This window comes from Astatotilapia calliptera, chromosome 23, assembly GCF_964374335.1.
Source record: "Astatotilapia calliptera chromosome 23, fAstCal68.1, whole genome shotgun sequence".
NCBI lineage: Eukaryota > Metazoa > Chordata > Actinopteri > Cichliformes > Cichlidae > Astatotilapia > Astatotilapia calliptera.
This window is the reverse complement of record NC_137443.1, coordinates 5,050,371-5,310,663: the sequence shown is the minus strand read 5'-3', so window position 1 is coordinate 5,310,663 and position 260,293 is coordinate 5,050,371. Positions and strand designations below refer to the sequence as shown.

General features: G+C 39.1%; 12 protein-coding genes and 1 long non-coding RNA gene across 14 annotated transcripts; 10 read left to right on the top strand and 3 right to left on the bottom strand.

Moving 5' to 3' along the window:
- Positions 1-19,671: 19,671 nt before the first annotated feature.
- On the top strand, positions 19,672-23,209 carry fstl3 (follistatin-like 3 (secreted glycoprotein)). The gene is made up of 5 exons (XM_026159221.2): positions 19,672-19,902; positions 20,285-20,470; positions 22,092-22,307; positions 22,405-22,632; positions 22,743-23,209. Exons 1-5 carry the CDS (start codon positions 19,833-19,835, stop codon positions 22,793-22,795), a joined length of 753 nt encoding a protein of 250 aa, XP_026015006.1. The 5' UTR covers positions 19,672-19,832; the 3' UTR covers positions 22,796-23,209.
- An 8,715-nt stretch (positions 23,210-31,924) lies between these two features.
- LOC113016405 (E3 ubiquitin-protein ligase RNF126) lies at positions 31,925-40,873 on the top strand. The gene is made up of 9 exons (XM_026159220.2): positions 31,925-32,773; positions 36,108-36,166; positions 36,861-36,921; positions 37,437-37,672; positions 37,802-37,870; positions 37,960-38,029; positions 38,150-38,243; positions 38,582-38,697; positions 38,811-40,873. Exons 1-9 carry the CDS (start codon positions 32,696-32,698, stop codon positions 38,988-38,990), a joined length of 963 nt encoding a protein of 320 aa, XP_026015005.1. The 5' UTR covers positions 31,925-32,695; the 3' UTR covers positions 38,991-40,873.
- A 618-nt stretch (positions 40,874-41,491) lies between these two features.
- Positions 41,492-56,629, top strand: bsg (basigin). 2 transcript variants are annotated; one of them, XM_026158542.2, is made up of 9 exons: positions 41,493-41,707; positions 49,143-49,493; positions 51,115-51,283; positions 52,034-52,122; positions 52,811-52,950; positions 53,228-53,501; positions 55,133-55,157; positions 55,285-55,361; positions 55,497-56,629. In XM_026158542.2, the coding sequence occupies exons 1-8, from the start codon at positions 41,644-41,646 to the stop codon at positions 55,343-55,345; spliced, it is 1,173 nt and encodes a 390-aa protein (XP_026014327.1). In that variant the 5' UTR covers positions 41,493-41,643; the 3' UTR covers positions 55,346-55,361; positions 55,497-56,629. The 2 variants fall into 2 exon arrangements, with proteins under 2 accessions (XP_026014329.1, XP_026014327.1); XM_026158544.2 differs by lacking the exon at positions 49,143-49,493 and having other exon boundaries at positions 41,492-41,707.
- LOC145424074 (uncharacterized) lies at positions 56,263-64,608 on the bottom strand. The gene is made up of 2 exons (XR_013905029.1): positions 64,144-64,608; positions 56,263-58,729 (listed from the first exon to the last, which is right to left on the bottom strand). It is a non-coding gene; the product is annotated as an uncharacterized LOC145424074 (long non-coding RNA).
- A 351-nt stretch (positions 64,609-64,959) lies between these two features.
- On the top strand, positions 64,960-105,962 carry hcn2b (hyperpolarization activated cyclic nucleotide-gated potassium channel 2b). Its single transcript, XM_026159549.2, has 8 exons — positions 64,960-65,961; positions 67,345-67,768; positions 72,048-72,209; positions 81,103-81,321; positions 91,671-91,817; positions 92,123-92,363; positions 95,529-95,693; positions 101,079-105,962. The coding sequence occupies exons 1-8, from the start codon at positions 65,114-65,116 to the stop codon at positions 102,041-102,043; spliced, it is 3,171 nt and encodes a 1,056-aa protein (XP_026015334.1). The 5' UTR covers positions 64,960-65,113; the 3' UTR covers positions 102,044-105,962.
- A 6,751-nt stretch (positions 105,963-112,713) lies between these two features.
- Positions 112,714-167,227, bottom strand: polrmt (polymerase (RNA) mitochondrial (DNA directed)). The gene is made up of 21 exons (XM_026159254.2): positions 167,031-167,227; positions 163,310-163,408; positions 162,317-163,173; positions 160,891-161,024; positions 154,894-155,080; positions 152,329-152,478; positions 150,559-150,726; positions 149,878-150,048; positions 147,726-147,965; positions 144,311-145,096; positions 143,762-143,884; positions 141,667-141,789; positions 140,398-140,577; positions 139,282-139,368; positions 137,135-137,248; positions 127,860-127,912; positions 120,574-120,672; positions 120,152-120,224; positions 117,459-117,550; positions 116,375-116,448; positions 112,714-113,564 (listed from the first exon to the last, which is right to left on the bottom strand). Exons 1-21 carry the CDS (start codon positions 167,170-167,172, stop codon positions 113,515-113,517), a joined length of 4,002 nt encoding a protein of 1,333 aa, XP_026015039.1. The 5' UTR covers positions 167,173-167,227; the 3' UTR covers positions 112,714-113,514.
- Positions 167,228-173,859: 6,632 nt separating this feature from the next.
- fgf22 (fibroblast growth factor 22) lies at positions 173,860-203,194 on the top strand. The gene is made up of 3 exons (XM_026159262.2): positions 173,860-175,007; positions 199,815-199,918; positions 201,372-203,194. Exons 1-3 carry the CDS (start codon positions 174,632-174,634, stop codon positions 201,564-201,566), a joined length of 675 nt encoding a protein of 224 aa, XP_026015047.1. The 5' UTR covers positions 173,860-174,631; the 3' UTR covers positions 201,567-203,194.
- Positions 203,195-213,943: 10,749 nt separating this feature from the next.
- On the top strand, positions 213,944-215,797 carry LOC113016428 (granzyme-like protein 1). Its single transcript, XM_026159256.2, has 5 exons — positions 213,944-214,096; positions 214,172-214,319; positions 214,398-214,539; positions 215,147-215,416; positions 215,507-215,797. The coding sequence occupies exons 1-5, from the start codon at positions 214,039-214,041 to the stop codon at positions 215,672-215,674; spliced, it is 786 nt and encodes a 261-aa protein (XP_026015041.1). The 5' UTR covers positions 213,944-214,038; the 3' UTR covers positions 215,675-215,797.
- A 6,693-nt stretch (positions 215,798-222,490) lies between these two features.
- On the top strand, positions 222,491-225,217 carry LOC113016429 (granzyme B-like). Its single transcript, XM_026159257.2, has 5 exons — positions 222,491-222,602; positions 222,678-222,825; positions 222,907-223,048; positions 223,523-223,792; positions 223,884-225,217. The coding sequence occupies exons 1-5, from the start codon at positions 222,545-222,547 to the stop codon at positions 224,049-224,051; spliced, it is 786 nt and encodes a 261-aa protein (XP_026015042.2). The 5' UTR covers positions 222,491-222,544; the 3' UTR covers positions 224,052-225,217.
- Positions 225,218-228,453: 3,236 nt separating this feature from the next.
- Positions 228,454-230,468, top strand: LOC113016431 (duodenase-1-like). The gene is made up of 5 exons (XM_026159259.2): positions 228,454-229,194; positions 229,372-229,519; positions 229,617-229,749; positions 229,879-230,133; positions 230,244-230,468. Exons 1-5 carry the CDS (start codon positions 229,137-229,139, stop codon positions 230,406-230,408), a joined length of 759 nt encoding a protein of 252 aa, XP_026015044.1. The 5' UTR covers positions 228,454-229,136; the 3' UTR covers positions 230,409-230,468.
- A 9,257-nt stretch (positions 230,469-239,725) lies between these two features.
- On the top strand, positions 239,726-241,044 carry LOC113016434 (serine protease 1-like). Its single transcript, XM_026159261.2, has 5 exons — positions 239,726-239,821; positions 239,907-240,054; positions 240,144-240,270; positions 240,406-240,660; positions 240,771-241,044. Exons 1-5 carry the CDS (start codon positions 239,761-239,763, stop codon positions 240,933-240,935), a joined length of 756 nt encoding a protein of 251 aa, XP_026015046.2. The 5' UTR covers positions 239,726-239,760; the 3' UTR covers positions 240,936-241,044.
- Positions 241,045-243,976: 2,932 nt separating this feature from the next.
- On the top strand, positions 243,977-246,388 carry LOC113016433 (mast cell protease 2-like). Its single transcript, XM_026159260.2, has 5 exons — positions 243,977-244,120; positions 244,210-244,357; positions 244,569-244,701; positions 244,793-245,047; positions 245,150-246,388. Exons 1-5 carry the CDS (start codon positions 244,063-244,065, stop codon positions 245,309-245,311), a joined length of 756 nt encoding a protein of 251 aa, XP_026015045.1. The 5' UTR covers positions 243,977-244,062; the 3' UTR covers positions 245,312-246,388.
- Positions 246,389-250,381: 3,993 nt separating this feature from the next.
- Positions 250,382-253,151, bottom strand: LOC113016430 (granzyme K-like). The gene is made up of 5 exons (XM_026159258.2): positions 252,994-253,151; positions 252,652-252,793; positions 251,631-251,769; positions 251,208-251,477; positions 250,382-251,131 (listed from the first exon to the last, which is right to left on the bottom strand). The coding sequence occupies exons 1-5, from the start codon at positions 253,046-253,048 to the stop codon at positions 250,967-250,969; spliced, it is 771 nt and encodes a 256-aa protein (XP_026015043.2). The 5' UTR covers positions 253,049-253,151; the 3' UTR covers positions 250,382-250,966.
- Between the last annotated feature and the right edge of the window lie 7,142 nt (positions 253,152-260,293).

Sequence of the window (260,293 nt, the reverse complement as noted above, 5' to 3'; positions counted from 1 at the left end):
AGACCAGCACACAGAAAGCAGAAGAAGAACACACTGGGTGCCACTACATATAGGAAACTGAGACTACAATTTGCGTGACCTCATCAAAGTTGGACAATAGGAGATTGGGAAAACATTAGCTGGGCCCCTTAGTACCAACTGAGTGTTGTTTAAACACCACAGCATACCTGAGTTGACTGTGCCCTTTTATGACCACAGTGGGCTCATCGTGTGATGTATGCTACCAGCAGCATGACACATCAGAAGCCTATAATCATACCAAACTGGTTTCCTGAACACAACAGTGAGTTCACAGTACTCAAATAGTCTTCACATATCACCAGATCTCAATCCAGTAGAGCACCACTGGGATGTGATGGAACAGGAAATTTGCATCATGTGCTGCCAACAAATCTGCAGCAACTGTGTGATACTATCATGTCAACATGGACCAAAATCTCTGAGAAATCTTTCCAGCACTTTCTTGAATCTGTGCGACCAAGAATTAAGGCAGCCAGTCCAGTACCTGCAGGGGGTAACTAATAAAATGGCCAGTGGGTGTACACTGAACTTAAATACCTTCAGATAGACGCAGGCGCTGCTGTGGGGATATAACTCATGACCTTGTGTGCAGAGGACTGTGCCTCTTGCTTCTGTGACTTATTTTTCATTCTTGCTGTGTAAACACGAAGCTGGGTTTGATATTATCATGGAAACCTGTTGATTCTTTGTCACTGGGATGTCTAGCAGACTGACAGACTACAACATGTGAAAAAAGATGCTATGAGATGTTTCAGCTGTCACAGTTTGTTTCAAACTGGTGCAGTAACTTTTCGTCCACAAACACACAACTAAACACAACCATACCATCTAGAACCACAAATAGTGACAGCAAATAGCGTTCCTTACTTTGTGCCCTTGCTTCACACATCCACCCACTCGCTGCACAATTACCTTACACACATGAATGAACACATATTGGCCACCACAATTCCCTCAACCTCCCTGCCTGCTCTCTCACCAACATAAGAAGCCTGTCAGGGAGATGCTCAGTATTCAGGGATGGTGCTAAGAGGAAAACCCCGTCTCTTCCTCCCTCCCTCCTACCTCATCGCTCCCCTTCATCACCACCGCCACCATCACCTGCTCCTCTGTTCCCCCTCCACCCACGCTTTCACCCCGCCTTTCTCCCTCTCACCAGATTGCCTTTTAACAGAGCGGCTCCAGGCATCATTCGAATGTGCGAGCGATGCCGATGACTCATCGGGTTACTCTTTGCTCACGATTAGACGAGTCTTCTCCTTCTCACTTATTATATGTGGCTAAACAAATGTGATGCCAAAAGCTGATAAGTGTGAAATAATATTGCCTGAGCAGACCCTGGCGGTGTGTTAGACAGCCATGAAGCTGAAAAAACAGGTTTCATTACTACAGTGTTGTTTTGTGAATTACCCAGTGAAAAAAAACAAAAAAGGAACAGTGACATTATCAGTTTTATTGTAATAATTTCCTTTTTCTTGCAATTATACAAGAAAAAGGTGTTTCGATATGAATATAACCGCTCTCTGAAGAATATGAAGCACCTGCTTGAAAATACAAGCTTGGATGATTTATCTCTGAAGCTTAAGAAGAAGCACATACGCTTGTGCAACAAAATGAGACATTTGAGCGAAAATATTTTTTTAAAAAAGATAAAAGAAAACAAGAAACCAATAATAGCAAGAGAGCCAGGCAGACAGGGAGAAGGATGATGGGAACGAATAAGTCGGTCAAACCAAAAAAAGTGAAGAAAGTAAAGAGGAGAGCAGGAGAAAACCCTAGAAAGCTTATTATGCACCATCTCCGTCCCACGCATTCTGCCTACGCTCCCTCTCTCCACCGCCTCCTCTTCCTCCTCTCCTTGTTCAGGATTCTGCTCCATGCATCCCTCCCTTTCCTTTCTCAGCTGCGTCATCCAGCTCTTCATTGTGTGCACACCCCCACCCTCCTCCTACCTCTCTGGGGACGGAGCAGAACTCTCCACAGCTTAGCTTTGTTATTACATGCTGGCTGAAGCGTTTGGGCTTTTTGTTACAGCCGCTATGCTTCATGATGGGTTGAAAGACAAAAACACACCCACACACATGCAGACATTATTGCACACACTGGAGAGGCATTTATTTATCAACCGGCATGTAAAATCCGTTTAATTTAACAGTAGTCATGTGTTTCGATGCTTGGTGAAAGATCCCACGCGAGCATTTGGATGCATTTTTTTTATGTTTGTGTAAAATTCAATTTATTCCTGGAGGGCGGCTGAAAAAAAAAAAACCCTGAATGTTGATATTTTCATTAAATAGTTTGAATGAGAGGGTCTCATCATCTGTCCTCTTCATGTGATGATACAAACTCTTTTTTATACTGACCTTGAACCTGCATCTGCAGATTGAGCTGTTTTTCTCTCATGATTATGAGTTTGGGCTTGGTATATCAGCCTGTAGACTTCTGAGTAATCCTCACTATTTAAATATCACTGCTTGTATGCTGTCTTTGCCTCCTTTGTCTACACGACTGGTGCTTCCAAAACAGCTCTCACTTGTCACTTGTTGGGGCATGAATGAAGGGTCTCTCAGGGTGTCTGGCACAGGCTGTTGAAAACAAATTCTCTGGGTACCGTGGGTTGCAGAGTGGGACCCCACTGGGATGTGGGGAGGCTGGAGGCTTGGCTTTATTATGTTTCCTATTTTTAGCATAGCATGCATTTGGGTGAGTTATATATGTAAAAGCAACACCGACAATATGAATGCCAGGACCTAAAGATGTCCCATGAGAAAACTACATTATAATAGCACAATCAGTGCTATTTATTTAACCTATCACACAAGCCCCAAGGCACCGAGTATGATATGAAACCTGCCAATAAGAAATTTATTTTTCACTGCCCTCAAACAGACAAGCATACAAATGGTATTCTTACTATTTTTACATTTGGCCAGTGTAAAGATATTTAACATAATGATGGGTATACCTTTACAAACTGATCTGATGAAGGTTCGCTTGGTACCCAGTGTGAGCTGCTACCCAGTTTATTCCATGAATGTGCAGGTGTGAGTCTCACATGCAGAGCAAAATCTAGAGTTTCCGGTTCAAATAAGGTTGCTGTGGACATTCATTAGATGGCTTGAAAATGTTAGAATTCATCTACAGCAAAGTGAAATCCAAGGAAACCTGATGGAGTAAATGAGACTCACCACTGGTCTTTTACGCACCAGGTGAAAAGAAAAAGGAACTGACATCATTAATGACAGGCCACAACTAGATTTTCTGTTATATTTAAAGCACCAAGCAGTGATGTCATTTGGTGTTAGACCTGTAATGGGCAGGTGCCATGCTTAGGCTGGAACAGGCTTCAGCTGGATAAGTGGTTGGGAAAATGAATGGAAGGACACCTGTTATTGCTCTTAGATAGCAATAAAAATGCTAACAGTGTTCTGCTTCAAACAGGCCAAAGTTTAACCCAGCAACCACACTCCTATCTAATTTACATGAAGCTGATTTATGCCTAAGTACAAAATGTGCTATTATAATTTGTTGTATTCGCAAATCCGTTAAAAACACTTTTGCCACACAAACGTAAGCAAACAAGTCAAAAAGAATGGACCAAAACCAAAAGTAATTTTCTAACACCAGGTGCAAAGTATGAAACCAGACAGCATTTGTGAATCACCTCAGCTCTCACTATAAAAAGCTCTTTTCCAAAACAGCATGTCTTCACCCAAGCTCTGCGACAATGAAGTGACAATGAGGCGTTTGATGATTAATTTCTAAAGCAGGGGTGTAGTGTTAATATTCAGAGACGCAGCTGTAAACTTGCAAAGTCCTTTTATGGGAAAACAGGAAATAATTTCCGGTAATGGATATCAAACAAAGAAAATAAAAATCTCCTTTCCAAAAATCATCTTTATTCAATCAGAGATAACAAGTGTTCTTGGACTAAAATGAGTGTTAGGTGCCCCCTTCCTCTTTCTGACACCACCCGCCTCCTTCACAGTGTGCTTCTCAGCTGTGGGTTTACTGATTAGTCAGATCCATAAATAAATAATCAAAGAGTAAGCGGCGACATTCCGCTCGCCCTCATCATCAGCCTGTGCTATCAATCATGCACATCACAACACAAATGACACAGTGGCCTTTTTAGATCATAATTTTAAGTATATTAGAATACTGGTGACAACTGAGACATTTAGAGACATTTTTTTCCTTATCTGGTGAATTTTTAGAGTTGGAAGAACTCGAAAAGTGTGTCTCAGTGTACGTCCGTTGATGGCGGGAAGGCAGAGGGACAGTGGGATGAGGGGAAAAAAAGAAGACAGAGGAACATACAGTCGGTGTGAGTGTGACTAAACTGACTGCAGCAGAATGACTCACCCTGTTGCTATGGCAACCTAAAGACACGCTCTCCTCTAATGTGCGATTTCAACAACTGGTGGATCGACGGCTAACAGGGGCAGGGGGAATGTACATTTATGGAAATCACTGAGGGAAAAAGGGTTGCAAAGGGCAATGCATGGGTGCAAGGAGCAGACATAAAGCCTCTACTGCAAAAAAAAGCAAGCGATATTAACAAAACCAAAGGCAAAATGCCCGGCACCTCTCTCTCTCCCTCTCTCTGTGAGTCTCTCAGCACTGCAGTATGAAACCCAGCGGCTCCTTCTCCTCCACTGTAGTGGACTGCTGTGTGTGGGTGTTAAGCTTGAATGCCCTTGGTAAGTAAAAGTCATGTAGGATAAAGTCTGGCCTCCCACCACAAAACTAAAACCCCTTTAGATTTCATTTCCAGCCAGAATTTTCTGGTGATTTGTAACCACTGTAGCACTTCCTCTAATTCACATTCCGTCACCTCTGGTGATGCACAGACGTATTTAGCTCAGTAAAATAGCAAATATAAATATCCATAAACGTATTACTTAAAGAGAATGTAAAGAAAAACAATGGTTAAACATAATAAGTACTGAGCAGAGGATGTACTCCTGTCATTTCAGACACCAGACTTGCTCAGTTGACAGAGTGATAACAAATGACAAAGGTAGGAATGTAAATCCATTCTTATATCACGATGTTTTAAATTGCTCATCACTGACTTCCTGAATATTTTACATTCCCCCCACCATAAAAGCACAAAATAAAGCACACAATTAACAACAAAACAGGAATAAGATGATGGAATCTGATTTAAACAATTTCTAAACAGCTACCGGTGCACAAATATACCAAAATGTTTAACATAAATTATAATATGGCACAGCCTCTTGAAGCAAAGACTTTCTTCTTCTCTCGACTGCTCTGTTTAGGAGTCACCACATCATCTGTCTCCCCCCAATTTATCCAGGCTTTGGATCGACAGTAGCAATACGCTGGGTTATGGGCAGCCTCAAAAGATACTTTTATTTCTCAAAGATATAACCTTCTGGGCTATAATTGATGAAGTTTTCATGTTGCAGAGAAAGTTGAATGGAGAAATAAATAAAAGAATTTATTCCAGTGTGATGCGTGAAGCAAATCACAAAGTCCAGTTTTTGTCCTCAGATTCTTTGTTCTCTTCCTCTGCCCTCCCCTCAGCAGGAAAGAAGAAAACCATGATTACTCTTCCACCTTAACAACACACCCCTCCCCCCAAATCATTTCTGTACAATCCCTAAATTGTGTTGAAATAATGTGTGCCCTCAGTTCAGACTGAAGAAGAAGTAATCTAATTTCCTACCACCACATAAACAAGACTCCAGTCTGACATACTTAACCTGCAATTAATTGGCAATAGAAAATGAATCAGACCATGTCCCTCTTCACGTCCTACCATTCTGGAGATGGGGGCGAAAAGAATGATGGTCCTCATGTTTAATTTAATTGGTTCCTGTGTGCACACAGTCACATTTCCAGGCAGCTCATTAAGCTCTCCTATGGAAAAATAAATGTTCCAATTCAAAAACTAACACAATAAAACTAGACAAGATCATAAATAAATAGATATAATTTCCCATGTGACCCTCAAGACAGGTCTAACTTCAGCTGTATACTGTAATGCAGTGAGGCAAACATGTAATAACAGCAAATAAAAGGATTATTCTCTATGACTTCTGCCCGCCTACCACAAGAATACGCTGCCTGGATCTGTGATTGAGGACGCTTGATTATAAACGAATCTGAAGAGACTGTTGTAATGTAGCCTTTCATCACCACGTTTGACTCACCGCAATAAAGAGTCACTGCAATAAGAATGCTGAATCAGAACGCTCCTATAAAAGCATATTTGCATAAAATCAAATAAAGAACAGTGTTGAAGCTTTTTGATGGAGTATTCAGTCAGAGATGATTGATGGCTGTGTGTCTACACGTGCTTGAACGTGCGCTTGTGAGTTCGTGTTGGCTTGCTTGGAGGGCTGACACCGGCACCATGCTGTAATTAGCCAAACAAGAGACAATGACATATTGAGCACTGCTAGCACCTTCTGTTAGTCAGCCTACATATGTCTCTTCAGGCCATAGCTGCTGACACAACTACATTTAGAAAATAATTCAAATGTAACCCAGTGCATGCATCAAAGATGCTACGCATGACTGTGATCTTTTTCATTAATCTCCAAGTAGGTTTCCTAAAGAGAAGACTTTAGCAAAGACTTGGTTCCTTTCTTATTAGTTAAATCAAAATAGCTGCAATCATAAACTGAGCAGCATGCAAATGTCTGACTTCTTTTCTATAGGCAAGAATAAAAAAGTGTAATGACTTCAATGATTGAAGGGAAAAAACAATAAACAACATCTGCTTAATGTTAATCGATACATGATGGATTTTTGTAAGTAAACAGTGTTCACCTCTTTTGTTTAGAAGTGGTAAACTCCTGCAATCGTCCCAGCATGAGCTTATTTACTGCAAGCCCAAGCAGCTCCTTATTTCGAATTATCCACTCCTATTTAAGCCATTCCTAACAGCGCGTATAGCTATTATTAACCATTGTGGGTTGACGGTTATTTGCATACTGCTAATAATCAAACTACAGGCCTTAATCATTTCTTTTAAATGATCTTGAAGCCAGAATAGCCTGTAGACATACAGGTAATCAGAGACAAACACATCATGTCTCTTGTTTCTAGACACTGAAACAGATAATCATTACCAACTTGTCATTAGACGTGCTCCTGTGAACCTATCTCCTTCATGATGAAGTGTCTCATCACGAAGCGGTGGGGGTGTGGGGGTAGAGCCATTTTCCTACAAGAGCTCCTTCGTGTGATGAGAACAAAAGGTAGCTGCAAAAGCTAGGAAAGCATGGCGGAGAAAAGGTTAAAGGATTTAAGTACAGAGCAACAAAAGTGAGCCAAGGAGTCGGGAAACACTGAAAAGGGACTGAGAGGCTGCGTGTGCGACAACTGAGTGAAAGATGAATGAGACAGCTGAATACGTGTGGGGAGACACATTTGGAACAAGACTCAATTCACTGCATTTATCTGTGCAAAAAGGTCTGGCACAAACAGCAGGTCTAGACAGCTCTCTGCAAAAATCAGGTCATATTATGTAACGGTGACTGTTGATGTTGAGTTCATATATTTTCCTCAAAAAATGCTTTCAAATATTTTTTGAGCTTTTGTGGTTTTCCTGTTTGAGTTAAGTAATGCGCAAAAGAAAAACAAAAAGCTGAAAAAGGGGAAATTTTCTTCTATAGCATAAATAAAAACCAGCTACAACTCTTGTAGCCTAGACATGAAGTGGTTTGTATCAGTGTAAGTAATAATGAATAATAACCATAATAACGACCTATTATGCACAGTTTTGATTACAAGCTATGAGAGACAAGTTATGTAACAGTTCCTCTTGAAAATTTATTACAAATTAACATTACAGTGGTTCAGTGTTCAGCGCTGCCACCTCTCAAGAGGGTCCTAAGTTCGAATCCTATAGGGGCTTTTCTTTGTGGAAGTAGCGTGTGCTCTTCCTTTGTGTGGTCCGACTTGACCCCATCCAATCCACAGACATGCGTATTAGGTTAACTGGCAATTCTCTGATTCTATTTCTAATTCCATTTGCTGTGGGTGTGAATGTTAGCGTTTCTACATGTTAGACCTGTCCCATGATAGCTGGGATAAGCTACAGTGGCAGCAGTACTGTGGAACTATCCTCTTAAGATTCTCACCAAAGAACAGCTTCTTTTCTTCCACAAAATGATCAAAAGTATGAACAAAGACTTAGAACAAATAGATATTTTATTCAGTTTTAAGAACTCTGTGATTTTCACTTTTCTTTCAGAATTTTTTTTCACAAAGCAGTTTTATAAATAACACATCTGCAGCACCGACAGCACATCAACTCTTTGGCAGCTTGTTAGAAGATAAAAGTCAAACTTACAGGTCCATAAGGGCCATACAGACAAATACGTGCTCGTGTGTGTGTCATGCAGTCACCCCGTGACAAATAAAAGAAAGGTAGAAATGACTTTTTTTTTTTCAAACAAGGGTCGTGACTGGTGTCATCTCATCATGAAGTGTGCTCTTGCTCTTTTTTACACATTTCAGACTGTCCGCTCACGACGCACCGACATGAATGAAGCAATGAAGCTTCTGTGGTCTTAATGAGGGGCTTGGTAGAAACAATTGGGACCCATTCAGATTCCTCCCCCTCACTCATATGAATATTAACTTTGTCATTCATGATCATCAAAAATACATTTGAAATTCAGAACACAGCTGGAAGTGTACCAATAGATTCCCCACTTTATAAAAGAAAAGCAGACGCCTTACCACGACTTTGTGTAGACACTTAAATTATGAAACACTACATAACAGCTTGTGAATAGTTTTCTGCTGATGATGATTACATGGTGTGAAAATGTGGCATTAATTTGAGTTACATGTAACAAGGCACATAATCACTTCTACATAATGATAAATTACATAAAGGCAATTTTGAAGGACCTTCAAGTGTAAAAAGGCAGGGAATAGGGAGTGTGAATGATAGATGGTTTCACAATAGTTATATACGCTGTCACTATACGACACGTGTGCTCTGTAGGTGGCTTTCTCCTCTTATGTATCATTCAGTCAAAAAATGGCCTGCCTGTCCTTCCTCTTACCAGAAATATCGAATAAAGAAGACTACAACATGTAACACACAGCATCCTCTCAGTGCGAGCAGTGAGTAATGTTTGGCGATGGAGGGATGTAGACCTTTAGTTTTGTAACAGCTCAGAGAGCATGAGTGATGCCAGCTGAGCCACAGGGGCATAAGGTAGGTAGCTGCGAGTGACTGTGTGTGTGTGTGTGTGTGTGTGTGTGTGTGTGTGTGTGTGTGTGTGTGTGTGTGTGTGTGTGTGTGTGTGTGTGTGTGTGTGTGTGTGTGTGTGTAGAGAGAGCTTTTTTATAACAGTGTAAAGTAGTATGTGTGTATGCGTGGGCAAAAGCGTGGAAGGTGTAAGTGTAGTGAAGAGTGTTTGATGCGTGGGAGGAGCGTGTGTATGCTTTCATGTAATGTAGATAGTGATGTACACACCAAGCAACGTTGGCTTCTTTGTGCTGCTGTCACATGTACAGTCCATGTCTCCTTGCTTTGTTAGAGTCGCCGCTTTATTTCTTCCCTCAATTGTCAATACCTATTATTTCCAGAAATTCCTTTTTCTTCCTTTTTCCTGAGACTAAGAACTCTTCTTCCCACTCCCATTTCCAGAGTTAAACAACTTACTCCACCACCTCCACCACTGCAGTTATATAAAAACATTTAAAGGGGCAATTATGTGTGACTTTCAGCAAGTTCAACAATGAATTGAAAATATTTTCAGCAAAATGATCGTTGGGCTTATGTCATACTGTACCTGGCGCTTCAAGGTTTAGTTGGCTTTTTTCTCTTTCTCTCTTGTTAAAAAAGGATTTGAGAGACAAAGGCAAATTTTCACCCTTTCCATGTCCATTTCAGGATCTATATTCTGTGATGCCACCAATTGAGAGCTTTCAGATAGCCACGTGAGTCCTAGCACGCTATTTTTAGATTATGTTTTCACAAGCATGGATGCAATTTTTTGGAGGAAAATGAGATTTAGTCATACTGTACTGTTTTTAAAAGAAACACACAAAGAAAAAGATTGCTACCGTCATCAACAGCTATGGAAGTGGGGATGAGCAAATCTTTGCCAGGTGAAGCTCTGATTTGTCACAATCCTTCCACAATTTCACAGACATATGGTGGTTTGTGGTGGGGGTCAATCTTGAACAAAATTAAAATGCTTTTCACTAGAAAAAGCATGCTCTTTTATCCTAGAAATGTACATTTAAATGAAGCAATTCTTTAATGCTTTTGCTAAGTAAAGCAAGTCTTCTTATAGCTTCTGGTTAATAAGTTGCTGAGATAGATGGTGAACAAACTGACTGTAAGCAACCACTGCTGTTTTGAGCCACACCTCCACCATGACTAAAAATACCAATCCTCCATGGTCAACAAAATATGTTTGGCAACCACAACAACATCTTCAGTGTCTCACTGAACACTGTCTCGCTATGTAGTGGATGACCCACACATTGGTCCATGCAGTAAGCTATTATCAGTTTTAGAGGCTTTGTGCTACCCTGTCTCTACATGAAGTGACTCTACAATGGGTTGTGATCATTAGAAGGATTGTTATTTCCTGCTGAATCTTCCTTTACTAGAAAATACCAATTAAAATGACATTCCCTCTGATAGCAGTGTAACACTGAAGGCTTATGTCTGTAGCCAGCAAACATTTTCCACTTTAAGAGTTGAAGGGCTTTTGCTGCCAGTCATTAATACTGCATAGACTCCAGCATGGAGCCTCTACTGATGAAGTCACCCCTAACATTCATATTTACACTGAATGGGGTAATTAATTCTAAAGACCCATCTGCCCTTTTGCTTGTTTAAATATTTATACAGCAGTCAGTAGTTTTTTTTTCACCTACAATTTATTCCCGTCCACTGTTGCTTGCTCTGCCTACGTCTGCAAAGAAACAGCTCCCATATATGGCAGACAAATTGATTTAATTCTCCGGAATAATTCATTGTTGTTAATGACCAGAGAAGTAGCCAAAGGAAGTTCATCGATCAGCTTGTCAAACATTATTCTGTAACCAAAAACAAGCTGCAAATATCAAGAGCTGTAAAATTAAATCATGCTGGCAGTGACGGTAACCACTGGTAATATCATTGTACACATACTTGACTAATGGATGTGTTTGTTTTCGTGACTTATTCGTGTTCAGACTGAATGCAGTGAATCAAAGTTTCCGAGCTGTCACATGGCTCTCAGTTCTGAAAGTAAGAATCAAAATCTTCCCTCCTCTGTTTCATTTTATTTATCTGTTTCTGACAGCTCTCAGCATAAGAGCAGCAATAGATACACTTCAGTCATTTGTTGCCATGGTAACTGCTGCCAGCATGAGCATCAGCTTTTGTGCAGTCAAGAGTCTTTAAAGGGATAGCTCGCAGACACGGGCTTGGAAGTTGGAAAATTACAATGTGAAAATGAATGTTTAGATGCAGTTGGACAAAATAATATCACCCTTCATGCCAGTGTTTGTTTGTTTGGAAAACTGATAAGTCCCTACAGCACCTGAAATAGTCTTACAAAAGCATTTATATGAAAAAAATAGCTAAACTATAATGTGTAATATTCCTTACTACAGCTTAGTTAGCAGTTTATAATCATGCAAAGCTTTTGGGAGAGATTTCAACATGTACTTAAATAACACAATAGGCTGATATTTCATATCTCCAACATCTCCAACACTGATTAACATTGACCAACAACTACAACGTTAAAATCACTAATGGGCGAGACGAATAGCATTGATTATCTCATTACAATGCAATAATCTGCTGGGAAACCTTAAGTCCTGCCTTTTATGGAGATGTTGCAGAGCAAGTACACCTCCAACAATAGTGAACTGCTCCAACAGGACAGTGCATCGCAGAATAGCCAAGAGTGGCTCAAAGAACTTAATAAAGAGCTTAAAGTTTTAACCTGGTTTTAACCAGGATGCACAATTGGACTAGGAGGTGGTAGGTTTGAGGGAAGGCCTCTGTGTATCAGGATTCACCCGCAAAACAACAAGGATCCACTTCCAACATCCCACTGCCAGACATTGTTTTAGCATGAGGGACCTTCCCAATATTAGGCATGTGGTTTTAATGAGATCCCTGATCGGGTTAATGAGTGTATACAGACTACAGATGCAACTTATGAGTGTTTTCACATTTGCACTGCTAGCGCCTTTGGAGCAGTGTGAAAACTGGCAAACGTGCATTCAGAGGCAGAGGGACGAGATTAGCACAAATCAAAAACAAGACAGCCACAAGACCTACGTTTACTGTTTGGTTAATTTAGGCACCTGAGGAAATTGGAAAGCTTTAGGAAAATAAGTTAAAATAGACCTCCATTTTTTTGTTATTATTACCACAGTGCAACCAATCCTTCCATGAAAAGGCGATGCATATTATATGTAAATACATGGATTTACATGACAATTACCTTCAAAAATCAGCCACTATTTTTTTCTCTGGTGAGATCAGGCTGAAAATTTATGTATTTTTTGGGGGGAAGCCAATAGTGTCATGCTTTCATGTTTGAGCCATGGGATCTTGCAGAGTCTGGCATAATTTGCAGCGTGTGATCTAACAAGTGGTTCCTGCTGTGATACCAATACACTCGATTTCAGCAGAAAACAAGCAACACAAAAAGACACCAAAAACTCCAATAAGCCCCTGTTTACAAAAGCACACACACACACAGAAATGTACCGAAGTCTGTGTCATTTTTGGAGCTTTTGACTCAGGCCTGCATGAGGCTGAGTGACATTGCTGCTTCAGAGGCAAACAGGAGAATGATTACTTACTTATGCTCTGTCTTTTCTTGAATCACGAACCTATCTGCAGGGTCATACTGGAGCATCCTAGAGCAAAGGAAAGAGGACACTATTTTATTTCTGTACAAAACCACACTTTGAGTTCTCTTTTAAGAAGTTTCCACATAAAGATGTTTTATTCTGGGTATATTATTATGGCTACTACATACTTTGTGAGAAATGTATTTCATAATGTGCAGGTATATTGCTCACTTATGTAGGAAAAACATGCAATGTGTGAGACTGAAGCCTTCACATTAAAGACCGCCAACAGTTCTGACTCATATCTAGCACCTAGTGATGACACTGATGGAAATGAATATATTCGCAGCTAAAATTAAAAACATTGATGAGTACTGAAATACCACCTAAATATCCACAAGTTATTTATGCTATAAAATGTCTGAGCACCTCCAGATGACTGGATCCTACACTCACAGAGGTATTGACTTCTGGTCCATGTTTGATCACCTGTGACTGATTAAAAAGGAGGACATTAGGGAGGTCAGAGAGCAATTTAGCTTAAATGACAGCGCTCCAGTCCTCAGGGATTTTATACTCTGCTTTAATTTGAACTAATGAATGTTACTATTTCAAAAGTATCCGATGCCATGGAAGAAACTCATATTGCACATCATTTCAACAGTGCTTTACTTTTAAAATCTGGTGAAGCTGAGAATATTATTATGACTGTTGATGCGCTGTTTTCATCAGGAACCTGAAGTATCTTTTTTATCAGTACTGGAAAACAGTTAATCCCCCTTTTTTTAATGTGTGCTTCCTGTTGTTCTTTCCTAATTCACTTCCTGTGTTTGGTATACATTGCAATGAGTTTTGAGACTTTACCCCTCTTCGCATTACATAATTCTTCACCAACAGTGCAGGAAGTGACTACAGTAAGTGGCAGTTAGCTGCCTACAGTAACTGAGTCATATTGAGTTGAATAGCAATTAGCTGGACTGAATGTGGCACCTTTAAATGAGCCCTGACAAACACTGTTTGTTTAAGTGAGCTCTCAGTGCAACATAAGGCAACTTGAAGTGTAAAGAAGGCAGATGGCTGCTAGCACATCAGTTGCAGTCACAATCAAGCAGGGTATGTAGATCAGCACGTTTGTGCTATAGCTGTGATCAGTACCGGGCTGGAATTTGACATGTGTAGTGCAAAAATTTACTTTGAAAGATTTTTTTCAAATAAAAACATTAAACTCTGTTCTATTATTCTTGTTGTTGTTATTTGGTTTATTATTTGATTCGTGCATACATTTTATTTATGCAAGGGTTTTTGATACACCAGGGGTTGAGTGATATAGTGTAAAAATGGATGCTTTAAACTCTGTTTCACTCCCTGTTCACACAATTACAAATCAAATTTAGGTCAAATAGAGGCCAAACAAAAGATAAAGGACCGGTTTGATTCTTTAAACATTTATGTGAAGGATATTCTTCACATACTAGAATCTTTTTCTTGCATGGACTAAAATAGTTTGCAGACACTTGCTTTTATTGATATCTAAATAAGAAGATATAAAAAAACAAATCAATCTTAATAAAGAGCAATATCTGATCAGCTGCAGCGTCATCTACCATTGTGCAAAGAGTGGAGGCCAGAATAATGTCTGGCTGTTACAGCATATGTTCTCCAATATATGCCGAAAACATATGCTGTTCTTTGCACTTTGTTATTCCAGATGGATTTGGCAATATACACTCCTGGAATAAAAATGATTCTGACACTTTATATAAACACACACACACATATGTATATATAGATATAGATATAGATATATACACATATATACACATATATACACATATCATCCCCATGTAACACAGTTGAGGGGAGTTTTGCCTTAGCAGAAATACTCAATGACACTATCTAAGTTCCAGTAATCCAGTAAAACAGTACTCATTTTCATCACACCATGACAATAATTTGACACAAATTATATTGGTTGTCTAATATTTTGGATATATTGCTGATAATATACTGGCTAAATTAAGTATTCAGTATCAACGGTGGAAAAGGCACTCAGCTAAAATATTCTTCCAAAAATGTCTTTACATGACAGATCAATCTGAAATGTGATGTCAGGGGCATATAAGTCTGTTTTACAAGCTTTTATAAGTCCTTTTGAATACAGAAGCATATGACATCTATGGAGAGTATAAAGATTTCAGGTTATTAAAGCCCTCGGGGTAAAAGCAGAGCCATCCGGAGCTGCACAGAGTTAGAGCTAAACAACAGCTACTCTGACACCGAGGGAGATCCTTAGTCACGACTGCATCAGTCTCCGGTTCTTGCAGAGTGAGAGGGCAAAGAGAGGACTCAAGTGAGTGGAAAAGGTGACACGGGGGCAGGAGGGAGGCCAGGGGGGAGGGAAGGAGAAAGGTGAAGAGGGAGCGAGTGCAGTTTATATGAGCGGCGCGTGCACCACCATTAACTCGCCCCATTAATGAAACGCTGGAGGGACTTCTCATGGGCAGCACTGAACACAGGAAGGAAGCAGAGAAGGAGAGGGCTAGAGCGGGGTGGACGAGGAGGAGGAGGAAAGTTGTGCATGCAGACGGACACAAGGTTTGATTCTATCCAGCCTTGTCACTGTTCCTGGCCTCATTGCCGGTTCAATCAGTAACAAACATTAGGAGTAAATTGAGTGGATAGATGATGCAGCTGCTTTCAGCCAGTCTGGGGCGAACAGAGCAATTACCACTGCTGGGCTGTGTTTAGCTGTGTGACGTCCACACCAACACTGTATGACTGAAGACAGGGCAGCGGGTGGAAGGAAGAGTATTGGGTGCATTTCTTTCTACACATCTGATTCGATATGTGTAATGGCAAGAAACAACATGAGTGCCTTCATTTATCCACACAGGAAAGTGTTCTTCTCAGTGACTCAGGAGTGCATGCCCTTTCATATGTAACACGGTACAGTTGATAAGTTGGGATGCAGCTCACGCACTGACTGTAATAATGTCACTGAAGATCAAATCGTGGAATTTCTGGGGGGAGGGGGGCACAATTCAGAGACAAAGGCTTCTGAACCTTAGCCATAGTCCCCATGTAGAGAGTTATTTTACATGTCCCAACCATTAATTAATGACATGGATGTCAGCTGTCTTCCTCCAGGACAGAAACTGAAACTGTATGGTTGGGAAAGTCAGCATGTGGGACTTGACAAGAAAACCAATGAATTTAATGTAAGACTGCTTTAATTTCCCAAAACTGCTGCCTAACGGCCATTTTAATAGCCCAAGATGAGTGGTGAACCTTACAGGCAGAGACAGAGGCTGAAAATTTAAGACACATGTGAGAAGCGCCATCTTGTGGTACTTTTTATCAATTACCCCTGTAAATTACTGGCTAAAGGAAGAAAAATAGAAAAGACAGCAACAGCTTCATTTAATCATATACATATAATATAATAATACATATATTATAATAAATTTGGTCCTAGAGTTGATCACAACTTGCATTTCAGCAGATAAGAGGAAAAGCTGTCTGCTTTCTTTACAATTTTCCTCATTTATCCCCACCTCAACTCCTTTACCTGAAGTCCTGTCCTGATTTTCTCATTGCTGATTGGTTCCTGAGTTTCTTTGTTCCTTAACTGAATTCACCACAGGCATTATATAAATAAGGAGTGCATCCCTTCCTGTTCCTTTTCACTCCTAGGTGGGGCAGCAACTGAGGTGTGTTTATATCCTTGGTTTCTTTAGTTAATTAAACCTGTTTTTGAAGAAAACAGGTCTCACTTTGTTTTCTCTTTCAGTCTAGCAGTCCATGTGTGACTTTCTCTTAACTTTGAAATAACTTCCTGATTAACACTACTAGTTAGTCATATTTCTCAAAAAGACTCATGTTTCAAATGCAATTTGTAATATATATTTTTGGGCATGTTGTCCGACACTGTCCTATCAAACATCGGCTAAGGCTGGAAAGCTGGGAGAAAAGCATAAAGAAGACTTGTAGAAAATGGCCTCAGGGTGGATTTGGAAGCAAGCTTCCATATTGGCCTTATGGAATAAGGGTTGTTCTCTTTGCAACCCAGTGAGCTAAAGTGGTATCAGTGGAATGCGTTTTTAATTACTTTGTTATTAGTTGGACATGGGGATACTTAGGCTTCCTCCTTTTTTAAATAGAAAGTTGTTACTTTGTTGCATATTGTTTGTTTTACAGCACAACACAATGTCATTGTTGCGTCAAGTGTAAAACAATATTGAGCAGAACTGAGTATATGCATCAGAAAAGCCAAAATGGGATGTTTCTCATCTGGGGATGGAGGGACAGAGGAGGCTTACTCTGTGGTCATATATATATATATATATATATATATATATATATATATATATATATATATATATATATATATATATATATATATATGTGTGTGTGTGTGTGTGTGTGTGTGTGTGTGTGTGTGTGTGTGTGTGTGTGTGTGTGTGTGTGTGTATACACACACATATACATATAGAACATCTATGTACACAAAGCACTTGAAACAGATGGGCTACAGCGGTAGAAGACTAGACTGGGTGCCACTAAGAACAAGGAAACTGAAGCTAACCCTTACCAAATTAGATACAATACAGTAGAAGATTGGGGTAGCCTTATCTGAGTCTGGATATCTGTTGACATTCAGATAGTAGCATCAGAATTTGGTATAAGCACAATCAATCCCAGTGTGGTGGTGTGGGTAGAATTGGCACATCTTGAGGCCCATTCTACCAACTGAGCATTCTTTAAACTCCACAGCCTGAGTATTGTTGGTGACAATGTACATATTTATGACATTAGTGCATCCATCTTCCTATTTACTGATTCTGCTTCCAGCAGGATAACGCACCATATCACAAAGCTCAAGTCATTGAACATTGTACTCAAACTGCCTCCAGTCACCAGATCTAAATCCTATAGAGCAGCTTTCAGATGTGGTGCATTGAGAGATTTCCCGAGAAATGCCTAGAAATCTGCATCTGTGCGATACTGTCTTGTCAATATGGATCAAAAACTCTGATGAATGTTTCCATTACCTTGTTGAATCTATGCCACAAAGAATTAAGGCAACTCTGAAAGCAAAAGGGGCTCCAGTGAATGCATATCCCTAGTTACAAGCTAAATGTGTGTGAGCAAAGATAAAACCCTGCTATATTATATACACCAAACCACTCCACTAGATGGCAGTGGTGTGTTTTTTAAAAAAAAAAAATTTTTTGGTGATCTACAGAATGACACCGAACCCCACACCTGCCTTGTCGGGGATGTGCTGACAAGGCAGGTGTTGACTGTTCCACGATGGAAACAGTCTACGCTGGATTTTTTTCATGGTACTCCAAAGAGCCCTGCCACTTGAAAAAGACTAGAATCCCACAAAAATGGGACACATTAAATTCTCTAATAAAAATCATACAGCGGATGCTTCAAAATTCCCACCATCCTGTATTCATTGTATCACTCAGCAGTGATGATCCAAACCATATGAGGGGCTCAGTGGATCTGCAGAAACCCAGCAAGGAGGCAGGCCACCCACAGCCATTACTTGCTGCGCTCTTTTCGTCTTTCCTCCCCTCCTAGGTCACGCAGCATTCCTTCGTTGCCCTGGGGATCTCCGTTGAAGAAGCCAACATCATTCACCAAGACTCAGATACTGCAGCATATGCTACCTCCATTTCCCCCTCAACCATCAAAAGGGAACATTAAAAATAAAGCTGTGACAGACAGATGGGCAGACTCGCATAACTTTGTCATTACCTCTCAGTGTCAGGGGGTGAATGAGTGCAGGAAAGGAGGAAAAGCAGAGCAGATGTCCTGATCTGACACAGTATTAATATAGATTAGGCTCTACTCGCTCCTAGTGTGCCATTTCTAAAGACTGGGTGGTGTTACATGAACATTGTTGTCCCTGCGCTTGACAGATATTGTATATATGTCCACATTTAAAAATTTATTGAATGTTTTCAGTCTCGCTGCTTGTGGCTGTCTGTGTTTGATCGTAGATTAGCAATGAAAGGACAGACATGTATGTCATAGTTTTGTTTATTGAACTTGATATATTGCCCAAGGGCAGACCACCTTCACTCCCACTCTTTCCTTCGTCTCTCAGTATTATTCTAACCGCAGCTGTACAGCGAAACATAAGCATTCATTGATAAACCCAGACAGTCAACAAAATAAGGAATGACAGTGCTGGCGAGGCAAATTGCTTCATGTATTCGGATTTGCTAGATACATATAATTATAGGCACTGGATAATAATTTGTAGCTTTGTTGTGGGGAACTTTTGCCTTCTGCTGGATTTACACTACAGAAAGAACAGTTTAGGGTCACTTCAAAAGAACAATGAGATAAGAAATAAGTGTGTCATTTCAATGGGCCATGTCCCAAAACCACACAGAGCAGCCGATAGAAAGAAAAAGGAGAACAAGTATCTCCAAGCTGTGCCCCATTAAAGGCTAAATGAAATTATACAAAGTAAAACATATTGGACCCCAACGGGCAACAAAAAGGTTACATCCAAAGGTTCATCTTTTAATTAATAGTATATAAGGAAACACTGCTGTCTTTAGAAAAACTTAATGTTTTATAAAGAAAAGGCTATTAAAAAACAAGCGCTTTTCATGATTTTTATTATTTAGTGTGGTGTAAAAAGGTTTTGTGAGGTCATATAAGTGCCCTCCGTCTAGTGCTGCAGGGCATGGATCATTTCCCGACTCTGGAAATTGAGTCAGAGTCAAACTGTGTCCTGCCCTGGCTTATTACTGGCTGAGAGGATCGCCCATCCCAGCAGCATAAATATTTATACAGAGGGGGAACGACATCACTTATTCACAACACATTCATTCACTTAAGGCAGAGCTACTTGCAAAGTTAACTCAGAGTGATCAGCTCTATTTGCCAAAGGACCATCACCTTTTCTTCTAGGTGTTTGCTGAGACAACCTTTTGAGAAGAAGTTTTTAAACTAACTCAGAATACACAATGAACGTTTTGATTTCAGTTTTGGGGGTGATTCTCGCTTTCTGTCAGATTGGGAGGAATCCTGTTAGTGGTGAGTAGATGTTTTCCATTTTTTCCATATGTTGAACAAAATGTCCTATGCTTTAAAAATCATAGCAGAAATGTTGGTAAAATGATCACTGTGAAAGAAGGATTTTGACAAAACCCCAATCCATTTTTCTCCTGTTTTGCATGTACATTTTTGTAAATTTGAAATAAGCTATTTACTACTGATATGTGTTAAAAAACCCTGACATATGTAATATATAGTGTTCTAGATGGTATAATATTTTTAAAAAGACAAAGATTTGTGACAAGACTTATGAAGTGTGATTGACAATCGTTCATAATAACACGATACACTTCCTAAGTGTTTCTGTAACAAAGATAAATATTCCTATAATAATTAACATCTGTTATGGCACCATCTCCAGCTGGGATGTGCTGGCTGCAGCAGAGTCAAGATCAAAGGTGCGACATGGTGCTGATGAGAGGGGTGACCAGGGAGGAGTGCTGTGCCGGGGGACGCCTGGACACAGCGTGGTCCAACACCAGCCTGCCCATGAATGAAGTCAGCCTGCTGGGCTTCCTGGGTATTGTCTCCTGTAAACCATGCAAAGGTAAACAAACCATTAAGAAAGTAATGAGTTGCATCTGCCAAGTATAAGAAGCAAGTTGCATGTACTGCTCTTAGTCACTGCCATTAACTGTAAAAAGATGCTGCCTAATTCTTAACAGTCATATTCTTTCGAATATTTACTGCGCTTGGTCTGCTACTGTAGTTAGTTTAAGGTGAGTACATGGAATAACAGCTGATACCCTAGATATAATTTGCGCACTTAAAAACAAAGCTTAAATATCATTGGGTTTCGATTAATACACTGGGGATTCCATTGCATAATGTAACAATTGTGTCTCTTGGAGAGAGAAGGTCCATTTGAGTCATTTGTGAGATATTTACACAATGAGTTCCCAGTGCAGCTTTCTAACAAATTGCAGACGAGGATCAAGGAGAGGCATTATACAAAACTCCAGCTGTCCTGAGAAGCTTCCTGCCATGGAATTTCTGCAAGGTTCATTCAGGTTCGCTTGCAGATAAATTCTGTTTTCATAAGCAGAACTTGCATGTGAACAATGTTTTTTTCTTTTCTTTCCATGTTTAATAAGTTCCACTAAAAAGACAAGACTAGCTACTGGCATTTTTGGATACACTCAGCCCCATGTTTGCCTTGGTGTGTCACATGGGTCATCATGGAGAAGTTGAGATGTGAATTCTGTTTAGATAAATTTTAAATAAGCAGAAAGAACACAGTTAAAGCTTTGTTAAAATGCCTCTTGCATAAAAATAAACCGCTGTAACTCATGGGAAATTAATGAGGCTGGTGGAAACCAAAGCTAGTTAAAAAGGAGTCCTGTTTTCTTTCACAAACAGGAAAATGTTTTCCTGCATTCTGAAATTTGCCCAGACACCTGGGAATCATAATGTCCTGCGCTATTTTGATAGTTTGGATTTCTGTAGGAGGAAAACATCAATATTTTCAACCATGTTGTGTCATGCCAAATAAATAACAAGCAATAGCTAGCAACTCTGGACATTAGTGGCATATGCAGAGGACATGAAGAGAAGGTGTACAGACAGCAAGACAGAAAGGGAGAGATTGAAATCAACCATAGAAACAGACCAGGGGAGTCGAGCAATGAAAACACAGCTTTGAAATAAAACAGGATATTAAAGTACTGTTGGAGACAGGAAATAAGTTCCCGACTGTTTACAGAATCCTCGGGACTCGGAGCTCATCAGGAATCATCTCCACAGACTCAGAAACCCGGGAAGAGACCTGTATGCACTGTCTCATGTTGATTTTGCGCTAGGATTACAGATCGTCCTGTGCTTTGACATTATGAGGTGTCGGAATAGCCTGTAGCTTCCTCGTTTTTCAGCCCGTAAACTTTCCTGACAGCTTTTTGAACTCCTTCCTCACAGCCTCCGCACAGTCTGTGTGCAGCCATACACAGATCTGTTATGAAAACACGCCAGCCTCACATTCCATCGGGCGAGACACCTCTGTGTGTAACGGTCAATAAAGAGATGTGATTATTATAAATATTGTGCAAGGTGGGAATTGTGTTGTGATCTGGGAAAAAACCCAGGTTTCCAGCTTGTTTTGTATGAAAACGCAGGTGAATCACCTGATGTCTGCAGTCTTGTTAATACGGTAACATTACACTGTGCTTTTGTAGAGACATGTGAGGGAGTCAGATGTGGTCCCGGGAAAGTTTGCAAGATGAAGACAGGAAGGCCTCAGTGTGTTTGCTCTCCAGACTGCTCTCACATTACCCGGAGGCATCCTGTGTGTGGCAGCGATGGGAAGACATATAAGGATGAGTGTTCTCTGCTTATGGCGCGCTGTATGGGACACCCAGACCTTGAGGTCATGTACCACGGAGAGTGCAGAAGTAAGTTCATCCTTCCCTGGAAGCTAAGCTGTTTTGTTCTTAAGCATTCCAACAATTCTGTTGCCCTAATGCCTTTTATTTTTCTTTATTTCCCCAGAGTCGTGCTCCAGTGTTGTGTGTCCAGGAACTCACACCTGTGTGACCGACCAGACCAACAGTGCTCACTGCGTCATGTGCCGCACTGCACCTTGCCCAATACCCATGCCGTCTGAGCACCGTATCTGTGGTAATGACAACGTCACTTACCCAAGCGCCTGCCACCTCCGCCGGGCTACCTGCTTCCTCGGCCGCTCCATAGGAGTCCGCCACTATGGGCACTGCAACAGTAAGATTGCTCAAACACCTGCCAGCTTCTACTTTTTACCTGTCTTTACATTGCTGTGACATTGTTTGCTACAATAAAGTCATTTATGGCTCTTTTTTTGTTTGTTGCAGGTCCATCTCGGAAATTTCACATCTTGGATGGCAGTGAGGAAAACGCAGTCTAGATGGTCGATTCCTGACGCAGCCCCTTTTTGTAGGATATGACCCGATCAAAAAACATTTTTGCTCCACTAGCTTCCCATAAGGAACTTTTTTTTTGACAATCACTCCCCCCTCCCCCCTTTCTACATATTAATGGTAGATGTGATATGAGACACCTCTGTTGGAACACACACATGCCTCTAAAAAGCTATTTTTTGTTAACTATGTTTCAGTTTGGAAAGTGGAGGCAGATGAATGCGTTTGTCATGAGACAGATATATCTCATGAGCTCTTTGGGAGATGTGTGCATATTGTAAATAGAATACCAGTACTATTTATTGGAGAAGGTATTAAAACTCTATTTATGTTTTTTAGCCTGGTTAAAAAAAAAAAAAATGAAAGTAAAAGAAAAAACAAAAATAGTATACTCTATGAAAGCTCTTTGTGGCGGGGCGTGGCCTGCGATGCTGTGCAGGGAAGGTGGACACACCTGCATGGCATGGCAGGCCACGCCCTGCCACACTCGTGCAAAAAAAAAAAGTATTTATTGTTTGTTTTTTAATGTACATATATATATATATATATGAAGTCACTGGGTTTGGCATTTTACAAATATTTTACAGTTTTAAAGACTCCATTCCCCACAAACAAACATTTTCCCTCAAGTTAATGGAAAGCAAAGCTAATTTTTCGAAAGCTGATGCTATTTTGTCGTCTGTTGATGTGGGTTCAATTCACCACAAACAACAACGTGGCAACTACAAGTTCAGCTGCATATATTTCATTTAGGGTGGTGAGGACGGGGTTCAGTCTAAACAAATCTGTATAGTCTCTATTCCCCCCTACACATGTTTACTCTGAATCCCAGGCCAAACTCTTGGCCACCCGCTGATCACCGAAATTAACAGTTTTGTTGTGTTTCTGGGAGTCTCACAAGGCTGTTGGTACAACCCAGAGCCCTCTACAATACCTCCTCTGTTGAATGCTTTTTTTTGTTTTGTAAAATATTTTTTGTACGTCATGCAAGTTAGTTCTGATGCTGTTTTGCTGCTTTGATTTGTTTTGAATTTTTTTGTTTTTTGTTTAAATAACTTACAGGACAGACACATGTAATTAGCAGCACCTGACTTAAAGGAAAATTAAATTTGTCTGGGAATGAAGTACAATTTGGACCAATTGAAAATACCTGATTATATTGCCATCAGAGTCAATCTGCAGAGTCAAGTAGTCAAGTGATCCAATTCAACATATTAAACTCAAAGCAGATGCCTGGATACTCTAAACAGCCTTAATAGTGTACTTTGAAACATGTTAACTTTCCTTCTGTAAATAACAATCTCAAGTGTACCACCTACCCGTGTACCTACTGTGAACTTTGAATGACAAATGCATTAACATATTTTTGTACTGCCGTTGTAAAACAACTTAAAGTTTCATGTGTCACAGTGCGTCTTCTTTCTTTAAAAATCAAAATGTTCTTTTCCCAGCTGCCTTGTTATACCTTGTTATTGCCTCAATTGTAATTTAATAACAATACTTTACGCATGTGAAACAGCATCTGACATGTATTTGATGATATATAAATTTTTCTTAACTGTGTCACCGTCTTAATCACTTCAGCCAAATGAGATCATACTTGCACCCTTAAACAGAACTCATCAGCTGGGGTTTAGGGTGGTGGATCAGGCTCCAGCAGCCAGACAGAGGCTGTCAGTTTATGTGTGCTGTGGTTAGACCTCGTCTTCTGTGCGTGCAGTGGGTGAGTTGCCTTTCTGACATCCCTCGCAAGGCCACATGCGAGAGGAAAGAGAATGAAATCCAGCCTGTCCAGCTTTCCTCCCGTCTCCTCAGGGATATCCCCCGTCCTAGAAAAGGCGGGACGGGTCAGGGGGATGAAGGGTAAAGGAGCTAAGGATTGAATGTTTCGAAGCGCTGAGGCCTTGATACTGACTCACTTTCCTGTATAAAGTACCTCCCTTGTTTTTCTGTTTCTAGCCTTCCTCTTCTGAATCCTGCACTCCGCCATGCAGCAGCATCTGGTTCAACTTTAGGCAGATGTTTATATTCCTGTCCAAGTACCCTTTTATTACACTGGGAATGGAATTAGATGTTTTGTTAGTCCAAACAGGGCAAATAATAATGCCACAGCAAAGCTGTTGCTGTGCCCACTCGTAAAATGTGTTGCTTTTTCAGAAATGTACATTTTAACATTGTTAGTATACTGTGTATAAAAAAGACCCAAACTAATTCAAATAATTTGACTCTGGCATTCTTGCATACACATATTGGTCAGCTTTTGTCATCGAGCAAACAGCCATGATCTCACTATGGTTTACTCGAGTTTTATAGACAAAAGAGGTAGCTAGTGTAGCTACTAAGCCAGTTTAGTTTTCCATTATTAATGTGGAATTCACGTTGCTGTAGCCAAAGTAAAGTAAAGTCTATCCCCAGCTCTGTATGGTGTCAAAAAATTAGAAAATATTCTTAATACTGTCATCCCAGGTGAAAAATTCTGCCTTCTACTTGCGAAGAAAGTTGGAGTGGAGCTGAAACAGCTTGCATTTTCTATATGTTAATATATTATAACTTTTAACCAACTAGTAACATATTTGTGTAATAAATATTTTTTAAAGATTCCCACACCTTTGCCATCTATATTATTTACCCCACCAAACTAGTCTCTTTTTTTAAAGTTTAAAATATGGCACCCCCACAAGAATTTGTAATGAATGTCTACCGCAATAAAGAATTTGCCACACTTTTGAGGTACATATGTTGACATACCTGTGGTCTCCCCGTAAAATACACAAGTGGAAAACACAGCGAGAGAGGAGTTTTGGTTCACGTGTGCTGACTAACTACGCTCATTTAGGTACATTTTGTTTAAAACAAATTTTAAAAAAATGTTGTTGTCATTATGACTGTGTAACATCTTCACCAGGAACAGCCTGGACATCATTACCACGTAGGCCTCCAGCTGATGTTGGATATGATGGGCCTGTGTCATAGCAGTGGTGGTAATAACATAACCACAGAGTAAACCTATGAGCCATTTCAGAGCAATTCTAATTACATCTACCGCTGACCTCAGGAATGCTGTGCCCACTTTGCTCCATATTTCATTCCTTTTACTACATGTTATGGTTTGTGGTATATCCAAAGAGGTGTTAGCCTTGCTTCCCCTGGAACACGGTTTTGTGTGTGTGTGGGTGGGTGTATGTTAGTGTGTGTGGGTGTGAGTATGGATTCATCTCTGCTGTTGAAGCTCACCTGTTATGACCAAGGGAAAAGTCATACACGTTACATCAGAGCCCCTTGGTGAGTTGTTTATATCCCTCCAAACACATGCGGCTATAATGTGACGCCCACACTGAAATTTGAAGGATGCGTCATTATCCTGTTCTGATATGTCGAGCTTCTTTCTCAACGACGTCCACATGGTATCATTTCCTCCAACTTGCATTACTACTTCCAGTAACAGCCAACATTTAGATCTGAAACAATGTTGTGATGAAACCCAGTGCTGTGGAGTGTTTTGGAGACCACCCACTCTCTGGATCGCACCACTGGATTGTAAACATCTCCATCCCACAGCTGAAACTAATAGATATCAGATCCATCACTCCATCAGAAAATATCTGCCTCACACATTATTTCCCAGAGTTGTTCTGTTACATGACGAGTCTTTCAAATTTCCACATGTGCGCAATATTTTACGTCTGACAATAGTTTATTATGCTGACACAATAGCCAGTGCATCAGCCTTTTAGTTTATACTTTTAAATTACAGATGATGTTTTATATATTTCTTGGGAAAGCTTTTTGCTTTTTATTGCTTATCTGGAGTAACATGTTCTTTAGAAGCAAAATAATCTATCTGTCAGGGAACATATCACTGCTGATTATAACTCACTAAAGAGCCTTTATAATAAACAGCAATTAATAATAATTAGGCAATGTTTAGAAGTTTTGTTTCATGCCGTAGAAGTGTTATTTCAAAGCTGATTTTCAGAGATTATTTGTGGATGTCAGGTAAAGACAATGATGTCCAGAAAAATTCCCCAAAAGTTCTGAGAAACGTCTGCGATCACCAAAGCCACTTTCTTTGAGTCATTTGAGGCAACAGTAATGTAAAACTGCAGGCAAGTGTAGTGCAAAACAACAGCGTTATCCAAGTACTGATCATCAACAACAAATCAGCAGAGTTAGGAAGTTGTGTAAATGCTAATTGTCCCAAATTATTCCTGGTGAATTGTTTCACTTCCTCATCATGACCTCTGGCTTCTCTGTGGGCTCTGCGTGTGGTCCGGCCCATATGTACTAGGAATCACAGGGAGAAACCGGACAAGCAAAATATACAGTAAGATTCTCTGCAAAATATAATTCCAGACATAATTATGAAATATTGATCCCTGATGAGTTCACTATTATATTCAAAAAACTATTGAGGGAATGTCTAGTCGTGGTTTTTAAAGTCTCTGGGAGCATTTATGCTGGGAAAATAGGCGCTTGTTGTTTCTCTGCCTTGACATTTGACAAGGTACGTAAATTAGCTCTGGTTTGGGTTTGTGCTGAAATATCACACTGCACAAGTGAAAAGTCAGTCAAGTGTGATAATGGGGCTCTATTACATTCCTAACCTTGACTCAAATGAAGTCCAATTGTGCTGTTTGAGGCTTGGAGAGCTACCAGACCACGGCCAGTTTCACATCAGCTTTTCAGGTGGCTCACTTACAGAAACAAGAGTGAAATACCTTTTTTTATTAGCTTTGGCCAGCTACCTGCTTGTTTATCATGGAAAGTTGGATAGTTATGATGGAAAATTGCTTGAGCATTAATGTGCTGTCGTGTGTTACAGCATACCATGTAAATTCAGTAAAGATGAGAATGGAAAAGTTACCTTTTCATTTCATTTCTCCTGCTCATTAGGAACTTCTGCAATAGCCACCAGGACACACCTAATTAAATCACCTGTTCAGAGAACCTTTGTTAGCTGAAGAAAAATGTACCAATGACAAGCTCAGGAGATTCATATGGCATCTATTCCCCAGAATGCTAAGCTTAACATCTTATAAACAAACAGATGGTTTAAATGAACTGACACCGTGTTTAGTGGACACTCTAGTGGTGTATAGCATACGCTTTTGCTGGTACGAGACACACAAACATTGTTGATGCTCTATGAGTATTATGGCACTCTGTAGTTTCATTCATGCAGACAGACATACAATACCTTTACACATCTATACAAAACATGTAAAAGCCATGGACTTTTCTACATAACAGAACAATATAGTGACCTTGATGTCACCCACTGGTTTGTGGACTCTGCATTTAAAGTTTGGGTTGTAGCATTATGGCTGACACCAGCGGCTACATTTGAGCGAGAAGTGAGGGTGCTATGTTTTCTATGCAATGGACTGGTTAGCAACATTTACTATGTATGGGTGAAAATGCACCTACTCAGATATTTTCCGATTAATACTAAGTAACACACAAATGAAATGCTTACATTTCCATCCTTCCTTTTTCTTCCAATTATTTAATTCAGGTCACGGTTGGGTTACAGCCTATCCCAGCTGTCATAGGGTGAGATGTAGGTTACGCCCTGCACGGCTCGCCAATCTGCTGCAGGGTTACTTGAATTTCACTCACCAGATTTCTTGGATGAAGAATCTGTGCAATCAGGCAGCACACTGGTATTTGCCAGCTAACTGCATTAAATAAGCTCTAGAAGCCATTAGCACCAATAATACTGTCAAGATATCCAGGTTAGCGGCTTCCAATAGCTGGGGTGACTATCAGACATAGGTTTTTTTGTTTGGTTTCTTTGTACCAAGTATTTTAAAAAAAGTTTTAAAAAGGTATAGTGATATTCTTTATTGTGGTGTGGGGGGACTAACTTGCTTTATGTCTCAATGTCTCAACTCTGGATTTCCCACTTTACCCAACTCAAAACATTTAGTCATTAAACTAGAACATCTAGATGATGTATTTGTACTGTCTCTTTGACAAACTTGTTAAACTCCAGCAGCTTGAGTGATTCACACATGGCTTATGTTGTCTTTGTAGCACATTCAGTGGTTCTGAGACTGTATTCAGCAACCTATTACTTACATGGTTTCTTTATTGTAAACTGTAATTGTAGCTTATTTCCTCACGGTATCAATACCCACTTAGATTTGAATATACTCTTCATTCCTCATGGAGAATGAGTGACTCAGTGACTCTTCCTTTCCAATCATACGAGCAAACCCAAAATTTCTATGTTGAAGTTTATGCAGAAAATGATTACAGTTTTTTTTTCCTGTGGTAACACTGATGTTTGACCAGGCAAATGTATGACAGTTCAGCCAGTGGTTCTTAAACAGAAAAATAGAAATAAAAATGTAATGGTGGTTCTTGAGGAAAAAATCAGGAGGATCCAAAGTTAGATGGCACTGAAGCAAATACAAAAAGATACTGATTGGGTCAAGGGCATAAAAAACACACTCTTAGTGATCAGGACTGATTACCACGACTTAATGCAACAACTGCTTGATGAAACCAGACAAAATCAAAGTTTGCCAAAACATCTGCAGTTACCACAAACACTCCACTACAACAAGTCATTTGAAACTAAGTAGCTAATTGTACACATGTGTTCCTCTAGCAACATCTATATTTTGTTAGCTGCTCAGTGATGTAATCCTAAACACTTATGTACTAACGCTGTACCATGGAGGTTTATCCTGAAACATGCAGAGTGGAAAAACATCGCTGGGATGCCTGCTGTGATTCACATATGATTATAAGCTGTGCATATCTTCATGTTCTTAGACGTACAAGTTTTATTTTGTTAAAGAGAGCTTTGACCATCACTAATGTTTTGGCTGTATGTGTGTGTGTGTGTGTGTGTGTGTGTGTGTGTGTGTGTGTGTGTGTGTGTGTGTGTGTGTGTGTGTGTGTGTAATGCACAAGTTTTGTGACACATGGCATCAGACAGAGTATGTCTGGAGGAAGAGAGAGTCTTCGATGGGTGGGACTGAAAACAAGTGACGCATGACTAAGAGGCCCAGGAAGTTCCAGCAGGCGGCTGTTATTGCTGAGTGTCTGCATGTGTGTGTATTTATGTGTGTATGTTAGTGTGATTCTGGGGCCCCGGGGAACAGTGTGGGGCAATCCTGGCGGGAATGTCTGGAAAAACTTGATGGAGTGACAAAAGCAGCAGTGTCCCTTGCACCATATCTGTCTGCTCCCTTGGCTGCGACACTTTGCCGTCTTTTTGAGTTCAATATAAATTAAGCTATTAAAAGTAGGTCATGAAAATACCAAATATTGTATTTAGGAGTTACTTCATGTGAATGTAAGCGTGCAGATTAATCAGACTTAAAAAAAAAAAGTCTTATTAATTAATTCATTAAAAGTCTGACTTAAAAAGGTAAAAGCTGCTTTATCGCAGCTCCATGAAAAAACAGACTAAATTATTTTCAACTATTGCAAAGTTTTAGGGTAAATATCCAGTGTTTAAAAGCAACTTTAAACTTCTATACCTAAAACTATGATGTAGAAGGTCTCTTGGTAGTTGTTTTCTGCTGCCCACATGACCTCATTCTGACCCACGGTCACTCAGTCCCCAGATTGCATTGCTACAATGAGCATTCAACTGCAATGGCAGTGACGCACTGGGTTCAGGGAGACAATAGCTTACCTCAGTCTGGCAGACATAGCAAACCTCGGTGCTATCAGACTCTCTCTAATCTCAGCCCATGGGACAGTCGTGTCTTTCCTGCTCCCACATGGCCAGATCAGACACAACATCAACCTAGAGAGCACATTAGGAACTAACTTGGTTACATTGTTAGCTTTGCTGTGTGGCAACATCCAGCATTTTTTTTCCAGTGATTCACTGTGCCATACCATACTTTAAGCTATTGATTGGTTTACTGACTTTTTTTTGCATAACACATTTACAGATATACATGGTTATTTGTTGTTTGTGCAAAATAGCAAACACTAAACACAAAAAAATACCCGAGGCTGGGTGCATATAGGCCTGTTGTTACCAAGAGCATGAAAGCAAATGTTTTCATGTAAAAATCAGGCCAGAAGGGTTTAGAAACCTGATTGGCCAATGGCTGGTCAGATGGGAACTCCTACTTGCTGTCAACATGTGATGTGACTCCAGACTTATGTGATATGTTTATAGCCATGAGTCTGCTGTTAAGGTAATCTCATTAAGGACACCTGTGTATAATAAAAATATTGCTTAGATTTTAGCTGACAACCTCAAAAATAAAAACAGACCTGAAAACAAAGTGTAATCAATCATTTTGCTCTCCAGCCCTTATGCAACTATGTGATGTCTGAGACCTTTCACTGCTATCTCAGGGCCACCAGATTGATGAAGAATTTAAAACAACACAACCTTTTTTCCTGTGTGAGTGACTACTTATTTTACTGTCTTCTGTCTCAGGTTTGACACTTGATGATATTCCAATAACTGCTGTCAAACACTGACACATGAAAAATACAAAATCCACATTTGATGAAATAGTTTTGTTCAAAAACAGATGCTACAAAACCTTTAAATACTTGGAGCATGCCTGTTGGCTCATAAGGTGGTTGACAGTAATCCAATGGAAAAGTAGCATGTGTCAAAATAAATCTAGTGTGCTGCCAAATTGCAAAAACACATCTCTGGTTGTCATGTGAAGACGGTGAGCAGGGGGGCAATGAACCTGCAGGGATAACACGAGTTCAGTGGAGACACTGTGTGGTGATACAGATTCACTGGGGGTAATTATATTGACCAGTCTCCAGTTCCTTAAGGCTTTTAAGCTAACATATTAGTATGAATCCTCATTTACAACAGGCAAAAACTAAACTGCATATTTATTATTTATCATGGGACAGAAATGAGAAACTTGTCAAGAGTGAGTAGTATCTTTAGTCACTGGCTACACTGTGAAATACCCTCAAGTCACCACTTGATACACAAAAGCACCACCATGTGGTGGCATTTTGTAAACCACATGTGTGAGTTTTTAAAGCACACATTCTAATTGTAATGCATATATATATATTTAATAACCAATAAGTGTCAGATCTATTCAACCCAACTGCCATAATGATATTTCAGGAGCTCATTCCTAGCATTCTTCATGAAACTATACAATAACTCTTTTTTTGTGTGACAGGCACAAGATTTCACACTCATATTTCTGTATCATACCTTCTTGTAGCTGTTTGTCATATTTATTGTGTACATACTATTTATTAATTCAAATTCTTTTTACTCTCTAACTTGTGTTTTTGTTTATTTTTTGTAATCATTTTTGTATATACAATTTTTTTAATACTTTATCCCACTGCTGTAATGCAATAATTTGCCTTGTGGTTGTGGAATCTATCTATCTATCTATCTATCTATCTATCTATCTATCTATCTATCTATCTATCTATCTATCTATCTATCTATCCTTCCATCCTGTCAGTAAGGGAAACTGAATGTTGAGGTTTACCAAGGGCAACATTTATGGCACCATCCACAGTCACTATTAACTTAATTCTATCTATGTTATTTTTGTTTTTATTTTTGTATTTTTTATGGCAAAGTTTTTATATGACAGTGTCAGCAGTTCACTGTGATCTACAATGTTTACGTCTAATATCTTTTGGAATATTGAAGTCCAGTAACATGAATTGTCCCTGTTAAATAAATAAAACTTAACAAATCCATGTAATCTATTACAAAATATTAAACTGACTATAACATTTCATTGCATTCTATGTCGACAATAGCTTTATTAAAGCCTCACATTGTAATATTAAGTGTTTATGTTCACTCACAAGGTCAGCGTCATTTCTAGCAAGTTCGCGTGGTGTCCTGATTGTCCTTTTCGGGGCTCCGTAGTTTTTCCTCTTTACCTGTTTAGTAGCTAATGATGGCTGAAGCTCCTCCATGGCCCAGCCGGTTTTTCTGTCATAGATGCTCAGCAGAGATCAATCCTCGGCTTCCCGTAAGTGTAGTGGATAAAAATTGTAGAGAATAAAATTTGGACAAACTGAAAACGCGATGGGATCGGCGGTACTTTCTTATGTATTGTTTTAGTAAGAGGACAACAATTAGCATGCTAACGGTATTAGCAGATTCCTACGATGTAGCGTTTATCTCGCCAACCCTGCCCAGTTAGTTAGCTACTCCTCTAAATAGAGGATCGGCTGTTATACAACGTCAAACTGCGTAAGCCTCACTGACAGATGGATTTCTAATTTGTAATATCTTTTGAAAAAAATGCTGGTCCTTATTTGATGGGATTTCGATGGGTATTAGCCTGACCGCTAGCTACACTTACTAGCAGTAACTAACGGTAGAATTGGAATCTTTATAATTATAGACTTCGGGACTTTCATAATTATATCGGAAAATTCTTTTCAAACTGAACAGTTTTTTTTAATCGCTTGTGTGCATGTTTCTGTCAGTCCGGCTGAAAGGATCTGTCACAGGATGCTAAACATGCCGTTTAGAGTGTCAAATATCAGCTAACGGTTTGTGTAGGGTGGTGAAAATGACTTGGAATGTGCTGTTGTGTATGTCTCTAACATGTGAACAACTAGCGACTTTTTATTCTTGGCTTTTTTGAAGAACATAATTCAAGTGTAATTGGTTGCAGTTGTTATTCATTCCACTAGTGTTGGTTGATAATATCGAAATTGTACATATTTGTTTTGATATTACTGATATTATATAAATGTACATATTACGATGGATTATATGTAAGCTATATGTGATAAAATTTCATTTTGACCAGTCAGACTTCCACTTCTGTTTTTGATGTCTTCTCAGTTAACTGAGATAAAAACGGGGCACAAGGGACAGAAAATATCTTGAACAGTATTGGGTAATGCAAATTAAACTATACTGAAAATGTGTAGGGAATGACTTTATTCATAATTTTTCCTATTAGAAATAGATTTGTAAATGCGATTTTTTTGTAACAGATGTTATGAACTTCGTTTATCGTTTTTGTAAACCGTGACAAATGCATGTCAAAAACTTAAAGGGAACTCCGGCTATTAAGACATGTTTGCGCTAAAATATGTACTGTGCTTTCAATAAAACATGTGTGATATTAAAATACACCAAATGTTTTCCTTTTAAGCACATTTTATATAAAACCGATTTACCAGTAGGTCGCCATTGTTATTTACTTCTCAATGCACTCTGGGTAGTGATGTCATACGGTTGCACCGCATCCAGTTAGCAGCACACTGGAAATGGCTTCTGTTCAACCTTTCCAGTTTGAACCAGAGCAAACCGAGAGAGAGAATGAAAATAGTCAACCAGCACCTAGTTTAGATGAAGATGAAAACAATCCGCCACACGAGGACGAGAGAGTGAGGGAAAACTACTGGTGCCTATGCGGCTATTGCTTGCCAATGGCAACAGCGACTGAGAGCGTTTGTTGTAAAGCACCAAAACTTTTTGAAGCCGTATGTCTTAATCCACATGTTCTTTGGGCGGCCCTTGTTAGCCTCCATGACCGGTATCCGGTCTTTAAGTGATGACATTATGACAACACAACATTATGAATCGTGTTTCTGGGCCCAAAGTAGTCTGCATTTAATAAGACTGTTGTGTTTTTAACACGTTTCAATGCTTTGTATCTTATTCGATTTAATCTCAACAATCCCCTAAAAACAGTCAGTGATCACTGTCGGCTTCTCACGGTTTGTATTACCGCTAATCACTTTAAAGCTCGGTTTTTAAACCCTTACGATGTAACTAGCCCAGCCGATGCAGCAGCATTATATTAATGACTAACCTTATATTGTTGATGGATTATCTCGGTGGTTCTACCAAATCGTAACCAGGTCACTAATAGGCAAGTTAGTTAATACGGTTGCTACACTTTAAAAAACAAAACAGGTTAACTGAACGAAAGCACCTATACTACCGACAACCAATACACGTCATCGTCCCAGAATGCATTGTGTGCGAAAAAACATGGCTGCTCCCACGGCTCCAAAATAGTTTTAAATAACAAAGATTTAATGAATAACAAAAAAAAATGTAGTTATTCTCAAGTATGTTTTTATGTAGTGGAGATAATTTGTAACATATTTAGAGTAACTTGTAATAATAGTCGGGGTTCCCTTTAAAAAAATAACCCCCCATCCCAATAATTTTTAAACCATGGAACTAAACTGAAATGACCAAACCTACTCCAATTAAGTGAGAAAAAATCTATCTATCTATCTATCTATCTATCTATCTATCTATCTATCTATCTATCTATCTATCTATCTATCTATCTATCTATCTATCTATCTATCTATCTATCTATCTATCTATCTATCTATCTATCTATCTATCTATCTATCTATCTATCTATCTATCTATCTATCTATCTATCTATCTATCTATCAATCAATCAAAGAGACATCTTCTATTTTTTTTTTTAAGCTGACCTGAAACAGCTCACCTAGGAGGGATCCTACTGCGATGCTCATCTACCGTAGCTAGCTTGTTTTTGATATGGAGGAGTAGTGGCTCTGACCCCTACTTTAATGACTGAGCTCCTCATCCTGTCTCAAAGGCTGACCCAAGCCACCCTTCGAAAGAAGCTAATTTCCGCCTCTTGTACGCATGATCTTATTCTTTCAGGCTCTATACCCACGTGTAACCATACACAAGTTAATATATTTATTTATTTATTTTTCCTTTTAGAAACAACAGCAGCACATAGACTGCACTAACACGTCCCACCACATTAGAATAAAATACATTTAAACAACTGTTTTATTTACAGTCCATCACACTTTAAACAAAAGTAATCGGTGAAAATACTTGCAATTGATTTTCTTTTTTTTTAACCAAAACCCTGAAAGTAAGCTTTTCCAGTCTAGGGTATATGTTAAGCATAAGTTGCTTAACATATACCCTGATGTAGCCTGTGGAGTCACTTGCAAATATGTAAGATTTAAATGACAAGCAGTTATGTGATCATTTTTTGATTAAAGGTTAAAGTTGCCTTTTGTCTGTTTTCAGTCTTTTTTTTCTGGATAGCTTGAATGAAAAATAAATTGTATTAATCAATGCTGGCTGCAGATGCATTAACTCTTACAGTTAAAATAGTATGTAGCATTTGCAGATAAATCAATTTATCTCTTTGTAAATTGTGAGTGAGGAAGCAAAGAAAGTATTTTGTAGGGAATAATGTTACATGAATGGCAATAATTATTACACTTCGCAAAGAATGTACATCTTGTTATTAGAATTGAAAGGGTTTTTTTCCTCACAATCAGAGAACAACATTATGTGTTTGCTCATACTACTGTCTTGTTTTACAGGAGTATACATGTCCAAGATGTGAGTCAGGGTTTATTGAAGAACTGCTGGAAGAAAGAAGGTGTGTAAAAAGTGTATATTGAAAACAGTTTAACCCTGTGTAAAACAAATTTTGTAGTTTTTGTTGATATATGTCTGTATATTTCCTATTTCTCGAAAGGAACAAAGAAATAAATCACATCATTTCCTAAAGGGATTTTTAAAGTATTCTGATTCTGATTTTATATATATATATATATATATATATATATATATATATATATATATATATATATATATATATATATATATATATATATATATATATATATATATATATTAGAAAATCAGTAGGATGAGCATTCCATAATTAGTTGTAGATGATGAAATTTAGGAAACCTCCAGTAGCAGAAATAGAAAGCAAACTAATTCACTTGCTTAAATATAAATGTTTCCGTATATGCTTTGCATATACTGTGAGATGGAAGATTGTGTTATTTTCTTCCATTAAAGGGTGGCCTAAAAAATCTAATAACTAATCTGATGTAATCAACATATGGCCATGAGTTTTTGTCCTTTTTTAGGTGTCTTTAATGATGTTATCCTCTAAGTTGTACATGGTAACAGTTTGCAAAAAGTAAATAATCTAGAAAACAAAGTGAAATGGCAGCAAAACATTACAAATATATAAAAGGATAAAAACGTTGACACATGGTCATTTCCTTTGATGTCACTGGGTCTAAACATAACACTCTCAATGATGTTCCCCTGTTTAGTGCTGACAATGGCTCCATGTCTACCATCTCCAGCGGGCCCCAGAATCAACAACCATTTGAGGTTTCTAACCCATTCTTTATTCAGACTCTGTCTTTATCATCTAACCTCCCCCTGTTTTGTACCGCTCTGCCTCTGTTATGCACACTATTGTGTAACAGAGTCAGCATTTCTTAAAACTGCTTCCAGTGACGTTTGTGCTAATATGTTATCATGCATGATGAACTTTGTCTTGGAGTTTGCACTTTAGCTTTTGAAGCTGCAGTTTTGAGCTTTACAGTGTATTTTATTGAATAATTTGTCTAGCTTTACTTTTCCCTGTTAAAAATAGGCATCAGTAATCTAAAGATTTTTTTAAAAGTGATAGTTACTCAGGCTTTAATGATCAGTAAACAGGGAAATGCTGCAAGTCAGCATTCTGTGACTGTACCATTGGTGAACCTTGACCTAATTATCAACCAAACCATTAACTTTCAAAGTGTTTTTGTATTGAATGTAAAAGTTTGGTGTTTGTACTCCAAAAGCTTCACTTGTTTGTACCAAGTCAGTGTGTTTGCTTTCATTTATTTGTGTCCCAGAATGCGGACCAGCACCTGTTTACATTCCCTTCAGGCTATGGCCAGTTTGCCCTGGGTGTCTTTGATGATAGCTTTGACTTTGGGGCTGGACTCACAACAGAGGATAACAGGGATGCTGAAAACCGTCGGGAAAGGGAAGCTGCATCTCGGCAACGATATGGTGCCAGGCAACCAAGAAGTCGCCATGGTTCAAGACGACAAGCAGGGAGACACGAGGGAGTTCCCACTTTAGAGGGGTAAAGAGTGCAGATTGTGAAGTGAAGCGGTTTTGTTTTGTTTCGTTTTGTTTTGTTTGTGCTTGCTGGGCAATTTATTAATATTCCTGCCTCCTACTCTGTCATATCTTTTTATGTTCTTTTTCATAGAATCATTCAGCAGCTAGTAAATGGAATAATTGCACCTACGGCAATGCCAAACATTGGTGTTGGACCCTGGTGAGTTTGTGAAATAGATGTGTTAAAATAGAGTGGGAGTTCACACCAAAATGTGCTTACTTTGTTCTAATGTCCCATTCTTTTTAAAGGGGTGTTCTTCACTCAAATCCTATGGACTATGCCTGGGGTGCTAATGGATTAGATGCTATTATAACACAGGTATTCTTTTAGAAACTTTGTTTTTTAAGTGATTGTATTAACATTGTAGATACTGATGCGAATGAAATGTGTCTTTCAATTTATCCTCCTTTCTAATATTCTCCTTTCTTTAATGTTTAGTTATTAAATCAGTTTGAGAATACAGGACCACCACCTGCTGATAGAGATAAAATAAAAAGTCTTCCTACAGTACAAATTACAGATGAGCATGTTGGTAAGTTAAAAAAAGTTACAACAGCTTTGCAGGCTATTGCAAGTATGTCATCAGATTTCAGTTGTTTGACTTATTCTTTTTAATCAAGTATGACTATTTATTTGTAGATTTAAGTAAATAACTTTAGGGTATTATAAGTCACTATTTTACTTTAAAAATACTAATAATGGGAATATACTTGCTCCTAACTTAACAAATGTTTCCACTGGATATTAAAGAATATGGAGCTTTTCCTGAAAAATAAGTCCTAATGCTATTTGCCTGTCAGTAAAAGTTTCATCCAGAACTAACTGTTGACCTATTTGCACCATATTTAACTATATTTTTTGACATTTCAGCTTCAGGACTGGAATGTCCAGTGTGTAAAGAAGATTACAGTGTTGGTGAAAATGTGAGGCAGCTCCCATGCAATCACATGTTTCACAATGATTGCATAGTCCCTTGGTTGGAACAGGTACTAGACATCATCTATTCAGTATTCTTTACCCTTACAGTAAATATTCAGTTGTTGCTGACTGAAACATTGGGCTAAATGGGACTCTAAAAAGGTTTTATATTTTTCTCCAGCATGACACTTGTCCAGTGTGCAGGAAAAGCTTGAGTGGACAGAACACAGCAACAAACCCTCCAGAACTATCAGGGATGAATTTTACCTCCTCCTCTTCCTCCTCCTCCTCATCATCATCCTCCTCAACACCCCAGTCCTCAAGTTCAACCAGCAATGAGAACTCCACAGATAATTCGTAGGAAGAACATGTGTCACCCCATGAGCTGTTTTTAGCTCTCAGGCTGCTGTACTTCAGAGCAGTGACCTCCATCCTCTCCCTGCCGAAGGGCCGAAACCTGAGTGCATCTCCCCAGGAGCACTCACGCTGATTCACGGATAAGTGATACATGAGGCCCATGTATTTCTGCCCATCCTGTTGCTCCCACCTTCATCAGGATTCTGAACAAAGGAAGGGCAGAGGCCTGGAGTGCACCTTCAGTCAGGGAGGATGCATAGAAGCATGGATACTTAAAGAGGCTTGATCTGCCTGAATCACCTCATACAAGAAGAGAAAAAAAGAATCCAAAGGTAGAAAACTAGAACAAGACAGTTGCTGTTCTTTTTTTTATTTCTCATTTTTCAATCTCTTGATTTGTTTGTTTTATGATGACCCACTTTTTTCAGTAAAGCAAGAGAATAATAAAGCTATCCCTTTTTAAGGAGCATTCATATCTCGCATATTAAATGACCCAAAATGCACTATAGTGCACTGCTTAAGCGTGCACTTTGAACTTACATTGAAACAATATTATATCTGACCCCTTTAGCTCTTTAAAAAAAAACTGACAATAGTTTCTATAATTATTTTATTGTCAACCTGTACTTGCTATTTTAAGATTACCTGAATCACACAGGTACCATTGTTTGCACTTGAAATGATCTGTTAAATTGCAGTAAATTTTTTATCAATTGCCACATACTTTATGATTTATATTTGCAACCATAAAAGATGTTTCCACATATGATACACGTGATACATTTTGAAACATTTCTGTGCATTTTAATTTAAACATAAATATTTTCAAAAGTTGCCAGTTGAATTCCTCTTGATTTGCAGTATGATCATGTACAGACAAAACTGTCTAACAGATGAAAATAAAGATGTTTGGGTGCTAGCACTCATTTCCTGTAAGTCATTCTTAGGGTGTGGTTACAATACTCTAAAGGCTTTCCAATAAGTCTTACAACAACAGTGTTTTACGTGTATTCATTTTTTTATACTCTGACTGTGGTGCTGTGGTTTAAAAACTAAATGGTAGTGCAGTAATCATAAAAACTGGGTCATTTTAAAAGAGGAGAGGTTAAAACATACCCTCTTGATACCCTTTTGTTCAAGTACCAAATAAAAAAAAAAACTAATGATATGGTGAACTTTTAAGTTGTTCTGGTTCCCAGTCTAAATTATTTGTTCCTGTCATGACGCCTTCAAAGCTGTCCAGAACAGCCAAGCATCAACCAAGGAACAATGACCCCATTAGTGAGCACTTCTGGACCTGTTTTCAATGCATAATAAGATTTTGTGATAATTTTGTACTTTCAAAGTAAGGCCTGGTCCAAAGGCATGCAGCTAGTAAACAGATTCTATATTAAATCCTTCACTGGTGTACTTGCCTGTCTAATGTTATCAAGAAGCCAATAAATTCTGTTTCCTTTAATTGTTTAGCCATATGGGTGTATTTCCTCTACATTGTACTGCACATCAGGGGTTTTATGTTCAAAGATGGCATTGTTTTGGACAGAACACTGATCTTACTGGAAGACAGATGAATACATATAGCTCAGAGTTTGCTCTCACAAGGGGAAATTACAGATTCATAATCTTTCTTTAAAAAAAAACAAACAAACGATACAAAACATTGTTGACCTTGTTGTTTTGCCTTCTAGCTGTGAAGCTGGAATATATCAGGCTTATTAAATATTTGGTTGCTGTAGATTCAGTGGTTCTGGTGCCGGTTAAAAGTCTAGACTTATGATTTTTAAAAAATACATAATGTGAATATGTATTGGCTTTATTTTTCTAGAGCTGCAGGTTTTGCAAATCTTTTAATAACAGAAACCTGAATAAAATGAAAATATTTAAATATTTCATGTTGGAGTATTTTTTATATTTCCAGAAGAATTATCTTATTTAACCCCCGCGACCCTGAAAAGGATAAGCAGAAGCGAATGGATGGATGGATTATCTTATTTAAATATTATTTAATATTCATTCCAAAACTCCATTTGTTTTTACTCTAGCCATTTACCTGTGAAGAACAGCCTACGTTTAGGTTGGATGTGTTTTCCCAAACAAAACTAGTTGAAATTTTTTATTCTTCTTCTAATGTCCTTTCCTCTGTGTTTTTTTATTTCCTGCTTTTGCTTTAAATTGCCTCATAGGCACCGCAGTTCTATTCATACTTCTTTTCTATTTTCTGCTATTGATTCCTTTCCTTACATTTAATTTATGTAAATATCTCCTTAAAAACACTGACATACTTTGAACGTCTAATCTAGATGAGTTTCCGTTTCAGACTGCGATTCAGAATGGTGGCGTGATTAGCTTTGAGCTAAACTTCAAATGTATTAAGATATTGTGATGCTAAAACAAAAATAGAATTTTATTAAATGGAATATAAAAATGGAACAAGGTTTTACTTTGGGTTGCATGAATTATACAAAAAAGTAGCCACGCCTCTAAAAACGTCACGGTGTACGTGCTGATCAGGGCGTGTGCGTGAGGTGAAAACTGGAGGACAACCGCATCGGCTCAGCTCCGGGCATTCAGTCCGTACAATCAGCGGAGAGAACATTCAGCTAAACGCGGTTAACGTTGAGGTTATTCGACGACCTAGTAAATATTTATTATCAACAATGAAGTTATTGTGGGCTGTCACTGCCCTTCTGTTGAGCTGTTGGCGAGCCGATGCCTCCACAGGTAAGAATTCTGTGTCAGCCATGTTGTTCGAAGATGTAGACTTTGCATTGACTGCGAATATTATCGTTATTAATTTATTTGTTTAGATTTCAGTGTCCCTGCTTTGTAAAAGTAATGTTTGTCGCATTTGGTATTTTATTTTTCATTCTCGATGTTGAATACCGTTCTATATAAAAACCTAAAAGCTGTCCTTAAACGGTTAGAAACATGATGTCGAAAACATAGGCGTAGCATTGTTGCTAGCTAGCCGATTTGCTTCTGTGCGATACATAAAAACCCTTCCAACCGCTTCGTGACACATGGTATATATCGCTAGTATTACAAATCTCCTTCGCCTCGTTCTTTCTTGTTCATTTAGAACGCTCCTTGTGTCGAACAATTTCTGGGTGATGTTATTTTAAGATTTTCCAAACGTTAGCTAATAGTAAATGTGAGGTCACGTGGGACATGTTAATTTACAACAAATGGTGGAAAATAAGCTTGTTTCAAGTTGCTTCTAATCTTTTACGTTGCTCAAATGTAACTGGCAGTTGCGTAATGTTCTAAACATTTGCTAACAGTTCGTACTGTTCGTTATCTTGTGGGGTTTTTTTTAACGAACACAGGACTCGGTTTTCTCAATCTACTGAAGACTAAAATTGCCCTTTCTGTGTGTCCCTTAATGATCGGCCATGGCTTACAACATCAAAACTGCTCAGCTTGAATACCGATAGCATGTTCATACTAAATGTAGACGATCAGCCGGTTGACCCAGACAGTCTCCAGTATTGGAGGCGTCACAAGACTGTATTTATTCGATGTGTAGCATTGTCATTATGAGCTGGTAATTTTAGGTGAGGCTCTTTGGAAGACTGAACAACTCTGGTCTTGAAATTTCTTTAATGAACTATCTTAAATGTTGAATTTTGGCTCACACAAATTTGATCAGCTCTACTTAGTAGAGATGACTAATTTTCCGCTCAGAATTTCATCACAAAGGCAATCCAGAGAAATGAGGAACTCCGTGTACTGAGACCTTGTAAAATGTTAGTAATTTGATTACCAGTAGAGGATAAAACCACTGGAACCTTAAATTTTGTGGAGCTTGTACCGGTGCACAGTATGTTTGGTTGTTATGTGTACATGCACTTAAGCCAGAGCCAGAAGCCCTCATGCCTTTCATTGTTTTCTGCTTTGGAAAAAACAGTTCTGGAGCAGATCACGAGTAACACTAGACCTCCCATGAGTTTCACCTCCTTGTTAGTTGTTAGTTTAACTTTGGCATGAAAAGTAGGCTACAGAGTAGACGGGTAGATAAGACTGTTGTTGTTTTTGTGTGAGTGAGAAGGGGAGCAAGCAAGCATTAAAAAAGCAATTTTAACACATCAGTTGTTCAGTATTCAGTTCAAGTAATTTTGTGAATGGTGTTCAAAACACACCCATTTTGTTATTGGCCACCATTTTGAGTCTGCTTAACTTGCTCTCAGTAAAATTATGCTTTAATGATAAAAGCGTCTAAGCATTAGTGCTGAAGGTGGCAGATTTTTTTTCTCTCCTATCCATTTGAGTGTTCACGTTCATCCTTTATGGGTCTCCTGTAGCCAAATTATTAAAGAGGACAAAGTGTTCTATTTGATTAGTGCCCTCTAGATCCATAGTCCAAAATCTGGGTGGTGGGTGGGAGTGAGACCTATTTATGTAGGCATATGCTACAGAGGGCTATTTGTATTGAAATTATTTCCAAACAATTTTTTTTCTTTAATACATGCTTAAACAAAGACTTTAAATCACCTGTGTATTCATTGTAGCCGTTTAACAGTTTTGTGCCCATTTTTATTTTTAAATTATTGATGATAATAATAATAATAATAATATTAATATTAAAAAGATGTTACTAGAACCACCACCTTCTATACATAGTTATTACATCAAACCTCCAAGTAAAGTACAAAGCAAGGCTGGGTCTCCCTATTCTAAGCCAGTTAATAGGTCGAATAGCTATTCAGTTGGGACTAGCAACTCGTTTTGTTAACGACTACTAGCAAAATGTAGAGTATGACAACATTTCTGTGTGTTTAGTGGCTTTTTGCATTAGTCCCCATCTATCAATATATTACTGACTTTTCACAAGTACTCGGTAAAGCTGTTTTGATCCTGCAACTAATGATCCATTGACTCTTTGTTTGCTTTCATTCTGATGTATGGAAGGGGATTCTTCACATAAGTATCACCAAACTGGGATAGACTACTGGGAGGACTGTTATTTTTAGTTGTTGCAATACTTGGGTGAGAGCTTTCTTTAGATTGTAAAGAGTTTTTTTTTTTTCTTCTTTTTTTGTAATATGTTCTGAGCTCTCTTTTCTTCAAACAGATGGAATATTAACCTGAGGTGCAGTACTATGGAGTGTTAAGTGATCACATGCTGGAATAATGTTGTGGCCTCAAGGTCTCCATGATGGTCACGTGACTAAAAAACATAAATTGGGATGAACAGTTCAGTGTAAAAGCGTCAATATATTTATGTGGCTATTGAAAATAGCCTAACAGGTTTTAGCTTATTGTCAAATAATCCTCCACATGTACTTTTTTTTTTTTTTTTTTTTTTGAGTACACAGAAATGTAGCACGTCAGACTGATTCTCATGTTATTAGTGCAGAGGGCTATTTGTAGTGAATTGGATTGACATTCATGTTGTCACTCTGAGGTTGAGGCCTAAACTATATTTAATTTTGAACTTTTAAAAAGCATGTGCTTTTAAGGTGACCTTTGGTAATCATGGAGAAGCCATTCTAAACTAGGAAACTGCAGCTCTTGTTACAGCGTCACAGATGTTCTTCTTCTGTCTGGTCTATATCTATTGTTAAATTGGAAATTTTGTAGTTTTAGTTGAAGAGAATGTAAGCCTAACTGCATCCAAGTGGTGTCTGGGTAATGATCACATTTAGAGTCCAGGGACACCCCTTTAGACATAGCACTTTTTGCAGGTGGCTAAACTCTGCCACTCTTGGCAGTGGACACTTGAAATATACCTGTTTGGGAAAAAAAAATAAAAAAATCTGTATTTCATTAATGTACAACGAAAGTTAAACATGTATAAGATCCAGCAGCTCTTGACACCATTAAGTAGGTCAGCGGCTATGCAAACCCATGCAGTTAATTAGTACTTCTAATGTTGAGATGAGCAGTTTCATACAAGTTGGTTGGGCATAAACTGACACATAACTTCAACCAGGGCAATGCATAACCACATTCTGTACAGGCTGGTGGACACTAACCTGCAAGAACAGCAGGCTCTGAGCGCTGTTAACATTAGCCAAACTCGGCAAACTGATTTAACATGTGGTATGTGCAGTGTTATATGAACATTTCTGTGACAAATGTGTTTATGACACCGGCAGGGGTCATGTAGTTGATATTTTCAAATTCCTGTGTTGGAGTGCTTTAATTGCACTCGAGTATGAATAGTAACACCACATGTCCATCTGCTTATCAATACTTTGGTACTGACCAGCCTGGCAGAAGCACCCATTTGAACTGTTGTTTGAACCTTGTGCAGCAGATGGGTTATATGCCCACAATTTAGTTTTTTTCATTCATTCAAAAACATTTTCATTCAACCTCATCTGCTTTTTTTTTTTTTTTTTCATGTTCTTTCATTCATTGTAAATTGTGTTAACTTCATCAAAAGCTTCTGCATGCTTCTTTTGTGGGTTTTTTTTTTTTTTTTTTTTTTTTGTTGTTTTTGTTTTTTTTTCCCACCTACCTTTAGGGATGACCTGGGAAAGCTTTGTTTTTTGTTTTTTAAAGACGAAACGTTCCAAGGTATTGTGTAACTGCTAATACTTAATGCTGGCATTTAGTCTATGTAATCCAGTGTACAACTGGATTACAAAGACTACACTTGATATTAACAGAGCAATGAATCCTATAAATTAGATTGATCAAAAACAAATGGAAAATACAAAAAGGACTCAAATTTTATTTCAACACATTTCGGCAGTCTTAGAGTCCAGACAATAATTTAAAAAAAAAAAAAAAAATTGACAGAAAATTTGTTTGGCTGTGGCTTGGCTTTACATCAGCTTGGTCATCCCTATTTGCCTTTAATTAGATCTTGGAGATATGGCTTAAAAAAAAAAAAATCACATTTCAAAACTTTTCAAAAGTTTTTCCTTTGCAGTGGTGCAGTTTGACCCCCATTTCAAAAGCCTAAACATGGTCACAGTTAATTTCAGCTTCCACCAGAATGATGAAAACACAGCCTTTGGCCTGAAGGATTGAAGGATCATTAACGGTTGTCTGCACCTACCTTTGTCAGCCATTCTTGGCAGTCTGACTGAGAGATCACATACTTGGGAAAAGCATTCTTCCATAGCACAGTGGGGGTCATAATTTTATGCTTTTTGTAGCTTAATTAGATGTTTTTGAGAGCGGTGACACAGTGTCCCTCAAAGCATTATCAGAGATTTTTCTTTTTAATTAAATAATTTTCCTTAAATGTAGCTGAAGGAAGCATTAATGGTTAGCAATCATGCTGTAAATGGTAAATGGCCTGCATTTGTATAGCGCTTTTCTAGTCCCTAAGGACCCCAAAGCGCTTCACACTACATTCAGTCATTCACCCATTCACACACTGGCGATGGCAAGCTACACTGTAGCCACAGCTGCCCTGGGGCTCACTGACAGAGGCGAGGCTGCCGGACACTGGCGCCACCGGACCCTCTGACCACCACCAGTAGGCAAACATGGGGTTAATATCTTGCCCAAGGATATTTGGCATGCAGCCAGGAGGCAGCCTGGGATCGAACCACCGACCTTCTGATTAGTGGCTGACCTGCTCTGCCACCTGAGCTACAGCCACCCCATAAGTACAATGGCAGGGGTTACACTAATCAAACTGGACTTTGCTCATGCTTGACACAGAGCCTGTGTGAATACATACAAAGTTACTCAAATTGGTTAATAACCCACTGGGGCCCAGGGTGTAATTGGCTGTTTTTGACTACTTTTTATTTTACCTTTATATTTCACATTTAAAAACTATTTATCTTGCCTTGGTTAACATTACTTTACTTGATCTAAAAACCACAAAGTAGGAAATTTTATTTATTTTTACTTTTAATGCAAAATGTATAACAAATTTTAAAGACTTTTTTTTTTTTCTGTGTGTACAACCATTTAAAACTGTTACAGAAATTTAAATTGCAGAACAATTAGGCGTCATAATAAGATGCCACACAAATTATCTGTGATACTAGAGCAGGGCGATATGACCAAAAATTATTTATCATGATCCATCCATCCATTCGCTTCCGCTTATCCTTTTCAGGGTCGCGGGGGGCGCTGGAGCCTATCCCAGCTGTCATAGGGCGAGAGGCGGGGTACACCCTGGACAGGTCGCCAGTCTGTCGCAGGGCCAACACACAGGGACAGACAACCATTCGCACTCACATTCACTCCATTCACACAATGGCAATTTGGATTTTCCAATTAACCTATCCCCTCAAGCTGCATGTCTTTGGACGGTGGGAGGAAGCCGGAGTACCCGGAGGGAACCCACGCAAACACGGGGAGAACATGCAAACTCCACACAGAAAGACCCCGGCCTGATGTTGGAATTGAACTCAGGACCTTCTTGCTGCGCGGCAACAGTGCTAACCACCGTGCCACCGTGCTGCCCTTTATCATGATATACATTTGAAAATTTACGATAACTATATAATTGACACTAGACAAAATACTTTGCAACTCCACAACTTTATTCGTGCAAAAAAAATAAACGTATTTGATCAGCTGTTTTTTTATTTTATTTTTATGTGCATTAAAGTTATATAAAAAGTTAACAGTGCAAATTCCTCGCTGACAGTTTAACCAAAAGGCATTGCCAGTAGAAATTGGCCGACATATCCTCAGCATAACCATGTATAATATCCAAAAAACTTAAAAAGAGGTTATACACACAGAATACTGTAATACTATGCTGAAGCACAGTACGTATCACTCTGCGAGGCTCCGGCCTACGATAGCCGCAACGCTCCGACAATCCATCAAGCGGTGCAGGTTCGTAGCTTAGCAAAGTCGTACTAAAACATTTGACAGATTTTTGAGCGCCGTGTACCACATAAAATCGTTTCGGGGTCAGTAAACGCAACCAGAGTTCATACATAAAGCACATGGGATTATAAGGAGCACTGATTTTCAGAAAATTCAGAGGATTGATTTCAAGTGTGCCGTATTTTCCAAAAAACACTGTAATAATGATGGCCCGCTAGCATGCTCTACCAAAAATAGTGTTTTGTTGTGTATCTGATGGACGAAAGCTAAACCAGTTCCACACCACTGAAGTTGCAGCATTTTTACAAACCAGTTCTGGTTCATCTGTTTCATTCAACAATCTGCTTTCGCCCTTTTCATTCTGTCGCCGCCATGTGCGTATGAAAACAAAGGCACTGCGCATGCACGTTTTACCCATATTCTATCGCAATATTTCATTTTCTTATCGTTGCCCGACATTATACCAGTATTACCGTGAACGGTATGATATGGCCCAGCCCTATGTGATACCCCCACAAGATATTTTTTTTTTGTCCACCACAAGCACAGGAACACATCACAGGCCAAAAACCTGCCAGCTTGACAACAGAAGGTGTTTCATTCATCCTGTTTTCTACCTGGAGACAGATTTGCATTGAAATCTGCCTTTATGGGGCTCTTTGGCAACAACTTTGGCATTCACTAGTGTCCTCTTTGTTTTGAGACAGAAAACAAAACAAACGAATAAACTACACAATAACTATATACTGCAAACACACCAAATGTCACACATCTTTCACGTCTTAAAACTAGCTTTTTATACTGCTCTTTCACTTTATGTAGCCTATCAAGACAACTTAACAACTTGTATATAGTTTAAATGGAGACTCAGAGTGGCTGCATCTTGTTGCTTGTTCCTCATCTTAAATCGGTCATGTGTTTTGGACACGCCAGTGCGTCTGGGCACCCCAGAGGGTTAAATCTCTAGATGGACACAAGATTAAGTGTAACAGTTATCTAAAACTTGATTAGCTTAAGGGAGTGTTATACTCTATTTCCCCTAGAGCCAGCCCAGTCAATACAAGCTAGTCAGAACCTACAGACCTTATATTGGATATCAATGTTTTCATTAATCTACCCAGCATTAATAAGAGGACAAAATGATTACAAACATTTCTACAGAAATTGGGTGAACATGATGCTCTGATCTGTTTTATTTTTTTTTCTCTTCTGAGTGTGTGTGCTTACTTTCATGTTTTTATTTCATTTGTGTATTAACTGTTTTTCTTTCTCTTTCCTGCTTTGTTGCTTTTTCACCATTGCACTCTACCATCAATTCATTAAATCATTTGGTTTGCTTTAACCCCATCACATTCAAAAATGTTCAATTTGTTTGCTGGGCTTACTTTAAAACTGTGCTCAGCGGGTTTTATCAAGTCCCCTTTGTCTCAGATGAAGCTAACCAATGACAGTGGAGAGCTGCATTGCGAGGTTGTAGGGAACCCTATTCCTGAGGTGCAGTGGTGGTTTGTAGAGGGCGAGGAGCCAAATGAGACTTTTACTCAGCTGTTTGATGGGGCACGGAACGACCGTGTGAAAATAAATGCCACATATATAGCACATGCCACTAGCACCATACACCTCACTAGCCTGACCCTTGAAGACTCTGGCACATATGAGTGCCGTGCTTCCAACGACCCTGACCGCAATGAACTGAAGAAGACGCCAAAAATCAAGTGGATCCGCTCGCAGGCAAACGTTATTGTGATTGAAAGTGAGTGGCAGAGTGAACCTGAGGAGACCCCCCAGTCAAAGTAGATGACTGTTACCTCCTCATTAGTTAAGTCCCGGACATTAATCTCCTGTTACATACCTCTGCCGTGTTTCCCGGACCAGAACTTTCCATCCTGCTTCACCCAGTAAACACACTCCTCCTCCTTTCCTGAGAAGGTCCAAGGTTGTTCCCTAGTAGAAAATGAACCTCGTCTTATGACATCCATAGCTCCCTAACCCTGTATTATCTGACACAGTACATATGTTCAATCTGATGCCTTTTTTCCCCTCTCGATTTAAGGCTTGGGTAGTATTATGGTAGGTTTTCTTGTATATAATACTGGTCATAAGGTTGGAAATATGCAAATGGCTCCTTCAGGATTATTATTGTACATGAACAAAGTAATATTTGATCGGTTTAACTATTTAGTCATAAAACCAAAAAAGGGGCGTCAGATTAGCTTTGCTTCTTGTTAGAAATTTAATTTGCTTGCATTTTCCTTAATTGGTACTAACACTGGCAATGCCCCTATTGTTCATGCTTGTAGACCATCCCTGTGGCTTATAGCCTACTGAACAGTAGGTACAGAAGATGGCAACTAACTGTAAAAATGGATTCTCAGCCATGGGGCATCTTTCTGCCTTGTGGCCCAGTATTAATTATTTATTTTCTTTTTTGTGAACTTGGAGTAATGTTGCTTTATCCAATTGGAGCTTCATTTTAAACATCTTTAGTTCACCATTATCACAATTGGCTGTTAAACTTACAGTTTTTATTGCTGTTGCTTCTTCTGCATGAATTAAATAATTTTTCCCCATGACCTTTCTGTAGCTCATTACCTTTCCAGTGTAATTCCCATTCTCCCTCCCACGAGGGGAGCTCTCCACCTTTTTCAGAAAGTTCTGTGCACCTGTATAGAACTTGTGCGTATGTCACATTGTTTTCATGGTTTATTTGTCATCATGTTTTGTTTTATTTCTCCCATCTTATTAATCTTTAAACTTGTAAAGTAGTTTGAACATGTTAAAGCTTAGTTGGAAATCATTGGATTTTTCTTTGACCAATCAACACTCAACAATTGTCTTAGCAAAGCTGACACATAAATGTGTACCTGACAACATTGAGGCTAGTAGGCAAGTTGGATAGTTTGCCTCTACATTTAATTTTAAAGTTTTTTTTAATTTTTTTTATTTATATATTCTTTTTTTTTTCACTCCTTGCTCATTGGTGAATGAGCGCATAGGATTGTCATATACATGGAATTTCTACAACATTTTTATGTTGTAGCCTCTAAATTGAGATGTGGAGTTATTTGACTCGTTAGAATAATCCAACAGAACCACAGGGAATTTTTCACAGGATGTGTATAATTTTTTTCTTTCTTTTGAAGAGGTTTTCTATCATTTTTCCCACCCTGTGATGTCATCGTGTCAAATAGAATTTTTTTTTTTTCTTTTAAAGACAGCTGTTGAGTGTCAAGATCTAAATGTAAATTGTAACTGTATCTTATAAGCAATCAGTGGCAATGATGCATTTGAAGCCAATGCTGTTTGTTACTTGGTATATTTATAAATAATGTGTTATGTTCAATTTTTTTTTTCTTTTCTTTACTCAATTTAAGCACCAAACATCCACACTGAACCTTCTGAAGTCACCAACCAAACCTCTGCTGTGCTCAGCTGCAACCTCACAGATGCCGGCATGTCCAGTAAGGGCTCCCACTGGACTTTTAATGGCAAAATCATTGAAAGCTCCAAAAAGGATGGCAACACACATCACACTACCCACAAGTAAGCAAAAAAAAAAGCATCCATGTGCCATGTAGGCAGGTCTGTCCTGCTGGTCTTGCAGAATATTATGCTGTTTACCATATGCTGGTAAAGCGAGAGACCTTTTCCAACAGAAGCCTTTTGTGGGCCAGACATATTTAACTAATTAGAAACACTGAGTGACTAAAATGATTGGCTAAGTATAATTGGCTTGTAAATATTTACCATTACTGTGCCTTAAAGTGCTATGTTTGGTATACATGCCTTTTGCTATCCTTCATTTTCTCGTCTTTGTCTACGATCTCCCCCTCTCACTACTTTCTCTTTGGCTTTAGCAGCAGAGCTAGGGGCACCATACAGGCATTTCACTGCTCTTGATTAGCAGAGAGATGGACTGCATAGACGTGCAGCTTTACTGGTAGTCTTGGCAGCCGTGAAAGCTGTGTGCTCACTTTGCTTGACCTTAATTCCCCATTGGAGATAGAATGCAGGATTGTACAGGATAGTAGCACCAAACAAAAGGTCGATTGTAATAAAGGGGGAAAATATGAAATATTTGCTGGGTGGATAAGCAGCTTTAGTTTTACCACGCTCTTGAGCATAAATGGAGATCTATTGTGAATTTTCTACTTGGCAGAGTGGAAAACTAATCGCCATCATTAAAGGGGTTTCAGCAGTGGTCCTAAGTCACTTGTTGGCTACTAATGTCTTAAAGAAAAAACAAAGCTTGTTAAACTATTCTCAAATAAATGATTCTTTTTCTTCCCATAGATTGGAGAAGATCACTCATGCCAATAGTGGAAAGTATGAATGCGTGTTCTTGACTGATCCAGAAGTGAAGCAGACCATTGAAGTCAGAAGTAAGTAGAGAGTTGCATATCAAAGATGTTTTCAGAGATAAGTTAACATTTTTTTGTTCAATTTCAAATAGTTTTTAAATAATACCCTGCAGATTAAAAATATAGACTTGTACTACATTGCAATATCTTGAACTATTGGTTTAGGTTACAGGAGTCATGTGGTGTTACGTTATGTTGTGCTCTGGTGAATGGTCAAAGGGTCTTTATCATGAATCCATGCTGTCATACTGAATGCTTGAAAATGTGAAATTGACATTAACTGTGTAGTGGTGGGTTTTTTTGTTTTGTTTTGTTTTTTCTCCTCCCTGACTTCTAGAGGAGCTTTGCAGGTTGGGGAGGGAATACACGTTTCCTGTTATTTCTGACTATTTCGATGATGTTTGTTGATGATTGTGCTTTGCTAATATTCACCATAATTAACACAATTATTTCAATTGTTTTTATAAAAAAAAAAAATCTATATTGTTGGAGCTACAAACTGGGTGGATGTTACTTTCATGTGAGGGGAAAAAATCAGTTTCCACATAACAGAATTATTTGAAGAACTTAAATATGTCTGAGAGCATTTTAAATGATGTATTGCTTTCTGTTTTTAGGTGTCCTATAATAATTATGTGAAATAGGGTTATTTAATCTACTGTTTACTGTCATATTGTAGTTTGAATTAATGTACCATTTCTTGCTGTAGCACTTCCCCATGTCGCTGCCTACAAGCACTCTGAGCACGGCAATGAAAATGACAAAGTTGTGCTGGTCTGTGTGAGTCATGGATATCCACTACCTACTGATTGGCTCTGGTTCAAGCAGAACGACGAGGAAACCCAAGTTGTGAGTTTCTGTCACACTCAGAATGATATTAATGTTCACTAACACTTTAGTTAATATTGTCTCAAGTTGAAATTTCTACAAGCTCTCACAGTGCATACCTGAGCATTACGATTATATTTTTAAAAAAAAAACCTCATTATCATCAGCAGTCTTAATGTTTCACTGTAGATATGGTCTTATTCCAGTTCACTAAACTGTGCATAATTCTGGCTTAGTTTGCCAGTGAATGACAAACATGTTTTGGGTTTTAACCACTTTGTTATTCACTAACCCTCAGAGTATCACCAATGGAACTGAGAAATATGAGATCAAGAATACCCCCAACAAGACCAGTCTGACCATTAACAACCTGAACATCGACAGTGACCTCGGGCATTACATTTGCTCTGGAAGTAACGAACTCGGCGTAGCTACTGACAAAATCAACCTGCGTGTCCGCAGTCGCTTGGCTGCTCTCTGGCCCTTTCTTGGCATCGTGGCAGAGGTCATCATCCTTGTCACGATAATCTTTATCTATGAGAAGAGGAGAAAGCCTGATGAGGTCAATGACGGTATGTATGCTATGTCCCCTACACCACTCATTACATCCTTATTTATTTCATATTGAAATTGCAATTAGCACAATGATGCAACACTGCCTTCATCTTTGATTTTTAGCAATGAAGAAAATGCTGGGATTTCAACAGTTCCCTTGCAAATATCAGCATAAGCTGAAGTCATTATGTAGTGACTCCTCACAAGTATCTTTGCCGGTTGGCTGCAATAGTTGGTGACTTCCAAAACCTTTTGGGCCATTTTGATATTATTAGGAATTCTTAGTAGAAAAAACTACATACCATTTTATTATTCCATGGTTTTTGTGTAATACCAGCTACCGGCTGTTTGTCAACCTGCAGCTCCTCTTTTTGCGGGAAAGACTTGTTCTTTTTCATAAGTCATTTAACTACAATTAAAACCAGAACACTTCAAACTGTAGACCTAGTGTACTAAGCAATGAGATCAGAAAATTGAATGCCCTTTGAGACTATGAAAGCAACGTGTTGGTTTTTATGGAGAGATGCAGGATGTAGTTGAATTTTTTTTTTTTTTAATTTATTTATTTATTTTTAACTATTATTTTTCATTTTGAAAATAAAGATCAGGAAATAGCTGCCACCACTGTGTAAAGAATCTGTGTTAGAAATTTTATTTTATTTTTTTTATTATTTACATTTTTACTTCTCTGTTCGCTGCTGATTTTGCATTTTGGTAAGTGAACAAAACTGCATGTCAGACTGAAGTGGTTGAACTGAGATGACCGCGTGGAAAAGGCAGTGGGAGTCTGAATGAACTGCTTTCATAGTAACCACTTCTAAGAGGAATGCGCTCAAAGACTTGTTCACTCTTTCACTGGCCCTTAATCTTACAGCGCAAGCTTCAAATATTTCTTTCACTTTGTTTTGGTTTTTAAACACGTGTGTTTGAGCCAATGAAAGAGTCAAATGAGACACTTAAACTGCTCTAATGGTTTGACATGAATTTGGGTAGGTTGAAAAGAGGTCTCAACTATTTGTTTGCATGCTTTGTGCATCTTGTACTATATGCATGATACATAATAGGCAACCTTCTCAAGATCAGTATATCATATACCATTTGTGTCATTCATCATTTGGCTGCAGAGGTAGCCTACTTTTTGCCATACTGTGAATACATGCTGTTCGGGTGTGAATATGGCCAGAGGACATACAAGGATGTGTGTTAGCTCTGCCACTTTAAAGGTGTTTACTGTTGTTACCACAGCAGTGCACTGTAGTCTTCCTTTGGTCTTCCTTTGCTTGAATTGCATGAGCCTCTGTGATACAAAGGGGGGAATCAAGCCAGTGCAAAAAAAAAAAAAAGTTCACGTTAAACATTATTACACGACATGCCAAAAGCCACATTATATGATATGACTAAGAACAAATGATTGTAATTGTTAAATGGGTTTTATGTAAATGTCAGAAATGCAACAGTTGGGCATGCTTCTATTTGTGTTTAGTTGGATTTAATCATAACACCATTGCAGTCATGTTACCGATTAAAACGTTTGCTACTATCATTGTGGGCTGGGGATGGCGTGGGTTTCTCACACCAATCAGAGAAAACATTTTAACTTTGTTTTTGTTTTTTTTCCATTTGTCATTGATCCTGTTTTGCTGTCCAGATGATGACTCAGGATCTGCTCCTCTGTAAGTGAAATCTTTGCTAATTACCTTGTGAAACACTTTGGTCAACTTTGTTGCTTTTAAATGTGCTATAGCAATAAAATTGACACAAACGCTGCTGTTGGAGCTCATTTTGTTCAATGTGTTTCAGGAAGAGCAATTCTAATGCTAACCACAAAGACAAGAATGTGAGGCAAAGGAACTCTAACTAACTAAAAGCTGAAAGAGGTGAGTTAATATAATTGTTAAAATTAATAATGCATTTTGTGGGCTAGTCTGTGTCTGCAAATTTATTTGTAAGGAATGGGATATATATATTTATTTTTTTCAAAAAATAAAAGTTTCTTCCCCCCCCTTGCATAGATGGATGTCCAGACGACACTCCAGGATTCAGCTGCTGTGTGGCACAATATACTGTGCACCTTGCAATTTTAAGTACCTTTTTGTGCTTGGGTGTTTAATGTTTAAAAGAATATGATTTCCTCTTGGTTTGGTTTCTTCTATATCCCTCTCCATATTGTGCAGCCAGAGAACATAGTGTGAAATTTCTGCTTGAGACTATGGGGCAAATATTGCATGAGTTTTTAAATGCTGTTTTAGCCACGTGTGTTGTTGCAAAAATCATTAGTGTTCACATGAGGAATGCGTAGTTTGTGGTTATTTTCTGTTAATGCTGATGCTTCCTGCACTGACCTCAGTCATCAGTCATTGGTTTTATATTCTCCGATCTGAAATGGTGATCTATAAATCGAACCAAGATGCAATTAAAGGATCTGAGCAGTTGTTTTGATCCTAATGAATCACTGCCACTCTGAATAGAAAATAATGAAGGGCATTTGAATTCACATGTTCTGTCCCTTCACCACAAACCTCCCTTAGCAGAGTTTTACACTTTGCCTTAACAGCCACCATTTCTTGTCTTTTTTGCATTTTGTTACCTACCACTAAATTTTAATGTGTTGCTGCAGAAATAATAGCTAAGATTCAATGTGTGCTACCTTTATTACCACAAGAAACTAGTGTTTTGAATAGGATTTTTTTTTTTTTTTTTTTTTTTTAAGCTTTTCCCTATTTAAATATTTTAGATTGCGTTTCTCATCGATGCTTTTGTTGCCGACTTCACATACACGGTTGAAGTTTAAGGACCAAGTGCAAGAGATGTTGCTTTTGTCAAATGCAACTTTTAATGCTACACACTTATACAGGCAAATTGCTGACAAATATTGGTTTTAGTTTTATTCGCTCAGTGTGATCAGAACTGGTTGTGTGCGACTGTTGGATCCTTGTCTCTTCCCCTTCATTGTATAGATGACTCAGAAGCCATATATTCCATTTAACCAAGAGTAGTGTTGTGATTGGATATTACCATTTCGGAATTGCACAGTTTGAGAGACCTAGTCAACCAGAATTGTGTCAATTGTTGTACTTTCCTTCTACATGGAACAACAACATCTCTGTACAACTTGCACAATATAAATTAAAGGTATTAAAATTTGTCTGGTCTTGTTACTCAACTACAGCTACTCAAGTGGTTTAGAAATGGTAAGCTACAATAGAAAGCAATCCTAAAGTGAAAATACTTGGTCTTGCAATTTAATGGAAACGTATTTAAGTATTTTATTATTGTCGTATCCAAGTTTTATTCTTTGGGGTTTGTAAATGAAATTAACAGCATTATAGCTTAATTGGTTACACTAAAATACATTGAGATTATTTTGGACGGTAAGGTTCATTGAACAAAAAACAAAGAAACAAATTTTGATATTTAAATGTCAACTTTTATAATCAATTTTGGCAGCAACTTCCCATTATAACAAAAAATAATCAGTTTCTTTCTAAACCAGCTCACTCACTGAAACAAAGTACCTGTTCTTAAGGCATTTACTCTTCACAGAATTCCAAGCTGTCCCCACCAGGGGGCAGCATTTCACTGTTGGGTGTGGAGGTTACTTGATTTTTTTTTATTTTTTTTTTTCAATCATGATTTGAGTTTTCCTGTTGTTATAAAATAAAATGAAGGTATTTTCTTAAGAACTTAGGTTGAATGAAAATTGACTGACCCCTAGTTCAGCTTTACTTATTCCCTTCAACACTGACTTTAAAGTCAGGTTATAACCTGAACAACATGCTATTACTTTGCAGAAATGTACAAAGTCAGTTTGAATGTGCTTAAATTACCAACAAATTGAAACTTACAAAAAGGGGAACTCAGATATGGCAGACACATGAAGCAGATTGTCCACATGGTTGACCTCAAATTCCTGTTCCCAGCTTTTTTTTCTTTTCCATTTTTTTTAAGGGTAGTCAAACACACTGGGTCTCCTACCTGCTGCATTTGTAACAAAACAGTAGTGCATAGACAGACACACACACAATTGTCATGAGTGTCTGTGTTTAATCATTTGTCATGGGCTGTGTGCCAATTAAGAGACCGCACGCTTAAAGTACGCATACTACGTACGAGAAGTGCGGAAGTGAGAGGCTTGTGAAATGGGACGGTCTAGCCTTCGTCGCGTTACTCAGGTTGCCTAGGAACCATGATACTAACCGCGAGAAACGTTTCATACAGCTTTGTGTGACATAAATGAAGGAGAAAAAATGTTTGGGGTTTTTTTTTTTTTTTTGGTCAATCATTTTTGTCATGACATCACTTTGAATAGTTGAGCCAATATTATATTTACTGTCAGATTATGATAGATATAGATATATCTAGATGTGTGTGGATGGATAGATAGCAGTGAGCTTGAACTCTGGGTCAAAGATTCAAGTTGCAGTTATTTATATTGCCTATCACCTTAAATCTTCACTCAAAGACAAGTATCTTTGACAGTGTGTATATATAGATGCATTATACACAAAAAATGTTCATTTAATATGTTGGCATTACATTACATTTGGCTTAATGCTTACATATGTGTAAAAAGAAAATGTATGAGCTGTGAAAACTTCCTGATAAAATGAAGAGTAGACTGATATGAAATATTCCTTTATTGGGTGAGAAAATCAGACCTTGTCATAACTGCTTTAAGTCACACAGAATAGATATCAGAGCCTTAAACAGGCTGACTTCTGCTAAATGGCAAAACTGAGCAGAAAGTATACAAACACATAACATCCTTATAGAATATGATGTAACACTATAGATCAACTTACCTCAGAATGTATAAACAATTACAGCAATATGATGCAACAAACACAGCAGTTCTACTAATCCAAAATACTCAAAGCTTCATAGAACTGAAACAAACATTTATTTTGAGGTCCATTCTGCTGCTGATACATACTTTAGGTTTCTGAATATTAAACATGTTGCTGCCTTTCATAGTGTGTAACAGAAAACACTGGAATGATAAAATTATTTGAACATTACCTAATAAGACTGATTCAGGACAGACAATGAGTTATTTTAAACTTTCCTAGCAGTCCTTCACAAACAGGGAACAGTCTGTCTATTCTCTCCATCTGTCAGCTACTGCTGGCTCTTCCTCCTCCTCTTCCTCACACACTGCTGAGTTTGTCCTGGTGGATCATCAGGCGTGCAAAGCAGTCGGTCCTCACTCTGGACACTTGCACTTGGAAATCAAATGTGTGATAAGCTGCAGGATTCAAACATAAGTTTAACTTATAAATACATGTTCATACTTTTATTCCACAATCAGAGAGAAAGAAACAGAGAGAGTGCAGGACAGACAGACAGGTGACAGTCTCAGGTGTATACACTGCTACAAAATAGCACAAGAGAAGGAGGATTTAGTGTCTGTGTTATTACGAGTGCTAAACAAGAGTTCCCAGATTGTACAGTGGACACATGTGTGACTCCTGTGATTAAAGCATCTTTCTTTCTTTCAGCTTAACGAGTGAACCGTCAGCTCGTTCAAACACACGTTAAAGTCCGTTTGGCTCGACACCACCGAACAGAGACCGCGGTAAAGTGAGCCGTCATTTGTGAGCCGCGGTCAAGCCAGCCGCCTCTTATCCGCCGCATAAATTTCCTTGCGCTTTTACACCAGTCTTTACGGTAGCGCCTTTTCGCTTTATGTGCCGATTGAAAGCCTATACCCGTGCGCGCGCGCGCACACAAATTACAATGAAACAGCCCGATACAGTCAATACAATTATGGAAATGTCAGAAATTCATTAAAAATCATCCTGAGTAGTTGATGTCCAACTTTCAACACATCCCTCCTCTGGGAAACCTACTGTACCTGTGTGCCAAGTTTCATCCAGATTTACTGTAGAATTCCTCAGAAATTAAAGGAAACTTATATTCAATTCAATACAGTCAATACAATAGAATTATGTCAATTTTCAAAAATTCATTAAAAATCATCCTGAGTAGTTGATGTTCAACTTTCAACAGATTCCTCCTCTGGGACACCTACTGTACCTGTGTGCCAAGTTTCAGCCAGATGTACTGTAGAATTCCTCAGAAATTAATGGAAACATTTATTCAATCTAATACAGTCAGTACAATAGAATTATGTCAATTTTCAAAAATTCATTAAAAATCATCCTGAGTAGTTGATGTTCAACTTTCAACACATCCCTCCTCTAGGACACCTACTGTACCTGTGTGCCAAGTTTCAGCCAGATTTACTGTAGAATTCCTCAGAAATTAAAGGGTACTTGTATTCAATGCAGTCAGCCAATACAATATAATTATGTCAATTTTCAAAAATTCATTAAAAATCATCCTGAGTAGTTGAGGTCCAACTTTCAACAGATTCCTTCTCTGGGACACCTACTGTACCTGTGTGCCAAGTTTCATCCAGATGTACTGTAGAATTCCTCAGAAATTAATGGAAACATTTATTCAATCTAATACAGTCAGTACAATAGAATTATGTCAATTTTCAAAAATTCATTAAAAATCATCCTGAGTAGTTGATGTCCAACTTTCAACACATCCCTCCTCCGGGAAACCTGCTGTACGTCTGGGCCAAGTTTCAGCCAGATTTACTGTAATATTCTTCAGAAATTGCAGGGAACTTATGTTCAGTTCAAGAAAGGCTGAAAGACGACCACCACTGAACAAGACACACAAGCTGAAACGTCAAGACTGGGCCACAAAATATCTCAAGACTGGTTTTTCTAAGGTTTTATGGACTGATGAAATGAGAGTGAGTCTTGATGGGCCAGATGGATGGGCCCGTGGCTGGATTGGTAAAGGGCAGAGAGCTCCAGTCCGACTCAGACGCCAGCAAGGTGGAGGTGGAGTACTGGTTTGGGCTGGTATCATCAAAGATGAGCTTGTGGGGCTTTTTCGGGTTGAGGATGGAGTCAAGCTCAACTCCCAGTCCTACTGCCAGTTCCTGGAAGACACCTTCTTCAAGCAGTGGTACAGGAAGAAGTCTGCATCCTTCAAGAAAAACATGATTTTCATGCAGGACAATGCTCCATCACACGCGTCCAAGTACTCCACAGCGTGGCTGGCAAGAAAGGGTATAAAAGAAGAAAAACTAATGACATGGCCACCTTGTTCACCTGATCTGAACCCCATTGAGAACTTGTGGTCCATCATCAAATGTGAGATTTACAAGGAGGGAAAACAGTACACCTCTCTGAACAGTGTCTGGGAGGCTGTGGTTGCTGCTGCACGCAATGTTGATGGTGAACAGATCAAAACACTGACAGAATCCATGGATGGCAGACTTTTGAGTGTCCTTGCAAAGAAAGGTGGCTATATTGGTCGCTGATTTGTTGTTGTTTTGTTTTTGAATGTCAGAGATGTATATTTGTGAATGTGGAGATGTTATATTGGTTTCACTGGTAAAAATAAATAATTGAAATGGGTATATATTTGTTTTTTGTTAAGTTGCCTAATAATTATGCACAGTAATAGTCACCTGCACACACAGATATCCCCCTAAAATAGCTAAAACTAAAAACAAACTAAAAACTACTTCCAAAAACATTCAGCTTTGATATTAATGAGTTTTTTGGGTTCATTGAGAACATGGTTGTTGTTCAATAATAAAATTATTCCTCAAAAATACAACTTGCCTAATAATTCTGCACTCCCTGTAGGTCTGTTGACAGAGCTCTGTACAGGTCTGCTCGAGCTGACCTGAAAAGGGGTCCCACCTGTCCAGCAACAACACATGGCATGGAATAACAGACATCATAAACCACAGAGGCAGAACTGTGAAAACAGAAAACCTGAGTGTGCAGCTAGCAGAGGAAATAAACAGCTTCTTCGCCCGCTTTGAAACACCACAACAGCAGCATTCATCTGCCTCAGCCCTGCTCCCATCCTCATCCTCACCTGGTTCCTGCACCGCTCCATTCACTGTAACGGAGCACGATGTCAGATGTGTGTTCCTAGCAGTGAACCCCAGGAAGGCGGCCGGTCCAGACGGAATACGTGGTAAAGTGCTAAGACCATGTGCCCACCAGCTCACCCTCATCTCCACCAGAAGCTTCAACCTCTCACTGGATGAAGCAGCCATCCCATCCTGTCTAAAATCAGCCACAATCATCCCAGTGCCAAAGAAGTCTCCCATCACCAGCCTGAACTATTATTGCCCTGTGGCCCTCACACCGGTAATCATGAAATGCTTTGAGAGACTAGTCCTTCAGCACACCAAGGATTACCTCCCCCCAGAATTCGACCCCCACCAGTTTGCATACCGTGCAAACAGATTCACAGAAGATGCCATCACCCTCCACTCGGTGCTGAGTCACCTAGAACAGCGGCAGAGCTACGCCAGAATGCTCTTTGTGGACTACAGCTCACCCTTCCACCACTCGCCCATTGAGAGCCTACTAACTTACTGCATCACAGTATGGTACAGCAGCTGCACTAAGGTGGATAGAGCCACCCTCCCAGCATGTTTGCAATGAGTAGGAGATGCTCTGTATCTCACTGTACAACTGTATAGTGACAAAGGTATTCGATTCTTTTCTAAAAATTGCTATAAACAGAGGAATCCAAACTGATGAAAAGTGGCAAATATTTTTTTTCAAATGACTATTTTTAGTGGATTTTTGATATAGAAGCAGAATGACAGAATGTTAAAAGAAGTTACTTTTAGTCATTCTAAGCTGGGCATTGCGTTCTCTGGCTGTTCAAAGCCATGGAACTTTAGACTTTCCAAGCAAATAATGATGGCCATACTGATGTTCTTTTCAGTACATTTTACTTTATGTTCATTTTCATTTTTATGATGTTTCTATTTTTACATAATTCCTCCCACATAGCAAAATTGGTATGGCCTGGATCTGTCCTACACAATGTGCTTACACATGGCCTGCGTACCGCAAAGAATGACGGCCCTATGGTGGCCCAGATCTGGTTTACCAGAGGTGGCCCACACATGAGCCAGCACAAGGCCAGTTGCAGACACACTGCTGGCCCTGTGCTGGCCCTGTGCTGGCCCAGAACAGTTTCAGCTCTGGCCCCAGATGTCAGCCTAATGTGTACCTTAGCCATGTAAGCCATGTAATAACAACATGTGCTGGAACATAATAGTGCAAAAGTAACATGACGAAACTCTGTTCAGACAGTGAATGGACTGATTCTTATACAGCGCTTTTTTACTCACCCATATTACTCAAAGTGCTCTATACAACATGTCACATTCACCCAATCAGGCCAAATGTGGCATGCCATCACATAAACAGTGCCATCTTACCATGCCAGAAGTCAGCCAGCAGTGCCGGCTTGACACCAGATCCAGGCAAGACCCGTCTGCTATGTGGGATGACTTGTTCTTTTGGCACTTTAGTTGTGGATTATGTTTTTGGACTGTGTCTCTTGCCCTTTCAGTATTGTTTTCTTGTGCTTCTAAGTGTCCCTTTGTTTCTTTTTAGGTTATGTAGTATGGGTTAGAGATATTTTGTATGTTGTTTTTGTTTAATAAATCCGCCTTTTGGATTATTCCCTGATGTGCCTGAGTTCTGTTATTTAGTGTCACTTTGAAAGGACACACATCCAGCATTGACATATAATTGTTCTTTCAATTTTTGATAAAGATTACAGTGAATTGAGATGTAACTTGGCCCAGAGGTACGGTAGTACGCCCAGAGTAAGAAAGTGTTGAAAGTTGGACATCAACTATTATGGATGATTTTTAATGAATTTTTGAAAATTGACATAATTCTATTGTATTGACTGTATTGAATTGAATATAAGTTTCCTTTAATTTCTGAGGAATTCTACAGTAAATCTGGATGAAACTTGGCACACAGGTACAGTAGGTGTCCCAGAGGAGGGATGTGTTGAAAGTTGGACATCAACTACTCAGGATGACTTTTAATGAATTTTTGAAATAAACACAATTGTAGTGTTTTGACTGTATTGCACTGAATATGAGTTTACTGTGATTTCTGAGTAATATTACAGTAAATCTGGGTAAAACCTGCCCCAGAGGTAAAGTAGGTGTCCGAGAAGAGGATTGTGTTGAAAGCTTGGCATCAACTTTTAAGAATGATTTTTAATGAATTTTTGAATATGCAACCAGACTGTCACGATGGCTGTATTGGGCTGTTCCATTGTAATTTGTGCGCGCGCGCGCGTGTGCGCGAGTCTAGGCTTTCAATCAGGATATAAAGCGAAAAGGCGCTACCGTAAAGACTGGTGTAAAAGCGCAAGGAAATTTATGCGGCGGATAGGAGGCGGCTGGCTTGACCGCGGCTCACAAATGACGGCTCACTTTACCGCGGTGAACAGAGGCAGCAATATAACATAGCTAACATTAACAGTGCAGTGAATCCTGCTTGTGCTGTGATATTCAGGACTGCAAACCGAGCAGCATCACTGACTTTCAGCTTGTTGTGTTTGTGGATATATGACTGACTTTAATTATCCATAGAATCATCACAATCTCTGTAAGATTAAGGCCGACTATTGAACGGCGTATATTTCAAAGTAAAGGCTTTAAAACCAAGTTAACGCTGAAAGTACAAACATCACTAATGTCACATAACTTTGCCGACATGTGGCCAACAGTAATGTTTTTCACTATTAAACATTCGCACATAAATAAGTGACATGATATTGAGTACTTACTTTTGACAGTTCACTCTTCGGCCGCTCCCTTCTGCCGTATTTTGCGGTAAAATTATCCACACCCACCGCCGCGCTATGAGTTGAGGGATATATGGGACCACGAAGCGTGCACCGGACCACGCTTGATATTTGGGGAAATCGACGGCGCATTTGGAGTACACTTCGGATTGGGACAGCCGCTGTCGCGTCGCTGTGATGTAATAGGTCTCAAAATGCGTACTTCGAGCGTGCGGTCTCTTAATTGGGACACTAGGATTTAGTACAAAAAAGATAAGCTAGTAGCAAATATGATGGGGTTTTTTTCTAAATCTTCACACTGTTCGTGGGTGCCTTGGCCCTAGATTGTGCCTTTATCCACAAGGTGGAGTCATTTCACCATTAAAAACCCCACAACTTGGGAAGGCTGCCAGAAACCAAAGCAACAGGCAGACGCTGCTGCCAGACTCCGAGAAAGTCTAGATAGAATTGAGCTGATACTGGGTCAACTGAGCATGGCAGCATGGGATACTCGCTGATGATTCCTTTTGATGTAAAACTGCTCAGGCCATCACTGCATATTAAAAGTTTTTTTTTTTTTAAATCATCATAGTTTTCCATTCACACAAGTTTGAGTTATTCTAAAAATGTATTTGTGCGTTATTTAATTCGTTAGTAAGAATTCACTTTTAAAATCGCATTCACTGACTTTTTGTGTCCAGGTCTGACAAAACTGTTTTCTTCTGTGCGCACATTTTCTTCAGTAGGCTGAAAGCTACCTGTAGGTGGTTGAAGCCCCAGGGTAAAGCTGTTATCTCTCTCCCTCTCTCTACCACACAATAACAACAGCCAGGTTGCAGCCATAGCAACGCCACCGGTACACCGTTAAGTGATGTGAATGGAAAGCAGACGGAGGCTTTGAAGTCCACACTCCTTCCTCTGCCGCCGCCCAGTCTCGCCCGGTTTAAGGTACGGAAGTGTCTGTTTGCCTGTAATGGACGAGGCGGAGGACAGCGAGGAGGAGCCCAAATTCCAGAAGGCTCGACCCTTTCAAATAGCCAGCTCGGCTGGATGCGAGGATCATGGGAGTAGCAGGGGGACCAATATGAAGAAATTCTCGCCAGGAGGCGGAGCCGTCTCTCCTGTGCGAAAAAACTCCAACAACAATGAGCTCTTCCTCTTGCGAGGCGAGGACTCCACACCTTTTACTCCCAGCGGCAGCTGTGCATTTGCTCTGTTGTGCCAGAGGGATGCTGCTGGCGGCACAGAGTCAGACCACAGGAGTGCAGGGGACACAGTGTCTGAGGCGGGCGTGATAGGAGAGGGGGGCATCGGTATGATATGCAACAAAAACGGAGACTGTAGAAGAGACCCGGCCAGTTCAGGCAGTCTTTCTTCTCTCATCTCAAGACAGGAGAAGCAGGCAGATGGAGTAGTAGCAGCTGAAGACGATAAGGAGCTGGCTGCGAGCATGGACGGCTCTGTCACTTCAGCAGGGTCCCTGACACAGGGGCCTGGGGCCGAGGTCAAGACGACGGCAGCAACGGAGAAAAAGGACTCCAGAGTTTCCTTCTCCAACCCCCCGAGTAGTAAAGGACTGGCTCAGCAGCCAAGAAGTTCTGTCACGTTCAGCAAAGCAGAGGACGGCTCTCAGATAGTGCCGGATGATGGAGAGTCCAAGGGGAATCAGACATACATGCAGCGGCAGTTTAGTGCCATGCTTCAGCCTGGAGTTAATAAATTCTCCCTGCGCATGTTTGGCAGCCAGAAGGCAGTGGAGAAAGAACAAGAACGCGTAAAGTCAGCGGGTAATTGGATTATCCACCCATACAGCGACTTCAGGTATGGGTCAAATTGTGTTAGGTCAGTGAAAGTGTTGCTGTAAAGAAGCTAAAGGGGTGTTTTTGAATGTTGCCCAGCGCCCATTCTTTACGTCAAACAACATTATATGTGAAGATTGTGGGAATATGAACATAAGTATGCTATTTTTAAACATTCAATGGTTATCTGGGGGAAAAAGTTGAACCGTACCCTATCATAAACAGAGCTATTTCTCTATTCCTGAAGCACCGAATGATGACATATGGGAGATTTTGTGTTTACACAAAAGCTCCATATTCCAGAGGTGTCACAAAGTTGACTCTAAATGTGTCTTAAAGTGTGCTTGGTTTCAGCACCGAGGACAGCTCCTCTAATAAAATGTGGGGAAACCAGGTTTCTTGTCTTTCTTATTTGAGTACCATCAAATATGTAAAGCCTGCTGTTTATTAACAATACATGGCTTGATTGTGTTAACTTACGGACAAAGCTCAACAGCAGGATGCGCATAACAAGAGTTCAAGTCATGACTCAGCAGCCGCTTCCATTAGTTCCTCTAATATAAGTAGCCACAGTGTCTTCCTCTTATCCTGCAACACTAACAAACATCGTTCATAATTAATCTGCCAGTTAATAATAGGTAAGTTGAGTAAAGTTATATAAAAATACTTACACAATTTTCTTACTTTAATAAACAGAGGAATATTCATAGATGCCTCGCATGGTCAGTTCACCAGCTGAATTATCTTTAAAACACAGGTTCTCATAATTCAGCACCTAATGCTGTGGCGTGACTGGCTATTGTGTGAATGTTTGTTCAAACCAATAAATGTCACATTAACTAACTACTGAAAATAGGTGATGGTGCACAACACCACAGCCGTGAAGGCTGCTTTATTGATTTGGGCTCTGGTTGTTGTTTGTACTTGACTTGTTTGGAGGGTATTCTGCTGTTTTTGCTTTAGTTGTCTTTTCTTTGCATGGTTGTGGTTAATGGGGTAAAGTGAAGGAACTATCAGGCATTTCATAAAATTTGAAAGATTTATCAGTTTGGATTGGGTTAGTTTTCTGAGTGTGTTCAGCCTGTGAGAGTGCATTGCTTCATGACACAGAGAGGGCCGGAAATATGCTTACCCCGTATCATAAATCAAGCAGAATCAGCTTCTTTCCTGATATGTGATATCCATAACATGTAGCAACACTGTCAATGTCTGGACATCAGATTTTAGACATGGTTTCTCTTCTCATATGCATAGCATCAGATTTTTCTCCTTTATTACTTTATTATTACATCTTTTTCTCTATCAGATTTCAGAGTTGTACACATGGCCCTATACTGCCCTTTGTTTGCGTGTGTTGGGATTAAACAAGCGCCTTTAATCATCTTCTACTCTTTCGTCCTGACAGGTTCTACTGGGACTTCACCATGTTAATGTTCATGGTTGGCAACCTGATCATCATCCCTGTAGGCATCACCTTCTTTAAAGATGAGACCACCACACCCTGGATCATCTTCAATGTGGTCTCTGACACCTTCTTCCTCATGGACCTAGTACTCAACTTTAGGACTGGTATCGTGTTCGAGGACAACACCGAGATCATCCTCGACCCCAAGAAGATCAAGAAGAAGTACCTGAAGAGCTGGTTTGTGGTGGACTTCGTCTCCTCCATACCTGTGGATTATATCTTCCTCATCGTGGAGAAGGGGATTGACTCAGAGGTGTACAAAACTGCCCGGGCACTCCGCATTGTCCGCTTCACGAAGATCCTCAGTCTGCTGCGTCTGCTGAGGCTGTCTAGACTCATCCGTTACATCCATCAGTGGGAGGAGGTATGCTGAGTTACAGCATTTCTATACGAACAGGAAAGTTTTGTTCAGTATTGAAGTTTAGCTTGGATAAATACTGGATAAAGTAAGTATATGGGACCAGATGGGGTTCTAATGCACAGTTTATGTAACACTTTTATATAAACAGATAATACTGAAAGGAAACACATAACTTCCACACTGAACATCTCTATTTTAGATTTTTACTCCGTGGTTCTCAAACTTTGTAAGGCTAGGGGTCGCTCACAGGGAATCCACTTTTACAAGGACTATCTCATGATCCTGAAATAGATCAAGCATATGCTGACTACCATTTGGTCCTACCTACTTTTTAAACTGTTCAAATAAACCCTTAATCAATACTAAATACTTGATGCATGTGATGTGTCACATCTTGGGTTTCTACTGGTCCAAACATAATGTAGGTCAGTCTGTTTTTCATATCATTTTCTCATCATATGCATCCCCTGTGGTATAAGGTCTTTTTTTGTTACTGAAATCTTACAGAGGAAGACTTTTTTCCCAAAAGCATCAAAAGAAAATATTAAGTTTTTAACTTCTTCATACAATTATGTATGTTTTTTAATGAACTACTACTACTGCATAGCTTTAATGTCTAAAAAAAACTCATTAGCATCACGTTTGCTACACCTGACAGACACTACAGCTGCATTGATTATTGCTGTAATGCAGAAGTTAGTCAATTATGATCAGATGATCTGCTTACTATTACCCCTCCACTTTCAAATGTGCTCATTAATAATGAGAAACTAATCTAACTGGGCTCTAATTAAGAATTGTGCAGCAGTTTCCAGTGCAGTGGCTTGTTCTGTCAGTATAAGTCATTCTAGTATCACAGGAGAAGGCACAAAAAATTAGGTGTAGAGTTTTCTACTGCAGCAAGCCAAGATGAGTGGATTATAGGTCATCTTACTTGATCATCACATTGTTGATGCATTTAAAACTGTATGAAAGAAAAAAACTTTCCACATAGTAAAAAATGTTTTGTTGCAGCATTTCAACCAATTAAGGCATCAAACAGCTGCAACCACATGCTGAAAGACTTGCTAATGCAAACCCCCTTGCATCTCTAATTGCATCAGGAAATAATGTTCTAGAGAAAAGTGCATTATCATCCATCATATGGCCCCATTTTACATAAACACAGCATTCCACAGCTTGGACTGTGTGTGTGCTTCTTTGTGCTTCCTTATTTGGCCTAAACAAGCATCTTCCAATCAAATGAGTGTCCCCTCACTCTGAAAATAACCACTGCTCTTCTGATTACACAGTGGTAATTTGGGTTTGACGAAAACCCTAATTACTCATTCAAACACAGACGCGTACACACACACACAGAAACACACACACGCGAGTGCTCCTTTGCTTCAACTTGGCCCTGCCCTGATCCTCTTAGTTCAGCTGAGCTCTGCTCTGCTCTGCCTGATCCAAACGGGGGGAACTGTTTGCCTCTTCTGCCCAGCTCAGCTCAGCTCAGCTTAAGTCCGCTCGCTGCAGCACTGTTTCCTAAAAGCTTGTCTTAGTATTGTGATGATTTCACCATATAGATCTATTGAAGGCCAGTACAGAGGTGAGGTGAGCACTGGGTAACAGTCGTGCTAAAAAACCATTTATGTGGAATGATCTCAGAATAAATCGCTTATGCATCTATGTTGGTGATACAGAAGCAGAGAAAAACAATTTGCTGAAGCAGGAAGCTTGCGTTGATGCCTTTTTCATGAGCTCGACAATGATGGGGAATGGACAAGAGCAAATGCACAAGTGCCAGGGATGGAAGGATAAAAAGGTTCATATCCGTCATACGCACTAGTTTTACTCTAAAAGCATTTTAGCAGTCTGACAGAAAGAAGCAGCAAATAGTTTATCTGTGTTTTTCAGGCTGTGACTTGTAGTCACAGTACTATGCTTTGACCCAGATTGTGGTGTGACAGTGACACATGGCCAGGTGCTGTTCTGGTGTTGGGGGGAACATTAGTCCTAGCTCATTAATCATAATGGGAACGCTTTCTAATCACAGGGCAGGGCCTCACAGCATGTTTCCCTTTCTGCGTCTTCTAAATGACCCAAGGCCATTAGCCAATACAGGATATACACAAAATGTGCAAAGAAAGTGGTTTCTTTTGTTGATTTTGATTTAATTACACATGGACCCAAAGCAGGCCTGGGGAAGGGATCAAAACTAAATTACTGTAAAGAGAAAAAATGAATATATATCAAAAGAGTGAAACAACCAGGTGCTGATGACATTTTAGAACTGGATAAGGAAAATGTGATGTGCAGCATACAGCTGAAATGCTACATATTTCTGAGGAAATTGTTTTGCACATTTTATAAATTACATTTAGGAGGAATTTAAATAAACTTTGATACAATTGCCATTATCCATCCAAACACAAATCATATGAAAAGTCCAAGAGCTATTTAAACTAGGATCATGCACATTAACAACTGGGGTATAACATGTGTCAGTTTTCCATATTCATGTGACTTGTATGTTTAGGACAGCAGGGCCTCTGAGGTGTAGAGATGTGTGACAGCATGCCCTGACCCTGCTGCTCCCAAACTGTAAATTCTAAACAGAAGCGGCTCCTTCATGTCATCACACGCACACACACATACACACACAAACACACACAAAGGCCTAGTTCACATTTAAGATGAATTTCTCAAGATCTAATCCCCACATACTTGTAAACCTACCCATACACAAACACACACAAAAACACACACGAACCACGATAATTTGGCCTGGCAGATAGCCAGCCAAGCCATAGTGAGTGGTGTTTACAAGGCTGTGACCACATCACCAGCTCCACGCAAATTAGCCTTCTTACCTGGGGTGAGCTTCTTAAGAAACAGCAGCGAGAGCCTGGCCTGGGCTGCTGATCAAAGCTTCATCAGCATCTAATGAGGTTTTATCATGAATGCACATTGCATGCCCTGTGGTCTCACACCTGGTTATAATGGAGAACCTCAGCCTGGGAATGCGAAGCACGTTTTTTGCTGTTTATAAGTTACTAAAAAACTGGTCAAAATTATACCACCTGTTATCATAGTTCATTAAATTGTTCAAATTTTATATAACAATAAATTTAGTTGTTAACAGACACGTTACCTATAAATAAACTGAGATATCAAATCCTAAAGTTCTTCCTCACAGGTCGTCATGTTACCTAAAGCTGCCCTAATAGATATTTGTATATTAGCAAGAGATGAATAACAACCTCTGGTGTGAAAGGTTCCTGTATGAGTGTGAAACTCACAAAAAACTTTCTCCAAACTTCCTTTCAGTTTGTGGATATTGTAGCAACCTCTCCATTGCAAGAACATGGGCAGCTTAACTAGACTTTGGGCTGCATGCCATGGAGGGAGAGAGAGAGCGAGAGAGAGCGATGTTTAATAACAGAGATGTTTCATTGTCAACCAACTTATCAACAGAAAATTTATAAATATAATGTTAATAATATTAATAACAATACAAATATCTGGCGAACGATTCCCTGCCAGACAGATATATTGAGTGATAGATAGCATGTGGTATGAAAGATTGCCTATATCCTTCCTTGTGGCAGCAGAGCTCAATCAGTTTGTTAGAGAAGTTGCTTTGCTACCTGCCTAGTAAGTGTTGCTCATAGTGGGCAGGATTGTCTGTGATGGAGAGCAGTTTGGTCAGTCACCTCTTCTCCATCACAGCTTCAGAAGTGTTATATTTTACTATAATAATTCACTCCCACTGCTCTCACATTACTGTGTTCAGGTAAACCTTTGAGGTTAGCACATAACTAGCATTTAAAACATGGCTAAATGTGAATATTAATTTGCCAGCGTCAACAAAAAAACTACATATGAAAACTATGTTTTCCTCATTTCTGGAAATTTTACAGCTTGTTAAGCTGTACCACGTGCCCAAAATGAATCTGCTAAATTTGCAAGAGTATGATTTATTTTCTTAAAAAAATATAATATAATAATTGTCCTACAGAGTGGATCAGGATTTGCAACTGTGCAAATTGTGCACAAGTTAAAGCTATTTTATATAGTCCCCACAGCATCACTGTTGCCAGTGCTATCAGCAGAATGATAACATGCTGGATGTGCTGTTTGTGAGAGCCGATAGAGTAGTGTTTACCATTGTTTTCAACTCTCGCTCAATCGCTATAAACACCAACTTTTCATTCTGCTCACACATCAGTTCTGGCTTCATTCTGGCCTCCTCTCCAAATCTGTAACCCTCACGTCCCATCTCTCCTCCTCCTGACAGATCTTCCACATGACCTATGACCTAGCCAGTGCCGTGGTGCGAATATTCAACCTGATTGGTATGATGCTACTGCTGTGCCACTGGGATGGCTGTCTCCAGTTTCTTGTTCCCATGCTGCAGGACTTTCCATCTGACTGCTGGGTCTCCCTCAACAAGATGGTGGTAAGAAAAAAATGCTCTGTGTGTATGTTTTTGTGTTCAGTGCGATCGTAAGTTAGACAATCACAGGAAAAGTGTTCACTGCACAACTAGCGTGGTGACACAGCTTATTTATTCAGACTGGAGTTGGGAGCTTTCGTTCAGCTTCAATTAACCCCCCACTAGTCAAACCCAGGAGACACGCCAGTGTACGGCAAGTAGGAGGTGGATGAAAGAAAACATGCTGCTGTCACTCAGTTCATATAGAAGCTCATGCAGTAATTTAGGTGTGCTCTTCTTTCTTTGTCCTGTCAAATGTCCTGTCCTCCTTCTGGGTGGCAGGTGGCTTCTAGCTGTCTGTTGGAAGACAGACCATTAGGAGAGGTTTTCACCAAAATTACTGCTGGCATGCATGAGAAAAAATAAATTAATAAAATGAATGCATACATAAATGTAAAAAGAAATTGATAGCTAGTATTGAAACACACTATCTTCTAATCCAACTGGATAATTAATGAAAAGTAATCATTAAAGTTTTGTTCATTTTGGAAAGCACTTATTGTCTAAGCTATAAAACAAAACCGTATAACATTGACTAAAGAACAGCCTCTGTTTGTCTCTATTTTATTTAAATTGCACGATTAATCACAAGTGTGGACAAATAAAGAGGAGAAACACCCAAAAAATACTGTTTGGGTTTTTATCATTTTGAACTTAATCCTTTTATCCAGTCTCACATGTCATTCTGCTTTGGAGATAACAGATTGGAAGGTGGTGAGTGGCAGTGGCCGGAGGCACAGACAAGTCAGAGGATACAAATACCTTTTATCATAAAACTGTATTTCACACATATATTCACTTTCACACATACAGTATGTTTGTTGGCAAACAGAAAAAGAATTGTGGTGGTTTCAAGGAAGCATTAGTGTCAGTGTCAATCCTGTTTGTCCCACAAAAAAAGAGAGAAACATTAGAATTGGTTTAAATATTTTGTATGAAGTACTCAAGGGATATTTTGGATACAGCAGCTGAGATGATAAGCTTAATGAATGGCTGTGACTCTGCGATTTGTACAGTGTGCGTGCAATGTTGTTAACAGAGAGGTGATGATTGGTTTGTGAGCAGCTGTAAGTAAACTGGTGAAGCAGATTGCATGCAAGCGCAGGAGGAAGAGATCTGCTCTAATGGGTGTAAATAGATTGAGTTATAGAGGACAGTTTGCATTGCAGGGGCTGACTACAGGAAGAAAACAGAAAAAATAGTCTTAATCTTAATTAATTGACAGCAATATCAACAGTCCTAGAAACCATCGAATTATCTGACAGAGCTAAAAGACGTCATTGGTTGGCTGCCGGATGCTTATTTCTCCACATAACTGTAACTGTCTTGAAACCATTTTTTATGGGGAACATTACATCTTTTGCTCCTTCTCCTAAGGAAGTTCAGCATACCGGATAATTCCTTCTTTATGCTTTTGTCAGGCACTGGCTGACTCTGCTGCAGCTGAGAAATGCTTGATATGCTGGAAGAAAACCTTCTAATTTTGGCACAGAGATTTTTGGCATTCAGTTCCCTGAAATACACTGTGTACTATGGTGCTATGGTGTTTACATGAATAGGTGTGTTCTGTTATGAGTGTGTGTGATCTCTAGGAACAGATGGATCTCACACCAATTGACCCTAGGGGAGATTGTTGTTACTTCTCTGTCACTCCATCCCTTTCTTTCTAGTTTCATCTCTGGCCATCCTATTTCCTCTATCTCTCTTTCTTGAATGTATGGATTTGTATGTATGGAAAATTGCTTTATATGTTGCTTTTTCAGTGACTCTTTTATCCTTCATGCCCCACTTCTTCTTTCGCTGATATCTCCTTCCTTATACATTCAGTTTTCCAGAGTGACGTGTGTTGTTTAGGGCTTGTGCCTTTTTCCAAGCTCGCTGCCATAATGCCAGCGAGCACACATGTGGGTGTGGCTGCCATTTCAGGGTAATCAAGGTCACATCTTCTTCAGAGCTGCTTTGAGTAAGAGATCCAGCGTTAAATGATCCTCGTGCCTCCTCGGGCTGACAGGCTGCCTGCCTGCACTGGACATTTATTGGACTCCACCCTGTTTTGCTCTCTGCGTCATGCATGCACTTAGGGTTATGGAAATAGGGCAAGAAAGCCATTCCTGAGAAAAACATGGGACTCGTTTCTTCAGTAGCTATTCTTATGTGCATTTTTATGCATGTCCCTTTATATAGATGTGTTGTGTTTGGCTGAGATTTGTGTGCATGTGATATATAGTACAGTATAACTAAGTGATAGTCAAAATATCCTCCTTCAGACTGTTTTTTTTCTGCAGTGTATTCATCTCTGCCTCTTAACACTCAATAAGGGAAAAGATACTCTTGCAGCAGACAGTGGTGTTTATTGTAAGTCGACAATCAGGCTCCTGCTGCAGAGTGATCAAGAGACCGGATGATCGTGGTCTGTTATGTAAGTGACTCTCTGTTATGTGAAAGATGACAGGTGGTTTTGTCCCATCTCCCTTGGCCTGATTGGCTGTTATATCAATGGCATTAGAATAAAGACGCTCTTTTCCTCTCGACTTCTTTCTCTGCATCAAAAATGAACTGCGTTTCTTTATAACTGGAGAAGCAGAAGAGCTGCTGTAACTGCAACAGAACACCAATTTGTGAGAACCTATTTATGCATTTGCACTGTATTGAGGCACACAGAGATGCACTTCAAGAAACATTCATGCTTTGGAAGTTGATAACGAGGCCCTCCATTCATTCTGAAGTGACCGAACCGGCAAACAGGCCTGTCAGTGCATATAAAAATAATGGACAGTTACTGTGTGAGGTCTGTGTGTGGAAATGTTGCATATGTGTGTGAATAATAACTGCTGTGTATGACCTGACAGCCACTCTCAGTGCTAATTTGGTACAGATTTTTAAGAAAAGTTAAAGTGGGTGGTGCTATTTACAGCAGGCAATACAACAGAGAGACTTTAAGAAACCAATTGACAAAGTTTAGCTAATTAAATGCATTTTTAAGTCAGAGTGACTGTTGCAGCCCACAGACATGTATTTTTGTTGAAGAGGATTAAAAATTCTTGCAAGGTCAAGTCATGTTGTAGCTAGCTAAAAAAATAGAAAAGGAAAAAACAGCCTCACGGGCTGGTTGGGGCTGCAGTCTTTGTGGGCCAAGTTGCCCCGGTGAAACCAACCCCATTTTATGAAGAAAAGTTGTCTTGTCATTTTTAGCCGTGTAGTAAAAAGCAGTGAATGCTCTTTGCTGCTTTACTTTATAATGAAGGCAAACTTCAAAATAAATACATAAATACAAACCTCAGTGTAACCTGAAGTGTATCCCATAGTTGGTTAGAAATCTAAATGTGGGAGGAAAAGCTTTTGAAATATGCTTAGGATGAGCAATTGTTGGAATACTTATATTTTTCTGAAACCTATCTGCAAAAAGAGAGATGAATATAAGAAAATTGCACACCAAAATGAGACTGATTGCTCCTTTAATTCAGCTCAGTTTTTAAGATCAGTATAAATAAGTAGAATATGCCTTCTATAGCATCATATTGTACAATGCATGTCAGAGACTGAGAGCTGAGTTAACTAAGAAATCTCATAGGTTTGAGAATGTAGTTCCTTTTGTGGGGTGGGGAAGACAACTGTGGCCCAACCCATTTGTTAGAGTGACTAATCACATTGTCATCCACAGACTTGTGTTGCTACCAAGGCTAAAAAACAAAACAGCAAAGCAAATGTCTCTTAAAAATGTCTCGAAGCCCTGCAGAATTATTCTTCCTCTCCTTTTTATTGTCAGTGTTTAAACAACCGAACTTGAAACTTGTACTTGGTCGAGAACAGAATAGATGCTTTTGGGCTTGACTCATATGGCCACAGCTTGCATCATTAACTAGACAGAATCTCTGGATGCACATGGCTGCACACAAACAGCAGTTGTGAATACTACAGCTGCGTCTCACTTTAGAGACCGGATCCTCCAAATGATACAGCCCACGCAGGTGGGGTTTGTTAGAGGACCCGATGGTCTGACTGAACCCTTATTTCTTTTCAGCAAAGACTCCGTGCGAACTTAAAGTACTATCAATCACTGTAGTCCACCTGTAATTTGTAACCTCAGAAAACTTAGACTTGCATGGCAAGTTTTTCAGTTTTGCTGAATGCGCATAGATGGCAGCTGTGATCTTCTCCCGTCCACATACAGTACAAACATTATATCAGTTTTATATATATATATATATATATATATATGTAGAGAGAGAGAGAGCTAAAGAGAAGAGATTAAATATTGCTTGCATAGCCAGCAAGTAAGTGGATCATTTTTATCTGTGTGGAGGGTTTTTCATTGTGAATATGATTCTGAATCTCTCCCTCCACATATTTGTCAAAGGAGAAATTCCACATAAAGGCTAATAAACCCAAAATCCAATAATAAGAGCTTATTGAGCAGGAAGCTTCGATCCACAGAGGCAAATTCTTCTTACAGATCATTTCAATTGGACATATAATTTACAGGCATTCATTTCACATTCAACAAAGTCAATTAAACAATACACAGGAGTATGACTTCAATAAACCAGACTGAAACATAAAATCTGAATTATTGACACATACATCACAAGCGTTCCTTTAATGGGCTATTCCTATAAATTGTAGCCGTACTAGTAGATGGCTAGTATGGCTTTGGGGGATGTCAGTCCCACCAGTTTGGTTTACACTGAAATATTTCAAGAATGTTCATATGGATTTTAAAAACATTAAAGATACTGAATCATATTTGCTGTGCTTGTCCGTCAGCTTTTTACATTTTTACAAAACAAAATTGGTGACGCCAGTTTAATTTTGTGGAATAGCTGCATTTCCCCCCAGAAACGTCAGGCTTTAATCGTGGAAAATCTCTGAATATTAAAGTAAAATCACAGCATGTAAGTGAAGCAAATAACAGAAAATAAAAAAATACTGCATTTGGTTCACCCTTAGGTGACTTGCCCCACACCTGATGCTGAATGAAAAGCTTGTAGTTTAATTAAGGAAAGAAATTAAATAAAATTAGAAATTAAAACCTGTGATTTAGCGTTCATCTGATCTGGCGTCTTCCTCGTTAGTCCATCATTTATCTCTGACACGCTGAAGCTACAGTAGCTTTATGCATGAACACTCTAATCAAACACATTACGCTGTGCTGTTACAGTCAGCGTTCTTAATTAATACTGTTACGTAATTCAAGCAGACACCAAAACATCTTGCAACTTTCTGGACTCATTTGCATTTGAATAATAAATACAAACATGGACCCACTGCTTCTAAATAATGAATCTTTACATTGCTAACAAGCACTTTCATGGAACTTTACATATTAAAGTTTTAAATGTAGGCTCTTTGAACCAAACCAAACTCCCTCTGTCACTTGTAGACTTTCAGAGAGAGGGACTGCAGTGTGTTTAAGAGATGTTCAGCACTCATACAGCTGAATAGATGCTGTGAGCCAAACACCTCGTACACCCAGCCGGGTGTGCCAGCATGCACGTACACCCACTATTCTATAATTACGCCATCGTGCATCATAGATGTCCCATACTCCCTTTGTGCTCTCCTCTAAATGTATTATGTACAATTAGCGATCATCGGCGTTGCTCAGTGAAGACTGATAGCGAATAAAATGAACACAAGCGCTAATTTAATTCGTCCCACCCATCTCACTCCCCACCCTCACATAGGGTGGTATCTCTGTAGAATTAGTTTATTGTGTTATTATGAAGGTTGTAATTTTCAATAGTAACAGACAGCTGTGCACTGTGTCAGTTTTAATCACTTGTTATCACAAACTTGAACACATGCTAACTGCTTGCAGCTGGTCAGTGTGTGTGTTGCTCTCGTCTCAGAGGGTTTTCTTGGTCATGCAGTCACATGCGAGCGAACAGTTCAACACTGAGGATGCCATGATTTTTCACTTTCTTTGTTCTCAAGACTGCAAAATAGCACGCATCACGAAATGCCACCTTTATCTCTAAAGCATCGTATGCCTCAGAATGAGGTTTGCTGTGTGTTTAGAGGACCCACGATGCTTCTCCTAATTTTCTGTTTTCACTGTTACCTAGGAGGATTGTCACGTGTCAGCATATGTATGAGTAAACCCTGTGAGCCAAAACCTCAGGCATACGTTTAACTTTCATAGATTTGTGATCAGGAGTTTACATCCACTCATGATGGGCATGAATGTCAGGGTAATGTTTGGGCTTTTAACGATTTCTTTGAAGTGTTCTTTTTCCAGGATGGAATAATTGAACAGCATTCATCTTTAATGACTAAAAAAAACCAATGAATCTGGTGCACAAGTCAGACAGTTTTGGTAGCCATCAACAAGTTCTGGCATAAATCTAGCTGGATATTTGAGCACCCCTCTTGACTGAATTGACAGGGTTCATTCTTTGGTCGGTTTCCTGGCACTGATCCGGGTTTTAAGGATAATCCACAAGTTTTCATTAGGGTTGAGTTCGGGGCTTTGGAGAGATCATTCCAGAAGGTGGATGAGCCATTTTTAAACAACTGCAGATTTCAACATCATCAGTTTACACACAGCAAAACTGTGTATTTTTTTGTTTACCTCCCTCTGTTTTGTCTTTCAGGTGTTGTCTGTCGTTACAAATGCAGCAGTCGGAGACACTGCATGTCTGATTGCTTCATCCCCGACTTTTTTCCCCACCCCCATACTTCTTCTTCTTCTGTTCCTCCACTTTCTTCTCCTATCTTTAGCCAATGTGGCCTTCACTTGTGTTGTTTACATATACCATTCTAATGTCACAGCAAACTCAGGGTCAGTTGTAGTCTCGAGTGGCACCTGGTGCGGTCTTCTGCTGCATTAGCCTCTCTGCTTCAAGGTTTGACATGTTTTTATAATGAGTGGTAATTTAAGTTACACTTACCTTCCTGTAATGTGGCCATTCTCCTCTGTCCTATGACATAAATAAGGGTTTTTGTTCAGCGACCCACTGCTCACTGTATAACTCATTTTTTTCAGATGATTCTGTATAAACCTTATTGTTGGTTATGATTGAAAAGACCACTAAATCAGCGCTTTCTGAAATACTTCTGGTATTGCCTGTCTGGCACCAGTAGCCATGCCACATGTAAATTCCATTTGATGACTTAACGCAATATATTTATATTGCGGTGAAGCTCTGTCGGTTGAAATACAGTGTGTACTGTATATTAATGTACACATGTATTTGACTATAGGAGAATAAGCTGGAAACAGGCAGATACATGCAGCTGACTGAAAGAGGGTGTTTATTTCAACACCTTGGGGCTCCCTGCTCCTGCTGCTTATTTACCAGCAATGTGGCCCACATGCTGATGGCCACTCCACGTCTGTTCGCCACCTGTGGCAGTCAGGGAGACTTATGCTTAATTTATGCTAGCCTGGTTGTGTCCATTTGCAGAGATATTTGCCTATGAAGTGCTTACGAGAGGGGTTTTCAGCAACTGCAACCGAGCTCCTGTGCAGTCCTCCAAAATCCCTTGAAACGGATGATGCTGTGTTGCAGTCAAATGCTGATTGGTTGAGAAGGGAGCAGAGGGAAGGGAGCAAAAGGAGAAACCATTAAGGATGAAATTAAAAAATCTGTATTTACAGCACAGACAGTCGCTGCAGTGGACACTTTTTATTGTTCCCAACACTTGATTTCACTTTGATGGACCAACAGAACAAAACATAGCAGACAAGTTGTAGCATATATATCTGACACTGGGGGCAGTCACTGCAGGAAGATGACCAGTCTGCTCACAGACTGTCAATGGACTGCCTACACACTACCTCCATAATTTGTCAATTAGTCTCAAACTCTGCACTTTCATATATTCTCAGGGTTTGCAGATAATATTTGTTATTTTAATGTGCTTAATGATTAATGTTTACGAATTAAAGTAAAGGAAGTATTGTAGTTGGAAGGTGGTATTGTGTAGAAATAACAAAGCTGACATAGTGATGGTTCTTAGAACTGCTGCTTTTAGTATTTTGCATCAGATTATACAGCTCTGTTTATTTCCCTAAACAAAATCAGCAGGCCGAGTGACACAAGGGCACAAGAGTTTCTGGTAAACCCCATCCCTTGAGACCAAGTGCCTTTGAAATTTCATCTTCTTTATTTGCATTCCTCCAAATCACCTTTAAAATGCTAAATTATAAAGACCTGACAGCATTCCTTCTCCAGTACATCCTTTTTTACCTCTTCCAAAACTAGCAGAACTTGAATCTTAAATTTAATGCAAATGCCAGAGAAAAATATGTGTAGTCAATCAGTGGCTGACAGGTTGAGGAGCCGCAGAAGAAACACACATACACACACATACTGTGGTACATGTGTGTATGTGTGAGAATACAGCCATTTGAGGGGAGGATGTGAGGTTCAGTAGTGCCTGTGGAGGGCTTTCTAATGAACCCTAAGGTAGAATGAGTGTGCCAGAACCAATCAAAGACACACTGGAGTAGGTAGATGTATGAGCTCCTCATTAACCAAACACTGTGTTTCCATCTTCTTCTGCGTAGCCAAGGTGAGAGGATGTTTTTCAACGATGATGATTGGGCTAAACCTGAAACAATCACCACACACGGAACCACAGACCACAGGAATGTCTTACTCTTTAGATGGCTCATTCTTTAATTCACCCTCTCTTGCATCAGTCTAATGTGTATGAACAGTATATCTTCAGCAAAGAAGATAAGAAGAGTGTTTCAGGTGTCAAAGCCAAAGCATGAAACCAAAAATATGAAAGTGGAGGTTATTCTAGGATCTTGATTTCTCTTATTTCTTTCCAATCTCTTCAATATTTTTTTCTTTAACTTATATTTTGTTTACTAAACTGATTCTTACCCTCATATTTCTTTCTACAGAACGACACATGGAGCGAGCTGTACTCCTTTGCCCTCTTTAAAGCCATGAGCCACATGCTGTGCATTGGATATGGAAGACAAGCCCCAGAGAGCATGTCGGACATCTGGCTGACCATGCTCAGTATGATTGTAGGAGCCACCTGCTATGCCATGTTCATCGGCCATGCCACCGCGCTCATCCAGTCACTTGACTCATCTAGACGTCAGTACCAAGAAAAGGTAGGGCTCTGACTCACCGTTGGTGTATCACCATTTAAAAAAGGAAAATTTGGAATTCAGGTGAAGCAGACATGTTTGGGACAGTTAGTTAAAGCTGGTATTAATATTAATATTTTAACAAAAGTATTATTTTCTTGTTTGTAATGCCTCTGTTTAATTACTGCATGAAAGGTGAGACACTAGATTTTTTACTCATGTGTGGATGGAGACGCAAAAGTGAGATAAAAATGCATATTGTAGTCCTAGGATAGACAAATGTTTCCCAGGGCGTTTGCCAAATCAGCTTGGTGATGATATATAATGAAGATTCTGACCCCCTCAAAACAACTACTTTTTTGCGAGTTCACAAAATAATTGTTTTGCTTTTTATTTCCCTTGATATTCGATCGTATTTTCAGGACTTTAAAACATTTTATTTTATGTCTTTTAAAATCAATAATCCTCAAACCACACTATCTGCACTCATCTTTGGAACAGTTTCTCCCTTCTGAGGAAATAATCTGCCTGAGAACAGTGGACTGTGTTTTTGTGGATTATCCTGGATTACTGGGACCCCTTTTCTGGAAAGGATTGCTGATGATATTTTTTTCTTAAATTCAATTTATCCCAGGTGTTAGCAACACAAGCAAAATTTAATTTAGTTCCACTTTACCAGTGTGGTAAATCTAACAGCATAACTGAGTTAGCAAGTTGTACTGCAAGCGATACTGTAATTTTTAGTATTTTGTTGAAATAAACAACAAAAAATAAGGGGGTTGAGTTTATCACAGTCTATCTTTAGCTCACTGGTGGCATAGATCAGGGGGTCCCTCTGTTCCTTTCTGATCTCATAAGGAGACTCCAAAAAGAAATAAAAAGTCACAGTTTGTGCCTTACAGCAACATGGATAAGGTTATCACATACTAATGAACAGAGATGGGTCGCTCATTTGGCTCCAACCTATTTTGATAGGAACAGCTTCTGCTCTATCAGTTCGATATTCATGGGTTCAGCTCACTGGGCTTCAGCCAGTCTGTCGTCTCTGTACAACAGCAGATCAAAGCTTTAGGACTCTGCAGACCATGGAGGGGAGCTTGCTCCTGCTTTTTCTTAATGGTGACAGTGTTATTGGTGCTCTGTGTCTTGTTAGTTTCCTTAGATACTGGGTGATGTGAAGATGTCTCATGCTATCTGATCCCATACCGATCCATACAGATATGATAAACTGCAAACATTGCACGGTCACAGAATTGACCCTATTTAGTAAAATAGGGCGATCGTGGCTCAAAAGTTGGGAGGTTGCCTTGTAATTGGAAGGTTGCCGATTCAAGCCCCGGCTCGAACAGTCTCGGTCGTTGTGTCCTTGGGCAAGACGCTTCACCCGTTGCCTACTGGTGGTGGTCAGAGGGCCCGGTGGCGCCAGTGTCCGGCAGCCTCGCCTCTGTCAGTGCGCCCCAGGGTGGCTGTGGCTACAATGTAACTTGCCATTACTAGTGTGTGAATGTGTGTGTGAATGGGTGGATGACTGGATGTGTAAAGTGCTTTGGGGTCCTTAGGGACTAGTAAAGCGCTATACAAATACAGGCCATTTACCAAAAGTGAAACAATGAATTATAATAAAGAAATGATTTGAAATCAACAGTTTTATTCCTTTATAAAGTGTTTGGTAACTTTGTTAAGTGTATCAAATGAAATTAAATCATTTTCACTCACTTTATTAATTGATCATTAGCAAGTGCGAGGATCTCTATAAACACAGAGTTTTGGCTGTTCTGCAGAATTCAGACATGTTGACACAAAGTGATGGAGGAAAGATAATAATAATAATTTCAAAGAATCTGTTATCGCTGCTGCTGCTCATCAATATGGAAAGTGTTGCAAGGCCATTGCCAATTCTGAAGTTAATTACTCTACAATGGGAAAACATTCAACACAGCTGCCAGTCCTCCCAGGAGTAGACGCCCTAGGAAATTCAACCTACACCCAGGTAAAGTGCGAAAAGCCCAAGAGCTCGGAGTCTACAAGCCTTACTTAGCGTGTTTGAGTTGGCGTATAATGAAATATGTATTGCATGAATAAAATTGCCATTGCCAACAAGGCTGAAGAAGTATAAATGATTATTATTATTAGGAAGGGTTTCCAGGAGAAAGCACAGCTTATATTTGTAAAGCATCATCTGAACTAACCACAACACTTCTAGAACAACGTCGTTTGTACAGACAAGACTAAAGAGGCCATAACGCACACCTCTCTGTTTGGCAAAAACCAAACATAGCATATCATACATTAAAAAAACAAGTGCAGCTATGGCCTAGACCTCAGCCAGATTGAAATGCTGTGGTAGAGAGCTGCGCAAAAATGAATGCTCACAAACCTAGATAAAAGTTGGGTACAATTCCTCCACAATGGTCCTGAGTCACGGCTGCTTCTGCATTTTAGCTCAGTGCTTTGTTAAATAAATAATGATATGGTGAAACGTATTGCATGTTTTTGTTCATCTCATTGATTTCCTTTTAAGACGTGGTAAGCACTGTCTGCACATTTATCTTTAGGAGACAAAAACATTAAAGCAACACTGCTATGAAACTGACCCTTAGTGATTTTGCCACTAGCTACATCTGGACTGCCCTGTACCTCCTATCAGCCCGAGCCAGTTGCAACATCAGCACAATGCCAACAATTGTTTTAAAGCTACTTACTGAAGCAAGCAGATATAGTTTGCTAAAAGTAGTGATAAAACATTTAAATACTTAAGAGAGAGGTTAGAACTTTAAAACAGGTAAACACTGCTCACATAATCCATAAAACTACTTATAGATATAAATATTGGTTGAAATACTGTTCATCTGACAGGGATATGCTGTAAAGAAAGAAAACATTGGGAAGCACTGATGACCACTTTCCCATTAACACAACATCCCCCTCTTATCTCACACATACTGTCTCTATTTATGATCCAAATTATAGACAGACCAATAATCAAACAATATATGTCAGCTCTGATAAAAGCAGAAAAATGCCAGCATGTCAAACTCCATCCCACAGTAAACAGATCCACATCTCTCTTTGGGCAGTGCATGCAAACAGGAGAAGATGCTTAGTGCGGAAGTTATGACATTTCTGTCTTGACACAGCATGCAAGCGCTAACTGTTGACTTTGTGTTATGTCAATACAAGTTAATGCTGTTGCTAGCATTTAGACTATCCTACAAAAAGAATCTGTTTTGTCAGCTTGGCGAGTTCCAGCTCATAGCTCTGTCTCCAGCCTGTTATCTGTTGGCAGGACGTATTATGAACCGCTGTGATGCACTGTTTAGTTCAGTGGTTAATGATGAACAAACAGTCACGAATGACTGGATGTTGGATAAGTTGGCTCGGTCCAGCCTTGCACTGTTTAGCTGTGCTGTTTATTATTTCACTGTTCTGCATCATGGAAGAATTGTGGATCTGAAAGACGGCAGGAATTGAAGCTACAGACGTCACAGCATTAATAAAACACAGAAACATATAACTGACACAAAGCAGACTGCAGCATGGAGTCAGACTCTCATTTCCCCTTTCTGTTTTTTTCCCCAGTATCTCTTGAGTTGCTGTTAGAGAAAGGGCTGTAATCTGTGTTTAATGCAAGATGGCCTTATTTAGATTTATGGCATTAATGAAAAAACAGCCCAACTGAAACCCAGTCACAATAAAGTAGCATGTATATGTCTACCAAATAAGCTCAGTAAAGGGTGAAAAAAGTTTAAGGTGGTCGAAGATGTGTTGAGGTACAAATGGGAGTGGTGTAGTACTGATTCCAATAAGGCAAAAAAAAATGCAAAGCAAATTCAATTGAAATCACCTTTCTGGCTTTTTGCTAACAGACAAACATGGGCAGAATCAACATAACCTCCTTTGAAGAGGTAGTATAATGACAACAAAAATGAGAAACGTTGAAAATAGCAATTGCCCAAATGTAGTTCACAAAATTCATAACAAGCAAGCAGAAAGGGCAAAAATTAAATAATGAAAAGACAAATGAATAAAGAATAAAATGCAGCTGGGAAATAAAAATAGAAAACATGATCAAAAGGAAAAACAACTCTGTGAAATGAAATTAGATTTTTTTTTTTTTAAATGCATGGGTAAGCATCGCAAGGTTAAAAGTTGGCAAGATCAAAAGGCAATCACATAAAAGCAAGTCTACGGGAGTGTATTTTGAGAAGTGGATTTAAAAGATGGTGCTGAATTAGTGATGGATTTCTTTGAGTGGGGCAGTCTACAGATCTAAGGTTGCTGGGTGCAAATGGCAACTACAAAGTACCTTTAATGATAACCGCTCACAGCAAAGACTATGGATCCAGAGAGCCATTGCTTCTGTCAGGATGTTTGAATTCAATTTTTAAAACATTAATTTTGGTTTAAATTTAGTGTATCTGCCTATTTCTTTTCATAACTTCACTGAGGTGAACTTCTGGCCACGTGATAGTCACATGATGATAGTCCGTCATGTGTTTGCAGTACGCAGTATGCAATACAAACTCCCCATTTAATCATTTTAACATAAAAAAGGATCTAACTCTTGGGATGAACCAATGTTGTGTCTACACATAACAGACAGCTTAGCAAAGAATTAACTAGATGCATCTGGAGGGCAAGGTCAGGGGAGAAGTACAACAGTCATCTGTAAAACACGGTGGAGGCCATATCATGTTTGGGGGCTGCATTTCATCTAGAGGCTTTAGAGATATTGTCAATGTAACTCTGAATGCGCAAATGTACCATCTTTCTTTGATCGACCATGCATTCCCGTCTGGAATATGCCTACTGCACCTTCATTTTCTCAAACACACTACCAGTGTTGTAAAGTCATACACAATGGAACACTATCAGTCATGGACTGGCCTTCCAGGAGCCCAGACTTCAACTTTATAGAAATAACGTGGGATCATGACAGAGAACGGAACAAAAGGCAGCCAACATCCTAAGAGCTTTTAGACTGTGTTGAAGAATAAAGGTGGTCAAACCAAACATGGACTTTCATGTTTGTTATAAGAATTGCGCAAACCAAATACTGTATGCTTATATTTGCTTATATTTCAATGTATCACTGGACTCACTGACCATTGTTCTTGCAAAATATAACAATATGGGGGGTTGCTCAAGACCTCCGAACAATGGTGTCTCATTCTTTTACAGATATTTGCTGTTATTTTAGAGAGAAAATAGTAGAATATAAATATTTTAGAACATGTTTTAATTTTTTATTTAATTGTTAGATGATATTCTTTTGACTTTTACAGTGTCAAATATCATGAAGTGTTCTTTTGGTGCTTGGACCCTGGATCTTTGAAAACCCTCTTCCCGTCTTCATTCTTCCATCTCTCCCCTGTTTTATGTGTCCATTCGCCCTTGACTGTTGGGCAATACACCATCTGGTAGCGGACACCGCACATGGACAGAGGGCATTAGCCCTTATGTAACTGTACTCCCTCTCCTCCTACCCCATCACTTCCTCCCCTAAAGAGCCACGGAGCAGTGTGTCCAAACAGTGGTGAGAGGAGGAAGATGTGACCCCTGGGGACTCACATGATGAGCAGAGATGCACTTGGCCTTAACACATCAAACAGCGACTTCAAGAACTACTCACTTTATAACCTAGACAATCACTTGAGTCCTGACCTGGACAACTTGGGACCCATCTCTTGCATGTGATAGATCAGATCTACATCATCTGAAGTTTGACCCCCAAAAATATTTTTACTTAGCATCCACTTACTTGCCCTTTGTGGAGCTCACAGACACTTCTCAAGGCTTAAAGTGAGAAATGCCAGACTCTCCTTTGCAGTTGACGCTCATTATCGAATGTTTGGCTAAACAGCGACTTCTGCTGGTTCCGTGTTAAAGTCTTTCTGTAATCAATTAAACATTCATGAATACACCTAAACTTGTGTAAAAATCCATGAAGGCGGTGCGAATCTGTGTCAAAATGTAAATTATATCCTTTGATATAATCATGTGTAATCCTATTTTGTTAGTCTTATGTGCCATTAAGAAATCAGTGTTATCGGTGTAATTTTTGAAATATGTTAAAATCTATTATTATAGTAACAGTAATAATGATAATAACCCATGGGTCTGTCTCCACTCTTCAGTCAAAAGCTAAAAGGGTACAGCTGAAATTGACTTAGGTTTTATAGACTTAGAACAGCTCACACACACAGACAGATATAAGACCGTCACATCTCATGCCATGACTCTCAGTGACATGGCCCATTAATACGAGCACCAATTCAATTTCTCCTTTCCCTCTGTGGCAGCTTACAGTGACAGCCATGCATCATGCTTGCAAGCCACCAACTAGGGCTTTATGGCCAATCAAAAAAATAGAAAATCTGTGCAACTTCTGCAGCTATGACCTCCAGACTCTCTGACTTAATTTTATAAAAAAAAATACTTTGCTTCATACAAGTCCTACAGAAGAACCTGATTTCAGTGTCATCTTTCTCCTTGGGCACACTTTGTAAATTTAGAGTCCATTATTACTACAATTCAGAAGCATATCATCTGCACCTGACGTGGATGTATTTGTTTGTACAATCAAAGGCAATTACAATGATGAAAGAGCAATCTTTAAACAGATGCACAGATATATTTAGGGAAACTATAAATACACACAAGAAGTTGAATAAGGGATAAAAAAGAAAAAGAAAAAGGTAAAACTGACAGAGACATGCAAGGAAAGTGATTAATCCTTTATTTATCCAGGTAAAAAATCTCATTGAGATTAAAAATCTCATTTCCAAGAGAGACCTGGCATCAAAGTGATTAACAAAGTAAAATATACATCAGAGCACAGGTAGATAAACAGGGTAAAGAAAGCCGGGAAGCTATGTATTAACACAAAGAAACAAAGGAAGTGATCAGGCAAAATAAAACTGAAAAATTATGATGATCTTTGCTTGAGACTTGAAAACAAAACAAGCCCTGTTGTATTCAATTTTTTTAAAACTTGCTCTCTTAAGTGGCAAGTATTACATTTGTAAGTGTGCATTAACTGGATGTGGCTATGAACTTGGATTTTCATACACCTTCTATTGTCTCTGTTATCCAGCATGATTGACAGCATTAACCGAGTTCAAACAACAGCCACCGGCCATCTTTCCCCTTTGTTCTTTTGCATTTCCACAACATCATTTCCTAATATATCCTCATGAGAGACCATCAATTGTTTCTTGTTCACTTATAAACATCTTTTTCTTCAAGCATGAGGCCTTTTGAACATCACTCCTGTCCTGCTAACTTTGACTGACGTAGTCACTAATCTGAGTCTAATGCTGCGAAAATCAGAAAGGCAGTAAAGCTCGGCTTCTTCACCAACCAATTTCAAGTAGTAGGAGAACGAGGAAGCAAGCTCGCGAGAGAGTTGTCATTCTAGTTTAATTGAAGCTGTCACATACTGAATCACTGGGCAGGCAACACTTAATTGGAGCCTTCCCGTTTATCCCTGCGCTTGACTGAGTGAGTCAGATATTATGGAAGTTGGCGTAATCTTTATTGTTACTGACACATGGTGAACGGGAAGGAATTTGTCAAGTTAAACCGTTTTTTTAAATCAGGTACATTCATTTTGCAGGAATCCCCCTTCATTATGTATATACCATTTTATAGATACCATTTTGTCGTTGTTTGGATTATGTGTTGACTTTCAGCATATGCTCAAAATCTGAGCAGATGGCTGAGGAAGACAACCTGTAAGGTTTCATTTAGTACTGGCCTTTCATGCTAAATTAACCAAGACCCAAGGCAATTAATTAAGACTGAAAGAGATGGAGATTAAAATTAGTTTACATAAGAAAGAGGAGGAAGCATCAAATTGTTTTTGCAGGTGTAATTTCATTATGCTGTTCATTAAAGTGGGCGATCTACCTAAGACATGGCATATATTTTATCATGTACCTATGTAAGGTAATTCATTACTATATGTATGTACATGTATCTATTTGTGGAGTACCTGCATCGCAGAACAGTATAATACCAGACAGTTACAAGGAAAGAGAATGAAAGAGTATTAGGGAACTCTGAAATAATAAACAGAAATATTGTGAATGGATTATAGCAGATGGAGCGGATTTAGAACAGTCCAACTGCCTCGAGAACTTTATTATGTTTTCCTGAAAACAGGACCAAAGGTGACTCCTTTCTGCCATTGTTGCAATTCTTACATAAAGCCACGTTTTTTTTGTCGTTGTTGTTGTTTTTGTCAAATCCATTCACTTTATATTTGGAGAGAAAACAGTTAAATGATGTCATACTGCGACAGCTAGTACAGTAGGTGTTGCATAAAGTATCTTGTGATTTGCTGTGACACCCATGCCACCAGGGTCAAGCCTGCGTTTTAGTCACAAAGCCATATGTCACTTCACAATGTGGCAAAATGTAATTTCCTGGAGAGCAAGCCATCCTTCCCAATGCATGTGTCTTTGACCACTACAAGCAAGGTCACTGTGAGTGCTCCTGCTGCTGACCCTCCATACATGCTGTCCTTTAAATCTAACTGTGAGCGTCAGGCTAGAATCTACTACTCATTCCACTGACAGTTTATTCTATAGAGGTGTGACTCACAGTGTTTATTACACAAAGTTGGGAGGGAAAGAGAGAGGGGCCTTATGTAACATTAAGCAACCCCATCCACAGGGCCATACTCTCTTTAGCCAGTATTGATTACAGTTCTAGATTCATTAATATTATTCTCCACTTTTATGATTTTCTTTGAGTCTTTTTTTCTCCCTTTTTGTGTGTGCATGTTGCATCTTTATGCATCATTTTGTGTTGGTGTGCCTGCTGATATAACAGGAAGTGAAGTGCACTGCACTGGTTTCATGGGTAATCTTATCGGCTCATTTTTCAAAATCACATGGTCACATTTTCGCCCTCAGGGTGTTAATAGCGTGTGTAGTGTAGAGATTTACATATTTTTTATACAGCAAGGAGGGAAGAGAGATCTGTTATTAGATACATTTTTATATTTTTTTTATTTGCTAGATCAGTTAAACTTCAGAATAATGTGTATTCATGGGCTGGAGACACATTTCTTATCTTTTACATTTCAAATATGCAAACATATTCATTACTCAAGCTTCTCATTGATCATAGTATTAGACTTGTACTTTAGTTATATCTTTGATCAAGAGTAAAGATGATTTACTAGGAAAAGCACATATAGATAAACACTTTTAACATTTTTAACTGGATGTTTCGACTTTTTACCTTCTCTGATGTAATGAGTGCTAAGCTGGGGGGATTTAAGTTTCTTTCATTCCCACCATTCTCAACAGCTGGTATGTGAAACTCCATGGGATCATGGATATTTGTGATATAAATAAGTAAAGTCAATCCAAAAACTGTCTGTGTACAGTGAATAACATGCCTTTCAATTTCACATTATAGGAAAAGCTATGCAGTAGGTCCAGCAGCTTCTGTTTTCACAGGGAATCCAGGCATTAAATGTGTTACAGAGCAACAAAGTGGACATTCAGGCTGCATTTGTTTCAGACAAGCATTGCCGTGCCGAATACGCGATGGTGTGAATCAGTGGGTTCAATTTGACTCTACAGTGAACAAACACGATGTGCCAAAGCCAACCTCTGTTTTCACGTGATTATTTCTAGCCACATAATTACATATTAATCAAGCAAAGGTGACAAACATCTTCCTTTCTCTAAATAGAAACTCTTTCCACTCAAATGCCCAGTTCCACTTAATTATTTACCTATTTCCCCTCAGTCTTCACAGATCATGGAAGATTTGTTTCACGTTTTTTTTTTCTTCATGAAAAATGAAATGCACAACAACAAAACACATTTCCTTGGTGAAAACCTTGATAGTATTTTCTGTAAATTTGTCATTTAAAAAAAAAAAGCATTTGTGAAAGCAGCATCACTAGACAGAGAGAGAGAGAGAGAGAAACTGGCTTTAGTTGGCATGTATGATCACAGCGTCCTTCTTCTCTGAACACATCAGAGCGGGAGGAATCCTCATGGGCTTTACAGAGCTGTCATGTTTCCTTAACTACTTCATCACAATTTTTTTCCCATGGCTACCAGGTATAAATAGGTCATAGGATCCCTGTGTGTGCAGCGCTGTACATCTCAGTTGCTTTATTGGTCATGCACACCTGAAGCTGATGGGGACAGTCAAAGAAACAGTCTTTTGAGAATTGTCTTTCCAGCTGCTGCAACTTCTGTATCAAGGCCGTGGTGATTCTTTAAAGTCGGACGTACTTTGCAAAGTGTCAAAATTAACAAGAAAGTTGCTGAATCCTCTTTTCATTGATTTATGCTTCTGTTCATTCTCATTAATATTCTCCTATGCCTCTCTCCATCTTCCAGTACAAACAAGTGGAGCAGTACATGTCATTCCACAAACTCCCAGCCGACTTCCGACAGAAAATCCATGACTACTATGAGCACCGATACCAGGGCAAGATGTTTGATGAAGAGAGCATCCTGGAGGAGCTTAATGAGCCTCTGCGCGAGGTATGAAAAAAAAAAATCCCATACATTTTCTGTGATGTACTCACTCACCCGTGAATACACACATGCCTCCACAGATGAAATAAGATGGAATAAATTCAATAAAATAGTCATTTATCCTTGTTTCATCTGAAAAATGTAACCCCGTGTTTAAAATCGATTACTTCCAGCCTTCTCTGTATGTATTTAGTTATAAAATGGTCTAATTCAGACAGCTATCACCAAACCCGTGTTTGTATCTTTAACTGTAAATCCCTGTGCTAAAAATCTGCGCAGATTAACCATTTGTATCTCCCGTTGCCATTTAGGAAATTGTCAACTTCAACTGCCGTAAGCTGGTGGCCTCCATGCCGCTGTTTGCCAACGCAGATCCCAACTTTGTGACAGCCATGCTGACCAAACTGAGATTTGAAGTATTTCAGCCTGGAGACTACATCATCAGAGAGGGGACAATTGGCAAGAAGATGTACTTCATTCAGCACGGGGTGGTGAGCGTCCTGACCAAAGGAAGCATTGGCATGAAGCTGATGGATGGCTCCTACTTTGGAGGTATGTAACTACTCAGTAATCTACTCAGTTCTATTCATTTCTGTTCTTCTATGGGTTATTTACACTTTACTTCCCACTAGAATCCACTGCAGCAGGGATGTAAAACTCATTTTACATCATGGTCCACCTAAAACTCACTTTGATCGTAAGTAGGCCAAAGCAGCAAAACTCCCCTTTCTGTCTGTGTAAAGATAATTCATTACAAATGTAATCTCATTTAATGTGCAATTTCAACAGTAAATCTCAGTTTTCCTACACGATAAAGAAATGCTGCTGTAGCAAATGACAGAAATCAGTCGGCACAAAAATTAAATATGTAAAATTACAGAGAATGTTTTGCCTAGAAAAGGCAGTGAGCTTTGTAGTTTAATTGGTATTGTTTATCTATTATTCAATTACTTTGGTGTAGTGTGAATAACAATGTCTTTATCAGTAGGAAATACTGTAAAACCTATGAAAATACAGTTAAAAGTCCAAAATCTCTGCTCTCTTTCACATTTTCCAAAGCTGTCCAATGGGCCTGATTGGCGTCTTTGTCAGGCCATTTCTGGTCCCTGGGCCTTGTGTTTGACAGCCCCACACTTCAGTAATATCACAGATGTGTGTGTTACTTTTGCAGTTTGCAGATAAACAAAAAACTACCCCAATGTTTTATTTGGACTTCTTGTTCAGCCTTACGGCGACTTCTGTCCCACTTTCCCGGGTTGTTGTTCCTCTGTGGCTGTTTAGAAGCATGTGGTGCTACTATTGCCACGCATAAACCCACACACACACCAACATACACTTTTTAGGTCCTGTAGCGTGACTCTTTGGGCTGCATTTTTAACATCCGATGCCCTCTGCAGAAGCTCTGTCCACTCACAGTTTCGTTGATGTGCCAGCTGCCCAGAGCACTGTTGTAGTGACATGACTGCACAGCACGCACATGCACACATCCATTCACACACTCACACACACACACACACACACACACACACACACACACCTAATTAATAACACCTAATTAGCACAGCAGAATGAAGATGATGGGGCCATTTATAATGTCAGACATCGAGTGTTTGAAGTCATGCCTGCGACCAGGGAGGAAATCACAGGTCTCCATGCACACAGCTAGCAGTGAGCTAAGAACCGAGGGGACAACACGGTTAAACTTCCAGTGGGGTGTGTATGTGTGGTAAAATCTCTGAATAAGTCAGTAGCACTAAGTAGATGGTGATGTCACCATCACCAACAAGCTAATGCACAAAGTGTTTTTTGATTGGATTTACCTGCTTTTAAATTTTAGTATCCGACTTAACCTTAGCCACTGGTAGATTTTCTAACATTAAGGAACCTTTTCGTGGATTTTCTCCTTTCCACACCACACTACATTTTGTACAGTTATCACACACAGATGGGGTAGATTGCACTTTGAGGAACGGTTTTTCCTCTTTTACCCCTATGCCCTTTCCATAAAGTCCACAGTGAATACAGCCAAACATAACCTCATAATCATCATCTGTATTACACAGTGTGTGAGCAGATCCTGTGGACAAGCAGTTTGTTACTCAGATTCTTCTGGTGTCCCAACAAAATCCCAGGGGAACGGGTTAATTCCTGTCAACACATCAGAAAATGAAGCCGTAAATAAGAGAATTTGCAGATATTACATTAACTGAAACAGGAAACAGAGCTGGTTATGCCACAGAAACAGGTTACAATGATCATGATCCAAAATTGAAGCAAAGATCCAAATTGCCACAGTTCACATTAACCATCCAGCCTTTCTCTGTTCTTTCAGTATATTTAAGGATGGCAGTTCCCCGTCTACAAGCCACAAATGGTCACCCAGTGGTTTGGAAACCCTTTTAATTCAGTGGCAGCAATTTCATTGGTATTATTATCCTCTGTCTGCACTTCCCAGTAGACACTATTGATGCTACCAGTATCTAAATGGCTGCGTTTTGTGTAAACAGGGATATTCCAATTTCAAGAGAGCTTTCTGAACATGATGCCTTTTCCTACAATTCTAACAAAAGTGGATTTCAAGCAACTGCTGGTAATCACTAGCAGTTGCTTTAATATGATGTCAGTGAATTAATATGAATGCACTCTATTGCACACTATAGGTCGCTTGTCTAGAAATGTGTAAGTGCATGTATGTGTAGCCTTACATCAGTACCTTTGTTTGGTGGAAAAACTTTCTTGCAGAGAGAGTCAGCCGGTATGAAAAGAAGCTTATGCTAACGGAGAATCTAATGGACTGTATATATTATAAAAATGTGTATATACACATATATGTGCTAATTAGTCCTCAATAACAAAGTATTAAAATACTTGAATTTCATTCAACTAGCAGACAGGTATCAGCTACAGCTACCTGTGTCTGCCACACCTGTTACTGTAAGCTTTAAGACTTCCCAAACTGACGGGTAACAAAAAATATATAATTTTTAAAAATTACTCATCGTAGACACCAAAACTATTTTTCTACAGGGGTGTAAACACAGATGTTATTGCTGTCTGGTAGTGGATTTAACAGATACACATGGAAATATAACTAACTTTGTGACATTAGAAAGTAGATAAAATAAAATAAAGTGCGACTTCCTTGGATTGCTCTGAGTTCGTGAGAAACCTCATATAAACAGACCAGTCCAGTGCAGTGCCTGCTCTTAATGGAGTATCCTGGTGCCCCCACATCCCCTTCCCCCTTCCCCAGAGAGTCAGAGGAGGTCAACCTTTCAGGGAACGGAAAAAGAGGGAATATGGTTGTCAAGACAACAGTCAGCTCCAGCCAATAAAAGGGAAAAGTAATAGAGAAGAAGATACTAAAGAAGGGAAGGGAAACAACTGAATGCAATGGAGCACATCTCTATATATGCTATACACTGCTGTCAGTGTAGTGCTAGTGAATGAGGAAATACCTAGGGTTACATTCAGCGGGTCATGCTGATGACACACAGCCTTTGTTCTGAGCACACATTTTCTTAAGCCCAGGAGTTTTCCACAGCCTGTGCGGAAACATAATAGAACATTTTAACATTTAATGTACTGTAACAGTGTTTTGGCTGAGCGTCGCACTGCTTAACAGACCTCTTCTCTTCTTTTCTCTATTGCTGTCTAACGCACTGAAATCTGTGGGTTTGCCATTTTCTGTTCTGACCGTATCTCTCACCCCTCCAGAGATCTGCCTGCTGACCCGTGGCAGACGGACAGCCAGTGTGCGTGCGGACACCTACTGTCGCCTGTATTCTCTCTCTGTGGACAATTTCAATGAGGTGCTGGAGGAGTACCCCATGATGAGGAGGGCTTTTGAGACAGTTGCCATTGACAGATTGGACAGGATAGGTAAGAAGACTGCCATTATGTTCAATATAGATTTGGGTAGTCTCCGGTAGGTGTTTTACTATGATGTGATTAAAAGTTTAGAAATTTAAAACAAAAGCCAAAAGATTAAAAAGATATTTAAGACCACAGCTTTCAGATACTATTCATCTGTTGTAGATAGCTTTTTAAGGCTTACCACTTCTTCCTTTTTTTGTCCTCCATTTGTCCACTTTTCTCAATTTTTTTAAGAACATACTGCACACCAATCAAAGCTTTCAGCTCATAGCTCTTGGGGAATCACCTTGTTAAGAATTTGGAACAAATTATGTGTTTTTGTGAACGGCTGCTGATAACACAATGTCTAAAGATATAATTTAAAACGGGTTCTTTGCTAAGCTGCTACTTGAGTTAGGAGGCCTTTTATGCTCGAATGATTCAGTGTTAAATGGTTCAGCAAACCAAAAAAGAACAATCCTCTGAAAATGGTCAGGTACATGGACAAGACTGAAAATGATAGAAAATGAAAAAGACCTTTAGAAACGGTAGAGAATAAGTATTCAAAGACCACTTTTAAAAATGCAAAAAGGTCAGTTTTTTGGAAGCAAAATTTAAATAAATTAAGGGTGTTGTAAGGCTTTTGTGCAGTACTGCAGCACTCAGGCTCCTCAGTCCAATATCGTCTCTTAAATTTATGCAGAAACATGCTAGGCTACAATAAAGAAAAGAGAAAAAATGTGCGAAAGAACAATAAACAGTAAAAATGTATTTATTCTGACATGATTTATGAACAGAGATATGAACAGAGATTTAGTTTTGGATAATTATGCCTCAGTGATAAAAGCCACGCGCATTGCTGTCTTCATAAGCTTATGAGTCATTCACAAGATGAAATGAAGCATAAGGAAAACATACTCATTCATTACTGTGATGTCTCTGTCAAAACACTGCACGGTCTGACAGCTGGGATGTAGTCTATGAATGATCCCAACAAGGGCTGTGTGTACGGCTCAGGAAAGAAATCAAAGGTGAATATGTATCTTTGTATGTTATTAGGTTCCTTAAGCTCAGTTGTTTTAGTGCAGTTTAACTCTTTTGGTAGATATTTGCCATTTTGGGAAGAAAAGCAAAGCCAGTTAAAACTTTTACTTTACTTGAAATGCATAATTCTGATTTTTTTTTCCAGCGATTGTTCAGTAGCCTCAGTCTGGAGTGAATGTATATAAAACAAATATTAAACAAAAACACACAAAGATGTGCTCATGAATGCTGATTGACAGTTTATATTTTCCTTCACATTAAAAACAACTTTCCGTCTCCCGTCATGCCCCCCAAGGTCAGCTAATGTTACATCCCTCATCACATGACCACACCTCATATGTTCACGAGGCCCTGAATCTGCCACCTGCCAGCTGTTGCCATAGCAGCCAGTTTCCACACATGAGCAGACTTCAGTCAGGCAACTCACATATTTAAAGAGAGGCTTGGATTGTCTGCTTCAAGACCAAACCTCCAATCAAACATTCCCACCGGGTTCCGTGCATACTTGATGCATACTAGTCACTAATGATGAGCTCTTTTAATTGGCTTTCTCAACAGTCTTTCTCAGAAGAAAACAAGTGGATCAAAGACACAGAGATCTATAAAAAGGTGCCTTAAGAACATAAGAGACTAAATAAAAAAGACATGCTTTGTTGGTTAAATAGCTTTCATGATTAAATAAATCTTTAAGCTTAATTGTCTTCAGTAGTTATGTATTGTTTTCTGTGCGGGCATTTATGACTAGAAGTTTGAATGAGGAATGCTGATTCAGCCATCCGTGCATTTTAATGACAACAGTGTTTGACCTGTGTAGGCCATTAATGGAGGCCATAGAGACACTTGTGTGACCTTCTTTGTATGTGTCATTATTCTCTACTAATCAATGGCTAGTAAAAGAAACTCTAGGTGTTACTTGGCAATGGTATTGCTGTGGAAACAGTGACGTATTATCCGTGCTTTATCTCTGAATTCTGCAGATGAGGGTGGTCCAACTTGCAGTGCCAACTTCTTCAAAAGCATGATAATCCCCAACCAAGTTTGCACTTTAGAGGATGCAATCAGATGGTTGTATGCCTTTTCCTCTTTTTATTGTCATCCATCGCTGCTATTTATGATGCACATTTGATGAGCAGAGCCTGGCATTACAGCATGGCCAGTTTACAAGCACCCAAGGAGGATGTATGACAAGAAACACCACCATATCTATGAGAAATTCCATCTCTCAATGGCTCAGTCACACTAGAGAAAAAACATGGTAGCAACCTCCTTGTGACTTAGACAAATTGGTGGTTCCCTGGTGAATCCATTGAATTTTTTTTTGATTTGGCAACTGATTACAAGTACTGTGGAATACACAACTCTTCTATGGGTCTTTTTCCAATGTAATGTTGCACTTAAATTGCTGTCTTAGAATAAGTACATTACTGTCTGTGGAGGAATTCTACGATCTATGAGGTTCTGACTGGAATGTAAGTAGTTGATGTAAATGTACCTTTAATGTCAGTTTTCTGTCAATCTGCCAGTTTATCACAGTTCAACCTGTTCATCTGTTTGATGTCATTCAATCACAAACTGATAGCAGACTGACTCGGTCTTATTGCTGTTTTATTGCCAGTCTCGATGCACCAAAGTAGCTTTGAAGATCGCAATAGGATTGCGAGTAGATGCAGACCTGATCCCCTTCAATGCAACCATTTCAAAGGCAGCTAGATCGCACATTCATTGCACACTGATACAATAATTTTGTGTGATGCCGAGTTCTCCAACTGCTGTTTTCCCTAAGAGAATTTCCAAGGATGCAAGCCAACAAATATGCATTCCTTTGTCTCCTCTTTCCAAGCCTCCAAACACCTCAGAGAGTAGCTCTGTGTTATCAGCAGATAAAATCCCCATAAAAGTCAGTGGGAGGAGGAGGAGTTCAACACAGAGCTGGAATGAAGCAACAGTACTTACCAGGAACACCCACACTTTTGATTAATTTTCTCCAAGCCTTCTGATTTTTTGTGTGTCTATATAAAAGCTAAATTGAATCATACATTTCCAGGGCCACACATGTTACAGCGTGTCCCCCTTTTCTGATTGTTGGCATTATCAGGAGAATCCCATCTGTGGGAAAATCTTGCTTGATACACAGAATCAAGCAAAACTGCTGACGTTTAAATATGATCAACCTGTATAGATGTGTTTGCACACTCTAGTGCAGATTTTCATAATCACACTGTAATTCCACTATTAAACTCCCAAGCTGTGAGTGTTTTTATTCCACACATGCAGCAAATGTATCATGCTGGTGAAGCACAAGTCACCAAATCATCATCAGCCTTCCCCTCATGTTCTCCTTCTGGCTTAGCAGCTGGTTGTGGTAGAATAATAATCTTTGTTTGTGATGTACAGTAGATCTCAGGCTTTGCACTTACAAATAACCTAGCTCTGAAGTCAGCTTTCCAGGCTGCCATCCGCACTGGTGAATCGAGCTGACAATACTACAGTTTCCATATGAACACACAAACCTCTCTACATGCTGTGCTCTGCTGTGAGTCCCTTTTTGTTACCAGGGCACAACAGATGTTGGGTCATCTGGATTTTGCTAGGAAGGCTGCCAACATCTTGTCTTTGGTCTCAACATGTCCAATCCCTGCAGCAACACATCACAGTGTCCATCTTTTTTTCTCATACTTCATTGCCTCCTGTTTTAAACAGTATCTAATGCTCACCTGCAATGAACCTTCTACTTTTCTCCTTAAAATCTGACATATTGAGGATTTGTTCACCTGATCTCACCGTTAGTTGCCTTCTCCTCACATGTAAGCCACTGGTTAGAGTGAATAGGTGTTAGTGTTAGAGAGAGAGAGCCTGTTTACTGACTATCAGCCTATCTGGGCCTCACATCAGAGGGAAGGCACTCAGCAGGTATCATACACAATAGTCTCTAACACAGTCATCTTACTTGCCTGACAGCAGTGGGTTTGAACTTGTGCGATCCCATTATTCTCTTCTCTGCAGTACTACTGTGACCCAGGATGGCCCTCAGCTGAAATGCACACCTGCTTTCACCTGAATTACTCTGTCTTAGTTTTATCTGTGCAGACAGTTTTTTCAGGACTAAGTGGGCTTCTGCAGTTCACTCCTCAGTGGCATACATCATAATGCCTCGTACAAATCTGCCTTTATAATCCCAGCTGGTTTACTGTTTTACTTTTGAGTGCTTTCAAGAGGTTTTGCTATAAGAAGCAGTGCATTTCTGTGAGTCATTTACAGTCTGAGATCACATAAACCAGCTTGATATTTTAAAGCATTATGACCACCACATGAATTTATAACACACAACTGAATTAAGGAATGAACTGGTGCATGCTGGGATGGTTTCTAACTCATTGATTCATGCCCTGTGCATTCCATGTTACTGTAGATCAGAGTGCATATACTGTATTTTTCTTTCCTTGGACAAATTGCAGTTTTTAGTGTCGGATTCATCACGTGACTGTTTTTTTACTTCACCAAGTGTATGCTTCTGCTAAGAAAATAGATCACACATCACTTGTTCAAGTGCGTGTTTTTGGCCACCGCACTCACAGCTGAGATGATGATGGGGAAAAGCCTCAAGTCGGCTGTGCAACTGCTTCTGAAATTGGGGCCACTCATCCAGCATTGGATCCAGCTGTGCTTTGAGCTGGCAAGGCTGGATTCAGTGCTTTGCTGGCAGCTCAGGTTCTCTCTTTTTTTTCACATAAAAATCAGAGGTTGGCTTCCTGATTTGGATGTGGTCTGTTAGCATCTGCCAGCAAACACAAGGCGAGACTCCCCATGCCATATAAACTGGGACACAGACCTTTTCCTCAGATGGTTTCACTAATCTCTCGTTTGCAGTTTATGATGCTTGCGATCATCAAATTTAGCAATAAAGGCATCAGTTGGTGCTGTTTACTGATAACCTGTTAAATTAGCAGTTGCAATAGCCGTCAATTAGCTGCACATATACGTTAGAAATACGTTGAAGTAAATAGTGTTTTCTCCTGTAGGGCTAATATATTGTCAGTGAAATGCTCCCTCTTACATCATATGCACTGAGGTCACTGCAGAAATAATGGTTGCCTGCACCTCTGCATTACCCTACAGTAGGCAGAGGGTGTTTCTGTGTCTGCGTGTCCATCAGTCTTGGATTGCTTGTTTGCAAAAAATGGATACAGGCAGTATATTTGTTTATATCAGTATATATGTGTAAATTAAGCTTTTTTCTGTTTAGCATATTATTAACAAATTGTAAGGTATGGAAATATAGCATTAAAGTCTGTTTTGTTTTTGCTTTAATTTTTTGCATTGTTTCTGTTTGCTATAGCAACACTTCTTCCTTTTTCCATGTCTTTACAGGCAAGAAGAACTCGATCCTGATGCACAAAGTTCAGCATGATCTCAACTCAGGTGTTTTCAACAATCGTGAGAACGAGATGATCCAGGAGATAGTTAAATATGATCGGGAGATGGTTCAACAGGTGGATCTGCCACGCCCACGGGCCATGTCCATGACGCCTCCACTGACCGGTGGGATCTTTACGCCTCCAAGTTCCTCTGCCCACAATTCAGCAGTTGCCACTCTCCAGCAGGCTGTAGCCATGAATTTTTGTGCCCCGATGCAAGGAAACTCTGTGGGATTGGGTAACCTGCAGTCTCCCAGGATGATGAGGAGATTTCAGGTGATGCAAAGTGTATCGAGCCCTGTCTCAGCCTCTCCACTTCAGTCTCAACTCCTTGTTTCTGGTGCCTTTCCTCCGGTCCTGTCCAGCCCCCCTGTCCAAAGCCCACTAGCAGTCGGTGGGCGATCATTCCAGTATGGATCCAGTGCCCTGGCTGGTCCCACCTCAGGCTCACAGCTTTCTCTAGTCCAGCAGCACATAGCCAGCCCCATGCACAGGCCCAGCACACATAAGAGCACCCATTCTTTGCAAATGGGAAGTCTGAGCCAAGATGCCAGGGCACTGTCAGCTTCTCAGCCTTCACTGCCTCACGAGATGGGACAACCAGCTGTCCCTAGTCCACCCCAATCTACACGAGTCTCTTCTACTTCCATCGAGCCCCCTCACACCCCACTGGGTCACACAGGCATCCGGAGCGGCATACCACACAGGGTGGTTCTCCCACACCAGATGTCTGTTGGGGCCTTTCCTGTAGCATCCCTCCCTGGTTCTGTTCATGGTTTTGCACCTGTTGCAGGGGTAGCAGTAGGAGGAGTGGGAACTGGTCTGGGAGAATCGGGACTCCCCAAGAAGGACTCTTTAGTGAGCCTTCCTGAGACAGACCACATCAAAGTCAAATCCAGGCTATCCTCAAACTTGTGAACCTGATTAAAAACACTTGGAGAGTGACTCAACAAGGATCTTGACTACAGGAACATGGGGAGATTTCTGTTATCTCTCCTACAGTTCCTCTTCTCTTTATTCCAGTTTGACTATCCGATCGTATGAATGTCGAATGAGATGCAGCAGGGAGGATCTGATAGGCGACCGTTCTAATATAATAAAGTCAGTATGGTGACTTTTAAAATTGCAGCACTCAGATGTTTCTACTCACAGAAGTACTAGTTGCACAGATTGGTAATGGTACAGTAGTGTTTTTAATTCACAACATAATCCACAACACATGGGAGATTTGCTTCACTACCACTTCCTTCACCTCATTTTATGCAAACTTGGGGTTGGATGAGAGTTAAAGAGATTCAGGGATGTGCTTAAAGTATCAGAAGTTGGCACTTTAGTGGGATCTTATTGCTATATTTGAGCAGATTTTCTCAGTAGGTTGGCTGCAAAAGGCCAAATTTATAAGAACAAGACTACACAATATTAATGATGATATTTCAAAGTATACAGTCTAAAAGCAGTCTACTTTGACTTTTTAAAATCAGACTAATAAGATCTGATAGCCCTTAACTCAGATAAATAAGTCCCAGATCACAGACAGTTAATATCCTCAATGCTGAAATTACGATTGTATTGTTTCTTCAAGCCAAGCCACTGATTTCTACAGTATATGTCTGCCTGTTTGTTTTATTTAAAGCTGCATTAATCACTATACTTTAAATTAGCACTGACTCTAATCAGGTGTTTTTTTAACACCTGCAAGTTTGTTGTACTGTTCAGTCTTTTTCCAGCAAATGATTAATATTGAAATGACCTGCACAGCAGCAACAACAGAGACAAATTCAGCAACAAGCTGTTGAATAATGTTTTAATGACCTTGTTGAGACCAAAACAGAGTTAACCAGCATCCCAGTAAAAAAGAACTGTGATGCAATAATATGTAGTGTAATACTGCTCATGTGAGCAACTTTCTAAGGTAAGTGACGTCAGACTTTTGCCCTCAAGTAGCTACAAACTGATTCATGCGGCTTTAAGTAGATCATAAAGACGTGTAAATATATAATTCCTTTTAATTACATATATATGGCCTCTGATGGAGGACCTGAGCTTGACGAACACACACATCATCCCCTGGAGTGCAGGTTTATGGACTAAAGTCATGTAAGTGGTAATATCCCACAATTGTGAAAATGTTCTGTTTAACCTTACAAATTGTAATTCACTGCCAGCCAAGTAAAATAAATTTTATAGTTAAAATGTAAATTCCCTCATCAAAATGTAAATTCATTCTTTTCCTAACCCCTAATCTCACTTTTCTTTAGTTGCAGTTTGGGCCATGTGTCACTACGCCAAAGTCAATTCATAATGAAACTCCCGCGAAGCTCAATGCCGCTGCTGATGCTACGGTTTTGGTCCACAGCCAAGGACCGTGCCGATACTTTGCAGGATGTATATTGCAGTGTGCCTCTGTCATTAAGGCTTCAATAAGAGGTCATGGAATACTGGCAATTTGTGTCCAAAAGCATTAGGAAGGGAACCTTTTCTCCTGGACCTGCTATTCTATTCACCTCATCTCACTAATGCCTGAACCATTACTGGGTAATGAGTGTGGAAATTGGAATCCCCCGGGTCTGTTTGGACTGTTATTGTTCTCGTTCAATTGGATTTCATTATACAGTGCCAATAATGAGTTCCTCTCCTATGATCATTTTGCATTTTCATTTTGTTTAGTTTCAGTTCAGGCGTTGTTATCCACCTTGAGAGTTCTGAATGGGACAAAGTTGAAGGTTTATAAGTATTTTTGTATCGTGTTTTTGAGGTCTGTTGTGCTTTTGTTTTATCCCCAAATTATGCCCTGTGGAACCTATTTAGCTACTCCAAAATAATTAATAGAGGCTTGTTATGAGAATGGTATTTTGCTGAACTTCACATTGTTTCCTGGAGGCACTCTGTTAGGACAGGAAATGCATTTGTGACTAAATTAGTTTCTAGATATTTTTACTCTAGTGGAAAGCACACAGTAAAGGATGATGGGGTAACAGAGAAAGAGAGTAAACCAGACTGAGTCAATACCTTTACTCATATCACAAGATATTACTAGCTCAGTTTTAATAATTATAAATAAACCCCATGTTTTAATTAAGTGTGGAAATAGTGAAACCAAAGTTCCAACGATTGCAATTCTTTTGTATGCAAACCTCACAGTGATTTAGCATAAAAATCAGACAACACTCATTCAGTCCTATTGTCTGAAAGTGATGTTTATCACATGAAGCAATAACTGTTTGAAATGGAGTGAATGACCACTGTATGCAGAAGATGTTCTGCCCTTGAGGTGTTAACGAAGATGCAATATTTCATATTTTAGACTGCGCTCCCAAACTTTACTGAGAATTTGTTGAACATCTGTCTTTGAAAACAGATACGTTTAAACCGCGCTTACTGTCCACTCAAACTAACTTGACAGACATGGTATTTCTATGTGTAAACATAGTGTGCATCATGTAAACCAGACTATTAATTAATGTAACTTAGTTTACTGTAAATGTAGATCTGCTATAAAAATAAAAAAAAAACAGATGAAGAAAATGTTTGAAAAAAAGAATCTCTTTGTAATCTCTGACAGAATGCATATTATCATCTGGTATGAACTGATATTACTTGAAAATAATAATTAAAGGAGAGAAAAGCTGTTTGTATTACAGAGGATGCATCGCTTGTTTTTCTACAGTTACCACACAGAGTTTGTATATACTCACGTGCCAGTTGCTGTGAGGTCTGCATGGTTTCTTCTACTGTTTGCGTTTTAAGTTAGTTTTGTAATGTCACACCCCAGTCAACTTGCAAAGCCTGGTTCTTTTACCAGCGCATTTTGGGGTTATTTTTTCCCCTGATGAGTCAATAGCGTGCTCCCCTCAATCCTGTAAATGCACTTTTTCTTCTTCTGCAACTTTACAAACATATTTAGTGTTATGTAAATGTTACAAAAACTCAGCTGTTCGGTTTTTTCAGTACACGCTCAAGGCTTTGGTAAGTCAGCTGTGCTTACACACACATGCACGCTCAGACACGGCAGTGGAAACGGCAACAGAAGCATCTGTATTTGCTTCTTTTTGTGCTTTCTTCATAGAGCCTCGTTTTTCTTAGCTTCAGTGCTGCTCTGACGCTAAACTACAGTATCTACCATTCCAGTTTTTATTTCTCTGAGGTCATCAATAGGAGGAATGCGTGGGGATTCAGGGTGTTTAAAATGTTTACATACAAGGGCTGTTCATAACAACCGAGCGACGATATGATTTTGTGTCATCGACATTATCATAGATGTACAATTATGCGAACGAGTTTGGATTATTTCACTCTTACTGACCAATAAGCAACTAGAAGGTAAAAATATATGATGCAAATTTTATACTGGCTGTTTCTGTGTTTTATGGGATTTGGTGTGACATGATTCGATTTCTATTTATTATTTCTTTCCTTGTTGTCAGATCCCTGACTTGTGAGTCTAACAACCTTCCATATTACAGTGACTCGGTACAAAGCCAATACTTACAGCCAATCAATACCTTAAATCTACAGACAAATGTAGACAACCTCTTTTCTGGGAAACTCCCTCGAAGCAAGCCGACAATCTCCAGCCGTCACTTTAAGAAAAATCAACAGTGCAGTGCAGGCGTTTCTGAGTCAGGGACCTGAATTTCTTTTATTGAGCCACTCTGCAGTTGTCATGTGTCCTAACATGTACTGTGCATACCTAGTGCCTAGCAAATATGGTAGTTTCCACATACATATACTATATTCTTTGTGTGTGGCTGTAAAAATGCGAGCTCCTCAGAATGCAAACGTCACTGTTACATATATCCCACTACAGAGTTAAACCAATAAATTGTATTTGACTACAGTATGATTCCACTGCCTCATGTTTAGGTTATTTATTTTAGATTAGCATGTTAGAAAAGCACAAACATGCAAAGAGTCAATAATTTTGCGTTATAATAGATTCAGAGCTTCTTAATACAGTAAAAGCAGATGATTGTCTCTGCTCGCTGTAGGTCTTGAAGGTATTTTTTCATTTATCAGAGCTGTTATTGATTTTTACATCTAAAACACTGCAATAGTTTTTCTGCAAATTTAAACGCCTTTCTCTAGTTTCTCTCTCTCTGTAGCTTTTATTTTAAAAACACAACTGGTTAAGATTTCTCTTCAGAAATGTGATGTTTATTAGTCCTTTTTGCGCCACTCAACCTAGTCCTTTCCTTCTGAGCATTTGGGAAGTATCAATAATTTACATGAACCTTGGGGTTATTGATTCCTGCTGCACTTCCACCTACCTTACTGGCTACATGTTGGTCTGAAAAATTCATGATGAATCCAGGTTGTATGTGGAAGTAGGCATGTACCAAATTACCACAGACGCATCTCGCATGTACAGGGATCTTAACGTTTTTACCAAGAAATCTGTCTAGAAGATCCTGTAACAAAAACTTTACGTTGAAAGTAAAGTTATTATTTACAATTCAAATAAAGGTTATCACCTACATATAGGGGTGTTTTAACAGATTTAATATCCATCTTATTCTGCTTTTCTAGCTGATTTAGCAGAAAACCTTCTAGAAAACAGAAAGCGATCATCAAAAATCTTTTGCTCAGTCATATAGTGAATATTAGACTTCAGCTTACTTGTGGTTTTGGTGGCATTCTGAGCGTTTTGACCATGGGCTGGAAGAGGCTCATTTACTTGTGCAAATATTTATTTAATTATGCAAGATATCATTCAGCATGAAGGATTTATTCCACACAATGCTTGTGCTGAGGTGTGCTCCCCTTTGGTAGTCTCGATTAAAAGGCAGATTCATTAACATCAATAAATGCTACCTGTCTAATATATTGTTTTTCCATCTACAGTGTTTGACTTCCACTGAACTACAAATGTGTTTCTGATACAAATATACATTAGAAGACTGTGTTTAATATAAATGCTCTCACAGCTCGTGTGGGGATCTCCTAAGAGGGACTTAAGCAGTTGGTAAGGAAAGCTTACCCAGCTGTTCTACGTGACCTTTCCCTGCAAGTCTCTGATCTAGATAAACACCTGGGACAGGAATAACAAGTCTCATTATGCAATGTAATTATTGTAATTAATCATAGACAACAATAATGTTAACAGGTCAATGTCAATTAGAGTTGAAGTCTCAGTTGTGTGCATTCTTGGTTCCACGAGCTAAAGGTTGCAAAGGATCAAGGGAGCGTGTAATGTAAGTAATCACTGGCAAACGTACTTGGACAAGATACTAACACAAAATGATTTCCCCATCACCACCAAAAAAATTACCCAAGCCTCCAACAACCAAAATTATAGAACATTATATAGTATCATTACTTTATGCTATGGTACCTAAATCCAAGCTATGGTATACACTCACTGGCTACTGTATTTGGTAGACTTTGCTGAGGCTGCACCCCTTTTTCTTTCAGAACTGCTTTCATTCTTCATGCACAGGTGTTCACAACATTCCTCAGTGATTTTGGTCCATATTGACGAACTAGCATCACACAGTTGCTGCAGATTTGTGAGCAACAAGTCAATGATGTGAATCTGCTGTCCCACCACACCCCAAAACGCTGTATTGGATTGAGATCCTGTGACTTTATAGACCATTTGAGTACAATGAACCTACTGTCAGGTTAAAGAAACCAGTTTGAGATGAGCTCTGGGACATGGTGAATTATACTAACAGGAGTGCTGCACAGTGTAGTCTTCTGCTGCTGTGGCCCATCAGCTTCAGAGTTTGATGTGTTGTTTGTTCAGGTATGCTCTTCTACATACTTTGGTTGTAGTGGGCACTTGAGTTATTTTTTACTTCTTATGAAGCAGTTTGACCTTTTTCTTCTGAAATCTGGCATCAACAAGCCAATATTATCCAAATAAGTCTCATAAAGCACCTTTCTTCATCATTCTGTTGCTCACTTTGAACTGCAGCACATTATCCAATCCATGTCTATATGATTAAACACACTGAGTTTGTGCCATGTGATTCACTGATACATTTTCAATGTGATTGTATCATCAGTATGCCAATATGCCTCGTTTTGTTTTTGCTGCAGGATGAATTTTTACACACAGCGCTCCATAAAAACAGCAGGGAGCAAGGCCAAAAATGCAAAGTCAGCTGCAACAGACATCCAGCACATGGAAGGTGGAAATATATTTAAGTCAAATTGTATGATTAGTGGGCACAGAAGAGTTGTATGTGATCAAACTGAAGAATCATAAAATATTCAGTTGTTTAAAGTAAGTATGTAAATAAAATAATGAATTTGTGTCTTACTTTTTCATATTTTTTTGCAGACAAAATATTCTAAAATTCTAAATGAGTAATCTAAACCATTTTGAAAACCTTCAAAAACTCTCAAGCACAGAAATCACAAAAGTTTCCACTTCTTGACGTCCTTGCTCAGACATTTTTGGAGTGCCATTTCAAAAGCCACAGTTTTCCCTGCAGTGTTGAGACAGATGGTCTCCAAAGGGGGAATTGAATAGACTTCACACTTATTGTGTGAGTTTGCCACTTAGAGGTTGACATGCAGATGATTAAAGAAGCCTCGGAGGGTTTACTTCTTTCCATCTGAAATTTAAAGGAAAATTGATGTTTGTTAATCATGCATCAGCGCCAGTCAGCCAGACTAAAGGTCAGACCAACTAATACTAATATACCTGACACACACTTGCCAACACTGTACCACCCGTCTTCTAAACACCAGAGCACCCAGCCCCCGTCCCTGCAGTGCCTTCTGCTTCCTCTCCCCTGCTATCATAGAGTTACGACCCTGTTTGCTCCCACAAGGGTTGTCTGTACAGTGTGCTCCCCTGCCAGTGCTGCTGAGTGCTGGGAGATAGACGAGGAGAGCCCAGGAGCCTGGCAAGGAAATCAAAGTCCTCTCGGCAAAAGTGAGTGGTGCGGCTATCGAAGAGTGACTACCAGTTCTGGCATGTCTCACAGATAGCGACCAACACTTCTGTGGTGTCTCCTCTCTGATGATGCTGCAGCTAGAATAAAGAGCTTAGTAAAAGCCCTCCACTGATGTCTGATGGTGCTTCTACATTCAGTGACATACAGTACATTCAAGGTAGGCCGTGATAAATATTCGAAGTTTTTGGATTTAAGATTTTTTGAATAATTAATGTATTATTGCTTCTATGCATATATCTTAATTCTATTTCTGGCCATGGTGGGTTAGAGACTATGCCAGAATGCTTAGAGTGTGAGACAGGGGAACACCCCACATATGCCCTCACTTTATCACAGCTCTAATGTAGCCAGTCACTTTCACACTTATCACCAATTTAGAGTCCCCACTTAACTCTAATCTACTGTAGCTGGATTGCCAACAGAAAGCAGACCTCAGCGACTCCTTACATTCACAAATACCCTTCCCGTTTCCATAACATTTGTGAAACTGCCTAAAATATAATTAAAAACAGAATACAGTGATTTACACCTTTATGTAAATGAATGAAATAAGCATCCAGCATCTGGTTAAAGCATTATAACAAACCAGATTTGTATTAGATGGAGGTTCTGAGACTTGCTAGCGGAGGTTTGATTATTAAAAAGTGACTATAAAATAAGGCGCTTAAAGAATCTTGTTTCATGTACATTAAAAGAACATATGTGCAATCTTGAAGATTATGCTCTACCTTTTAATCTCTCTAGAGAGGCCTTCACGTGAAGGGTTTGTCAAACATCTGCCCCAACATCTGCTCGTAATACATATATTCTCTTATGCAGGCTTGTAATGGAAGCTACCTGACTATTTCTTGCTTCAAGCCTTGCTCCATTAGTGCAGGTTTGACCAGCGAAGCTCAAAGGATCTAACAGCAAACATCCAGGGAATCACCTCAGAGACAACACGACAGGCCCATCAAGCCACACGTCAGCTGTAATATCATCTTCAATATCCTGTGCACTCCCTTAGCCAAAGTCATCCACAGTTCTGGCAAACAGCACACCTCCTCCCAACAAAAACAGATGTCTGTTCCTTGACCTCCCCCCCTCTACAGTAACCTGCTAACAGGTTCCACCATTTTTAGTGTTGTAGAGTAATACTTTTAAAGCTTATACTATAGTCAGACATCCCACGCAGGCATCTGGTATGCGGCGCTCATTCATGACCACTCCTTGGTGCAAAGCTGAGGTCAAGTAACACTTTTTGTCAGGCAGTCGTGTTGTGAAACATGATACGTATTAAGTATGTGTGATCCTAAGAGCACTTTACAGGAGAGAGCTCCGTCCTTGAAGCCCAGTTGGGAAAAAAAAAAAAAAAATCAAAGGAAAGGAGAGGCAGCTCTGGGCTATTGTCTGCTGAATAGAGACCTTTGCTTGGTGTGCATCAGGTTAAGATTAAAGTCAAAATCATAGCTTTCTTTATTAATCAATAAAAAACATGACAGTTAAATCAGAATCACAGAATTGTGTAAAAGTCTTGAAGCAGTTCATTGAATACGTGTGCAAAAATGCTTGGAAATGCTGAGCATAAGTTAAGTTTGTACAAGCTTGAAAGCCAACATTTTGTATGACCATCAATTCTGACGAGTTCTCTAACGCCACTGAGTGAAATGCCAAAACCACGACAGAGCAGCCACATTGTTTTACAGATCACTGCGGCACTCACTGTTGTGCATCTGTCCTTGCCTTCTTATACTCTGACAGACGTGTTGTCGCTGACTTTCAGTCCAGTTCTTTGGCATAGCTCAGCCTTTTCCCCCCAATTTCTCTTCCTTAAGAATGACTTCTTGACAGCCACTCTTGCACTGTGACTGAATCCTGTTGATGAGGCTTCAGTGAACAGTAGATGGATCAGCTGCACGTCCAGATGGATCTCTCAGCTTCTGTGTCAGGTCTTTGCTGACATTCTTTCCTATTTCTGAAAGACATGACTTTCAGATACTGTTCATTTGCTGTAGACAGACAAAATGAAATTTAAGGTGTGAAAAACTAACATTGTCCAGTTTACTCTTTTTTTTTAAGGACACAATGCACAACGTGCTGAGATATGCCAAGTTTTCATCTAATAGCTCTTTGGGAATCACCCAAAATACGATTCTATACCTGCCAAACTGTTAATTTTGGCATTTCTCATAGGTTGAACTAAATAAATGAGAATTAGTGATGTGTTTTTGTGAGAAACTACTAGTAACAGCACCCAAGGATCCATTTTACAACTGGTAAATTGCCAGATTACACTGCTTTATTCTTTGAGTTTGGGGTGTTTTTATGCTTGAATGAGTCATTGATGTTAAGTTTTGACTTTCAGTGCTCCTCATGGACAAGCACCAGCTTACAACAGTGAACTTTTACATCCTTACGTCCCTAAATTTTCTCTGAGGTGATGTGATCAGGGTCTACTGATTGTGAATCATAACTAAAACAAAAAGAAAACCGAGCGTTTACAACAGTCAGACTCTGGAACTCTCTACATCTGAGCATCAGATCTGAGAGCTTAACTCAATTTTCTGTTCTGGTATTTTGCTGAGAAGCACTTTCTGACATTTATCTTGAAAGGTGCTATAGAAATAACATTCAAATTACTCTTACTTAAGTAACTTAAGGACTGGACTGAAAATAAGTTAAAAAGCAACCAGTGTCCAAAGTAAAACTTTTAAAGACCCTGAAGTTTTTCTCAGAGCACTTTAAAAAGTTACAGAAAGTCTGGTGCCTTGGATGCAAAATCTAAAGATCTGAGGTGTGGCTCAACACTTTTGCACAGTACTGTAGATGTGCTGGCTATAAAAAAAATTAAAAAAAAAACTAACTGCACCAGGTTAGCTTACCTTAATGCCATTTACAAGACAGCAAACATGCTCATTTCTCAAAATGAAAGCCTTTTTTTGCCCTGGTCATACCAGGGGTTTTCAAACCTTTTATGAATTTTAGTAAATGAGGTTTAGCACATACAACCATCAAACTCATATTTGCCCTGAAAAATCATATTCAGCTTAGTTTTACTGATTATTTGATACACCTCACCTACAGTGGCTCTGCACCCACCAGTTTGAGAATAATTTCTAATAATATGGTAAATGGCCTGTATTTGTATAGTGCTTTACTTAGTCCCTAAGGACCCCAAAGCGCTTTACACTACATTCAGTCATTCACCCATTCACACAAATTCACACATATATTTAAAAGACAAATGTTTAACTAACTTTTCTTATAGTACTCAGCATTAATTGTCATCCCCAAAAACCTGCAGTGCAATCAGCACACACTACTTATGCCCCCTCAAAGATCATTTCCATTTCATTACACTGCCACTCAGCCAGCTTTGTTTGGCTGAGCCTACATTTGCCTTTGAACATCAATGGCACCTTTTGTCTGAAACTGCTGTAACGTTTCCAGCAATGATCAGATAGCACTTCTGCTATTTTTATTTCTACATGTGGCACTGGCCCAGAAAAATAAGATCTGAGTTGATTAGTGAAGCCTGCAAACCCTTTGTGGTACATCTAAAAGGAAGCCTTCATCTAACAGTCTAAACAGCAGCACTGAAATATGCAGATACGATTAAATAACAGGCAGTCCGATTCATCCTGTTTAAGCACACTAAGAATACCAAATGTTTGACTGAAGCTTTGAATAAGTAAGGAGTCATTTTAAGAAGCATGTTTATTTTATTGCAACCGTCAAGTGTTTAGTTACTCCAAGAAGGTGAGAATATTATGGCTCCATCTCAGAGACCCCGACACGTCCGGACATGTCTTGGTTTCTGTGTCCTTTACACTCATTTTACAGTAAAACACATCTTTCAAATGTCTCTTCTTTAAACGTCTTCTGAAGAAGACAAAATGTTTCAGACACCACCCTGCCATTCAGAGGTAGGGGCTGCAGAGGCAGGTCAGTGCTCAGTGGAAATCTTTACATCATGATACCAGCAGACACGCGCACGCACACACACACACACACGCACACACACACACACACACAGTAGGTAGAATTTTTTTTGCTCGAGTAGCAAAAATATTAGAGTGATGAACAGACTGGCACAGTTCACATTGTATTCAGTATAGCGAATGAACACACTCACTCACTCCCACCCACACTCACACAAACCTGAATATGGCCAGGTAGAGTCTACTAACAGAGGTACTTTTCCGTAATTGAAGTCTTAGCATTTCCATCCAACGCTTATTCCCTCATTTTTCACTTGGATGAGTATCCCACAATCCACCATTTTCCCATCAGTCTAGAAGTCAGTTAATAAGGCGAGTTCGCTGTGTACGCCTCCAACAGCTCCAGCCAGGCTGAGGACCAGGAGGCAGGCAGGGTGCGGCTGGATCAATGTCCTCATGTCTGTGGAAGAAAAGCCGGTAGGGACCCTGGAGCCTGCAGCTTCCCTGCTGCACTCTGTCAATTCCACTCATCTCCTTCTACTGGTTCGCTCTCACGAAGCTCTCAGCTGAAGAAAAAAGTAGATTCTTTCACCCGCTGGAGATCAAAATCACCTGGAGAGGCAGGACGCAATGTGTCAGAACACATTTAGTCACTGGACAGTAGTTATACAAATTATATGACCTACATAAAAACAAATAAGTGCCACGCAGTATTGCTGCATTTGGTGGAAAAAAAAAAAAAAAACTGCTGTGTAACACTGATTTCTTATATTATTTTAAAAAAAGTGCAGACATCTCCTCCAACTGAATCATTCTCACAGAGCTAGTTTCCACGGGAACACATTAAAGGCAGCGTGAGCTATCATGTTTACTTTATTAAAGGAACATTTGTGAGCTACTTTTGGATTGAAAATTAAAATAAATGCATGAAAAACAGCAACAATTAGCTAAAGTTAAGCTGCTGTTATATTTGCATGATAAGGGAAAAGTTTAGCATCACAGCATAGCATTTGGTAATAAACCAAAATATTAGGTGCAATCAAAAGGTTGGGGGATCGAGCATATATAAATGAAGACCAACTTCTTGTAAAAGTCTGAGTCGTTTTTAGAACAGGTACCATTTTTAGCTCACTCCATTCAAGGTCCATTATGCCTCTTTGTACTATCTGCTGGATCCTCTAGGGCAGGGGTGGGCAATCTCAGTCCACGAGGGCCGGTGTCCCTGCAGGCTATAGATGTGTCCTCGAACCAACACAGCTGATTTAAATGGCTAAATTAGTTCCTCAACATGTCCTGAAGTTCTCCAGAGGCCTGGTAACGAACTAATCATGTGATTCAGGTGTGTTGACCCAAGGTGAGATCTAAAACCTGCAGGGACACTGGCCCTCGTGGACTGAGATTGCCCACCCCTGCTTTAGGGTGTCAAAACTTGAACTTGATTTTCATTTTCAGGAAGTGCTATGAAGTCAAGGAGGAGGAATGAGTGAACATTATGTTGGTGTGCCCACAAAACACAACCCATTTTCAGAGTGCTCTGTTCATGCTCTCAGTGGCATGCTGGCACACACCACAGTTTAGGTTGTTTCCACTAAATGTCTTCCCCCTGATGCCTCAGGATGTTACAGCATAACAGAGTCACCAAGTCAACTCGCATCCCAGAATCTGATTCACCATTGCAAATTTGGGTCTGTTTGAATGAGAACATTTATATTTGCTATCTGTAGGAGTTTGAAGACCATGGTGAAAACGCGACGAGAGCAAGTGCGGTCACTTCCTTCCAGTCAGCAACCAAGATGATCCTGAAGAGCAGATTGGCCAAATTTAAATCACATACTTTTTTAAAATTATTTTTAAGTGACTGCATAATACATTGCATAATCCAAATTATTAAAAATAATCTATGATTCATCCAAAATTGATTAAATCTGAGCAAACTGTTCTAAAAGACCAACTACAACCTTTATGCCACAGAAGAAGAGGAGAAAATTATTCTTTTAAGTGGGTTTTTTAAGTGAAACTTTAATGTTCAAATTGGAGGGCACAAGTAAATTTTCCATTACCACATGAATGCTAATTTTAGGTCTGAATGAGGTCCTGTCCTGCACTCTGTGCTTAGCCTTGTGTGCTCTGCCTCTCTGACAGTTAGGTACACCAGCAGGAGCTGCTGTATAAATTATTGAGGAAAGGACACAAAAAGTGAAGAGTGAAAAGGCTTATTATAGCTGGAACATGCTGACATCAAGTTAATATACTAACTAACTAACATAGATATCAATACAGTTTTTTGTTCCTTCATTCATGTTTGGATACTTGCTGCCCTCTTAGCAGGCATCCAAACTGCCCCATAAACTATGCATAATAATTTATTGTCTTTATTATGTTTTTCCTTCAATTATTGGCTCTGTCAGACTGATAATAAGACACTGCACCCACAACCGATTCATTGAATTGTATTCTTAACTCCAAGTCCAGCACACAAACAGAATAGCTGACAGCCATCATTATTCTCACAGACGGCCAATCAGTTATTCCCAAACTCAGACTCCAGCTGGTAAAACATTCACAGGTTATTGAGTTCTCTCTCCAGCCTTTTTTTAAAACCCTAAATTTATAGTTGTAAATACACCTCATCAACTGATGCTCTTCATTACACACACGTTGAAACCGGATAATCATACGTTTCGGATCCTTTATAGTAAAGATTATACTCCACATTCAGTGGGGCCTTCTATTGAAATGAAAACTGCGGACATGCGGGAAAACAGACGCCCGAGGTGCACACCTGACCGGTCTCAGCCACATAAGCTGATTATGCAGAGGAGGGACACAATTAACAGCAATCAATTGGTACAACCCAGCTGTCAGTGCCAAGCAGATCATAAGTGTACAAATGGAGATGGAGCAAGAGGTTGCATAACAGAAAAGCCTGCATCCACCTGACAGAGAGACAGAGAGAGAGACTGCCTCTGTGCACCACATCCATTTAGGAGAACAATGGATAGAAACGCAAATTACATCAAAAGGTAAAGTGAGGAAGCTGGACCTGCAAGTGGCCATGCAGGTTACGAAACACAATGACACAAGCTTATTAGTTTTTACTTATTATTTTTAGTTATTTAGTTTTTGAAAATGTAGGATACTCTAATCTGGGACCAAATCAGGCTATTTGACCAAGTCTGATATGTATGGACAATATTCAACACTAATCAGAATTATAAAGCAAGGAGGAAAATGCAGAATTGTGAATGGATCCAGTTCATACGGTCCACCAGTATTGCCCTTCTGCTAAGAGCTTTAAGGTATACCTGTACAAGTTCTCTTCTGCCCAATTAGGAACAAACCCCATCAGCCTGTACCTTGTCCTTGTAAACACTCCATCAAGTCCAGGTGTTTGGGAGCCACACAGCCTCATTCAAACTGACCTGTCTGGGGCACTTTGGCCAGCAGCATCATCAGCCTTCTATACTCCTGGTACTTTTTGCTCTTGGCTTCAGTCCTGCCACAAAGAGGAGAGTAATAAAGTTAACTCAGAGAAAAATGTGCTTTTGTCTCTATAGGAATACAAAGTCAAAGGATTTTCAGCCCTCCTACAAACACAGTTACCTGTTCTTTCTTCCTTATTAACAAAAATAAAACTAATTGAATATATAAATATGTTTTTTGGTTTAAAAATGTAACTACTGGGAAGAAGGTCTCATTGCCACCACTGTAAAGTCCGCTCTGTTTGTCTGTGCAGTTTTGTCATTCTGCAGATCAGTGTGAGAGCAACTTTATACTCTGCATAAAAACTCTACACAGCAAAGTACATTTGTGCACAGGTGAGCTGGGTTATTTTTTGATACTAGAAAAAAATTACTTTAACATTTTGATGAATAAAGAAACCCAAAATGCCTTTGTAGTTCCACATCTCCTCTTCTCTGACACATCCTAGAATGAAAAATGTGTTCGTGAAACTAGGCAGTAACAATGGTAAGAGAGACAAAGAAGGTGCAGTGGAAGTGGATGATGAGCATAACCCATCTTGAGGGGGAGGATAGTAAGACGGACATGGGGAGAGAGAATCATGTTGTATCTAATGTCATGTAGAAACTGTAGAAAATCTCAGTGCTTTACAAGGACACAAAGCCCTGAGATTAGAGGCTATAAAGCCCTCTTATGTTTGTCTAGCTTCTGTTTTATAACCTGTGCACATGTAGTAGCTGAAAATGTTCAATCTGTGGTGGCACATATCACAAATATCATAAAAATCTCATTAAAGGTAATACAATCTAGCATAAACACAGACTCGTGAGAATGATGGCTTGTTATGTAAGAACAAGAGGGACAGACAGCAGATAGGTGCAACTAAGTATGAAAATATGAACTAGTAGCTATTACATAATATTTCACTGAAATGTTGATATTGTATGACAAATATTTTGCTGCCTGAGCAACCACAGTAGCGCTCCTGGGATCTGTGTGTATGAGCCCAGTCAAAAGTGCTCCTCCATGTGGGTGCAAACTCACAGGACTCCTGTGCAGTATTTGTAAAGCAGGAAGTTGGACAGCTCTTGAAGGATTGGCTGGCTGTGCAGGGCGACAAACTGTTCCCGACAAACCTGGCAGGAAGACGAGGCAGAGAGAAGTGCACTTTGAGTTAGTTCGGTTTAAACGTTTGACCGTTTGACTCTGGCTTGCTGACCAACTGAACAATGAATGGAGCACAGAAGAAGAAAAAAATCAAGGGATGCAACCAAATCTGGCAAATGGACCAGCTCCAAGAGCTGAAACAACTTTGCCTTGGCTGTATGTTTTCTCCATTTCTGCTTCAAAACCCATTTTTGTCAAATGTACTGAAAGAGAAGGTAGGGTGGAAAGAATTTATTAAAGAAGATAACAGGAAAAGATGAGCTGTGTTGTAATATTATTGCGTTAGTATTTCCATATTTATGCAGGTCTGGATATCACGCAGGTCTAATTAAAATCAAATTATTTTCCATAACTTGAAAGAACCCCATGATACACATTTGCTGGCTCGAGGTGACTTAATTTAATAGCTAATTAACAGTCATTCATGAGAAGATCATAGATCATCCAGCACAATATCACACGGAATCTCTACAGGCACGTCAAACTGCTTATCAGAGACCCTAAAACCTTTGCACCCTTCTGTAAATGCTGATATCGTACTGTGCAAAAGTCTTGAGCCACTCGTCATTTCTTTAGATTTTGTTGCCAAGGAGCCAAACTCTGTAATTTTCTTTAAAAAAAAAAAAAAAAAAAAAAAGGTCTTTGACTTTCCTTTGGACTAATTTTCAGTTCAGTCATTGTGCCGAAACCTTTTTAGAGGAACTTGTTTTGTTTGTGTGCTGCACCTTAACTCTGACCTATGAATCATTTCAACATAAAAAAGGCACCAATACTCAAGGGACGAACCTGTGTTATGTTGTTACACATAAAAATGTAGCCAGTTTGTTACGAGCAGCCTGTCACAAAAACATTTCTTCTTCCATTTCTTTGCTTGAACCTATGAAAATTTCCAAAGATAACACAATTTGACAACCATGACAGCATAAAGTTGCATTTTTGCACCAACATGGTGATTCCCAAAGAGCAGTTAGCTGAAAGCTAATATCGCAGCACACTGCACCATGCATCCTTAAAAAGATATCCAAGAAAACCAGAAAGTAGAAAACAAAGTGGAGGACAAAAACCAAACCAAAACATGTGTCAGGCCTAAACCTAGATCAAGCCTAGACCTTCAGCTTATTTATCTTCTCTAATGTTCAGTGAAAGCTAATCTGAAATCATCTCAGGGGAAGGGAGGCTGTCAAGAAGCCATTCTAAAGGAAGGGACATGGGGAGAAAAGACTGGTGTTTGCCAAATTACACAAGAACTGGACTGAAAATCAGCGATAACACATCTGATAGAGTCACGAATCCAGATTTGAAAGTTCATGGTTTAACTCCTCATCAGAACAAAATATATTAAAGTCAATATCAAATATTGACTTTCAAGCTTTTTAGGATTGTAAAAACTTTTTTTTGCCTTCTAAACTGTATTTGCATGTATGTTTGCAGATTAAGTGCTGTAACAATTTTCCTCACCATATATAAAGAAACGAAGAGTGGGTCAAGACTTTTGCACAGTACTGTAAATATACAGTAACATATACGGTTTTACTATCAGACTATTTCTCCCCCACATCTTGTTAAAAAAAAATCCACACCACCTTTTTAAAGTTTATATGTCTGAACGTATCAGAAGAGCTAGAACTAAAGTTTCTTTCCTTTATGAGTTACCTTTATCAATTATGTTGTTTAAATCAGTTTCCTTAAACTTTTAATTATTGTTATCTGTGGGTGCATTTCACAGTGAATCAGAGGTGTACTCCACACCTCACCCAGCACTGATAGGATCCGTGCCCTTTTAATAGGATGCACAGTCCAGAGAAATTGGCAGGTGAAGGAAGAATCAGTTGCCATTAAAACAAGGATCTACTTCGTGTGCTTAGGTGTTGACCAAGATATTTAATACCCTCCGTCTACTGCTGTGTTCAATTACCTGTGTAATGAGGAAGGCGTACACTCACACAGATGAGACGGAGAATATGCAAGGGAATAAATATAGTGAGAGGGAACTGCTTCATTGGTTCTAACTCCTCTGAGACTGGGTGAAGACATAAAATCCTGACTGCTCTGAAGCTACATCTACAGAAAATTGGGGCCTTATGGTAATTTGATCCATTTTATTCAATGCTGTGTCTCAGTCTGGGCCTGATGACTGAGTTTCAGCTGGCGGGGGCAGGCAGTCATTTATTCAGCACATCAGCCTGTCTGCTGGTGCTACCTGCAGCCTGTATATGTACAAAGCAGTGACAAAAGAAGTTTGTTTCACTGGCATCACCAAGCTGTTCTCCCAAAACTGAAGCACTAGTCATAGGTGCTGCACAAAATATTTTTATCACCTGCTTCGGCTGTAGAAATGCTAAAAGAAGCTCAGGTCTCAGTGATTTCAGAAACACAAAAACACTGCTCAGCTTCGACTAAAGAAAGCAAGACATAATCAGTGGTGTCATTTTTTAACTTTAATTAATCAGCAAAAGAAGGCAAGCACAAAACCCTGAATATACATGATCAAAACATGCTGGAAACAGCTGTGAAAAAATGAAGTAATCTGCACAGGCGGGAGCAAAAAAATGACTGCTTTAAAACATTACCTTGTTCATGGTGTCCACAGTGAGCGCATGCGTCCAGAAACAGTCATGAACTGAGACAAAAGTCAGACCAGAACTGAGAGAGGACAAGAAGAGAGGAGACAAAGGCATCATGACAGGTCACGTGCAGCAATTACATCACAGAAAAAGGACAAAAGAAAGAGTAGACAGTGGTCTATAAAAGGTAAGTGCACAGGACTTTATTAGAAACCTAGCAAGTCAACAGCAGTTATTCATTCAAAGCCAATTATAGTGTCATAAAGAGGGAATGAATTAACAGAATGATGAATGGACTTAATATGAGACTGCACTCCTATGGGATCATGCAAATACAGAGAGTGCCAATATCTGACTCTATAAAAATGATTCTGTAACACCAACAAAAAACGTAAAGAATCTTTTATTTCAGGCTTTTGACACGTTACCTGTAGCAGTGGAGAGATGTCAGCATCATGTGTGTGGAGTCCAGAGAGTGAATGAAGTTTGGTGGAAAAGCATTCTTCTGTTTAACTGTGTCTGGTCTCCTGTGAAAAGACAGAGAACAAAGCGCAGACATATAATACCTTATATAGTTATTTTCTCTAATGGTTCCTGTACACAAGCTTGAAATGGCCTCATTATGAACCGTGCTCATAATTCCCCAGAGTGAGACAGTTACCAATCTATCATTTTTGTTTATGTTTAAGTCTTTGTAAAAATAAAACCTCATTTAAATCTTTCCACCATCCCCATCAATAGTGTCTCCTTGTGCACCTCAGGTTACTTCAGAAACTATGTGAGCTTTGCTTCATCGAAGATACGTTCCAATCACTTGCACGCACACATCTGCGAAGCAACAGGGGAAATTTGTGCAGACCCCAAACTCTGCATAAAACTTCACGTTAAGGATTTCACTGGTGTGGAGTAAGCGGAGACCCTGGCTACAGCTCAGAGACAAAAGTGGAGTTTTCCGTGGAATAGTCCTTCATGCCCAAGCCTGGAGGCAATACTCAAGTCAGGAGCATGACCCGGAGCAAGCCTTCTTGTTTTTTCCAACAGTCACAGGGTCAGAGTGTCCGTCCAGAGCTCTACTGTAACATCTTTAACTGTCTGACATATTAAGTGCCAAATGTCCCAGCCACTGTGGCCTTATCACATAACTACTTAACTATTGATAAAGTAAATGGGTACACATGGGTAGCCATGTAGGTCGAATATAGGTCGGTGTAATAGTCATTTACATTCTATACTAGTATAAGCTTCTTGTAAACAAGAATTTAATGTACAGTATATCAATAAAGACCAACTTTCCCACTGTAAAAAAACAACCTGTTTTATACTTTCTTCTGATAAAGAGAGTACACGCTATTTAACTTGAATGTTGACACATGCTGTCTGTGTGTCAAGGATCATTATTGAAGTGACTGCTGTTGCTTCAGGTGTGTAAATGTGAAACTAACTTTAGAGAGCAACAATGATCCTGCTGTTATATCAATGTGGAGGCATGCAGCTTGCTGCAGTTCACCAAATATGACACACACTGAAACTTTGTTTACAACAGCGTCTTTTATATTTAGATATCTATAAAAGTATAAGGTGCACAGTCTATATGCATGTGTCTAATCCTTGTGTGCACATTGTGTGGATATGTGGGGAAATGTTGGGCGTTCAGAGGTTTGAGGGAGAATATTTGGTGGAGATGTCATGGTATGACACGGTACACTTTAATGCAGCACACTGTAAAGACAGGAGGAGGAGGGGGAGTTTTTCAGGCCCAACTACAAAGTCTTTGATCTACAATACATGTCCTTGTCCCCAAAATGAAATTCACTTAAAACAGTTTTGAGCTCACTGAAGAAAATCCAGCATGTGGTCAGATGGAGACTAAAAATGAAAGCTGTGCTCAAAGTAATGCAGTGCTGTTCGATGAGACAGCCATTAAGGGGAGGTCTACCAGAATGAAATCACATATGGCTAATAGATTTGTAGGTGGAGTCACTGTACATTATAATGGCACCTTGTGCTAACCATTATGGACTGTTAGATCAGAGGCTGAAAGATAAGGAAGCCATAATGCCCATTAACAAGTTGACATTCTGATCCAAGAGTGTTCAGTGGTCTTTATTACATTAGTACTAATGACCAATGTTGGACCTCTATTTTGAACTACACATCTGTGGTTCACATGTTGACCAAATCTATCCACATTCATACTGAATGAGTGATAAATAAAAACCTGCCACGGTACAGAAAGATGAAGGCTGTGTTGTCTTTAGGCCAGGCTTAACTTCCATTAACTTTATAGTTACTGAGATTATTTCTTCAGAAAACCTTATCAATGAAATGTCATATTATCTTTTTCGCCAGACATACGCACAGATTGGAGCTTAAGAACTGTGTTTTATTTAAACATGTCTTTAATTAGAGCAGGGCGATATGGCCAAAAATATTTATCACGATATATATTTGAAAATTTGCGATAACGATATAACCGACGATATAATTGATGCGAGACAAAATACAACTCCACAACATTACTAGCGCAAAAAGACAACCTTCCATTTATTTTCACTTAAACAAGAAGCTGGTTTTTATGTACATTAAAGCTTTATAAAAATGTAACAGTGCAAATGCAAATTCCTTGCTGAAAGTTTAACCAAAAGGCATTTCCAGTAGAAATGGGCTGACATATCCTGAGCATAACCATGTATAATATCCACTGAAGTTAAAAAGAGGTGCTTTGCAACATTAAACTGCAGTGTGCAGTACGTATTTTTCGGACCGGAAGGTGCACGGGATTATAAGGCACATTAAGCGAAACAAAGCAGTCAGATAAATCAAACTTTATTAAACTCATTCTTCTTGCTTCCTCCACTTCTGTACCATTGATTCATTAATGTTGAATTCTCTGGCAGCTGCTCTATTCCCATGTTGTTGCAGTATATTAATGACTAACCTCGTATTGTGGATGGATTATCTGTTGTTCTCCTGACTGAAGTTTGGTCCGTTTACAGCATCCTGCCATGCGATTGCATTTGTCTCTAACCATGAAGAACCTTCACGTTAACTTTTATAAGTGGAAAAGTGTTAGTGTTCGTCCTCCAGCTTCACTGTTTATGTTATGCTAACATAGCTGTGTCGCTAGCGATCACGTAGCACATCATTATATACCAGCTAGCCCAACTTCAGTAACCCTACAAACGTCACTGCTGTTTAGTTTCCTGTCTTCATTTATGTTGGAAGTGATAGCAGAGCTGTACGTTTGATTTTTTTCAGAAATCTCTCCGTCAGAACATGCTATATCATGCTTAGGTAACTAGCAAAACTAGCGAGCTAACTTCCGCTAGCTTCCTGCTAACTTCTAACTCCGTTAAATGTAATAACTTTTGTTTTCATGGATGCCTGGAAGTTAAACTTTATAGTTACACCTGGTAAAGCAGCAATGCTGATCGTTTTATTAAAGATGAAAGAATTTAGACAGTTTTTAACTCTTAAGTGATGCTGCAGTGTTGTTTGACCTGACGCACACGGAGTTTAGGACCCAGATTACTCCCAGATTTAAGAGCATCTTAGTCCGACAAATATGACAATAACAACGGCCGCTTGCATGTTCTGCAAAAAAATGTGCTTTGTCGTGTATCTGACGGACAAACACCAAACCAGTTCCACATCACGGAAGTTGCACCATTTTTACAAACCAATTCTGGTTCATCTGTTTCACTCAACAATCGGCCATGTGCGTATGAAAACAAAGGCACTGCGCATGCGCGTTTTACTCCCATTCTATCGCGATATTTCATTTTCCTATCGTTGCCTAACATTATACTGGTATTACCGTGAACGGTATAATATGGCCCAGCCCTATCTTTAATTGTCCACGTTTTTTTTTTTTTTTTTTTTTATAGGTCGAGAAGTCTAATAAACTTTATTTGATTATGGACAATAATGTCCAGCTAATAAAAATCAATGTAGGAGGAAGAGCACACATGAATTTATTACTGTTAATGGATGCATCGCTAAGATTATTAGTCATAATTGAGCTATAAAAGTCACACTGTGGAATAAAGCCCTGCTGTGTGGACGGATTTCAACATAAATATTTATTTTGTGCTATGTGATCTCCGGGGCGCAGCCTGCTTTATGCTTACAGAAGTAATACAAATGCAATGCTGGTGATTCTGATGATGAAATTGGTGGTTAAAAAACATCCTGCCAATCTGCATCCCCTGTGTTCCCATTACCCTGTGCCTGTGCCATTCAAATCCTCTGGGCTGCCACAGACGACAACATTCTAATGGGAATGCAGAAAGAGCACAGACAGCCTGAGCCAAAGCTAAATCAAACACACAGGCATAAACCATGACTGTCTCGGTCAGTCTTCTTTTCCGTCTGTCCATTTTTCTTTTGGCTTGGAAATGTAGACTTACCAAGTGCTTTCAGTTCTGCTGTTTGAGCTTTAAGCTCAGCAAAATCAAGATTTCTGGACATTTGTTTGCAAGCTCGCTTGCGTATCAGTGCACAGAAATTTTTTTCTTTTTCCTCACATGCACACATACACAAAAAACAAAAATGTCAGATTTAAATCACATAAGCCTAACAGAATGTAAAGGTAGACAGGGAGTACTCTGAGTCTCTGAGGTGAAACTGCTCTCTCTACAGAGCAAACAAGCAACTCTTATAGGGCTTGAATCAAAAAGACTGTATTTCACAGCACAGGCCTGGATTAACAACACCTGTTTTTTTAAAAGAAAAAAAGAAGACTAAAGGAAAAAGCAAGAGAACTGAGAAAAAGCCATCAGTACTCCCTTACTACTGCGCCTTCTTAAAAACGATACTGCTGGATCAGTTTACCTTAAGGAGATCATGCAAATATGTGTGGTTCTGTGTATCTGTGTGTGTGGAGTGAAAGGCCAAAGAAAATCACAATGGTTGTGTGGAGTCTGGCTCAGAATGTCAGCTTGCTTCCGCTGACAGCAAATCTCAAGTTTCGGACTGAACTCTTTCCTCCCTCTGACTTCTTCTAACCCTTGCCCTGTTTTGATATTCAAAGGACTGGATCTGTGGTGTACTGTAGATGTCAGACTGAGGAGGATGGCTGTCAGTCTTTGTCATCTGTGTCTCCAGTGCTCTCACTCTGTCATTCCTAGACTCCATTGCTGTCTCTCACTCTGTCTCCTTTTGTTCTCTGCTCACCTCTCTGTCTTTTCTTTAACCTCTCTATCCACACATTTCTAGCTCTTTGCAGTTTTGTAGATGGCAAAAAGAAATTTAGTGATAATTCATCTTTCAACATGTTGAATTCATTGGCATGTTATAGCTCAACCTCTCTTGGTAAATTCATCAGTACCAGAAGATGAATGTTTGGCTTTAAAGGAGTGAAGCCAATTTACATTTAAGAACTATTAAATTTCAACATTGAAATTCTAGTCATGAAGACAGTTATTTTGCTGTATGACAATTGTATAACTCAAATTTAACCCTTAAGTAAATTTTAAAAAGCATTTTTCAGGCTGTGTCACGCAATCTTTAATGTAGAGTACTATGCAAAAGTTCATTTTGCCTCCAAAAAAAAGAGACTTGTAACTTTTTTATAGTGGTATCGAGCAAAACTTCTCTAGGCTTTCTTTGGGTATCGGCTGCCTGACCATTTTCAGAGGAATATTTTATTCATTGTAGGGCTGCACGATTTTGCATAAAATGAGAATCACGATTTTTTGGCTTAGAATTGAGATCACGATTCTCTCACGATTTTCTTTTCCAGTATAAATATTTATTGCACTTATTAACTGCACATCAACTTCGTAACAGTTGAGACTGAACATAAAAACAATAAATAAACATAAAAACAACAAATGTCTCACGTTTTGTTGTTGCTGCAAAATGTTGTACTGCTTGAAATTCCGTCTCCACCGTTGCTCGACACTGCGTGTATAGAGCAGGTAGTGCAACAATAGAAAAATAGTTGCGGGACGGCACTGTGTAGCGTTTGTCTAGGGTGTTGATCATTTTCCTAAATCCCTCGTTTTGCACAGTGTTGATGGGAGCCATATCTTTGGTCAGGTGATAAGTGATAGCCTCCGTAATTTCTTTGTGCCTGCGGGAGTTCGACAGGTATAGGGAAGCGCTGTATAAGGTTCCCGTTATTGATGTTTGGGTGGTTGACCGGGACAGATTTTCTCCTGCCACTTTCTCGTCATCCCTGACGTGTTCTCCGTTGTTTTTTCCCTGCTAATGTTAGCATCACACGGCACAGCTTCTGTATCACGTTGTATAAGGCTCCGCCCTTGTCATTTGTTGAGCAGGAAGAGTGAGCGCTTGTTTTCATGCAGAGTACGTCCCGGATCAAAATGCGGTACAGTCGTCGTCGTCTTTTTTTTTTTTTTTTTTTTTTAAATCGTTGTCATTTGGAAATGAGATCGCACATAAGTATGAATCAAGATCGCGATTTTCTAACGATTAATCGTGCAGCCCTAATTCATTGTAAAGTCAGACTGGCCACTACAGGTCTTATGGAGTTATGAATTAAAATGTTAATTTTTTTTGTTCAAATCATTATCAATATTTACAAAGGAGAGCATGGGAGAGGTGCAACATCGAGTAAAACACTATGCAGGTCTTGTTGTGTTTTGGAGCTTTACAGCCAATTGTGTTGGGGTTGTTGTCAAATCTGACGTAATTATGATTTACTGATCCACCACACGATACCATGTGGAAAGCTTCTGATTGGCAACATTTGATTTTTCAGCGGGGTAACTATCATATACACACTGCCAATGTAGTAAAAGCATACCTTTAAGAAGAAAACACATGCTTACCTAAGGGAGTTCAAGCTGTGCTGGAGAATAAAGGTGCTAATACCAAATATTGATTTTCGAATTGTGCAAACTCTGTTTTTTCCTTATATACTGGATTTCCATGTATGTCTGAACATATTTCAAACAATTGCTGTACCCGCTTCCCATTTCTTAGAACAATATAAAGAAATTAGGTGTGGTTAAGAACCTTTGCACACTACTGTAAAAAGTGCCTCTTATTATAGAAAAATAAGTGGAATATATTTCACCATTTCTCACATGTTAATGCTTTCTTATCTTGACTGACAGATTTTGTAGCCTGTGCAGCCTCTTCTTATTGCATAATCCCATCTTCTTCAAGTTAATAAGGTATTGAGCCAGTTATTTGACTTTCATTACTAGATCTATAAATGAGGCTTTGTGGAAAGTGGCCTGAACTTATTTTTCAACTCATTTCGATCTCAGTTCCACTTATAATTGAAACAGACAGTGTGCTTTCAAACTATGCTTTCAAAGAGGTTCCTAAAAACCTCTGATGCCATTTTCTACTTTATGACAAATGCGAAGATATTTCAAAGTCTGAGTATGCAATTAGTGAAAACAGCTACAGGAGACAGTGTGGCTGAAGTGCCTCGAAGTGCAAGCTAACGGCCCCAAGGGAGCTCTAATTTCCACATTTCTTCACCTCTATAAGCTAACAAGAGATTTGTCGAGTAGTCTGAAGGTACATTTCTAAAATTTGTGACTACAAAAGTCAAAGGCAACCAAAAGAAAGAAAGAAAGAAACAAAGAGCCTGAAGTAATTACCCGCATTGTGTTCTTGTTCTAGGTCAATAATGGACCTTTCAGCTGAAGACATCAATGGGGTCACTTTACATATGCTGTGGGTCAAGGTTAACAACGCAAGAGGAGAAACTGACAGAAACAGGAGAACTTACTCTTTGGTGTCGTGGCTTATCTTGAGGTTTATGTGCTGCATGGTACTCTTCAGCTGGAGAGACAAAAGGAAAAGACAGAGTCAAACTCTTAAATGATACTGGAATTCTGCACAAGATGTTCCTCCTGTATTGGTCAGGCTCTCATTTAAATCTAGTTGTTTAATGGACATTTCAAAAATTGAGAAAAAAAATAAACAAAACAAGGTAAAGGGCTAATGATCATCCCTCTCTGAACTAAAATTGTTTATAGTAGACGCTAGAGCAGGGCGATATGACCAAAAATATTTATCACGATATACATTTGAAAATTTGCGATAACGATATAATTGACACTAGACAAAATACTTTACAACTCCACAACTTTATTAGTGCAAAAAACAAACCATCAATGTATTTTCACTTAAACAAGCAGCTGTTTTTATGTGCATTAAAGTTATATAAAAATTCAGTGCAAATGCAAATTTCTTGCTGACAGTTTAACCAAAAGGCATTTCCAGTGGAAACTGGCCGACATATCCTCAGCATAACCATGTAGAATATCTACAAAACTTAAAAAGAGGTTATACACACACACACAATACAGTAATATTATGTTGAAGCGCAGTACGTATCACTCCGCGAGGCGCCTGCCAACAATAGCCGTAATGCTCCAACAATCCATCAAGCGGTGCGGCTTCGTAGCTTAGCAAAGTCGTACTAAAGCATTTGACAGATTTTCGAGCGCCGTGTACCACATAAAATCATTTCGAGGTCAGTAAACACAACCAGAATTCATACATAAGACACACGGGATTATAAGGGGCACTGTCGATTTTCAGAAAAATCAAAGAATTGATTTTAAGTGTGCCGTATTTTCCAAAAAACACGGTAATAACGACGGCCCGCTAGCATGCTCTACCAAAAATAGTGCTTTGTTGTGTATCTGACGGACGTAAGCTAAACCAGTTCCACACCACTGAAGTTGCAGCATTTTTACAAACCAGTTCTGGTTCATCTGTTTCATTCAACGATCCGCTTTCGCCCTTCTCATTCTCCGCCATGCTTTTTCCGCCATGTGCGTATGAAAACAAAGGCGCTGCGCATGCGCGTTTTACCCATATTCTATCGCGATATTTCATTTTCTTATCGTTGCCCAACATTATACCGGTATTACCGCCCAGCCCTAGTAGACGCCCAACACCCTGACCTGATTATAGGCTGAAAATGTCATTATTCGCCACCAAAGGGTTTAATAACACATAGAATAGTTTCAGACATTAACTGCTTATTTAGATCAATGAATACATGGAGCGGTACAGATACTCCACCAAGAAGAATTAAAATATCTGTGGTTTTTGTCTACAGTTAGGATTTTAGTGGTCCAACCCCACAATAAGATTGATTTTTAAAAAAACAAAAACAAAACAAAACAGGGATCGATTCCAGTGAATCCAGCATTCACTTACACACACAGGGACAGGGGGGGAACATCTAGAAGTTGCATTTGTATAAGAGATTGAAAAGAGAGCCATAGTAGAAAAAATGTAATTAAATTGAACTGTGCACTGTGGGTAATGTAGGCTTTGACTCCTTAGATATCCATCATGAGTCCAATACTCATGTATGAGCCACCAAGAAGTGGCTTCCATAGGGCTATTATCCACTTAACCCTAATAAATAACTAGCAAACCAAATTAAAAGGAAGGATAAATGAAATGCAGCATTACTCAGGCTTTTACTCATAGTTATTGCTGATAGAGAGAAGACTTGGTCCCTGTAAGATTGGAGTCCATCCATTTAGCTGTGCCAAACATGTATATCAGGTCAGTCTTTCCTTGACCCTTGGAATCATGCCTGGGTGGGAATGAAGGGTACTATCAAGAAAGAGATACTTCTAGGAACAGGCAACCACACTGATGAATTTGCTTGCCTTGCACTGAGCCTAAACTAATGTTATTTTATTCTTTCCACTGTTGGAATGGAGCGTTGATGCTGGTTGATGCCATTTATTACCTTCAGAGTGAAACACATTTATCTGTACTAAGAGTAGTCCAAGTGCTTTTAATGTCATCGCATATCATTTTCACTGTTCAGAACAAGTTGAACTCACAGCATTATGATTGAATGGAAAATGTGTTTGAGTTTGTTTGTTCCCAATAATTAATGAGCTCTCATTAAAACAAATTTGCATCCATTTCCTTGCTTTTTAGGTCAACACGTGGACTGCAACACAAACAGGCAAATAATAATCATCAAATCCATGTTGAGTAGCATGATGGCTGAGTGATGAGCCTTTCAGTTTGGGTGGCTTAGGTGTCCATTAGATGGATGCTTCTATCAGTCACCGGCTGTTTTTGACTCACCGTAAAATCTGTTTTGTCAAAATTTGTTTCTGGATTGGGTCAATCGTTTCATCCGTTTTACTCTTCATAAGATAACTTTTTCAAAGTGGTGGAAACACACTGTGTAAAATGTGACTCCAGTGATCTGCACATCAGTTACAACTAATTACGTTAACTGGCATCAGGCTAGTATAAACTGGGTGTAAAAATAGCATTTCAAGACATGAGTTTTATATAATAATAATAATACTAATATATAGAGTTCCTTTAGCATAAACGCTATGATCTGTGTGTCTTTTTCAGGCAAGGCCTTTTGTCACCAACACTACGCTAAACCAGATTCTACACTTACCACAACACCGTGGCATGAAGTAAGGGTTCAGATACAAAAACTGGAGTACCTGCACATTGAAACATTGAACACTGTAATATGAAAAATTAGCATGATGCTGCAATTGCAAAAAAGCGGAAAGTTCTGTGGCTCATCTACTAACAATATGCTAATTTATAAACAAGGACACGGTCAGTTAATTTCAACAACCACCAGAATTCCATCAAGAGCATTACAAATTAGTGAGCCAAAAATAAGCAGACCTGATTAGGTAAAGAATAGCCTAATAATTAAAATATTACAGAGTAAGTGTAGGTATTCTACATGTATTTCTCTCTGAAAACTCAGATGAATGAGAAGCAGCTGAAGGACAATCAATAAGCTTTTACGGACAAACTCTTGTGTTGGAAATTGCTGGGGGCTGAGTGTGGTGTTTATCTAAAGGATAGATACATTATTACAAACTTTTCCATCATATAAACCTGAAAGCTGTTTGTAACAGCTGACCTGGACAATATGTAGAAGAGCACAAAACATTATTGATAGTCAGATCCTAAGCCCTTGGTGTGTTAATGAAGATACTGTTACCATGCCGCATGCATAAATGCACAGATCGCCCCTATTTTCATTCACTCATTAAAAGTGGCATTTCAGTATAGTACATAATGGCTTCAATAGATAAATTACAGAAAAAAGAAACATGAAAAGTTGCTGTGTGTGTGCACACTGCTGAGAAAAGATTTTCTATGTCTGTGTGTGTACAGATCTCTCCTCGTGGTAAAAAGTAACCTGGCTGTCTGTGAAACAACACACGTCCTTGTAGGGGTTTTGTTTTGGGATACTCGTCCTCATTCCCTTTCATGCTATGTTAAGTTTAGTTCAATTCATATAAGTTCTCCTTCGGTTAACCAAAAAACAGTAATACTGAGGGCCAAGTATATGTGAGGATGATGGTGAGGACTCAGTGAAGAGGCACAGGGCTTACATCCAGGATGCACTTGTTCATCTTTCAAATATTTTTCCCCAACTTGCAGTAAATTGTGTGCTGTAAATAACCAGCCACAAAAATGCTTGTTGCAAAATTGATACTGCAAAGTAAATCCTGACAGAAGCTTTTCATAGGCAAAAGTGGGTTTCTTACTGGAACAGAACCTTAGTAAATCTGACCCATAGTGTGCTAATAACAAGAAAGCCCTAAACTGTTACGCAGCTGAAAAATGGGGGAACATTTTACTTTCAAAAACTACAACTGGTCTCCTCAGATGTTTTTAAAGGATGTGAGACACAACAAGTCCTTTTCTACCAAGCCACATTCATACAAATCTGCTTATTTTAAGCCTTCAAAGACTAAATATCACACCCATCTCTGATGGATGCATTTGGAACTTTGACGCCCCAGAGGAACTCGGGATTGAACTACTAGTTAACTTCTAGTTAACGCACAAGGTTGAATCACAACCGCACAGCATCCCAAGCTTGCACAAATGACTTCTAAAAGAACCACAGCATGACCACTGCCATTATGACACCCCTAGGAGACTTAAATAACCGCAAGTCAAGTGTTAATGGACAACTCCATTATCTGATGCAGCTTGCTTCTCTTCTCAATGAGCACTGAGGACTCACAGGGGTGCACATCTCTCTTTTAACTATTCCCAATTCAGCTGTTTGTTTTTTTTCCCCATGAGTCTATAATTACCTCCTGCAAAGCAAACATGTCATATGGTAAGCTCTCTAGGGTCTGGTGGAAAGGTGACGTGGTTTATATGCTTCAGTTAGTGGCTCTACTGCATTTAAGGATGGTGAGTAATGAATGACAGAATCAAACGATTATGAATGAAGGCTTGTGGAACAGATGTGCACTGCATCCCTTTACTTTCTGCAATGGTTGCAACATCATCAATCATCACTTTAGGGGGACTTGTGAGGGAACATGTTTAAGGAAAGGAAAGGAGAAACTGACATGGATGTGGCGAGAGAGAAAGAAATGGAGGTTACCATCGATGTGAGTAATGGACTGCCACGCTGTTAATGAGGTCACTACCAAAAGCCATAACCTTCATTTTAATGTATACGTGTGTGATTTGTGTACAGGACCCGACTGAAACCCTGGATGTGATTAATGAGATCTCGGCCAGTCCTGCTGTGTGTCTGTGGGGAATAAGGTCCTGTAGTCTAAATCACGTCAGGGTTGTGGTGCAGATGGTCATGGATACAAAAGCCATCAGTAACTACATAAAAGCCAAGAGGGGTATTCCTATTCATCACATGATGGTTTATAACACACACCTTATTTTTTAACACGCCACCTTTCTCTGCTGTTGTGTATCCTCTGGGCCTCTCCCTTCTCCTCCAGAAGACCGATGAAAACAGCTGGAGACTCACAATCTCACACCGCCCCCCTAAGCAACACTTTCACTGACCTTTTCCAAATCTTCTTTCTTACAAACTTTTTTTTTCTGCCTACCTCTGGGGGGTGTCTTTGATACTCAAACTGCATTTATGATTTCACCCCAAAATGCCACAAGATTCTGCACATTCAATGAAACATCATGCTTCTCCTGGGAACAGCATTTCTTCTGTTCCAAAGCATGAACAGGTATGGAGGGCATCACATCGACATTTAGAGATAGTTCACCAGAATCTGAATGAAAAGCCAACTTATTCTGTGCAGACCACGTGTTTTTCAACTTTTGAGAAAACGTGCTTATATCCAAAAGAAAAACAAGCTTCACAGACACAGCCTACCATCTTTTCATTACTAGACAAGTGAGAACAGAGAGGTAGAAGTGAGAACACATACCAAGCTCATAGAAATCTGGCGAGTAAATCAGGAAAAAAAAAAAAACTTAAGGCGAGCCAAAAGATGGCAAAGGCTTGCAAACAACCAACCAAACAAACAGAAAGCTATAAAAAAAATGACCACCAATGTGCATGTATCTCACTCTCATATCAGGGAGCAGGGAATCTTTTACATCTCTGTGCTCGGGGCCCACTGTCTCATAATCCATCCATGACCGATTTGCTAAAACTTTTATTCAAAGGGATTAGCTCCGAGGGTTTGTGACCCATTACATTTAGTTATTTATTAGCACTGCACTATTTCTGTATTGCTATAGGCCACCACCACTGTACTTTACTCTTTAGTACTGTACAAAAAAAGAAATTATGCACAGTGCCCATCAGCATTCACCACCAAAAACCAAAGTAACTGATTCTTTCCGCATAGAGGACATTAGATCACATGCTTTTAGTCACCCTATAAACTCAAAATCCAGTCAAATCCAGCCAATCCAGCTGATGATTCCCTCGTGTCACCATCCGCAGCGAGTGAGATTTCACTGTAGCTGTGTTGGGAGAGGGAATAAAAATAAACAGGGTATCTAAGCCAGAGTGACCTATGATCCGATTAGTATCTCCCAATCCTGTTAGGCTGCCTCCCTGATGTATGTTCATGCTTCATTCAGCTACTCTATCCTACTCCAATTTCCTCACCTTCCATCAGCCATGGAAAATCCTTGATTACAAAGGTCAGCATTTGTATCCCAACTCCGTATGCACAGGGAAAACCAACAGAAATGAAGCAATGCGCGCACGCGCACACACACACACACACACACACACACACTCTACTGATGTTATGCCACTGTAGCTACTGTCTCCCCAGTTATTGGTTTTCTCATTGTGCATTATACTTCATCTTTCCACTCTATCTAGAGTCTAATTACTAATGACCCTCAAAAACACAGTGGCCTTGGATTTAAGAGGCAGAGAGGAGACTGGGAGATTGAATTTAATCCAGCTATGCAGAGAAAAGGTGACCTTTCTGCAAGTTAGTTTCATTTTTGTTGCTCAGTGATGCAACTGGATTAGTGAGTTATTGTAGGGGGTGAAGAAAGCTATCTGTGAAACATAAGCTAAGACCTCAATCAGCCATGAAGTTATCTTTTCATTCATTTAGGCCTTGAAAAGAAGCACAGCTAATCATTTCCATTGTCCCTGTTGGACACTAAAAGAAGCAGATCAAATCAGGGGAACGTGTCCTACTACACCAACAGAGAGAAAGAGATGCACCCTCAGGGGACTAAACCATCTGTCACCCTCGCTCTCTTGCACCTGCTCATGAGGTGTCACTCCCTTTCTAAGCTAACCTTATGCTTGATGTCATACTAAAAGAGCAGGCTGCATGCTGGGCAAGCCCACAGCTAGCTCTCTGATTGTACTTGGCACACACTACATGTCTGTCTCCACCTTTCACTTGATTCATAAACAGGAATGTTAGCGGTCACAGCGGTTTTTATATAATCAACAGCACAACACCTATAAGTACACCGCATATGTGAGTGTTGTTGATTATATAAAAGCCACAGATATGTTCTCTTAGGGCTGGGCGATATATCGAGTTTTTTAAAAATATCGATATATTTTCATACGAGATATAAGATGTGACAATATCGTTTATATCGATATAGTCTATGTTACGTTATAATTATACTTGTGGAGCCGCAGGTTTGCCTCTCTTTCGTCCACTTATGTATGTCTCTACGCAACGTTACTCGGCCTCGCCTCTCCTTCACTGAACACAACTCCCCCTCCCCCATAGCTTTACCTGCAGGCAATGACGAGATGAAAGAAGAAAATCTCCGTTAGCGAGTTACCTCGGATCCCCCCCTGCGTGGGGCTGGACGGTGTCAACGTGTTAGCGAGCTAACCGCGCTAACGAGCTAACCGCGCTAACGACATGCAGCCAGGAGGGGCTGCACGGCCTAAAATCCTTTCATTTTCTCAAAAATCGACAGTGCGCCTTATGTATGAATTCTGGTTGTGCTTACTGACCGCGAACCGATTTTATGTGGTACACAGCGCTCAGCAATCTGTCAAAAAATGTTTTAATATGACTTTGCTAAGCTACGGAGCTGCACCGCTTGATGGAGCCGCCTCGCGGAGTGATACGTACTGTGCTTCAACGTAATATTACCGTACTGTGTGTGTAGAAGGACCACACATGGCACCTGTTCAGAGACGTGGTGCAGCTGTGAAATCTGTCTCTTTGTTATTACGCTCAGGGTCTATTAGTTTACATTTTGACTGCACAATTGTGAGCTTTTCGTTATGCACAAAAACAACATTGTTTTCTTTTATTTATGGACCATGATTATTTAATAAATGCTGATAATTTATTTTTGAGTAATTTCTACATCTACGCTGTATGTAAAGAAAATGCCCATTTGACATCTGGGACACAGTGTGACTAAGAACTCTCTTTTTGTTCTTAACTTATGGCTTTAAAAAAAAAATCGAGATATATATCTTATATCGCCATCCAGCTAAAAAATATCGAGATATGAATTTTGGGTAATATCGCCCAGCCCTATGTTCTCTGTATATGATACCGCCAGGATCTCCATAGTGATTCTGGGGAGCTCCATTAAAGTTTGTCCGCTCACAACAATTACAATATTCTATCAGCAGCATTATGATGGCCTGCTTCTCTAAACAAACAAACTAACAAACAAACGCTAACAAAATCCAGGTTGTTTAAAACCGGTTAAAAGCCAGGGTACCTTTAGTACAGGGTACTTACTATAAATACGTGTAAATGCTTATTCAGCTCATGTGTTAAGCCAATGACAAACCAGGTTCATTTGAAATTCCATAAAGTCCAACTAACCTAAAGACCTTTATACATCAATGAAATATTAGTCAGAGCAAAAATACAATGATGGATCAAAACTTACATGTGACAAACAAAATAGGACAGGTGGTTTCAATAAATGCTTGGTATGTCAGAGAAAAGTTAACACTTTGTTCTCTAACTCGTGTCAAAAGTTGTGTAAAGTATGTAAATGGCCTGCATTTGTATAGCGCTTTTCTAGTCCATAGGACCTCAAAGCGCTTTACACTACATTCAGTCATTCACCCATTCACACACACATTCACACACTGGCGATAGCAAGCTACATTGTAGCCACAGCTGCCCTGGGGCGCACTGACAGAGGCGAGGCTGCCGGACACAGGCGCCACCGGGCCCTCTGACCACCACCAGTAGGCAAACACGGGGTTAGTATCTTGCCCAAGGATATTTGGCATGCAGCCAGGATGCAGCCTGGGATCGAACCACCGACCTTCTGATTAGTGGCTGACCTGCTCTGCCACCTGAGCTACAGCCACCCCAAGTATGTGCTATTAAAGGTCAATTGTAGATGTGTGGAGAAACCAGCGAAAGCTGAGATAAAGAGAAGAAAGACAAACAAGCCAAGATACAAGAAAACAGCATAAAGGTCAGGTGGTGAAGTTCTCAAAACATAGTGAAATGAAGACTGGAAATGAATTGGCTCAGCTGTCGGAATAACCATGAAGAGAAGCGATACACAGTCATCAAGTAAGAAACAGATTAACATAACTAACCTTATGAAATTTCCCCTTGTGGGACTAATAAAGGTATATCAATCAATATCAAAACATACAAGGCCAACAGAGATAACAGGTATTGTCAGACACAAAGAAAACTGCCACTAATGTTACTACTTAAGCAACAGATATCATGTTAAAACTGCAATAGATTGGTGAGAGACAGAGAGGAGGTTAAAGAGCTTCCACGTTTGTCTTAAGGTGAGACTTACCACTTGGTTGCGTGTGCGGTGGTACGGTTGAATGATGGGTAATCCCAGGGGTGTCACCCATTGCACAGTGTGACCCGACTTAGAGATGAGCCTGGCGCTCTCAGTCAGCCAGTCCTGTAACAAATGGATTCAATCAGAGGTAACATGAAGGGACACAGTGATAGAAATATTTAATATTAGTCAAGAATGCGTGTGTGACATGCTTGTATGTTTAGAGCATGTTACTGACAAGAGTGCAACTAAATTTAAATCAGGTTAAATGAGGTTGATGGAGATTTCAGGTTCGGCTAGACAGGGCTAAGACACCAATGCTATCTCTGAGCCTCCAAGTAGGCACACCTGTGGTATCAATCCCAAAATCCAACGGAGCCTTGTTCTCAAGTTATCGCATTCACAAAATTAAACCGTAAAAAAACACTACGATGCAGGGAAAAAAATAGAGACTTCATTGCCTAGACTAGAGCATCAACAAAAGATTTATGCACTTACTGCTCATTCTACTTCTGCTGCTTTAAGGACCTACTAACAACTGTTGCAGGCTTGTTGCTGAACAGTGAAGTGTCGCTTAGTCTGGAATATCCGACAGCACTGTTTGCATATGTGTCTGGAATAGTCTGCCTCCAAAAATGGAAGCCCTATTGATGTCCCATAAGGGTTTTGTCACACATACAAATGCACACTCAGTGAGCTGTAGGAAAGATAAATATGTCCTAGCAACTGGAGTTAGCAACCTGACCAGAAGCTGGTCCATTAAACATCACCTCGCCTCTTACAATCAAAGCACAAAATAAGAAAACCGCAAAAGCAAAGAAACCGACGTCAGAGATTAACAAGAAAAACATCTTGAAAAATTGACTGACTGGCAAACATACAGACAGAGGTGATCAGCAGTGTTGACAGGATAAATGGGAAATGTACAGAGAACGTAGGCGAGGTCAGGGATAACAGCGTCAAGGATTGATCAGCTGCCTCTCTTTCCCCTCATACTTCAGCTCTTCCCTGTGAAATGCAAGTGGATGTGACCTATAAAAGCAGCGGGGGATACACACACTTACGCACTCACGCTGGCAATAGCATCACATCGGCACCAAGGTATGTTAGGAAGGGTATTTATCATCTCAGACTGGGCTATCCCTGCGTGTTTCCCACAGGACACGCACACAAAAACAGTGGTTGGTGGTAATAATGGTTCGGCAGACTCCTCTCTGCCTCTAGAGATAATATACAATCCCCTACCAGGTGCACGTCCTAAATCTATTAATGGAATCTATGTGATGAATAGGTGCCATTGGCAGGGTAACAGTAAAGTAAACACGCCATTAATAAAATTCAAATAAGAGCCTATCTGCAGCAGTAGATCAGTAGGCAGAGCATGCTTTAGAGGTTTGTAATGTCCTAGCGACTTAAACAAACCTCATTTAAAAACAACGTAATTTAGTGCCGACTAAAACTTTTCCAGATTTATCTTTGCAAGACTATAATGAGTTGAGTTTAGTTGTATATGAAGCACAGAAATTTCTTTAAAAGTCTGTATGTCAAAGCAAATACTGATTAATTATTAGTCACATATGCTGAAATATATGCCTGTAGCTTGTTAATTAACCTACTGTACACTGAAAAAATAAAAAAATAAAACAAAAAAATATAGAGGTTACACACTAATTATAGGCATATTCTCTTTTATTTTCTTTGATAGTATCAAATAATAGATTTTTCTTGTGAAACATTTTAAAGAAACTCATCTAAAATAAAACGTTACCATAATAAATGGTATCTTCGTTATAAACACAGAGAAAAAGCTTGAATACTTTTATTTTAGTTGCAGTTTTTAATGAATACTTGTATTTTTTTGCTGTTTTTACTGCATGTGTTCTAGTGAAACTTGCATATATATCGAGAATACAACATTGCTATCCAGAATAGCAATAGTGCTCTCATCTCCAAAACTTTAAAGAACATACAGAGTGCCGAGTATAAAGAAAACAAAGGACACCAGCACTCCCTGGGAAAAAAAAAGTCATTATATCTCCCCAAATAATGTGTTTAACAATATTTCTAATCAAGTGCCACCACAGATTGATGATAATTTGTTGGATGAGATCATTTTATCATTTGCATATGTTGTAATGTACGTGTGATGAGCTCACCTGTATCTCTCTGGTCCCTGTAAACATCTCCTTTAAGGCATTGAACACCTGACGCACCAGGTAATGGGATGCATCCCACACAAACTCCTGGAAAAACAACAACACAGGAGTCTTTCATAGTTGGTCAAACTGTTTAATTTGTCCAATTTTAAAAATTAAAAACATGCATTTTAGCTTTTAATTGTGCTTCGAATGGTGGCTACATGTATGATGCAAATTAGTGTTACAAATCAGGGTATCTCATTTGCATCTCATTACACTGATATGATCTCTACAGAAGGCCTTGCCCTCTTTTCACCATCCATCCCACTGTAATCACTCACAATTACACTCCCCCCTAATTCCCTGTTTAAACAATTAGGAACATTATCCAGAAGTCATTTAGCAGAATGCCTGTGAGATAGTAGACAGCAGACAGAGTTATGCTGATCCCATCTACACAGACAATGAGATTAACTCTAACTGTTGTAAGGAATTGTGTAGCTATGGAACACTGGAGCGCTGTGAGAAGATTCAGTTCTTCCATTCTCCTTTCTTGGTGTCATGTAACAGAATGGGTGTGTCCATCAAAGGAGAATTCAGGCCCAACCAAATCAAAGTGCAGATAACTAAAAATAGACACGCAGTGGCTGTGCGTAGGATATCAAATATAGCTACTGTTGGATTGCATTCCCTGAAACGTCCATGCAATGTGATCATAAATAAATCTGATCAAAGTAAATATTAAAAGCATCGGTTCAGGCTCCATGCAGCTCATTTAGAGACAGTGTAGTATGACTCTTTACGTCAAGGTCAAACTGACTGAAATACCTTTGGCTGCAGAAACAAATGTGATGATTGTACAATACAGTATGTGGCCGCTATTTGCAGTGCATTAAATCCTTTAAACCCTTTACACTCATGCAGAAGATAAAAGAGTAAGTATAAAAAAAGCTACTTAAAAATAGAGTTTAAAGCGTTTGCAAGAACATACACAAAGTGAGAGGAACCCCTCACACAGAGGAGGTCCTGTGTTAAGGGGCCGCTCTGTCATGCTGAGCTGATACCGTGCTAAAAATAGCGTAGCGTGTATGAAGGAACTCTTTCACTCGCCACCCTCTTTCACCGTTGCTATACCTTCGGAAACTCGTCAATCTCCTTCAGTCTTTTCTCTATCTGGAGGCGTCCACCATAGCGAGTGACTCCGTACACCACAGTCATCACTGTCTGTTTAACCACCTTCCTGCTGATGAAGCCCTCCAGCACCTGGGCGATCTTCAGTCCGCTCTCTGCATCCCGAGCTCGTAACTCCTCCACCTGGAACATGTAGACAACTTACATATGAATTTTCTTTTTTAAAAGGAGGTCTTTTGGAGGACAATTTAAAGCTTCCCCAAAAATGAACACAGATAACATCTGCGTGACATTAATATAATATGTCACAACTGCTTTCACTTATAACAGAAGTGAGTCCTCACAGCTTTGAGACTAGAAGCAGAAAACTCATTTCATGATCAGCAAAGCTATTTTTCAGCTCTTGTTGTAAAGCAGTCTTAAGTAATGTGACTCTTGACAGTGTTACTTATTGTTTAACATAAAACAACAACAACAATATAGTGAGTCTGTAGGGAAGGTTTTACGATTTTTCCAAATTCTTTAGACTAATCATCTTTAAACAGGCTTTGGTTGTACGCAGGCAAAGAGTCCATGTGGAGAGCAGAAGAGGAGCAGAAGTGCAATTATTGCCTCGCAATTATTGTTCTTTTTAAAATGAATTTGAATTCATGAACGATGACTGGTCACTAGAAGAGGAAACCTTGGTCCAGGTATTCACTAATTTAACAGGGTCCCTACAGATTAGCAACTGTGCCTGGAGACAAGGTCAACAAACCAGCCAATGACAGTGGTTATTGTACAGTAAACCCCAAGACGACTTATTTATCCATGTAGCTTCTTACATCACAGCTAATGTCATCATGGTATCTAACAATAAACGCAATACTCTGAGGCAAACATTACAGTCACTGTGTGTGGACTTCTGAAATGGATGTTTTTGCTCTGTTCTTTCTGAATTTTCCGGTACTGAAATGTCAGCACATCACACTTATCTTCCAACTGTGCCTCCTAAAAGCACGCAGGCTCATGCTTCACCATTCAAGACTTTAGACATGAGACAGTCTCGTCTCTGCACTTTCATGCAAAGCAAGAGAAACCAAGCACTTCTGAAGACAAGGCCTAGACTAAAATATAATCTCAATGCCTTAGCTTGTCACTCACTGTTGGATCCACTGGGCCGTCCGAATACTAACAGGTGAATATCTGCAACATGCTTTGCAACTGATATGTGCCATCATTAATCTGTGTAACCGTAAGTCTGTGCAGTTCAAAGAAAGTAACAGAGCAGACCTGTTGTGCAACTCCGCTGTAGACATCCTGGGGCACATCACAGGGCATGAGATTGACTGATGTAGCACCAATAACATCTCTGCCTAGAGCGGCGTAGTGCTGGAGACCATTACAGGAGCCGTCCTGGAGAAGAGGTGAAGAAAAAGATTAAAGCACGACTGTGGAGGCAGACAGCAGAGAAAGAATCACAAGGATCCGCACTGATTGGGTCAAGTCATCCAAGGAGCAAGGTTTAAAGGTCTGCCTTTCTGCCAATAAACAAATAATAAAGCACAAAAAAAGAATAAATAAGATGAATTGCATGAACGTGAGGATATGTTGGGAATATGTTATGTGGTTGAGGCTTTGTTGCACTTAATTCCAAAGACTAAACTTAATTTTTCACTCTATTCAAACCAACATGTAACCTACAAGTGTATAAAATAATACAGTTTCATCTTTTTTTTCCTTTGGGTTTCACTTTATCATAATTACAGCTGTTAAACACCAAGCTAAGCAACGTAGATATATGTATCTGGGTATCAGGACAGATAAATCTTCATTCTTGTCCATCCTTCTTTGATCCTCGTCCCCTATGTAACACTAATATAGTGCTTGCATGTGTTGTTGTGGAGAGGCAACATTTAAGTTTCACAACTGTAAGTCTAAGCTCACCCAGCTTGACTCCTGGTCATCAACTTTATTTATCCATATATTTCAATATCTATCAAAGGCAGTAAACTCTAAATTACATCAATCAGATTTAAAATAAATAAAATTGAATTAAAGTAAATAAAATTGAGCCCTGAGGCTTACTTTTATATGCATTTAATTTCATTCAAACCCTAAGCCTCAATTTTATCTAAAGTAGTTTAGCTGAACTTCACCACTCAATTAAGTAATAATAATAATAATAATAATAATAATAATGGATTGCATTTATATAGCACTTTTTGAGACCCTCAAAGCGCTTTACAATTCCACTATTCATTCACTCTCACATTCACAATACTGGTGGAGGCAAGCTACAGTTGTAGCCACAGCTGCCCTGGGGCAGACTGACAGAAGCGCCATATCGCGCCATCGGCCCCACCATCGGCCCCACCATCGGCAACACCAGTAGGCAGTAGGTGAAGAGTCTTGCCCAAGGACACAACGACCGAGACTGTCCGGGGCTCGAACCGGCAACCTTCCGATTACAAGACGAACTCCCAACTCCTGAGCCACAATCGCCCCCGAAGTGAAGTATTGGAGATACTGTCTTTTTAACACATCTACAAAGAGGAAGTGCTAAATACTTTGTGAATTACACTCACTTTTGGTCTAATGGTCTAAAAAATAAAAAATAAATCCTCTTTTCAGCTTCTTTGTCTTATTCTTTGAAGGCATGGGAAAATGTTGCTCCTTACATTTCATGCATTATTATTAGTGTGCGTTCCAGCGATGTTGGGTATAATTAATCAGACAGACAATAGCTTGTAATCACTAATGGGATTAAAATGTTCTTTTGCAACAAAAATGAGACATTTTGAGAAGTGAAAATAAAATTAGAAAATTACATTATAACAACATTATAAGAACCTTATTAACAAAGGCCTGCAGTGCAGATGAGATGAGGCTTTACTCAGCCACATATTTCGGTTAATGGTCTAAATCAGGGAATTCTTGACAAAAAGATGCTCCACAGTTAATGTATATACACTGTTCTACAAATATAGCATGTCACTAAGAATAACAATCATTCATATGATTTTTCTGTTGCTTTTTTCCGTTGAGAAAACGCATTGGTTTAAATGTCAGATCCTCGTGCAGGATATGTCAAAAAGGCTTCTGGCTTGCAAGATAAGGTTGACAGGTTTATAGCAGATGACAAAACGGTGAACATCGCACAGGAGGTCTTGGTTTGTTAACTTTGATTTGCCATCTAAAATAGACCCACTGAATGATGCAACCTTTTTTTTTCTCGAAAGACATAAACCTGAACTACAATAAGAAGACGTAAGATGAGTAACTCTAACAAGCTTTCCATAATTCAAAAAGTTTTTACATTTTATTTGGACTTTTACATGACTGATATGCTACTCATTAAGCATGACTCTCTCAGTCTGTTACGTACCTGATGAACAGGAAAATGAGAGATGAACTGTGCTGGATCAGGAGATCTCACAGCATTGGCTATCTCCATGCAGCAGGCCAGAGCCTGCCATGGCTCATCTGCATTCATCCACCACTTTCTACCCTGAGAGAAAAAGTCACAAGCACATAGCACATTATACTGCATACATACCTTTCATAGGAATACAAAAAAAAAAATTGACATATTCTAATATTCAATGTTTAGACCGACAGTTAAACCATTGTGTCATTGGCATTGTCCCAGTAATTAAAAAATGCTTTATCCACTTTTATGAAATACATATACGTACAAACAAGTATAAAGAGAAAATAACCAAATATTAGTGAGTGTGTATGTATATATTTGAGTCTGTATGGATTAGAGAAAATCCAAAAACTCAATTCTTTTTTAATAAAGTCATTAAAGTTGCCCACAGCACAAACAAGTTCAAATAACTCATTAAAAACCCCAAATTACCAAGATTTCTATGACTGTGACGAGTGTACGTGGAACGTCTTACTATACAGTGAATGAGCAGCAAGTACTAACATTTAGAGGGTTGTCGGCAGAGTCCAGTATGTCCTCCATGATAGTGTTGGCATACTCAAGTCGGCCCTGTAGTGAGCTCCTCTTCTTTAATCCTGTAAGATTCACCAAGTGGATCTTTAGCCAGTCCAGGCCTTTGGGACCAAGCAGCTTCCCCTCCGCAAACACAAGGATTGCCCGTGTGACATCACTTCCCAGGTGATTAAAGTATGGAGGACATGGATAGGTACGTCCCCTGAAGTCCATGTTGTGAGGGAACCAGAAGATCTCGTCTCGCATGTGGTTGGCGATGGACAGTTTATAGAGAGCATCCATACGTAAGCTGTGCATCTCGCTGCATTTCTTTTTGGCATTGATCACCTGTCTTTTCATGTGGGCCTTCTCACTAGCTGTATAACTGTGGTCTTGAGGGTTAAAGTGGGGGATTTTGGGGGCTTCCGACAAAGGAGGTGGGATGTCTAGCTTATCGCTTCCACGATCATTAAAGATGGAGATAATAATGTCCAGCAAAGGTTTGTTGATCTTCCAGGCACAGTTGCCCAACTGGTTGAGAGAGTCATAGATGGCATGAAGATTTTGACATTTCTCCAACAACTCTTCGTGTTGGGTCGCCCCGTCCACTGTGCGCATCAGCTTCGTCGGCGTGAGCAGGTATGCTCCAAACTTGACTGATGTCCAGGGCACTGGAGGGCACAGCATCGGCATCACATAGGAGTCAAAAGTCAACTTGGTCTCCATGGCTTCCTGCTGCATCTGAGTAAGGATGGGGTGGGGCTTGATGAAGCCAACCTGGCGGGTAAAACATCACAAGAAAATCAGTCGCAAACTAAAAAAGAGCAGACACACCAGTGAACAGAGATTGCTGTTTCAATTACAACAACATGAAAGGGACTGCCTCAGCTTATTTCTAAAGCTTGGTTAATCATGACAGGATATGGTCAGCATCAAGTGCAAATTTGATTAATAAAGGTATAAAAGCAACACGCTTCGACTTCTGTTGAATCATAAGTTTGAATCATAACTGACATGTGAGAACATCTTATAATCTGAATCTTATCTTAAAAAAAAAAACTAACAGCTGAGATTAAAAAAAATATATTAATATCAGTGCTGCCATTCATACTACTTGTGTTAAACAATTACTGAAAATCACAATAAAATGGGCAACTGTAGCTCCGCAAATGTGAAAAAAAACAAACAAGTGTAACATCTTTACTTGACTGTTATTATATTTGTTACATGCCAACCCCGCTCCGGAGCCAGAGGATTAGGCACGATAGTTTTTCCAAGAACAGGGCTTTGATGTTAAAGAGTTACCGCAGTGACAGGAAAAGAAGAAAAAAAAAAATCACTGTAACCTGACAGAAACACCTCAGCTTTGCACGAATGAGTCAGACTTTCATGCTGCGCAGTAAAATCATTAGGATGCCCCCCTGATGGGCTAACCTCCACCCAGGGAAAGAAGGGAGACGGGAAGAATAAGAGAAAAGAAGGTAGAATGGAACAAAGAGAGACAGAAAATTACACACGAATGAAATTCAGCAATAGGTATGCCCCGCTGCCAAAGTGCATCAAGTCCCAAAAATCCACAGTTCTCTCTCTCTCTTTGTACTCACCCCCCAACACATGCCTCACCCTCCTGCAGGGTCCTGTGGCAGTAAATCAGCGATCCAATTAAGGGGACACTAAAAAAGGGATTAGCGTGAGACCTATTCATCTCACTCAACTGTTCCCTTTGCCAATTCACACTGTGGGTAAATGGTTTTATAAAAGACACTCTTTTGAGCGTCACACTGGATAGGAGGTTGCTCAAGTGTTCAAGGTAACGGGCTTTAGAACAGTTCTCTTGTCCAAAGTGAAGGTTAGGCTTTTTAAGTTTTTTCCCGCTTTGTTTCTGCTTCTGCATGGCTTCTTTCTTTTAATGAAAAGTCTGCTATTCTTAAACTCTTTTGGGTCAATCATTTAATCAGACTAATTTTACACAATTAGCAAAAATTCACAATTAATTTGATTTGCCTGATCGAGAGTCCTTATAATCAACAGTTGTGTTTTGTTTTTCTAATCCATCATATAATTTTCCCTAGTTTCTAGGAGATCCCCTAATCTTTGGTCTTTTTTCCCCCATAAATCTCAATTGAAAGAATATTTTTCTTGGTCTGGGTTAATACTCAGACATCCTTTTATCAGATTATCAGAAGGTATTGGACTTCAACAGAAACTACTGTTTCTGTATTTACTCCCTCTTCTGCAACTTCTTAGCTCGATTACGGATATTTGGTATCATTGTTACGCAGATGATATTCAGCTATATATCTCTTTTAGGCCACCTGATGTTTCTAAGCTTCAAATCTTCCAGCCCTGCTTTGATTCCATTAGAGATTGGATGACTGAAATTATCTTAAACTAAATGCTGAGAAAACTGAAATCATTGTCTTTGCTCCTGAGAAATTTGTTCCCCTCGTGGTTAAAAATCTAGGCCCTCTTGCTTCTTATATTAAACCCTCTATTAAGAACCTTGGTGTTACACTTGACCCAGCTCTGACGCTGGACACACACGTTAAATCTTTGGTTCGCTCATGTTTTTACCAATTAAGAAATATTGCTGAGTCCCATTGTGTCACGCTCCGAAATGGAAATGATTATTCATGCTTTTGTTTCATCTCGCTTAGATTATTGTAATTCCTTGTTTACTTGCTTAAGTAATGCCTCCCTGGAACAACTGCAGGTTGTCCAGAATGCTGCTGCTAGGCTTCTGACAAAGTATCCCAAATACTCCCATGCCACTCCCCTGCCGATCCAACTGCATTGGCTCCCTGTCAAGTTCAGGGTCCATTTTAAGATTATAATCATGACCTACAGGGCCCTGCACGGTGTAGCCCCAACTTACATCAGTGATCTTCTTCTTCCTTATTGCCCCAGCAGGTCCCTGAGGTCTTGTGACCAGGACTTGCTGGTTGTCCAGCATACAAGGGTAAAAAGAAAAATGACAGAGCGTTTGTATCAGTGACTCCCAGACTCTGGAACTCGCTCCCTTTGAGATTGAGATCTGTGGACTCACTCATTTCTTTTAAAAAGCAGTTAAAAACGTATCTGTTTAAACTTGCTCTTGGTTGATTTTGTTTGTTTGAGGTTGTATGTCCGTTTCTGAAGAACTTTTATGATTTTTATGCAATTTTGTTTACCTTGAAAGGTGCTATATAAATAAAATTTTACTTTACTTTATGTCTCTCAGTCTGCAACGCAAAAAAAGGAACCTAATCAAGAGGATCTGTGTCAACCTTCTTATTTAGTCAGGAATCTGTAATAGGTGCTTCATTTAAAAAATGCTTTAATAGAGTCACCACCAACCCTAGGTTATCAAATCATGTGCTTCAATGATACCTCTGTGGAACAGACCAGGAGAGAACTTCCACCGTACCTGCCGGGTGCTGCGAAAGGTGTACATGTGGTAGAGGATGGGGATGAGTTTCCTGTCATAGGCTGGGTTCAGGATGTCGCTATTAATTTTAAGATTTTTAACCATCATATCCACCATGTACGTGCCAAGCTCCAGAGTTACTATGTATGGCCAGCTTGTCTCGCCCCCCTGCAGCGTAGGTCCTGAACTCTGCTCCATCTCCAGCTTCCACCACTGCTCCCTTGGAAGGACGTCATACACCTGCATGGATAAAAGGTTGGCTGTTTTAATTTTGTGAGGAAAGTGTGTTATTTTGTAAATACCTCAAAGACATAAAGATTCAGAGTTACAACCACTTTCTAGTATTTTCTCTTTTATGAAAATTAGCATGAGCAAGCTTTATATTTGCTGGTTTTATTTGGTCTGCACGTATATCCTTGGTATTAAGTCCTGGATCCTCCAGATCACCACGACTGATGGAACGGGTACCCCACATGCCTGTCTCTGCATTTCTTGTTTCCGCTGTATCTAGTTGCTAGTGATTATAATTTCCACTGGCTCCGAGTTATTTCAGCTCGTTCTGTTATTTCTGCTTATTCAGTGGCTAAAAGAGGAGAAGACTCAAGCAAAGAACGCCAGAGGGAAGAGAAAATCTAAATCTTTTTACCAGGCTCTTAAAAAGTTTGGAAAACTGAAATACAAAAATATACAAGAAAACTTTACAAAAAAACCCCCCAAAACTGGTGAAATGACTGAATATTAAGAAATTAAGTTTTAAATCACTACTAGTCAGCACTCATAAATGCAAGCTACATCGGTCGGTTGACTTTCCCAGAGCTTGGTTATAGACCAAGACTACATTCACACTCCTCCTAAGCCATATGAGATATTACATCAGATAAATGAACAAATTTTTCTATTTATTCTGGCTATTTTTTAATTAAAACTGCTTTATGGTTATTTTGAATTTAACTCAAATGGCAACCCCAGGGCTGACAAACAATTAAGGTTATTAGAATAGCTGCTTTGATCATTAGATGTGCAAACACAGGAAGCTGTAGCTTATTACTGCCTGCCAGGTCTCACGTCCACTGACTGCAATCACCGATTGGACCCCTTGACTACGTTTGTGCTTCTGGTGCCTTTTGGAGCACTTTAGTTGAATTATCTGACAAATAATATGGCTTCACTGTGTGCTACAGTCCAGAAAAGAAATTTGTGCTTTAGTTCTGAAAAGTCTAATTCTTGTCTTTTGTTTATTTGTTACTGATTAGCATAAATGTGCCTGTCTGCTGCAGCTTACTAACCCCGCTAATGTCAGTTAATACCATAGCAGTCCACCCTCTCCCCGAAATATGAGGAGTCCCGGTGCCCAATTTTTAATTTTACGTAGACGTTTAATAATAAATACTCTACATAAACAGTACTAGCCTTCAGTAACAGGGAGCGTTGCCTATTGTTTCTGACATTTATCTTCAAAATTGATCCTTGAACACGTAAATATGTAAAGTGAGAACTTTGACAAGGGAGAATTTAAAGTAACACTCGCTGTCAAAACAACAATGAAAAACATTTTAATAGGCAGCATTTTAACTACAAAGGCTGCATATAAAGTGCCTTTCATAAAACACCTTAACTAACATCGAGTCTAACTAACTGGTGGACTATAATGAGCTCTTGCTCATTATAGTCTTGATGACATACGCATTTTCCCTGAGTGCTCCAGAACCATCAAAACAGTGAGTCAGTGATCCTGCCTGTACAGTCCCATTGAGGAAACACAGTCCTTCATTTTACTAAAAAGGAGTAAACAGCATTTCAATGAGTTTGAGAACAAGGTCGCAAACAAAGTTTACAGAAGTCTATAACATTTGGCTTCATAACATGAAAATATTGTAGTTTAATTGGTCAAACAAATTCGGTCTGGCTTCTGGGAAGTAAAATATGATAAAAAAAAGAAAAAAGAATGCAGCGCTGAGAAATGAAAGCCGATAGTCCACACTGGATGATAAAACAGAAGATTAAACTTTAGAAATCTGTATTGTGCTTTCAAATCAGTAGTAGCTACATCATACTTCAGCCATAATATTGCAGATTTTATAACAACTGCCATGCAGTACAGCATGCAAAGCATATCTCTTGCTAACAAGTATGAGGAGTTTTTTCTTTTTACCTTAGTATCTTTGGCCAGTAGGTCTGTGTAGGCGTTATAAATGCTGCCCAGCTTTTCCACCGTCTGATTCTGGTGCTTCTGACGCACGCAGTACTTGGTGAAGACCCTATTGCCGAGATCTCGAGCTAAAATCTTTAGCGACTCTCCGCTAGGAGGCAAGTTGGCAACACTCTGGACAAAGGAACACAGTTAAAAGATATCTTACATTAAAAAACAATATATAAATAAATAAAAAACAGCAAATGACTGTTCAGGGCTTTTGTAAAGTCTTATTAGTCTAATGGAAAAAAAGGGGTTTGGGGGGATCAGAGGGAAAGATTATAATGCAAACTGTGTTCTAGAATTGGTTCTCATAACCCTGCATATTTCTCCTGTACTGGAAGCAAAGATATCTGATGAAAGCATGTCCTGCTTAACTCTTACAATGTGATGTTTTGATGGACATTGCCACTGTTAGCTACTTGATTTGTGTTCTATGGTTTTTCCCATATTGGTTGTGTCAAATTACACAAACGCAACGACAAAAAAAACAAAAGACAGAACATCAGTACAGACCACTTTGTAATGCTGTAGTAAAATAAAATTGATCTCAACTTTATCAAAACAGAGACAAGTCTTTGTAATATCTTAAAATTCTGGCTTTTCATTGATCGGTAGGCTGGGCTAGGTGGCTTGTATTACCTGTATCATGATGTCAACATACTCTTTATCTTCCAGGAGACACAGATACGGATAAAGGTTAAGTCTGTAGTCCCTGGTGTTGCTTTTTGCCAGGATCATTTTGCTCTCCCTTAAGGCCTGGAGAAGGATCTTCTGCCACTGAATCCGCTGCTCTGCCAACAGCTCTCTCTGAAAGGACAACACAACGGGATCAATTTCATGAAAGTGACCGATAGCATAAAAACCATAAAGGGTGAATTTGTTGAAGTTGTTAGGGGGAAAAAGAAAATCAAAAAACAAACAAAAAAACCCAATCCAGAAGCCTTTATCAGAAACTACATGATCCAAATGGAAGATCATTTGAAATATGCAGTAGAAATGGTCATATCACACTGGACGGAAGCCTTGTGTCTAACATGGCCATGAATTTCATTAGTTGTTTAAGCTTGTTCGGCCCAGATATATTCAAATGACAGTGAGAAGCGAGACTAGCCTTCTGAGACAACACAACTGGGTCAGCACTTGTTTTTCTAAGGCTAAAACAGAAAGGAAGAGTCTGCTCTGTGTTTTCAAAGTCTAGCCTGTTAGAAATTTCAATTTGAATGCATCAAACTAATTAATGATTGATTAGTTCAAGTGATTACCAAGACACACTACTCTAGAAGGACCTATAAAAAACAAGCTTTATGAAGAGAAGCGTGGACCAGGCTGGCCCTTTTCACCTCCAAAGCTGATCAACTGCCAACTAAGAATTAGCAGATGTATGGCTGCTATGAACCTGAGCAACATTTGACTCTTACATTACTTGCACTCAAGTTAAATGTCTGCGTGTGCATGTGTTAATGTTTTCTCTTTAGTCTGACTGAAACAGAGACCCAGTCTGGATTGTGAATAGAGGGGTGACTCCGCATTCTCCCCAGCGGCCTCCATTACAATACATTATTATTCTGCCCTGCCTGTCCGTAAATGCTTCCTGACCACCAGGGACTCTCTGCCTGCTTGCTTCCCACATAGCCCATCTGCACAGACAGACGGCCCAGCCAAGACTGTAAATGCCAGAGTTCGTAAAAAAGCACACCGCAGGAATACAATGTTTCTTCATCTAACCTGTCGAGCCTGCATGCATATCGTTTTAAATTTTACATCAGAGAAAAATAATTATATCTCAGTAAAACATTATAAATATTATCATAATTATACCAAAAAAAAGCAGATTACTGCCAAGACGATAAACATCCTCTACAGTCTGAATATTACACTGGGTGCCAGTATGCTGTGTTTTGCTGGAGATCTGTAGGCTTTTTTGTGGTTCAAAAGGATAAACTGTCAGCACAAAACAGCAAGAATGCAATGTTCTTCCAGCAAAAATGAAACTTTTTTTCATTCCAACAACCAAAGAAAGAGAAGAGAAGAAAAAGTTACCGTGAAACGTATCTTTCTTTAAAAGACATATACCACCACATGCTCACGAATCAGAACACTACTGTGGGTGTGGGCAACAAAACACATAATGTTTGCATTGAGTTTAGATCACCTGCATGCAATCTATCCCAAATTATAATAATTAATTACCCATAACTAACATTAACAGAGCAAAGGCAACGCTTCACCACCACTGACCTGATCTGTGTCATTTAAGACAGCTGTTGTTTCTAAAACAAAACAACTAGCCGTGTGTCATTAATACCTGAATCCTTTTCATTACACAATCCATTCTCATGAGCATCAGAGCAACAGTCAACATAAAGGACAAGCTGAAGACGAAAAGGGGAACCGAGTCGGTTGATTTACCATTTTCGCCATGTTTTCAGTGACGGGCTTGGCAGCTTCCACAGAGTCTATGGTGATCGTGCAGGCCTGCTCCACACTCAGCTGACGTTTAAAACGCTCCTGGAGATCCTCCTGTGTGAAGTCCAATTTTGGGTAGATGTGGTCCGCCCTCTAAAACATAACACGTAACCAAACATCAGACAGACACAAACGATATCTTGTACAGTGCAGATCTTTCTTGGCCTGAGCCTAACCTTCAAAACCGAAAACCCTAACGGAACAAACTCGACTCAACCCAGGCACCTGTCCAACCACCAACATAGCCACTTATCTAATTCTGCTTCCATTTAAAACTCGGAGCTTCACCTGTGGCGAATAGCTCTTTAGGTAATGGCTCAATGGTATTGGCTACTAATTTTTGTAGTGGTTTTATCTGAACGGAGAGAGACAGAATATAAACCAAAAATCCAGAACAAAAAAATACATAAAAGATATAAATATCCATATATATTCACATCTCATTCTGTGAAATAAGTATTTGATCCCCAAAGAAAACAGTACTTGGTGGAGAAACCTTCGTCACCAGGTCGACCCACTCCTCTTTACAAGAACTGTCTAAATGTTTCAGGTTTCTTGTTTGCCGCTTTGGAGACTGGTGAGGCCACTCCGTGATCATTTGGGCTGTTTGATATAACGATATATATCGGATGACGATATAAAAACGTCTATCGTTTCATTTTACGCTATCGTTTGTTTTGTGGTGTCGCAAAATAAACTGTTTACGGCAATATTTTTTCATCGTTTTGATGGTCACTGTAGTGGCTATATTAATTTCTTAAAGTTCTCTCTTTCTCTTATATTTTATATAACCACACTATGGACGGACAAGCGCCTGTTTTTATGCGTTGTGGTTAGCAACAACGATGGTAACAGCATCGCGTGTCCGCTTGTTTATGTTCCACATAAACCTTTCACAATAAAGCTCAAGATCCTGTTGAGACTTTTCAAAATAAACTGAATCACGTGAAAGAGCAGATTATTTAAAAAAAAGAGCCGCCAGGTGCTAAAAAATAAACCTTAGACTCAAACGCTAGAACAGGCTTTTCCCCGCAGCACGCTGTGTAATAAATACTCACAAAGAAAACAGTGGCCTTTACAACTTATGTCTAAAAATGTATAGTTTCATGCATCTGTAAAAACACTCGACTCCAGCTACATGACGCGCAGCTGGAAACACTACACGCAAGTCGAGCTGCCCGAGATTCACAGAATTTACAGAAAATGTTACATTTTTGTGATTTATATCCAGACGATAGAATTCTTATATTGGGATATGAGATTTTGGTCATATCGCACAGCCCTAGTGATCATAATGTACTTTTTGGAATAGGTCTGAGCAGGAAAAGTGAGCTGTATTTAATACAGCAAGATGAGCAATATTAAAAGCATGGTTTTAAAAAAAGTATGCAAATATAGGACACTTTCCCAATGAAACAGATAATTAAATGAGAGAATAATACACTCTCCAAAGACAAGTAGAAACTAGATCAAACTGCATTTTGTACGATCTGAAGCTTTAATCAAAATCTCTTCTCACAGCAGCAAACAGTATTTTAATTAGTCTGTGCTTGTGCTGCTCAAACTGATTGAAAACCCTCCAGAGATCATTCATTGTGTCACTCTGTTATCAAATGGGCCAGTTATTTGAACAGCCTTTAAGCCCCTACGACCTGCCAAAAAAAAGCCAGAGTCAGATAAATTACAAACTACCTTTATAAATGCATTAAAAGCCAGCAGGAAAGATCTGGTCACATTTGACCTTTTTGGCATATCATGAAGTGGCACAGTCCCACATTCACACTCATAGAATAAGACCTGCTGACCTTGCTACCATCCCTCTATTAAACACACACACACACTAACAATAAGACTGAGAGGTCTAAAAGTGAATATGCTGCATGGACTGAGGCTAAAAATACTACAATGGCACGAAAAGCTGTTAACGAATTGTGTGAGAATCACGAGGAGTAGGAAGGTGGGAAGGAGGAGGAGAGGTGAGAGGAGGAGAGGCAACTAAAGCAGAGGACCCATTAGAAAGCAGACGTGGCTCACTATAAATAGAACAGTGCCTGTCTGGCTGTGAAGGGTTGACAATCAAATCTTTCGTAGTCAAGCTGGAGCCTTGTGACAGCTTCCCCAGCTCTGACGGTTTGACTGGTGAAACATGCAAAACAGTGAGCCTTAAAAATAATTCCTGTGTTAAGTCACATTTAGTTTCTAAATAAATTCTTTACATAATGCTTTTAAAGATTTTTGTGAACGCCAACTAAAGTAAATGCTAATGGTTAATTAATACAAAGATGCAGATTCTGTCATCCGACCATAAAAGAAAAATGCAGCGGTCACCATGATTTCAGTTTAAGATAATGTCAAGATCAAAGACCAGATGAACATGTGCATATGTGGATTAATTATTTAACTTCCACTATCTTGACATCAGCAGAAAAGATGGGCATCTAATTTTCCCATGTGCCAGCTTGTCAGTAAATAAGTTCGCTGATAACAAAAGACCTGACTCTGTAATACCTCTGAGTAGAAGTCTTGAACCAGCAATGAAGAACACTTGCTTGTGTGCATGTTGAGCCTGGGCTGATACTCTGGCTTTACGATGCGTATGGCTTTTAGCAGCATGTCCCTCTCATCTTGCCGGAAAACACATTGGTTGAACAGATCATCCACAGAGAGGCCATCCTCCTCCATCTGGCTCAGACACCTGGAAATGCAGAAACGTACAGTCTTTGTGCCACATGTATATTATCTCTTAAAACAGGGTTTTACTTATGTAATGTCAGTAGAAAGCTAAAGATACTAGTCAGTGGGACAAGCTGTGACAGTATTAAAAAAAATGTAAAAAAGCCAGAATGCAATCATTTGCAATGAATTTCAACCCTGTTTTAATTTGAAAAAAAAAAAAAAATACAGCATATAAGCCAAAACAGAGTTTTTACAATTCTACTGAGCTTGAATGTTCTTCAGTATGACCAATTTTAACATTCCTCATTCTTTTCCCCCCAATTTCCCTCTTTAAAAAGGGCTTCTTCACAGCCACCCATTTCTGATGAGGCTTCAGCAAACAGAGTGGGAGTCGCAAGTTTGATTCCCACTTGGTATCCAGTAAGAGTCCTGGCTAGACTCCCACATGCTAAAACCAAGCCCTGGAATGGCGCGGCTCAGACACAAGCATTTCACTACAAGTTGTACTCTGTATGATTGTAAGTGACAAATAAAGGTTGTTGTTTGTTTAAATGGGTCGACTCAGGTCCAGCGTCAGGTCTTTGCTGAATTTTGTTTCACGACTTTCTGATACTGCTCATCAGCTGTAATTAGGCTTTTTAACTGTTTAGTTTCCTCAATTTTTTAAGGACACACTGCACACCATGCTGACATACAAGTGTTTGGTCAATAGCTCTTAACTCACCTCGTTGGTGCAAAAATGCTATTTTACATCTACCAAACTGTGATGTCTTTGGCATTTTTCTTAGATTCGACTAACAAAAAGGAAACATAATGTCTTTGTGACAGGCTGATACAACAAAGTGGAAAAAAAGAAACTATGAAATTTAATTTAATTAAATTAGCAGAACTTCTGGCTCTGTGGAAGTAAAACATCAAGAAATGATGGGTAGCTCAAGACTTTGCACAGTACAGTATAGGCTTCTCCCATCCCGCAAAGAGTCATCACAGCGGGTAGCTCTGCATGTCAACTTTTACATCCAAGGCCCTTCCTGACGCAACACCAACAGGGATTTGTGTCTCTGGCTGGAATCACACCAATGACCTTTCACTTGCCAAATGAATGTGCTGGAAGCAAAGCATAGTACTGTATATTTAAAAAATGTTCCTCAAACTCGTCGCAGAAGGTATTAGCACCTCTTCATTCCATCAGATTAGCCAGGGAGCACTCACAAAGCTAGCTGGAATGCCACTAAGAGGACACAAGAGGTAGATTTTCATTTTCAAAGGAGATTATGGTTATTATGATGGATCAGACCACAGAGTATGATCACAAGTCGAGTTTATAACATCTGACCTGCCTGCTGATGTGGGAAGAGGATAACTTAATTATATAACTTCCTGGCTCTCTGATTAATAAAAAACACAAACCTCTCTCTGGCATCATTGTATATGTTTCTTCTGCCCTGATCAAGAGTTGCAGAATATCAATTGAAGTATTTGCATTGACAAGCCTTCTGTCAGTCTCAAAAATATGAGTTTAATCAAGAGGCAGATGGCCACTGATGACACCAGTGAAATGTTTATTTAAACAGAATCTCCTAGAGAGAGCGCAGACTCCATGACTGGACTACAGAATGCAGAAAACTCCAGTGTTGTTGGAATATAAATGAGAAGTGTAATGTAATGAGTAGTCCATAACTCAGTTTGATACACGATGCCTAAAAAGGTCTGTGAATTAATATTTTTTCCATCTGCTGCAGCTTTATTCCTTTATGACTAGTGCGACTCAGGGGTTAAAAGGTCTGAGTACATTATTATGGATATGCAGTCCTATTAGATGTAATATTTAATTCAGAATCTGCATATGCAAACTATGAAATACATATTATAAAGTATTTTAAGCCTTGGATTCAGGAGAAACACAGCTACTATAAACTGTACAAATAAAAAACAAAATAACAGACTATCAGTCCTGTGCATGCAGCATCTTTGAGATACTATTAGCTAGACAAAAAGTGATAATATTATTAAAAAATAATGTACATATAAAATGTAGGTAGCATGTTTGGCACCAGTGCTCCTTTAAAGTTAACAACAGAACTACATGACAAAGCCAAGAGAGGAGTGAGGAAAACCCATTTATCACTGACAACACGGATAACAGAGCTCTGCTTCACCCAGCACACCTTTTACTCAAGACAATTATAAATAACAGCACGTTAATTAGCAACTGGAGAAAACCCTGGCTCAGCAGTTTCCACCTATTGAGGTCCATCAGAAGTGCACTGTTCTGAAGTCACTGATTAACAAACAAAAGAGGGACTGTAATATTACTCAAAAGTTTGGGAATATTTTAAACGAGGCCAAAGAGGTAAGAAAAAAAAAAAAGCATTTTCACTCATGCCTCAGAGTCTCTTGTGATGCAAGATGCAATTTTGTCCTGGGTAAATGAGAGAGCCCTGAACAAAGACAGGATTAGTCTGGGTGCTGGCAATGTGGTCCAAAGGAACAAAGAGGGCAGAGAGGTTGAAAGACAGAGCACAATCAGCCCTGTGACCGCTCGGCTGCACCTTAGGGAATATAGCGCTCTGGAGGATACAGGACTTATAAAGGCAAAATATAAAGGGATGAGAGTGTGTGTTTCAGAATGTTGCTGTGCATGTGAGAAAAAGAGAGAAGAAGCACACTGTTACACTGAGGGCAAGGATGCTGCAGGAGAGACTTTGGGGATTTCAGTATTAGAAGAGTATAGCAGTTGGACTAATAAAAAAAGAAAAAAAGGGAGGGAGGGCATAGGGAAAACAGGGATTTAATGACAACAACAAAAAGTAGTGAAAGATAATGAATAAGGTAAGGGAAAGAAGAAGCTGCTTAGCCAGAGACAGAGCGGGAGGGCAGCACTGCTGAACAACAATGTCATATGAGCATCAGCTTACAGTGATCGATGGACCAACCAGATACCCACCGCCAACCCTAATGCCCTGCCACCTGTATCGCCACTGGAGCACACTGCCTAAGGTGATGTCCTCAGAGTCAAAGACTTAAGTGTCCGTGTTGTTCTGTACACGTTTTCAGCAAAAGCACGTGACATGACTAAGCAGATGAAATCTGGAAAAGTACTGATTACAGCCAGAAGTGACGTGAGGGTTGTCGGTCTTGCGTGCTGCTCAGTAACATTCAATATTCATTATTTACTGTTAGTTATGCTTATGTTGGTTGTTGCTGTGGTTTCCCTACTGTGTTGTTCTCTTTTTGCTTGTTCTTTTTTCCCAGCAGGTGATCAAGCAGATTTTTTGTTTCTTTTCTCTCTGTCTTTCTTCCCCCTGTTTTTCTTTCCTGCTCCTTTTCTTGAGCTTTTTCCCCAATTGTACTTGTCTTTCCTATCCCCCGGTCCTGTCTGTTACCACTGTAATAACTTAAAAGTAAAAAAAATAATAAATAATAAAGTGGACCAGGATGACAAAGCCGTAATGATCCACCTGGGAAAATAATTTTCTGGGCATTTTTCTTGGCCTTTAGACAATAATTCTGATTGCTACAGTGCCGAACGAGACAGGCAAAAACAAACAAAGTTTGCATGGTTGGAACAGAAACGGATGTTTATGACCTCAGAGAATTCTTAAAAGCCTTAAGAGGAAGTTTGAGCAGGACATTTTAAAAGTCAATCTTTTCTGTATAAAGAATGATACCTGTATTCATTTATCATCCATGTTTCTCAGCTGCTGTCAGAATAACTTCTGTAGTCAGACAGCATTCTCATCAAGGACGCAGCATTTATGTAGCTGTGTTCAAACAGGGGCTGCATATTATAAAAGAGAGATAATAAAAAAACACAACCCCTGTGCTCTGTAGTTTTTCATCTGCTATAAGACTAATGTTAGATTTATCAGAAAGGAAAAAAGAAAATTAAATATGAGCCCCGCCTCTGCCTCGGCAGCAGGCCAGCTGCCTGCATTTTCTCCTAGTTGCTATCAAACAGGCACCGGTGCTGTGACAACATACAGGCTTCTCCTGAAACTGTGAGCTTTGCTTAGCAAGTTTATATTTTCTGAGTCTCATGCAATTCAGAAATTAAATTAATATAACTCTTTCCAGAAAGTTTTTTAAAGTGTTTTAGAAACCACATTTTTATTTGAACATAACAAAGACATGCTGAAAGGTTGGAACTTGCTTATTCAAACATATACAGACATTTTGAATGGGATGCCAGCAGCATCTGTTAAAATATTTGGGATAAGAATGACAAAGGAAAAATTAAATAGGGGATTACTGCTTAAAAATTCTACAATTTATTAAATCTTGTGAAAACAAATGGTGCATTTATAATCTACCAGGTAAAATATTTTGGAATGATTCAAAGCAGCTAAAATTGACACAATTTAAAAGATAATATCTAACTTAAAAAAAAAATTCAATGGGCTCAGAAACACTTAAGTGAAAAAGGTTTTTAGCGGGATCCACAAATGTAGTTAAAACAGCTGACTTTTGGTCCAAACTTTTTTAAGATGAAGTGGAATAACTTCCTACAGTGTAATGAATCAAAATTATAAAATGTTATTTGAAATCATGGATTCCACTTTCTCTTTGCTACAAAGAGCAATACTCAGGTTGGTTATTAGGATACCCTTCAAAAGCACACCTCTATACAAAAATGTATAGAGGTGTGCAGTAGTGCATAAGGCACATCTGTGAAGGAGCGACATATGCTGACATCAAGAGGACATTTTAAAGAAAGGCTGGTTGCAGGCTAGTATCAATATATTCCACCAGGGCTCCGCAGTAAAAGACTCCGGGTGCTAAGCTGACCTCCCTGAAGTCCTGGTGTGACCTCCAATATTAGCATTTAGCTGCATAAAATTTTTAAAAGGCATGCATTTTTGAAAAAATACATTTTTTAGGGTTAGAGGTTTTAAATTATTTGCAAATAATTGCACATTGGTTTTATTTATATTTTAAATAGCATCCAAACCCAGCTTGCAGCGATCTGTCAGGATGACCCAGTTATTGCTGAGATGGAACTGGGCTACACACTGTCAAGATTGTCCTTGATTAATACATTTGCAAAATCCAAGAAGAAATTAACTACACTACAGTTATTATCTGTATGGTTCAGCTGCCTTGTAGAAATTTAATTAGTCCTCACCCAGTCTCATTAAGACTGTGTCAAAATGCTGCCACAACCAAAACAAATTCAAGCGACCTTGTGAGAGCAGCACTAATTAATAGAGAGATTTACAACTGACAAAAAGTTGAGGAAATAATAATAATGCCATGCTGGATTTCCATGGAAACCACAAAAGTGATTAGTACAAGTAGAAGGAATACTAGTAGGTGTCAGCTTAATACACAGTTTTATAAAAAAAAAAGCATTCCTTAATTCTCCAGTGACACAAAAGACGACCAAACTGCAAAACAGACTTATAAAACAATAACAGACCACAATTCTTAGACGTGCATGGTATTAAGGAGCTCACCTTTGTAAAAACATATTAAGAGAATATAGGACATGCAGCTAGAAATCAAATTTTTTCAGCCCTGCAGGCTAAAGGAAAATGATTCCTTGAACACTACACGAAAAACATTCAATTGATGCTCTTAAAATGAGCAAGTATGTTACTATCACATCAGCAGAAACCTTAAGATAAATGCACTTTCACAGAAATTTCACCCAAAAGTAAAAAGCCTGAGCTGATTATGACCCCTGCTGGTAAATCTTGATGTTGCTACACAGTGTCAGCTCTCTTCTGAAATGTCACATGTGCTGAAATACATGTGATGCAATGTGAAACACGTTGGTATAAACACACCTCTTTATGATCCCTGTGCGTGTGTATCTTTGCAACATACCTTGAAACAACCTTTGGGGAGCAGTTTGGGTTGCGACCCATACACTCCAAAGCAGCAAAGTAGGAACCACGATTTGGCTTCAGACCAGCCTCTTCTAAAAGAATAAACATGCGGCCAATCTGATTTAATGTACCCTACAAATGAAAGAGATATAAGGGAGAGCAGTGAGCCTAATTATCCTGAGTCCATGATACCAAGCAAACAAGTGAAAATTCAAGTCAACAGAATTAGTGACCAAAGATGAGGCGTAGTTTAGTTTCTTCGGATCATTATTAAAGGGCAGAGAGAATAAGAGCATGTTCAACTGCATGTTTGCCCACAGATATTTGAAAAGGGCCCTAAACAATTAAGTACCAGTGGGCCCATGTAGAGCTGTTCGATATAACGATATGAATCGTCGTTTCATTTTGTTTCGTGGTGTCGCAAAATAAACTGTTTACGGCAATATTTTTTCATCGTTTTGATGGTCACTGTAGTGGCTATATTAATTTCTTAAAGTTCTCTCTTTCTCTTATATTTTATATAACCACACTAAGGACGGACAAGCGCCTGATTTTATGCGTTTTGGTTAGCAACAACGACGGTAACAGCATCGCGTGTCCGCTTGTTTATATTCCACGTAAACCTTTCACTATAAAGCTCAATATCCTGTTGAGACTTTTCAAAATAAACTGAATCACGTGAAAGAGCAGATTATTTACGGGTGAGAATTTAAAAAAGAGCCGCCAGGTGCTAAAAATAAACCTTAGACTCAAACGTTAGAACAGGCTTTTCCCCGCAGCACACCGTGTAACAAATACTCACAAAGAAAACAGCGGCCTTTACAACTTCCATCCATCCATCCATCCATTCGCTTCCGCTTATCCTTTTTTTCAGGGTCGCGGGGGGCGCTGGAGCCTATCCCAGCTGTCATAGGGCGAGAGGCGGGGTACACCCTGGACAGGTCGCCAGTCTGTCGCAGGGCCAACATACAGGGACAGACAACCATTCGCACTCACTTTCATTCGCACATTCACACCTAGTGACAATTTGGGTTATCCAATTAACCTATCCCCACTAAGTGCATGTCTTTGGACACCTTTACAACTTATGTCTAAAAATGTATAGTTTCATGCATCGGTTAAAACACTCGACTCCAGCTACATGACGCGCAGCTGGAAACACTTCCCGCAAGACGAGCTGCCCGAGATTCACAGAATTTACAGAAAATGTTACATTTTTGTGATTTATATCGTTATCAGGACGATAGAATTCTTATATCGGGATATGAGATTTTGGTCATATCGCACAGCCCTAGGTCCATGGATGTTTGTCACAGAACATATTTTGACGCATTACACTTAAAAAAAAGCACAAGCAATAAAAGTCATGTCTGAATTTCCTTTAGCTGCTTTGCTCATCTCCTGAATTTTATTTCTGAACTCACCTTTTTGGCCCACACCCTCATCATGATGTTGTAAACGCCTGTGTTGAGATGTTTTCGTCGACTCATAACTCTGTGCTGACTGAGCAGGAAATTATGTGCCCGCTCGATGTCCCCGACAAATATACAGGCCTCCAAGTATGAGCAGATGCTAAGACTGATGTCCTGACACGCATTTCCCACACTGCCCTCCTGCATGCGTTCTGGTTTACTTGACAATGTCCAATGGCTTACTTGTTGATTGAGTCTCTTTTCCAGCTCCTCCACCTCAGCCAACTCCTCGGCTGTGCCCTGAGGGTCAGTACCAGTCAGTTCAGTTCCCTTTTTTTCAAGAGCATGTGTTTTAGAGTCTTTTCGTTTCTTTTTAGATGCTTTTTGTGGCACGGTGGCTGCTCCTGCCATGGCAGTGGCAGCAGCTGCTGTAGCTGTCGAAGAAACTGCAGCTCGTATTTCATCTGACAGTTTTGAATGACCTCTGCTCTTTTTAACTCCAGTAGATATTGTTTTATGTGTTGTACCGGTGGACATCAAGCTGCTTTTGGTACCTTTAGATGATGATGTTTGTAGTTTCTCTTTGACACATATTTGCATTTTTTGCTGGAGGTGCTGCTGTTTTTTAAGTTTGTTCTTCTTCTCTTGAGTTAGTTTTTCTATCCAGCGGCGGGGCTGAGATTTAAAGGAGCCTTTATCGCCAGTCTGTCCAGATTTAGGAATATCAGTTTTCTCCTGGGGTGTGCTTCTGTGGCCCTTACCAGATGAAGTACCTCTTCCATGAGAAGGCGCCTTCATAAACTGCACCTTTGCATGTTGGACATCTAGAACGACGTCAGATTGTAGTTGCTGGATTCTGGCCTCAAGCACTGAGAGGGAACATAACAAAAATGTTACTAAAGGAGTAATACAGAAAGCACCACAGTCTACATTAGCCTGTAAAATACTATAATAACATATCACAAACAACACAAAGATCTAGAACTGCCATCTGCAGTCACATACCGTCTAACAGCTGAAACTGTCTCAGTGCGCGTTTCTTTGCTTCATCTGTCTTTGGAATTCTAGATGAAACATTTATGTTTTGAAGCTGCAAAGATGTTCCTATAAAACAAACAAACAAATGATGAGATATTATTTTGGATCTTAGGCCTGGCTTTTCACTTTTGAAGGCATTTTGTTTATTGTTTAAAGATACAGACAACTACAATGCAAACATTTAGGTTACTTGTGTAACCCTGGTTCTCAGAGCAGCATCAGTGAGATGTCTAACTATGGAATGTGCCTTCCTGCGTATTCCTCAGAAGCATTTATCTCACATCTCACCCCTGCCCACCCACCTCACTAATCTGAGCCATGGTCTGAGTAACCGCCATCACTTAGGCCACTCACACACGGACTCAATTCAATTTAGGCTACACTGGAAACATCAAGCCTGTAAAACCAGAAAGATGTGAGAGGTGAAGACCAGCTTGCTGCTGCTCATATGTTCTGAATTGACACCTCTCTGAAAAGGGCCCCAAACGCTGCCAGACCACAAGTGGAGTGAGCCTCCAGGCCCTCTGGTGCCTGCTGCCCTAAACCTACCCAAGAGCAATCACCTACACAATCCATTGTGAGAGCCGCTGCTTAGTCATAGACGTGCCCTTATAGGCCCTGCCCATGAAAATAAAACGCTGGTATTGGTATGGCATGGCTGGTATGACATTGTCTGTCCTCACAAGAACGTGATTTGGGCCTCTCGCTTTTGGAGAAGCCCAAAAGCGAGAGGCCCCAGATAATTTATGTGCAATTGCTGGAGAGTGCTGCTTCAGAGACCTCTCACAGTTTGCCCTTCGTGAACACCCTCCGAACCAAACAGGCCTGGATAGGTAATGACCACATGCCGACTGCACAGTGCCCATAGACACCGCCTGAGTCAGAAAAGCTGCATTTTTTTTTCTTCTCTCCTCCTCTCCCTTAGCTTCCCTGCTTAGCCTCTTATGTCCTTGTCTAGTCTCGTGGGTTTTTTTGTATTACTTTTCCCTGGAACACTCTCTCACAGTCTGTTCTCTAAAACCTAAAAGAGGAATTATGGATTTGGATTTGATCAACTGGTCTCTGAATGCAATTGACACCCCTTCTCAACGAGAAGTCTGGGCTCGGGTGAGCCTGACTGCTGAAGATATCTACCTATTCGGAACCATGGTAACAGGGTTCTTGCTGATCGGAGCTGGCTTGGCCCTGACTTATCGAAGAATTAAGGAAGCGGAACCGGCTGTTCAAACCCCCACAAGGCTGCCCGCTGGGATTGAAATGATGGGACGAGGCGTGAGTTTCTAAAAATGGGCTCATTGAGTGCAGCACGGAGAAGATCTTGGAGAACGCACAGCTGCCGTGAATACTCAGAACAAGACCTCTGAGTGAAAAACTGGATTACATCTGGAGGGGCTAGCTCGAACAACACCTTTGAGCGCAAATTCGATCACATCTTGGGGAAGTGCACTGCGGTCGTGAGTTCTCAGAACCTGCTCTTTGAGCAAAAAGAACGACAACATCACGGAACGTAAGTTTGGATAACATCATAGAAAGCTCACGGCTCTCCAAAGGGAGATTGAGAGACCAGTGTTGGACTGTTAGAACAGCTTTGAAATTCATATGAGTTGTTCGCACTAAAGTAAAAACTATCATCACTTCATGCGGAGACCCCTTTGGCGCCAGCTGCGGCCTCAAGGCAGGAGCTGAACAAAACACCCTGATAACAACTGTGTTTAGACTGTTCCCCCCATTCCATGCAAGGCCACCTGGGTTGGCTGGAAGACTATTTACTTAGCCTGGCGGGGCGAAGGACACTGTCTCAGCTGAACTCTGGACACACACACACACACACACACACACACACACACACACACACACACACACACACACACACACACACACACTGATATGCACACACTGATCCCCCCTCCCTTTCCAAACGCCTTCGATGCTTGTGCCCTACCGGGGAAGATGGCAGTCAACTGGACCAGCGCAGACATGCTGCAGGACCGGATGCGCTGTCTACACTGGCTCTCTCTCACCCTTTACCCGCCCCTGTTGCTCGTCTTGTGTTTCTATGGTGTATTGATAGTCATGTGCTTTTTGTGCTGAGGTGTTTTTTCTGTTATCAAACTGTTCTCCCACTAGGAGCTCAGTCTGAGTGGAGTTTTTTTTCTCCTCCTCTTACCTCATGTTATGTATTTTCGTTGTTTTTCTCCTATCAGCCTACCTTTCTGACATGTCTCCCCAATGTGATGTTTGTGTAAAGTTGGTCAGAAGGTTCCTTTGTAAGTGCGCCATTAGCATGCTGCCTGCTGTAACCCTAATTTCCTTCGGGATTAATAAAGTATTCTGATTCTGATATCGCCAGTTGCGTAATGTCAGCAAAGTAACCGTGTTACCAGTGCTCTCTATGCACCATGGTTCACAGGAGTCAGTCCGAGAGAAGCTGTCCCAGTGGTGAAACTCCTTCATAAACAGTCGTCCGCGCCACACCGCCAGGATGGCAGAGCCGATCGGACCAATTAGCTAAAGGGATAATCTGAAGGAGATTAAAGTTGAAATTTGTCATACCCCAATCTTCCCACCAGCCCCCATTCCCTCGTGTCAAAACGTCAAAAATCCTGGCAATATTGAATTGAATTGACCCCGGGCTGTATTTTACCTCCACATGCAATCACGGTATAAAGAAAGTATTTGCTTTTTCAGTTCTATGTTTTACATATCAGGATGTAATAAATAATCATCTGACACTTACCAGCTCTTACAATTAGGCACACACAATCTCATATGAACAACAACAAATGCCACAAATGCTGTGTCATTATTTATTTATCAGAAACTAAGCCAAGATGCAGAAGCAGTGTGTTGAAAATCTACGTACACCTTTGCTTCCATTGTTTTAAAAAAGGTAACTAGCAGCCACCTGCTATTAATTAAATGCATCTTATTAACTGATCATGAGCAAGTGTGAGCACCTCTATGAAAACAGAGGTTTTGGCTGTCAGGTGTGTGCTGACACCAAGACAATGAGGAGAGAAATCAGCAATGATCTTAAAAGGAACTGATCCTACTCCACTCTCTGCAATTCTCAGAGAAATTACAAAAAAAAACAAACCCAAAGAGCTCTATCTCAGACCCTAGATTGTTCAGATGGCATGCTAAATCTTAAAGCACAAATGAACTGAAGCAATGCTGCAAAGAACAGGGGGGCAGTATTCTTCTACAACGATGTGACAGGCTGATAAAGTCGGATAAAAAACATTGCTTCAAGTTACTGCTGCTAATAGAGGTTCTACAAGCTGCTTTTGGCTCGATTTCTGTTAAATAAATAATGACACGTGTGGTGTGTCATGTGTTGCGCCTCATTTCAACTTTCATTTACCTCATTTTAAAACCTGGTACGGATCAAATGCTTTATAATTATATCCTGATATGTGAAACCTTAAAATTTAGTTTACTTTAGTTTTACCATTACTGCACAGAGGAGTAGGTTCAACGTTTTCCTCAAGGACGAGGAGAGCAAAGCACCGCCAAGCTTCCGACTGAGCCCACGCATCACCAGCAGTATCTGAATTACTAACACGAAATCCGACAGGGAATCCCTGCGTTCAGTCAGCATACAAAGGCAATGATATACAACAAAGAGTCCCAAAAGAAAGTCGCCAAATGTGCCCCTCACATTGCAGTTACACTGTTGTTTTCTCACCTGATATCCATCTAACTGTGCCACCTCTCACCGACGCACACAGCTGACAGCAGTCCGCAAAAGACACGCGGACAGCGCATTTTTCAATTACGCTCCGACGACTCAGAAGTTTGGCAAAGGCACAAACTCTAAGAAGAGACATGTTGACATGTAATAACCGCGTTACTTCAGAACACTAGGCAGCCATCTTAAATGAGACCAAGCTAATCGCAAGGAGCGATATTCGATGTTAAAGGCTCGATGAGTCGAGTGCAGACTAATCGAGTTAAGCGTTGTTGTTTAACGTATTTGAATGACCAACACTAATTAGACAACAACAACTTCTTCCCAAGTGATGTGTATTCATTTATTTCTCCCTTGAATATTTTAGAATTTTAAAATTTTATTCAAATTTATACTTTTTTCTTTCTGTTTAACGATTAATAGATGGACTTTTCATAGTGCTAGCCGGTTGAGTTCTGATATCATGACTCTTTTGACTGTCAAACAGTGGAGCAAAGAGGCCCATACAAAGATAAATGTACACTGCCTACAGTCAACATAAAGGAGTGACTTTTCTGGCATGTTGGTATACATGTACAAGATAGCAGCAAGGTCAGGCCGTAGAACTTTACTTTTGGACTGTGCATCTCAAACCACTGGCTTGTATATAAGAGAGACTGTTCGCTATTGAACAAGAAATATCTTAAAAGCTTTTGGCTGCAGTTGTCCATAATCTAAAGCAAGTCAAGATCCCAGCATCTAGCTGACTGACCATCCTCCTCCTCTCAAACACATGTTGCTCCGGGAGGACACTTCGGTACTTCCCGAGAACCTCACAACCACTACCAGATGTGTGTTGGGAGAGATACCGACATCTGCCACTTCAATGGGATGGTGCTACCTCTGTGTGTGTTAATGTGGAAATCCCAGAAATACAGTATGTCGGCTTACATGAACAGCAGCAGTGTTTTGCAAAAGACCTTCAGAAATATAGGAATTCCAACTCCCAAAAACCTGCCTTTGTAGTGGTTCTGTTACACTAACACACATTTGAGGAAGGTCTATGACTTTTGCTGAGAAATTTTAAGAGAGTCCAAAATTTTCGTTCGATTTTCACTAATTTGGTTATGTAAGTTTTACCATCAGAGAAAATGTTTAAAAAATGTCATTTATATGACACTAAAAAATTTTTAACTACTTAATTTTCTGTGTTTTCAGCAGCATCGGTGAAATATTTATCTGCTGCAGTGTGGTGTACTAAAAGATGAATTATGTTTGGCCTGTAGGTGGCAGTCTCACCACAGCCATTCAAGATGGGGCCTGAAGTCAAATTGGTGGCAAAGGTGAAAATGACTGTCTTACACGATTATTGAGTAATAAGCAGTAATGTGGCCGAATTCTCTATGTACTAGTTATATATACTAAAATCTGCTTGGATTTCTTGGATTTTCATTATTGTAGTATCAGTCATCTGTGTGCAGATCTAAATACTGAATATTAAGCGGGTAATGTAACAAATTTGCATAAGATCTTTTATTGTGTAAATGTTAATTAAAATGCACATTTGGTTTAACGTTCTCTTTAAGGAACTTAAAGCTTCTACACTGAATGCCATCAAATTCAGTCAGGTGAGTATGACTTTTAAAGTACAGTAGTACAGTATTTACACTCCTGCAGTTATTCTGGCAGTTACTTGATCTAAACTTCCAGGAAATATTGCATACCTTTATTGCCAGTGAAGTAATCTGAGGCTCGTAGTGAAACACGTAACATGCTCTCCTGCTGTCTAAGCCCAGAGTACTCGTTATGGCCTGTTGGAAATTATTGTCTTCTTTTTCTAGACAGCTTTTGAAGTTCAACTTTCATATATTTTAAATTAAGTGTGACACAACTTCAAATTGAAAGTAAAACTGAATTTATTTCATTCACATCCTGTATACTTTCTGACCCCCAGCAGTGTCAGCCTCCCCTTGTCATGCGTCCATAAAGCATTCTTAAACACTTTAGCAGCTCTTTGTGTCTCGGCAGGCTGCAGGTTAACACAAGCACTACTTGACAGAGAGAAAGAGAGAAGGGAGGGGGGCCAAAGAGGGAAATGAGGTCCGGGCAGTACATCTTTTCTCAGTGGAGGCAGCGGCTGAGAGCACAGCGGTGGGTGTCTGCTACTGAGCTGTAGGTGAGGATCAGGAGGTGTTTGTTGCAACGGTTCACGAGCAGGGCCCCTTGACAGCCTCGTTTGATGTGGTTTGGCCCCTGTCGGCGGCTGGCTCTTTGCACTGGTGTGACAGTCATTGCCGGGTGAGTGACTGTCAATGCCCCGACCGACAAAAGAGGAGAAGACAGGCATTCATGGGGCCTGATAATGGCCAGGCCAGGACAAGGCTGCCATTCTCATACACTTTGATCATGTGGATTCTTTTGCACACCTTTGTAGGGGCTCCCTATTTGTTTAACACATTGAAGACGGCGGTTTTTGAAACTGCTTCACCTGGTTAGGGAAACTTGATGGAGAGATGTGTGTATTGCTAAATGCCTTTGGCATGTTTTTGTGTGTGCTTGTTAACCTCTCCTTGGTGTGCACTCTACATCACTTACATTGTAAAAATGTGGTAGCTTGTGTGTGGAAAGCAGGCTTCTTCACCCAGCTTCTCTATAGAACTTCCATACATGAACCTCGGAATTCATTTTTTAAAATATATATTCTACTCCAAGACCATACATTACAAAAACTGCTCATCCCATATCCATTAATGTCCATTACAGGGAGACTGACCTCAGAAGAATCTTGTGGTCTTATTTAAGGGCTTTTAATGGACTGATGTACTCACACTACTCTTACAGATTTTCCACACTCGTCCATCTTAAGATCGACTGAGATGTGAAGACGTTAAAATGTCCTGTCACGTTTCGTGCCACGCATTTACATGTTTATCTTTTTGGAATAATTTAGGAGAACCATGGTGTTGGGCCAATCTCCATATCAAGATTTTATTTCATCTGTGTCTTTTTTTATATGCCTCTGATAGATCAGATTATCTGTCTACAGAGGTTTAATCATTCCTAACAACAACTTGTGAAGAACTGTGAGTCTGCATCTCTCAGAACTTTTGACACCATCAGATATACAATCCAGTTATCATAACATTGCTGACAATAGACAGTAGTCACGAAGCAGGACATGCAAATGTCCTCAGTGGACAGCATCCGTACATTTGTCAGCCAGCTACATCTCACAGATAGCGAGCACACCTGTGCTAGCTCTAGAACAACAACTCTTGGACGCTCTGAAATGATAAGCAATTACTGCCACTGAGCGACATGTATGATACAACTTCCTTAGGTGAGTGTTTTAATATTTTATGCTTTGGAATAAGAGGAAGCAAGGTATTTTATCTGTGACGATTCTTATCTAAAACAACGATAACAAACACACCAAAGTTTTAAACTAGCACAATGTGAGGCTGCTTAAAAGCACTATTTCAAGGGTAAGTAGCTACAGGAGAAAGAGCGAGACAAGGATTTAGCAGGAAGGCAAAACAATTAATAATAGGGAGCTATTACTGAGGGTTTGTCAGTTCTAGGAAGGGGGTCATATTTCAGACCCTTTTGAAGACTTTGATGGTACAAAACAGGCCTCATTATAGAGATATTATCTCTATTCATACACTTACAGAGCCGCTTGGATCCCTGCTGGGAGAGATTAGGTTCCTCTACTTGGGAACATCCTCCATGGGTGCCGGCTCTCACTGTTTTCAGTTCATGGCACACCCACGCTGCATGGCTCAACTCCGTTAAGGGGGAAACTAATCCAGGATCTTTTTAGCCATTACTCTTTGGATGACATTGCTAGTCTTACGGTTGGTCTTTCTACCATGTTTTTTTGAAAAAAAAAACAAAAAAAACAACAACCTCAAGCACTATTAGATGGAATACGTTGACATTTTGTGCAGAGATACATGGTCCCCAGGGGGCACATCTCACTGACTTTCTCAGTCACCTGATATTTCCCCTTTCCAGGCATGGCATTTGTGGTGTTCTCAACCACTACCGGATGGATTGCCATCATATTCTGCTCAGATATTCTTGCCCACACACATTAGTATGAATTGAGATCAATTCTTTAACCTTTCTGCTACTGCCATCATTAAAATTGTAATTTTTTCCACTGCTTCTTAAATGTCTAATTAATGGTATTCCTTTATGCAGGGTCTGTATTTGGAAATGATAGCATGCTCGTGCAATGATGCTTAGAGCAAAGGTCTAAGAACTACTACTATAGCCTCAAAAAGCCATTAGCACCAGTCCCGCATTTTTTCAAAGCTCCACTTGTGCTCGTTTCTGCTCTATAAAATTAGAAATTATGCATCCCTACATGCTGACTGGATTACAAATTGAAAACATAAACTAGACTCTGAACAAAACTAGCTTAAATGGAAATTTAATCAATTCTTATCTGTTATAATTGTGAATCACAAATTGCTGTAGTTTTTGACATCAAACATTCACACTATAAAACATCAAGACATTGCATGCTAAGATATTAAAACAAAGAGACACGTTATGCTTGTGTGTGTGCTCTGGCACTGAGCTCAGACTCCAAAAATGTACTTCTAAGGCGCCACAAAGCAATCTGCTGCCACATCTGATTTTCACATGATGACTGAGCTTTGTTGTTGACCTCAGGAGGCGCTCAGATTTTTGACAAGTTCTGCTCTACATTGGAATGATTGTATGATTTTAATTACAGGAAATTTCAGAATAGGAAGGACAACTGGGACTTCCTTGGGACTCTTTTTGCCCATTTTGCTGTCCATGGCTTTATGTCTTTGTATTGTTGTGTTTTGGCAGTGACACAAACATAATTATTTGTATTTAATTATTCTTTACTTTAAGTGGGCTTCTCTTCTTGACTAAAATACTTTTAAAAAAATTGTATTGCACATTTTGGGAGTGTCTGACGTTGTTTTGAGCATCATTAGTGAAATATTGTAAAAGTACATGTTGAGGCCAATGAAGAGCTTAGAGTAAATAACATGTGCAGCAACCTGGGAGCTTCCTTTGTCCAAGAATAGTAAGCAGAGGGAATTCAGCAAAGGGAAAAAAAGGGGGCTTTTGTTCATGATGAAGCAAAGACCTTACGTCAATTTCATAACAAAGACCTTCTTCCGACCGGGCAAAGACAGAATGTTAGGTTGGCTGGTGTTTCTAAATTGTCTGTAGGTGTGAATGGGAGAGTGACTGGTTTTAGCCTTGTGATAGACCTCTTCAGGATGTACCCTGGCTCTCTCCATATGGCAGCTGGGATAGGCTCTAGCCCAATCACGACCCTGAATTGGATAAGCGGACAAAAATAGATGGAGAGATGCTTCTCTTCGTCTGCATGTTCCTCTTACTATTTTAAGTGATGCTGATAAGCTCGTTTAAAGCTCCTTTAAATTCTGATAAGCTGAAGAGAAATGGAAGCAACGTTTTTAGATTTATGCTGAAACTAGTCTTTACATGGAGGCTGGCAGGCACCAAGTTCAAGATCACAATGGCATGTATAGGAATGGTTTGAGCGATCTGGGATTAAAAGTTGAGCGTAATTAGTATGTGACAGAACGCTACAACAAAGGTGGACATCCAGGCAATGATATACCTGCTGCTCGGTCTGTGGCTTCTTGTCAGACTCGGGGACCACAACATTGTTTTTTGTAGACATTTCCCTCATTACTGGGTTTCAAAAATGTCGGTTTACTATTTTAGTACCTGGTCAGTACCAGGTACTATGACCTAATATGAAACCCTGAAAGCTGGGGCAAACTGTGGCCATGCAAAAAGGGCTCAAGTCTCTAGCGGCAGTCAAAAAGCCCACAGAGTGTGAAGTGACTGTCCCACTTGTGAACGTGAAGCCCTCGGAAACACCTCCAGCACTGGACAAGTGTGGCCTCAGGTCAGGGTGCTAATTGAAACGAGGACCCAAATAAAGAAAAGGAGATGAGTGGCAAAGCTAATTGGTAATTTTTTTCATCTTGTGTTCTACGCTCTTACGCATACTTTTGAATCGCATTAGTTGTTCCTGGCTGCTGGCTCTATGTTATATTCACCATAAAGATTAAAGAAAAGAAGAAAGGAAGTGAATCTTTTTACCAAAATGACAAAATTTTCCATAAATTTCAAAACTATTCAAGAGGTTTTTGTTAGTTTTCTTTATATTGTTAAAAATTTTAATAAAATAACGCATTGACTGTGCTCGTTTACCTTGATCTAATCAGGCTTATTACACAGCCTCTAAAAACAGACAAGTGGGTGAACTCACAAAAAAAAGGTGTTCTTCATTTCCATCCTGCTCTGCCAAATTAAATGGTAAAGATCAGAGACGCCGTTCCATTGAAATATTAACAAAGGTGATCAGAAAGACTCTCAGACTTCATCTGGACTAGGTCTACCAACACTCACAACCTGCTCTGTGTTTCTGACTGCTTGATGATTCAAACCAGCAACCATTAAAAAAAGGGGGGAAGGCTCCCTTAATTTGCCCCATGTGCAGAGTGAAAGTGTCAAAAAAGGTTTAACTGGACAGCAATCGAGCTGATTTGACTCTCACCGTTCACATCTTGAAAGACAGTTTGAACCTCTCCAGGTGTCTGTAACCACAAAAAGCAGAAAAAATCCTCAAGTTTAAAGGCAAACTACCTATTTCTCACAGAGCAAAGTTTTCTGTAAGAGATTAAAATGAGGATGGTGTTTGATGTAAGGCTTCTCATTTGTTTGAAATGGTTATGAATGAGTGCAGTGGCCCCATCCCCCCACCCTTCTCCTGGCCCTGCCCAGGATAAAATGCAGGACAACTGAGCCGCTGCCTTCACAGAAGAGAGGACTGACTGACTGCACACAGCAGAGCGTGGCTTCGCTTGCCTCACTGCTTCGCTGCCCTGTGCTCGCAGACTCTGACACACACAGACACACTCTCGCTGCCTCTCTCTGTCACAAACACCTCCCATACTCACTCCCTCTCTTTCTCACTCACTCTTTCTCTCTCAGTATCACATACACACACGCACACACACACACACACACACACACACACACACTAGAAGTAGTCAACTCTTTCTCTGCCACGGGTCAGCAATTCAGACAGGCAACTTGTTCCTACCCAGCTGGAAACAGCAGAGCATTGCAAGGTGCACGCACACATGCTTAAACTGGCACAGAAACACACTTGTACATTTACACTCACTCATTCAAACACACGTATGTGAATCCTCATAGAGCCCAGGACTTTAATTATGGACCAGTGAAGAAGACTTCAGTCAAAGGAAGAGACGACAAACAAGCAAGGAGCAGCATCAAGGAGGAACTTCAAAAAACTGGATTTGTTAAATTGCGACACTTTGTTAAAGGAGGAGAAAAAAAGAATAAAAAAAACACAACTGAAGATGACAACTGGAGGAACTCTGGCAAAACTGATTCTGTAGGAAGGAAGGCCCGCTTTCAGCTCAAAGTGGAGACTGGCTGTGACATCCAGAGGATTTGCTGTAAGTGCCGCTTCCCTTCCTTCTCTCCCTCCACAGGGACTTCTCCTGATCATCAGCATGCCTACAGCTTGCACAAGGTGCACCTTGGGAGTCTGACCCACCATGTGCAGATGGACGGCGTCCGCAGTTAATTTCTGTCCTGAAGCTGCCCTCAGCACCACCGCTACAACTGCAGCCTCTGCCGGTCCACATTTCCCCCTGCCTAGTGCAGCCTCACTCTGCCTGGCATGCTTCACCGTGCTCTTGGTCACCGCTGGTACTGTCACGGGGGCCTGTCCTCCTCGAGTAGGGCATGAACCCCTTCAGGTGCTCGCAAGCGGAATCAACTGTTCATGGACACTGGAAAGGCACACGCGCAGTTATAATCACTTAGAGGGTGACGTCCGACTTCGGCGACTTTACTCTGCCAACAAGTTCTTCCTCTGCATTGACAAAACCGGCAAGGTGGACGGCACTCGACGTAAAAACTACGCTGACAGTAAGTAAAGTGAGAAAAAGTTGCATATCTGAAATTTGTGTCAGAGGGAGGATGCCCTGTGACGTTTTCGGATTTATTTTTATGGCTGAACTTTCTTATCTGTTCACTTTTACAGCTGTTTATGGGGATATCCCTTAGTCATATCACTGCTGAGCAATTTGTGTTGCGTTGTTTAGAGCAGGGCGGAAGCGTTGCTAGGTAGGAAGGGAATAACCTAGAGATGGTTTAGACCCCTCGTGGGACAGCAGGCACTGAGGAAAGACAAAGTGGTCTTGGAAAAAAAAAAGTTTCCCTTTCACTGGGAATTAACCTGTCAAAACTGTGGTGAAAATGCATCAGTCATACTGAAACACATTTCTGAAACACTTTTTTCCAACACAGACCAATTTGTAATCTTCACAGTTCATCTGCTCTGTTGGTAAATGGTAAATGGACTGGTCCTTATATAGCGCTTTTCTACTCTATCTGAGCACTCAAAGCGCTTTATTGTGATTTTATATGGCTTTCTGTGGGTGTGCATGCAAGTAGGAATTTCATGTAAAATTCTCTAGCAGTGTGGCTTTGCCCCGAAACCCACATTATGTCTGACGAGTTAAACAAGATAAACTCAACTGGACGGGCATATTCAGACAGATCTGTGTCGTTCAGTTTGTAATCTGTCGGACAATCTATGCTTTGTGGACACTTGAGAAAACCTTGTTCATGCAGTGATGGTTTCTTAACCACCATTACTTGACCAGGTCAGATGAACTGATTCTGGTCATGATCTGACCTTCCTCTCCATTAGTCACTGGCTGACTGACTTATTGGACAGCTCTTAGAGACATTTTTGCCTTTGACTGTAATATTTATGTGTTTGGTTCTTAATGCCTTTTTATACAAGGGGGTGAGTCAGAGTTTTTCCATACAGCTACTGGGGGAGAACAGCTGCTGCGTCCAGCTAACAAGCCAGTCAGTCTGTTGCCACCATTTCAGTGATCTCCAAGCGGCAGACTGGATGACATTTGTTAACCTGTCGGGATTAGTCACCTGGCAGAACCTTTAAAAGCCACACACACTGGTATAAATTCAAATTGAGATGAATTATTACTGTGTTAAATTTGGACCCGTGGGCATATCCAAGTTGGGACATTATTCTTTCACATTAGTGGTAATAAATGTCAGCTACCATAACAAAATACTACTCCCAAACTTTGCTTGTATTTGACAGTTTGACAGAAGTCATGCCGAAGGACTGAAAGACATTTGGCAAAAAGAAGAAATTGACATTTAAAATGTCTTAAAACAGCAAAATTGATTGTGAAATGTATGCTTTTTTACTTTTTGCCAATTGGGTCATTTACTCTTAGGAGGCTGTAGTAGCCATTAATGAAAAAGTACAGTCCCCTTAGATGTAATGTCCTCATACACTTTAGCCATCATCCTCTCATTTCCTTTGGTGGAAAGAACGGTTCTTTCGGCACTCACACAGAATGAGGGTGTGTTCTGCACCCTGAGCTGAGCACCGTGCCAAACCAGCGGTCATGTAGGCTTTGCCTTAGATTTAACAAAATGAACCTTGTGGTCAGCCTGTGGTTGCAACTCACACTGGGACAGATCTGGTTTAAGACCATTTTGAGATCTCCTTTTCTGTTTAAGAGCACTGTTACTCTTGCAGAGACCTTGAAATTAAACTGTAAGTGTCCTGAGCAAGAGAATTTCACTATGCTATAGACTGGAGGCAGAACAAGTAGAAAGTTATACATGGTAAATGACGTAAATCAGGTACTAGACATGAAAGACAATGCATTAGTAATCTTTTTTTAAGATTTCTAATAAATTGAGATATATTTTTTCCATCTGATTTAAAAATAGTGTAATATATATGATGTAGCTTGTGGGAATCTACTTGCAAAAACACATAGATCCTTACAGAGACCAATACCGAGAGACCCAGTACTAATTCTGCCTTTAATATACTTGTGTAACCTATAGCGTTTCCTAGTGCTAGTCTTAGCCCCATCCTCCACCTGCTCCGCACTCTGTCCTCTGGTTTGCCCTTACACTCTTGTCGACACAGCTCTGCTGCCCCGACAGCTTTGCCTGCTACACCCAAGCACCGTCCCTCACCTCCGCCTCACCAACCTCAGTTTTTCCAGCCCCAGCTCACAACTCTCAGGTGCAAAAACAGTTGGAATTAGTCAACAGACTCGCTGCTAATTGAGGCTGGAAAATATTGTATCAATCCCAGTGGAGTAGGGGCATGGAACAGCTGAGGGAAGGGGCAAGTGGGAGACATGCAAACTTAAAGGGCTCGAGGATTTAAAGGATGAGACAGCTGGACGGGGCTGAAGGGAGATAAAGAATACAAAACACGTATGTGGCAAATAAACCTGTTTTTATTTTACAGTCTTCAGTTTTAATTCATGATGAACGACTTATGAGTGTGACATAAAGAGCCTAAAGTCAATTATCAAGTCATTAAAACAGCCTTGTAGTTGAAGGACAGTTTTAATTCTCTTTTTGTACGACTATGTAGAAGCAGACTAAACAGCCTGAATATATATCAGTTATGAGCCCCCCCCCCAAAAATAAAATCAAAATCAAAAAGAATTATTTCATGTGAGTATGAGTGTGGAAATACACAGAAAAATCACACTAAAACAAAAACAGTAGACTCCATCCACGAAATTTCCTCAAGTTTTTTTTTTTTTTTTCAGTCAGGGAAGTTGTAAATTATTCGGCTATATTTGTTAATCAAACTAGAGACAAATCAAGATAAATTATCTTGCTATGATCTGAGTACATCCTGTCAACCTACATGCTCCAATTATAGTTCCACATATAATAAAAAAAGATTATAAGTGTTACTAAAAATAACTTGAAACAGCCGCACGAAGAGTCAAAGTGCAGTCCTTTGAGAGACCAGAAGGGAGGGTGACAACATGTTTTTCTTTTGAACTATGGTAAAGCAGAAAATGATCTAGAGGGAAAAACTGTTTTTCCCTCTAGATCAGTTTTTCAAAAACACACCCAAGTGTTTACAAAAGCTTCAGAGGCAGGTACACATCATATCCTGTCATGGGCTACTGATCGTAGCCTGCTAATTAGACTGTCCTGAAGCACAACAGCTGCGCAGACACACCCGGCAACTGGTTTGTGATCAATTACAATAGTTATAGGCGCCTAGTGTATTAATACAGCATATGTAATTATTAAAGTCCAGTTTAATTAACAAATGAAGGCTACTTGTAATTGTAATTGTCAAGTCTGTGATCTATTTACAAAATCTTTTTTGGCAAGCCACCCTGTGTATATTTTATTGCATGTTTTAATTTTTTCCTCATATTTTAAATAGATGGACTAAATGTGTGTGGCTACAATCATCAAACACTTGGTCGGCCTCCAGTAGCATCAGCCAGTTCATAAAGTGACACCGCTACAACTGCAAAAAGTCACTGTGGCCAGACTAGCTTAATTTTGCCTCTATAGCCTCTCAGCTCTCGCAGCCGGGGTGTGATGTATTTACTAAATTTCCCTTGGTGTGCAACATGTTACTGTTTGATGTGAAAGTTTTCCAAGTTCATGGGTGTATTTGACTTGGAGCAAAACCATGGGGTGAAAACCTTCCACCCAACTGAAATATGTTGTGGAAATTATTAAAAGTTTTCATACACAGGGGAAACTGTCACTCACAAAAGAGAGACTGACTTGAATTTTAAAATCATAAAAGGACAAGACAAGTGTGGCGGACAGTCTTGCAAAGACAATATTTTTGTTTTTTTGTTTTTTTAAGATGGACAATGTCAAAAAAGGATGTGGAGTAGGAGCAAAAAAAATTTTATCTTTATTTTTTAACTGTAAAACTCAATTTATTGCATTTTACAGAGAAGTAGTTTGTGAAACAACATTTATTTTTATTTACATTGTCATGCACGTCTTAGCACAGATATTTTCACATACACAAATTTTAATTGTTTAAGTCTCACTTGTATATAGTCATGTGCTATACTGCTACTCATTTGTGACATACTAAAGCCCTAGTTGACTACGCATGCATAGCGCTTTAAAGCAATGGCAAAACAAAGCATCAGGCAATTTAAAAATACCAATGTTCATCATCGACCCACGTTTTACTTTGGGGACAATGTCACTAAACAACAGATTTTACAAAATGTCTGTTCTGTGCTGTCTGCCATTTTAAAGGTGGAAAGAGGGTTATTCTACCCTGGCCTTTTTTTTAACCTCACCATGACTCACCATTAATTCTGCTATAGCTCAGACGGGGATGTGTGACTGGATCAACAGCACCAAGGCTGGAGGGGCCAAAGGGGGAAGCACCTGGCTGAAGGAAGTACTTTGGTGTTTTGAATTGGAAGAATACACATGTTAATGAGGCTAGGAGAAGGGCTGGGGCGTGCTCTGCTTAGTATTGAGGTGGAAATTAAAGGCTAGAAGAGTGCTGGAGCGCTTCCCGTTGCTCATTAGGCATTAAGGTTTCCTCTGGGTTGTCTCAACTGAGAAGGGATTCGTGGACATTTTGGATGCCAATAGGAGGGTAAAATCCCACGAATCATGCATTAACCCCCCAGTCTTCACTGTAAAGGCACGTCCACAGCTTGTCTGAGAAAAAAAAATGAAATCAGTACTTAAATTGTGGTTTGTGTTATTAAGAGACAAAAAACCCCCACATAAAACATCACAGATACACGTTTATGTTTAACAGGCATGTTAAAATCCTTCATACAAATTTACAGACTATCACTGTCCTGGGAACATTGGAGGACAAGAGTGTCAGTGTCAGGCTAATTAGCAGAGCATCCCTGGTTTCTGCCACATGGGTTTGATGTCTTGAATGGGCCCTAGAAATGTAGCAATTAGTAGCTAACAACCTTTAGTAGTCTGGCTCCAGCTCCTCTCTGGGGTTTACGGGGTTCATCAGCAGGTTTATAGAGTCTGACTTTGGCACTGACAACCGAGTCCTTTATAACATCGCACAGCTATGGACATCCTGTGGGTGTGAAGGTAACACAAAAGGGAAGACTTCACAGTTCCAGCAACCAACAGCTTGAACCTTGACACCATTGACTGAAGACGTGCTCCTTAAGTTTGTAAAAAGCAGAGAATGACTTGATAGCAAAATAGAAATACATCAATATCCAAATGGTTTTACCAGAAAAGTATTAAGGTCCATAGTAGACCAAGACTACCTATTCTATAAATATTAATTGGGCCATGGAGGATGAGTAGTTTTTGCATTACTTTTCATCCCCTTCGCATAAGGAGACTTGTTGCTTTCCAAAAGCTACACTATGATTTAGGTGCTTTAAACATCAGTGTAACGAGCAACAATTATTGCCAGTAGAGCAACGCAAATCTGAACATGTTCACAGCCAAGCTCTTCATTTTTAGAGTGAAAAATATGGCCTTTTCCTCAATGTGAGCACATTAGTGCTCTTATTACAGTAAGAGCTTTTTGTGGAAGGTGTAAAACATATTAATGAAATCAGCTGGGAACAGACGACTAGCTAGCCTTACTCATGCAGCACCACATGTTTGAAATCATTCACCAAAGGAAATATTCATGAAGGAGCAGCTGCCACTTACATCTCGAATCGTACACATGCACACACACGTGCACTGACGTAATCAGCCCACTGAGACAGAGGAAAGCGGTCTTGCCTCAACCTTAGATAGACCAAGACATTTTGACCCTTCCAATAAAGCCTCTCACCTCGCCGCTTGAACTGAGCCAGACATCATGTCTTGGACGGCGTTTAACCACTGGCCCAGGAATAAAGAAGCTGAAAGAGAACCCCTGCTGTAGATGGGGGGGAAAAGAAACAACTTAGCATCCCTAAATACAGTCATGGCTGACTGACTACAGCTACAAGAGTTTAAAGGTGTTTGAATTTAACCTAAAATTACTGGAAGAATTGCACTAGGAATGCAATGCACCTGTTACCCTTAAAGCACATATGCCTCTCTGTAAAGTTTTATCATAAGAGAGCGCAATAGGAGGCTATAAAACCAGAGGCTATTCTCTGAGGTGACTTTCAGGTGAATCTGGGGCTTCTCTACCATATAAGTTACAAGAACACGTGGAAGCTCTAGCGCGTGCAGATTTTAATCTCTCTCACAAACATAAACAGATCAACCAAAGCCTGCCTATCAGCCTGTGTGGCAAAATATTGACATGCTGTTAGGCAATTAAGTCATAACGTGTGTGATTTTGTGTACGACTGCAGAATGACAATCACACACCTTGCGTCTACTACGGGCTAATCGCAGTTACATCAGTGCTAAAAGTTATTAGAAAGTCAACATTAATAAGTCAACATTCTTTATCATGATGTTGTGTCATGTTTTCTGGGCAATTTAAGATTATGTTAAGAAACTTTATGCCTGACTAAAAGTCTACAGTCAGGCAAAGAACTCTTAAAAATGTAATGCTTATTTAAATAAAATCGCACTGTTAAAACTGGCTTTGGATGGTGAATGTTAAGGGGATTACCAAATTTGGAACCAAATGTAGAAATGCATATAATATAACTTGCAGCTGGATTGGACCTTAAAGGAGAAAAATCTATAAAATCAAAAAGGTTTTACTGCATTTTAACGATATTTGGTTCAAAATAATGCAATAATATGTAAGATATATTCAAAAAACTGAGGCAAAGAGGTTACCTTAGGGCTATTTTCACCATACTTACAATCAGTGTTGGTCAAATTACTTGAAAAAGTAATCAGTAACTAATTACTAATTACTTCCCCAAAAAAGTAATCCCATTACTTTACTGATTACTTATTTTCAAAAGTAATTAATTACTTAGTTACTTTTTAAAAACACAATTTACAACCTGAATAGGTGATAAAGCGATAGATCTTTCAGCCCAATTCTACTTTTTCTGCATAATCCATCATACAAAATGTAATCAAATGGAAAAGTCCCTTTTTAAAACTTGTTTTATCAGTTTTAATCTTTTAACTTTATGCATCAAGCAAAAATTTAATTATATGCAACATTCTCTGACTGGAATAAATTAGTTTAACATTTAATCCTATTTTCTGCACATTCCAGCACATAAAATATTTTTTTGTGTGTGTTTACACTCACTCTTTCAAATAGATGCAAGTAAAACACAGCCGAAAATAAATAAAGTCACAGACTCAGCGGTCCTGTTGCTCTATTTTTACCTGTAAAGCAGGAGTATGGTAGGCGGAGGTTTACCCTGGTGCAGGTGTCCCGCAGCGGTCAGTGGAAGGATACAGCAGTTTCTCTGTGAGTTTCCCATTACGTCATAGCGCACTAGGTGCTTGCTTGGAAGTTTAGGGTTTTTTTCGCTGTAAAAAGAAGTTTTCTTCCCACACACAACGGATGCTAATGTTTTTGTCACTTTTTACGGAATCAAACTCAAAGTAAGGTCAGTACTTCCACGCTTTAAACGCTGCACCTCATACTCTCTCCCACACTCGATATATGATCCATTGTTGATCTGCACACAGCTGTTGCCACGAACATCGCACTTGCTTACGTCACTGTCATGAGACATTCTTGCAAAAAAATCACGGTTTTAGTAACGCAGTAACGCAGCGTTCCTACGGGAAAGTAACGGTAATCTAATTACCGTTTTTGCATTAGTAATCCCTTACTTTACTCGTTACTTGAAAAAAAGTAATCGGATTACATGCCCATCTCTGCTTACAATATACTTACAATACAGCACATATTGAGGCAGTTGTTGTTGTTATTTGGCCCAAATAAAACTGAATTGAACTGAATTAGATTCAACTAGCTGGACTGAATAATTGTGTTCTAAGTTTGTTTCCTGAAAGTAGTAGCAGGATAATTAATGTAAATGTGAGAGACTAAAAACAGCAACTCTGGTTCAGTCTGTGCATTCCAACATCCTGAGACCATGCAGTCTTGTCTGAACTGCATTACAAAAAACCCATACCTGCTTTTTATCTCTGAGGCCATTTCACTAAATGAACATGGGCAGGATGTGAATATCATGTCAGCTCCTTGAATGTGCGTGTACGTTCCCAACGCATGTGCCTGTGTTTATACGTGTGCCACTGCAGGAGCATGAAGTGGACCCTAAGCTGAAAAAGATGTGCGTTTCCATTCCCTAATGGTTAATATGAACCAGACCTTACCTTGTACTCAGTTCAGATGCATGCATGTTTCTGTGTTTGCATGCACACTGACATGTGCGAGCTTGCGTGCACGTGGGTGTTTTTCTCATCTGAAAGGCCACGTCCTCATTAGAACACAGAAGGTGGTACAAAGCATTGCAGTGCTATAGCTGAAACAGCATAGTCAACATCATGCATCACACCGCTTTTCTATAGCTCTTGGATCTTTGCACCATCGTTCTCCTTGCCTTGTTATTTTAGACCTACTTTTAAAAAACAGGGACGAATGGGCTGAATTTTCAGAGCTCAATGTTTTTTATTTTTTTGTTCTGCAGTTGTCCAAAGCTGAGCAAAAATATCCATATGCATGTGAAACTCAATACATATGAATGTCAGTCTGTACATATCGATAAAAGCATACTTTCACTATTCTTTTTTTGACTGCCGGCCTTTCCTACCTGTCACCGTCTCTCTCCAGCTGTATCCATTTCCACCTTTCCTCCCCTGCAACGGATAGGATTGAGGTCAGGGCCCTTTGGCCAGTGGAGCAAGTGACAGCTCTGACAGGTTGCCTGATTTCACTCTTGTGCCTTTTGTCACCTCCTGTATGCCCTTCTCATTTTAATAATATAAATATGGGGCAAGCTCAGGCCACAGAGAATATTCTGTGTCCTGGTGCTCAGTCACTGGAAACTCACTGCACACCTGAATTGCATATGCACATACCTAAAACTGGCAGTACTCTCCAAACTAAATCAGGTTTCTTTATTTTTTAGCCTACTACTGAACAAATGCACTGGACTGGAAAACTGCAAAAACTATGTAGGATTTAAATGACAGTTATTTAAAAATAATACTGATAATATAGTACTGCCATATACACATGCCAGCCAACGATGTATCACGATTCGCGTTATCTTGGATTGATTGTTGAGATTAAAAAGGTTTCTCGGTTTTAAACTTTGTAAGTACTGTTCTCATTTTATTAGACTTGCTGCAGCAGAGGACAAGACATTTGTTTCTGTTGTTAGTATGTGTTAAGCACCAAAAACATGCACTGGCCACTGGCCAGCGTTCAGTGGACCTGTTTAATCTCCCACTTTGCTTTTCTTTTAACATGATCAAGTTTCTGGTCCATCCTGAGAAGCTATTTTTGAAATTAGGAAGGCTTGCTTGATGGAGATTATTACTGTATTCAGTTGCACATTCAGGGTGCACAGTTCTTCTCATGGCCAGATGTGTATAAGTAGCCAAGTGTTCCCCCTTTATGAAGTATTGTGCATTCACAATGAAAAATACTATAAAAACTTCAGGATGTTTGTTTGTTTTTTATACTTTAATTAATTTCTAAGCTTCAAAAATGAAGAAATATACAGAAAAGGTCTTCTAATTGTATTTATTTCCTAGATTTTGAATTGAAATTGGGAAATTTGTTGTTACTGACTTCAACCTGGCATTAATATCGAATGCATGCATTTTTTGAATAAGTTTAAGCAATTAAGCTGCATTTATCATACCTGCCTGCACACACATTTTTAGCTCAGGGTTTTTATTTATTTTGTTGAAGAAACTTTTTCACTCAAATTCAAAGGTTAAATCTATTTGAAAGTGACTGCAGCTGCTTGGTTGGTTCCACTATCAGTGATCTTTATATATCTTTTTTCACCAGAGCATCCTAAAGATGAGGGTAGAAACCAGCAAAAACAATGTCTTTCCCTGAGTATGCTTACACCCACTGAATCCAATCTGAACAACCAACCATATAAGACACAGATGCAATTCACCTGCTTAGTGTTATTTATTAAGTAGCAGGGTAGATGACCTCAGTTTAACGTGGATCCCGCCATCCCTGCTGCGCTCCTGGGGTATCTTAAAGTTCAGGAAAATTCAGAAGCTGTGAGTCACAAACCTCTGGCAGATCAGCTCATAACTATCTGTGAAGCCTTTGATAGTCTGCCGTCCGCTTGTTACGGATGTGATGCATGATTTGGAGGCAGTTTGCTCTCCCTGGTCTCCCTCCCTGATTAAAGAGAATGCCTCCTGGTCGGAGATTACAGCCACTTGGTACCACACAGGCACAGACGAACAGGAGTGGTGCACACTGTGGGCTTCGTTAACCTTTTTCACCTCTCCAATCCCTCAGTTTGACTACAGCAGGCCTCCACCCCCACTAACCTAAACCTTCCCAGTCGTCCTCTAGTATACCCTCTTCTGGATAGCTTGCCTCCCCATCTGCTCTTATAAATTTAGGGTTTGGTAGGGTCTGATTCAGCATCCTGGGGGTCCCTAATGAACTGATTGAAGTTCCATTACATACAATCAAAGCTTTGCTTGGCCAAGGAAGCTTGTGTTCAGTGATATAACAACCATGGATGACATGCTGACAGAACCTCTAGACACACTAATGACTCGGAAGTGTGTGGTAAAGAAGAGCCCAGTGTTTTATTAAGAGTAGAAGCAATGTTTATGAGGAGTGAAATTGTTCACATGCACACACATACAGCTGCCTCCCGTGACACACGCACAACGTATCCAGATGTGGATGGTGATTTTGGAGTATTGGGTCAGTCTGTCTGGGGATAAATCAGACAGGCTAATCTGTCCTGTGAGGGGATGGAGGGTAATTGGTCACATTTGACCCCCCAACCTTGCGGACTGTGGGAACGCAGGCTTTATCTACCAGCGGTAATTGGCTAATGAAACACTTCCGCAGCTCTTCCACTAGATTGTCATCCGCCGGTTGGGATAGGGTGAGGCATATGTGTGTATGTGTATGTGGCCAAAAGAGGCCAAAAGGCATGTATGTGTGGGTGAGAGTGTGTGTCTGTGTGTAGTCTAGAGAAAATGGCAGGATGCGGAACTCCCTTTGGCCATCTCTACAACTTTATCAACAGAATCAGTCTCACGACGCCTGCAGCATACTGATACATTGACAGACCACACATTAATGGTTGTGTGGTTGCCATTACAAGTTAAATTTAGTTTTCAAGTGGAAATAGTTAATGTTATTCAAATTCAATTTCAACTGATGCCAGGTCTTTTTGTAATGCACATACCAATTTGTGTTTGCAGCATACAGGTTATATCCTTTCTACCACGGTAGATAAGGTGAGTATCAACTAACCCACCGTGGTTCAAGTCATGTAGATTTTGCGTTTTGTAGTCATTTTGTGTGATCATTTATCTGGGCAAACTCATGCCCACATCAATTTAAAGATGGGAAACTCAACAGGGAGAGAGTGAGATGTGGGGGTAGAGGGTACTAAGAAAAAAAAGGCTAAAGTTACGGTCGTGAGACAATGTCTCTGAGGTCCCATCAAGTGAGCCATTCATAGATGCAGGTCTACCAGTTTGTGGAGCCAAGGAGACACTCCGATAGAGTGGGGCCCAGGGTGGCCTTGTCTTTTTGTCCCAAGCTGACCCCTGCACTCCTGCTTGGCCTCTACGCCCCTCACCTGGCCTGTCCCAGCGCACTGGTAAGAAGATACCTGTAATTTGCTCTAATGGCCTTTGAAAGACCTGACTAGGCTAATCCCTGGAGTACTTCTCCTAGCACAACCGTATGAAAAGGTGGGGGTAACTGGGCCGAGTGTGAGTCCTGAAAGAGGACCGGTCTCTGGATTGTGTGTGAGAGAATGTCACCCCTTGCGGCCGGGGCTGGGGCAGAGGGAGTGTGGGAGTCAGCTTTCAGCAGATCACCACCATGCGGCTTGTTCACAGGCTCCGAAAACCTGCGCACTGGCTTGCACAGAGGTAGATCGGCTCGGCTTTACACCTCCCTCAGTAGCCAGTGTGACAGGGAGGTAGAGTGGCCTGAAAACCTGCCTGAACACAACAACATCAGGTTATACACAACTTTGAAAGACTGCACTTCAAATAATTTTGGAATTTTCTCTGTAACCTGCTCTAATGTTTGTCGTCGTGGATGAAATCAGCAAAATTAGCAATATACACAAACTGATTCATTTATTGCTGCAGGGCTGTGAAAAGCTAAGAAAAAAGCAATAACAATAATAATAATGATAATAAGAATAATAGGAATAGAAGTTCAATTCATTTCAATTTTATTTATATAGTGCCAAATCGCAACAACAGTCACCTCAAGGCGCTTTATATTGCACAGTAGATCGTACAATAATAGATACAGAGAAAAACCCAACAATCACATGACCCCCTATGAGCAAGCACTTTGACGACAGTGGGAAGGAAAAACTCCCTTTTAACAGGAAGAAACCTCCAGCAGAACCAGGCTCAGGGAGGGGCGGGGCCATCTGCTGCGACCAGTTGGGGTGAGACAAGGAAGAGAGGATGAAAGACATGCTGTGGAAGAGAGACAGAGATTAATAACAGATATGATTCAATGCAGAGAAGTATATTAACACACAGTGAGTGAGAAAGGTGACTGGAAAAGAAAAACTCAATGCATCATGGGAATCCCCCGGCAGCCTACGTCTATTGCAGCATAACTAAGGGAGGATTCAGGGTCACCTGGTCCAGCCCTAACTATATGCTTTAGCAAAAAGGAAAGTTTTAAGCCTAATCTTAAAAGTAGAGATAGTGTCTGTCTCCTGAATCCAAACTGGAAGCTGGTTCCACAGAAGAGGGGCCTGAAAACTGAAGGCTCTGCCTCCCATTCTACTGTTAAATACTCTAAGAACAACAAGTAGGGCTGCAGTGCGAGAGCGAAGTGCTCTAATAGGGTGATATGGTACTACAAGGTCATAAAGATAAGATGGGGCCTGATTATTTAAGACCTTGTATGTGAGGAGCAGGATTTTGAATTCAATTCTGGATTTAACAGGAAGCCAATGAAGGGAAGCCAAAACAGGAGAAATATGCTCTCTCTTTCTAGTCTCTGTCAGGACTCTTGCTGCAGCATTTTGGATTAACTGAAGGCATTTCAGGGAGTTTTTAGGACTTCCTGATAATAATGAATTGCAGTCGTCCAGCCTGGAAGTAATAAATGCATGAACTAGTTTTTCAGCGTCACTCTGAGACAGGATATTTCTAATTTTAGAGATGTTGCGCAAATGGAAGAAAGCAGTCTTACATATTTGTTTAATATGTGCGTTGAAGGACATGTCCTGGTCAAAAATGACTCCAAGGTTCCTCACAGCGTTACTGGAGGCCAAGGTAATGCCATCCAGAGTAAGAATCTGGTTAGATACCATATTTCTAAGATTTTCAGGGCCGAGTACAATAACCTCAGTTTGATCTGAATTAAGAAGCAGAAAGTTAGCGGCCATCTTTATGTCTTTAAGACATTCCTGCAGTTTAACTAATTGGTGTGTGTTATCTGGCTTCATGGACAGATAGAGCTGGGTGTCATCAGCATAGCAGTGAAAATGTCTTCTAATGATGCTGCCTAGGGGAAGCATGTATAGCGTAAACAGAATTGGTCCTAGCACTGAACCCTGTGGAACACCATAATTGACCTTAGTGTGTGAAGAGGACTCTCCATTTACATGCACAAATTGGATAGAAATGATATAAACCACTGCAGTGCAGTACCTGTAATACCTACAACGTGCTCTAATCGCGCTAAGAGAATATTATGGTCGACGGTATCAAACGCTGCACTAAGGTCTAGCAGGACAAGCACAGAGATGAGTCCACTGTCAGAGGCCATAAGAAGATCATTTCTAACCTTAATTAAAGCTGTTTCTGTGCTGTGATGAGCTCTGAAACCTGACTGAAACTCTTCAAATAAACCATTCCTCTGCAGATGATCTGTTAGCTGTTTGACAACTACTCTTTCAAGGATTTTTGATATGAAAGGAAGGTTGGAGATTGGCCAATAATTAGCTAAGACTGCTGGGTCTAGAGATGCTTTTTGAGTAAAGGTTTAACTACAGCCAGCTTGAAGGCCTGTGGTACATAGCCGATTATTAGAGATAGGTTGATCATATTTAAGATTGAAGCATTAATTAATGGCAGGACTTCTTTGAGCAGTTTTGTAGGAATGGGGTCTAAAAGACACGTTGATGGTTTGGAGGAAGCAATTATTAAAGTTAACTGAGAAAGATCAATTGGAAAAAAAGAGTCTAAATGAACATCAATGGTACTAAGAGTAGCTGTAGATAATATTACATCTGTGGGGTGATTATTGGTAATTTTTTCTCTAATGATTAAAATTTTATTTGTGAAGAAGTTCATGAAGTCATTACTAGCTAACATTAAAGGCATGGTTGGCTCAACAGTGCTGATCCATTTAAACGAACATAATCATCCGGCTGCAACCAGGTTTCTGTAAGGCAAAGTAAATTGATTTGTTGATCAATTATTAAGTCATGTACTAACAGAGACTTGGAGGAGAGAGACCTAATATTTAATAATCCACATTTCACTGTTTTACTCTTTGGTTCAGATGTGGATACTGTATTGTTCTTAGCAGTAGTAGTAGTAGTAGAAAAATCACGGCTGAAAATAAGATCCAGGCACTGAATATGGACTGAAATTTTTTTTAAAAGACAGAATCTTATCAGTCTCATCTTAACCCTCATCTCTCCTGAGAGTTTAATGGAATTTGGGAAAGCAAGTGATACATGGGCAGGGAAGAGCAACCCTCTGCAAGTCTTTTCTCTCCTTTCTTCCTGTTCTTTCTATCCACCGTCCTTTTTCTTTCTTTTGACAGGATGGGCCACATACAAGGGAATGTATTTGGACAGAAAGCACACATGCAAACCAGTTTCGCTGTGTCCTACTTCCCTGAGTTAGTGGCCTTTGTATACAGTTATATTTAAATGACAGCACACATGCATACGTGTGTGCTGAGTAATTAAGAGACTGACAGCATGTTTACGTCTGCAGAAGTTCAAGTGCGTAAGAAAAAGGGTGCAAACGTAACCCTGTTTCTTATTTCCTTTGCTGTTATCTTAGTTGTGTATTTTTTTCAATTTGGTTTGATCAAAGCCTTCATGACTTCATCTGACTGAATTCAAAGCTAAACTAAGCAAGAGAAACACTGTTCAGGCTTCCAGACAGTCTGAGCTCATTCAAGGAACAGAATCAGATCTCAGGCCAAGGTTTTCAGCATACTGGATGCGCTTCTTTGACTAACATGTGGTGGATGATATGACTGAGGGTTGGCTAATTCATCTACTCAGTATGTTAGAGATTTTTTTTAGGGTTTTTATTTACTTTCTAGCCCTTGTCGGGGGGAAAAAACACTAAAAACCTACAAACTCAGTGTTTGTGTGTCACTGCCTTTCATGTTTACTGTGCGTGCGAATAGCCCAACCCCACTCGGCTTAGCTCAGGGCAGACATATCTTATAGCTGCCGGTAAAAGGATGAAATAAATCATCCCAACCCTGTAAGAGTTAATAGGTATGATGCATGTCCGGAGACCCATTGCAAAGGGGCCAGCAAGGAGGGAGAGGAAGACCTAGCCAGGGAAATAACTAGAATGAAACAGCAAAACCACAAAGGACAGTGAAAATCAGGCTGACTATTTAAAGACATTGAGAAAAGGTGTGACAGTGATACTTTCATATACAACACACACAATATCCATAAATCCTGAAACAGCAGTCTCAGAGAGGCAGCTCCTTTTAAAGAGACTGTAAATTTTCTATTGCTGTCCAGAACTGGTTGGTCTATTAAGCCACAGCGGGATTGCATCATTTGTATTTTAAATCTGATCACCCTCATTCAAACAAAAATAAATGTCACCATGATGAAACATAGTCAACACTGACTCAACTAAAGGTGTGTATGTATTAATGAAAATGAATATAAAGTTCCACTGGATTAAATGCCCCCAGAAATGAGGTCAGCTGACTTCCTAAATATACAGAATGACCACATTTTCCATCGCTGGGAGTTTCTTCTTGCCTTATGGCATGGCTGTAAGATGGCAGCGCTAGGATTGTGAAAGAACGCTTCAAATGGATTGGCCAGCACAGATTCCAGACTTTAATATCACTGAGAATATGGGATGTGCTGGAGAAGAGGTCTGACTGTCCAGGTCATCATTACATGGATGTTGCATGAGCCTATTGAAATAAGCATAGCATAGCATTTAACTGTGAGGCTTTCTTTTTGGGCATTGTAATAAGAATAAGAATAATAGTACCCATTATAGTAGTTAAAAACATGAGATTATTATGTTACTTAAAGCAGGAGATAGCAATTATTATGGCATATAACTCACAGAACTATGACCAAGAGTGCTACAGGAGTTTCAGACAACACATCAATGACATTACAATGTTAATTAACGCATATTTTTCCTTGGATATCTGTTGATAATGTTTGGATTTCAGGAATTTTGAACATAAAGCAACTGTGAAATACACACATGAACATTTATCTTTTTCTTTTTGCTCTTTTGTTTCTCCTTGGAGGAATCGTTTGTTTGAAGTTTCACTGGATTTCATACAAATCTGTGTTGTTGCCATTTGGTGGCAAAAAATACACTGAATCAAAGTTGTGTGATGGGCAGATGATGAATAATTAAACCTCATAAACTCACATGAAGCTGATGAAAGCTTTGTAAGCTCTTTATTTAAATGTAAATATTGTTAGTAATTCACTTCACATCATATTAAAGCATTGTTTATAGCCACTTTAACATTATTACTACTGGCTTGTGCTATAATTGACCCACAATATAATTCCATTACTTTTAAAAAATACAGTCTATTGTGGACAAAGAAGCACATAGCTGATTGTATTTACTTCACTTTGGAGATAACTGTAATACTCGTCATCCTGAGGAGGACCGGGTTAAGTGGCTTAGCGCAGCGCACTGGACAAAGAAAGCAAACTGGTTGTCCTTGAGAATGCACTCTGTGAGTGGTTTCCAGATGTAGAAGTAGGCATGTTAATCTGTGAGCATGTGATTAATATTGGAAACCAAGAAGGAAAAAAACCCTTTGCCACATGAAAACAAGGACTACCTTGGAATGGAAGACAATCCGGCAACTGAGAAACGTGATGAAATTGTCCCAATTCCACAATTTGGTTGATAAAGTAAAATTCACTGGAAGAAACCTTAAGTCACAGTTCATGTTTAATATATTTGGCTTAGTGTGCTTGAACGCAGGTTTTCAGCTTGTGCTTCACCCCCATCTAGAGATCCCAGAGTCTCGGTCTGCAGGCTGAAATAGACGTAAATGACTAAGCGAATGTCAAGTCAACCTTCAAAGTTATGTGGTTATTCAGAGAAATTAGTTTAACTAAACCATACCTTAGACATAACATACTGATAATCTGAAGTCTCCTTTGAAAGGGATTGGTATACATATTCATATTGCAAACCATTTAAAACCAACTGCTCACTATAAATATTTTTTTTCTTATCTCTGCAGCCCTGTCAAAATCTACAAATAAAATAGAAGATCAGCTATCATAGTAGCTTCTCATTGCAATGAGATCATCACTGCACTGGTATCACTTGTGTTCCAGCAGTGATATCAGACTTCTAATATATGAGCCTTATAAATAGACTGTCCTTCCCCTACCGATCAATACGATCGATAGGAAGTGTTTAAATTTCAGAAGCTAGCAAGCTATTGTTTGCCTCTTTACTATTTGATTACACTGCTTTAGCAATGCTATTTGGTCATATAATCAGTCTTTGCATATAATTATTGGGGTTGTCTTGTCAAGATATCAGCTTTGACCTCTGGTCTATTATTTCCCATTACTTATTAAATGAATGAGAAATATGGAATTGTGGCCTGAGTTTGTTTGGTTTCCTTCACATTGCAGGTAATGTTGGCCCAAAGTGCATTAGATTTCAGGTTAAACTGTTCCCTTTATTTATACAGTTAAAAGAGCTAACATGCAGAGAAGAGAAAGTTTCCCATCTGAACCATGAGCCATGAACCATGCATGTTTTGTCATGCACCATTACCATTGGAATAATCACAAGTCTGTTCTAATTACAGCTTTTTCAGGAAGATGACATATAAACCAATCCAATGGTTTGTAGCACAATTATATGACTATGTTTGTTAAATTTAAGCCACCTTATCAGAACTGTTATCACCAACACAGATTTTGCGTGTCTTTTGTCTTTTTCTTGACATAATGAACTCCACAAAACGAGATAAAGATGCATACTTTGGAACAGGATATTCCTGTTAGCATTCATGGTGTCATGCTCAGTTGACTACATGAAAAGTGATTAAGTGAAGAATGAATAAAAAGGCCTCAAAAGAGCAGTTCATATTGTGTCTAATTTGAGTTTCAAAAATAGCTGGATAAAGCCATCAAAGAGGCATTCTGGATTTACTATAAACGAAAGGTTTGATTTTGTTCCACGCATAATAAATGTGCAAATTTCACCCTGAGTTATTTGTGTTTATTTACATTTTTTTTCCATCTTTTTTTCCGATGGTGTCCAAAAACCCAAGGTTACTTAAAATTGCTGGAGCATATTTGTATTTTGGCAGGTGCATGTTAAATATTTAAATCTGGGATTAGCCAAGCAAAACTTTGCTTACTGAGAAGACCCTCCAAATTATTTACTGTACATTCAGGCCTCAACGTGCAAGTTTCCATATCACTGCACCTGTCAAGGCCTCCACTAGAAAGCTGGTTCTCATGGTAATCTCTCAAGGTGTTTAAAGGAATAGTGAGTGATGTAGCCTTTGTCTGTGCCGATACACACAGACGGCTGCTTTGCCCAGTACCAGACCCTTTGAGGGGGTCATGGCAGATCAAAGGTGCTGGTCACAGCCATTAGGCCTGGCAGCCCGAACCCGACATGAAAAGCTTGTTTTGAAAAGAAGGGCAGAAGGAAAAAAACAACAGGGCCCTCTTCGTTTAAAAAGCAAGCAAACTGTGAAATAATTGAAAAGGTATGTCAATCAAGACCAGGAGCACAGCGGGAACTCCAAGATTCCCAGGCTCTGCTCTGGTCGAGCACTGAGCCATGGAGGGCGGCTCAAGGGGGCAACCCAAGAAATTAAAGACCTGGGAAAAGGAACAAAAAGAAGACAGGAGGAAAGGAGTAGAAAAATATCTTTTTTTGCTCCGTCTTTCACTCTTTTCTACTCTAAATTTGTGATGGAAGGAACTATTTTGCCACAGTTTGCATAGCCCTATTCAAAATGCTCGGTCATTAATAAGATCTTGTCTAGCTCTTCACCTCTCAGGTGAGTAACAAAGACTTGTAGGGGAGTAGGGTGGAGGGGCTCAGGAGGCTTCTGCCCCCACCACCATCTCATAACCAGCACCTTCATCCTGTACTCCCTCCTTCCTCTTCCCCCATACCATGAGTCTGACAAAAGGGAACGCTGTGAGTGTCTCTCTCTTTCCTTTCTGCTTTTTTTCCAAGGTCAGAGAAGGCTTGAATGATCTGACGATGGGCTAACGTCCAAAAAATGGGGGACGGAAAGAAAAGAAAGAGTAAAAAGAGACTGAGTTAAAGACTTTTTCTATGCTTTTAAAAAAAACCCATGGAGAAGAAGTAAATGGCAAGTCCACAGTTGACTAGACATGTATAGTGCAGGATTTGCTTGTAATGGCAGCTTGAGCTTATTGACAGTCCCAGCCAAAACATGTCAAAGGTTAAGAGATCGTGCCAGTTGCAAGTGGGAAGCCAAAAGTGCCTTTTTCATGAGCTCAATGGGGCCATCAGTTGATACTTGTTTAGCAGAACGAGGCGAAGAAGTGACCTTCAGTTTCCAGTGCAACTCACTGACAAAGAGTTAATTTGTCTTCATTGTGTTTCTCCCTCTTCCATCAAACTGGGATTTTGTTCGACATTTGAAGCAGATTTTTGAATAAGAAATTACTCACAACTATATATATTTATATATATCATTATCTCAAAGTGTAGTGATCAATCAAAACAAGTTTTATGAAGTACTGAATCACTGCCTTACTGAATTTCAAAATGTTAGACACATCCAGAAACAGGGGCAATTTGTCAAACGGAATTTAATCTGATTTGCAGAGGCCATATCCTCATGACTATCTAATTTTAGCAAACTGACTTCAATCAATACAACAGTTACAGATAAAAACGCGTAGTGCCTGTAAACCTATGTCAACATTATTCTTTCTGTGAGCGTAGAGCACTCCACCAAACTGACCTTTGGATTTCAGCAGTTAGAATAAGCTCTCTAATAGCTTGAAATACCTCACTCTGGTTTCTCAGGCTTTGAACACAATGGAGTGACTTTTCAAAGGGGGGACTGTGAGTTATATGGATCTAACTGGTCTTTATAGATGTGTGGTCAAGCGTCCAGAGCCCAAGTGATTCTTCTAGACAATGTGAAATCCCCATTCCATATCCTCAGATCTTTTGTGTCTACCGGCTACAACAATGAGTACGAATAAACTGAATAAAGTGTAGCGCATGAGACCTGGAGTAGGCCAGGAGAATATTTAAGGTGTTCCTTAATAAATTCCTTCTAGAGAACGCCCAAACCCATTGCAAGATCTATTAAAATAAGAAAAAAATACAATGAGTTCTTCAATATATATAGTTTATTTTTTATGTCCCAACATTAAAATTCAATTTAACTTTATTTCTATAGCGGCAAATTGCCCCAAGGCCCTTTATAATTATGCTCCTTACCCATATTTGCTTTAAACCTGATATGTTAAACCTGAGCAAACGTAGCTCTTTACATTCAGGTCCCTGCATTGTCTCCGACGTGACAAACATGCTTCCATCACACCTACTGTGCCTGGAACTCAAGCCAGCAAATAACGACAATTACTGCTGGCACCACTTTCAGGCACCAACGGTTTTCATTGGCCTGCACTAATCCCCCATAAACCCTTGCAGTGCAACAATCACCAGCAGAGGCTCAGCTAATTGCTGATGAGTCCCTTGCACGCTCCAGGTGCCACCATAGCACACCCGGTGTTTGTAAACAGCACTCATAAAAAGGAGGCTACCATCAAAGTGGCAATGTTTTCTTGGAGGATCAGAGACAATGAGGAATGATGCGGGCACAGCTGGGCAGCTGATACCTGGATGGACTCCTTGCCTACAGCTTTGCACGAGCAGAGAGAGGGTTTAATTTATGTGTTCCAGTCAGAGAAGAAAAACACTCAACAGGGGTTTGTGTACTTTACCCCCCCCCCCCCCCCCACCCCCTTTTTTTTTTTTTTTTACTCTGTACTTCTTTGTATCACCTCATATAGACTATGACTTCACTTGGTAAACATGACTAGTGATGTTCAGGGCAAAAAATCCCTGATGTCAGATATTTCTGTGCAATACAAATACAGGCCATTTACCATTTCTGTGCTTAAAGTTTTTACAGCTCTGCAGATGTTCTGTGTTAGAGCAGCAACATTAGTCTGATGGCACTGATAGCCGCCTGGGGGCATAATCTATATGCAATTTTGTATTGTGCTGTCATTTGTATATGATTACCCAGAGATGCTATCATTTTGTCTTTAATACTGAAATGCACAAATGTGCACAGACAGAAAGATTTTGGTTACTATCAATGGTGAGCGTTGGGGTGCCTCTGTACTGACCTCCTTAGTACAAATTGGAGCCAAAATTTTCAAATTTGGATACTTCACTCCAACATTCCTATTGGAACTGAATTTCAGTCAGGTTCTTGGGTAATTTGGCGTACCTCAGCTTTTTCCCCAAGAATGACTTCTTGACAGACATCTTCCACTGAGACCATTTCTGATGAAGCTTCAGTAAACAGTAGATGGATCAACTGAAGAGCCAGATGCATCTCTTAGGCCATATCTCAGGTCTTTGCTAGATTTTTTTTCCTGTTTCATAAGTACGTGACTTTCAGATACAGTTCATCTGATAGTTTTATAAGGCCTAACATTCATGTATTGTCCTCAATTTGTTTTTTATTTTTTATTAGTCTAGTTTCCTCAAATCTTTTAAAAATGTGATGCACACCATGGTGAAATGTATCAAGTTTTAGACTAATAGCTGTTTAGCAAAACTCGTTGGCGCAAAAAATACTATTTTATGTCTGTCAAACTGTAAATACAAATACAGAAATGAGAACAAATAATGTTTTTGACAGGCTCCTAGTAACAGAGTGGCTAAAGATATCAGTTACAAACGGTTCTTTGCTAAGTTGTCAATTATGTATAGACAAAACACTGGCTCATCCCTTGAATATGGAGCCTTTTTTAATGTTTGAAATATTCATAGGCCAGTGTTAGGTAGATTAATGAATAAAATAATTCCCATGAAAATGGTCAAATACGAGGACTGTATGAAAATGAGTGAAAAAGCAGTGAACAAAATTGAAAGACTCTTAGAAAGCATGGAGAACTATTAAACAAGACGATTAGTCTTGGGTTCGCTCACCTCCTTGAGAAAAAATTGGCTTCTTGGAAACAAAATATAATAAAATTATAGGTGGCTCAAGAATTTTTCCTATTAGTTTATGTTTAGAAAGAAGTATAGTTCCATTATTAGTGAACAATTTAGGTAGAGGTATTCTAAGCAGGAACCAAAGGTCTGAAAAATCAAGGAGATGCATTATTATTATTATTATTTATACAACTCATATTATTCAGTCTAAATGTTAAGATTAGCATTTGCACTTAGTATCTGAACCGTCCTGTACAAATAACTGCACAAATAAACAGACTTTAAAAACACACTACAGTGCAGCACCTGCAAAGCCACTGTTATTCTGTTATTTGCATTTCTTTTTCATCAGAACTATTCAGGAACTTTGTTCGGTCACTGCCCTGTACAAGACTTGTGGTTCTACCAAAACAGAAGAGGATTGGTCAGTTGGGAGACCTGTGGCCCAATGCTGCTTTTATGACTCATCACCATCACTCATTTCCTACCAGCTTGCCTCATGCAGAACTTCAGCACCTTGATCTAGTGTTGTGTATACCCACTTCTGTCCAAAGCTAAGAAATCTTTCTTTTTCTTACAAATATCCAACTGTGGCCTTTTAGCAACAGAAAAGAAAGCATCTTTTCTGCTTCTCTGGTTTACAAGGCATAAGAAAAAAGGATTTGCACCCAACAAACCAAGACATCAAAGTGCTTTTGAGATTATTTGCAGGTAAAGTAAGGAAGAAAAATCAAAAGAAGCATTAATCTCTATTAATTAGCTCCTATTAAGGATGCTGTGGTAAGACAGGACATCTCTAAAAACAACTAGGTAGAAACCTTCACCTTGGAGGTTTTCGCAGGGTGACATAAGTTACCACCAGAGACAGTAAACAACAGCAGCATGACCAAAGCATGATTGTGAGGGCTGCTTCTGGAGAGTTGCATGGATGCAATTCGGCAGGATGATTATGTTCACATTTAAGTATGACTGATAGTAGGGCTGCAATGATTCATCAAGTAATTCAAATAACTCAATCATAAAAAATCTTTTACATAAATGTTTTGCTTTGATGCTTTGTTTAACGAACCTGCTCTGTAGCACTCAGTCATCACCATATGTTTCACCCGTATGTTTGTTTTCCCAACATATGGGTGAAACATTGCTTAATTAAACTTCTATGAAAATATAATTATAACCAAATTCAAATTCAAATTTTATTTGTCACATACACAGTCATACACAGTACGATATGCAGTGAAATGCTTAGACAACTGCTCGTGACCTAAAGAAAAGAAGACTATGAATAGGATAGGAAATAAATATGAAAATTAAAATGAAGGGTAAATTTAACTAGGAAGGAATAAAATAAAATCTTAAAATTAAAGTTAAAAATAAAATAACTGCACAACAAAATACACAATACACAAATACACAGTATAGAAATATATAAGAATATATGAAGAAATATAGAACAATAACAGCAGCTGTACAAGTACTAAATGGTAATGAAGAAATATAATGTCCAGGGTTGTGCAATCCACATGTGTAAGTGACTGGTGCAGTGCAAATATGCTTAAAGTGATTTGTTTAAGTGACTTGTGATAAAGTGATTCGATTTGATGACCACACAGTGTAGTTGTGCAGTGGCCACTAGTGTAAACAAATGTCCAGAATGTTCAGTGTGTGTGTAAGAACCATATGTGTGGGTCAGTACTGTGTGGTGGTGTGATTGAGAGACCGTATCGCCTGCGGGAAGAAGCTCCTCCTCAGTCTCTGTGTTGGTCTTCAGGGAGCGGAATCGCTTTCCTGACCTCAACAGAGAGAACGGTCCGTTGTTGGGATGGCTGAGGTCCTTCACGATCTTCCTGGCCTTGGTCCAGCACCGCCTGCTGTAGACTGAGTGCAGGTCAGGGAGCTCAAAGCGGATGGTGCGCTCAGCCGATCGCACAACCCTCTGTAGAGCTCGTCTGTCCTGCATGGTGCTGTTCCTGAACCAGGTTGAGATGTTTCCCGTCAGGATGCTCTCTATGGTGCACGAGTAAAAGTTCCTGAGCACCTTGGAGGGCAGTCGGAAGTCTCTCAAGCGTCTGAGGTGATCTGATAGGATTGCAATTTTTTGTGAGACTCTTGTACATGTCCTGCCTGTATGTGAGCTTTTTGTCCTGGACTCTGAAATCCATGTGTTGTAGATTGGCTATAATCTAATCTTTTATAAACCCCCATCTCCCTCTGGATGCAGTTAATAGTTTAATATTACTAATTTTTTTCCTTTTCCTTTTAAACATATATTTTGAAATGAGTGTCCTGGACTCTCTCTCCTCAGAGCATATGGCCGTCTGATAAACTAATCACTAATGATAGAATGACTTTTGATGGAAGAAGTTCCCAAATCTGGATCTTTCTAACCTTGCCCCTTGTTCTCCTTTTATTTTCCAGGCTTGATGGAAATCCGATCTGTCAGTGTGGGAGTTGTTGCCATCAAATCTGTCAGCACCGGGCTGTACTTAGCTATGTCCAAGAAAGGCACGCTCTTTGGATCGGTGCGTATACAACCTGGCAACATTTTTCTGGAGGTCAAGACTTCTGGACAGGGAAGGAAAGTTGTTGGGGTTGCAGGATATATATGAGTCCCAAATGAATGCCACCCTATGTTTGATGTTCCCGAAGAGAGGGAAAATCTGAGAAATCTTCTGATGGAAAGTTCAGAGAGATATCAGACTGTTATAATCAATCATGGCTGTACACCTGCACCTTGTCTGACTATACAGAAGCTTGAGCTGGCTTGCTCCACCATCAAAACAGACAGCAGAAAAAAGAAACCTAAGCAGCAATGACAAATAGCCAGCTGGGTTCATGTAAGTCCTTGCGTGCCATCTGCCAATTGTTGTTTTGTAAAGCAGCTTTCAAAAGTAATCACCACTCATTGTTAAACTCAAGCACAGTTCAGAACTGAGGTGTGTGGTGTCTAGCTCGTGTACTTAAAGCTTGAAGACGAAAACATCAGGGATGAGTGATAAGACAAGTGCCTCCGACCATCTAACACACAAAATAGGACATAAATAGACCCGATGGAGGACTTTACAAAATGGCAGATGAATCACGGCATGCTCACTTTATCCCGATGCTATCACAGAGAAGGCCTCGTTACAGGAGCCTGATAACAATCTGGAAAAGGGAATGCAGCAGAGCCTCTTGTAACTGCAACATCTTTTGAGACCCTTACTGATAAGAAGCTGTAACCACCCGTGGAAAAGTGGCTTTGCTGAAGGTTGAATTTTTAAGTGCCTTTAAGAAAAAAAACTTTGTTTTATTGTTATAATGTGATTAATTTGAGAACACTCAAGGTTCAGTTAACCCAAATCACAAATATAGACACACACCAGCCACCCGCTTCGTCACAGTCACGTCTTTTCACATTTGTAAGTGTTTTAAGCTCTCATGTCTAAGGTTTCAATTCGACGTAAGCGAACAGAAATGAATATGTCCTTCCAATAATAATGTCCCAGTTAACCAAGATATTTCACAGAACTCACCATCATGTGTCTCTGTCAAAGATCACTTTTTAGAAAATGGTCCCAAAGAAAATGAAAATGTCAGGTGTAAACATATCTCAAATAACCAGAATATTGTTTCTGGAATGCAAAGCCTGTTCCTATCCTCTAAAATAAACTGCACAGAAATGATGGAAAAGATATTTAAGAGGTGAATGTCTTCTAAAGGGTGAGGATTGGGAAATTCTTTTCAAATTTGGGTTAACCAACCATTTAATTCTTACTTCCACTGTCTGAGAAAAACAACCCAGATCACTACAGTGGATAAACTCACTGTATATACTGCAAACACCTGGAAATCTTTTACTACAGCAACTGCCATTAACCTTTGTACACTTGAAAGCTGGCCTTGTACAGAGAAGGAACAGCAGTCAGCTGTTAGCAGTAGGTTAATTGCTCACACCCTCTTTAATGTCTCTTCTCTTTCTTCCTGCAATCACAGGTGAAGTACAACCCGAGCTGCAAGTTTAAAGAACGCATTGAGGAGAACGGCTACAATACATATGCTTCGCTTCGCTGGAAACACAGCGGCAGGCAAATGTTTGTTTCGCTGAATGGGCGCGGTAAACCGAGGCGGGGTCACAAGGCTAGACGTAGACACCCATCTACTCATTTCCTGCCTATGCTCCCCTCGTAGCAGTCCAAGTCTGAACTCTGACCAACAACTGGATGGCTCACCTCCTTCCGAGGACTAGTGTTGATGTGGCTGTGACACAATGTGTATTTTTATTATTCCATCCTCTTGTCACATAAATGTACATTTGCTGAGGTCTGTAACATTTGTAGAGGTAGTATAATATCTACTCTTAAGTTATTTTCTGCATTTTCTAATGATGTTCAGTAATACAGCACAATACAGTAGAACTACGTTACGTTCAGACATCCGTCTTGCCACCAAACCAGATGTGTTTGTAGCGCACGTTTGAGGTGAGAGGACAGAAGGGGAGATAGCGAGACAGGGGCTTCCAAATGATAAAATTTGGATTTGTGAAGAAAACACATCACTATTAAAAGAGACCCTTATAAGTCAGTGGGCAGGACCAAATTCTACTATTAAAAACATCTGCACAGTAGCTCTGTTCCAACAGCTTGGCTTCATTTTGCTGTATATTTAGCCTCACAAAAAAGCACATGTGAATTTATCATTACATTGCATCATGTGCAGGTCTACCTGAAAAGACATTTTTTTATGTATTCGCACTGCATCCAGCACTGTTTTCAATGCAGTGTGTGAAATAACATTTTTGTAAGGCTAAGTATGACTACATTTATGCAACAAACCCTGACGAGGATTAGTGGAAGAGAGCTGACGGATGGATATGCAATATTTTTTTAAATAGGGATAAAGTATCATAATGAATGGGTTAATAAACGCAATGAGAAAACTCCAAAGAATCAAAAAAAGGGGGAACCTCTACTCAGCAAAGTCCATGGTACAAATTTTATACATGTTCACTGTTGCTTGGGAAAAAACTGACACCACTAGAAAAAAGATAATGACGTGCAGTTGAATTGTACTGACTCAAACACAACGATAGTTGTACTGTTCTGTGTGTATATGTTGATATATGTCAAGAACACGACAGGAACTAAGCTAACTACTGGGATAACATGCTGGATTTCTTGACATGCCCTTTCAACGTCTGTGCATGCTTCTGTCACTCCGCTTCTCTCATTCAACCTACAGTTAGTAGATTAGAAATCAGATAACAGAGAACTTTAATTTTTAATTTTGGTCTTTAATTCTGTCGTGAAATCGCTGACATCTGCTTTGACTCATTTAACGCTTTCTAGCAGCAGTAGGCAAACACCGCGTTGCATAGCAGCAGCTCCATTAATTTTGTACGCCATAGTAAATGGTTTTTACAATCTGCTTCTTTCAAGTCTTTCTAACGTTTTCTCGACAACAAGGCTAATAGAACATTTAATATATTTAAAACTTTTATACTCTTTAACTGTTTGAAGTTGATGTTTATTGTTATTGTTGACTTTTTTGTTGGATTGTAGTCCTACTGTTTAAAATAAGGGGAAAAAAATAATATTCAGTCCATATTCAGCTCAATTTGTATTACTACTGGATGTTGGTACGTTTGTGATCCATTTATCATAAGCAGTTTTCCACAATAGAAATTAAAAGCCGTGTGTGTATATATATAACAACAGATTCTCAGAACAAACAGTCCCTGGATCCATTTCAGTTGAGTAAAGTAATTTGAGTGCCTTGGTTCATGGTAATCTTCAATAAAGTAAAATGTGGATACGTCAGCAGTCACAGCTCACGTGCTTACAAGCCTTATTTAAATAGTTTTTTTTAGTCATGAAGAGCCACAATGGCATTTTTATCTGCTATGGCGCTGATTGTTAAGAGTTGGTAACATCTCCATCACAGCACTTCGACATAATCCCCCTCTCATCATAATCATGAAGAAACTCACAGCGGGAGAGGCGTTGATGTGGAGGACCTCCCCGTGTCTAATGAAAGCTCTGTGGTTATGAACTATGCAGCCGAGCATCAAGATCATTTACACACAGACGAGACCTTCGGTGGCACAGGAGGCCACTCGGTCTTTTCAGTGAACAGAAAGGAGAGTCGGGCATGAATAGTGGGTGTTTGGGGTGAATAAAGGCCAACCTTTCAGCCTGTCATAATGTGAGATTACTGTGACGGGGTACATGTCTGGTCAGAATGGCGTGAAGTCACACTGTAGTTCAGCTCTGACGGTCTGGGTGCGACGCAGAATATCGGTATGGGGGGTCTGGCAGTACTGTTGCCATGTAAATGTCTTTGTCCTCTGCTGTGCACACCAGAGGTGCACTTATATTTTTGAGAAGTAAATAATATTTGCAGTTCTTGCTGATGTGGGTAAAACTTTCACTTAAAAGAACGTTACCTTAACTCTGGAGAGTACTAGATGAACTTTTTACTCCATTTCTAGTCTGTTCTCAGATTATCTAACTGTCTGCTGACATAAAATTTAGAAAGTAAATAAGAGGAGGGTCATGCATGTTAACAAGCTATTGAAGCTTTATTAATATGCTATTATACTTTATAAAGTCCATTCAAAAATAGGGTTGCACAGGACAGAGAAATCCCATTTTCTGACTGATCTCCTGATTGACTCGCTTCTTTGTCAGTGTCCTCCATCTCCTGTGCTCTACCTCTCCTCTTTCTTCCTTAAACTGTCCAAGAATCTCTTTCTCCTTGGCCTGAGGGTGCGACTGGCTGTTGGTGCCAGTTCCACGGACAGCAAATGGGAGCTGTAATTATCATTGCTCCACCACTGTCCTGTCAGTGTGCTCGCCAGCAAAACAAGAGGGGAGCCTTTGGAAGTCCTGATCAAAAGCTTTGGCCTTTGATCATGAAGCAAAAGGAAAAACCTAAACACTGTGCAAAATCAACAAGGAATGTCCCAAAGAGAAAGACCTCAGGAGAATGCAAATGACAGCCATCCAGAACGCATCCTCAGCTCCTCCTCTGCAGTGACGTGCTGATGTCACTAACACAGGTGTTTGGGCTGTGTTTGATCTAACCCGCATAAGCAGAGGACTGAGGGAGTGAGTCACGCACTGATGTTGTTGCACAAGTATCTAAAGACAGCACATGGTAAGCTGCACAGCAGGTAATGTGTTCATGTTTTTGGAAAGGCCTCAGAAGGTTCACATTTTGAATTTGATGGAAATATCTGTATACTTATATCATAGTAGGGTATGTCTTCACATCAGTAAAAACATAAAAAATAGATGGGATTCTGCATGACCCAACACAATTAATGTTCATAGAGAAGGTAACTTTGTAGGCAACAAAATAAATTTGCAGCTGACTGACAGAAAAAAAGTAATAATAGAAGCCCATTTTGAGGGCCTCAGCCAAAATCTACAGGGGCACAAGTCATGCTGCTTCAGCGACAACAAACCACAGCCTCTAGAACCTTTGAAACCCTGTGTGGTCATTTTCTCTCACAGTGACTGAAAAGAACTGTGGTGGGTGGGAAAGAGAAAAAAAAAAGAGCCCTTCTTAATACCAATCTTATGTATGTAGACGAAAATGGGAGAAGTGGGAGGGGTTGGGGGGTGGCAGACAGACTAAGGCACAATTTTAAAGCGCTTATTGAATTGCCATTACAGCTCCTGAGACTAATTGTGGCTGTTGTGTGTCTCTCGGTGGCCTAGGGGGCTCTGGAGTGGCCCTGTATGCTCTTACTCAGTGGGGTTTTCAAACCGAGTGGCCCTGAAAGAGAACAGGACCACCGTAGATCAATGGCAAACCTTTCACTCTTTCACAGGCCCTCACTAATCCTTCTCATTTGTCTGCCATTTGTTGAGGCACATTCACAGCTCCCTGAATTTAGGATTAGGGCTTGTTTTGTTACAAAAACAGCCCAAGTTATAAAGCTGAATAGATGGACTGAAGGGTGGACGACAGATGAGTGTGCATGTGAGTTTTTGAACATGTTTGCATGTGTGTATGGTTATTATGTATACACTGTTTGTATGAACAAATTTATGAGATCACAGTGCCTAGTCATCTATATGCACATGATTTGTGGCCACGACACACATGTAAAAATATATGGACATTTCAAGGTGAATTCTAGCATTAAAGATCAATAAAGAGATGTAAAGGGGCAGAAATAGAGGCAGTCACACTTAGAGAAAGTGTATAGATAGATAGCTAGCAGAGATCAACACTCTTTGACAGCTGCAGTTGGTCCTTCCATTTTTAACCAGCTCACATCTGCACAATACGTATATGCGAAAATCCTCCTTCACCTAAAATTTCAACACTCTGGAAATACTAAATATGTCGCAGTGCTGCTGTTGCTATTATATCCAAGACAGGACGTGGAGAACTTTCTTCATATTTCTGCAAAGGCCTTTTGCTCTTTTCAAAATGTTAATTCAGTTTTGTATACATGTTTCATGTTTCTCAATGTAGTATGAGTATGAGTATGAGTATGAGTGCATGGATTAGCAATGCACATATCTATATATCTGTAAATACATCTATATTAGTATCTGCATCTCTCTCTCTCTTGCTGTGTACATGTGTAGTCACATTTATTTGCACAAAGAGAGAGCAAAGACAGAGTTCTCTGTCCTGAATCACCTTTTGGAAATAAACTTTTCATAAAAAGGAGGAAAAGCAAGAACAAATTGATTCATCACACACAAATACCTGCAAAGGAAATACAGTTTCATTAAAGCTGCTGCAATTCCCTTTGAACTTCAGAGTTTTTCTCCATTGTGTTCTGTTTGAACCTGAGAGTGTGCTTTGACAGACTTGGCAGTCTGCTACACGACTATCAGACTGAGGCCTTCTCATCACTGACTGGATTAGTGTTCATGTTTGAAGCCACTTAGTAGACTTTAGACAGGGCTGCTGAGTGGCATATGCGCCACATTTCCCCTTAAGCCCTGCCATGCCATCCAAAGGTATGTGGTGCTGACTGGCCAAACGCCATGTCAGGCATTCTTTGAATATCTGCAGCCCTGCCAGACACCAGGGGATGTTTTGAGGAGATGGATGGTAAGACGATTGTGTGACAGCAAAGTTGATCCCTGAAAAAGAACATATTAAAGGCTAGAAATACCAGTAACAGTAGTGATTTCTTGCTGAGAGCTACACAGAAGTGACAACAACACTTTGCCACTTATTCAGTGAGGGGATCAGGTGGCTCTGTTTTGCTCTAGGGAGACATTTCTCATATGTTTTAGGTTCACTATTCCCCTTGAAAGGAAATGTCTCTGCAAATCACTACAAACCTTTTCGGTGTTATCAACATTTGCCTATGATGAAATAGCTCCATCCTGTTGGGAGTAATATCTTTCTGGATAATAGTTCCACCATCCATGGGGCAAATGGGGGTCACAGATTTTTTAGGTGAGTATAAAAATAACATAAATTATGCACAGGCAGCAGTCTGAGCAAGACAAGTTGTTCCCAAGCCAGCTGAGAGATATGATCTCTGCAGCAAGTCCTGGTTCTTCCCTGGGGCCTGCTCCCAGTAGCACATGCTCGAAACACCTTGCCTAGGAGGCAACCAGCAGGAACCTCGTCAGTCACCTCAACTGGCTTCTTTCGATGGGAAGGAATAGCAGCTCTGCTCAGAACCTCTCAAATAACCAAGCACCTCATCCTGTCTCTGAGGGAGAGCCCAGAGACAGGATGATCAAAAAAAATTACCACCACTTGTATACACATACTTATTCTTTTGGTCACTATCTAGAACTCACGACCACGAAATGGGAACAAGAAATGACAGGTAAATCGATGCTTAGCTCTCTTCACCACAACCGATCAGTACAGCTTTTGTATTACTGCAGAGGCTGCCAAGCACAAATAAAAAATTAAAATGAAAAAATATGTTTATTAATTTGCGATCTTTTCTTACTGACAAGTATCTTTTAAATCACAGATTCTAGCTACGTGTTTCCAGCGCAACAGGTTTTTATGGCAGCTTTAACTAATTATCTGCTTGTTGCTATTAATATTATTTACTTCTCAAAGGTTTATGAGGGTAAAAAGAATGTATACCTGCTTTAAATTTTGACTGCTAATCAATTAACTGATCATCTGTAGCCTGACCACTTCTATAAAAGCATGAATTTTGAGCTTTGGCAGATTGCTGAACTGTTGCAAAATTAAAGAAGCTACTGTTGCTGCCATTCAGTCAATTTCCAGGCTATTTAAAGGCCACGGTTCCACAGTGATAATGATTATTCACAAATGCAAAACATTCAAGATGGATGCCAGTCTTCCCAGGAGTGGATGTCCTAGCAAATTCATTCCAAGTTCAGACTGTGCAATGCTCACAGAAACTGCAAACAAACAAACAAATAAACAAGAGTACAAGAGAAACCTCTTAGACTCACGAGCCTCAGTTAGCATGTCAATACGATAATGTCCAAGTTCTGTCTGAACAAACCGCGAGATTTTTTGGAACAGTGTGGAAATCTGGCCATAATGCACACTGCACAGATAATCAGCACAACACCAATACCAGCTGTCATCCACGGTGCTGGAGGGCTGATGAGTTTGGTTTGTTTTGCAGCCACAGGACTTTGACACCTTGCAGTTATTGTGCTCCTCTTGATACCAAAGTATTCTAAATCAAATGTGAAGCCATCTGCGTGACAGGTTTGGCCAAAACAATGATGCAGACCACAGCAGCAAAACTCTACAACATAATGGCTAAAAAAGAAAAGAATCAAGATGCTGCAGCGGTCCATATATTTGACCTTAATCTCACCTGTCCAGACCTCAAGATATGGTAGCTGTGCATCTGAGATTTGCAACGAAATCCTGCAAACCACAATGAAATGAAGCAACATAGTGAAAAACAGCGGCCCAAAATGCCTCCACTATGGTGTGAACGACTTATAAAGTCATATAGAAAATAATTAATTCAAGTTATTGTCGCTAAAGGTTGTTCCAAGACATTGAATAATGGAGTCTACTTAGTTTTTCTGCTTTTTGACATCGTTTTTGTTAAATAAATAATGCCTAAATAATTATGTATTATGATGTTGTTTATATGAAGTTGTATTTAAATAATTTTAAGGCCTTATAAGAACTAGATATGTACCTTAAGCCTTAAATAGCTCTCATAGCTTTACCAAGCTTTTAACTGTAAGCAGCAGTGATACTGTATATTTGCAGTAGACATTCTAAAAGACTAAAAAAAAAAGCAGTGCACTCAGCAATCATGCTATTGGGTAAACCTGTTTAGTCTAATGCAATCCAACATGTCAGCTCCCTTTGTTTATATGCTCATAGTCTGTACTTTTTTGTCCTGGACTGCATTACACTGAAAGTCTAGCTAATGTTCTGGATATTTATAAACATAAAAAGAATATCAGAAATAGAGATGGCACGATACCACTTTTTTATGTCCGATACCGATACCGATATCATAAATTTGGATATCTGCCGATACCGATATGAATCCGATATAGTGTTTTTTAATCAACAAAACTGTTTTTTAAATATCTTGCTGCATTTTGTATAAGTTCATACTCAAGTTTAAAACAACAACTACACTAAAGCTATTCTGTTATACCTGTATACAAAAAAAATATTTCATAGTTCAGCAATACTGATCAATCTAATAAACTTAAACCTACACCATCCTCCCTATTCTGGTATTTTAAAGAGTACTTAGTGTAAATATTAAGCAACCTAACTAATAGGGTTCCAACTCCCAGCAACAACAAAAATAAATAAATAAAAAATAGGGAACCACCCCTCACGCTCCACCTCATGATGCTTAATCGACGTAATCAACCTTAATTTGATGCAGTGCGAAAAAAAATGCACAGAAATCAATTATTTTTCAAGAAATATTAAATAGATTCAACATCTTTCTTCAACAAAATTGCAGACTGCACAGATGGTACCTTCCCAAAGTAAAGAGTACTATAGCTTACTAGGGTATATATTAGACTTAATAGTCACTATATACAGTAATTGACTTCTATTCATTTTACATCAAATTAAAACTTTGGGTGTCAGATAATTATTTATTAAAAGCTCGACATTTTAAATGAGAATAAGAAAGAAAAGTATGTCTTTGTGCCCCCTTTTCCCTGTTAATGCCCTATCAGCCCCCCTGGCTAAACTTTGCTAGATCCGCCCCTGCACAGTTACCAGCGTCAGCTACGTAGAAAAAGATCCTCGAGTAGAAAGTAACATTAAATACATTCTAACAACAGTTTATCAAGCTTAAACGTGCTGCTGTTGTTCAGCCGCTGGTTTCCTCTTTCTGGTGCAAAGTGGGCCAAAAACAAACCAGAGAGATGGACTTGCGACAGAAAAGCCGATCAGCTGATCGTTAAGCAGTTTCATGATTGAAGTAGCAGCCGGAGAGCGAGAGGCAGTCGCTCGTTAAGCTTAACGCAGGAATGCTTTACAAACATTCAGAGATGGACTTACACACTTGCTTTACTTCTCTCGGGGATAACTTTGTCGGAGATGAAATGCCGGGTTGCTAGCGAAGCTCCACATGCTATCCAGACCACCGACAGGTCCCGCATGCCACAGCCGCTCTATCACGTGATGCATACTGCTCCGACTGCTAACGTTCTGAGGTGAGTTACGGCGTGTTGCAAGTTTTGTGAGGTGCTTTCGTGATATTTAATGGATCGGATTACATTTTTTATTTTTCTCCGATATCCGATCCAGTAATTTAGGTCAGTATCGGACCGATACCGATACGTAATATCGGATCGGTCCATCTCTAATCAGAAATACATTTCACAATAACACAGTCCAGTAGAACTTCACTCTTTGTATACACGTTTTAGCATCTGTCTTTCCTTTGCGTTCCTCAACAGCTGATCTTGGAAGTACAGTGTCCAGTTGTTTGGATGAATGGTTCTCATATTTTGGCTATTGTTGTGCACTGAATGACTGTACACAAACTTCTCCTGTATAGACATTTAGTAACACTGGGTGGATTTTTATTTGCTTAAAGAACATAAGTTGTACCATTATTAGAGAAAGATCACAAATGAAAAGGTGATAATAAACAAGAAAAAAAGGCTAAAGGGGAACCTTCTACATAGTTTGGTCTGCTTAGGCAGGCCACATGTTGGGTTGAGTCCCAGTCAACATCATGAGGTTGTCTTTGGCTGTTAGTAAAGGGAAAAGACCAAAGTCAGTCACTTCATGCAAAGTTTGCGCTGTGCCAAACCTATCCACCCTACTGCTCAATTCGTGCCGTGTGTGAAGAAATTCTTCATGCCAGTGAAGCTAGACAGCCTCTGTGTTTTGTCACTGTACGCATGGTGATATTTCTTCAGCACTGTGTTTTTTTTTTCCAACTTCAAAGATTAACAGGCGTCCTTTAATGACATTTATGCACAATATCAAAATGTCGTTGCTTTCTGCAGCTGAGGTTAGTGTTGGATTAAAAACTCACATGTTGTGTCACGCAGCAATCGTGATGTGTAAAGGTCTTTAATCATTATAGTTGCGGAGAGAATTTGACACTGGCTGGAAAAACCTAAGGATGCTGCATCCAACATCTGCAGAGAAACAATCTTCCAGTCAAATCTTACTAAGGATTAATACAAAAAAATGACATTTTTTCTGTATCCTGTAGTATGAATGTTTATTAGACTATAATACAAATAGAGCCAGAAGTGACATTAAGAGGTTTTTGGACACGGAATTAGCAGAGACAGGCCGCTGGGACACCTATCAATCAAAGCTACCACGGCTCTTACTTCCAAAATGTAAAAAAAGACTCTCCATACTACTTTTTTATAAAGAGATAAATTGGCTTAGAGGCCATTTTTTTGCATCGAAATGAGAGTAAATGGGGACTCTGACTTTTTGGACAACTGGGAGTTTCAACCGGCATGTCTGAAAATACCAAAGACAACGACAAATCAGTCCCGCTCTGTTAAGCTTTGAACATTGCATAAAAGAAACCAGTGCATCTCATAATGATTTTTTTTTTTTTTTAGCATATGACTATGTGTCCCTTTCTACAGTTGGTTTAATAGCTAGTGAGGACAGACACCTTCCACTATCGAAGTGCCAGTAAGAGACATACACACACATCCAAAAACGAGCCATTCAGGATTATAATATTAATAATATAAATGGAGAGGAGTAAGTAAATCTAGATATCCTCAGTTATTTAATGTTTCAGTGTCAGAGCTGTCTCATATTTTCTGGCAAACGTTGAATAATGACATTTAAAATCAAAATAAATGAAATAAAGATTAACATTTGTTCATAACTGCAATGGAATAACTTGATTACTGCTTTTTTCCATAAAAGACAGACAAACACAGCTTGTGTTGCGACTTTACATCCATCACTTTTATAGTGATGGATGTATGGCTCCCTCTGATGGTCAGAGAGCAGAGCAGCTCAAAAGCTTAGTGACCTATGAACTTTTTTATGCTCAAAATTATGATGTATTTAGCAACAGTTGAGCTGTACACATGTAGAATATGACATTTGATGGTTTGCAGATATTGGAAGAACAATATCTGCAAACCAAGTATATGTAATAAGACTGATTTGTGATGTATATTGATTGATTGATAAGGTGCAGTGTAAATATTTCAGTGTGTGTATATAATATATCTCTGTATGTGTATTTGCTTGACAGCCCTACAAATGAATGAAATTGCAGTAAACTTTACTGACTTTTACTTATTGACTTTTACTTACTGTACTTACTTTTATTTGAATTTTGCACCACGTTTTGAAAAGACAGACTAGTTTAACTAGTTTAATATCTGTGCAAAGGTGTGGCTGGAAACTGTGACTTTAGTGACTCATTTAGTTTTCACAGTTTTTCAAAGTGTGATGTTTCTCACAGCTACAGAAAACAAGAAAAAAGGCGAGCAGTTGCACTTTTAAACCTCATTAAACATGAGTTCACTTGGTAGTGAGAGGTCCAGAGTTCCCTTTAAACTGCAAAATAAAACTATAAAAAGAGTCATAAATAAATGAATGTGTAAAGAAAAGAAATAGAAAGGAAGTCCTGTTGATGAAAACCCCGAGGATTGAGCCAGCAACCTTCTGATGGTTGCTCTATCTGTCCACTTTTACAGTTCCCTATAAGCCTCTCTAAAAGCCTTATAGAGAACTCTGCTGCCCTCTGCAACATATCATGACGTATTGAACAACAACACTATGGAAAGAGGAAAAATGTTATAAAACATCTGACATAAAATGTAAAAATGTGTGACATATTTATTAATATACATTTTTAGCAACTGAAAGCACTCTATCAAGTGCAGTGTGCATGTGTTTGCATTAAGTCTGCATCACTCACAATAGTAATCAGCATAATTAGAATCACTTATTTGAATCAAACCAAACAGTAACATTTTAAACAGCTAGACCTCTTCAACTCCCGTAATTGCAAAGCTGCTGCTGGAAAAGAAAAAAACGTCAACAGCTCGTGTACGTTTTACAGTTTTAAAGGTGTGATGTTTCTCGTTGCTAGAGAAAATGACAAAGAGAAAATGGGAATACTTTTCGATTAATTTAATGTAAGTTCATTTAATAATGAGGGTACAGGACTTTAAAGATCAAAATAAAAACCACAAAAAGAATCTTAAAAAAGACTGCCGTGATAAATGTCTGACAAAAGTTTCAGAAAAGAAATACACCGGATGTGTTGTTAATGAAAACCACAGACAGACTGCAAGGTGATGCATAATGACTGCACCTCACAGGCACAATGCACACTCTGCAACTGTTTTTGCTCTTCCTACCAATTAGTTGTCTCAAACAAAATGGTAAAAATTTAGTATCTTATCTTTTTTTCAAAGAATGTGAGATAATTGTTATTCTTTTTTTTTTCATTTCTTTGCAGCAAGAAGAGTTCAATGCTGTATATGGCATCAATGCAACACAGGATAAGGCACGTATGTGGAGGATTCCTTGTCAGTGAAGACTTTGTATTGACTGCTGCACACTGTGATGATTGGTAAGTTACTAAGATCCTACAAGGAATCTGTTCATCACCTAAATATGAATATTTCTGCAGACTTCTTAATTATTATCAATGCAGGAAATGTTGTTCTGGGCACCCACAATCTCAAGAAAGCTGAGAAGACCATGATATATCAAATAAAAAAGAAGTGCAAGCATCCTTCTTACAAGAATGCTAAATCTGGAAATGATATCATGCTTCTCAAAGTGTTCATCAACTCATTTATTACAATATTATATGTTGATATGATATGTATGATATATTTGAAGATCTCAATTCATAAAATTTCAAGACTGTGATTTTATGTATTTTTGTCGTTGTTGTTGTTGTCTCCAGCAAAATCAAATAAAGATATTTTTTTCACACAGGGTGATTCTGGGGGTCCTCTGGTATTTGACAAGAAGATGGCACCCATATACAAATGCACACACACACATGCACACACATACACACACATGTGTGCATTTACACTACTTTAACATCTGACATGTGACCATGAAGGTGTAGCTGGAAAATGTGGTTTCATTGACTCACAGACTCAACATATACGTGTTGATGAAAAGCCACAGAAACATTGCAAGGTGATGCATAAAGCAGACAAACTGTCCCCCTAAACAACGACATTTTACTTGACTTCCACGCATCATGCACGCTCTACAGAAGTGTCTTCTATTCACAGCTGTGACATGCCTCATACAAAATGGTAAGATTGCAAAATATTTTTCTTAAAGTTATGCAAAAACTATATTTCTCTCAGTTTTTCTTCATTTATTTTCAGCACTGGGAAGTGAAATCATAAATGGCAAAAAGGCTGATGAAAAGTTCATGCAGTATATGGCATCAGTACAAAACAACAAAATACACACATGTGGAGGATTCCTTGTCAGTGAAGACTTTGTAATGACTGCTGCGCATTGTGCTGTTAAGTGAGTAACCACCAAAAGCGTGTCACATTCATCTAAATATAAATAATTATTTTGGTTTCTCATTCATTATTCACGTAGGAAGCTTAAATCCTTAAGTGTTGTTCTGGGTACCCATGATCTCAAGAAGGCAAATAAGAAAATGAGATATGGAGTAAAAATGATGTGCAGACACCCTGCCTTCAAGGAAGTTGCAAATGGGAATGACATCATGCTCCTTAAAGTAAGTATTCATCTATTCAGCCTCGGCTTCACAAAGGATATCAGACGTTCTTATGAATCAATCAATAATAAAAATAGTTAATACAGGGAGGAAAGTATAAAATAAAAATAAAAGAATAAATAAAAGAAACATAATTAAAAGAACAACAAAAAACCTAAACATTTTCTGGCACTTTCGGCCAGCATTTACTGTCAAACCACATGATCAATCACCAATTACATGATTTTGTTTAAGCTTCAACCAATCAAAGCACATTTGATTGTAGTATAGGTAAAACCAACAGCAACAATAATAATACATGAAATTACTTCTTGTTCCACAACAAAACAAACAAGCACCTTTTCTTATTTTTGCTGTAACAATAATATACATGTCACGCATTATTAGATATATTAATACATCTAAATACAAAGACGATAATAATAGTATTTTAGAATAATTTGCCTTATGCAAGTCGCTACCCACATTTGTGCAAGTGCACTATCTGTTTGAGAGACATGCAAAGACAAATATTGGAGAACTTTAAATACACACAAATTTGACATCTTCATAACTGATTTCAATTTTAATCATTTATTTTCTGAGGTTTTTGATTTTATCTTTCCAGCTGTCTAAGAAAGTTTCCCTGGGTGGCAAAAAACCAATTAAGCTAATTCCACTTCCAATTCAACAACTAAACCTGAAGGAAAAGAAGATCTGCAGTGTAGCTGGATGGGGGCCCACAGAACCTCGTAAACATCGATCTGGTTATGTTAATGAGCTGCAAGTGTTGGATGTTCCCATCATTAACAAGGACGAGTGTCAGAAGGTGTGGGGACAAATTCCCAAAAATGTTATTTGCGCCGGTGGATACAAAGCAAAGAGTGGAATCTGTCAGGTCTTTTTTTCATGTTTTCTTATCAAAATAGTATAAACATCAAAATTATTGAAAAACAACAAATTAATATTTGATATTTCTTCCTCACAGGGTGATTCTGGTGGGCCTCTCATATGTAACAAGTTGGCTGTTGGCATTGTTTCCTTTAACAACGACAATGGCTGTAACTATCCAGATGTCCCAAACGTCTATACAGACATATCACAATTTCTTCCTTGGATCACAGATATTCTCAAGAAAAAAAAATGCAAAGGGTAAAAAATATTTTAAATTGTGTTATGGGTGTATTGTAAGACTGTTGGGCAAGTGATATGTGAGCTGTGTAAACTGCTTAAATTCAGCAATATCTAACATTAAAGGGCCTTTCAAAAAACTGCTGATGACTCTTTTCAATGTCAAGCTTACACTAGAACATCAGTAACATAGTAGCTTTGAAGTGCGCAAGTTAGTATGATGTAAAAAAACAAACAAAGGTTTGTCATTAGTTGTATTACACAAACTAATTTGTCAGAAAAAGAATAAAGATCCATTGAGAATTCAAAAAGGCTCATAAACAGTAATATCCAGCGCAAATTAATCTCATTTCATTACAATCTGACCGATACTGTAGGAGGAGTGATTCTTATGAAACATGGCCAGACACTTCACCATGGCTAAAACTCCTCAATCCACATCAATCAGAAAAAAGAAAGAAAGAAAAGTGTATAGTTTTGTTTGACATCACAATTGTACATGGCTATTGAGAGGTCGAGTGACTTCACAAAGAAATTTGATAATTCATGAATTAATTTCCTGTATTTAGTAGACTTTTTGCACATTTTATTTTACATCAGTTTATACTGTGCATGCTGTTATTTATGAAAAAGAAACCAAAATCCAAATCCAATTTATTTATATAGCACATTTAAAAACAAAGAGTTTGCCCAAAGTGCTGTACAGAGACAAAGGGGTAAAACACAAGATAAAACCACTGACACCCACATAAACACATAATAACACATAACAAACATATCAACTCACACCAGTCTAAATGCTATCAAAAAAAGGTGTTTTTTCAAAAGAGACATAAAAATAGGAAATGAATATGCCTGTCTGATATTTAAGGGGACTTATTCCAAAGTTTGGGAGTCATAATTGAAGACGCTTTAGCCTAGATTTTGGAACAACCAAAAGCAGCAGGTTGGCTGATCTAAGGGCCCGTGAAGGAATATAAGGCTGAAGTATCTCGGAAAGGTAAGGGGGAGCATTTAGGCATTTATAAACCAGCGTTAGGACTTTGAAATTAGCCAAGCCAACCACAATTCCCAAGCGGGTTGCATGAAATATTATTAGGCCTAAATGCAATCACTTCCATTTTATCCTCATTGAAGCTCAAAAAGTTCAGAGCCATCCAAGCTCTGACATCTTCAAGGCAGTTCAGAAAGATTTGAATCAAGCCTGGGCCGTTTGGCGCTAAAGGCAAATAAATTTGGCAGTCGTCTGCATAGCAGTGAAAGGATATTTTGTGTTTTCTAAAATAGACCCCAAAGGGAGCACGTACAGTGAAAAAAGAAGAGGGCCAAGGATTGAGCCCTGTGGCACCCCACAAGAAAGAGGGGCTGAGGTGGATTCAAATTTTCAACATTAACACTAAACGTTCTGCCACTCAAATAACGAAGTTATTGAACGAAGCCAATCCAGTGTTACACCTTTGATGCCAACCAGGCGTTCCAAACAAGAGATAAGAATACTGTCGCCAACAGTATTAAACGCTGTAGTTAGATCTAAAAGCACAAGGCTCACGGTACTTCGACAATCATTGGCTAAACAGATATCGTTACAAAACCCATAAAAGTGCTGTTTCAGTGGAGTGTAGATGTTTAAACCAAACCGAAAAACTTCCAGGATACCATTAGTACGTAAAAACGTATTCAGTTGGGTAAAAACATTTTTTTTCCAATAACTTTGAATGGAAAATTTAGTAAAGAATGGAAATTTTGAAATAGGTCAAAAATTTGAGCAAACTGAAGGGTCACGGCCAGGATTTTTAAATAAAGGGTTTACAATTGCATGTTTTAAACCATCAGGAAGTACACTGGAAGTAATATTGATATTTATAATGGCAAGGACTAAGGTTCCAATCAAGGGAAAAACCTCTTTAAAAACCATGCAGGGATAACATCCACGGGAGAACCAGTAGGTTTAATTTGACTAATCATCTCGTTAAGAAGTGTAATTGAGACAGGTTTAAACTGGCAGCTGAACAGGGACTAAACATGGACGGGTCACATGTAGGAGGTACTATTGCTGACTCGACCTTGTTTACAAAAAGAGAAAGAAACTGATTACATCTGTCAACAGAGCCTTTTACCAAAACTAAAATCCAGACACTAATTAAATTTCAAATAAAATATAATGTGTGAATGAGAATATGTGGCTATAATGTGTCAATAGTGAGCCTCATATTAAACAAAAGTCTTTTTGTTTTTTTGTTTTTCCTTTTTTTGTGTCCTGTCTGGCACTGTAGCAATCAGAATTATTGTCTGAAGGCCAACAAAAGTCATTTTGTATACAAATATTTTTGCGGCCCGCGGTCCATTTTTAATTGGCCCGCAAGTAATTTTATAAATAGAATAGAATATGGCCCACACTTCAACTTTTGCTTGAGTGTATTGCACCTCTTAGTTTTAACACCAGGGGGAGCTGCTGTTGATCAAGGCAGTTGCTCCACCAAAATGGACAATCACAGAAGAAATTTACCCCAAGTTACTAAACATGGCAGAACCAAAGAAGCGAAAGGTAGAAAAGTGAGTGCAGAAAATTTCAGACACGGTGGGAGAGTGAATATTTCTTCAAATAATTCAAGGGGAAGTGTATCTGTTTGATCTGCACTGAAACTGTGGCAATTATGAAATAATGCACCACGTCATTATGAAACCAAACATCAGGCCTATGCATCCTACACTGGTGCTGAGCGAGAGCAGCAAAGGGTAGCTCTCCTGCGGGGTCAGCAACAGTATTTTTTTTCGTGCTCAAATTGTCCAGGAAAAGGCTCCAATAGCCAGCTATGAGGTCGCCCAACTCATCGCAAGACATGGCAAGGCTTTTTCAGATGGAGACCTCATAAAACACGGCTTCGTTAAAGTCACCGAAATAATGTGCCGCAGCTGGATGGCCCGATTTACATACCCAGCGCAGCTGATACTCACCAGAATAATTTACTAAAATTATATGGACTCCTGTTATTAAGTCCAGTTCAGTCTGTTAATGTTGATAATCGTTTCAAACGGACGTTAATAGATGTTTTGCTAAGCCTAATAACTTAAATAACAAACTTGAAATGTACCGTCCCATTTTCCCCTTTATTGTTTTAAATGGATGCAAAATAACTTTGTTGTTTGCAAAACTTGTGCATAGGATTTTAAAATCGACAATTTATATTTGCTGTAAATCCTCTGTCTAAGAAGAAATCTGAGGCTGCTGTTCTGAGAATGAGCTACCAAAGCTTTTTCTGAATAAATCAATAAACATCCATTTATGGAAAGCTGTGATGAAGGCAGTTTTGTCTTTAATTATATTCAACAATATAACACATTTGACCACTTTTAAGTGATTTTTCTAACTTTAATACAGTAAAGTTAAGGTTATATACCTAATTTATACCTAATTGGCCCTCAGTGAAAAAAGTTTGGACACCCCTGCTTAGCTTTCAAGGGCAATAAGATGACTGCTTCATTATTGTAAGGTGACCACCACCAAAATGAAGCAAGATTGTTTTTGTTTTTTTCACAGTTTACAACCTTTAACATAAAGCTACTGTTAACATCTTGTTAGTGTTGCTAATAATTAGATAAATAATTATGACCTCCACACACTCTCTTGCTTATAGAAATGTGCAACGCCATAAAATTCAAAATGACTTTTTTTTTTCTCAAACTGGTGCATTTTCTCAGTTGAAACATTTTGTATATTTTTGTGCTCTATTGTGAATAAAATACGGATTTATGAGGGCCTCTCTGCTTGCCTTTCTGCTTTTTTGGTTATGTAAAACTGTGGTTGTATATCACATATCTGCAAATAACAATGCTTTTTTGGGTTTTTGTTTTTTTGTTTTTTTGGTGCAACTGCACATGTAGTAGCATGCATAAAAACCAGTGATGGGAATAACGGCGTTACTTTTTTCAGTAACGAAATAATCTAACTAATTACTATTCCTATCGTTACAATGTCGTTACAGTTACTAACAAGAAAATGCGGTCCGTTACTATTTTTCAACAAACAGACGGTTGAAGCTGTGTTCAGTTTACTGCATCTTATATCAGTTGCACGGACGTAGCTGCCTACGGACGCTACAGCTTTAAGCAGCTGCGCGCACTCCCGCGCTAGAAAGTGTTCATGATCACTTTCTAGCACAACACCTGGAGCTAAGGGGGCAAAACAATGGCAGGAGTGCTGCTGCTTGACTGAGGAAAAATAAAGTAGTCGTGGTAAGCCAATCACATGACCGCTTAAAGACAAAGCAACAAGGTGATTTATACCAGTTTATAAATTGTGTTGATAGGGTCATGATAAACAATGTATACGCAGCGTTTTTTCCTCAATAGTTTTGTCACGTTTACTGTCTAAGGACAGCGCTAGCAAGCACTCTGCTTATGATCAAAAAAACAAAAACAAAACAGAGGACGTTTTAGGAGTGATGGCGAGAGAGAGAGAGAGAGAGAGAGAAAGAGCAGAAAAAGAGAGAGAGCGAGTTTTGAGATGTTTTTGGAGTGTGTAGTTAATGTGTTGTCTTGTGTAGTTAGAGTGTAGTGTTGTGGATAGTTTTGTGTTGTGTGTCAGAACAATGAGGCGGCTGCTGTCTCCAGGTAGAAACAGGAGTGATACACCTGCTGCTGTCAGACCTGCAGGCTGTGATGTTCTCCTTTATAGTGGACAGAAATTATTTTGTGTGGCATCTTATTGAATGCAGAACAGATGATTGTTCTGTAAATAGTTTGAAATGGTTATTTAAAAAAATCAAGGTAAAAGGTAAATGGATGCAAATAACTTTGTTGTTTGCAAAACTTGTGGATAGGATTTTAAAATTGACAATTTATATTTGCATTTATGTATGTGTAATGTGTATATATAGACACGTGTGTGTGTGTGTGATTTACATTGCTGTGCTTTAGAGCCACCATCTACCGGAACCAAATTCCTTGTATGTGTCTGCACATATACTTGGCCAATAAACAAGATTCTGATTCTGATTCTGATTCTGATTTAAAGTTATGAAATATGATTCATTAAACATGTCTGTGGTTGTTGCAGTTAAAGATATAACTTTTTCTACTCTGATTTTATGTTTTTTGTCTGATTTTAGATCAATTGTGTTAATACAGTATGTTAAAATGAAAACATAACTGTAAATTCAGACATGTGAGGTTGTACTGAAAAGAATGATACAAGACAAAGTAAATATTTTTTAAGGTAAAATGTGGAGAGAAAATCGAAAGTAGTTAAAAATGGCCAATTATACCCTGGACCCCAGAGGATTAAACGTTTTTTTAAAGTAACGCAATAGTTACTTTTCAAATAATTAATTACTTTTAGAATATTGTAACTCAGTTGCTAACTCAGTTACTTTTTTTGAAGAAGTAACTAGTAACTATAATTAATTACTTTTTCAAAGTAACTTGCCCAACACTGATAAAAACTTAAAGGAGACCTAACAAGGTTTAAAATTAATTAAAACAATGCAGTAAAAGTATCAGAGAACAAAAATCATATAAATAGAGAATTAAATAACTAATAAAATAGAGATAATAGATTAAGTATATGTCAGTTGCATCACATTTACTATATTACTATGGTAAATAACATACCGATAGACTGACAACTGTACAATAAATATATAATATAAATATATAATATATATCTTTGTGCATATCGTGTGGAAATTATCTGTTTGTTAATGACTTTTTAGGATTTCTTAACCTGGAAGATTGAGTACGCATCAAGACAGCAACCTATATATATTTTTTATTTTAGAAAACATAGTTTAGAATTCAACTTTATTGTCATTGCACATTGTTTCTTCATGCTGGTCAAATTCAACAGTAAGATACTGTCACTACACTAACATCTTCGCTTGTAAAAATGATGATAATTTTTGATGCTAAGACATGTTTCACACCTTCAACAAACACACACATGCAGACATGTGTGCATTTAGAGGAGATAAATGTGCAACAAAATTTTGAGAGGAGAGAAAGATAGGAAGTGTTAAATGAAAACCGCTTACAGATTGCAAAGTGATGCATAAAACAGGCAAACTGCCCCCCTTAAAACGATTACATTTTACTTGACTTCTATGCGTCATGCACAGTCTGAGGAAGTTTCTGCTCTTCTCTTCTTCTCTTCAGGCTATGACATGCCTCATAAAAAAATGTAAGATTTCAAAATATGTTGTGAAAATATTCTCTCTCAAATTTTCTACATTTCTTCTTGGGCACTAGGAAGTGAAATAAATAAATAATAAATGAATAAATCTCTAATATGTGTACTTACTGCACTATGTGTCCATTTTTGAAGTTCATCTCAAACTTCTAGAAGCAACTACACATTCAAATGTAATATACTAGCAGGAAATAACAGGAAAGAGGCTTGATAGAGAGAGCATACTGTAGTGATGTTAAAAGACTTATTTAATCAACTGTCACTGTTGCACTTTTCTGTTGCACTGTTGTGTCTGCACCCTCTTGTGTCTTCTGTTCTGTCTTTCTTTGTTTTTTGCATCTGACATGTGACTGTGAAGGTGTAGCTGGAAAAGTGGTTTCAATGACTCACAGTTTTTCACAGGTTTTGGTACTCTTTGGTGTTTCATACCTTTGCTTGGTTTTACAATATATATATATATATAAATTAAAAATTCATTACATTTATAATTCATTACATTTAAACTAATTTGGTTCAATTAGTTAATTAGTTAGTTCAAGTTTATTTAAGAGAAAAAATAAAATCACATGTTTAGTGGAGATAGATGATTGATGTGGGAGGAGTGACTGATGGGAAGTGTTGATGAAAAGCCACAGAAACATTGCAAGGTGATGCATAAAGCAGACAAACTGTCCCCCTAAACAACGACATTCTAGTTGACTTCCACGCATCATGCACGCTCTACAGAAGTGTCTTCTAGTCACAGCTGTGACATGCCTCATTCAAAATGGTAAGATTGTAAAATATTTTTCTTAAAGTTATGCAAAAACTATATTTCTCTCAATTTTTCTTCATTTATTTTCAGCACTGGGAAGTGAAATCATAAATGGCAAAAAGGCTGAGGAAAAGTCCATGCAGTATATGGCATCAGTACAAAACAACAAAAAACACACATGTGGAGGATTCCTTGTCAGTAAAGACTTTGTAATGACTGCTGCGCACTGTCGTTTTGAGTGAGTAGCCACCGATACTTCAAGCAATGTCACATTCATCTAAACATAAATAATTATTTTGTTTTTCAATCATTCCTGCAGGAATCCTAAATCCTTAAGTGTTGTTCTGGGCACCCATGATCTCAGGAAGGAAAATAAGAAAATGAGATATGGAGTAAAAATGATCTGCAGACACCCTGCCTTCAACAAAGTTGAAAATGGAAGTGACATCATGCTTCTCAAAGTAAGTATTCATCTATTCAGCCTCGACTTCATAAAAGATATCAGACGTTCTTATGAATCAATCAATCATTAAAAAGGTTAATACAGGGAGGAAAATATAAAAGAAATAAAATTAAAAGAACAGCAAAAAAACCCTAAATCATTCAGAGAAACATTTTCTGGCACTTTCTGCCAGCATTTATAATCAAACCATTCAAAAATTATATGATTTTCTTTAAGTGTCAACCAATCAAAACACATTTGGGCGAACGTGGCTCAAGAGTTGGGCGTTCGCCGCGTAATCGGAAGGTTGCCGGTTCGAGCCCCGGCTCGGACAGTCTCGGTCGTTGTGTCCTTGGGCAAGACTCTTCACCTACCGCCTACTGGTGATGGCCAGAGGGGCCGATGGCGCGATATGGCAGCCTCATATATAAATAATCATTTTTATTTTCTGTGGGGTTTTTTTTTTTTGTTTGTTTGTTTTTTATCTTTCCAGCTGTCTAAGAAAGTTCCCCTGGGTAACAAAAAACCAATTAAGCTAATTCCACTTCCAATTCAAAAACTAAACCTGGAGGAAAACAAGATCTGCAGTGTAGCTGGATGGGGGCCCACAGAACCTGGTAAACATCGATCTGATTATGTTAATGAGCTGCAAGTGCTAAATGTTCCCATCATTAACAAGGACAAGTGTCAGAAGGTGTGGAGAAGAACTTTAAAAAATGTTATTTGCGCCGGTGGATACAAAGCAAAGAGTGGAATCTGTCAGGTAATTTTTTTCATATGAATTATCAAACATAGTTTAAACATCAAAATTATCAAACAAAAACAAATTAATATTTGATATTTCTTCCTCACAGGGTGATTCTGGTGGGCCTCTCGTATGTAACGAGTTGGCTGTTGGCATTGTTTCCTTTAACAACAACAATGGCTGTAAATATCCAGATGTCCCAAACGTCTATACAGACATATCACAATTTCTTCCTTGGATCACAGATATTCTCAAGAAAAAAAAATGCAAAGGGTAAAAAATATTTTCCATGTTATTGTGGGTGTATTTTAAGACTGTTGGGCAAGTGATATGTGAGCTGTGTAAACTGCTTAAATTCTGCAATATCTAACATTAACTGTATCTAACAAAATATCTAACAATATCTAAGCAATATCTAACAAAAACTGCTGATGACTCTTTCATTGTCAAGCTTACAAATAGATCAGTGACATAGTAGCTTTGAAGTGCACAAGTTAGTATCACGTATGAAAAAAGTCAAAGGAGGTTTTCCTGTGGTTCGTTGGTTGTATTACATAAACTGACGAGAACTAATATCCACTGACAAGTCAGAAAGCTCATAAACCCTTCACTCAAGCACAATGCTACCCTTAAATGGAACAGGTATGGCATGGTGTAATGAAGTTCAGCTCTAAGGTGTGAACAATAACATCTGATGTTGCTTCCTTAAACAGCTAATTTAAGTGACTTCCTAGATGGATCAGTTACCCATTGCTTGAAGAAATATCAGTGCAATGGAGGAAAACACAGTAATAATGAATGAAAACACTGAAAATTGAAACAAAGACATTTTATGGCACCACGATGGCATCCGTTTGCTCTTGCAGTGAGATTTTGGACAATTTAACTCCCATTTTCACCACTAGGGGACAGTGTTTTACCAGAAAGTTTGAGTGATAAACAAGACGTGTGTATTTGGTCTGAGATCAGGGTGGTAAGAGGTTACAGAAGAGCTTACAGAAAGAAGTTTCTGGGTATAAACTGGGGCTTCTCTGTACTGTTTTGTGTTTTTACACAGCCCAGTGATAAACTGCAGGTGTAGATTGATTTCTTCCTCTTAACTAAAGACAGTTACAACAGCATGCATTTAATAAGAAGAAAATAGCTTTATACCTTTCAAGGGCAATAAGATGACTGCTTCATTATTGTAAGATGACCACCACCAAAATGAAGCACCTAGATTGTTTTTCTTTCACAGACAATTTACAGCCTTTTATATAAAGGTACTGTTAACATCTTGTTAGTCTACTGTTGCTAATAATTAGATAATTAATTATGACCTCCACACACTCTCTTGCTAATGAAAATATTTGCCATAAAATTCTCAAACTGGTGCATTTTCTCAGTTGAAATGTTTTGTATATTTTTGTGCTCTATTGTGAATAAAATATGGGTAAAATATGAGGTCCTCTCTACTTGCCTTTCTGCTTTTTTGATTATGTACAACTGTGGTTGTACATCATATATCTGCATTAAAGAACAATGCTTTTTTGTTTTGGGTTTTTTGGTGCAACTGCACATGTAGTAGCATGCATAAAAACCTAGAGAAGGAGACCTAACATGGATTAAAATTAATTAAACAATGCAGTAAAAGTATCAGAGAACAAAAAATCATATAAATGGAGAATTAAATAACTAATAAAATAGAGATAATAGATTAAGTATCTGTCAGTTGCATCACATTTACCATATTACTATGGTAAATAACATACTGATAGACTGACAACTTTACAATAAATATATAAAATAATAGATAGTTATTATTTTTTCGGGCTTCCAAAATCTGTCTTCTTTGTGCATATCGTGTGGAAATTATATACAAATCTCTGATTCACAAATTTCATTTAGCCTCTTTTAATATTCCTTTCCCATTTAACAAACAACCACACTAACATCTTCACACCAGTCAAAAGTATCACCAGTTAGTCAGGTGTATGCATTTTTCAAATACACACACACACACACACACACACACACACACACACACACACACACACACACACACACACACACACACTGCTGGCAGTCAGGAATTAAGAAATTACTTGCACATGCCACCATAACACATGCAAAAGCAAAGGTGGTAAAACCTGAAGACTGACGCTGTGGTTTCTCTTAGTCATCTAGTTGTAGCAGTGTAAAAGGGAACCAAAAAAAAAGTGGAGCAAAAAAGAAAAACAACAGCTTTGATCTAACAACATTTGCTGAACTCATCACATTCTTGTCAGATAATGCTATGAAAGTGTTTCAAGCTTTGCAGACCATGGTATAAAACACCTTATCTTATATCACGCAATCATCACCATGCTCTTCCTGCCTGAAGCAGTTCATCCAGGTCACCAAACAAACAAAGTATTTCCAGAATGTTTGTCTTGGCCCATCACATTAGAGGCCCATAATACAAGGTTTATAATGTGAGGTAGTGTAAAACTTCATTAACCAGAACATCAAACTAAGGTTTCTCTGACAGATTACTAGAAATCTAGGACATAGTTGGAGTGGTGACATCCATCTAGAGCGCTTTCTCTCACAATGTCACCAATATCATCTGGCTGAGAGTGAGAGTGCTACAGCATGTAAATAATGCCATCATCCACCCCCTACAAGAGCCTGGTAAGCAAACTGAAGGGGGTCATGAACATTTTCCACTTGTGAACTGATGAGAGCCAATCTCTCCAGTGGCTTTGTGACATGTGAGGTCAACACAAAGTCACTCTGAAGTCAGTAAAGTCAGAAGAGGTGGCTCTCTTTCATACTAGCACCAACTACTGGAGTAAGAAATGTTAAATCTTTAAATTTACTTAGAACATAACATATAAACATGTAAATATATTACAGTTTTTCTCAAATGTTAAAACACAAAAGCCAATCCTGTAACCCAAATGACCAGTAGTCTAAACACATTTACTAAATGTAGCCACCATATTCCAGTACCATAAACACATGTCACATGAAGACACAAGTCACAAAACACAACCCTCTGTACTCATAAATCTAAACACATTTTCCTTGCTAAAACACATGTTGCAAAACAACTCTGCTCATATCCTCAAATGAAAGCCCATGTGATGCAAAATGCTTGCCACAGTCACCAATCTTTGAACACAGGGAACACACCTGGCGTCATTCACTACACACAATGACTCAAAATTGTAGACACTTGTTGCTAATGCTGTACCCACATGTAAAAGCAAGTTCAGAGTGCACAGTATGCTGAAGATTCCAAACAAACACAATGGATGAAGGCAGAGTCAGGGGAAGAGGAATTTGATGCAGAGGAGGGAGAAGAGCTGGCCCTGGAAGAAGAGGAGCAGGCCAATGAGGAAGAGGAGTTCAAATGAGAGGAGGAAGAGGAGCGACCAACGAGGAAGAGGAGAAGGCCAACATGGGAGAGGAGAAGGTCCAGGAGGGAGAGCAAGACAACCTCGCACCATCATTACGGACGAGATGCGAGCAACAGCTCAGCGACATGATGCCGCACAGTGATTGTGGTGTGTGTGTGGTGTGAATAACGTAAATAAAAAAACTTCACACCCTGTTCATGTTTTCAAGATTACTGTTGTGTGCAATAGATTCTGTTTTTGCATTGAGTTGTGTTACAGTAGTGTACGTACATGCAGGATTTTCTATAGATTTATACTACTCATATGAAACTCACAAATCTAAATGCCTAATCCTCTGCAGAGATCTACGACGATCCGTTACTGTATAGTTTCTAAAATATGCATTGGCAGTTATGAAACAAAGAACCTTCTCACAAATTGAGCATTGTGTTTTCAATTGTTTTGCTGTAGTGTGTAATGCTGTGTATAGTGTTTACAGTTTTGACAGCTTCGAGCTGCTCTCTTGGTGTGGGAGTTTGAGTTTTGCAGTGGGAAGGTGTGGTTGTGTTTATGTAGCTTTAGAGAAGGGTGTTGTGTTTGGACATTGGGGGAACCTGGTGGTAACGTTTGTGACATGTGTTTTAGCATTTGAGAAAAACTGTAAGGTGTGCCCCCTTACTACTATTTAGTAGTAAGCTTATATTTTAATATTTCACTTTCATCACTGTGATATTGAGAACATTGACGTTCTACATGAAATTTGTTATCTGTGGTTTCTGTGGTTCAGTTATACTTCGTCACAGTGAATGTAAAGTTTTTCAGTGACCTTTGAGCTACATAAAAAAAATAGCTATGTGCCCTTTGTGTTATTCATTTATGAATTGTTGATCAGCAGTATCCAAAAGGGTATAAGGTTTCGAAAACAGTGTTCAAAAGCTGAGATTAAAAAAATAGAACTGCAGCTGTACCGCTCTTATATCTGTGGGTTTAAAACTGTCACCATCTAATCTGATATCTAAGTTTGCCTGGAAAAGAGGGCACGAAAAGCTTGTCTTACAAGAAGTGATACTACAGGTGTAGTCACCTCAGAATAGCTTTACTGTGATTGCAGTGCAAGTGTGCATTAAAAAAAAGATATCTTTCCATTTGACATTCATGCCCGTGAGTTCAGAATCTTTGCAATGCCAGAACTTACATCATTGTAACAGTAATGTGATTACTGAATTTAGTGAATTACTGAATTTAATATAATAGCACGCTGCATGCCAAATACGCTTGGGCAAGTTACTAGACCCAAGTTACTCTCAGATGTATGCAGAGTGTAAACAGCACTTGAGCATAGAAAAAAAAGTGCCTGTATGAATGAATGGGTGAATGTGGTATGTTGTTTAAAGTGCTGTGAGTGCTTCAAACAACATACCTCAAGTAGAGGAGAAAAGTGCCGCATGAGAACCAGTCCAGGAACTATTCAACATTTACATTAGTGCGTTGCTTAAAAATGTTATGTGATTAACCGTAACTTACTTTGGGGAACACATTACATTCAGCAATATCAATGACATATAAACCACTCATAAAACACTTACTTACAAACAGTGAAGAGAAGCAGGTCTACAGTAGCCTAGTAAGAACAAAGTAAGGCAAGAAAAGGAAAGAAAGTAATTCAGAGAGAACAACCAATCGATCATTCTGATAGACTTTGGTTTTTATAAAAGAATTAAAATGTCTGTTTTTACTGATTAAATCGATCTGACTTGATTAGTGATTATAGAAGAAGAGGAGGTCTAAAAAGACACAGAATGTGGTTAAGACTGGCGAGGTACTGTGCAGTTATGATAAGCACGATAACACCAAGGTTCCAAATGAAGGGCACACATACACCGAATAAAGGATGTGGTTATAAGTCAAAATAAGAACGATGATAATCATACTTGACAACACAGCAAACTGCTGTATAAAAGGGTCTCCTTGACACCCCCGGAGGCTGTTTCAGTGGCAACATGGAAAGTCTGCATGCATTTCTGCTGGTCTATGTTCTGACATGTCTGGGACAACTAGGTAAGAATGACATTAATATTATTCTCTGCCCATTATCACTATCCCTGCTATTGACAAAATATGTGAAAGAGAAACTATGTATATACACAGAGAAAGTGTGTCATTTGAGAGTCATAAGAGCGTGTTAATGTGACATTTACAGTGTTTTGGCTTACTTTATTTTCCATTTTTTTGCAGGATATGGAACTGACATCATACATGGTAAAAAAGCGCCAGATAAATCAATGTTGTATATGGCTTCTGTACAGAGCAGCAAGGGTCATGTATGTGGAGGATTTCTTGTCACTGAGGACTTTGTTGTAACCGCTGCACACTGTGACACTGTGTAAGTAATATGTTTTCTTGTGAGGCAGTCTCTGATGCGCGCCATTAAAATAGTTTTCTTAAACATATTCACCACATCTCAATGATTACTTGTTCAGGAACATCACACATGTTGTTATTGGCAACCACAATCTCCAGCAGGGCAGTGATATAAAAATAATCGTCGAAAGGAAATTCAAACCCAGCAATTTTAATGATGTTTGGCTGGGTGAGGACATCATGCTCCTTAAAGTAAGTATATATTTACACAAACAACCATTACAGGTGATGTAATTTATGGTTTATTTATTTAGATTACATAAATACTACAAATGTACTAGACATCGACATTTCTAATTCAATGCTGTTGTGTGTCTACAGCTGTCTAGGAAAGCTCAACTAGGCTGCAAAGTACAAATAATTCAACTTCCATGTGCTGAAATAACCTTGGAAGAAAATCAAATTTGTCAAGTGGCTGGATGGGGAAAAACTAAAAATGGTGGCTCAGTTGTCGATGACCTGAGAGTGGTGAACGTGTCCGTCATTAACCCAGAAGTCTGTAGGGAACAATGGCCCGGTCTTCCTGTTAATGTTATCTGTGCAGGTGGATACGGCACAGACAAAGGATTCTGTCAGGTATGGCTTCTGTCCTTTCATTGTCTATGTCTACTTGTTTCCTGTTGACAAATAGCTGAACAACCTAAATTAAATATGAAATGAAAACTGAAAATCCTCCTTCCTCACAGGGTGATTCTGGTGGTCCTCTGGTGTGCAACGGTTTAGCTGTTGGTATTGTTTCTTTCAACAAATATCACAACTGTAACTACCCAGATGTGCCCAATGTCTATACGGACATCTCAAAATATCTTCAATGGATCAACAAAGTTCTGGCAACTACAAAACCTTCCTAAAAATGTATTTTTGCATTACTACAGTAGAAGCAAAAATAAACATTTTGCTCTCTGTCATGATCTCTGGGTTTTTAGCTTTGTTTTTTATTTCTATTTACTCGTGTTCTAGAGTCGTTAGCCCTTGAATTGTTGTATTTTAGATCTGTTTTGTTTCATATTTATTGTACCGCCAGTGTTTCCTCAGTCTTAACCACCCTGCTTTACTCTAATTTAGTAGAAATTTTAGGGATCTATACTTTATTTATTTATTTCTCTGGCAACATTTTACTCTTTATTGTGCATTTTTACACACATTTCTGTACTTTCTTCTTTCTATTCCATACAGGCTTGTTACTTTATGTTTAAGATATTTGAGGGGAGTTTTTATTTCACATCGCTATCCTCCTTTCAACATCAAACTGATCTGAGATTATCCAATAACACATAAAGGACAATCCTACTGGTGCTTATCGCATACAAAGATGAAAGGTGCAAAAGCATCATTTATGTGTCATTCATAGCACTATACTCAGGGGTTAAAGAAGGCATTGACAGTGAAACTGGTGCTTCAGCCGTTTCTAGGTCATAGCAGGGTTAAGTCTGGCTGGTTCATGATTAGTATTTAATATTCTAACCAATTTCCTGTTTCCTGAGGGCTTGGAAGATGTTTGGGTCTTCCTCTGGACCTTGCCAAAGTGGTGACATACCAGAGTAAATTGTACTAATTTGTTTAAACTGATAATCTGCTTGTTTAGAAATGGCTCAATTAGTTTCTTGGACATTGTTATGAGGACCTAGCAAGAATAGCTCTGCACCTTGTCAAATTAAGACATTGTAGAGCCTTCACCACCACTTATTAAAAGATTTAAGTGAGGGTATGTATATATTTAAGCCTCTATATAACAATTTCACTCTAAGTGGATTAGAGAAACTCCACAATGCATTCAAAATTGTACACCAAAATCTGGTTTCCAAAATTCATAAAAGTTGTACAATCATTTCACCTTAAAAAGAAAAAAAAAGAAAGAAAGTTCAAAGAAATTATTAAAAGCCCAAAATTACTATGGCATTCATACCCATGATGATTATATGCAAACTAATGATCACAACTTCATTTCCAGCTCAGCTGTCACATGAACAATCTGCAAAGATTTCGTTTACCCCACTTGCAGACTTTCAACACTTCACATGGGTGGCTTGATCTGGAAAGATGGAACCGCGGTGTGATATATGCAGACATTTCAGTTTCAGAACTGTTACAAACCTAAATTCATACTGTGTGAACTGACAACTTATTTCAAATTGTTTCTGAATCTTTACTTGAAGGGAACTTGTAACTATTAATAAAGATGTAACAATTCATTTTATTCGTAATTGATTTTTGGAGACAGCTGAAGCTAAGTATGTGTGTGTCTCCTCAGCTTTATCAGATAACAGCTAATAACAGGCCTTCTATAGTATTGGTGTGTAAAAAGAGTGAGATAATCTAAGGAACTTGGAAAGACATCCAGTACTTCTTTTTCCATTTCTTGAAGATGTTTCAGCTTTCATCCAAGAGCCTTCTTCAGTTCCTTCTTAAATTCAGAAGAAGACTCTTGGATAAAAGGTGAATCAGAAATCTAAAGAAGTTCAGTCACTTTCTTTCCAAGTTCCTCAAACTACCATGACCTGGGTGACTGAGATCCTTCCCAGTTTGATAGTACTCTCTCTTCAGCTTTAAAATTAAATTAACTACCCAAGCGTTCTATAATATTGCATTATTAAGATAAGATTATTCAGTCCCAGATTTGGAAAATATATGGTTAAAAATTAATTTAAACACATTTATATGGCACATTTATATTTATATTTTTATATTTTAAAAAATAGCTTAAGTAAATACAATGGTGTGTAGTTCAATAAAATAGAATGCTGGCAAAAATGAATGGAAGATATATCCACAGTACATTCATAGAAATGTTTGCAGTGGATGAAACCACGGTGATGATGAATATCAAGCTGTTTTAGAATTATAACATTTGCAGCATTTTTAGAACATATTTTGATTGCTGATGTTTTATAATCGTAAGTAATCATTGTAAATCACTGTTTGCCTGCTGAAGGCAGTTGTTTGTAATCAGATTTGTAAAAATCAACTAAACTATTCACCAGTAGAGGACAGTGTCTTACCAGAACATTTTACTACAGCTGTGCGTACAGTAAAAAAACAAACAAGAAAATTCAGCATTTTGGTCGGACATCATGGTGGCGTAGTGTTTAGCATTACTGTCTTACTAAAAGAAGCTTCTTTTTTTTTCTTTTTTTTTTGCGCCTGTCCCATTTGGCTCTTTTGCCATCAGAATTGTTGTCTAAAGGCAAAGAAAGATGCCCAACGGATTTACTTTACCAAACTGACCATCCCAGCCTTGCCGTAATGGTCCATTTGATTCACCTTTTATTGTTTATTTTATTTTCACTTACTGAATACGGGACAGACTTGACTGGGGGAAAGAAGGGGAGAAAGAAAGAGGGAAAGAGAAACAGCTGAGAAGAGGGACGGGGGAGAAGGGCAAAAAACAAAAACCAACAGAACGGGCAGAGAAAAAAAAATGCATATATCAATCACCTGGATCACCTGCTGAGAAAGAAAAAAGAAAACAAGCAGAAGAGAACAAGAGTAATAGAATAAACAACATCACAATGATATATGGGAATATGACAGTAAATACTAAATATTAAACATTATTGTGCAGCACATAAGATCAACAGAACACAGTGTGCTTTGAGGTAGGAGCCAAAAAGGGTGTAGTTTGTGGGTGTGATCACCCGTGTGTACACCTGTGAGCATGGACGCGCTTGTTTTTTTTTTTGTTTTTTTTTTAAAGGTTCCTTCATGTAATAATCTGCTAGAGGGCGTGGGGGGGCCACAGCCCCGTCCTCCGGGGCATGAAGCAGGTATGGAGGAGATCAAAACTCCAGACATCCAGAGGCCCCCAGAACACAAGAGACCAAGGAAGACCAACAGAGGGGCAGCCGCGCCACTGTCCCAGAAAGAGCTGAGGAGAGTCCCAGATGAGGGCTCACTCAGCAGCCGCGGAGCAGAAGCCAGGGGGAGTTGCAGTGACGCGCCCGTGAGCTCCGCCGGCAGCCAGCCGTGCCTGAGTGACCGAGCCCCAGGCCGAGAGGCCGTGGGCACCCCACCTCCGAAGTGGCCCGAGCGAGCCCCAGGCTCCAGGCCCCGATAAGCGGCCGCCAAGGAGTGAGCCGGTGTGTACCTGGACGCCCATCCCCAGACACAAAGAACCACCAACGCACCGATGTCTGAGGGAGTCCGCCACTGGCAGGGGAAGTGGTGGTAGGGGGAGATAGGCCTCCAAACTTTGGAGGGCCTGAGATGTCCCCAGAGAGGTGGCGCCTGACACCCAACCTGACATATAGACACAGACATACAGGCACACACATATACAAACATCCATTCCCACCCTCATGCTCTCATATGCACTTACTCCACACTCAACCAACGTGGAGACAGACATAAAGAGACGCTGTACACACAATCACACTCCCCAAGCGTACTCTACAAACCGGGTCTAGGTACCCTTGCCCCTGGAGGGGGAACTGCACCCAGACCCAGGTGGTGTTACCCTTTTCCCTGCGGTGGGGGGAGGCAGACCGCCCCGACTCCACAGCAGCAGGAAGGCCCCACACTCCAGACCGCAGTCGGACGGCCAACTCCTCCTCCTAGCCCCCCCGCTCCAGCAGGTCGCAGAGAATGGGGGTGAGAGAAGAAGCTTTATTTTTTAAGGTTCCTGGTTGGCTGGGGTCTTTCTTTGCAGTTTTGCATGTTCTCCCACAGTTCAGAGACACGGTTATTAGGTTAAGTAACAAACTGTAGCTGTACAGTAAGCAAACAGTCTCTCTGCCAGCCTTGCAAGAGACTGATGACCTGTTCAGGGTATCTTGTCTATCAACCTCTAACAGACATGACAGGCTACAGCCATGTAACTCTTGATAAAGTTTGATAAACTTTTAAGAAAAAACTTATCTTTTCAACATTTTACCAATTTTACTTGCAATTTCAAAGATATTGCATCCAGTACAAAGTTGCAGACGTAACATTATAGAGTCTCAAGTCAAACAATAGTTTTACAATTTCTATTACTTGAAGTTTATATTAATTTTCTACTTATCTTTTTTTTGCATAAAAAGACAAATAAATAATACTGAAATTAAAATTGGGAAACAACTCCTTTGTATTGCTAACACAATATCAGCTCTTGAAAAGCAGCTCCAACAATGGTATTACTAGCCAAGAACCCAGAGTGATGTTAAATCCCAATATACCCTCATGTGACCCGACTAAATAAACAGAAATGGATGAAATTATCCCACAGAGGTGATATACCAAAAGTATCTGATCTTGTCTAAAACCCGAGTCTTCTTTAAGCATCATTTCTTAAGCTGTTAAACACAGTTTAGACTTTTGTCAATCGTTAAATAAACACATAGAAGATAATGTTTGAATGTTACCTGTTATTTACAGTTTTTTACAGACGCTAGGACACATGTCTCAATACTTAGGTCACGTTTGCAAAACTCCTCACACAGTGAGCACAACAGAAGTCTATGTGGGCCAAACTGAGGACCAGTTATCATTGTTTTGGCACAAAATGCATTCAATGACTACATCTCTCAAATTTCATGAATTATTTTCTCACTCAGACACAACAACTGCCAAAAATCTTTGTACGTACAGGACATTTTGCATGTGCTTACATACTGTTTTCAAAATTGTTAAACTTATGGCCAAAACAATAACACAATGCAAAACTTAAAAAGACAGCAAAATGCAACAGCAATATTTTATTGAAACATATTTTACAGTTTTTTACAGCCGCTAGGACACATGTCCCAATACTTAGGTCACTTTTGCAAAACTCTTCACACAATCCTCCTAACTGACCGTCAGCTTGGCAAAGCAGTTCATTTCACATTCAAAATGCACTACAACTACCAAAACACTTCATTCAGGTCTCAAATAACCTCATTCTTCCAGAACACTAGCAAAGGTTGACAGCCGACAAACACACTTTGTCACCCACAAAACAATGACCTAAAAAACACTAACAACATGTAGCATTACAGTGTTTTCTTGTGTAAAACAAGGACACATCTCTGTTTATAATTTCAATATATGTTACTGGAATGAATCAGACATCATGCAGAATTCGTTAATATTTGTTTATGTATTTTTTTATTTTTTTGCACTAAGTAATCGCAAAATACAAGAATTTGTATACACACCATCCACTGATACACATACAATAGTAATGCTAATCTACTCGGTCTTCTCCATTTGGCCACAGGTTCTCATCCACATCACATCTCATGTCATCTAGGGCAATACACCTAGGAAAGAATCTCCTGGCTGCCAGAATTGAAGGAGTTGAACAATTGAAGGAGTAACACCTGTGTAGATGTTCATCTACAATGAGAATAAGCTGTGGCTGGTTAAACTGCATTTTTAGATTTAAAATATGTTTCAATAAAATATTGCTGTTGCATTTTGCTGTCTTTTCAAGTTTTGCATTGTGTTATTGTTTTGGCCATAAGTTTAACAGTTTTGAAAACAGTATGTAAGCACATGCAAAATGTCCTGTACGTACAAAGATTTTTGGCAGTTGTTGTGTCTGAGTGAGAAGATAATTCATGAAATTTGAGAGATGTAGTCATTGAATGCATTTTGTGCCAAAACAATGATAACTGATCCTCAGTTTAGCCCACATAGACTTCTGTTGTGCTCACTGTGTGAGGAGTTTTGCAAACGTGACCTAAGTATTGAGAAATGTGTCCTAGCGTCTGTAAAAAACTGTAAATCTAAAAATGCAGTTTAACCAGCCACAGCTGATTCTCATTGTAGATGAACATCTACACAGGTGTTACTCCTTCAATTGTTCAACTCCTTCAATTCTGGCAGCCAGGAGATTCTTTCCTAGGTGTATTGCCCTAGATGACATGAGATGTGATGTGGATGAGAACCTGTGGCCAAATGGAGAAGACCGAGTAGATTAGCATTACTATTGTATGTGTATCAGTGGATGGTGTGTATACAAATTCTTGTATTTTGGGATTTCTTAGTGCAAAAAAATAAAAATACAGAAACAAATATTAACGAATTCTGCATGATGTCTGATTCATTCCAGTAACATATATTGAAATTATAAACAGAGATGTGTCCTTGTTTTACACAAGAAAACACTGTAATGCTACATGTTGTTAGTGTTTTTTAGGTCATTGTTTTGTGGGTGACAAAGTGTGTTTGTCGGCTGTCAACCTTTGCTAGTGTTCTGGAAGAATGAGTTTATTTGAGACCTGAATGAAGTGTTTTGGTAGTTGTAGTGCATTTTGAATGTGAAATGAACTGCTTTGCCAAGCTGACGGTCAGTTAGGAGGATTGTGTGAAGAGTTTTGCAAAAGTGACCTAAGTATTGGGACATGTGTCCTAGCGGCTGTAAAAAACTGTAATGGAAAAATGTAATGGCAGTAGTTATGAGTAACCTACTATTTGTTCATTTTTGTTCAGCCAATGTAAATGCACTAATTCTATACTTTGAGAATACTGATTGCTCTAACAGAATCTGGTAACTGTGAGATGTGTTTCTGTGGTTTAGTCATAGTGTATCAGAAGTGACAAAACTGTTTCAGTGAGCTCATAAGTATCCGTGATCTAAGAATGATAGAATTTCTTTTCTATTATACATTAGAAAAGTCATCTTCAATTGATGCTTTACTGTAGTGTTCGTCAAGGTGAAGGATGGGTTGTAAAAGAAATGTTAAAAAGACAAGAGATGTTTTTTTAAAAACGTTTTTTGGTTGTACTGCTACTCTATTTCTGAGTTTTTAACTTTCAGTTTCTTATGTATATATATATATATATATATATATATATATATATATATATATATATATATATGTTAGTTTCAGTGACTGTGACAAATTTATAACATTTGTGGTATGTCAGGAGGTCTCGGTATGTAGAAGAAAAAGCCATATAACAGAAACTCTTTTTGCCATTAGGCTGACTGTTAATATGAAACCAATGACGTGCAGTAATGAGTGGAAATAGCTTTTCAGTTAGCAGCTGTTAGAAGTGACCTTAATAGTAAATAAAATAATGATAACTGGCATACTCTGCTGGTGCCATTGCTTCTAAGTTTGTGGAACTGGATGACGTTTGCTTTTAGTTTATGAATTACTCAATGTAGCTACACTAACCACTGACTTTTTAAAGCAGGAAATGTGTCACTTTAGATTGCATTGGGTTTTTTTTTTTTTACTTTGACTGGAAGACCACTGATTCTGATACCCACGCTGAAGATGAAAACTGGTTTCTGTGGTTCATTAAGGAATTTGAAGAAATGCTGTTGCACTACCAAAACTCTAAATAACAGAAAGATGACAAATGATATAGAGCAAGGTTTTACTTGCTTAACTTGTTTAACTTCACAAACAGTGAGGATGAACATATTCATAAGAGCTTGAAAGATGAGTCCACTTCTTAATCATTTTATATTGATTAGGAAGTAGATGGTGCTCAACTAAGTGATAGAAAATCTCCATCATGTTGCTGCACATATCAAAGAGTTCATCTCCCTCAGAAAATAGAGCTTGCTCATCTTCTCTATTGCAGTCTGCATTTTTCTTGGATCAACCTCTTGTCCCGGTAAGGATGCGGGTCATGTTGTTGTCCTCTTCTGTCGAAATTGAAACACCATCTATGTTCTTATACACATTTAAAATGAGATTCTTTTTAGACCATTCCACAAGACTACTTGAATCATGTCATTACGCAGTGAATAATTTTACTTGAATGGCATTACCTTGGCCAGCTGTGAGAAATATTGGAGTAATATATCAACACACCACACACAACAAGCGTACTTTTTGTCAATTTTTGACTAATAAACCATTAATTTGGCCTTGAAGACCTTGGGGGACCTAAGTCAAATTTTAATGTGTCGCTAAGATGACCCCACTCTACACCAGTATTGGCGGCAGCATACTGCAATATTCTGGCAAAAATAGAACGAATCCTTTTTTCATGAGAACGTGTCAATATTTGTGTATGCACATGTTCTTCTACTAACTTTTGCAACAGTTCCATAATCATGACTATAGGCACAGTTTAAATTATAATCTTATCTCCGGTTCTTGCAGTTCATAGTTTGATGCAAAATATCACTGTGTCAAGTGTTCCTACGGCAAAGAAGCCTTGCATCTGCCTTCTTTACTTGTTAGATTAAATAAACTACAACTCTCGCAATGTGTGTGAACCATTTTCATAAAAATCTGAGACATTATAGTCCAAATAAACTGAAATTAAAAACAAATAAATATAACTATTTCTGAATTCAGTTAACCAATTATATTAGTATTCAACTCTAAGGTGAATTGGACCTGACAGTCCTTGAGGAAGATGGGAATAATTGAGTCCTAACTGTCAAGTATTACTGGAATTAAGCCAGAAGCCAAATGATACAAACTGTGTTTACAAACCAGGCCTTAAGTCTAACAAATACAGAATATGGACATGATAGGTCAGTGAGCTACAGCCATAACTATAAAAGAAATACTGATACTGATCTGGTAATAATGTTGCTTCTGTCTAAAATAGAAATAGATATTTGCTACAGCAGTAGCTTATTAATTACTTGGTCTATTTATTATATTGACATTATCCAAATAATGTCAACATTACAAGTTGAGTGTTAATTACAAGCAATTAGTCGCATCTTACAACACAAGGCTAACAGACTGTGGGGTGGCTGTGGCTCACTAGGTAGAGCAGGTCACCTGCTAATTGGAAGGTTAGTGGTTCAACCCCTGTATGATCCAGTCTACTTACCAAATATCCTGGGCAAGATACTAACTTGATACAGCCACTCGTGAGTGAATGTTAGATAGAAAGCACGAAAAGCATGGGGGAAAAAAATGTCCTTGCATAGAACAAAAGCTATTTGATTTGTTTCTACAGAAGAGCAGAAGGTCCGTATAATAATACTGAAAGCACCAAATCAAGTGTCAAATCCCAAACTCATACTAAAAGTGAATGCAAAACGGTGTCATAAGTAAGAAAATAAAGAATAAATAATGTCAGAATTATAAACCTTCTCATAACACTCATAATACAATCTGTTTCAGACTGCTGAGGTAAAGTAATTAGGACGAACTAGATCATGCAAGGATAATACAAATGCAGAACTTGCACGCTTACTTGAGCAAAGGATGTGGTTAGAAGTCAAAACACAAAAGATTGTGCTGATACATGCCAACAGTGGAAACTAGCCGTATAAAAGGGTCATCTTGACACACCTACAATTACAAATTAACTGCCATGATGCAAGGTCTGCAAAACATTCTGCTCATCTATGTTCTGAGATGTCTCGGACAAATTGGTAAGAATCACAATCCTTGGTTGTTTTTCAGTGATCATTTAATGGAGCATCAGCCTAATTTTGACGTTTTTTTTTTTTGTTGTAGTACATGGTAGTGACATCATAAATGGGAAAAAGGCCCCAGAGAACTCAATGCAGTATGTGGTCTCAGTGCAGAACATTGATGGCCATATATGTGGAGGTTTTCTTGTCACTGAAGACTTTGTGGTAACTGCTGCACACTGTGACGTTGAGTAAGTAATCAGTCTTCTCGTGATGACCTCTTTGACTCGTGTAACTACATCAATTTAATTGATGGCTCTTAATGATTGTCTTCCTTCAGAAACCCCACACATGTTGTCCTTGGCAGCCACAATATCAAGAAGGGTTATCAAATAAATATTGAAAAAAAATTTAAGCCCCCCTCTTACTCTAACATTTGGTGGGGTAATGACATCATGCTCCTTAAAGTAAGTATGTATTCATACAATCAACACTTTCAAATGCCATAATTGTTGATTTAATGATTTCAATTCTAATAACACTGCTAATATGTTATGGAATTAAGAATTTGGGATTTTTTTCTTTCTAATGTGTTTCTCCAGCTGTCTAGGAAAGCTCGGCTCGGATGCAAAGTACAAATAATTCAACTTCCGTGTGCTGAAATGAACGTAAAAGCAGATCAAGTGTGCCAGGTGGCTGGTTGGGGAAGAAATAGAACTGGGGGTGAAAATATTGATGACCTGAGAGTGGTGAGCGTGTCCGTCATCAACCGATATGTATGTAGGGAACAATGGCCCGGTCTTTCTGCCAGTGTTATCTGTGCAGGTGGATACGGCACAGACAAAGGATTCTGTCAGGTATGGCTTCTGTTCTTTCATTGAATGTGTATGCTTGTTTCTTGTTGACAATTACCCAAACAACCTAAATTAAATATGAAATGGATATTTTCCCTATTTCTTCCTGACAGGGTGATTCTGGTGGTCCTCTGGTGTGCAACGGGTTAGTTGTTGGTCTTGCTTCTTTCAACAAAAATTACAACTGTGCTTATCCAGATGTACCCAATATCTACACAGACATCTCCAAACACCTTAAGTGGATCAATTGGATTCTGCTAACTGCAACATCTTCCTAAAAATGTGTTTTTGTGTTGCTACTGTAGAAGCAAAAGATAAATGAATAAAAATATAATGGCTGTCTGTCATTACCAGTGTGACAAAATATCAATAAAAATCTATCCCAAATTTTCTGTCTAATTTCCTTTTGTAATAGTCTTAGTTTACAAAACAATAAGAAACAAGAATACTGTAGAGGTCATTTTTGTCTCAGATGAAGTCCAACTAACGTCTTTTTTATATCTTCTTTGAGATCTAAAAAAATACAAAATGCTAACTGAATACTCTGAGAAAGCTTACTTCAAACATTTTTTTTTCTCCTGTACTGATACTCGCTGATGCACACAGGGGCAAACAAAAGCTACGTGAGCTACGTGTTTTGACTGCCATGATTAATCGTTAATACAATTATCATAGTTTTTAAGATATTTATGTAAACTTTAACAAAATTTGGTTAAAAATGACAAATTTGGATCTAATGAGAAAGATGTAAGAAACAAAAGATGGAAGAGTGACTAGTCCAACACTTAACAAAGCAGTGTTGGATAGGTCTTCTACCCTAATTATTTGATTGAAGAAAAGTTTAACCCACCTATTTTATCACCCACAGGCTTGACTTTGCCTCAGAGGACTTGCTGCAGTTTGGGGTCCACAAATTTAATTCAGTTCACAAATTTTCTTTCACTTTGACTCTGTCTTTGGCTCAGTTTTACAAGGGACTTTTTTTATTTGGCTAAATCTGGCAAATACTTTTTTTGATTACAAGCGCAAATATGCTAACACTATCTTGTAAAATACTGCCACCTACTGGTGAAAGACAAGTCACAAGTTTGTCACATGGCTACCACAGACAGCCATGCATTCACAAAGTCAGACGTATGGCCAATTGAGAATTACCAAGTAACCTAACAAGCATGCGTCTAGACTGTGGGGGGTAACAGGAGAGAACCTGTGTATAGGGGAGAACATGCAAACTTTATACACTAACTTTATACAGAAAAGCCTCAGCCTGTGGATTCAAACTAAGTAAAAAATCTCACCTGCCTGGCTTATCACACTTGTTCTGTTTAATTCAGTTTTGTTTATATAGCACCACCTCACAAAAACAGTTGCTGCAAACAGTTGCGCTTTGTATTGTAGGGAAAGACCATATAATAATAGAAAGAAAACCTCAACTATCAGATGTACCCTTATGAGCAAGCGCTTGCAGACAGTGCGAAAGAAAAACTCCCTTTTAAGAGGAAGAAAAGTTCAACAGAACTAGTCTAATGAAGTCTGCCTTGTTGGGGTTGGGGAGAAAGAGAAGATAGTGTGTAATCACACTGAGAATGTTAAGAGGTGAGCGGAAAAAAAATATTCAGTGCATTAGATGACTTAGACTATTAGCATAACTGAAGTATGGTTCAAGATCACCTGATCCAGCCCTAACTGTAAGCTTTATTCAGTAATGCAGTAGGAGACACAAAAGTGGCAACACTTTTGACACACAATTCTGCATTAGTAAAGTATTACTAAGTGCTTAATTTATCATTATTTAAAGCATTACTACTCCTTAGTATGTAATTTACAAATACAGATGGTTGGATCTGCGCTTTCACAGGCCCCAGTTCAGAAACGTATTCCCGTTAACAAAGCAAGACAAACAGCTCAACCAGTTTTTCACATGCTAGCAAGGGAAGGATCTCAGAGCAGCCCTTCTGCCCTCGGTGTTAGACCACTTTGAAGAACCATCTCCTGCAGCCTTTTATTTCTGTGACACACAGTTTACACAAACACCCACTGTAAAACCCCCCTATGGTTATAAAAGACAAGGCACTAGGTGTGTGTGTGTGTGTGTGTGTGTGTGTGTGTGTGTGTGTGTGTGTGTGTGTGTGTGTGTGTGTGTGTTTGGGGATGCGTTTGTGTGACCTCCTGCTCACCAAAAGGGTCAAAAGGGCAGGAAGCTTACTAAACAAGAAAACAGAGCCCTCACATAGGATGTGTCTCTATAATAAACACTACAGCCTCCCCCTCCATTCAACAGGCTGGGGAGGGGGACAGAAAAAAAGGAATGTCTTGGATCATACAGTTTGAACCAAGACTTACAAATTTAAGTACAACAATGGCAACATTTAACCATTTCACTCCAACACAGATATAAATATTTCGTTTGGTTTATAAGCTTAAATACAGCATGTTTTTGGTATGTGTTTTTTGATGACCTTAGCCATATTTTATTTTAAACGAAGAAGCCTTAGTATAATTATGTTAAAGTACCCTATAGCTCTAACGACTTCATGTATCTTTCTCTCGTAAGCCCCTTTTTTCAAACTTCGACTGTGGGCCTAGCTACATTTGTTCTTCAAATCTCAGGTGTGCTATGTTTGCATCTAGCAATACATTTGTATGTTGTGTATCTCTTTGTGCTTTGTCTGTATCACTTTTCTGTTGTGAAGATAGCTGAGACTTGTTCAACTCTTGAGGTACTTTCATTTACTTTTATAAATGCTTTATAAGGCAAAAATAGTCCTCACTTTAGATGAGGTCACAAAATACTTAACAACTAGTAACTGTCTCCGATTACTGTTTGTGATGCAATGAACATATTACTTATCTGTTCTCATAAACTGCATACTAAAAAACTGCATACGATGACCTGGATGACTGAGAACCTTCACATGCATACTAATGCTTTATAAATAATGAATTAAAATGGCCTGCATTTGTATAGCGCTTTACTCAGCCCCTAAGGACCCCAAAGCGCTTCACACTACATTCACACACTGGTGATGGCAAGCTACATTGTAGCCACAGCCACCCTGGGGCGCACTGACAGAGGCGAGGCTGCCGGACACTGGCGCCACCGGGCCCTCTGACCACCACCAGTATTAAGTACTTACTGATACCTTACTAATGCTTAAGAGTCATTATGTGTGTGTTACCAAAAAGTGTCATGCTGAAGGACCTTTACTGAGAAAGAGGTATACATTTAATAACTAGTTTTGAACAGTGCTGATAACTGGAAGTGTTTGTTTTGGAAAGTTACCACATTTACCAAAGGAAGTCACTGCAGCTGCGATAAAATGGATAGGGATCAGTCAGTGCAAACCACATAAAAGGGTTTGCTACACAGTTCCATAGTGACAGAACGAATATCTTTCTGCCAAGATGTATGCTTTGCACCAATTTATGCTAATTCATGTTTTGACGTGCCTTGGACAAAATGGTAAGCCACACTATACAAATACTTTTAGCCATCTGCAAGCTGAATATTGACACTTTTAACTCATTTTGATTATCTTCTGATGTCTTTAGCACTTGGAAGTGAAATTATAAATGGGGAAAAAGCTCCCGAGAACTCACTGTTGTATATGGCCTCGGTGCAGAACAACTATGGCCACAGTTGTGGAGGTTTTCTTGTAAGTGAGGACTTTGTGGTCACTGCTGCACACTGTGATGAAGGGTAAGTAATCAATCCTGCAGGTAATTTGTGGGTCATGTGATAAGAAATCATTTCAGAAGTTCCTATTAATATTAATATGCAACACTTTTCACCTGCTGCACAATGTATGTCACAATTTCTCCCTTAAAATTATACACACACGCACACAAACACAGATAACCATTACCGTTTAGAAAGCCTACTGATTATCTCTGACTTGCAACTTATTTAGGAATCCAAGGAGAATAGTTCTTGGCACCCACGATCTCAGCAAGCCTGCTGACACCGTGAAAGATGTAATCATGAAATGCATACACCCATATTATATAGGTGTTGGAAATGGGAATGACATCATGCTACTCAAAGTAAGTCGATTTTTTTTTTCACTTAATATACAGAAGACATATTTGTGATCTCTAGAACATTTGCATATACAATCTCTTAATCTGTTCCCAGCTTTCTAGTGAAGTCCAACCAAGCAAAAGCATCCAAATTATTAAACTTCCCTCTTCTGAAATAAAGCTAAAGGAAAATGAAAGATGCCTTGTGGCTGGGTGGGGTTTGACAAAAACTGGCGGTCCATTAGTTCACCAGTTGAGAGTAGTGGATGTGTCTGTTATCAGCCCAGAGGTCTGTAGGGAGAACTGGCCGGGTCTTCCGGATGGTCTTATTTGTGCTGGTGGTTATGGCACAAACAAAGGGTTCTGTCAGGTATGTTTTTTTTTTATTTGTTTGATTTTTAAGATTAACTGCTAACTCATGTGTACTTGAAACAGTGTATAAAAAATGTTTTCTCTTGAATAACCCTCAAAGGGTGATTCTGGTGGCCCTCTGATCTGTAATGGTACAGCTGTTGGAGTTGTTTCTTTCAACAAATGGGGCAGATGTGACTACCCGGATGCACCCAATATTTATGTGGATATCGCAAAACACCTTGACTGGATCAACGAGATTCTCAAGAAAAAGCATTGTTAAGTCTTACATAAATCTTTGCTTTGACACACTGTTATTGTAGTTGTGCGTTTAAATCGCTTTGTGTTTTATGTAGATGCAGAATAAATAAATGTTTCAAATATTTCTCAGCAGACATGTAATTGTAGCAAACTTGCTGTAGTGACAATATTATTGTGATGTCATTTAGCTCATTTTAACGCAATAAATCACCGGTAAATGATTTAGGGGACAGTAAAAAGGTTCCCCTGGAGTCAGAAACAAAAAAATGCAGTCTTCGCTCAGCATGATGCAGTTATTAGATGAGATGAGATCAGGTTTCAAGGTTGGCTGGGTAGTTTTAAGAGTGCACCCTGGTGCGCACCCTATGACGGCTAGGATAGGCTTGAGCTCTGTAACCCTGGGTTTAACAAGAAAATGTAATTGCTCTGAGCGGTTTTTGATATGGGCGACATGGGTGGTTGCCCAGGGCACCCAACAGGCCAGGACATGCTAATGCTAGCTGTGTTTCCATAGATCCTAACTGATCTCAGAGCGGTGAGAGCAGACCAACGGTACTTTGGCTTGTGAGCTGCTCTCCATTCAGCTTACAAACACCAGTGGTTTAGCCACAATTCGCATGCACAAATCACCAGAAAAAGCAAAAAAAAAACTGCTGGACTCTCAGCTTGTCCAGCTCCAGTCATTGTTAAAAGGAGACAGACACACCTAGACACTGTGAGACTGACCCATGCATTTGTGCTTGAAGCGTCACTTATGTCTACGCGGTCATGACATCGCATCATGTGTTGATTGAAGGAAGTGCAGCTTTCAGCAACAATACCTGATTGCGGCCACAGTGGCAGTAATGTAAAGACTGGATGCATACATAATATATGATATATATATATATAATTGACTGGCAAGGAGCTTTAGTAAAGTGCTGTGTGAAATGAAAGGAGAGTGAAGCCTTAATGTGTTTATTTTTAGACCAGATCTTTTTTTTTACTATTTTGTTCTGATATGTAAAACCTTTGAAAGGAAAGGAGATTTAATTTCTTTTTATCATGAAGATGGATATATGTTTGTTGTCTAATTACAGTAAATCTTAATCTGGGAAAATGTTATTTCTGTGGTTAATCTAGTTGGCTGTAGAGCTCGGAGATAGTGTCATTAGGCTGTATCAAGAGTAAAAAAAAATCAGCAAAAAATCTCAGGTCATTCATCACTTTTTTTGGTTGTTTTTTTCTTTTTGTATAAAATCTAAATTTAAATAAACACACAAAATTAGAGATTATATGTATTTATAAAGGTATAAACCTCCAAAATAATCCACCAACAAGAACAGAATTACACAAGAAGGTGCAATGAGCCTGTCATATATCAAACTGACAAGATAAAGTAAATATTAAACATTGTGTAAATTATTATCCAACAGGGTGTGGGGGGCATGTAAGTGAAGCCAGCTCAGACATTGCTGGTATTAGGACTGTTCGAGTCAAGTTTTGAGGATATACTGACGAGAACTGGGGTACTGGAAAAAGGCTGATAATGTTGAATTAATTCAGTGTTACTGTGCCAACCAACCTGGTAAAAGGAGTTATATGCAATGCATCTGGGAACTATGGTTGAGGAAAAAGCCAACACATTGACCAAGAAACACCACCAGTAGTAGCTCAGTGCATTAACATTAATAGGAGATACCTGCTGTGTGCTTGCCTACCCCTGGGTCACAGCACAATAGGAACAATATTGAGCAATACTGAAATAATGAGCCAACCCTAGTAGAAGAGAGTAGAGGAAATGAACCAGATGAACTTGGCACATGCAATGACAGATGAATATACCGAGCTGAGGATGAAGATTGTGGCCAGGTTAAAGGTAACCACCCAGCCAAGATGATGACGTATAAGAATGTCTGCTGCCCTCTGCTGGCTATAATGAAGAATTAGACAAAGGCAACAGTTGAGCTGTACAAATACAGAAAATTGCATTTGATGGTATATTGATATGGCAAGAGAAAACATAATGTAGTATTTTACAAAACAAAAAAATCTAAGCAACCACATCTTTACTGACTACTGGGAGTAGCACATGCTCTGCAAAGTTTCTTCTTTCCAAAGCTTTGATCGTCTCTTAATTTATTTCTTGTGAATTCTTGTGAATCAACAAATTCATTTAAAAAGCAAAGTACACTTAAACAAAAACAGCTACAGTGAAATACTTCAACATCATCATCATTATTGTCGTCATCGCCATTGCTGTTGTTGTTGGTGTTGATCAAAATATTAACATCATATTTGGTGCTAATAAAGAAGACGGTGGGCGAGATGGACACAGTGACCAGTCCAGTACCTGACAACTGAAAAGTGACCGTGTGTTTATCAGTGCCTTAGTTCAGCAGTCTGTGGTATGGTACAGTAGACACTAAATTGAATTCACTTCAGTTTAAAAAGAAACAAACAGTACTGATGGGTTTTTTTTTTTTAACCAGTGAAATTGGTCTACATCATGTAGACAACAAATAAACAATTAACTAATTAATTAGTAAATAAAAATATAAATTTATTAAGTTAATGTAAAACACTATTCACTTGCAATAAACAGAAGTATGGAAGAAATACAGATTAATGTGACAAACTGTGTTGCAATGCAGGCACTGCAAAAGATCTGGAACCACAAAAGATAGCATGATTGACCAAGATATCACAAGCTGCATATTCACACTATAAAAAGGATGTGGTCATAAAGGTCAAGATAAGAATAAAGGTGACAGTGTTCTAGACATGCAAGCAAATGATGACAAATCTAGGATGTAGTGAAAAGAAGTGACGTTGTTATTTTACATTCTGTCAGTGGTCTGCAAGCATTCACTGAATTTAGCTGCTTCATAAAATAACGCATAAAGACATGCTAGAATTAAAGCCTGTATGCTAGCTTTGGTTTTCAAGTCAATAATATTTACTATTTTTGAAATTTTAATTGCATTTTATTCACACTTACCTACAATTAAAGACCAAATTTATGATGGAAGAGGTCAATCTGAAAAATTGCAAATGGTATCCACCCTTATGCAGTATACCGAGTTACAAAAGTCCTTCTAACGTCTTCATGTCTGGGAAACTTACAAAATTACATTTATCATTTTCTTTTTTTTTTCTTTTTTCTTTTTTTTTCTCTTTTGTCTTTTTCCTTCCAGTGTTTAACCTGACAAATAATAAAGGCTTAGAAACTCTGATTAAAAAAACAAACAAAGCAAAACAAACAAAAATAGTCATTATATCCCCTAACCCAATAAAGATAAAGCCTCTGCTTCTACTGACTCTTAATGCTGTCACAGTGTTATTCAATATCTTAGAGAAGTTAAGGTCAGACTCAGTGTAGCCAACTTTATTAACATTTATCAATTTTCTACTAAATACAGCCAAAATGTCATAACTGTGAGTTTGGGAAAGCACATTGAAGTTCAAATCTTATCTGGTTTGTGGTTTTTGTGGTTCATCTAGTTTGCTGCTGAAGATTATGCAAAAGTTGTCAAAAGTTTCCAAAGCAAAGTATCATGGTTTTACATCAGCCTTCTTGAACTTTAGCTCACTAAATGAATCTAAATCTGTTATTGCAAGTAAGATATTCTCACAAAATGCGTGTGGGTTCGTTTATTACAACAAGCCTGGAGTAAACACCTGAAAAAAATAAGAGTGAGAGCTAAACAGCTTTTAAAATTCACTGGGGTTTGTACATTGCTTATTTAAGTGTCCAATAAAGTGTTATCTATGCAGAATAGTGTAAACCTGCAAAATTTAATTACCAACTGGATTACTAGTTATGAGCTGAAAATAAGTGAGAAGTGTCTGATATGACACCAAGTGTTTACTGGAAAAAAATTGTGTTTTTCTCATTCGGTTGGCAGTAAATAATAAAGAAATAAGATTTATTGAGCTTTTCACTTCACAGCAGTTGACTCTAATAATAAATTAAATACTAGTTCAAACAAATTGCTGTCTAAATATATTTCATTTATGATGCTGTTTTTACCTTTATGGAACCGGATGATATTTGCTGTTAATCTACTAATTGTTTTAAGTAGTGCATCTTTCTGTAACTGAATTAGTTGATATAACATGTAATGGTCCTAAAGATCTTTGAAGATAGATAACGTATTAAGACATAAATTCAAACTGAGTCTACTATTTAACTTTAATGGCCCAACTCGTTACAACTTATATGGTACTCTTGGAATCCTAGAGTATACAATGAATGAACAAACGCATTCAAGTTGAGCCAGCTATTTATCTACAAGCAGTCATCTGGTTTTATTTTGTAAAACCAAGAGGAAGACACATTTGGTAAGTAAATACTACAAAAAGTTTCTTTTAAATACACGTAGCAGTTTTAATCCTCTAGTTTTATCAACGTTATCAGATTGCCAGGCAGCCTGAAAGACTTTTTAATTAAAACATTAACACAGAATCGATTCATTTTCTTTTACTTTCTGAATAATATCAATGCTACTTTTCATGAAATATTTTCCAGCTCTCTTTGTTTTAGTAATATGCAATGTTCAAACCTACAAATGTCTTTCATCAGAGTTTTCATATGATTTCAAAGGGATGTCAATTTCACCATGCTTTCTATTCTATATAATAAGAAAATGGCAATAGTTAATGTACAGTTAAAGTACAGACATGTAAGGCTACAAAATTCTTTAACCTGCTTGTATCTGTGAAATTGTTACAATTCAATTTTAAAACAATCACAACGTCTTATCTTTTGCATAGTCTGTTAAAAATAAATAAGGCAATATTTTTCTTTTCCCTCCAATAATCTCCGAACGATGATGAATATCAGACTTTTTTTTAATCGTACTTCAGGAAAACATCTTGATAAGATTCAAGAATAATTACTTTTTGCCATCTGGTAGCTTGTTTACAGAAATTACAATAAATAATATTAGGAATAAAATGCCTTTAACTTGAACACTAAAGGACTGAAAGACTGAAACATAAATTTTACAAAGATGACTTAGGAGACTTAGGAATTACTGTAAGGTGATGACACAATTAAGGAAATGCACTAAAAAGAAGAAAAGAAAAGAACACAAAAATGACAGATGTGTTGTTGTTTTTGTCATGCCACAAGCTTTATTAGAAAGTAGAAAAGCTAGAAAGTTAATTACACAATATTGTTGTTTTTGGCCTTTTCAAGCAAAATACTTAAAATGAGAAATGAAATAAACATTAAAGCATACTCAAAAAAATTTTTTTGTCATTTTTGTCAAAACGTCTGCTTACAGATTTATTTATTTTCAGCTTAAGTTTGCAATACATGCCATGGTGAGTCTCTTTGGCTAATCTCGCTTTGTTTTTTCACTTTCATTTATCTATTTATTTTTTGTATACATTAAAAAGATCCTTTTCCTGTTTGCATTGTAGCTGTCTGCAACAAACAAGAGCATTCACATTTGGAGGTACTTTGAGTTATATGATATTTGGAAAAAGTTCATGTTTGTGCCAAATTTACCTAACAGACTAACTATGGGCGGCTATCATGTGGACAGTCTGTAAAAACTAAAATATCATAAAGAAGAGGAAGAATGAAATAAAATGGATAATGTTCAAGTAAGTGGTTAACAGTGACAGCAGCTGCCAGATTTAAAAAGCATCAAATATGCCCGTCTTGCTTAGCTGGTACGGCTCGATTTCACTGATTTTTGGTTTCAGATGACTTCATTGTTTTTTTGATCCACTTTAGTTGTTTCTTTGAGAGAAACGAGTAGACCGCAGGTTTTGTCATGCACCCATGAGATCCAAAAGAAGTGACTCCAACCAACATTCCGTAGCACAGCAGTGGTCCTCCTGAATCCCCCTACATCAGCAAGATCAAATATATGATTAAATATATGAACAAAAAAATAAAAAGAACATGCATCTGTCATACTTACATAACAGCTAGAATCGTTTCTTTTGCCAAATGTACCAGCGCAAATCATGTCCCTGGTGATAGAAGGGTTGTGGTTGTAATAATCGCAAGAGTTGCACTTCTGTCTGCTGATCACAGCTACATGGCCACCCTTGAGGACATCTGATGTTTCATTGTTTTCAGTTTGTCCCCATCCAGCCACCAGACACCTTCTCCCATCTGCAGGCCTTTTGACTATTTTCCCCAACTGTAAGTATTTCACGGTTTTGGTTATCTCTGCTGGTTTCTTAAGCTAAAAAAAGAGAAATAAAAAGAAATATTACATATCGATAATGGCTGTCTATACATTACCTTCACAGAGTTTGTCTTAAAGTAAGTCTGTTTGCAGCATTGTTCAAAAGTCATGAACCACCTATTGCTATGAGACACTCAATTATCACCTTACCTTAATCAGCATGAGGTCGTTGCCCTGGAGATAGTGGTAATAGTCAGGATGAGGGAAGAGTTCCTCAACCTCTTGGACCTGCTTGGAACCTTTTTCCTCTTCGTTTATGGAGTGTGCACCTAGGATAACCCACCTCATTCTGACAAATAAAAAAAACAAAACTTTAGTGATGACAGTTCACATTGAACTTTTTTTAAGATTTCCTTCCTCTTCGGGACTAAAAAAGGCCATTCAAACACACGAGATATCAATAGAGAGCCCTGGATGTCCTCTATTTAGGACTTAGGACTAAATATTACAGGAATTAGTAGGATAGCTCAAATAAATATATAGACTAAAAGCAAATGTCCATTACAATCACTGCCACATTTTATTACCTACTTTCTTGTTCCAGTTCTAGAGCAGGTGTAACACGAAATAATTTTGATATTTACTTTTTAAAAGGCATTATTCTTTGCATGTTTGTGGCTGAAGCCTGGAAGGAGTGTGATCAACTTTTTTTTCAGTAATGTACCAAACAGTCAAATCTACTCAAAGCGGGAGGAGAGAGTCAGAAATGAATAATAACAAATAAATGCAGATTGGTGTATAAATACATAAACACAGTGCATCATGGGATGCCCCCCAGCAGCCTAGGCCTATTGCAGTATATGTTTTTTCAAAAAAGCCTATTCTTAAAAGTAGAGCGGTGTCTTTCTCATGAATCCTGAAAAGGCCCAAAAGTTAAAGGCTCTTTCTCCTGTTCTTTTCTTAAGACCCTTAGGAACCACGCGTAAGTCAGCAGTCTGAGAAAGAAGTTTTGTATTGGTAAGTTTTCATAGTAATACTACTATGAGGTCTTTAAAATAATAGACTTGTAAAGCTGCAAAAAGGTTTACACAGACCATATCAGTGATCAGTGTTTACAGACATAATCTGTTTTTTAACCAATATCATTATAATGCACTCACTGTTTCAAAAAAAAAAATAATACTGCAATATTTTGATTTGAAATTTCAAGAAAAGTAACTCGGGTTCATACTTGGTGCAGTGTGCGGCCGTCAGGACCCATTGTGGATGGATTAATGTCCCGCCACAGAAACTGTTTTTACTTAACAAATAAGTCATAAAAGGGAGTGAGTGTGGCCTGACTTCTCTTCCTCCAATAATCTCAGAACCATGACCTAAAACAAAAAGAAAATATCCAGTCGCATAACAAAATCAGCACATTAAGTCAAGAACAAGTGAGAGAAACAAACACCCGGCATTAATGGCTTTCTAAGACTAAAAAGATATCAGTAATGGAACTTTGTATTCTGTTTATTTACATGAAGGAGACAATTATCAGTAAGTAAATGAAAGTAAAATATAAAACATTACTCACCTGACTGGACGAGGAAGAGAATGCCACATGAGATGAAAACGATGAGGCGCAACATTTCTTGTTATCTGTCTTTAATGTTCACAGTTTTCAAATCTACTGGGATGCACAGCTTAATATTTTGAGCTGAAAGGATGTGGTCTGGACACAGTAATTAATGAGTCAACAAAATGGACACAGCCAATCAAATCCTAAAAACTGTTGGTGTAAATTATTCCTTCTCCACCCCCCAACCCCCCCACCATCACTACAGTTACACCCAATCGACGCACATATACACACACACACACACACACCCTTTTGCTATATAGGGGAGGGTTAGTGCAACTCACATTGTCATGAGCAGCAGTCCGGTCACTTAAACTTTCAGCTATACTTTTAAGGGTTTCTGAAAGCTGCTGTGTACTTCAGAAAAAAATAAAGGAAACCGTATGTGCAGAGGTAAATGATAACAAAGACGCAATATTTACTGAGAATAGTTGTAGATGCAGTAGTTTCACCAGAGGAATGAAAAGTAATCGCGCAGACAATGTTTAACACTTTTTGTCATTTGTTATTAAGTTACATGCTAGATATTATATGTGTCATATTTGCCAAAAGTGCTATAAATGTGCACTAGTATGTCTTTGTGAATTTGTTTACATGTTTACATGTTAATGTGCTTTTTAATATTGATGCTTGGTTTTATAGTTTTACCTGGATTACAGTGAACTGCGATGAAGACACAAGTGCCAACAAAATATAGTAGAGAACGCCACCTTGTGGTTTAGTATGAAAACTGCGAGGGTCATAAAAGTGTCCCTGTTTTACATTGAAATGTAACATGAGACCTAAAGTAATTTAAATTTAATGTCACCAAGAGGTTAATTCGGCTGTTATCAGCTAACAGGGATGAAGGAACAGCATCACTTAAGAAAAAATGTTTGTCACTTTTTTGCACTCTTCCTAAGATCCCATTATTCTTTGTTTGTTGATTTCTGTGTTGAGATTACTGTACTTGACTTTTGCAGGAAACCTTTTTATAATAATGTACAACAGACAGAAAGAGAAGGTAGAAAACAAATGAACAAATATTGGTTCTTTGGCATTGTGGTCAGAGGTCAAATTTTCTAAAAAATCTTGTGAACATGATAACTCGAGAAACATATCACCTTGGTATTCAAATTGATACCATAGGCCAGGGGTAGGCAACTCCAGGCCTCTAGGGACAGTGTCCTGCAGGTTTTACATGGGTCCTTGATCCAACACAGCTGATTCAAATGGCTAAATTATCTCCTCAACATGTCTTGAAGTTCTGGTAATGAACTAATCATTTGATTCAGGTATTTTGACCCAGGGTGATATCTAAAACCTGCAGGACACCGGCACTCAAGGCCTGGAGTTGTCTACCCCTGCCATTGGCTCATCTGGGACAAATCCCACATGAGTTCAAATCTTAATAATGGTGTCAAGGCTGAGGTCAGAGGTCAGGTTTTCCAAAAATCTCGGGAATGCGATAACTCAAGTAGGTGACCAAAGATTTTCAAATTTATACATAGATGCATCTATTAGGAAACTGAGCAGCCATCAGTATTTTTTATTTCACTTGTTTCATTCTATATGAATGACAAACAAACTCATGAACAGAAACATACAACTGTTACGATCCTGGGTCATTTGACCCAGCGTTTTGAGTTTTAATATATTTTGATGTTTATGGTTTATGTTGAAGTTCATTACGTTATCTAAGTTCATTTGTATTTTGTCTATGTTTCCCTGTTATAGTTCATTGTTTATTAGCTTCCCCTTGTGTCTGCACCCATATGTTTCAGTCTCCCTCGCTCTTCGCATGTTTCATGTCTGCGTGTCCTATGTTGTCACTCTTGTGTTTTGTCTGCATCTCATTATGTTTCCTGTTTTATTTTGAAGAGGTCTGGTGTCCTATGTTCATTGTGTTTAGTTTTACTTCCAGTGTGGCATCATTATATTCATTTTAATCAGCTGTTTCCCCATGTGTTTACACTTGACCTGATCACCTCCTGTGTGTCTGCATGTTTTCATTCATTCCTTATCAGGTTGTCTGTGGTTTCTTTTCATGTTTCCAAGTCTTCAGGTTTCAGGGTTTTCTATGTTTAACCTTAGTTTACCCAGTTTAGGTTAGTGTTTAATTTTCCCGTTGCCCCTTGTTTTGTATGTACAAAACCAGCCATTAATCAATGGCTCGTTTTCAGTTAATATTAATTTTGTTTCCATGTTTTGCTTTGCTGCATTTGGGTCCTTTATTGTCCACTCCACCCAATCTGCTTCTGCACACTGTGACAACAACAGTAAATTCATCATGCAAGATCAAATAACATGCCATTTTCTGGGAGTGCCTTATAAGTAATATTAAGATTCTGTTATTACTAACAACTAAACACTAATATTTGCCCTAACATGAGTTAAGTGGAGTTTGTGTTTATCTGTGTGTAACACATTTTGAAATACGTGGCTGTCCCAGCGTCACACAAGTCATAACTGGTGAAACTATTGAAAAAGCCATATGATTCCATACTCGTGTTCACTGGTGGACAGTTTAATGACATAACACATAATGTTTAATGATTTGTGAGTAATCCAGTAATGTCTACGGTCATTTCTGATGAATGCATAAAACTTACATGCATAGTGGTATTCCAAAAGTTCCTTATTGACATCCCTTGTCTACTTATGCCTTCTTGTTCTAATAGCTGACTTTTCATCAGTGTGTCCTGGTTCCTCAACCCCTGATGAAGACCATGTCAGGTGAAGGGAAGTGGACTCAGAGGCATGGCTCGCTGTAGATGTGTAGAATATTTATTTACTGACAAAGTGAGTAATTAAGTAACGTAATGACTCCAACACTGGCTGCAACCATACCCTAGAATGTGATCGCTGATGTTAGGGTAAATGAATCCTGAAAACAGAAAGTAAAAGTTGAACTAGGCTCCTAGTACAGGGCCTGTCATTAGGCCCTGCTCATTTTATGGGATGCTCAGTCTTGTAATTATTGTTTTGTTTTGTCTTTTTATGTGGTCGCTGTTTATTATGCCTTTATGGACTTTTTTGTACTTAATGTTACACACATGTTAACAATCTAAACAGTGATATATGCTGCTTTAAAAAAAACATATCCCCATTCCACATTCCAAAATGTCATGTGACAATCTGATTGGCTTAGGAGTGATGATGTCACAAGGATGTCACAAGGATCCTTTGAAGTTTTTCTATAAATAGGGGTGAGAAACAACAATTTTCAGTTCGTTTCGTCGCAGCCTTTGTGTTTGCAGCCTTCAAACGTTCACTACAGAAAAATTTGGAAACCTCTCAGAGTCATCGGATACAAACGCCAACATGTATCCAAGATTACGGCAACCAAGACAAAAAGATTTCGCCGCCTCTCCTTCCACGCGTGGCCGGCCAATTTCTCCAAATGGCCTCTTATCCATCCAAAGGGCATTACAGGAGAGTAGGAATGAAAACAACCATCTCCAGAACAAAATTCGACAAATTGAAGAAGAAAAACGTCACCTGGAGAAGAAGTGCTTACAAATGGAAGCACAAAACAAACACCTGGAAGAAACACTACAGCGCCAGCCCGACATCAACATTATTAATGAGGGCTGGGGGATCAAGTTTGCTCAAGCCAGAGAGCAGATTGTATTCCTCATCAAAGAAAACAAGAAAAAGAGCGCTGAAGTTAAAGAAATGTCCGAGCAGCTTCAAGGCAGGAAAGCGACGATTGATAAAATAGAGTGGGATCTGCAATACATGGACCAAATCAATCACCTGCTCCAAAGAAAGCTTGATGAAGCTGAAGAAAAAAATAAAGAAGTCCTCCAACAGAAGGAACAACAGGACACAAAGCAAAAAGACCTGCAGCGCGAACTCCAAGGCATGCAGGAAAAGTACAGAATGGTGAAGGCAAAGTTGGATCAAACACTGGTCCAAAATAAAGACCTCCTTCAAGAGAAAGAGCAAAAGCAAGAAAGACTGACAGAAGAAAAGTGCATTATCAAGGACTTTGAGAGTAAAAATCAAAAAATGCAAGAAGTCTGTAATGAACTGAAGGTCAAAACAAGTGAGCTGGAGGGAGAAAAGGAAACACTGGCAAAACGATGCTCACACATGCAGAAAAAGATTGATCACATGGCGAAAAACAACTCGGAGCTCATTAAGGGGATATTGTTGGAATTCAACAACTTGAAGCGGGAAAACACAGAAATGCAGGCCCAAAAGCAAAAACAAGACAAAACGCATGAAGACCTGCAGTGTACGCTCCGCGACATCCAGAAAAGAAATGAGCAGCTAGAAGGCCTGCACAAAGAAGATCAAGTGAGAAATGCAGACCTGCAGAAGGCAAAGCTGACACAGGAGGCAACATCCAAAGACCTCAAAGAAAAGCTTGAAGAAACACAAGCAACATTAGAACAGGTGGAACAAACATGCAAGAAACTTGAGAGGCAAAACACAGAAACCATCGATGAGTTGAGAACCCTCATCCTGGACAAAAAGGCGCTCGTGGAAAAGTCCATGAAAAAGAAGAAAAGATTCTTCAGCTTTTTCCGGTAGAGGGACAATACTGCTTCTTCAACTGATGTAGCCTCGTCTTGCTCCACCTCTGTTCACCCCCCAACCAGTCCCGGCAGTTGACTGCCCCCTCCTGAGCCTGGTTCTGCCGGAGGTTTCTGCCCGTTTTAAGGCAGTTTTTCCTCCCCACTGTCGCCTAGTGCTTGCTCAGAGGGGATTGTTGGGGTTTTCTCTCCTCTACCTTCTTTCTTTATTTACTTGTTAACTTTTTGCTCTTACCTCATTTAACCTTGTTTCGTTATTTACTTGTTAACTTTTTGAACTTACCTCATTTAACCTTGTTTCGTTATTTACTTGTTAACTTTTTGAACTTACCTCATTTAACCTTGTTTCGTTATTTACTTGTTAACTTTTTGCTCTTACTTCGTTTTACCTTGTTTCTTTATTTACTTGCTTGTTTAACTTTTTTTCAACTTATCTAACAAAATAAAACAGTTGAATTTATCCTTTGAGTATTGTTCATCTAATCTTTACAGAGTTTTTCCAAAACACTTTCAAACATTCAGATCTGTCTTTCATTTTCTTCTTGAAACCTCATGAACGGTGAACTAAAAACTCTGGAACATGGTTTGAAACACTGAAATTGTTTCAGCTGAAACTGGCAAAGTCATACGTGTGTGTGTGTGTGTGTGTGTGTGTGAGTGTCACAGGTGATATGGTGTCACTAGTCCGGTCATCATGTTTAGGCTCATTCACTCCAGAATTATTTAGGCCAAATCTTTAAAACAGTGTCCCTGCACACACATTTCAATCACACAAACGCAGGATTAATTCTTTGCAGTATTTTATCTGATTTATTATGAGAATGTCATGCCTGATCATTTGCACCCACAACATCAAAAATGGGGGCAAAAGGGAGGAGACCACGTTTAATCGATTATAACACGAGGTCAGAAATATAAGTGCTGACATGAGTAGTGTCCACAGAAACCTCTGAATCTCAGCTAAAAGCTCATGTAAACCATGTCTACAAACACCAAACAAAGCAAAGACACCAGACAGTTAAAAGAGCAGTTACGTCACCATGAATCTGTGGACAGCTAATATCCATATTTTGATTTATGATTTTCTGGAGTTAAATGTGAACCGAAACATATTTTCAAACGTGTTATATGCTATAAAATACTTTTAAAAATTAGGTGAGGGAAATAAAAAATCATTTTTTCTATGTTTGAGTCACAGTAACTTTGACATAGTAACATCTGCAGTAATATTTAAAGCTCTGATGACATCTCACCAGTGTTAGCTTTATTTTGACACCAAGACTGTTTACACAGAGTTTGTAATTGCAGAGAAATACATTTATTTTGGTCATTTCCTTTTCGAGCAGGAAGCTCACCCTTCTTGTTATACCCTTTAGATGAATACAGAGTTTTTAATTAAATACATATTCTTTAAATAATGTTCCCTTTTAGAAAAAGTAGGATAATTAAAAAAAACAAAACATTTATTATAGCTCTGTCACGTAGAAAAAAACCTGTCTCTTTTCTGTGGTCTGTTATATAACATTAGGGGTGTTCGTGGCAATTAACTTTTTAATCGACTAAGCGGGTCAAGTAAGAAACACTTAAATATTGAGTTACATTTGAAAACTGTTTAAAAAAAAACATATCCCCATTCCACATTCCAAAATGTCATGTGACAATCTGATTGGCTTAGGAGTGATGATGTCACAAGGATGTCACAAGGATGTCACAAGGATGTCACAAGGATCCTTTGAAGTTTTTCTATAAATAGGGGTGAGAAACAACAATTTTCAGTTCGTTTCGTCGCAGCCTTTGTGTTTGCAGCCTTCAAACGTTCACTACAGAAAAATTTGGAAACCTCTCAGAGTCATCGGATACAAACGCCAACATGTATCCAAGATTACGGCAACCAAGACAAAAAGATTTCGCCGCCTCTCCTTCCACGCGTGGCCGGCCAATTTCTCCAAATGGCCTCTTATCCATCCAAAGGGCATTACAGGAGAGTAGGAATGAAAACAACCATCTCCAGAACAAAATTCGACAAATTGAAGAAGAAAAACGTCACCTGGAGAAGAAGTGCTTACAAATGGAAGCACAAAACAAACACCTGGAAGAAACACTACAGCGCCAGCCCGACATCAACATTATTAATGAGGGCTGGGGGATCAAGTTTGCTCAAGCCAGAGAGCAGATTGTATTCCTCATCAAAGAAAACAAGAAAAAGAGCGCTGAAGTTAAAGAAATGTCCGAGCAGCTTCAAGGCAGGAAAGCGACGATTGATAAAATAGAGTGGGATCTGCAATACATGGACCAAATCAATCACCTGCTCCAAAGAAAGCTTGATGAAGCTGAAGAAAAAAATAAAGAAGTCCTCCAACAGAAGGAACAACAGGACACAAAGCAAAAAGACCTGCAGCGCGAACTCCAAGGCATGCAGGAAAAGTACAGAATGGTGAAGGCAAAGTTGGATCAAACACTGGTCCAAAATAAAGACCTCCTTCAAGAGAAAGAGCAAAAGCAAGAAAGACTGACAGAAGAAAAGTGCATTATCAAGGACTTTGAGAGTAAAAATCAAAAAATGCAAGAAGTCTGTAATGAACTGAAGGTCAAAACAAGTGAGCTGGAGGGAGAAAAGGAAACACTGGCAAAACGATGCTCACACATGCAGAAAAAGATTGATCACATGGCGAAAAACAACTCGGAGCTCATTAAGGGGATATTGTTGGAATTCAACAACTTGAAGCGGGAAA

Bases quoted from the DNA above. Each gene is read 5' to 3' on its own strand.
- fstl3 (XM_026159221.2), top strand. From the start codon at position 19,833: ATGAACGTTTTGATTTCAGTTTTGGGGGTGATTCTCGCTTTCTGTCAG. The intron at 20,471-22,091 runs GTAAACAAACCA...GTGCTTTTGTAG, and splicing joins CTCCTGTAAACCATGCAAAG to AGACATGTGAGGGAGTCAGA. The intron at 22,633-22,742 runs GTAAGATTGCTC...TGTTTGTTGCAG, and splicing joins CCACTATGGGCACTGCAACA to GTCCATCTCGGAAATTTCAC.
- LOC113016405 (XM_026159220.2), top strand. From the start codon at position 32,696: ATGATGGCTGAAGCTCCTCCATGGCCCAGCCGGTTTTTCTGTCATAGA. The intron at 36,922-37,436 runs GTTTCTAACCCA...TTTGTGTCCCAG, and splicing joins AGAATCAACAACCATTTGAG to AATGCGGACCAGCACCTGTT. The intron at 38,244-38,581 runs GTAAGTTAAAAA...TTGACATTTCAG, and splicing joins AATTACAGATGAGCATGTTG to CTTCAGGACTGGAATGTCCA.
- bsg (XM_026158542.2), top strand. From the start codon at position 41,644: ATGAAGTTATTGTGGGCTGTCACTGCCCTTCTGTTGAGCTGTTGGCGA. The intron at 49,494-51,114 runs GTGAGTGGCAGA...ACTCAATTTAAG, and splicing joins AAACGTTATTGTGATTGAAA to CACCAAACATCCACACTGAA. The intron at 53,502-55,132 runs GTATGTATGCTA...TTTGCTGTCCAG, and splicing joins GCCTGATGAGGTCAATGACG to ATGATGACTCAGGATCTGCT.
- hcn2b (XM_026159549.2), top strand. From the start codon at position 65,114: ATGGACGAGGCGGAGGACAGCGAGGAGGAGCCCAAATTCCAGAAGGCT. The intron at 72,210-81,102 runs GTAAGAAAAAAA...TTCTTTCTACAG, and splicing joins TCTCCCTCAACAAGATGGTG to AACGACACATGGAGCGAGCT. The intron at 81,322-91,670 runs GTAGGGCTCTGA...TCCATCTTCCAG, and splicing joins GACGTCAGTACCAAGAAAAG to TACAAACAAGTGGAGCAGTA.
- polrmt (XM_026159254.2), bottom strand. From the start codon at position 167,172: ATGTCTCTTCTTAGAGTTTGTGCCTTTGCCAAACTTCTGAGTCGTCGG. The intron at 137,249-139,281 runs GTGAGCTCATCA...CATTTGTTACAG, and splicing joins CAGGGACCAGAGAGATACAG to GACTGGCTGACTGAGAGCGC. The intron at 127,913-137,134 runs GTAAGTCTCACC...TTGTCTCTCCAG, and splicing joins ACCGCACACGCAACCAAGTG to CTGAAGAGTACCATGCAGCA.
- fgf22 (XM_026159262.2), top strand. From the start codon at position 174,632: ATGTGCAGATGGACGGCGTCCGCAGTTAATTTCTGTCCTGAAGCTGCC. The intron at 175,008-199,814 runs GTAAGTAAAGTG...TTTATTTTCCAG, and splicing joins ACGTAAAAACTACGCTGACA to GCTTGATGGAAATCCGATCT. The intron at 199,919-201,371 runs GTGCGTATACAA...CTGCAATCACAG, and splicing joins AAGGCACGCTCTTTGGATCG to GTGAAGTACAACCCGAGCTG.
- LOC113016428 (XM_026159256.2), top strand. From the start codon at position 214,039: ATGCACGCTCTACAGAAGTGTCTTCTATTCACAGCTGTGACATGCCTC. The intron at 214,320-214,397 runs GTGAGTAACCAC...TTATTCACGTAG, and splicing joins GCTGCGCATTGTGCTGTTAA to GAAGCTTAAATCCTTAAGTG. The intron at 215,417-215,506 runs GTCTTTTTTTCA...TCTTCCTCACAG, and splicing joins CAAAGAGTGGAATCTGTCAG to GGTGATTCTGGTGGGCCTCT.
- LOC113016429 (XM_026159257.2), top strand. From the start codon at position 222,545: ATGCACGCTCTACAGAAGTGTCTTCTAGTCACAGCTGTGACATGCCTC. The intron at 222,826-222,906 runs GTGAGTAGCCAC...TCATTCCTGCAG, and splicing joins GCTGCGCACTGTCGTTTTGA to GAATCCTAAATCCTTAAGTG. The intron at 223,793-223,883 runs GTAATTTTTTTC...TCTTCCTCACAG, and splicing joins CAAAGAGTGGAATCTGTCAG to GGTGATTCTGGTGGGCCTCT.
- LOC113016431 (XM_026159259.2), top strand. From the start codon at position 229,137: ATGGAAAGTCTGCATGCATTTCTGCTGGTCTATGTTCTGACATGTCTG. The intron at 229,520-229,616 runs GTAAGTAATATG...TTACTTGTTCAG, and splicing joins GCTGCACACTGTGACACTGT to GAACATCACACATGTTGTTA. The intron at 229,750-229,878 runs GTAAGTATATAT...GTGTGTCTACAG, and splicing joins AGGACATCATGCTCCTTAAA to CTGTCTAGGAAAGCTCAACT.
- LOC113016434 (XM_026159261.2), top strand. From the start codon at position 239,761: ATGATGCAAGGTCTGCAAAACATTCTGCTCATCTATGTTCTGAGATGT. The intron at 239,822-239,906 runs GTAAGAATCACA...TTTTTGTTGTAG, and splicing joins GAGATGTCTCGGACAAATTG to TACATGGTAGTGACATCATA. The intron at 240,055-240,143 runs GTAAGTAATCAG...GTCTTCCTTCAG, and splicing joins GCTGCACACTGTGACGTTGA to AAACCCCACACATGTTGTCC.
- LOC113016433 (XM_026159260.2), top strand. From the start codon at position 244,063: ATGTATGCTTTGCACCAATTTATGCTAATTCATGTTTTGACGTGCCTT. The intron at 244,702-244,792 runs GTAAGTCGATTT...ATCTGTTCCCAG, and splicing joins ATGACATCATGCTACTCAAA to CTTTCTAGTGAAGTCCAACC. The intron at 245,048-245,149 runs GTATGTTTTTTT...TAACCCTCAAAG, and splicing joins CAAACAAAGGGTTCTGTCAG to GGTGATTCTGGTGGCCCTCT.
- LOC113016430 (XM_026159258.2), bottom strand. From the start codon at position 253,048: ATGTTGCGCCTCATCGTTTTCATCTCATGTGGCATTCTCTTCCTCGTC. The intron at 252,794-252,993 runs GTGAGTAATGTT...TTTTTGTTTTAG, and splicing joins TCTCTTCCTCGTCCAGTCAG to GTCATGGTTCTGAGATTATT. The intron at 251,478-251,630 runs GTAAGGTGATAA...CTCTTTTTTTAG, and splicing joins ACGACCTCATGCTGATTAAG to CTTAAGAAACCAGCAGAGAT.